Raw genomic sequence first — 288358 nt, forward strand, 5'->3', positions numbered from 1 at the left:
TAAATATGAACAAGCTGTTCATACAGAGATCCCAGCAAAAATATATAAGAGATATTTCTTTATTCATTTGAACTTGTATAAAGTATTTGCCAAAGCTTTGTAGAAGTGGGAAGTTAGAGGCAACTTAAGCTTGTAATTATTTATTATCCATACCCATCTTCAATTGTCTAACTAGTATCTTCTGTGTTCAACTAATGTTCAGTGGAGAATCAGTCAGTGTTTATAAATATAGGGTATTGAGTCCTTTTGCTCTGGTTCTTCCTGTTCTACCTTACTTTAGTTCAAACTGCTCTCTACAAAGTTTTTATTAGTTTGTTTTCTGTCACTTATGTTTTTATTTATGCTGTTCCCCATTCTGGGCATTTCCTATCTTGGTCTTCATCTTCTCCAGTTAAACTTCTCTCCTTTGTATCCATACATGAAATTACAAATACATACTACAAAGGAAGAGCAAAGGATTATGAAAGAAAAATAAACATGCTGATTGATTATGTGCCCAGTCTTACAGTAGGGAGTGGCATATAAATACAAACAGCAAAACACTCTTTTATGTGTTGCCTCTGTATTTTTTCTTCTGACCATGCTAGTACTGAAACTCCAAGAAGTCAGGGTCTTTCTCTATTTACTTTATATGGAATTCTCTTATGTGAGTAACTTCACACTATTTCTTCAGAAGTGATTCCACCCTCTGGCAACTGACTGTATGATGGTTACAAGAGAGAGCCAATTAATCAGTCTCCATTTCCTTTATATTAGGACATATTCATTCTCTCTGTGTCTCTGTCTCTCCCTCTTTCTTTTCTTCCCTCCAAACATAAACAGATATATAGAAAGAAGTCACTATACATCTATCTACTCTACCTACCTATAGCTTTTAGTTATGTTAAAATGACTTGAAATTTTTTAAACTATGAATCATAGGGTCTGATTTTGATGAATTATATAGTGATCAATTTCAAGTTATTTATTAGCTACCAAAAAGCAGATTGATGTAATTGTGGTTCAAATAATGTGATAATGAATGGCCTTCCCTTGCCCGGGCGGTTCTTTCCCTGCATCGAACTCGAAGGTAGCTCAAAGTGAGCTTGAGAAGCTCCAGACAGACCCTTGTTTGTCACTGACAGACCCTGGCAGCATCGCGAAATTAACCTGGAAGTCCTCTTTCCCCAGGGGCTGAATAAGCCCCAAAGACCCTCCCACTGCTCGCGCGGGCCCGTGGTGCACTCCCACCTGAACCTCTCTTGACCCGCTGTATCCCAGATCTGGAGCTTGATGCGTTTTCCTGGCTCGATCTCCACCAAGCGGGAGAAAAAATCTACCCCCACGGTGGGATCTGAAACCTGAGCAAAGCGGCCCTCGGTGAAGCGGCGGATCAGGCAGGACTTGCCCACCGTAGAATCGCCGATGACAATGAGCCGGAACTGGTACAGCCAGATGGCCTCCATGGCAGTGGCCTGGCAGGACTCGTCGGCTCGGGCCTGGGGAGGCGGAAGGGGGCGCCCCACCAAGGCCTTAGCGCAGATCAACCCGTTTCTAGATTGGCTGCGAGTGCATCACTGGCCTGGTAGCCTGAAAGCAAGGTAGGCCCAGGCACTGGGAAGCAAAGGGATGGATGCTGCGCTCTCAAAGGTGATGAAATGGCAGCAGCATCAGCACCACGCACTCTGACTCATCACTGAAAATCCAGTTACTGTAATTCTCTGCGTAGACGCGGCACTAATTCACCACACTGTCTGTTAGAGGAGCGCACACAAAAATGGACAGGAAACTAATGTGTACAGTTTTTAATTATACCAACCACTCTCCTATACTGCCATTACAATTGCAAATATAATTCATTTTTATTGAAGCTAGAAAAATACAAAAAGTAAACAAAAGTCTGCAATTGAATAATTGTCTACGGGTTTCCATGCTCAAATATTCAAATATGCATGCGCATTTTTTGCTATTTATTTTTTAACACAAAATTTAACTTTTAATCCTATAGATTTTTGTGCAAATAACAACGTGTCATATACGGCTCTCCATTTCCAACACATTTTTAAAAGAACACTCATACTGTTTTCCCTAATAGCTGTCCTAATTTGTTTGTAACCAGTGCTATTCAAGGGTTCCCTACATACACACAGACACTTGTAATCTTTAGTCTTGTTCCCCTCCCGCGATTAGAAGAACACAAACTCAGTCTCCCCATTACCACAAGATATGCAATAAAATTTCTTAGCAGTTGGAGAAATTGTAGGGAGTCAGAACATTCTGAGTGCAATGTATAAGCTTTGCTATGGGTAACCTGCCTTCATTACCATAGCATTTCTTGTGCCAGGTAATTGTCTCTTTTGTCTTTTTTATAATTGTCCTTCATACCCTGGTGAGGTGATATTCTATTGTGATGTGCACTTTCTTTATGATTAGTGATATTGAATATTTTTTTTCAAATTCTTTTCATGATCATTTGCATCTATTCTGAGAAATATGTTTAGATTTAATGCTTATTTTTTCTTTATTAACATTTTAAACGTTATACCCTTTCTTAGTTTCCCCTCCAGAAACCTCCTATCCCATCCTCCCTCCCCTGCTTCTATGAGGGTGTTCCTCACCCACCTAGCCACTCCCACCTCCCCACCCTGGCATTCCCTTACACTGAGGCATCAAGCCTTTATGGGACCAAGGGCCTCTTCTCTCACTAATGCTGGACAAGGCCATCCTCTGCTACAGATGGAGCTGGAGCTATGAGTCCCTCCATGTGGACTCTTTGGTGGGTGGTTTAGTTCTTGGGAGCTCTGGGGGGGGGTGTCTGGTGAGTATTTTGTCACCCCTTCTAAGAAGGACTGAAGCATCCACACATTGGTCTTCCTTCTTCTTGAGCTTCATTTGGTATATGAATTATATCTTGGATATTCTGAGCTTCTGGGCTAATAAACACTTATCAGTGAGTGCATACCATGTGTGTTCTTTTGTGATTGGGTTACCTCACTCACGATGATATTTTCTAGATCCATCTATTTGCCTAAGAATTTCATGAATTCATTGTTTTTAATAGCTGCATAGTACTCCATTGTGTAAATGTACCACATTTTCTGTATCCATTCCTCTGTTGAGGGACATCTGGGTTCTTTCCAGCTTCTGGCTATTATAAATAAGGTTGCTATTATGCCCTTATTACATGTTGAGCCATCTTCTGGATTTATGCTCAGGAGTCCTCAGGTAGTACTATGTCCAATTTTCTGAGGGACCACCAAACCAATTTCCAGAGTGGTTGTACCAGCTTGAAATCCCACCAGCAATGGAGGAGTGTTCCTCCTTCTCCACATCCTCTCCAGCACCTATTGTCCCCTGAGTTTTTGATCTTAGCCATGCTGACTAGTGTAAGGTGAAATCTCAGGGTTGTTTTGATTTGTGTTTCCCTGATGACTAAGGATGTTGAACATTTCTTTAGGTGCTTCTCAGCCATTTGATATTCCTCATTTGGGAATTTCTGTTTAGCTCTGTACCCCATTTTTAATATGGATTTTTGGTTCTCTGGAGTCTTAAGTTCTTGAGTTTTTTGTAAATTTTGTATATTAGCCCTCTGTCGGATATAGGGTTCAATATCTTTTCTCAGTCTGTTGGTTGCCATTTTGTCCTATTGACAGTGCCTTACAGAAGCTTTGTAATTTTATGTGGTACCATTTGTCACATTAGAGCTAAGCTATTAGTGTTCTGTTCAGGAAATTTTACCCTGTGCCAATGTGTTGGAGGTTCTTTCCCCCTTTTTCTTCTATTAGATTCAGCATATCTGGTTTTATGTGGAGGGTTAGGGTAACCCTTGATCCACTTGGACTTAAACTTTGTACATGGAGGTAAGAATGGATCAATTTGCATGCTTCTATATATTGACTGCCTGTTGAACCAGCACCATTCATTGAAAATGCTATGATTTTTTCACTGGATGGTCTTAGTTCCTATGTGAAAGATCAATTGACTATAGGTGTATGGGTTCACTTCTGGGTCTTCAATTCTATTCCATTGATCTACCTGCCTGTTTCTGTAGCAAGACCATACAGTTTTTATCACAATTACTTTGTAGTATAGCTTGAGGTCAGCAATGATGATTCCTCCAGAAATTCTTTTATTGTTGAGAATGGTGTTTGCTATCCTGGGATTTTGTTATTTCAGATAAATTTCAGAATCGCTCTTTCTATTTCTGTGATGAACTGAGTTGGAATTTTGATGCTGATTGCACTGAATGTATAGATTGCTTTTGGTAAGATGGGCATTTTGCTATGTTTATCCTGCCTGTTGGTACTCTGTCTGGACTCCATCCCCACAGTTACCTGGCAATAGCCAGGTATGCTCCTCCCCACAGCAACCTGGCAGCAGCCAGGTAGGCCTGTGCCACTATAAAGGGGGATTCTTGCCCCCTCCTCACTCTCTTATTCTCTTGTTATCTTACTCTCTTGCCTATGGCCCCCTTGCTCACCCTCTCTCCCTGTTCCCTTCCCCCTCTTTCCATGTGGTCATGACTGGCCTCTACTTCTCTACTCTCTTCTTCTCTCTGCCTTTCTCTGCCTCTATTGTCATCTTAACCCCCCCTCCCCATGCCCTGAATAAATTCCATTCAATGTATACTGTTGTGTGGCTGGTTTCTCAGCAGGAAGGGATGCCTCAGCATGGGCCCGCTGAGGTACCCCCTTCCCGCACACCTTACCACACCCCATAGAACATATTCTTAAGCCTATTTCTCTTTTTATGATCACAACATTGGTGCACTACTTGGATCTAGAAACTGCAGGTTTGCATCCCACCTCAGTTACCACAAGAGATCCAAGTTCACTAGCTCAGATCTGGTAAGCCCACCAATCCTCCACTGGTCAGAGGGACCATCTGTATGGTCCTAGGAATTTCTTGAGCTTAGAGCTACCCCTGTGCTGTCCTGACCCTCATTTTAGGACTGAGATTTTGCTCTCCTCTTTCTCATGGCTGATAATTCCAGCCAGGGCTTGGAAGTCTGCTCTCTAGCTCAGTAGCACCAGCTCTGATCCTTACAGTTTCTTTCTCATGGCTGAGCATTCCAGGCTAGGCCCGGATAACTGCTCTTTGGCTCAGTAACACCGGCTCTCAGCATCAGAAGTTATCTTCCACATGTCTTGCCCTTGGGTCAGTTTGTTATACCTTAGACTTTCCCACACGTGCACGACCACCACCTGTGCATTCACACTCTCTTGCATGCTAAGAGCTTAGCTGCCCACTCCCACACACACGTGAGAGAGCCCCTTCCTCCCTTCTGCTTTCCCTCTATCTCTGCCTCTCTGTCCTCTGGTACTTGGATACATTACTAGGATAGGAAGCACTCTGCTTTGGGCCCTTACTTTCCCCTGCCCACTGCAGACTCTAGACACTGAACATCAACTTCTGGGTGCTAGTAGGAATGCTGGATGGGTTCCTCTGCCTCAGCTGCCACTGGCCCATAGCATGGTTCTCCAACCCACTGGCCCCGGATGCCACGACTTGTGGGCTGCCAGCTGTGTGCACCAGCCAACCCCTCACTGCGTGCCTGCCAGTACAGTTCAATCTCAAGCCACAGCTGTTAGTTCTTATTCTGGTCTTATCCAAATACTTCATTGCCAATACAAAAATATACTTTTCTCTACCTATACAACCTTTCAAAGTTAAGATTCTCATTCCTATCCTATCCTGACTACTACAATTAAATTCTATTTGGTTATAACCATAGCACTCAATCCTGTCAGAGGTTTGTTAATTATTGAGTTTATGACAGACCTCCCAAAGGCCTCTAACAGTTTCTCCCACAAAGTCTCAGAAGACACAGCTACAAGATACTTCCTGGGTTGTGATATTATAATCACTGAAATACACAGTGGACAAAACCTGATACTCTTGAGTGAAATCACTTGGCTAAACAAAGGTAAGCCATTTCTCTTGTCACATGTATCCCTTCCACAGAGAAAAAGCCTTCTTCTGTGCTTGAAAGCCAGAATGACAGCCCAAGTAGCCATGGAGACCCTGGAGACCACTGAAAACTGTTAGCTAGTAGACTCTGTAATTTTTTAAAATAATATAACTGCTAAATTATTGTTTATTCCTCAGTATTCTGACTACATTGACAGCTAGAAGAAAACCTTCACAGATTTTTTTAAATTTTCTTTTTGTTTATTGAAGAGGGAAGTAAAGGGAAGTAAAAATACTTTGATAAAATCAAAGATTTACATGGAAAATATCTTAAATGAACATGGTAAAATTGACAATTTTCATAGAAAATTAAGGAGTAAAGTGGTAGACATGTAAAACATTGCTAAATTAATTGAAATATGGGATAGAAACATTTTATGATAGAATTAACAATTTACGTGGAAAATATTTCTGATAAAATTGTAGAAAAATGTAGAAAAACATGTTAGAATTGAAGATTATCATGGAACATTTTATATGGATATAATAATGGTAGGCATAAAAGTATTCCTAAGTTGATTAAAAGTAGAATTATAAACTTTTTCTGTTAAACGTGAAGATATACATGGAAAATATTTCTTTTTTGTTGTTGTTGTTGTTTTTTGGATTTGGTTTTTTCGAGACAGAATTTCTATGTATAGCCTTGACTGTCCTGGAACTCACTCTGTAGACCAATCTGGCCTCGAACTCAGAAATCTGCCTGCCTCTGCCTTCCAGACTGCTGAGATTACAGGCGTGCGACACCACTGCCCGGCTTGGAAAATATTTCCGATAAAATTGTAGAAATATATAGAAAAATATGTTGTAATTAAAGATTATCATGGAAATTATATAGATAAAATGATAGGCATAAAGATAATTCTAAGTTGATTGAAGGTGGAATTATAAACATTTTCAGATAACATTGAAGATTTACATAGAAAATATTTCTGGTAAAATTCATGAAATATATAGACAAACATGTAAAAATTGACTCTTTCATGGAAAATTTTACATATAAAATGGTAGATATAAAACTGTTTCTAAATTAATTGAAGGTGGAATTAGAAACATTTGTGATAAAATCAAAGATTTACATTGAAAACATTTCTAATAAAATAGAGGAAATATATGGAAAGATATTAAAATTGAAGATTATCAGGAAAAATAATGCAGATAAAATGGTAGACATAAAAACATTGCTAAATAAATTAAAAGGGGAATTACAAACATTTTCTGATAAAATTGAAGATTTACATAAGAAATATTTCGTTAGTCTATGTCTTTTTATTGGGGAGTTGAGTCCATTGTTCTTAAGAGATATTAAGGAATAGTGATTGTTGCTTCCTGTTATTTTTCATGTTTTTTTTATTTTATTCGATATATTTTTTATTTACATTTCAAATGATTTCCCCTTTTCTGGTCCCCCACTCCCCGAAAGTCACATAAGCCCCCTTCCCTCCCCCTGTTCTCCCACCCACCCCTTCCCACTTCCCTGTTATGGTTTTGCCTTATACTGCTACACTGAGTCTTTCCAGAACCAGGGGCCTCTCCTCCGTTCTTCTTGTACCTCATTTGATGTGTGGATTATGTTTTGGGTTTTCCAGTTTTCCAGGCTAATATCCACTTATTAGTGAGTGCATACCATGATTGATCTTTTGAGACTGGGTTACCTCACTTAGTATGATGTTCTCCAGCTCCATCCATTTGTCTAAGAATTTCATGAATTCATTGTTTCTAATGACTGACTAGTACTCCATTGTGTATATATACCACATTTTTTGCATCCACTCTTCTGTTGAGGGATACCTGGGTTCTTTCCAGCTTCTGGCTATTATAAATAAGGCTGCTATGAACATAGTGGAGCATATATCCTTATGACATGCTGGGGAATCCTCTGGGTATATGCCCAGGAGTGGTATAGCAGGATCTTTCGGAAGTGATATGCCCAGTTTTCTGAGGAACTGCCAGACTGATTTCCAGAGTGGTTGTATCAATTTGCAACCCCACCAGCAGTAATGGAGTGTTCCTCTTTCTCCATATCCTCAGCAACACCTGCTGTCTCCTGAGTTTTTAATCTTACCCATTCTGACTGATGTAAGGTGAAATCTCAGGGTTGTTTTGATTTGCATTTCCCTGATGACTAGTGAAGTTGAGCATTTTTTAAGATGTTTCTCCGCCATCCGAAGTTCTTCAGGTGAGAATTCTTTGTTTAACTCTGTACCCCATTTTTAATAGGGTTATTTGGTTTTCTGGGGTCTAACTTCTTGAGTACTTTGTATATATTGGATATTAGCCCTCTATCTGATGTAGGGTTGGTGAAGATCTTTTCCCAATTTGTTGGTTGCCGATTTGTCCTTTTGATGGTGTCCTTTGCCTTACAGAAACTTTGTAATTTTATGAGGTCCCATTTGTCAATTCTTGATCTTAGAGCATAAGCTATTGGTATTCTGTTCAGGAACTTTCCCCCTGTATCGATGTCCTCAAGGGTCTTTCCCAATTTCTTTTCTATTAGCTTCAGAGTGTCTGGCTTTATGTGGAGGTCCTTGATCCATTTGGATTTGAGCTTAGTACAAGGAGACTAGGATGGATCAATTCGCATTCTTCTGCATGCTGACCTCCAGTTGAACCAGCACCATTTGTTGAAAAGGCTATCTTTTTTCCATTGGATGTTTTCAGCTCCTTTGTCGAGGATCAAATGGCCATAGGTGTGTGGGTTCATTTCTGGATCTTCAATCCTGTTCCATTGATCCACCTGCCTGTCACTGTACCAATACCATGCAGTTTTTAACACTATTGCTCAGTAGTATTGCTTGAGGTCAGGGATACTGATTCCCCCAGAATTTCTTTTGTTGTTGAAAATAGTTTTAGCTATCCTGGGTTTTTTGTTATTCCAGATGAATTTGAGAATTGCTCTTTCTAACTCTATGAAGAATTGAGTTGGGATTTTGATGGGTATTGTGATGAATCTGTAGATTGCTTTTGGCAAAATGGCCATTTAAACTATATTAATCCTGACGATCCATGAGCATGGGAGGTTTTTCCAATTTTTGAGGTCTTCCTCTATTTCCTTCTTCAGAGTCTTGAAGTTCTTGTCATACAGATCTTTCACATGTTTGGTAAGAGTCACCCCAAGGGATTTTATCCTGTGTGTGGCTATTGTGAAGGGTGTCATTTCTCTAATTTCTTTCTCAGCCTGCTTATCCTTTGAGTATAGGAAGGCTACTGATTTGCTTGAGTTGATTTTATAACCTGCCACTTTGCTGAAGTTGTTTATCAGCTGTAGGAGTTCTCTAGTGGAGTTTTTTGGGTCACTTAGGTAGACTATCATATCATCTGCAAATAATGATACTTTGACTTCTTCCTTTCCAATTTGTATCCCTTTGACCTTCTTATGTTGTCTAATTGCCCAAGCTAGTACCTCAAGTACAATATTGAAAAGATAAGGAGAAAGTGGGCAGCCCTGTCTAGTCCCTGATTTTAGTGGGATTGCTTCAAGTTTCTCTCCATTTAGTTTGATGCTGGCCACCGGTTTGCTGTATATTGCTTTTACTATGTTTAGGTATGGGCCTTGAATTCCTGTTCTTTCCAAGACTTTAAGCATGAAAGGATGCTGAATTTTGTCAAATGCTTTTTCAGCATCCAATGAAATGACCATGGGTTTTTTTCTTTGAGTTTGTTTATGTAGTGGATTGCATTGGTGGATTTCCGTATATTGAACCAATCCTGCATCCCTGAAATAAAGCCTACTTGATCATGGTGGATGATCGTTTTGATGTGTTCTTGGATTCAGTTGGCAAGAATTTTATTGAGTATTTTTGCATCGATGTTCATTAGGGAAATTGGTCTGAAGTTCTCTTTCTTTGTTGGATCTTTGTGTGGTTTTGGTATCAGTGTAATTGTGACTTCATAGAAGGAATTGAGTAGTGTTCCTTCTGTTTCTATTTTGTGGAATAGTTTGAAGAGTATTGGTGTTAGGTCTTCTTTGAAGGTCTGATAGAATTCTGCACTGAAACCATCTGGTCCTGTGCTTTTTTTGGTTGGAAGGCTTTCTATAACCCCTTCTATTTCTTTAGGGGTTATGGGACTGTTTAGATTATCTATTTGGTCCTGATTTAATTTTGGTATTTGGTATCTGTCTAGGAAATTGTCCATTTCCTCCAGATTCTCCAGTTGTGTTGAGTATCTTTCCAAGGTTTTCAATCTGCAGAGATGTCTCACTTTGTGATTTCTTTATTGTTTCTACTTCCACTTTTAGATCCTGGATGGTTTTCTTCAGTTCCTTCACTTGATTGTTTGTGTTTTTCTGTAATTCTTTAAGGGATTTTTGTGTTTCTTCTTTAAGGACTTCTGCCTGTTGACCAATATTCTCCTGTATTTTTTTAAGGGATTTTTGTGTTCCCTCTTTAAGGGCTTTTACCTGTTGACCAACATTCTCCTGTATTTCTTTAAAGGAGGTATTTAAGTCTTTCTTGAAGCCCTCTATCAGCACCATGAGGTATGATTTTAAATCCAACTCTTGCTTTTCCGGTGTGTTGGGGTATCTGGGACTTGCTGTGGTGGGAGAACTGGGTTCTGATGTTGCCATATGGCCTTGGTTTCTGTTGGTCGGGTTCTTATGCTTGCCTTTTCCCATCTGGTACTAGTTGGTATTGTTGTCTCTGGCTGGAGTTTGTTCCTTCTGTGGTCCTGTAAGCCTGTGTCCTTACTACTCTTGAGCTCAAAAGTGAAAGAACTGCTGGGAGATATCTCTTTCTGATGCAAATGACAGCAGGCAGGAAGACTTCTGTCCCAGATGCTCCACTAATCTTATGTCCTATGTCCTCCTAGCTGGTCCTCTCCAGAGAGAAGGTGGAGATCTCACCTCTGTGCTCAAAAGTGAAAGCACTGCTGGGAGATCGCTCCCTCCTGGTGGGCTATGCACAGAAGGCTGTGGAGTCTCCAGACTCCCTGATGCAAATGGTGGCAGAAAGACTTCTGACCCAGCTGCTCTACTGATCACAGAAGGTCATGGAGTCTTCTGGCTCCCTGATGCAAATGGGGAAGACTTCTGACCAAGCTGCTCCCCTGATCTTAGGCCCTGTGTGTTCCTAGCTGGTCCCCTTCAGAGAGAAGGTGGAGATCTTACCTCTGAGCTCAAAAGCTTGTTTGGTTAGAGTCACACCAAGATACTTTATATTGTTTATGGCTATTATGAAGGGTGTCATTTCCCTAATTTCTTTCTCAACCTGTTTATCCTTTGAGTATAGGAAGGCTACTGATTTCCTTGAGTTAATTTTATAACCAGCCACCTTGCTGAAGTTGTTTATCAGCTGTAGGAGTTCTCTGGTAGAGTTTTTTGGGTCACTTAAGTATACTATCATATCATTTGCAAATAGTGATAGTTTGACTACTTCCTTTCCAATTTGTATCCCTTTGACCTTCTTGTGTTGTTTAATTGCTCTAGCTAGAACTTCAAGTACTATATTAAAAAGATAGGGAGAGAGAGGGCAGCCTTGTCTCATCCCTGATTTTAGTGGGATTGCTTCAAGTTTCTCTCCATTTAGTTTGATGTTGGCTATGGTTTTGCTGTATATTGCTTTTATTATGTTTAAGTATGGACCTTGAATTCCTGTTCTTTCCAAGACCTTTAACATGAAAGGATGCTGAATTTTATCAAATGCTTTTTCATCATCTAATGAAATGACTATGTGTTTTTCTTTTATTTGAGTTTGTTTATGTAGTGGATTACATTGATGGATTTCTGTAATGAAACAAGTGAAAAATCTATATGACAGGAACTTCAAGTCTTTGAAGAAAGAAATTGAAGAAGACCTGAGAAGATGGAAAAATCTTCCTTGTTCTTGGATTGGCAGGATTAATATAGTAAAAATGACCATCTTGACAAAAGCAATTTACAGATTCAGTGCAATCTCATCAAAATCCCAACTCAATTCTTCATAGACTTAGAAAGAGCAATTCTCAAATTCATCTGGAATAACAAAAAACCTAGGATAGCTAAAACTATTCTCAACAGTGAAAGAACTTCTGGGGGAATCAGTATCCCCGACCTCAAGCAGTGCTACAGAGCAATTGTGTTAAAAACTGCATGATATTGGTACAGTGACAGGCAAGTAGATCAATGGAATAGAACTGAAGACCCAGAAATGAACCCACACACCTACAATCACTTGATCTTTGATAAAGGAGCTACAACCATCCAGTGGAAAAAAGATAGCCTCTTCAACAAATGGTGCTGGTTCAACTGGTGGTCAGCATGCAAAAGAATGCAAATTGATCCATTTTTATCTCCTTGTACTAATTTCAAGTCCAAGTGGATCAAGGACCTCCACATAAGACCAGACACGCTGAAACTAATAGAAAAGGAACTGGGGAAGACCCTTGAGGACATGGGCACAGGGGAAAATTTCCTCAACAGAACACCAATAGCTTATGCTCTAAGATCAAGAATTGACAAATGGGACCTCATAAAACTACAAAGTTTCTGTAAGGCAAAGGACATTGTCAAAAGGACAAAATGGCAACCAACAAATTGGGAAAAGATCTTTACCAACACTACATCCGACACAGGGCTTATATCCAAGATATACAAAGAACTCAAGAAGGTAGACTTCAGAGAGCCAAATATTCCCCCTTAAAAAATGGGGTACAGAGCTAAACAAAGAATTTTCACCTGAGGAATATCGAATGGCCGAGAAGCACCTAAAGTAATGTTCAACATCCTTAGTCATCAGGGAAATGCAAATCAAAACAATTGTGAGATTTCACTTCACACCAGTCAGAATGGCTAAGATCAAAAAGTCAGGAGAAAACAGGTGCTGGCGAGGATGTGGAGAAAGAGGAACACTCCTCCACTGCTGGTAGGGTTGCAAGCTGGTACTACCACTCTGGAAGTCAGTCTGGCTGTTCCTCAGAAAACTGGAAATGATACTTCCAGGGGACCCTGCTATACCACTCCTGGGCATATACCCAGAGGATTCCCTAGCATGTAATAAGGATACATGCTCTACTATGTTCATAACAGCCCTATTTATAATAGCCAGAAGCTAGAAAGAACCCATATGTCCCTCAGCAGAGGAATGGATACAGAAAATGTGGTATATATACACAATGGAGTACTACTCAGCCATTAGAAACAATGAATTCATGAAATTCTTAGACAAAAGGATGGAAGTGGAGAGCATCATACTAAGTGAGGTAACCCAGTCTCAAAAGAACACTCATGGTATGCACTCACTGATAAATGGATATTAGCCTATAAGCTTTGAACACCCAAGATACAATGCACATATGAAATGATGCCCAAGAAGAAGGAAGGAGTGGCTCCCATTCCTGGGAAAGCTCAGTGCAGCAGTGTCAGGGAATACCAGGACAAGGAAGTGGGGAGGCGTGGATTGGGGAACAGGGGGAGGGAAGAGGGCTTATAGGACTTTTGGGTAGGGGGGGTCCAGGAAAGGAGAAATCACTTGAAATGTAAGTAAAGAATATATCAAATAAAAAAAAAGAAAAAGAAGTGAAAGCCTGTTGGGAGATCACTCCCTCCTGAAGGGCTATTCACAGAAGGCTGTGGAGTCTCCTGGCTCCCTGTTGCAAATGGTGGCAGGAAGCCCTTCACAGATTTTGTTTGTTTGTTTGTTTGTTTTTGAGGCAGTATTTTATTTTTTTAATTTTTATTTTTTATTAGGTGTATTCTTTATTTACATATCAAATGTTATCAACTTTCCTCCTTTCCCCTCTGAAAATCCCCTATCTATCCCCCTCCCCCTACTAATCAACCCACCCACTCCTGTTTCCCTGTCTTGGCATTCCATTACACTGGGGCATGAAGCCTTCACAGGACCAAGGGCCTCTCCTCCCATTCATGACTGACAAAGCCATCCTCTGCTACATATGTGGCTAGAGTCATGGGTCCCTCTATTTGTACTCTTTTTTTAAAAACATTTTTCAATATTATTTGTTTACATTCAAAATGATTTTCCCTTTCCCAGTTCCCCCCTCCCTATAAGTTCCCTAAGCTGTCTTCCCTCAGCCCATTCTCCTGTCACCCTCTCCTACTTCTCTGTCCTGGCATTCCCCTACAATGCTGGAACAAGCATTTTCAAGACCAGGCACCTCTCTTTCCTCTTTCTTGGGAATCATTTTATATGTGAATTGTGTCTTGGATATTCAGAATTTCTGAGTTAATATCTACTTATCAGTGATTGCATTCCAAGTGTGTTCTTTTGTGATTGGGTTACCTCACTTAGGATGATATTTTCCAGATCCAACCATTTGCCTAAGAATTTCATGAATTCATTGTTTTTAATTGCTGAGTAGTATTCCATTGTGTAAATATACCACATTTTCTGTTTCCATTCCTCCATTGAGGGACATCTGGGTTCTTTCCAGCTTCTGGCTATTATAAAGAAGGCTGCTATGAACATAGTGGAGCATGTGTCCTTATTGCATGCCAGGGAATTCTGTAGGTATATGCCCAGGAGTGGTATTGCAGGGTCCTCCGGAAGTGTCATGCCCAGTTTTCTGAGGAACCGCCAGACTGATTTCCAGAGTGGTTGTTCCAACTTGCATTCCCTCTGGGGAAGACCCTTGAGGACATGGGCACAGGGGAAAAGTTTCTGAACAGAATACCAATAGCTTATGCTCTAAGATCAAGAATTGACAAATGGGACCTCATAAAACTACCAAGTTTTTGTAAGGCAAAGGACATGGTCAAGTGGACAAAATGGCAGCCAACAAATTGGGAAAGTATCTTCACCAACCCTACATCCGATAGAGGGCTAATATCCAATGGTATACAAAGAACTCAAGAAATTAGACTCCAGAGAGCCAAATAACCCTATTAAAAATGGGATACAGAGTAAACAACAAATTTTCACCTGAAGAACTTCGAATGGCTGAGAAGCACCTTAAAAAATGTTCAACATCCTTAGTCATCAGGGAAATGCAAATCAAAACAACCCTGAGATTTCACCTCACACCAGTCAGAATGGCTAAGATTAAAAACTCAGGAAACAGTAGGTGCTGGCGAGGATGTGGAGAAAGAGGAACACTTCTTCACAGATTTTAATCTCTTCCTTCCTTCCTTATCATATAGTGGTTAACTCTAAAAGATTCCACTATATGATCCAACTTTTCAACTTTTTAATCTTGTTCCTCTGTTCCACAAAAGGTTAATCTTTTTTAAAAATTTTTTAATTGGATATATTTTTTATTTACATTTAAAATGTTATCGCCTTTCCCAGTTTTCCCCCTTCCCAGGTAGCCCCTTTCCCATCCTTCCTCCCCCTACTTCTACAAGGGTGTTTCTCTACCCACCCCCATCCCACCTGCCCACCCTCAATTCCCCTACAATGGGGCATGTATTTAGCCTTCATAGGACCAAGGACCTCTCCTTCCCTTGATGCCTGACAAGGCCATCTTCTGCTACATATGCAGCTAGAGCCATGTGTACTCTTTGGTTGATGGCTTAGTCCCTGGGAGCTCTGGAGGGTCTGGTTGGCTGGTATTATTGTTCTTCCTATGAGGTTACAAACCCCTTCAGCTCCTTTAGTCATTTCTCTAACTCCTCCATTGGGGACCCCCACCCTCAGTCCAATGCTTGACTGTGAGCTTCTGCTTCTGTATTTGTAAGGCTGTGACAGGGCTTCTCAGGGGACAGTCATATCAGGCTCCTTTCAGCAAGTATTTCTTGGCATGTTGGGGTTTGGTGACTGTATATGGGATGAATCCCCAGGTGGTACAGTCTCTGGATGGCCTTTTCTTCAGTCCCTTCTCCTGTAAGATTTTTCCCCCTTCTCAGAAGAACCGAATCACCCACACATTGGTCTTTATTCTCCTTGAGCTTCATGTGGTCTGTGGATTGTATCTTGAGTATACAGAGCTTCTGGGCTAATATCCACTTATCAGGGAGTGCATACCATGTATGTTCTTTTGTGATTGGGTTACCTCCCTCAGGATGGTATTTTCTAGTACCATCCATTTGTCTAAGAATTTCACAAATCCATTGTTTTATTAGCTGAATAGTACTCCATTGTGTAAATATACCACATTTTCTGTATCCATTCTTCTGTTGAAGAACATCTGGGGTCTTTCCAGCTCCTGGCTGTTATAAATAAGGCTGCTATGAACATAGTGAAGCATGTATCCTTATTACATGTTGGAGCATCTTCTGGGTATATGCCCAGGAGTGGTATAGCTGGGTCATCTGGTACTGCTACGTCCAGTTTTTTGAGGAGCTGCCACACTGATTTCCAGAGTGATTGTACCAGCTTGCAATCCCACCAGCAATGGAGGGATGTTCCTCTTTCTCCACATCCTTGCCAGCACCTGTTTTTTCCTGAGTTTTTGAATTTAGCCATTCTGACTGATGTGAGGAGGAATCTCAGGGTTGTTTTGATTTGCATTTCCCTAATAACTAAGGATGTTGAACATTTCTTTAGTTCCTCCCCACCCCCATCTCTATGAGGCTGTCCCCATTTCCCATACCTCACCCAACCAGACCTTTATACTCCCTTGGGCCTCCAGGTTTTGCATATTCTCTGACTAAACCCAAACCCTCCAGTCTTCTGCTGTATATGTGTTTGGAGCCTCATATCAGCTTCCTGGTTGGTGGTCCAGTGTTTAAGAGATCTTCCTACAGGGTCCCCCTCCTCCTCAGCTTCCAGTCTTTGCCTAATTCAACCACAGAAGTTAGCAGCTTCTGTACATTAGTTGCATTCAAATATCTTCATCTGATTCTCTCAGCTTCTTGTTGAGTCTTCTGGAGTGTGGTCATGCTAGGTCCAATTTTGTGAGCGCTCTATAGCCTCAGAAATAGTGTCAGGCCTTGGGATCTTAGCTTGAGCTGGATTCCACTTTGGGCCAGTCGCTGGATGATCTTTTCCTCAGGCTCTTCTCCATTTCCATCCTTGCAGTTCTTTCAGACTGTAACATTTATGGGTCATAGTTGTGACTGAGATGGCCCCCCCTCCCTCATTTGATGCCCTGTCTTCCTGCTGGAGGTAGGCTCTATAAGTTCCCTCTCCCTACTGTCAAACATTTCATCTAAGGTCCCTCCCTTTGAGTCCTGAGAGTCTCTCATCTCCCAGGTCTCTGATGCATTCTCGAGGGTCCCCCTATCCTCTCTCCTTCTAAGGTTGCTTGTTTCCATCCTTTCTGCTGGTTCTCAAGACTTCAGTCCTTTTCTCTCACCTTGTACCAGATCAGGATCCCCTCCACCCCATCCACTTTTCCTCCTAGGTCCCTTCCTCCCCATTTGTTATTGCTTCTTTCTCCCTCCCAAGTGGGACTGAAGTGTCCTCACTTGGGCCCCTCAGCTTTTTGACCTTTTGGAGTTCTGTGGACTGTATCTTGGGTATTCTGTACTTTTTTGGCTAATATTCACTTCTTAGTGAGTACATGCCATGTGAATTACCTCACCCAGGATTATATGTTCATCCATTTGCCTGAAAAATTCATGATGTTCTCATTCTTAATAGCTGAGTAGTATTCAATTGTGTAAATGAACCATATTTTCTGTATCTATTCTTCTGTCATGGGACATCTGGGTTGTTTCCAGCTTTGGGCTACCACGAATAAGATTTCTATGAACATAGTGGAACATGTGCCCCTGTAGTATGGTGGGTCATCATTTGGGAATATTCCCAAGAGTGGTATAGCTTTTCTGAGGAGCATCCAGATTGCTTTCTAGAGTTGTTGTACCAGTTTGCAATCCCACCAGCAATGGAGTTATGTTTCTCTTTCTCTACATCCTCTCCAACATGTGTTGTCACCTGAGGTTTTGTTCTTCGCCATCATGATTGGTGTAAGGCAGAATCTCAGAGTCATTTTGATTTGCATATCTCTGATCACTAAGGACTTTGAACATTTCTTTAGGTGTTTCTCAGCCATTCGAGATTCCTCTATTGTGAATTCTCTGTTTAGTTCTATACCCCATTTTTTGATTGGGTTGTTTGGTTTTTTGGTGGCTAGCTTCTTGAATTCTTTATATATTTTGGATATTAGACCTCTATCAGATGTGGGTTTAGTGAAGATTTTTTTCCCCAATCTGTATATTGCCAATTTGTCTTACTATATCTTTTGCCTTACAGAAGCTTTAGTGTTTCATGCGGTCCCATTTATCAATTTTCGATCTTAGAGCATGAGCCACTGCAGTTCTGTTTAGGACATTTCCCCCTGTGCCAAAGAGTTCAAGGTTCTTTCCCACTTTCTCCTCTATTAGATTCAGTATATCTGGTTCTTTATTGTTTCTATTTCCATTTTTAGATCCTGGATTTTTTTTATTTATTCCTTCACCTGATTTTTGTGTTTCCTCTTTAAGGGCTTCTACCTGTATACCCGTGTTCTTCTATATTTCTTTACAGGAGTTATTTATATCCTTCTTAAAGACCTCTAGCATATTCATGAGATGCAATTTTAAACCAGAGTCTTGCTTTTTTTGTGTTTGGGTATCCAGGACTTGCTGTGGTGGGAAAACTAGATTTTGATGATATCAAGTAGCCTTGGTTTCTGTTACTAATGTTCTTACACTTGCCTCTCGCGCTATCTGGTTATCTGTGGTGTTAGCTGGTCTTGCTGTCTCTGATTGTATCTCGTTCCTCCTGCAAGCCAGTGTGTCAGGACTCCTGAGAGACCAATTCTCTCTGGGAGGAATTTGAGTATGGAGAGATGTGGCACAGGGTCAGCTCCGGGATGCAGATGGAAACTGGAAGGATCCTTTCCCTGGCTGTTCCTTGGTTCCTGTGTTCTGATGGCTCTGGGTAGTTCCCTCTTCGGCCAGGAATTTGAGCAGAAGTAATGGTCTCACCTATGCTCTCAGGTGTGTCAGCATTCCTGGGAGACCACTTCTCTCCCAGCAGGATTTGGGTATGGATTGCTGTGGCACAGGGTCAGCTCTGGGTGAAGATGGAAACTGGAAGTATCCTGTCCCAGGCAGCTTCTCTGTTCCTGTGTCCTGAGGGCTCAGGGCAGGTCCCTTGGAGCAGAAGTGGTGGTCTTAAATGTGGTCACAGGTGTATCAGCACTCCTGGGAGACCAGTTCTTTCCAGTGGGATTTGGGTACAGAGACCTGTGGCATAGGGTCAGCTCCAGGCACAGATCATTTTGGCTTTTCTTTAGTGATTTTATTTCTCTGTTATGTTAAATTCTATTTTTATATCTTGAATCATTTTCATTATTTCATTCAACTGTTAGTTTTTGTTTTCATATTTTTCAATTAGACATTTATTCATATCTTCTTTAAGGTCCTTGAATATATTCCTTTTTTGTTAGCCAGTTAGATTTATGTATATTGTAATCCCAATTACAAGATGCCAATACAGTAAAAACCTTATCTCAATATTTCTAACCTTTTGACACAGAAACACATAGAAAAACATTAGAAGCCATGCTTCTTCTCTGACCTCCTGTGACCTCCAAATAGATTCCCAATTGCTATTTAGAAGTCCTTGTCTTGGATTTTAGTTAAATTGCTTTTCTTGGGGGGCCTATTACAGTAAGGGTGCTAGCTTCTAGAGTAGGCATATTGTATTTGTTGTTTGTGGTTTTGTTTGTATTGTGATCTAGGCATCTGGAGTTATGATGTTTGAAGTGTTTCTTGATATAGATATATGTTCTCATATTTTTTGGATGGGTTTTCTAATCTTGGTTGCTGTTGCCCACTCTGGGTCTTAGCCAAGTATGGCAGCAATAGAATCAGTGAGTCCCAGCTAAGTGTGGTGGCTGTGGGTTCCCTGGCAGAAATTTCTCCTACCAATTATCTTGGAGCCACAACGGAACAGAGATGGGCTAGAAGAAAAGGCTAAGAGAGGTGCTGGGGGAATTGCTAAGGAGACCCTGAGTATGTACCAAGAGGTCAAGTCTCTAGAGGGTAGAGGTGGGCTGTCTTAGTCAGGGCTTCTATTCCTGCACAAACATCATGACCAAGAAGCAAGTTGGGGAGGAAAGGGTTTATTCAGCTTACACTTCCACATTGCAGTTCATCACTAAAGGAAGTCAGGACTGGAACTCAAGCAGGTCAGGAAGCAGGAGCTGATGCAGAGGCCATGGAGGGATGTTTCTTACTGGCTTGCTCAGCCTGCTCTCTTATAGAACCCAAGAGCACCAGCCCAGAGGTGGTACCACCCACAAGGGCCCCTCCCCACTTGATCACTAATTGAGAAAAAGCCCCACAGCTGGATCTCATGGAGGTACTTCTCCAACTGAAGCTCCTTTCTTTGTGATAACTCCAGCCTGTGTCAAGTTGACACACAAAACTAGCCAGTACATGGGCTTAAATCAGAAGTTCCTGATTGCAAACTACAGTAGGACTAAGAGTAAGTCTGGAGAGACCAGAAAGTAAGGCTAAAAGGTTCTCAGGGAAGAACTAGTGGATCCTGTATTTTGGCTCTTATATTCCTTAACCCCCTCTTTTGCAATACTCAAACATAGGTACAGGAACTGTGATGTAGTTGTATCCATTGGGGCTGGAGTTCTTGTGATCAGTTGATTTCTGCACTGGGTACAGTTATATTTTTTTTGTGATGGTCTTCATTTGAGCTGAAGATTTTGGGACTAGGAACTGCAGATGAGAGAGAATTTGTGGCATTTGTCTTGGGATTGGATTCCCTTAATATTTTCAAGGTTCATCCATTTGCCTTCAATTTTCATTATTTCACTTTTCTTTGCAGCTGAATAGTATCCTGGTATGTGTATGTACCATATTTTCCCCCATTCTTTCATCTGTTAAAGGATATTTAAGTTATTTTCATTCCCTGTCTATTGTGAATAGTGCAGCAATGAACATTGCTAAGTAGTTATCAGTGGAGTAGCATGTCAAGTTCTTTGGCCATATGCTAAGGAATGGCTTTGTCCTATGGCAAATTTATTATTTTTTCCTTTATTTTATTGGACATTGTCTTTATTTACATTTCAAATGTTATCACCTTTCCTGGTCCCCCCCCAAAACTCCCTCTCCCTTCCTCATGCTTCTATGAGGGTGTCCCCCGACCCAACCATCCACTCCTGCCTCTCTGCCTGCCCTCGAATTCCCTACAGTGGGGTATCAAGCCTTCACAGGACCAAGGGACTCTTCTCCCATTGATGCCCAACAAGGCCATTCTCTAATACATATATGGCTGGAGCCATGGGTCCCTCCATGTGTACTCTTTGGCTGGTTGCTTAGTCCCTGGGAACTCTGGGGGATCTGGTTGGTTGATATTACTGTTCTTCCTATGGGGCTGTAAACCCCTTCAGCTCCTTCAGCCCTTTATCTAGCTCCTCCATTGGAGACCCTGTGCTTAGTCCATTGGTTGTCTGTGAGCATCTGTCTCTGTATTTGTCAGGCACTGGCAGAGCCTCTCAGGAGACAGCTATATCAGGCTCCTATCAGCAAGCATTTCTTGATACCTACAATAGTGTCTGAGTTTGGTGATTGTATATGGGATGGATCCCCAAGTGAGGCAGTCTCTGGATGGCCTTTCCTTCAGTCTTTGCTTCACACTTTGTCTCCATATTTCCTCCTGTGAGTATTTTGTTCCCCCTTCTAAGAAGGACCAAAGTATCCATACATCAGCCTAAATTGATCAAAATGTCTGGGAGACTTTTACTTTCATGGTCATGAAAATACATTCCTTAAAATTTTCATAGAAGTTGTATTATACAGACTGACCAAGTGGAATTTGTTTGAGATAATCCTGGGTAAACACATAGGAATGTGCTTCTATTATGTAACCTTATTGTTGTAAATCAGGTACTCTAACAACCTACCTTTTAGCAATTCATCACCAACAGCTAATATCATCACCTGCTGCCACCAGGTGTGGTGCGTTTCCACTGTTGATATGAATTGCACATTTTCCTATGTGACATGCCCACCCTTGTTGGCTCATATATTACCTCGGCACTTGTGAGGTTGAGTCAAATCCTATCACAAGCTTAAGACCAGACTGGGCTATATATAAATTCCAGGCCCACATTGGCTACAGATATGCTAAAAAACAAGCAATCATTAATTTTTAAAATTTGTTAGGTTAAAGATAATTGTTTTTATTTCAAAGTCAATTGTTCAGGTCATTCCCATTTTATACATCAGAAATCACAAAACCTCCACTAGTTGAATAATAATTATTTTCATTAGTGAAAAGACTGAAGTTCATAGAAGTCACATATCTAGCCCAATTTTACCCTATTCCTCTATTAAATGGTAAAATTATGATTTGATCCCATATATTTAGTCACAACTTGAAAACTAACACCTATACACCAAAATGCATAGTTCAATAATGGAGTCACCCAGTTAGCTATGTGCTAACAATAAATGCATTATGAGACATGTAAGTATAAAATATTAGGATTAGGCAATGAAAAGCCCCTTGATTGTTCCAGGCCAAGGTATGCTGTGAAAATCACACCACACAACAGATCTAATGCAAGAGGTTTATTGGGGGACAGGACAGAAGTGAATGTTCACCTCAGTGGGGACATGGGAAAGAGATAGAGGCAAAGAGATGGACAGGCAGACAGAGAAACCAGGAGACAGAGAAAATGAGAGAGGGGGGAAGGAGGGAAGGAGGGAGAGGTGAGATAGAGGTAGAGGGTGAGGAAAAGGGGGCACTGTGATATCAAAAGGGACACCTTGAGGGTGTATAATCAGTCATGAGTATCTCCTTTTTGTTTTGTTATTTTTTGCTTTTGAGACACGATCTCACTCTGTTCCCAACACAGGCCTGGAATTCATATATAGCCCAGGCTGCTCTTAAGTTTGTGATCCTACTGACATAGCCTCTTAAATGCTGAGATAACATGTATGAGCCAGTAAATCTAGCTCAGCTTTTCTGTTCTAGCTTATTAATTTGAGATCCTCTGATACTCTTCTAATGGATAAACTATTTTCATATTAGTTCTCTTGTAAGTAAATAACATCATTTGAGAATTGTGTTTTTATATAATTGCACTTGTATATAATTCACAGAGTTGGGATTAATTAGCAAAATAGTAACATAGTAAGTACTCATTAAGTACTCACTATTAAGTAGCTGCTGAATTGAGCCCTGTTAATATCATTTAAGAAGATAATAGGCAAGGAAAACTTCTAGGATCCACTTCAATTGGCCCTGGCAGCCCCAAACAGCCTAATGGAAAAAATAATTCTTTTTGTCTATGAGTAGTTGGGTAACCACTTCCTTGTAATAAATTCCCATCTTGATATATTCTGGATCTTACTACTTTATCATTAAGTTATAGAAACAGCTTGAGCTAATAAATTTCAAGGCATAACAGAAACTTTGTTGAGAAGCTTTGTGCCTTAAAATTATGTCTTAAACAACTTGCCTTTTGAAATCATATTAGGGAAAATGGAAATGTCAGATCTGTTTTGGGAAGCTACAACTCCATTAGCTTACAGGTGAAGTTTCTCAGATCAGAACACTGACAGTGACTTGACTTTATACAGTTACTGTGAGTGATTTCCAAGGACAGTATATTGTACCATTTATATGCCTAGGCTTGATGCTAACCAACACTTTACTCACTACCTCACTTTTCTTTTGCCTACTACATTATTTAAATTTTATCTAAACACCACTCTTTGTTCAAATCATTTAATAACTACATTTTTCTTTCTTGAAGTTTCCATTTTCTTGTTTCTCCTTCAAAGTTCAGCTTTTATTTTCATATTTGAGTGATACCTTGACATGTGATATGCAAGGCATTTCTAAATTTTAATATATATGGTACTTTAAAAATTCTATAGAAAGCTTTATGATCATCTCCCATCCATATTATAATTTAATGGATAGCTCAAAACCTTTTTGTCAAGTTTCTACATTTACTTATTTATATGAATGAAAGATCCAGCCTCATCTATTTTTATAAAATTAAGTTTTGTCAAATGAATACCTGCTCATTTAATAATACTAATGTAATATGGTCATAAAGGTCACATCTCTGTGATGGGGCCATATTTCTAGGTATTGAATACTTTTATATGACTAATTGTTCTTTATCTCTAATAATCTTTAGTTATTTATTTGAAACAGGGTCTCACTATGTAAGATCAGGCTGCCCTCACATTCACAGTTTGCCTGTCATCTCAAGAACTCAAGTTAGTGGAAAATGCTACCATGCCCAATCTGTTTATTGATTTTAAAACAAAACAAAACAGAACATTGTTTGGGAATTTCCCTCTTTGAAATGCTCACACTTTGATGCTAGCCTTTATTTCAGAAGCAGACTAATATATATATATATTAATATAAATTTAAAATTACTATAGCAAATTAGATGAGATTGTTTTTTAATTATATATTTTTATTTTCTATATTCTTTGTTTACATTCCAAATGATTTCCCCTTTCCCAGATTTCCCCTCCTCATATGTCCCATAAACCTTCTTCTCTCCACTCATTCTCCAATCACCTCTCTCCTTTTTTCTCTGTCCTGATACTCCCTCCAGTGCTAGATCAAGCATTTCCAGGATCAGTAACCTCTCCTTACTTCTTCATGGGAGTCATTTGCTATGCAATTTGTGCCTTGGGTATTCAGAGCTTCTGGGCTAATTAATATCCGCTTATCAGAGATTGCATTCCATGTGTATTCTTTTGTGATTGCATTACCTCACTTAGGATGATATTTTCCAGATCCAACCATTAGCCTAAAATTTTTGTGAATTCATTGTTTTTAATTGCTGAGTAGTATTCCATTGTGTAAATATACCACATTTTCTGTATCCATTCCTCCACTGAGGGACATCTGGGTTCTTTCTAGCTTCTGGCTATTATAAATAAGGCTGCTATGAACATAGTGGAGCATGTGTCTTTATTGCATGCCGGGGAATCCTTTGGCTATGTGCCCAGGAGAGGTATAGCAGGGTCCTCCGGAACTGTTATGTCCAGTTTTCTGAGGAACCACCAGACTGATTTCCAAAGTGGTTGTACCATCTTACAACCCCACCAGCAGTGGAGGAGTGTGTTCCTCTTTCTCCACATCCTCACCAACACTTGCTGTCTCCTGAATTTTTAACCTAAGCCACCCTAACTGTTGTGAGGTGAAATCTCAGGGTTGTTTTGATTTGCATTTCCCTAATGACTAATGATGTTGAACATTTCTTAAGGTGCTTCTCAGCCACCCGAATTTCATCAGGTGAAAATTCTTTGTGTAGATCTGTACCCCATTTTTAATAGGGTTATTTGGTTCCCTGGGGTCTAACTTCTTGAGTTCTTTGTATATATTGGATATTAGCCCTCTATCAGTTGTAGGGTTGGTGAAAATCTTTTCCCAATTTGTTGGTTGCCGATTTGTCCTTTTGACAGTGTCCTTTGCCTTACAGAAACTTTGTAATTTTATGCGGCCCATTTGTCAATTCTTGATCTTAGAGCATAAGCTATTGGTGTTCTGTTCAGGAACTTTTCCCCTGTGCCCATGTCCTCAAGGGGGATTGCAAGATGGTACAACCACTCTGGAAATCAGTCTGGCGGTTCCTCAGAAAACTGGGCATGACAATTCTGGAGGACCCTGCTATACCACCCCTGGGCATATACCCAGAGGATTCCCCGGCATGCAATAAGGACACATGCTCCACTATGTTCATAGCAGCCTTCTTTATAATAGCCAGAAGCTGGAAAGAACCCAGAAATTCCTCAGTGGAGGAATGGATACAGAAAATATGGTATATTTACACAATGGAATACTACTCAGCAATTAAAACCAATGAATTCATGAAATTCTTAGGCAAATGGTTGGAACTGGAAAAATCATCCTAAGTGAGGTAACTCATTCACAAAAGAACACACATGGAATGCAGTCACTGATAAGTGGATATTAGCCCAGAAGCTCTGAATACCTAAGACACAACTCACATATCAAATCATTCCCAAGAAGAAGGAAGGAGAGGGCCCTGGTCCTGGAAAGGCTTGATGCAGCATTGTAGGGGATTGCCAGGACATAGAATTGGGAGGGGGTTGATTGGAGAATGGGTGGAGGGAAGAGGGCTTATGGGACTTATGGGGAGGGAGGAACTGGGAAAGGGAAAATCATTTGGAATGTAAACAAAGAATATAGAAAATATTTTTAGAAAAAAAAGGAAAAAAACCAAGAAATGTTTTGAATCTTCTCATCTTCATTTTGGAGATGTAAACAAGAAGTTTTTCTTCTATTTTAGTAACACATATTATTATTATGTATAGCTATGCCAGAATGCACAAGAACATCAGAACTTATTTTTCATATTTAGTTTTAATTCAATGCCCATTGATCATGTTTTTCCCCACTATTTTTCTGTCCCAGAAATTGATAATTACTATCTTAGCTTATGTGACATCAATTTCTGTTTCTGAATTTAGTATTTGTCAATCTCTACTTCATCCACAGTGTAAGGCATATGTTTTAGGTCATGTGATGGTTTGTATATGCTTAGCCCAGGGAGTGACACTATTAGAAGGTGTGGCCCTGTTGGAGTAGGTGTGGCCTTGTTGGAGTAGACATGGCACTGTTGGTGTGGGCTTTAAGACCCTCAACCTCCCTGCCTGGAAACCAGTCTTCTAATAGTAGCCTTCAGATGAAGATGTAGAACTCTCATCTCTGCCTATACCATGCCTACCTAGATGCTGCCATGCTCCCACACTGATGATAATGAACTGAACCTCTGTACCTGTAAGCCAGCCCCAATTAAATGTTGTCCTTTATAAGACTTGACTTGGTCACGGTGGTGTCTATTCACAACAGTAAAACCCTAACTAAGGCAGAAGTTGGTACCAGAGACTGTGGTATTGCTGTGATATTTGTTTGGAAGAATGTATATTTGGGGACTTTGTTTTTGGAAAGCAGTAGAATACTTTAAGTGGGAATTAATGGGCCATCCTAGTAGAAATAAGGAAGACTGTTTCTGAAGGTGATTTGAACTGTGGAAACCTGGTTCTAAAGGTTTCAGAGGAGAAGAATTTTAGTATGTAGCTGAGAATTCTTTGGTGAAGAACATGGCTACTTTTTGCCATTGTCCAAAATATCTGCTTGAGGCTAAGGTAAAGAGACTCATTAACTGCATTGACAAAGGAAGTCTCAGAAACACCCATGATAAACATTGTTCTTTTGTTAAGTCTCATGAAGAGCATTTTAAACAAGCATAGCAAGCTAAGAAAAAATATAAAATATATGGTTTGAGTATTAAAGGGGCACCAGGAAGTGGAATGGAGCTGAATCATGTGTTCAAGGATATTAAATTGAATTAAGGGAGTAGTGACCTTGGGGCAAGATCCCACCCAGCTAAATTTAGATCCAGGCATGGTAGTACTGAAAGACTCCCAAATCCTGGGAAATCCTCACTCAAGTCAAGAGACAGTTCTTGATGCAAACACATGAGGTTTAATTCTCCAGTGCACTGGGCCACTCTCATATCCTCAGCAGGGACAGAGGAATTTGGCCCCATGCATCTGCAGCTGGGTTTTTTTTGTTTGTTTGTTTGTTTGTTTTGTTTTTTGTTTTTTGTTTTTTTAAAGAAACAGACCATAAAGAAAAAGGGGAGGGGATGCTTTGTTTGTGATCTATGTCATAAGGAATGGGGAGATCAAGCGGCAATTCATGGCTCAGTGGAAAGTTACAGGTTATCTTGGGCAAGCACAGTTACTTTGAGTGGGGATGGGGCACTGGTCCTTGAAGCAAGGGGAGTACTCATTCTTTGAAGCCAGGAGGGAGTGCTCGCCCTTGCAGCTGGAGGGAGTGTTCTTCTTTGCAGCTGGAGGGTGTGCTGGTCTTTGAAGCAGACTGGAGTGCTATCTTAAGGTTGACAGTTTTCTAAGTTGCACTATGTCTAAGCTAATTGCTAGTGGTCTCTCATTTCCCACTTCTTCTAGTGTGTGTGTGGGGGGGAGTTCTAATCTTAGAACTACAGAATTAAATTTCTGATTCTACATATTGTACGTTGTCTTTTTCTAACTTTTGATACTGCTGGCGCAACATAAGAATCTGTACGGCACTAATTCTTTGTTAACAAAAGCAATCAGCTTATTGATTATGCAAGGTCTTATGGTTAGTAGAAAGGGCAAAATCAGTAAGTGACCTGTCAGAGCCGACAGCAAAGTTGTCATTCATGGTGATTTGCTAAACCAACCCTCGTACCAGTTTTGAGTGGCATCTCTGTCCTGTTGATGTTTTTCTAGTCTCTCTCTGAGTTTGCTCATGGAGTCCCTAATGGCTCCAGAGTGATCGACATAAAAGCAACATTCTTCTTTTAGAGCAGTGCATAAACCCCTTCTTTAAGGAACAGTAAATCTAATCCTCTCCTGTTCTGCAGCACCACCTTAGACAGTGAAGTGAGGGACTCTTCCAGTTGACTGAGAGATTTTTCTAAAGCTCTTAGATCTTGGCTCATGGCCATTTGGAGGGTATTTAGCTCATGTTGAAAGTCTGCAGGTCCCTTAATAAGGGCAGTAGCTCCGGTCCCTACTCCTGCTGCCAATCCCAGTCCTAGCATAACTGCTAAAGTGAGGGAAACTGGTTCCCTTTTCTAGCGCTGATGCTTGTTCTCATAGGTTTCTATAACCACTTCTTCTGGATGGTAATAGATTCTGGGAACTAATCTAATCATAACACAGAAATCTCTGCTTTGATTAAAGATAGTAGTAGACACACAAGGAGTGAGGCCAGTGCTGCAGTCCCACCAATTATTATTATTAGGGAGCAGATATTGGTTAGATCTGGTGGTATTAACAAACAGAATATTATTGCAAAGATGTTTGTCGGTTGAGGGCACATGGCCTATACATAAACCTGCCCCTGATACCTCAGTCAGAGTTAGTTTATTTTGGGACCCCCAGGGACAGTGGCTAGGTTCTATGGTAATGTTGACGGGACCAATGACTGCAGTCCCTTCATAGTAAAGAGGACCTGCTGCCAGACAGAGCCAGCAGGATGTAGTTGCATTGGGGTTTGTAGCATTTAGAGCTTGGAATGCCCCCTGAATTAGGTATAGTAACCTGTCTCCAGTGGTGGGGGTTAGAGTGACTAAAGTTGAGATGGGCGTGTCAGTGGGAGCCTCAGTTATGACAGGGGGAGAGGGCTTTGGAATGATTCTTTTGTCTAGCGGCTTAGGGGGTCCCTGTTTTGCAAGCACCTTATCAGGCCCCATGGGAACTGTTGGAGGGCTTTCAATCTTTAGTCTAATCTGAAATGTGAACCCATTGTCCCATCCTGACATATAGAATCTAAGACCCCAGGTTTGTCCCTTGGGCCAAGAAGTAAACCATTTCCCTGGGTCTGTAAAGGTGATATTAAGAGAGTCATTTTTCTGGGAGACAGAGATTAAGTCCCATGAGGACTTGGGATGCCAGAAGGCATCTCCAGTAGTCTCGCATCCCCATTGCTTACAGTAGAATTGTCCCAGGCCTTTGCATCTGTGTGCTTCCGGTCTAGACCTGCTGTCTCTGGGGCATACATAAAAAGGGGTTTGTTGAAGTTTTCTCCTGAGGGGTAAGCTTTTACAGCCAGGATAAGTTGCCTCATATTGTTTTTGGGACATCAACCTTGATGGTGGTGGGACTAGTTAGACGTACCAGGTAAGGTCCTTTCCATCTGGGCTCGAGGTTGCCAGATCGATGACACTGGACCAGGACGGAGTCTCCCACTTGGAACTTATGTGGCACAGCTGTGGTTCCTGGTTCATATGCCCCCTTGAGCTATTCCCAGGTGTTCTTTCTGACCAGTTCAAGAGCCTTTAAAGGAGCTATCAAGGGTTGGGAGAAAGAGACATCAGGGTCAAGTATCCCTCCTGCTTCTGCCGAGGGTGGTGACCCCCCATGGAGGAACTCAAATGGTGTGAGTTTAAATTTTCCTGGGGTGTTTCATACTCAGAACAAGGCAAAGGGCAAGAGGGCTGTCCAGTCCTTTTCGTGTGTCTCTAAGGCTAATTTAGTTAAGGTCTCTTTTAAGGTTCTATTCATTCTTTCTATCTGTCCTGAACTCTGGGGTCTTTAAGTACAATGTAATTTCCAATCAATCCCTAGCTGGGTGGCCAGTCCCTGACTTACCTGGGCAATGAAGGCAGGGCCATTGTCTGATCCAATTACCTTAGGAATGCCGAATTTTGGGAAAATCTCTTCTAGTATCTTCTTTGCCACTACATTGGCTGTCTCCATTTTTGTGGGGAAAGCTTCTACCCAACCTGAGAAAGTATCTATGAAAACTAATAAGTATTTGTTACCATATTTTGCTGGTTTGACTCCTGTGAAGTCGACTTCCCAGTACGCTCCTGGCCTATCTCCTCATAGGCGCTTACCAGGGGTGCCTATGTGATGTCCAGCATTGGTTAAGGCACAGGCTTTACAATTTTGAACTACGTTTTGAGCAATATCTGAGAGGCCCATGACATGATAGTCAGAGTGGCGTACAATGCCCTTTAATTTCTTTGTTCCCAATTGGGTTAATTGGTGCAAATTAGTGACATATTGTCCCTCTTTTTGGGGTTGGATAGATTTTCCATCTTCTGCCTCCGCTACTCCATAAGGAGTGTAACTGTATATTATTTTTAATTTTTCCATCAGGCGGTGATCCTTGGGGGTGTACCTGAAACTGGTCTCTCTGATGTTGTAATAATCTTTGGAGTTTTTAATCCCCTGGTTGGCTACAAGAATCATGGCTCCTTGGGCTGCTTGTTTGGCTGCCATGTCAGCCATTTTATTTCCTTTGGCAATGGCATCTCGGCCCTTTTGATGGCTGGGCCAATGTATAATGGCCAGGTTTTTTGGCAAATGTATGACTTCTAGCAGACTCAAGATTTCTTCTTTGTTTTTAATGTCTTTTCCAGCAGACGTGAATAGCCCCCTCTGTTTATAGATTGCCCCATGTATGTGAGCGGTGGTGAAAGCATACCTGCTGTCCATGTAGATGTTGATAGTCTTCCTTCTGCCAGTCACAAAGTTTAGGTAAGTGCAATCAGTTCTGCTTTTTGAGCTGACGTTCCTTCAGGCAGACTACTAGCCCAGATGGTCCATTTCCCATCCACCACCATCGCCCCAGCTTTCCGCTTACTTTCAACTACGAAGCTGCTGCCATCCGTGTACCAATTAGGGCATCCTGGCCAAGGCTGGTCTTCCGTGTTCTGGTTTCTTCTGCCAAGATGTCTATACACTGGTGTATTGGCAGGGAATCGTCTGTCTCAGGCAGTAGGGTGGCGGGGTTAAGGACGGGGGGGGGGGGTGTGGAATAAGGAGGCAAAAGTCACCTGTTCTGTCAGCAGGAGGCTTTGGTAATGAGTCATGCGGGCGTTCATCATCCAGCGGTCTGATGATATGTTCTAAGGCGTGGGGGGCTATTATGATAGTCTGTTGTCCTAAAGTCAGTTTGTCAGCATCCTTGAGGAGTAGTACTACAGCGGTGATGGCTTTCAGGCAAGATGGCCATCCTCTGGCTACAGGGTCGAGTTATTTTGATAGGTAGGCTATGGGTCATTTCCATGGCCCTATGGCCTTGGTCAAGACCCCTCTTGCCACTCCTGCTCTTTCATATACATAGAGGGTAAAAGGTTTAGTTACGTCTAACTAGGGTCAAAGCTGGTGCACTGAGTAAAGCCCTTTTAATTTCTTCGAAAGCTTTCTGGTGTTCGGGGGTCCATGAGAAAACCCCCGTTTCTTTAGTGAGAGGGTAGAGTGGGGCTGCCAAGGTGGCAAATCCTGGTATCCAGAGTCTACAGAACCCTACAGTGCCCAGAAATTCTCTTACTTGCTTTGGGGTTGTAGGATTAGGGATTTGTGTCACAGTCTTTTTCCTAGTTTCTGTCAGCCATCACTTTCCCTCCTTAAGAGTGTAGCCTAAATAGGTTACTTCTGTTTGGCAAATCTGAGCTTTCTTTGCTGAAGCCCTGTACCCCAAGTCACCCAGCTCAGTCAATAATCTCTGAGTCCCAAGTCTGCATTCTTGCTCGGTGATTGCAGCTAAGAGTAAATCATCAACATACTGAATCAAGGAAATTTGAGGATTTTCTGACCTGAACAGAGCCAAATCCCAGTGGAGAGCTTTGTCAAAGAGAGTAGGGGAGTTCTTGAATCCCTGGGGCAGACATGTCCAAGTCAATTGTCCAGCCTGTCCCGAATCTGGGTCTCTCCATTCGAAAACAAAGATCACCTGACTGGTAGGATGTAGTCTCAGGCAAAAGTATGCATCCTTTAAGTCCAGAACCGTATACCAATGTCTGTCAGGATGGAGAGAACTGAGCAGGTTGTAGGGGTTAGGGACAGTGGGGTGGATATCCTGCACTCTTTTATTAACTTCTCTTAAATCTTGTACTGGCTGGTAATCATTAGTGCCAGGCTTTCTAACTGGCAGCAACGGAGTGTTCCAGGGAGACTGACAAGGAACCAGAATGCCTAGTCTTAGGAGTCTTTGGATGTGTGGTCTGATGCCCTCTTGGGCCTCTCTGCTCATGGGGTATTGTTGTACCCCAAAGGGGATTGCATCAGTCTTTAGACTTATGACGATGACAACAGAGGGGGCACTCATTTGGTCTCTCTCATGCCCCCTGTCTCTGCCCATGCTCTGGGAAACTTCTCTAGCTATGCTTTATCCAGGGTCTTGCCTGGCGAGGCTGGAGGCTCGTGCAATCTGTATTGTTCCTCTAGTTTTAAAGCTAAAATCATAGAAATGGGGGTCTGCCAATTGACTATGGCTCCCTTCGAGGAAAAACTTATCTGAGCTTTTAATTTTGATAATAAATCCCTCCCCAATAATGGCATGGGGCACTCAGGGATGACGAGGAAAGAGTGAGTTACTTGACCCTTTCCCAGATCAACTTTTCTGTCAGTGGTCCAAGAGTATGGTTTCTGGCCAGTGGCCCCAATTACTATGGTTCTTTTATTTTTTTTTTTAATTCTCCTAATGGTTTCTTTAAAACTGAAAATTCTGCTCCAGTGTAAACAAGGAAGTCTGGAGGGGTCTCTAAGGGTTACCCTAGGCTCGGGAAGGGGATCCGAGCTCCGTCCCCCCCTAGTCATTATCTTCTAGAGTGAGAACCTTGAGCGGTTTTGTGCCCGGTTTCTTCTTGGGGCAGTCCCTTGCCCAATGTCCCTTCTCTTTGCAATATGCACATTGGTTCTTGGCTAAAGGTTGTCGTAAAAGTCCTCCAGAGTTCAGAGTTCCGGGGTCTTCTTGGCCCTGCATTGCCCAGGTACCCTGTCTATCTGTTTCCTTGCTCTGTTCTATAAGCCCCCCATCACCTACTACTGTGGCCAAAATCCTTGTCAAATTCCTTTCCTGCCTTTTATCCCGTCTATCTTCTCTTTCTTCTTCTTCTTCTTCTTCTTCTTCTTCTTCTTCTTCTTCTTCTTCTTCTTCTTCTTCTTCTTCTTCTTCTTCTTCTTCTTCTTCTTCTTCTTCTTCTTCTTCTTCTTCTCCTTCTTCTTCTTCTTCTTCTTCTTCTTCTTCTTCTTCTTCTTCTCTCTCTCTCTCTCTCTCTCTCTCTCTCTCTCTCTCTCTCTCTCTCTCCCTCTCTCTCCTCTTCTCTTCCTCAGTCTCCCTCTTATGGTACACTTTCTCTGTTTCCTTAACTAGGCCTTGCAAGGATAGTGTTTGCAGACCCTCCAGGCACTGTAATCTCCTCCTAATATCAGAGGCAGATTGCCCAATAAAAGCCATAGCTATTGCTGCTTGTTCACCCTTGGAGGCAGGGTCAAAAGGTGTGTATTGCCTGTAAGCCTCTAAAAGTCATTCTAAAACACAGAAGGGGGTTCCTTTTCCCCCTGAAGAACTTCTCTTACCTTGACCAAATTGGTAGGGCGCCTGTCGGCCCCTCTGAGACCTGCCACTAGAGCCCAGCGATAGACCATCAGCCACCCCCTACCTTCTAAGGTATTGTAGTCCCAGTCAGGACGATTCAGAGGGAAGCCTGCATCTTTTCGTTCTGGAGTTGAGTTGGTTGACCATTGGTTCCTGGCACGTTCTTTCATGCTTCTAACAGGATTCTTTCCTTCTCCTTGGTGGTAAAAAGGACCTGTAAAAGCTGTTGGTAGTCATCCCAGGTGGGCTGGTGGGAGAACATGAGGTATTCTATCAGACCTGTAAGGCTAGAGGGATTTTCTGAGAAAGGGGCGTGTTGTGTCCTCCAATTATAGAAGTCAGCCGATGAGAATGGCCAGTATTGAAGGGGTTGCAATTGTTCAGCATTGGCCGGAGGGGGCGCCCCCGTAAGCACACAGCGGCAAGGCCATAGTTGAGTCAGGTCCTCCGGGGCTCTGAGCACCGTGGCTTTGGGTTCCAGCCGCTGGCCCTTCTGCTGCTCCTCCACGGGCACCCTGTTGAGGACTCTAGGGGGGTGTAAGGAAGGGATAGGGAGGTGGGGTACCAGGCCATTCTGGGGGCTCCTCAATCTCGGGATAAATCTTAGGTGGGGCCGAGGGTAGGGTTCTGCTTGCCAGTTCGGACCCTGCTGTTTTGCCTAGTGGCTCAGGCTCCGCTGTTTTTGTTTTCATTTTGTGCTCTGAGCCACGGAGCGCCAGGACTCGGGAGCCTGGCTTATTTTTCTGAGACCAAGGCTTTATCCAGGAAGGAGGATCCTGACCTAAATTCTCCCAAATAAAAATATAAGATACTTGGTCAGGGTGAGAGCCTGGTCCCTTCTGAAAGACAATGTCTTTGATGGCAGAAATCACAGTCAGGTCAAGTGAAGGCTATGGAGGGCAGCCGACATCATACGTCGGCCATTCTGAAGAACAAAACGTTCTCCATAATCCCTTCTTAACTTCTACAGACAGATTGCATGCCCTGTTTCTAATTTCTGTCCAGTGGTCGAGAGTTTTACTGAGAGGAGTACTAACAGTCTGCCCCATCGTCCAAGTCACACAAACCACAGACAGAACACTCAGACCACGAAAGCCAAGACTAGAGCCCTCCTCTTATGGGACTTCCAACACCAGGAAACAGAATCAGACAGTCAAGAGAACGTGAAATCTCTCCTCTCTAGGAGAGATTCGGGTTCCAAGTCTGCACTCAGATGGGGACTCTCCTCGGAGCTCCCCCAGACCTCCTGGGACATCTCCCAGGGTGACAGTCATTATCTCTTGACACATCTGTTGATAACCCTCCCCTCATCCTGGACAGGGAGTTCCTTGATCTCATGGGCGACTGTAAACCAGAAATACCAGATTCACCAGATTAAGAAACAGCTGACAGACAAGGACATAGACAAAGACAAAAGACAGAATCTCACCTCCAAGAGGGGTCTCCAAGAATTTGGGTGGTCGCAAATCCCTTGACTATCCCCCAAATGAAAGACTCCCAAATACTGGGAAATCCTCACTCAAGTCTCCGGATAGGACGACGCCCCAAAAAATTCTCGAGAGACCGTTCTTGATGCAAACACATGAGGTTTAATTCTCCAGTAAACTGGGCCGCTCTCATGTCCTGAGCAGGGACAGAGGAGTTCAGGCCTGAGCAGTTGCAGCTGCAGCTGGTTTTTTTTTTTTTTTTAATCTTTTTTTTTTATTTGATATATTTTTTATTTCAAATTGATTTCCCCTTTTCCGGGCCCCCACTCCCTGAAAGTCACATAAGACCCCTTCCCTCCCCTTGTTCTCCCATCCACCCCTTCACACTTCCCTGTTATGGTTTTGCCCTATACGGCTACACTGAGTTTTTCCAGAACCAGGGGCCACTCCTCCTTTCTTCTTGTACCTCATTTGATGTGTGGATTAGGTTTTGGGTATTCCAATTTTCTAGACTAATATCCATTTATTAGTGAGTACATACCATGATTGATCTTTTGAGACTGGGTTACCTCACTTAGTATGATGTTCTCCAACTCCATGAATTTGTCTAAGAATTTCATGAATTCATTGTTTCTAATGGCTGAATAGTACTCCATTGTGTATATATACCACATTTTTTGCATCCTTTCTTCCGTAGAGGGACACCTGGGTTCTTTCCAGCTTCTGGCTATTATAAATAGGGCTGCTATGAACTTAGTGGAGCATGTATCTTTATTACATGCTGGGGAATCCTCTGGGTATATGCCCAGGAGTGGTATAGCAGGATCCCCTGGAAGTGACATGCCTAGTTTTCGGAGGAACCGCCAGACTGATTTCCAGAGTGGTTGTACCAGTTTGCAACCCCACCAGCAGTGGAGGAGTGTTCCTCTTTCTCTGCATCCTTGCCAACATCTGCTGTCTCCTGAATTTTTAATCTTAGCCATTCTGACTGATGTAAGGTGAAATCTCAGGGTTGTTTTGATTTGCATTTCCCTAATGACTAATGAAGTCGACCATTTTTTAAGATGCTTCTCAACCATCCGAAGTTCTTCAGGTGAAAATTCTTTGTTTAGCTCTGTACCCCATTTTTTAATAGGGTTATTTGGTTTCTGGGGTCTAACTTCTTGAGTTCTTTGTATATATTGGATATTAGCCCTCTATCTGATGTAGGGTTGGTGAAGATCTTTTCCCAATTTGTTGGTTGCCGATTTGTCCTTTTGATGGTGTCCTTTGCCTTATAGAAACTTTGTAATTTTATGAGGTCCCATTTGTCAATTCTTGATCTTAGAGCATAAGCTATTGGTGCTCTGTACAGGAACTTTCCCCCTGTACCTATGTCCTCAAGGGTTTTCCCCAGTTTCTTTTCTATTCGCTTCAGAGTGTCTGGCTTTATGTGGAGGTCCTTGATCCATTTGGATTTGAGCTTAGTACAAGGAGACAAGGATGGATCAATTCGCATTCTTCTGCATGCTGACCTCCAGTTGAACCAGCACCATTTGTTGAAAAGGCTATCTTTTTTCCATTGGATGTTTTCAGCTCCTTTGTCGAGGACTTGCTTGAGTTGATTTTATAACCTGCCACTTTGCTGAAGCTGTTTATCAGCTGTAGGAGTTCTCTAGTGGAGTTTTTGAGTCATTTAGGTAGACTATCATATCATCTGCAAATAATGATAGTTTGACTTCTTCCTTTCCAATTTGTATCCCTTTGACCTCCTTATGTTGTCTAATTGCCCGAGCTAGTACCTCAAGTACAATATTGAAAAGATAAGGAGAAAGTGGGCAGCCCTGTCTAGTCCCTGATTTTAGTGGGATTGCTTCAAGTTTATCTCCATTTAGTTTGATGTTGGCTACCAGTTTGCTGTATATTGCTTTTACTATGTTTAGATATGGGCCTTGAATTCCTGTTCTTTCCAAGACTTTAAGCATGAAAGGATGCTTAATTTTGTCGAATGCTTTTTCAGCATCCAATGAAATGACCATGTGGTTTTTTTTTCTTTGAGTTTAAGTAGTGGATTGCATTGATGGATTTCCGTATATTGAACCAACCCTGCATAAAAATAACACCAAAAATGACAGGAAGTAATAATCACTATTCCTTAATATCTCTTAACATCAATGGTCTCAATTCCCCAATAAAAAGACATAGACTAACAGAGTGGATAAGGAAACAGGACCCTACATTTTGCTGCATACAGGAAACACACACCTCAGTGTCAAAGACAAAAACTACCTTAGAGTAAAAGGCTGGAAGACAATTTTAGGAGCCAATGGTCTCAGGAAACGAGCCGGAGTAGCCATTCTAATATCAGATAAAATTGACTTTCAACCTAAAGTCATCAAAAGAGACATGGAAGGACACTTCTTGCTGGTCAAAGGAAAAATCCACCAAGAAGAATGTTCAATTCTGAACATCTATGCACCGAATGCAAGAGCACCCTCATTCATAAAAGAAACTTTACTAAAGCTCAAAGCACACATTTCACCTAACACAATAATTGTGGGGGACTTCAACAGTCCACTCTCCTCAATAGACCGATCAGGAAAACAGAAACTAAGCAGGGACACAGTGAAACTAATTGAAGCTTTGGACCAATTGGATTTGACTGATATTTATAGAACATTTCACCCTAAAGCAAAAGAATATACCTTTTTCTTAGCACCTCATGGTACCTTCTCCAAAATCGACCATATAATTGGTCACAAGACAGACCTCAATAAATATAAGACGATCGAACTAATCCCATGCCTCCTATCAGATCACTATGGAGTAAGAGTGGTCTTCAATAGCAACAAAAACAACAGAAAGCCCACATACACATGGAGGCTGAATAATACTCTACTCAATGACACCTTGGTCAAAGAAGAAATAAAGAAATAAATCAGAGACTTTTTAGAATTTAATGAAAATGAAGGCACAACATACCCAAATCTTTGGGACACAATGAAAGCAATAGCCCTGAATGCCTCCAAAAAGAAATGGGAGAGAGCATACACTAGCAGCTTAATGGTACAAGTGAAAGCTCTGGAACAAAAAGAAGCTACTTCACCCAGGAGGAGAAGAGGACAGGAAATCATCAAACTCAGGGCTGAAATCAATCAAGTGGAAACAAAGAGAACCAAACAAAGAATCAACAAATCCAGGAGCTAGTTCTTTGAGAAAATCAACAAGATAAATAAACCCTTAGCCAGACTTACCAAAGGGCACAGAGAAAGTATCCAAATTAACAAAAGTAGAAATGAAAAGGGGGATATAACAACAAAAACTGAGGAAATTAAAAAAAACATCAGATCCTACTACAAAAGCCTATACCCAACACAACTGGAGAATCTGGAGGAAATGGACAATTTCCTAGACAGATACCAAATACCAAAATTAAATCAGGACCAAATAGATCATCTAAACAGTCCCATAACCCTAAAGAAATAGAAGGGGTCATAGAAAGTCTCCCAACCAAAAAAAGCACGGGACCAGATGGTTTCAGTGCAGAATTTTATCAGACCTTCAAAGAAGACCTAACACCAATACTCTTCAAACTATTCCACAAAATAGAAACAGAAGGAACACTACCCAACTCGTCATATGAAGCCACAATTACGCTGATACCAAAACCACACAAAGAGCCAACAAAGAAAGAGAACTTCAGACCAATTTCCCTTATGAACATCGATGCAAAAATACTCAATAAAATTCTTGCTAACCGAGTCCAAGAACATATAAAAAAAAACAAAAACAAAAACAAAAACAAAACAAAAAAACCCCCGATCATCCACCATGATCAAGTAGGCTTTATCCCTGGGTTTTTTTTTTTTTTTTTTTTTTTTAAAGAAACAGACCATAAAGAAAAAGGGGAAGGGATGCTTAGTTTGTGATCTATGTCATAAGGAATGGGGAGATCAAGCGGCAATTCATGGCTCAGTGGAAAGTTACAGGTTATCTTGGGCAAGCACAGTTACTTTGAGTGGGGATGGGGCACTGGTCCTTGAAGCAAGGGGAGTACTCATTCTTTGAAGCCAGGAGGGAGTGCTCGCCCTTGCAGCTGGAGGGAGTGTTCTTCTTTGCAGCTGGAGGGTGTGCTGGTCTTTGAAGCAGACTGGAGTGCTATCTTAAGGTTGACAGTTTTCTAAATTGCACTGTGTCTAGGCTAATTGCTAGTGGTCTCTCAGTATAAGCCTTTAATCCATGGAGATAAAGCCAAGCAGATCTCCGAGTTCAAGGCCAGCCTAGAACAGAGCAAGTTCTAGGTGATGAAAAACTTAAATCTAGGCATGATGGACCATACCATTTATCCCAGTGCCTAGAAGACAGGCATGCAGATCTCTGAGGTCAAAGTCAGTCTACAGAGTAGGACAGCCAAGCTTAGGCAGTGAAGGAGTTGAAAAACAGAAAGTGATAATGTAATAGAACAATGAGGCCATGTGCCAGCCCAAGCAAGCAGCAGAATTCAGCAGCTTTGGCCTTGTAGCTCTGGCTTTAGAGTCTAGAATAGAAGGGACTACTGGGACAATTGATGCTGGTTACCTGGAGCTAAGAAATTGGTGATTAAGAAGAGACCAGTATCACTGAGGTGAAATATTCTGAGAAGTGTTTTCTGACACCTGTGTTCCAGAGGCAGCCAAGGTTGTACCTTGTGCTGCTGTATGGTAATGTAAGAATCACCCAGGTGGAATTGGAGGCATAAAGGTGTAATGAACAACAGCTGAGGCTTGGCAATGTGAGAGATCATGGAAGCTCATTGGTGAAGGTACAGTCTCAGTTGCAGCAGATGGCCCAGGACTGAAGGGGTCATGCAGAGGAATTGAGGCTTGGCACCATGAAGAGAGCCTGCAAGAGGCTATTAGTGAAGCCTAGTTGCAGCAGCAACAGTAGAGTGAATCAATCTCAGTTTAGAGTGCTAAAGAGGGCAGAGCTTGAGAAGTGACTCCAGTCCTTTGGAAGAGCCCAGACATTGAAACAAGAAGCTGTAACATTGGTGTTGCCTTGGAAACCCCAAGATGTTCGAGATGTCAGAGCCGTGGGCTATCTGCTGAGGAAAGCTGCTAACAGGGAGTGGATCGAGCCCAGGAGAAAGAAGTTTGTTGCAGTCAACAAAGATGAAAAAGTCGTTGAAGATCTGAAGACTGCTTTGACATCAGCCATGGAGATGCAGAATTTGGAGTTTGCCCAACTGGTTTCCTGTCTTGCTTTGGGAATTACAGTTAAGTGATTAGATGACTCTCAGAAGAGACTTTTAACTTTGGACTTTTAACATTGTTGAGACTGCTATAAACTATGAGGACTTTGGAAGTTGGACTAAATGTATTTTGCATCATGCTATGTTTAAGTATGGTACCCATTGACTCATGTGTTTGAACAAGTTAATAGAGGCCAGGGAGTGGAATGTGATGGTTTATATATGCTCTGCCCAGGGATTGGCACTATTAGGAAGTATGGCCTTGTTGCTTGTCACTGTGGGTGTGGGCTTTAAGACCCTCATCCTAGTTGCCTGGAATCCAGTCTTCCAATATCAGCCTTCAGATGAAGATATAGGACTCTTAGCTCCTACACCTGGACGCTGCCATGCTACCACCTTGATGATAATGGACTGAATCTATGAACCTATAAGCCATCTCCAATTAGATGTTGTTGTCCTTCATATGATTTGCAGTGGTCATGGTGCCTATTCACAGCAGTAAAACTCCAACTAAGACAGGTTACATGTTAAGCATTCTAGGAATTCAATTAGAGAACAAAAACTCTTAATGCTTTCCATGTTTTAAGATTCAGTGTTTGTCATAGAAATAAATGAAATGAAATGAAAATACAAACATCTGTAAAATACAAAAAAGTTAGATTGTTTACAGCCAATGGAAATCTTCAGATTATTTTTCTATTACAAGGTTGATTAGAGGAAATAGTATTTTCTATGTTATTTCCAATAATCTTTCTAATAAGGAACAAAGTGAAATTAGATAACAAAGAACTTTTTCTTCTAAAAGTGTTGTCTCTACTGTTTTGCCACACTTGCATAGGCATTTTCAATTTCTTTGTCTTCAGGACAAGTGTGAACAAATTCTTCATGGGCATAGGCATTGTGGAAATAGCGCCAGAGGAAATAGTATTTTCTATGTTATTTCCAATAATCTTTCTAATAAGGAACAAAGTGAAATTAGATAACAAAGAACTTTTCTTCTAAAAGAGTTGTCTCTACTGTTTTGCCACACTTGCATAGGCATTTTATTGGATATATTCTTTATTACATTTCAAATGTTATCCCCTTTCCAGGTTTCCCCCAGAAACCCCCTATCCCATCCTCCCTCCCCCTGCTTCTATGAGGGCATTCCTCCACCCACCTTCCTGTCCTCAATTCCCCTACTCTGGGGCATCTATCAAGCCCTCATAGAACCAAGGACCTCTCCTCCCATTGATGACTGACAAGGCAATGGTCCACTACATATGCAGATGGAGCCATGTGTACTCTTTGGTTGATGGCTTAGTTCATGGGAGCTCTGGTTGGTTGATAATGTGGTTCTTTCTCTGAAGTTGCAAACTCCTTCAGTTCTTCCAGTCCTTTCTCTAACTCCTCCATTGAGGACCCTATGCTCAGTTCAATGGTTGGCTGTGAGAATCTGGCTCTGTACTTGCAAAGCTCTGGCAGGGCCTTTCAGGAGACAGTCATTTCAGGCTCCTTTCAGCATGTATTTCTTGGCATCCACAATAGTGATGGGGTTTACTGATTGTATATGGGATGAATCCCCAAGTGGGACAATCTCTGGATGATCTTTTCTTCAGTATCTGCTCTACATGTTATCTCCATATTTACTCCTGTGAGTATTTTGTTCCCCTTCTCAGAAGAACCAAAGCTTTCTTCTTGAGCTTCTTTGGTCTATAAATTGTATATTAGTTATTACAAGCTTCTGGGCTAATATCCACTTATCAGTGAGTGCATACCATGTGTGTTCTTTTGTGATTGGGTTACCTCACTCAGGATGATATTTTCTAGTTCCATTCATTTGCCTAATAATTTCATGAATTCATTGTTTTTAATAGCTGAGTAGTACTTCATTGTGTAAATGTACCATAATTTCTGTATCCATTTATCTGTTGAGGGACATCTGGGTTCTTTCCAGCTTCTGGCTATTATAAAAAGCCTTTCTAACTCTATGAAGAATTGATTTGGAATTTTGTTGGGATTTCATCAAATCTGTAGATTGCTTTCAGCAAGATGACTATTTTTCTATAATAATCCTGCCAATCCATGGGCATTAGAGATCTTTCCATCTTCTGAGATCTTCAATTTCTTTCTGTAGAGACTTGAAGTTACTGTAATACAGATCTTTCACTTGCTTTGTTGGAGTCAAACCGAGGCATGTAATATTATTTGTGACTATTGTGAAGGGTGTAGTTTCCCTAATTTCTTCCTCAGCCTGTTTATCCTGTGAGTAGAGGAAGGCTACTTGCTTGAATCAATTTTATATCCACCCATGTTGCTGAAGTTGTTTATCAGCTTTAGGAATTCTCTGGTGGAATTTTTGGGGTCATTTACTATCATATCATCTGCAAACAGTGATATTTTGACTTCTTCCTTTCCAATTTGTATCTCTTTGACCTCATTTTGTTTTCTAATTCCTCTGGCTAGGACTTAAAGTACTATGAGAGGACAGCCTTAGCTGGTCCCTGATTTTAGTGGTATTACTTCAAGTTTCTCTCCATTTAGTTTGATGCTGGCTAATGGTTTGCTGTGTATTGTTTTTACCATGTGGTTGCTGGGATTTGAACTCAAGCCCTTCAGAAGAGCAGTCAGTGCTCTTAACTACTGAGCCATCTCACCAGCCAGTTCTTTTTGTTTCTATTTGGTTGATTTAAGCCAAGTGTTTGATTATTTCCTGCCATCTACTCCTCTTGGCTGTATTTGCTTCTTTTTGTTCTAGAGCTTTCAGGTGTGCTGTCAAGCTGCTAGTGTTAATAAGCTCTCCAGTTTTTTTGTTTGTTTGTTTTTTTTTTTTTTTTGGAGGCACTTAGAGCTATGAGTTTACCTCTTAGCACTGCTTTCATTGTGTCCCATAAGTTTTGGTATGATGTGTCTTCATTTTCATTAAATTCTAAAAAGTCTTTCATTTCTTTATTTCTTCCTTGACCAAGTTATTATTGAGTAGAGCATTGTTCAACTTCTTATGTGTATGTGTTGTTCCCATTGTTTTTGTTGGAATTTAAGACCAGCCTTAGTCCGTGGTGATCTGATAGGGTGCATGGGATTATTTCAGTCTTCTTGTATCTGTTGAGATCTGATTTGTCACCAATTATATGGTCAACTTTGGAGAAGGTACCATGAGGTAGTGAGATGCTATATTCTTTTGCTTTAGGATGAAATGTTCTATAAATATCTGTTAGAGCCATTTGCTTCATAACTTCCGTGAGTTTCACTGTGTCTCTCTTTAGTTTCTGTTTTATGATCTGCCCATTGCTGAGAGTGGGGTGTTGAAATCTCCCACTGTTATTGTGTGGGGTGTGATGTTGCTTTGACCTTTTGTAAAGTTTCTTTTATAAGTGTGGGTGTCCTTGCATTTGCAGCATAGATGGTCAGAATTGAGAGTTCATCTTGGTAGATTGATTATACCTTTGACCTGTATGAAGTGTCCTTCCTTTTTTTTTTTTTTTTGATAACTTTTGGTTGAACGTCGATTTTATTCTATATTAGAATGACTAATTGTTTTCCAACCTTTTACTCTGAGGCAGTGTTTGTCTTTGTCACTGAGGTGCATTTCCTGTATGCAGCAAAAGGCTGGGTCCTGTTTACATATCCAGTCTGTTCCTCTATGTCTTTTAATTGAGCAATTGAGCTCATTGATGTTAAGAGATATTAAGAAAAAGTGATCGTTGCTTCCTGTTATTTTTGTTGTTAGAGGTGGAATTATGTTTGTGTGGCTATCTTTTGTGTTTGTTGAAAGATTATCTTCTTCCTTTTTCTAAGGTGTAGTTTCCATCCTTGTGTTTGTGTTTTCCATCCATTATCCTTTGTAAAGCTGGATTTGTGGAAAGACATTGTGTAAATTTGGTTTTGCCATGGAATGTCTTGTTTTCTCCATCTACTGTAATTGAGAATTTTGCTGGGAATAATAGCCTGGGCTGGCATTTATGTTCCCTTAGCGTCTGTATGACATCTACTCAGAATCTTCTAGCTTTCACAGTTTCTGGTGAGAAGTCTGGTATATTTCTGATAAGTCTGCCTTTGTATGTTACTTGACCTTTTCCCCTTATTGCTTTTATGTATTTATTTTATTAGATATTTTCCTTATTTACTTTTCAAATGTTATCCCCTTTACTGGCTTCTCCTCCCAAAACACCCTATCCCATTTCCCCTCCCTCTGCTCAACATCCCACCCACTCCAGCTTCCCTGTCCTGGCATTCCCTTATTCTGGGGACATCAAGCCTTCTTAGGACCAAGGGCTTCTCCTCCCTTTGATGTCCAATAAGGCCATTCTCGGCTACAGATGCAGCTGGAGGCATGGGTCCCTCCATGTGTACTCTTTGATTGGTGGTTTAGTCCCAGGGAGCTCTGGGGGTATTGGTTTGTTCATATTGTTGTTCCTTCTATGGGGCTGCAAACTTCTTCAACTCCTTGGGTCTTTTCTCAAGCTCCTCCATTGTGGACCCTGTGCTCAGTCCAATGGTTGGCTGAGAGCATCCACCTCTGTATTTGTCAGGTACTAGCAGAGCCTCTCAGGAGACAGCTATATCAGGCTCCTGTCAGCAAGCACTTGTTGGCATCCATAATACTGTCTCAGTTTGGTGACTGTATATGGGATGGATCCCCAGGTGAGGCAGTCTCTGTATGTTCTTTCCTCCAGTTTCTGCTCCACACTTTGTCTCTGTATCTCCTCCCATGGATATGTTGTTCCCCCTTCTAAGAAGGACCAAAGTATCCATACTCTGGTCTTCCTTCTTCTTGAGATTCATTTGGTCTGTGAATTCTATCTTGGATATTCTAAGCTCCTGGGTTAATATTCACTTATCAGTGAGTGCATACCATGTGTATTCTTTTGTGATTGGGTTACCTCACTCAGGATTATATTTTCTAGTTCCATCTGTTTGCTGAAGAATTTCATGAATTCATAGTTTTTAAGGAGTACTACTCAGACAGTACTCCTTGTGTAAACATACCACAGTTTCTGTATCCATTCCTCTGTTGAAGGACATCTGGGTTCTTTTAAGCTTCTGGATATTATAAATAAGAATGCTATGGATATCATGTAGCATGTGTACTTATTACATGTTGGAGAATCTTCTGACTATATGCCCTGGAGTGGTATAGCTAGGTCCCCAGGTAGTACTATGTCCAATATTCGGAGGAACTGCCAAAATGATTTCCAGAGTGGTTGTACCAGCTTGCAATCCCACCAGTAGTAGAAGAGTGTTCCTCTTTCTCTACATCCTTACCAGCAACTGATGCGACCTGAGATTTTAATCTTAGCCATTCTGATTGGTGTGAGGTGAAATCTCAGGGTTGTTTTGAGTTGCATTTCCCTGATGACTAAGGATGTTGAACATTTCATTAGGTCATTCTAGGCCATTTGATATCAGTTGAGAATTGTTTGTTTAGCTCTGTACCCCATTTTTAATAGGGTTATTTGATTCTCTGGAGTCTAACTTCTTGAGTTCTTGTATATATTGGATATTATTGAATATAGTGTTGATAAACATCTTTTCTCGATTTGTTGGTTGCTGTTTTGTCCTATTGAATGTGTCCGTTGCCTTATGGAAGCTTTGCAATTTCATGAGGTCCCATTTGTCAATTCTTGATCTTACAGCATCAGCTATTGGTGTTCTGTTCAAGAAATTTTCCTCTGTGCCAATGTGTTCAAGGCTCTTCCCCAATTTCTTTTCTATTAGTTTCAGTGTATCTGGTTTTATGTGGAGGTCCTTGTTCCACTTGGACTTGAGCTTTATAAGAGGAGATAAGAGTGGATCAATTTGCATTCTTCTACATGCTAACGGCCAGTTGAACCAACACCATTTGCTGAAAAGGCGATTTTTCCTCACTAGATGGTTTTAGCTCATTTGTGAAAGATCAAGTGACCATAGTTGTGTGGGTTCATTTCTGGGTCTTCAATTCTATTCCACTGATCTACTTGCCTGTCACTGTATCAATACCATGCAGTTTTTGACACTATCACTCTGTAGTACTGCTTGAGGTCAGGGATACTGATTCCCCCAGAAGTTCTTTTACTGTTGAGAATAGTTTTTGTTATCCTGAGGTTTTTTGTTATTTCAGATGAATTTGAGAATTGTTCATTCTATGAAGAATTGATTTTGAATTTTGATGAGGATTGCATTGAATCTGTATATTGCTTTTGGCAAGATGGTCATTTTTACTATATTAATCTTGCCAATCCATGAGCATGGAAGGTCTTTCCATCTTCTGAAGTCTTCTTCAATTTCTTTCTTCAGAGATTCTTTTTTTGTATAGTATTTTTTCTTCCAAAAAGCATGTTCTTTTATTGAAAAAGGAAGTAAAAACATTTTATGATAAAATTGAAGATTTACATTGAAAACATTTCTGATAAAATAGAAGAGATATATAGAAAAACATGTTAAAATTGACAATTTTCATGGAAAACTTAAGAGTAAAGTGGTAAACATAAAAACATTGCTAAATTATTTGAAAAATGAAGTAGAAACATTTTACGATAGAATTGAAGATTTACGTGGAAAATATTTCTGATAAAATTGTAGAAAAATGTAGAAAACCTGTTAAAATTGAGGATTATCATGGAAAATTTTATATAGATATAATAATGGTAGACATGAAAGTATAACTAAGTTGATTTAAAGTGGAATTATGAACATTTTCTGATAAAGTTGAAGATTTACATGAAAAATATTTCTGCTAGTCTATGTCTTTCTATTGGGGGAATTGAGTCCATTGATGTTAAGAGATATTAAGGTGGCCCCTGGTTCTGGAAAGACTCAGTGAAACAGTATTCAGCAAAACCAGAACGGGGAAGTGGGAAGGGGTGGATGGGAGGACAGGGGAAGAGAAGGGGGCTTACGAGACTTTCGGGGAGTGGGGGGGGGCTAGAAAAGGGGAAATCATTTGAAATGTAAATAAATTATATCAAATAAAAAAAAGAAAAAAAAGAGATATTAAGGAATAGTGATTTTTGTTTCCTGTTATTTTATGTTATTTTTATGTTTGTGTAGTTATCTTCCATGGTACCCCCCTCCATGTACTCTTTGGTTGGTGGTCTAGTCCTTGGGGGCTTTGGGGGATCTGGTTGGTTGACACTGTTTTCTTCCTGTGGAGTTGCAAAGACAGGTTTTCCCACCATTATTACTCCCACCATTATTTTTGTTTCCTGTTATTTTATGTTATTTTTATGTTTGTGTAGTTATCTTCTTTTGGATTTGTTCAAAGAAGATTACTTTCTTTTTCTAGGGTGTAGTTTTCCTCCTTGTCTTGATGTTTTCCATGCATTATCCTTTGTAGGGCTGAATTTGTGGAAAGATATTGTGTAAATTTGGTTTTGTCATTAAATATCCTGGTTTCTCCAATCATGTTAATTGAGAGTTTTGCTGGGTATAGTAGTCTGGGCTGGCATTTGTGTTCTCTTAGGGTCTTTATGAGATCTGTCCAGGATTTTCTAGCTTTCACAGTCTCTGGTGTAATTCTGATAGGTCTGCCTTTATATGTTACTTGATCTTTTTCCTTTACTGCTTTTAATATTCTTTCTTTGTATAGTGCATTTGGTGTTTTGATTATTATGTGATGTGAGGAATTTCTGTTCTGGTCTAGTCTATTTGAAGTTCTGTAGGCTTCTTGTATGTTCATAGGCATTTCTTTCTTTAGATTAGGGGATTTTTCTTCTATAATTTTGTTGAAGATATTTACTGGCCATTTAATTTTGAAATCTTCTCTCTTCTATACCTATTATCCTAAGGTTTGGTCTTCTCATTGTGTCCTGGATTTCCTGTATGTTTTGGGTTAGGAGCTTTTTGCCTTTTGCAGTTTCTTTGACTATTGTGTCAATGTTTTCTATGGTATCTTCTACACCTGAGATTCTCTCTTCTATCTCTTGTATTCTGTTGATGGTGCTTGCATCTATGACTCTGGATCTCTTTCCTAGGCTTTCTATTTCCAGGATTGTCTCCCTTTGTGATTCTTTATTGTTTCTAGTTCCATTTTAGATTTTGGATGGTTTTGTTCATTTCCTTCACCTGTTTGATTTTATTTTCCTGAAATTCTTTAATTGATTTTTGTGTTTCCTCTTTAAGGACTTCTACCTTTTTCCCTATGTTTTCCTGTATTTCTTTAATTGAGTTATTTATATCATTCTTAAAGTCCTCTGTCATGATCATGAGAAGTGATTTTAGATCAAAATCCTACTTTTCTGGTGTGATGTGTATTTAGGACTTGCTATGGTAGGAGAATGGGGTTCTGATGATGCCAAGTAACCTTTTTTCTTTCTGTTGCTTATCTTCTTATGCTTTCCTCCCACCATCTAATTATCTTTAGTGCTATCTGTCCTTGTTATATCTGACTGGAGCCTCTGCTTCCTGTTATACTGTTTGTGTCAGAGCTCCTCAGAGTCAAGCTGTTTCTGTGGTCCTGTGATTCTGGGATCTGGTGATCCTGAGATTGTGGGTGTGTCTTAGCTCCTGTGTGTCAAGCTACCTTGGGGCCCCTGAGATCCTTCTGTGGCCAAGCTCTTGGGATCCTGGCATCTTGTGTATACCAAGATTCTGATCCTGAGTGTGTTAGAGTGCCTAGTAGTAGAGCTTCCTCCGGGTATAACAGGACTGGCTGAAGAGTTCATGCCCAAGGTAAACCATCCCAGATTGGAAGGTACCAGTACCAAGGGTCAGGCGGGCTTCCTGTGTTCCTGGATCCCACTGGGTCTAGTTATGGCCAGGTAGTGTTGGGACAGATGTTATGTTCTCCTCATCTCTGATCCTATGATCACTAAATATGTTCTTAATAAGCTTCCAGGGTTTATATACTGCTTGAACTGATTCTTTTCCACTAATTCACTGATGAGACAGTGCCATCTCAAATAGTAAGTAGATTATATCTTAGACCTTTCTTAAGGAGATATATATATATATTAATAGTAGAGTCAAAGAAAGAAAGAAAGATCAGTATATATTATCCAACACAGAAGAGTCAGAATGTAAAAGAAGAGACTCTTTTTCTGACTCAGAAGAAAACAAACTTATTCAAGGATATTTATTGGAGATGCTAAGTCCTGGAATTTAATGAACCTCATAGGCATAGTTCTACAGCTAGTTCACAGCTGGCCCACAAATGCTGTACTTGAACTGTGCTGGTAATTAATATATTGAATCTTGGATTCTAAACAGAATAAAACGTAATACAAGGGAATTTCAGAGGACAGATCAGAAAATGAGGAGGGAAGTGGGTTGTTCCCAAAATGCACTATAAATTTTTGAAAATTCTCTTTTAGTTGAGTGACAATGGAAGAATGAGCAAGTAACTGAGAAAAGCAAATACTTAGAAAAAGCATTCTTACTCTTATTTGCTTCCTTTTGTGTATTCTTTATGTATGTAGAAAATTTGGCAAGGAGATTACAGCCCACATCGAAAGATGCCTTGTACTTGGGACTCAGGTGAGGATACTTTAAAAAGAAACACAGGAGACTATAATTCCCATACTGTATCACAGAGATCAGGGTGTCCTAACCTTTACTGTACAAAGAATAGAAATTATAGAAAATTATATTGAAAAATTGAAGGTATCAGAAATCTCTTGATAGAAACATAGTTTTCCTCAAACTGAGAATACTTTAATTTCTAAAATTCAGTTGAAATTGTGGCCTAGAATTTAAACCTTATATATCTGTAACAATGCTTTAGAGTTTTGTTTTTGTTCCTAGGTGATGCATGGAACAAAAGCAATACATTTTCAGTAAGTAGTAGGAAACAAGAAGGTAAAATATCTTGTTTGTAGACACAAGCACATAAAAAGCATGATCACTTCATTAGATGCAGAAAAGACCTATGACAAAAATCCAACATCCCTTTATTATTAAAGTCTTAGAGAAATTAGAGATAAAACGGCATAACATAATAAAGCGAGCCCACAACCATTATCATGTTAAATACAGAAAAACTCTGAGCATTTCCACTAAAATCAGTAGCAAGACAAGGATGCCCACTCTCTCCATGCCTGTTCAATTTAGTGCTTGAAATCTTAGCTAGATCAATAAGACAAAAGGGATACAAATAGGAAGGAGAGATGTCAAAATATCCTTAATCACAGATATGATTCTCTTCATAAAAGAAACTAAAGACTTCATCAGACATATAGCTGTTAAATTCATTCAGCAAAGTAGCTGAATACTGAATTAACACACAAAAATCAGTACCCTTCCTATATACAAACTACAAACACATTGAGAAAGTAATCAAGGGAACAATATCATTTAAAATAGTCTCAAAAAATAGAGTACCTTGGACTAAGTCTAAACAAATTAGATTGCTTCACCCCATTGGAGGTAAGAAAGATTGTATCTAGACTGCATGAAGGAGATCTTTGAGGGCATCTCTTGGTGCTACCATGTTCTTTGATTAAAGTCAATGGGAAACTATAACAACACAATCCAAGCAGAATGGCAAAGGGCACAGACCCAATAGGAATGAAAGCATGGGTCATTCCTTTAGGAAAAAAGGTTAGACATGCTGAGTTGCTTAATGATGATGCAGGAAATACAGAATGGATAGTAGAGAAAAGAATTTATAATTTACATGAGTGTTTCTGTTATATTTTGTTAAAATTTGTTTATATAGATTTTTGTTTTCTATTTCTTTATCATGTAATATAACATGGATTAAGAGAATATCATAATGATTTTCATATTTAAGTTTTGATATACCAAAAGACTTCCAGGGACATTACCACATATTCTAAAACTTATAATGTATTTGTGGTTGTATATGGAATAGTTGAGTGTATTTATTTATTACCTGGTTATTACTTTCATTTGAAAATTAAGCATAACATAAAGGGATATGATCGTGTGCCAAGTTGACAAGGGGTGGACTCGTGATGTCTATTCTTGGTGTCAATTTGACTACATTGAGAATTAAGTTAAACCCAAGCATCTGGGCACACCTGTGAGGGATTTTTCTTAAATCATTTGAAGTAGGAAAACCTGCCTTTTATCCATATCTGTGAGATGGGAAGATATACTTTTAATCTGGGGGATACAGATAAAGAAAGCTTTTACCTTTTTCCTGTTTGGCCTCACTCTCACTGGCAAGTCTGTTCCTTCACTGGTGTTAGAGCCTACTACTGGATTTTCTGCATACACTGAAAGCCAGCTGAGACATTTAAACTCATGGACTGAAAACTGCAGGATTCTTGGACTTTCCTATGGTAGATATTCATTGTTGGATTAGATGACTATAGCCTGTAAGCCATTCTAAAAAACCTCATATATATATATATATATATATATATATATATATATATTCTGTAGTTTTTTCTTCTAGAAAAACATGATTAATATACCCCTGAATAATCTATTGTTTGTGCCTCTGTTAGCTCTTTCCTCTTAGCTAAAAAATATGACCATGTCCTGTTAAACCTAAATCAACCTCTCCTCCAACATTGTCTCTTAAAGTACCATTAGGTCTTGATCCTTTCTATGCTGCAAATTTTTTCACAGGGGGACCCACTCTTCTCTTGCTCCACTCATTCTCCTTAGCTGATTGCATTCATTTGCACAGCACTAGCAATTGTGACATTTCTTTGTCATCTATTCCCAAGGTGCCTCCAACATCTCCAGTTTAATCCATATATACCAACCAAAAAACATTGTATTCTTTCACGAACTACCCAGCTTTCTTGCTCCTCTTCACTGCTGAATACTGCTATCACAATTTATGCATCCTGACCCTATCCCTTTGCTCTATCATCATCATCCTCAATCATCATCATCATCATCATCATCATCATCATCATCGTCGTTGTCGTTGTCATCATCATCATCATCATCATCATCATTATCATCATTGACTCAAACCTTCTGAAACTGTAAGCCCAATTATATGTGTTCCTAAGTCATGGCATTATACACGTTGCCTAGATCATTCCAGTTTGTCACAATGATAGAAAACTTATTAATATGGGGGTATTCATATAGAGAGAGAGGGAGGAGGAATAAATAACATAAAGGATGTTTGGAAAAGCCACAGGGGAAATCTATTACAATCTAAGATTACTTAAAAGCAGGTTATGCTACATGGTAGAGAAATGTTCCCCTAGGAACAATAGACTTTCTATACCAGGCAGATGATACCTATCTTCAACTTTTGGTCACAGAAGTCCAAAAGACTCTCCTAAGCAATATGGCTATTGCCATTCTTTTTGGTTGCTAGCCACACTCAGTCTTAATTAACTCTTATAAATTAGTTGTACAGCATTAGTACTCTTTCCTGACTCCCACCCTATGCGTTCTTTATTTCAAGTCTACAGAAAATTTATTTTCCTGTTTTAAAGTATGCTATGAATTTAAAAATCATTTGAATCTTATCCATATGTTTGAAGTTGAAGGAGGAGGTTTATGTATGTGTCTTATTGTCAGATCATATTCTCAAAGCATTTTCAAATTAGCAAGAATCCTCAATCTGGAACTGCTGAAATGGCTCAATGGATAAAGGCACTTGTTATTGAATCTGAAGATCTGAGTGTTGTGGGAAATATTAAAAAATCAAACTTGCCAACTCTCCGTGGGGTTGGATTGTGCTCTCGTGCTCCTGCCACTTCCCCAACTCTCTGGAACTAGCCCCTGCAGCATCTGGCTCACTTGTCTTGTGAGCCATTAGTTCCCTCTCTGTTGCAATCCCCTGTAACCAGTGTTCCCACACTCCAGTAACCAAGTAGAACCTCCAACCTCACAGTTGCATAACACAATGCTCCGTAACCCAGTAGAATCAAGACTCTTAAAACTTAATTAACCAATCAGATTTATGTATCAATAGTATCACAATTTACAAGATGCCAATACAATAATTTCGGAACCAATTGATAATGATAAAATCTTTATCCCAATATTTCTAACCTTGTGAAATTATAGCTACTTGTGGCCAGAAAATGTCATGCAGGTACACATCAGCAGCCATCCTCCTTTCCCTTCCTGCCCTGAGATGTTCTCTGTCTCTGCAACTCTTAGTGCCACCTCCCTTTTCCCTGTTCAGTCACAGGCCTCCAACTGCCCTAATGCGATTGGACAGGGAAAATCCTGCAACATCTGAGTTTGATTTTTAGGCCACCCATGATAGGAGGAAATATATGACACCCACAAGTTTTTCTCTAGTCTCCACACATGTGCTATGGCATACAAAAGTGTGCGTGTAAATGTGAGTGCACGAGCATGTGAGTGCACACACACCAATTAATCAATATATGTAATTTTCAAGATTAGAAACATCAATCTGAAATAAATAGACAAAAATTATATTAAGCATAATAATATCCAATAAAAGCCGGGCATGGTAGCACACACCTGTAATCCCAGCACTTGGAAGGCAGAGGCAGGCAGATTTCTTAGTTTGAAGCCAGCCTTGTCTACAGAGTGAGTTCCAGGACAGCCAGGACTACACAGATAAACTCTATCTTGAAAAACAAAAACAAACAAATAAAAATCCAATAAAATGTTGTACCTTGGAGGAGCGAGTGTCTGCTCTAGAAACTCCTCTATTTTAATGAAGTCTGTTTTCAACTCTTTGTTATAATACCAAGAATGGAGGATTAATACCTGGGGCTAAGTTCTTCAGTTCTTCAGGTTTTCTATGATAATTGAAAACAAGAGTTAGATCACCAGATAAAGTACATACTATCAAATATTAACATTATATTACTGACTAACAATATCAAGCCCCAGAATTCAATATATTCTGATTTATCTTACCTGGTTATATCAATAGTAGTCACATTAAATTTAACTCCTTTAAGCCAGAGTATCATAAAAAGGCGTTGGCAAAAGGGACAGTTTCCCATACTTTCTCCATCACTTCTAGCCTAGTAAGATAAAGAAAGTCCTTAGTGTACTCATTTTATTGTTAACACAAGAATATATTAATTGCTTACTGGGAAATTGGAAGTACTTAATCTCTGGGAATCTGAGAGAGACATAAATTAAATAATATAAAAATGACAAGTGTGGTAAGTTTTTAATAATAAATCTTAATGATAAATTTCCTATATTATATTTGTATAACAAATTCCCTATTCTGTATTTAAATAACAAACTGGAACATACAACCTGTCTCAGTTATGAGAGTTGAATAAAAAAAAAAAAGAATACTTTTTTTAATAGATTCTTTCAACTTTGCTTCTTGGAAAGATTTTCCATATTACAAGTGACCATTTCCTTTCTTTTTTGTGTAACTTGTTTCATAACATCTTACCAATTTTCTATTATTTCTATAGATCAATAAGGAAAATATTGTATACATTTATGAAATTGTTAAATAACTAAATAAAATAATGTTATTTAAAATTTAAATTTACATAAAATTCATTATTTATTTCTATCTAGCCTGTTTTTCTGATCTGCATATATATGCATATACTTATATATTTGCATATTATATATATTCAAGATTATAAAACTTTATATTCTTATTTTAACCATTAATATATTCTATAATGCTTTCTTTTAGGAACTTTATTGTTTCATTTTTGCATATACTTTATCTGTTTGGAATTTTTGTTGTAAGGTGTATTGGGACTTCTGCTATAGTATTTTTTGTATTATTTAAAAATTTTTCAAACAATATATTTTGATCATATTTTTTCTTCTTCTCTAAGACCTCTACCTCCCTATAGCTACTCAACTTCATGCTCTTTGTTTCAAAAGGTTATCCAAAATTTCTTCAATCCAAATATAACAAAAACTGAGAAGACAACCATTACCAAACCATATAAAATAGGCATACATAAAAAATAAGGTTGTGTGTGTGTGTGTGTGTGTGTGTGTGTGTGTGAACTACTTATGAGTATGAGACCTGTCCTGGAGTGTAGCTGATATACTCAGTGTTATTCCACTGAAGAAAAATAATTTTTCCTTTCTTATAAGGTATCAGCTATAAACAGCTTCTTGGTTAAGGATGGAACTTGTATCTACTTCCTGTTCTCTGTGTTAGCTTTTTTGTCTGGTTTGAACTTGTGAAGATTTTGTGTGTACTGTCATAGTGTATGTGAGCAAATGTTAATTTCTTTCTTTCTTTCTTTCTTTCTTTCTTTCTTTCTTTCTTTCTTTCTTTCTTTCTTTCTTTCTTTCTCTTTTTTTCTTTCTTTTTTTCTTTCTTTCTTCTTCCCAACTGCAGTTTGAACTTTTATGAGCTACTTAACTTAGGATATTCTAAATGAAACACATGTACTTAACATTAAAAGCTAACTTCCACAGAAAAAAGAAAACATGTTTTATCTTCATAGCTCTGGATTACTTCTCTCATAATGATTGTTTTTTGTTTCATCCAGATTTACCTGCAAATTTATTGGTTATTAATGGTTGAATAATATTTCATTGTGTAAATATATCATCAGTTAATGGGCATCTATGCTCTTTCTAAATCCTGAGTATTATGAAGAGAGCAGCAATAGAAAGTAGTAAGAAGTAAAATCCTTTGGGTACATTTCCAAGAATGGTTATAGCTAGATCTTGCAGTAGATCTATTCAAGTTTTTGAGAATCTTCCAAACTGACTACTAGTTTACACTCCCACAAGCAATTAATAAGTGTTTACTCATTCCCAAATCCTCACAAACATCTGTTGTCACCTGTTTTTATTAATGTTGGCCATTCTGACTGAGACAAGATGAAATAACAAGTTTTAATTAGCATTTCCCTGATGGCTGAGGATGTTGAACACTTAAAATTATTTCTCATTTCCCCTCCAACCCACCCCATCCCATCCCCTTTCTTCTTGCTAACTAACCCACCCACTCCTGCTTCACTGACCTGGCATTCCCCTAAACTGAGGCATCGAGCTTTCACAGAACTAAGGGCCTCTCCTCTAATTAGTGTCTGACAAGGCCATCTTCTGCTACATATGCAGCTGAAGCCAAGGGTCTCTCCATGTGTACTCTTTGGTTGGAGGATTAGTCCCTTGGAGCTCTGGGGGGAAGGTACTGGTTGGTTCATATTGTTGTTATTCCTATGGGGTTGCAAACCCCTTCAGCTCCTTGTGTCCTTTTTCAAGCTCCCTCATTGGGGACCCTGTGCTCAGTCCAATGGTTGGCAGAGCACCCACCACTGTATTTGTCAGGCAGAGCCTCTCAGGAGACAGCTATATCAGGCTTCTGACAGCAAGCACTTGTGGGCATCCACAATAGTGTCTTGGATTTGTAACTGTATATGGATGGATCCCCAGGTGGGACAGCCTCTGGATGTTCTTTTTTTCAGTCTCTGCTCCATACTTTGTTTCTGTATTTCCTCCCGTGGGCAATTTGTTCCCCTTTCAAAGAAGGACCAAAGTATCCGTTCTTTGGTCTTCCTTCATGAGCTTCATGTGGTCTATGAATTAATTATATCTTGGGTATTCCTAGCTTCTGGGCTATATATCTACTTATCAGTGAGTACATACCATGTGTGTTCTTTTGTGATTGTGTTACCTCACTCAGGATGAAATTTTCTAGTTAGATCCATTTGCCTAAGAATTTCATGAATTCATTGTTTTTAATAGCTGAGTATTATTCCATTGTGTAAATGTACTACATTTTCTGTATCCATTCCCACTTCTGGCTATTATAAATAAGGCTGCTATGAACATAGTGGAGCATGTGTCCTTATTACATGTTGGAGCATCTTCTGGGTATATGCTCAGGAGTGGTATAGCTGGGTCCTCAGGTTGTACTATGTCCAATTTTCTGAGGAACCACCAAACTAATTTCCTGAGTGACTGCCCCAGCTTGCAATCCCACCAACAGTGGAGGAGTGTTCCTCTTTCTCCACATCCCCACCAGCATCTGCTGTCACCTGAGTTTTTGATCTTAGCCATTCTGACTGGTGTGAGGTGAAATCTCAGGGTTGTTTTGATTTACATTTCCCTGATGAGTAAGGAAGTTGAACATTTCTTAAGGTGCTTCTCAGCCATTCGGTATTCCTCAGATGAGAATTCTTTATTCAGCTCTGTACCCCAGGATAACAAAATCTATTCTCGACAATACAAGAACTTCTGGCAGAATCACCATCCGTGACCTCAAGCTGTACTACAGAGTAATCATGGTAAAAACGGCATGGTATTGGTACAAGGACAGGCAAGTAGATCAATGGAATAGAATTGAAGACCCAGAAATTAACCCACACACCAATGGTCACTTAATCTTTCACAAAGGAGCTAAAACCATCTAGTGGGAAAAAAACGACAGCATTTTCAGCAAATGTTGCTGGTTCAAGTGGAGGTTAGCATGTAGAAGAATGAAAATTGATCCATTCTTACCTCCTCGTATAAAGCTCAAGTACAAGTGAATCAAGGACCTCCACATAAAACCAGATACACTGAAACTAAAAGAAAGTGTGGAAAAGCCTTGAACACATTGGCACAGGGAAAAAATTTCTGAACAGAATACCAATAGCTTATGCTCTAAGACCAAGAATTGACATATGGGACCTCATGAAATTGCAAAGCTTCTGTAAGGCAAAGGGTACTGTCAATAGGACTAAATTGCAACCAACAAATTGTGGAAAAGATCTTTACTAATCCTACATCTGATAGAGGACTAATATCCAATATTTACAAAGAACTCAAGAAGTCATCTCCTTTTTAACATCTTGAAAATATTCATAATTGTTATTTTGATGTTTTTGTCTTATGCTTTAGATTAATTGCTTTTTGTCCTATTTACAGTAAGGTAGCTGGTTTCTGAAGGGGACATATCATCTTGGTTGTTCATGTTTGTATTTTTATGATAAAATATAGGTATCTGGAGTTATAATTGTTTTGGTGTGGCTATCTATTCTTGCCTTCATTAGGTAGCTTTTAAATTCTTTGGCTGCTCTTACCCCAATAACAGTTTTTGGATCAGAATCATGATGTTTGGTTTTTAGTCTTGGGGCTACTTGGGTTTTAGGACTATAATTGAGATTGGTCCCAGATCTAAATTTTGGTTGGTTGGTATTCTGGGGTCAGACCCCAGCTGTCATTTATCAGTGCATTTGGTGGGTTGTGTGATAGGCTAGATGACAGGGTATGAATCTGGAGTTCTCTCTCTCTCTCTTTTTTTTTTGAGACAGGGTTTCTCTGTGTAGCCCTGGCTGTTCTGGAACTCATTCTGTAGACCAGGCTGGCCTCGAACTCAGAAATCCGCCTGCCTCTGCCTCCCAAGTGCTGGGATTAAAGGCATGTGCCATCACCGCCCGGCCTGGAGTTCTCTTAAGTAAGACTTGGAGTATAGTACTCTGGGTCTAGCCACAGATGATAGAATCCAAAAAGAATAGAGATGAGTAGGCAGAAGGGCTGAGGCATGCAGCTGTGACCAGAGTAGGATGCCTCTGGAGAGAACAGAATCGGCAAGGGAAAGGAGTGCAAGTAGCCTACCTGCGTACCAGTTGAATGTCCTGTTTGCAGAGTCCCTAATATAGGACAGTAAGGGGGTTGTTGGGGGCAGAGGTCACAAAGCAAAAGAGGTGGGCTAGGAGGAATGACTGAGGGGGCTGGTAAGGAAAGCTAGGGGACTCTGTATTCATACCATGAGGCTAAGTCCCAAGGGTATGTAATTGAACCTGCTGTAGCATTTTTTTTTTGTTAATTTTATTATATTTTGGTTTGGTGTCCAAGATAGTGTAACTCTGATTAATTTTTAACATAAACTAAGTGAATCTGTGGACCTTATGTTTTCCATTCATTCACTTAGCATATATCCACTGAACAAATTATATTTAAAATGTGGTAGTCTTTCTTTTATAATCTATCTAATTCAGCAGAAGTAGTTATCATGAATTATATATTAAAAGAAAAATATTGGAATGTCAAGTGGTACAACTGCTTAATAAAAATGGTATGTACTCACTAATAAGTGGATATTAGCCTAGAAAATTGGAATACCCAAAACATAATCCACATATCAAATGATGTCCAAGAATGGAGGAGTGGCCCCTGGTTATGGAAAGACTCAGTGTAGCAGTATAGGGCAATATCAGAACAGGGAAGTGGGAAGGGTTGGGTGGGGGAACAGGGGGAGGGAAGAGGGCTTATGGGATTTTCGGGGAGTGGGAAGCCAGAAAAGGGGAAATAATTTGAAATGTAAATAAAAAATATATCAAATTAAAAAAAAAGAGACAGTAACTGAAAAAAAGTTTTTTCCTTTGTTTGTTTGAGACAGGGTCTCATTGTGTATCTCAGGCTTGACAGTGTGCATCTCTAATCACAACACTGGGGGGAGCAGAGGCTGGCAGATTCTGAGAGCTCACTGGCCAAAACAGAAATTTCCCAGTTCAGTTAGAGACACTACCTCAGAAATTAAGGTTAAGAACAATTGAGAAAAATACCCAACATAAACCCCTGGCCTATGCATACATGAACACATGCATACATACACCTAAACCTATACCTATACCTACACACACACACACACACACACACACACACACACAGAGAGAGAGAGAGAGAGAGAGAGAGAGAGAGAGAGAGAGAGAGAGAGAGACTCACAAATAAAGATGGTAGAATAGTGAACTAGGGTTTTTAAAGTGGATGGTTAGTTTATTACTATGAGATTCAGAATGGCTATTTTCCTGGACAGAGTAGGTCGAATAATATAAAAATAGCAATGAGGAATAAGGATATTTAAGACACATCTACCCCAATCTAGGCTCATTGGTAAGAGGAATTAGGGTGCCATAACCTATATAGTGTCTTCATGGGAAATTTAGATGTAAAAATACTTTAATTCCAGTTTCACCAAAATGAATTCAAACCCCATTTTTGTGCATGCATAGTATATGTGCACATATTTGTAGGTGTGCATGGATGCATGTGCTGATGCTGGCCATACCTAGATTATGCTGTGAGTTCTGGCAATCTGAATTCAGGTCTTTGTGCTTGTGTAGTTAGCACTCTTATCCTATAAGCCCTTCCCTTAATACTTTTCTTTACTCCACCACAGACTTACTCATTCTTTAGAGCTCCTAATTCTGTGAGTGGTTCTGTAACTATCTCAGCAGAGATGAGAATATTCTAAAGATACACTTCTCTCTGCCTTTGACTATTAGACTATTGAAACAGTAGATTCCAAGAAATTGAACCCCCACACATCAAATCTTATCAGAGAGAAAGCCTAGAACCCCTGTGTCAACAAGAAGGGACTTCTGGCCTCCAGAACTGTTGATTAAGCTACCTAGTCTGTGTTGCCATCAATTTCTTCACCTAATTTAGAAAAATGGGAAGCCTTATTCTGTTTCACCCAAACATTGATTCCCATGTTATTTTTTGTCAATTTTATCTGACGTATATCTTATAAATAAGTTTCATTCTCTCCTTTGCCATTTACTCATTCACTCACTGATCCATTCAATGTTTATTTGAAACTTGGTATCTACCAGAGAATTTGGTACTAGCTACTGAAGTCTAATCTATCAGCATCTTTTATCTCTTGGAGACTCATTTTTCTCTCTGGCCTCAAGTAACTTAGCTCCTAGTCTATAGCTTGAAGAAGAATATGAATGGTACTTGCCTTAAAGCTGCTGTACCTGATAATATTTGTAGCAATATCAAGGTCCCAGAAAACCTGAGTATAACATCAGATTTTGAAAATTGTTCCTTTCCTAACAGTGTATGCAATGACGGAAATATTTGTTGTTGCCTTTTCAGAGTCAATAGGAATGGGAGAAAGCAACCAATCTTGTATTTCCTCTGTAACAGACTAATAATCCATTCAAAACTGGTTTTAGTGAATAGAAATTTAATGTTGAGAGACAGGAAGAAAAATGATTTCTGATATAAATGCAGCAGGAAGGGTGGATCACCTTTGGCAAAAGGAGAATCAAAACACAGATGGGTGGAGCAAATGCAGTCAAGTTTTTTTTAAATTCGATATATTTTTATTTACATTTCAAATGATTTCCCCTTTTCTAGCCCCCCACTCCCCGAAAGTCCCATAAGCCCCCTTCTCTCCCCCTGTCCTCCCACCCACCCCTTCCCACTTCCCCGTTCTGGTTTTGCCGAATACTGCTTCACTGAGTCTTTCCAGAACAAGGGGCCACTCCTCCTTTCTGCTTGTACCTCGTTTGATGTGTGGATTATGTTTTGGGTATTACAGTTTTCTAGGTTAATATCCACTTATTATTAGTGAATGCATACCATGATTCATCTTTTGAGTCTGGGTTACCTCACTTAGTATGATGTTCTCTAGCTCCATCCATTTGCCTAAGAATTTCATGAATTCATTGTTTCTAATGGCTGAATAGTACTCCATTGTGTAGATATACCACATTTTTTGCATCCACTCGTCTGTTGAGGGATACCTGGGTTCTTTCCAGCATCTGGCAATTATAAATAGGGCTGCTATGAACATAGTAGAGCATGTATCCTTACTACATGCTGGGGAATCCTCTGGGTATATGCCCAGGAGTAGTATAGCAGGATCTTCTGGAAGTGAGGTGCCCAGTTTTCTGAGGAACCGCCAGACTGATTTCCAGAGTGGTTGTACCAATTTGCAACCCCACCAGCAGTGAAGGAGTGTTCCTCTTTCTCCACACCCTCTCCAACCCTGCTGTCTCCTGAATTTTTAATCTTAGCCATTCTGACTGGTGTAAGGTGAAATCTCAGGTTGTTTTGATTTGCATTTCCCTAATGACTCATGAAGTTGAGCATTTTTAAAGATGCTTCTCCGCCATCCGAAGTTCTTCAGGTGAGAATTCTTTGTTTAACTCTGTACTCCATTTTTTAATAGGGTTGTTTGGTTTTCTGCAGTCTAACTTCTTGAGTTCTTTATATATATTGGATATTAGCCCTCTATCTGATGTAGGATTGGTGAAGATCTTTTCCCAATTTGTTGGTTGCCGATTTGTCCTTTTGATGGTGTCCTTTGCCTTACAGAAACTTTGTAATTTTATGAGGTCCCATTTGTCAATTCTTGATCTTAGAGCATAAGCTATTGGTGTTCTGTTCAGAAACTTTCTCCCTGTACCGATGTCCTCAAGGGTCTTCCCCAGTTTCTTTTCTATTAGCTGCAGAGTGTCTGGCTTTATGTGGAGGTCCTTGATCCATTTGGATTTGAGCTTAGTACAAGGAGACAAGGATGGATCAATTCGCATTCTTCTGCATGCTGACCTCCAGTTGAACCAGCACCATTTGTTGAAAAGGCTATCTTTTTTCCATTGGATGTTTTCAGCCCCTTTGTCAAGGATCAAGTGGCCATAGGTGTGTGGGTTCATTTCTGGATCTTCAATCCTGTTCCATTGATCCACCTGCCGGTCACTGTACCAATACCATGCAGTTTTTAACACTATTGTTCTGTAGTATTGCTTGAGGTCAGGGATACTGATTCCCCCGGACTTTCTTTTGTTGCTGAGAATAGTTTTAGCTATCCTGGGTTTTTTGTTATTCCAGATGAATTTGAGAATTGCTCTTTCTAACTCTGTGAAGAATTGAGTTGGGATTTTGATGGGTATTGCATTGAATCTGTATATTGCTTTTTGCAAAATGGCCATTTTAACTATAGTGATCCTGCCGATCCATGAGCATGGGAGGTTTTCCCATTTTTTGAGGTCTTCTTCCATTTCCTTCTTCAGAGTCTTGAAGTTCTTGTCATACAGATCTTTCACATGTTTGGTAAGAGTCACCCCAAGATACTTTATACTGTTTGTGGCTATTGTGAAGGGGGTCATTTCCCTAATTTCTTTTTCAGCCTGCTTATCCTTTGAGTATAGGAAGGCCACTGATTTGCTTGAGTTGATTTTATAACCTGCCACTTTGCTGAAGTTGATCATGGTGGATGATCGTTTTGATGTGTTCTTGCATTGGGTTGGCAAGAATTTTATTGAGTATTTTTGCATCAATGTTCATAAGGGAAAGTGGTCTGAAGTTCTCTTTCTTTGTTGGATCTTTGTGTGGTTTTGGTATCAGCGTAATTGTGGCTTTGTAGAAGGAATTGGGTAGTGTTCCTTCTGTTTCTATTTTGTGGAATAGTTTGAAGAGTATTGGTGTTAACTCTTCTTTGAAGGTCTGATAGAATTCTGCACTGAAACCATCTGGTCCTGTGCTTTTTTTGGTTGGAAGACTTTCTATGACTCCTTCTATTTCTTTAGGCATTATGGGACTGTTTAGATGATCTATTTGGTCCTGATTTAATTTTGGTATTTGGTATCTGTCAAGGAAATTGTCCATTTCCTCCAGATTCTCCAGTTGTGTTGAGTACAGGCTCTTGTAGTAGGATCTGATGGTTTTTTGGATTTCCTCAGTTTCCATTGTCATATCTCCCTTTTCATTTCTAAGTTTGTTAATTTGGATACTTTCTCTGTGCCCTTTGGTCAGTCTGGCTAAGGGTTTATCTATCTTGTTGATTTTCTCAAAGAACCAGCTCCTGGTTTTGTTGATTCTTTGTATGGTTCTCCAGAGAGCCAAATAACCCTATTAAAACTGGGGTACAGAGCTAAACAAAGAATTTTCACCTGAGGAATATCAAATGGCTGAGAAGCATCTAAAGAAATGTTCAAGAATTCTTAACAATAAAAGTATGGCTGGAGGAATCACCATCCTGATCTCAAGCTTTACTACAGAGCAATAGTGATAAAAACTGCATGTTATTGGTTCAGAGACAGACATGTTGATCAATGGAGTAGAATTGAAGACCCAGAAATAGGTTACCTGATCTTTGACAAAGAAACCAAAAACTATACAATGGGAAAAGGAAAGCATCTTTAATAAATTATGCTGGCCTAGCTGTCTGTCTGTATGTAGAAAAATGAAAATTGACCCATATTGTCACCTTGCACAATCTCAAGTCCAAGTGGATCAAGGATATCAATATAAAATTGGATACACTGAATCTAATTGCAGAGAAAGTGGGAAAGAGCCTTGAACTCTTTGGCACATAAGGACATTTCCTTAATAGAACTTCAATGGTATTGTATGCACAGGACTTAGAGTTCCAGACAGTTGTGAGGCACTGTGTGGGTGCTAGAAGTCAAACCTGGGTACTTTGCAAGAAAATCAGGTGCTCTTAACTGTGGAGCCAGCCATCTTTTTATCCAGCAGAAGTCCACTTTTTTTTTTTTTTTTGGAATCCCTCAGTCTTAGACATACTTAGATCCACAGGCCCCGTGCTATTTATAACTTAATCTGTAGTGTTTTGTAGATTCTATGTGGGGCTGTGACTCAGTCTTTCTGAGAGTATGGATGGCCCACCTACTTGTGCTTGTCATTGGTCTCAGGGTCATCTTTTGTTTTAGTCAATGTTGTATTGCTGTAAAGAGACACCATGACCATGGCAACTTTCATAAAGGAAAACATTCAATTGGTGGCTTACTTACAGTTTCAGAAGGTAGTCCATTCTGCAGAGGATGGTACAGAATGTGGAAGCATATATGGCAGGCATGGTGTTGGAAGAGTGTCTGAGAGCTACATACTGATCCACAGGCAGGCAGAGACCCAGTGCCTGGCATAGACCTTTTAGATTTCAATGCCCACCTTCAATGACACATCTCCTCCAACAGATATCCAAGAGACATACCTAGTCCAGTAAGACCACATCTCCTAATCAGTCTACCAATTGATGACCAGGAATATAAATATGTGGGCCTGTTGTCCTATTATTGAAACATCTCTTTTTTTACACTCTTTCTCTGTACCACATTCACACTCACCAGTATACTTCTTTCATTCTTGCTTTGTCACTGTTACAAAAAGTGGTAATCATGGTTCTTTCTTCAGGCCTCATAGAGAATCTCAGCTTTGGACTCCTTTCTCATAGTTCTTTTTCCTTCTCTACATATAGGTTTCTTCTGCATCTCTTCACCTATTCATGTTGTGCCCATCAGAGTCTGTTTCTCTCCAGCTTGCTGGGGTTTTTCTTTCAGTTTTTTTTTTTTTGAGAACTCTCAACTAGTTGGGTGTCATAGTTCTCTTCTCCCTCACAATATGCAGACTATGCATCTGATCATAATATGTATGTACTCTTTATTTTGTTAATCTTTAATGTCAATTTGTTAGGCCCATTTCATCTTGATTGATTAAGTGACTCACAGAATAGTCTTTCAGCTGCCAGAATTTTAGAAGCAGAATCAAGGAAGAAGGGTGGATATGCACAATATGAACAATGCATGCATCCATTTACCACCCATTTTCACTATGGCAGTCCAACCCTGGGCTTGATGCAGGAACTTCTATTCCAGACCATTTATTATTTATCATGGAATGACCCTGTAGAGTTATCCAGAGAAGGAAGGCATGGAACACCAATACACTAAGATTGTTTAGCAAAATGATTTCAGATGAATACACTTCTTTTCAAGTATCCTTAATTATTTTGTATCCAATCAATTCATGTGTACTCTCACAATTACCTTTGCATCCTTGAAGGATTCTTACAGATAGCCTTAAATCAAGCTTCTATTTTTCTTTCCTTTTTAAAAATCTTGTCTTTTTGTTAGCTTGTCTTTTACTTCATTCACTGAGGAATCCTAGTTTGTACTCTACTCAGATCTGCTAAGTCAGTTGTGATTCATTCAACTGCTATTTAGCATGTAAATTTTAGTTCTGTTTCCTCTCCTGTTCTTTCAAATTTCTAATATTTTCTTTCAAATTCTGTCCTTTCCATGTATTTAAATAGAACTTTTAGGAGGTTAATTGGGAAAGTTTTCTGGAGGATATGAAGTCATATGTGAGTGTATATGTCTCCCTTTTTATTACTTAATTATAATCATGCACATGTGCCTGTCTGTCTCATTTACCCAATAAGCTTCTGCTTCCAAGACACTCTCCCTAATACTCTCTCAAATTTACTTGTCTCACTAGCCTCTCTTACTCTTCTGTTCGTTTAACTTTAGACCTTTAGGTCACAAGAAAGGAAGTTTGGACTCTTATCATTCAAGCTAAGGCATTTTTACTGCTTTAGCAGTATAATTTATTCTGGTGCAAAAACTGTTATAAAGATAAGCCCAGATCAAAGAAGTATGCAGTCATACTTTGCATGACCAATGCAAGAAATGAGGCAAGAGTAAAATCTACAAGGAAATATACAGATTTCTCACTCAAGAAGGTACAGTGAGTTCATGACAAGGAAAGCCCACAGTTCCAAACTCATGGTAATTGTGAATAAGACATAAAGGTTCAATTGAAAAAGGGATAATGATGACAAAAACAGATTAGCAAGAAGAACAGGTAATTATATCCATGCTAAAGCATCAGGCTTATTGCTCTAAAAGGAAAGTGTGGTAGATAGCATTTAATCTCCTGGAAGGCAGAGCATTCCAAAAATAGTTTTTGTAAAATGCTGGTCATAGGCTACACTCATTGCTTGACATGAGTCACTAACCCTTATCCATAGATCTTAAAAAGGAAACACTGACAAGTCAGAAAGCCACGGTCTTTGGCTCTGACTAGGTATAGGCTTATGCAGTGAGGATACAGATACATCCTGGCCTCATAACTTGGAGATGATTTTACCCAGTAGGGGCCTCTGAGTAGACCTCCCAAATGCCAAAGGCAATTTCTGTAAAATGAATTTGAATCTAACAGCTGGTTGGTATTTGGAAGTCTAGTTAGGAGTAGAAAATACTGGTTGATTGATTTCCTTCTACCAAGCTTCTACCTTAGAAGCAAAGACCCACAAACTGAAAGTGGATCTGATGATTATTGTTATACCATGAATAGTTAGAAAGTATAAGTGTGTAAAGTGGAGGAAGTTAATATTTATTATATGAGATGGCATACTAAATAGAAGAATTGGCTTTGGTGTCAGGTTTCTAAAACTCTGCTCTGTGCCCTGGGATGAGGTGCTCAATCTGTTTTTACCTCTATGTTTTCAATTGTAGAACAGGTCTGGGTATGTTGTTCCCACTAATAGCACTTTTGACAATGTTGTTGCTTGAATATGAAATGTCCTCGATAGGTTTGTGTGTTTGAACACTTGGTTCCCAGTTGGTTGCACTATTTGAGAAAGCTATGGGACCTTTAGGAAGTAGAGCCTTGCTGTAGAAAGTATGTCACTGGCAGAGGATTTGAGGATTTACAAACAACCTCTATTTCCTGTTTTCTTTCTGTTTCCTGAGTGCAGATGCAAATTGATTATCCAACTTCCTGTTCCTGCAGCTGACCATTCTCTGCACGCCAACATGGCTTCCCCACCATGACGGACTGTATACATCTAAAACTATCAGCTACTATAATCCATTTCTCCCTTAAGCTGATTTTATCAGGGTATTTTATCATAGCAACAAAAACAGAACTAATACAAACAATGTCCAGTGCATGAAATAATAACTATAGAATTGTCAGAAAACCATATGAATTATTTTCCTTAATGTTCCCATATACTAAAACTGAGCAAACTGAAGCTCAGTATAGTTGTGGGACTATACTACTCATGTCATTTAGTAGAAAAAATAGAGAGTAAAGGTTTCAGCACAGGGCTGTTTTTGTATGATTCAAAAACAAATTGGAGTGTATCAGAATTTCCTCAAGGGCTTGGTGGTGTCCATTCTTAGACAGGGAGGAGAACTGGGAGGAGTAGATGGAGGAGAGGGTACGGATCAGAATGTGTTGTCTGAGAGAAGAATAAATAAAAAGAAAAAAAGGTAAGGAGTAGCAAAATTGCCTACATTCTCAAATGACACAATGATGTAGATAGCTCTGGGATCCATCATAGCACACAAGAGTTCATTATCAATTTTTTTCTATCAGAGTACATAGGTTGCAATCTACAGATATTCGCACACAAAAGGGTAAGGTTAAAAAAAAAGTAAATACACACACACACACATTAATAAGTTAAGATAAATGGCCAATTATCTCAAATTGTGAGGGATTTTCAGTTTTCAAGATTATTGTTTTATAAAATATTGCTAAAAGTTATTAATTTAAGTATTTACAAAAAAGCTTATCAGTTAACCAGTTTTTATTTTTTATTAGTTTTCATAAACATTTTGAAAACTCCATAAATGAATATTGTCTTAGTGTTTTACTGCTGTAAGTAGACACCATGACCAAGGCAACTCTTATAAGGACAACACTTAATTGGACCTGGCTTATAGATTCAGAGGTTCAGTCCATTATCATCAAGATGAGAACATGGCAACACCTAGGCAGGCATAGTACAGGAGGAGCTGAGAGTTCTACATCTTCATCTGAAGGCTGCTAGCAGAATACTGACGTCCAGCAGCTTAGGACTAGAGTATCAAGGCCCAGGCCCACAGTGACACACCTATTCCAACAAAGGTACACCTCCTAATAGTGCCACTCCCTGGGCCAAACATATATAAAGCATCAACACATATGTTTTAGTCAAATCCACCTCCCATTCTGTCTCTTCCAATTCCACTTGCCCAACACTTTCCACTAATCTAGTTTCCTCCTTGCTACCTGTGGATCCAAGATGTAGAACTCTTAGCTCCTCCTACACCATGTCTGCCTGGATGCTGCCATGCTTCTTGCCACGATGATAATGAAATGAACCTCTGAAACTGTGAGCCAGCTCTAATTAAATGTTTTCCTTTATAAGAGTTGCCTTGGTCATGTTGTCTTCTCACAACAATGAAACAATGAGACAACATTTCTCAAAGGAACATATAAAGTTTAGTGAGGATATACACTGAAAAGAAGGCATATTTCACTATTGATGGGAATGTAAATTAGTATATTTATTATGGGAAGCAGAACACATATTCCAAGAATGTTAAAAAAAATAAAACTACTGTACTATGCATATGCCTTCTCTTGGTACATTAAATAACCAAGTAAGATTAAACCTGTGTATCACAGATTATCTGTATGCCCATGTTTGTTCATATATTATCCATAGTAGCTAAAATATGGAATCAATCTTGACTTGTGGCACAATGGAATACTATTCAGTCATCAAAAAGAAAAACAATATCCCATCAACCACTGAAACTGGAAGGTGCTAGAAGGTATTATAGTATATATTCAAAATAGAAGCAAACATATATTCTTGGTCAAATGAATTATAAAAGGTGAAAACTTTTACAAATGTTACTATATCACTATTTTGTCATTTCTAGAATGCACTGCATTCTGATTTAGCTGAAGAAAAATTATGTAATACTATTGATTTCCTTTTAATATGGAGGTTATATTTCTTAAGTACAGTTATTACAATTATATAAAAAAGATTAGGAAAAGATTAGACTCATGTTATAACTTGGGAAGAAAGCTACCCTACTAGATGGCTGATATTAGACAACTCAGAAGCCCTTTTTCTTTAACAGGCTTCTCCTAGAAAAGTAAGGAAAAGCTTTTGTTTTATAGAATGGGAAATAGACATTATGAAGCAAATTTTAACACAATATTGTTCTGTTGATATAAAATTCTGGTAGTAGGGTGCCAAGTATATTCATAATCCTAGTGCTTTTAATTTTATGCATGAAGACCCAGGAGACGAGCAGTATTCAATACGTCATCTCTAGTTAAATAACAGCCACAGAGTTGACGGTAGCCAGTGAATGATTCCCTTCCATGAAGTACTCGCCAGTTGTCTATAAATAATACCTGTATATATATGAAAAAAAAAGAGTAAACAGTCAGAACAAGAGCAAATCTTAGGGAATCTAAATCAGAAGAGATCACTGAAAGTGTTACATCTGATAAAATATTTCTTTTGAAGATAACTAGAGTAAAAAGAAAAATAAGATATATCTAACCTTATAGTAGCCTAAATATCAATTAAAAAGTAAATAGTTTTTATAAACTCTGTATACCCAAGGAACTTAACATTCTTTAAGCAACTATCTTTTTTTTTCAAAGTAAATCAGGAAATTGGTTTCTTTTTCTGTAATCCTCAGTTTATACTTCCTTTTTATCATTTTAAAAATTATTTTTATACACTCCATATTTCATTCCCCACCCCATGATCCCCTGTCTACCCTCCAACTGTTCCACCTCCCTTACCTCCTCCCCTCCTCCTGTCTCCATGTGAATATCCCCCCACCCCACCTGACCTCTAAACTCCCTGGGGCCTCCAGTCTCTTGAGGGTTAGGTGCGTCATCTCTGAATGAACACAGACCTGGCAGTCCTCTAGTGTCTGTGTGCTAGGGGCCTCATATCAGCTGGTGAATGCTGCCTATTTGGTGGTCCAATGTTTGAGAGATCCCGGGGTCCCAATTAAATGAGACTGCTGGTCCTCCTACAGGGTCGCCCTCAGCTTCATTCAGCCTTCTCTAACTCAACAGCAGGGGTCAGCTGCTTCTGTCCATTGGTTGGGTGCAAATATCTGCATCTGACTCTTTCAGCTGTGTGTTGGGTCTTCTGAGTGCTGTCATGCTAGGTCCCTTTCTGTGAGTGCTCCATAGCCTCAGTAATGGTGTCAGGCCTTGAGACCTCCCCTTGTGCTGGATCCCACTTTGAGCCTGTTGCTGGACCTTAAATAGTTGAAGCTATTCTGTAGTTAGAGGAAATATCAAGATTTAAAAATGGAATCATTAAGCTGGAAGGATCCAACTTAAATCCTTTCATCATTACAATAAGTGTGTCTGATGTCTGGAGATAAAGTGGTGCCTGCTTCCAATCATCAGTGAATGACTGGCAGGACCAGGAACAATAAGAAAAATATTTTCCCTTTGTAACATGGTGACACAGATTAAATAAGTTTCAATCTTCACCAGTTTTGTATGGCAAGCTTACTTGATGTATCTTTATAGAGTTTGGGACCTACCTTTCCAGGCTTCAATTTGACCCAAAGCTCATTCTCAGGCCTTCTCAATTCAGTTGTTAGGGTTCGGTGTGCTCTATACCAACGATGAACAACATCATAAGGCACAGTGTTGATGACAGACCTGTCATAGTTGTTGTACCTTTTATGGAACCATGAGAAATAAAGATCTCAGACACACGATGAAGACATTGGCTGCTTATTGAACAGTTTTAGATAATGATTTCCCTGTGTTTACTGTTTGTTTGAAACTTGAAATGATAATGAATCAAATTACTCTTAGGAATACAGCACCAGAGAAAAGAAATTCCACTATCTGCTGGTCACATTTTGTTTTTCTTTGGAGTCTTTCTGGGACAGGGAGTCAAAGCTAAGTTCCAGATGATTTTTCCCATCTCAGGAAATGGTTGGTTTTTATTTGTTTGTTTGTTTTTTAAGATATAGTATGTTTATCTAAAGTGTGTTTCCTGGAATAAGTACTTATTGATCAAAGTGCAATGAAAACATCAGGGGAGGGTTTGAACATTTTATATTAAACTAAGGAGGACAATATAAGTTGTATAAACAAAGCTATCTTTAAAATATACAGAATGAGATGATTCCACAAATATTTTCCTTTGTGGGAAAATACTAGATATAGCCTAGTAGACAGTTTTACTCAGAGGTCTTCATTCAGTCTGTTATTCATTCAATACTAGCACCTACATGAGCACCTACTATTGCAAGGAATATATTAGGAAATGAATATGCAATGTGACATGGTCTGAGCTTTTTTGGAAGTTTATATACTATTGAGGATGCAAAGATATAAATGCAACAAATACATGAATAAGATAATTTCAGCGAGTTACAAATGCTGTGTGAAAATACAGTGACATGTGTTTAAGGGTAATTAAAATATTGTTTTTGAATGCTGAAGGATTTGAGAATTGACACTGCAGCTGGTGCCTGTCTGAATAGAAATCAAGTATATGACAAACTGAAGGAAGTGAAGTCTAGCTAGAGAGAGTAGCAAATATAAAGTATTGATATAGAAAGCATTTTGTTATGTTTACAGACCACCAAGCAGGACATGTGGCTTGTGTTGAGTAATCAAGGAGAATTATGATTCAAGAAATGAAATAGAGGAAGTAGCTAGGGGCAAGATTATATATATATTCATGGAGGGCATGGTAAAGTCTTGGACTTGATCTGCTTACTATGGGGTCCACTGAAAATTATTTACTAATATAATGTTTTTCTGTCCAAGTATAATATTCATACCTCTAATCATAGCACTAAAAAGAAAGAAGCAGGTGGAATTCTTTCAGTTTGAGGCCCGCCAAGGCTACATAGTTGTACCTTGTCTAAAAGAAAACATAATGTATTTCTATTTTGGATAAGGGACATTAACTTTTTGCTAAAGTATAACATATTTAGGAAAGCATAAATAAATCTTGATAAATTTTCATTTTGGGGTGACATTCATGTTACTATTAATGAGATATACCAATTATTGTTAGAACACTGTAACATTTTCTTGAGCCCCTTTCCAGTCACATTGCTTCTCCTACCCAAGGGTAATTGATCATCCTGATTTCTGTCACTAAAAATTGTTCATAAAAAGTTTTATATAAATGGAATCATTTGGCATCTCCTTTTTGTGTCTGTCATCTTTCATTTAATATTGCACTTATGAAATTCATCATTTAGTAGTAGTTACTCATTACTGATGCTGTATAAAACCTAATTGCATGATCATTCCATAATTTGTTCATTGTACTGTTACTGAACATTTGAGTAGTTTTCACTTAGGAACTATTTTATAAGTAGTGCTTCCATGAACATTCTATTATATATCTTGGTAAATATATGTATTCATTTTGCTTGGTATAAACTTAAGGATAGAATTTCTGGATTGTAAAGTATGTATATTGTCAGATTATAGTAGATATTGCCAATGGTCTTCCTTTCAAAGAGAAACAATTTTTGTCTTCAAGATATCAGATGATATTTGTTGAGTTTGGTATATAGCATAATCAGAACACAATGTTCTTGTTTTCTCATATGTGAAACAAATACCAGCATAGTAGGCCTCACAGGACTACTATCAGAGAATCAAATGAAAGAGTATAATGAATGGTGCTTTCTCTGAAGCTTTTAGGAGCCATGTTCATATAAGGATAGTGAGAAAGCAGTCTTCAATAGGATGTTGATATTCAATGTCATTTCTAGAGACTTCTGGTTCTATATATTTGGTAGCTATATAAATACTATTTCATTGGCTTATTTTACCATTTGAGAAGGAAAACTGTTATTAGCCTCCTTTTACACATAAGGCAATTGAAACTTTGAACAGTAAATTTGTCACAGCTTACTATTTTAGGTAATTGGATATCTCTAATATTTTACTTGTTGTTGACAGCATCATGAAGAAAGAATTATCCAATTCCTGTGAACACTTGTTCATAAGGCCAGCCTTACAAAGTATCTATGACAGTAGCTAAAATTAATACAACTGACAGCACCAAGTACTGGCAAGAACTTGGAGCAGATGCAACTTTCATCCATTCTTTATGAAGGTATAAAACTGATATAACTAGCCGGGCGGTGGTGGCGCACGTCTGTAATCCCAGGACTCTGGGAGGCAGAGGCAGGAGGATTTCTGAGTTCAAGGCCAGCCTGGTCTAGAGAGTGAGTTCCAGGACAGCCAGGGCTATACAGAGAAACCCTGTCTCGAAAAAACCAAATCCAAAGAACAAAAAAAAAAAAAAAAAACCTGATATAACTAGTTTGGTAAAACATGTTATTTACTGAAACTAAACATTTCTAGATTCTGTAATATATCAATTATATTCTGTAATAATTAACACTAGTTAACAACTTGACAGATCCAGAATCACCTAAGAGACAAAAACCTCTGGTCAAGTCTCTGAGGGCATTTCCAGAGAGGTGTAACTGAATAAGGAGGCCCCTCTCTGAATGTGGGTGCCACTATCCCATGGGCCAGAGTCCTAGACTGAATAAAAAAGGAGAAAATGATCTGAACACCAGCATTCATATCTCTGATTCCTGACTGTCTTTTGTAATCTGCTACCAAGTATATAACTCTTCAACTATGAGCCAGAGTAAATCCTTTCTTCCCTGAATTGCTTTTGTTAGGAATTTTGTCACAGCAATGAGAAAAGTAATTAATACACATTCCTAGGTATTTGATAGAAATGAAAATATATATATTCACAAAAGTACTTTTATGTGAATTTTTATGGCAATTTCAATCATTATGAAACCAAACTAGAAACAACTTGTAGGCTTTTTTGAAAGACAGACAGACAGACAGACAGACAAACACAGTATAGTACCTTTGGGGGGTACATATGCAGTGTTTGACTGGAAGATAGAAAAGTACTTCCTCTATTGAAGATAATGATATTTACATATTGATATAGATTCATGCCACAGATATACATTCATTTCTCAAACATCTGTAAGTTTGGATTTTATTGCTGCGAAGAGACAGCATGACAGAGGCAATTCTTATAAAGGACAACATTTAATTGGGGCTGGCTTACAGTTTCAGAGGTTTAGTTCATTATCAAAGCAGGAAGCATGGGAACATGCAGGCAGGCATGGTAGTGGTAAACACATCAAGAATTCTACATCTTGATCCAAAGGCACCCAGGAGAAGACTGACTTTAAGGTACCTAGGAAAAGGGTCTCAAAATCCACTCCTGAAGTGACACATTTCCTACAAGGCCACACCTATTCCAACAAGGCCACACCTATTCCAACAAGGCCATACCTCCTAATAGTGCCACACCCTAGGTCAAACATCCTCAAGTCAAATATTTAACATTTTAAAACATCACTGATCTTTGTGCTCAGGCTGACAGGACAGGTGACCCCAGGTACCGAGATATCCCAGGTATAAGACCTCTGGGGACTAAGACCACCCAGCTGTGGACTGCCGCTTGCGCCCAGGTCCTGGGCTGAGCAGTGGATGTCTGTGAGCCAGCCAGGCTTGGGTCTTGGGCCCTGCAGGAAGTCGGCAGACACCATCTCTGCGCACAGGCAGACAGGACAGGCAACCCCAGATACCGAAATATCCCGAGTTTAAGACCTCTGTGGACTTACACCACTGAGTGAGCAGTGGGCCACCACCTGCGCCTGGTTGTCTGTGAGCCAGCCAGGTGTAATTCCTGTGTCCTGGTGGAAGTTGGCAGCTGCCACCTTTGTGCTCAGGCTGACTGGATAGGTGACCCCAGGTACTGAGATAACCCAGGTATAAGACCTCTGGGGACTAAGACCACCGAGCTGCGGGCTGCCACCTGCGCCCAGGTCCTGGACTGAGTAGTGATCGTCTGTGAGCCAGCCAGGCATGGGTCCTGTGCCCTGTGGGATCCCCGCCACAATCTTCACACCCTGACAGAGCAGAGAGGCAGCAACAGGTTCAGTCCACAGAGTCAACCAAAATTTAACATTGCTTGGGGCAGAACACAACAGGGCTCCAACAGCATCCAAGAGGAGGGCAGCAAAACAGCAATCTGTGCTAGGGAAACCCAGTCATCCAGCTGTGCAGAAATAGCCTTAATAAGAGGCTCAAGCACCAGCCAGTGACAACAAGACATACTAACACCAGAGATAACCAGATGGCAAAAGGCAAACATAGGAATCTTACCAACAGAAATCAAGGCAAAATGGCACCATCTGAACTCAACTCTCCAACATCATCAAGTCTGGGATACCCCAACACACCGGAAAAACAAGATTTGGATGTAAAATCACTGGTCATGATGCTGTTAGAGGAACACATGAAGAGTATAAATAAATCTCTTAAAGAAATTCAGGAGAAAGCAGAGCAAAACTTAGAAGCCCTTACAAGGAAAACACAAAAATCATTGAAAGAAATGCAGGAGAATATGGGTCAAAAGATAGAAGCCAATAAGAGGAAATGCAAAAGTCACTTAAAGAAATACAGGAGAACTTTGGTCAACAGGCAGAAGCCATGAAAGAGGAAATGCAAAAATCTCTTAAAGAATTACAGGAAAACACAAACAAGCAAGTGAAGGAAATGAGCAAAACCATCCAGGATCTAAAAACAGAAGTAGAAACAACTAGGAATTCGCAAAGGGAGAGAACTTTGGAGATAGAAAACCTTGGGAAGAAATCAGGGGCCATAGATGCAAATATCAACAACAGAATACAAGAGATGGAAGAAAGAATCTCAGATGCTGAAGATACCATAGAAACCATGGACTCAACAGTCAAAGAAAATGCAAAATGTAAAAAGCATGTAAGCCAAAACATCCAGGAAATCCAGGACACAATGAGAAGGCCAAACCTAAGGATTATAGGCATAGATGAGAGTGAAGATTTACAACTTAAAGGGCCAGCAAATATCTTCAAGAAAATTATGGAAGAAAACTTCCCTAACCTAGAGAGAGATGCCTATGAATATACAAGAAGCCTACAGAACTCCAAACAGACTGGACCAGAAAAGAAATACTTCCCGTCAAATAATAATCAAAACCCCAAATGTACTAAACAAAGAAAGAATATTAAAGGCAGTAAGAGAAAAAGGCCAAGTAACATATAAAGGAAGATCTGTCAGAATTCCACCAGACTTCTCACCAGAGTCCACGAAAGCTAGAAGATTCTGGGCAGATCACATGCAGACTCTAAGAGAACACAAATGCCAGCCAAAACTACTATACCCAGCAAAACTCTCAATCACAATAGATGGAGAAACCAAGATATTCCATGACAAAACCAAATTTGTGCAATATCTTTCCACAAACCCAGCCCTACAAAGGATAATAGGGGGAAAACACCAATACAGGGAGGGAAACCCCACCCTGGAAATAGCAAGATAGTAACTTTCTTTCATCAAACCCCAAAGAACATAACCAATCAAATATAAAAAATAACATCAAAAATGACAGGAAGTGATATTCACTATTCCTTAATATCTCTTAACATCAATGGACTCAATTCCCCAATAAAAAAGACATAGACTAACAGACTGGATACGTAAACAGGACCCTACATTTTGGTGCATACAGGAAACACACCTCAGTGTCAAAGACAAACACTATCTTAGAGTAAAAGGCCGGAAGACAATTTTACAAGCCAATGGTCTCAGGAAACGAGCCAGAGTAGCCATTCTAATATCAGATAAAATTGACTTTCAACCTAAAGTCATCAAAAGAGACTCTGAGGGACACTTCTTGCAGGTCAAAGGAAAAATACAGCAAGAAGAACTCTCAGTCCTGAACATCTATGCTCCAAATGCAAGGGCACCCTCATTCGTAAAAGAAACTACAAAAGCTCAAAGCAGACATTGCACCTAACACAATAATTGTGGGTGACCTCAACACTCCACTCTTTTCAATGGATCGATCAGGAAAACAGAAACTAATTGAAGCTTTTAGATTTAACATATATATGTGTATATATATATATATAAAACATTTCATCCTAAAGCAAAAAAATATACCTTTTTCTCAGCACCTCATGGTACGTTCTCCAAAATCGATCATATAATTGGTCACAAGACAGACCTCAACAAATATAAGAAGATTGAAATAATCCCATGCCTCCTATCAAATCACTATGGAGTAAAAGTGGTCTTCAATAGCAACAAAAACAACAGAAAGCCCACATACACATGGAGACTGAACAATACTCTACTCAATGACACCTTGGTCAAGGAAGAAATAAAGAAAGAAATCAAAGACTTTTAGAATCTGATGAAAACGAAGACACAACATACCCAAATCTATGGGACACAATGAACGCAGTGCTAAGAGGAAAACTCATAGCCCCGAGTGCCTCCAAAATGAAAATGGAGAGTGCATACACTAACAGCTTAAGGACACCTGAAAGCCCTGGAACAAAAAGAAGCTAATTCACCCAGGAGGAGTAGAAGACAGGAAATCATCAAACTCAGGGCTGAAATCAATCAAGTGGAAACAAAGAGAACCGTACAAAGAACAACAAAACCAGGAGCTGGTTCTTTGAGAAAATCAACAAGATAGATAAACCGTTAGCCAGCCTAACCAAAGGGCACAGAGACAGTATCCAGATTAACAAAATTAGAAATGAAAAGGGAGATATAACAACAGAAACTGAGGAAATTCAAAAAACATCAGGTCCTACTACCAAAGCCTATACTCAACACAACTGGAGAATCTGGAGGAAATGGACAGTTTCCTAGACAGATACCAAACACCAAAATTAAATCAGGATCAAATAGATCATCTAAATAGTCCCATAATGCCTAAAGAAATAAAGGAGGTCATAGAAAGTCTCCCAAGCAAAAAAAAGCACAGGACTAGATGGTTTTAGTGCAGAATTCTATCAGACCTTCAAAGAAGACTTAACACTAATACTCTTCAAACTATTCCACAAAATAGAAACAGAAAGAACACTACCCAACTCCTTCTACAAAGCTACAATTACGCTGATACCAAAACCACACAAAGATCCAACAAAGATCCAATTTCCCTTATGAATATTGATGCAAAAATACTAAATAAAATTCTTGCCACCTGAATCCAAGAACACATCAAAACAATCATCCACCATGATCAAGTAGGCTTCATCCCAGGGATGCAGGGATGGTTCAATATACGGAAATCCATAAATGCTATCCACTACATAAACAAACTCAAAGAAAAAAAAAACCACATGATCATTTCATTAGATGCTGAAAAAGCATTTGACAAAATTCAACATCCTTTCATGCTAAAAGTCTTGGAAAGAACAGGAATTCAAGGCCCATACCTAAACACAGTTAAAGAAATATACAGCAAACCGGTAGTCAACATCAAACTAAATGGAGAGAAACTTGAAGCAATGCCACTAAAATCAGGGAGAAGGCAAGGTTGCCCTCTCTCTCCATATCTTTTCAATATAGTTCTTGAAGTTCTAGCTAGAGCAATTAGACAAAATAAGGAGGTCAAGGGGATACAAATTGGAAAGGAAGAAGTCAAACCATCCAAACTACTTTCAGATGATATGATAGTCTACTTAAGTGACCCAAAAACTCCACCACAGAACTCCTATAGCTGATAAACAACTTCAGCAAAGTGGCTGGTTATAAAATCAACTCAAGCAAATCAGTTGCCTTCCTATACTTCTTGATCCAATGCTGAGAGAACCACCCTTGAAAAGTGTTCCTGTGACCTTCACACCCGTGCAGTGGCTATATTTTTCCATACACATAAATACACACACACATAATAAATACAAATTTAAAATATTTCTCTAATTACAGCATACAAAATGGATAAAAAGTGGGTAAAGGGCGAAATCAATGGTACTATGTAGAAGTGATAGTCGTCTCACACAGAAAGTGGCATTGCTGATAGGAAGTACTGGCTACTTTGAGAAAAATTAATAGGTAAACTTGGTTAAATTGGTTGTTGAGTGTGAAGGACATGAACAAGTCGAAAATAGCTTTTGGTCTTTCATTTGGGCAATGCAGTGGATATACCATTTAGTAAAACAATAGCAAATATATAGTGAGGTGAGCTTAAAGTGAGTGGAGCCCATGAGCTAGATTTTGAATATGATACACTGTATATTCTATAAAACAGCTAAATGATGATTTGAGGAGATAGCTGGGTATACTAGTCAAGAACTTAATATATAATAAATATATCACATTGGAGAATAGTTATTTGGTACTCACCTGATCAAATACAGCTCTTTATTCCATGGGTAGATATTTAAGATGGGCCCAATCCCAATCATGTGATTGTGACATTGTCCAACATTTTCAATATATTCATGCTTCAATGGTACTTTGCAGAGGAGTTCAAATTCCTCAGGTGATTTTTGCAGTACTTGTTGTGCTGCATAGAATCCATCCACTAACAGTGTTCTACCACCTGTTCCTTCATGCTTAAGACAATGAAATACTTGAATGCTAAAGAAAGCAAAGCAAATTCTTCTGTTAATGGATAAAAGAGAAAATATTGAAATTCTAGTATATTATATCAGAAATGATTAAAATGATTAAACCTACTTTGGTAATTTTAATGAAGAAAACCCATTTCCTAGTTGTCTTTCCTTCATAGAAAACTGTACATTTTTACTCTTAAGTATGTTACTGCACATTTATTTCAAAGATGTGTAATACGTATTAAAGGATATATATGCCAGGGAAGACATGGGAGTATAGACATAACAAGATGTGGTCTCTGTTTTGAAGATACTCACAATCTAGTAAGGAGAGATGAGGCTAGTATCAATAACATTTGAATGAAATATAAGATTGTACACAAGTAAGGCACAAATTGCATAACAAATGACTCCCATGAAGAAGTATGGAGAGGGTCCTGATCCTGGAAAGGAATGATCTAGCATGGGAAGGGAATATAAGGACAGAGAAAAAGGAGGGAGGTGATTGGAGAAGGGATGGAGAGAAGAAGGTTTATGGGACATATGGGGAGGGGAGATCTGGGAAAGAGGAAATCATTTGGAATGTAAACAAAGAATATAGAAAATAAAAATATTTTTTAAAAAAAGATTGTACACAAGTTGTGATGAGGTCCATAAAAAGAAAATTAAAGAAATATTTGAGTGAGAAAGGGAACAGCTTTGCTTAGTCTTAAATAATGAACAAGAATTGAAATGGAACAAGTTCAAAGCATGAAGAATGGACCCTAGAAAGAAAAACCATAACTAAGTATAGAGATATAAACCAACAGGACATATTCAAGGAAAAGAAGTTTCTGTTGTCATAGCATAGAAAACCATAGAATGTTCTTAATTTGTTAAAAAAAATTATGGTTATATTAGCATTTTTAAAGTATGTCTGGTAAGATGGCTCATCAGGTAAAGGCACTTGCCTCTCTCTGATGACCTGAGTTTGAACCCTAGAAACCATGTACTGGAAGGAGAAAAGTGATCCCACAGGTTATCTTTTCACCTACCCTTGTGTGCATTGGCACACAAACCCAAACACTCCCACACACACATTACACAAATAAATAAAATGAAAATATTTTTGTTATTGTTTTGAGATGTAGATCAATTGATAGAATATGTGCCTACCAGGCACAAATTCCAGGGCTCAATCCCCAGCATCAGCATGATCTAGGTGTGGTGATATATGCCTTTAATCCTAGAACTTGAGAGGACACTTTGTCAGCTCTCGTCACATAATAATTAAAGCACCAAATGCACAAAACAAAGAAAGAAGATTAAAAGCAATAAGGGAAAAAGGTCAAGTAACATATAAAGGCAGACCTATCAGAATTATACCAGACTTCTCACCAGAGACTATGAAAGCTAGAAGATCCTGGGCAGATGTCATACAGACCCTAAGAGAACACAAATGCCAGCCCAGACTACTGTACCCAGCAAACTCTCAATTACCATAGATGGAGAAACCAAGGTATTCCATGACAAAACCAAATTTACACAATATCTTTCCACAAATCCAGCCCTACAAAGGATAATAGATGGAAAACACCAACACAAGGAGGGAAACTACACCCTAGAAAAAGCAAGAAAGTAATCTTCCAACAAACCCACACAAACATAATTTCACCTCTAACAAAAAAATAACAGGAAGTAACAATTGCTTTTCCTCAATATCTCTATATAAAAATTAATATTGTCAACATATCCTAATCAACTGAAATTCAAAAATATGCAGAATTAGAAATTTGTTGGCTCTCACCCAGTAGTCTTTAATTTGGTAATTGGATAAATATGTCCAATATTGTACAAACCATATACACATTCTGCTTGATTGTATGTGACAGTGTCTTGCTGTGTACCACATAATGGTCTTGAAATCATGCTTCTTCTATCACAGCCTCTCTACTAGTAGGATTGTTTATTTGATGATTTTACACTAAACTGTGGTTTTCAGAACGGCTCACATATTTCAAAATTATTTATAGAGTCATAGAAATGTAGAAAATTTGGGAGGTGGCTTGCAAGAGAACTTGCAAGAGTGAGACTAAATGTTTTGCTTCAATTTTGAAGAAGATGACCTTATAAGTTACTCTTTTTCTTGTTTCTCTGGTGTGTTGGCATAACCAGGACTTGCTGATGTTGGAGAGTTTGGTTCAGATGCTGCCATATTGCCTAGATTTCTGTTAGTAGCGTTCCTGCATTTGCCCTTTGCCATCTTGTTCTCTGGCGTTAGTTGGTCTTGTCTCTGGCTGGTGTTTGGGCCTCCTGAGGGGCTCTGGGGCTATTTCTGCAACACTGGATGGCTGGATTTCCCCTGTAGCAGATTGCTGATGTGCTGTCCTCCTCTTGGGTGCCCTTGCAGCCCTAGTGTGCTTTGCCCCAGATTGCGTCTGTGAACCAGATGGTGCCCGTTTGCTCCTTCAGGGAGTGCTGAAGGGTGTATGCTGCGGGGACCTTTTCCAGGTGCTGATCACTCTGCTGGGCAACCGATCTCCCAACCGGGTTGGTGCACATAAGGCTAGCCTAGCTGCTCAGGCCCTGAGTCTAGGCAAAAGCCTGGGAGGCCAAGGTCAGAGCAAAGTTCCCCTCGGGCTCTGAGTGTTAATTGGGTCTGTCAGGTGGCCAGGATTGCGGGCGCGGGCGCTCCCTGAAAGTGCCAGGAAAGTCTGCTGGGATAACAACCTCCTGGCCGGGTTGACACACAGATGGCCCACCGGGCAGCCCAGTTCTTGGGTCAGTCCAGGGCCTGTTGGGGGCCTAGACACCCTCCCACCCCCCCACCCCCCCCACCCCCCCCACCCTCCCACCCCTCCACCCCCCAACCCCCTGCTATGTTAGCCTCGGGCTATGCCTGTTAACCGGCTTTGCCTGCTAGCACTCTCTGGTGTCCTGTAGGCAAAATGGTGGCCTGGGCAAAAAAAACTCCTGGCTGGGTTGGCACCCTGATGGCCCCCTGAACAGCACAGGGCCTGGGTGCAGGCCAACGCCCGTCGGGCTTAGACCCTCGCGATGTTGGCCTCGGGTTATGTTTGCGTACCTCAGTCTGTCTGATCTCTCAGTCTGTCTGATCTCTCTGGAGTCCGAGAACCAAGATGAGGCGAGTCTCTCGTGACTTGCAGGAGGCAGAGTTCTGAAGTGGCTTCAGTGCAGTGAAAGGCAGTGTAAATCCGCAGCTGCTTGCAGCCCGGCTGGCCAGCGAAGGTTAGTGGTCGTGGGCGCAGGGCATAACTGGACCCTGTGTCACCTTTGTTCCACTGCTGATGGCCCTTCAGCTGGACCAGCCACTGCTGTGCTGCCGCCTCTGCCACCCGCTGCCCCTGATATTCATTATTGCTATTTTTTTTCAATAAAATTTTGTGTTGAATATATTCTTCATTTACATTTCAAAACCTTTCCTGGTTTTCCCCTTCCCTGAAAACCCCCAACCCCTCCTCCCACCCCATGGCTCCTAGTATATATCCCTCTACCCGACCCACTCCTACCTACCCCCTCCCTTAATTTCCCCACTCTGGAGCATCTATTGAGCCTTCATAGGACCAAGAACCTCTTCTCCCACTGATGCCCAACAAGGCATTCCTCTGCCACATTTTTGTCTGGAACCATGTATATCCCTTGGTTGATGGTTTAGTCCCTGGGAATCCTGGAGTGTCTGGGTGACTGACATCCTTGTTCTTTCCAATAGGCTACAAACCCCTTCAGCTCCTCCAGACCACCCTCCAACTACTCCATTGGGGACCCCACATTCAGTCCAATTGTTGGTTGCTAGCATCTGCCTCTGTATGAGTAAGGCTCTGGCAGGGCCCTTCCGGAGACAGCCATAACAGGCTCCTTTTGGTATGCACTTCTTGTCATCCATAAAAGTGTCAGGGTTGATGACTGTTTATAGGATGAATCCCCAGGTAGGGCAGTCTCTGGGTGGCCTTTACATCAGCCCTTGCTCCATACTTTGTCTCCATAATTGCTCCTGTGAGTATTGTGTTCCCTTTCTCAGAGGAACCAAAGCACCTCCACTTCAGTCTTTTGTTTTTCTTGTGCTTCCTGTGGTCTGTGAATTGTAACTTGTTTATTTTGAGCTTTTAAGCTAACATCCACTTCTCAGTTAATACATATCATGTGTGTTCTTTTGTGATTGGGTTACCTCACTCAGGATGACACTTTCTAGTTCCATCTATTTGCCTAAAATTGTCATGAACTCATTCTTTTTAATAGCTGAATAGTACTCCATTGTATATATATACCACATTTTCTGTATCCATTCCTCTGTTGAGGGACATCTAGGTTCTTTCCAGCTTCTGGCTATTATAAATAGGGCTGCTATGAACATAGTGGAACAAGTGTGTTTGTTATATGTTGGAGCATCTTTTGGGTATATGCCAGGGAGTGGTATAGCTGGGTCCACAGGTAGTACTATGTCTAATTTTCTAAGGAACCACCAGACTGATTTCCAGAGTGGTTATACCAGTCTCTAATCCCACCAGCAGTGGAGGAATATTCCTCTTTCTCCACATCCTCTTCAGCATCTGCTGTCCCCTGAGTTTTTGATCTTAGCCATTCTGACTGGTGAGAGGTGGAATCTCCGGGTTGTTTTGATTTGCATTTCCCTGATAACTAAGGATGCTGAACGTTTCTTTAGGTGGTTCAGAGTCATTCGGCTTTCCTCAGTTGAGAATTCCCTGTTTAGCTCTGTACCCCATTTTTTAAAAGGGTTATTTGACTTTCTGTAGTCTTAACTTCTTTTTTTTTAATTTCATATATTCTTTATTTACATTTCAAATGATATCCCCTTTCCTGGATCCCCCCTCCCCAAAAGTCCCATAAGCCCTCTTCCCTCCCCCTGTTCCTCAATCACCCCCTTCCCATTTCGCTGTCCTGGCATTCCCCTACACTGCTGCACTGAGCCTTTCCAGGACCAGGGGCCTCTCCTTCCTCCTTCTTGGGAATAATTTGATATGTGAATTGTGTCTTGGGTATTCTGAGCTTCTGGGCTAATACCTGCTTATCCGTGAGTGCATACCATGTGTGTTCTTTTGTGATTGGGTCGCCTCCCTCGGGATGACATTCACCAGTTCCACCCACTTGCCTAAGAATTTCATGAATTCATTGTTTTTAATAGCTGAGTAGTATTCCATAGTGCAAACATACCACCTTTTCTGTATCCATTCCTTCATTGAGGGGCATCTGGGTTCTTTCCAGCTTCTGGCTATTATAAATAGGGCTGCTAAAACTATTCTCAACAGTAAAAGAACTTCTGGGGGAATCAGTATCCCCGACCTCAAGCACTACTACAGAGCAATAGTGTTAAAAACTGCATGGTATTGGTACAGTGACAGGCAAGTAGATCAATGGAATAGAATTAAAGACTCAGAAATGAACCCACACAATTATGGTCACTTGATTTTTGCCAAAGGAGCTACAACCATCCAGTGGAAAAAAGATGGCCTTTTCAACAAATGGTGCTGGATCAACTAGAGGTCAGCATATAGAAGAATGCAAATCAATCCATTCTTATCTACTTGCACTCAAGCAAGTCAGTAAGAAACATCCCTCCATGGCCTCTGCATCAGCTCCTGCTTCCTGACCTGCTTGAGTTCCAGTCCTGACTTCCTTTAGTGATGAACTGCAATGTGGAAGTGTAATCTCAATAAACCCTTTCCTCCCCAACTTGCTTCTTGGTCATGATGTTTGTGCAGGAATAGAAACCCTGATTAAGACAGTCAGCCAGAAGATACCAAGTAAGCAGGAAAATCAAAACTAAATATTCATGATCCTATACATGCTATAGAAGGAAGTGCAGCTTCAGATCTACAGTTATGCCTTATACTATCCCCAAAGGTTAAACATTACTAGTTAACCACTGGTGTTTATAGTCCTTTGCCTTCAGGCACAGTGGGAATAATCTTTAGAAGTGGATTAACTTCTATTAACTTCTCAAGATGCAAATTAATACAGGAGACAGAGTTTCTCAGCTGTTGTTTCTATAGCTGTCTCTTATTACAGATAGTTGTGAGCCACCATGTGGTTGCTGGGACTTGAACTCAGGACCTCTGGAAGAGCAGTCAGTGCTCTTAACCACTGAGCCATCTCTCCAGCCCAGCCATCTCTCCAGCCCTCAGCTGTTGTTTCTTTACATCACAGGCAAGGCCAGTCCAATAGAAAGAACAGTGACTTTTGATTAATGATCAGAGACCCAAATTAATGATTCAAATAAATGGTGTTGAAAATGTTTAAGGAAACACAAAGAATTCTGCCATGCTGGGGTTACAGGTTGATCCAGAAAAAAAAATACAAAGAGGTGATTCACTTAAGTTATTTGGGTTTTAAAATCAGTCAACAAAATAATTAGGCCACAAAAAGTACAGATCCATAGGGATCAATTGCAAACTCCTAACAATTTTCAAAAATTAATGGGCAACATTAATGGGCTGAGTTTTATAACTAGTTTAAGTATTTATGAGTCAAGTAATTTGTTTCAAACATCATAAGGAGATTCAAATTTCAACAGTCTAAGATATCTAACAGCTGAAGAAGAAAAAGAGTTAATACTGGTAAAACAAAGACTATAAGATGCATATGTGGATTGAATTGATCCTAAACTTGATTGTATTTTGGTCATTTTACCTGCAATTCATTCTTCTTCTGGGCTCATTATGCAAAGGGTAGATAATATTATGGAATGGATTTTTTTTAGCTCATAAAGTAAAAAAATGAGGACTATTGAAAAATATTTCTGATTTAATTATAAAAGGTAGAATATGACTACATCAGTTGTCAGAAAGAGATCTGGCCAAAATTGTAGTACTTCTTACTAATACTGAAGTTATGTTAATATGGGTGATCAAGGAAGATTCGAAAAGAGCTTGTAGTAACTACTTGGGAGACATTAATGACAGACATTCAAAATACAAACATATAAAATTTATTAAAGGAATTAATTAGATTCTTCCACATATTGTAAAGAAAATATCAATTTGGTATCATATAGGTTTGCCAGGTCCATTAGCTCAAGGAAATGAGAAAAATTGACCAATTACTAATAGGAAATGTGTTAAAAGGCTCAAATTTTTCATGAAAAATTTCAAATGAAAAATTCATATTAATGAGAAAGGATTAAATTATTTTCTTTTTTTCCCTGTCTTCTCCCACACCTGGTCCTGCGCCCCCCTTTTCTTCTCCCCCTCGTCTCTCACTCCCAAGTCCTTCCCTCTACCTCCTGTGATTATTTTTGTTCCCAGTTCTAAGTGGGACTGAAGTACCTTGGTCTTGCTTCTTCTTGAGCTTCACATGACCTGTGAGTTGCATTTTTCCTAATATCCACTTATCAGTGAGTACATACCACGTGTGTTCTTTTGTGATTGGGTTACCTCACTCAGGATGATATTTTCTAGTTCCATCCATATTGCCTAAGATTTCCATGAACTCATTGTTTTTAATAGCTGAGTAGTATTGCATTGTGTAAATGTACCACATTTTCTATACCCATTCCTCTGTTGAGGAACATATGGGTTGTTTCCAGTTTCTGACTATTATAAATAAGGCTGATATAAACGTAGTGGAGCATGTGACTTTATTACATGTTGGAGCATTTACTGGGTATATACCCAGGAGTAGTATACCTGGGTCTGCAGACAGTACTATGTTCAATTTTCTGAGGAACAACAAAACTGATTTCTAGAGTGGTTGGTTGTACTAGCTTGCAATCCCACCAACAGTGGAAGAATGTTCAACTTTCTCCACATCCTCACCAACACCTGCTGTCATCTGAATTTTTTATCTTAGCCATTCTGATTGGTGTGAGGTAGAATCACATGGTTGTTTTGATTTGCATTTTCCTGATGACTAAAGATGATGAACATTTCTTTAGGTGCTTCTATTCCTCAGGTGAAAATTCTTTATTTAGTTCTGTACCCCATTTTTTTGATAGGGTTATTTGGTTCACTGGAGTCTAATTTCTTGAGTTCTTTGTATGTATTAGATATTAGCCCTCTGTTGGATGTAGGGTTGGTGAAGATCTTTTCCCAATTTGTTTGTTGCCATTTTGTCCTTTTGACAGTGTCCTTTGCCTTACAGAAACTTTGGAATTTTATGAGGTCCCATTTGTCAATTCTTAATCTTAGAGCATAAGCTATTGGTGTTCAGTTCAGGAACTTTCTCCCTGTGCGCATGTGCTTAAGGATCTTCCCCAGTTCCTTTTCTATTAGTTTCAGTGAATCTGGTTTTATGAGGAGGTCCTTGATCCACTTGGACTTGAGCTTAATACAAGGAGATAAGAATGGATCAATTTGCATTCTTCTGCATGCTAGGCGCAAGTTGAACCAGCACCATTTGTTGAAAAAGGCTATCTTTTTCCACTGGATAGTTTTTAGCTCCTTTGTCAAAGATCAAGTGACCATAGGTGTGTGGGTTCATTTCTGGGTCTTCAATTCTATTCCATTGATCTACTTGCCTGTCACTGTACCAATACCATGCAGTTTTTAACATTATTGCTCTATAGCTTGAGGTATGGGATACTGATTCCCCAAGATGTCCATTCACTGTTGAGAATAGTTTTAGCTATCATGGGTTTTTTGTTATTCCAGATGAACTTGAGAATTGCTCCTTCTAATTATAAAGAAATGAGTTGGGATTTTGATGTGGATTGCATTGAATCTGTAGATTGATTTTGGCAAGACGGCCATTTTTACTATATTAATCCTGCCAATCCATGAGCATGGGAGATCTTTCTATCTCCTGAGGTCTTCTTCAATTTCTTTCTTCAGAGACTTGACGTTCTTGTCAAACAAATCTTTCATTTGCTTTGTTCTAGTCACACCAAGATACTTTATATTGTTTGTGACTATTGTGAAGGGCGACCTTTCCTTAATTTCTTTCTCAGCCTATTTATCCTTGGAGAATAGGAAGGCTACTGATGTTCTTGAGTTAATTTTATATCTGGCCACTGTGCTGAAGTTGTTTATCAGATGTAGGAGTTCTCTGGTGGAGTTATTTCTTTTGGAGGGGGGTCACTTAAGTGTACTATCATATTATCTGCAAATAGTGATAATTTGATTTCTTCCTTTCCAATTTTTATCCCTTTGACCTCCTTTTGTTGTCTAATTGCTCTAGCTAGAACTTCAAGTACTATATTGAATAACTATGGAGAGATAGGGCAGCCTTGTCTAGTCCCTGATTTTAGTGGGATTACTTCAAGTTTCTCTCCATTTAGTTCGATGTTGTCCACTGGTTTGCTGTATATTGCTTTTACTATGTTTAGGTATGGGCCTTGAATTCCTGCTCTTTCCAAGACTTTTAACATGAAAGGATGCTGAATTTTGTCAAATGCCTTTTTAGCATCTAATGAAATGACCATCTATTTTTTTCTTTGAGTTTGTTTATTTAGTGGATTACATTGATGGATTTCTGCATATTGAACCATCCCTGCATCCCTGGGATAAAGCCTACTCCATCTTGGTGAATGCTCATTTTGATGTGTTCTTGGATTCGGTTGGCAAGAATTTTACTGAGTATTTTTGCATTGGTATTCATAAGGGAAATTGGTCTGAAGTTCTCTTTCCTTGTTGAACCTTTGTGTGGTTTTGGTATCAGAGTAATTGTGGCTTCATAGAATGAATTGGGTAGTGTTCCTTCTGTTTCTATTTTTTGGAATACTTTGAAGAGTACTGGTGTTAGGTCTTCTTGAAGGTCTGATAGAATTCTGCACTAAAATCATCTGGTCCTGTGCTTTTTTTTTTTGGCTGGGAGACTTTCAATAATTGTCTCTGTTTCTTTAGGGGTTATGGGATTGTTTTGATGGTTTATCCTACCCTGATTCAACTTCAGTATTTGGTATCTGTCTAGCCAATTGTCCATTTCATCCAGATTTTCCAGTTGTGTTGAGTATAGGCTTTTGTAGTAGGATCTGATGATTTTTTAATTTCCTCAGTTTCTGTTATATCTCCCTTTTCATTTCTGATTTTGTTAATTTGAATACTGTCTCTGTGCCCTCTGGTTAGTCTGGCTAAAGGTTTTTCTATCTTGTTGATTTTCTCGAAGAACCAGATCCTAGTTTTGTTGATTCTTTGTACAGTTCTTTTTGTTTCTACTTGGTTGATTTCAGCCCTGAGTTTGATGATTTCCTGTCTTCAACTCTTCTTGGGTGTATTAGCTTCATTCCGTTCTAGAGCTTCCAGATGTGCTGTTAAGCTGCTGGTGTATGCTCTCTCCAGCTTCTTTTGGAAGGCACTCAGAGCTGTGAGTTTTCCTCTTAGCACTGTTTTCATTGTGTCCCATAAATTTGGGTATGTTGTACCTGCATTTTCATTAAATTATAAAATGAGTTTGATTTCTTTCCTTATTTTTTCCTTGACCAAGGTATCATTGAGTAGAGCATTGTTGAGCTTCCATGTGTATGTGGGCTTTCTGTTGCTACTGAAGACCACTCTTACTCTATAGTGATCTGATAGGAGACACGGGATTAGTTTGATCTTCTTATATCTGTTGAGGTCTGTTTTGTGACCAATTATATGGTCAGTTTTGGAGAAGGTACCATAAAGAGCTGAGAAGAAGGCATATTCTTTTGATTTAGGATGTAATGTTCTATAGATATCTATTAAATCCATTTGGTCTAAAACTTCTGTTAGTTTTTTTGTGTCTCTGTTTAGTTTGTGTTTCCCTGGTCTGTCCATTGGGGAAAGTGGGGTGTTGAAGTCACTCACAATTATTTTGTGAGATGTAGTGTATGCTTTAAGCTTCAGTAAAGTTTCTTTTATGAATGAGGGCGCCCTTGTATTTGGAGCATAGATGTTCAGAATTGAGAGTTCTACTTTGTAGATTTTTTTTTGATGAGTATAAAGTGTATTTCCATGTCTTTTTTGATGCCTTTTAGTTGAATGCTATTAGAATGGTTGCTCCTTTTGATGGTGTCCTTTGCTTTACAGAAACTTTGTAATTTTATGAGGTCCCATTTGTCAATTCTTGATCTTAGAGCATACGCTATTGGTGTTCTGTTCAGGAACATTCCCCCTGCACTGATGTCCTCAAGGGTCTTCCCCAGTTTCTTTTCTATTAGCTTCAGAGTGTCTGGCTTTATGTGGAGGTTCTTGATCCATTTGGAGTTGAGCTTAATACAAGGAGACAAGGATGAATCAATTCGCATTCTTCTGCATGCTGACCTCCAGTTGAACCAGCACCATTTGTTGAAAAGGCTATCTTTTTTCCATTGGATGTTTTCAGCTCCTTTGTCGAGGATCAATCAGCAACCAACAAATTAGGAAAAGATCTTCACCAACCCTACATCAGATAGAGGGCTAATATCCAATATATATAAAGAACTCAAGAAGTTAGAACCCAGAAAACCAAACAACCCTATTAAAAAATGGGGTACAGAGTTAAACAAAGAATTCTCACCTGAAGAACTTCAGATGGTGGAGAAACATCTTAAAAAATGCTCAACTTCATTAGTCATCAGGGAAATGCAAATCAAAACAACCCTGAGATTTCACCTTACACCAGTCAGAATGGCTAAGATTAAAAACTCAGGAGACAGCAGGTGTTGGCAAGGATGTGGAGAAAGCAGAACACTCCTCCACTGCTGGTGGGATTGCAAATTGGTACAACCACTCTGGAAATCAGTCTGGTGGTTCCTCAGAAAACTGGGCACGTCACTTCCAGAGGATCCTGCTATACCACTCCTGGGCATATACCCACAGGATTCCCCACCATGTAATAAGGATATATGCTCCACTATTTTCATAGCAGCCCTATTTATAATAGCCAGAAGCTGGAAAGAACCCAGGTATCCCTCAACAGAAGAATGGATGCAAAAAATGTGGTATATATACACAATGGAGTACTATTCAGCCATTAGAAACAATGAATTCATGAAATTCTTAAACAAATGGATAGAGCTGGAGAACATCATACTAAGTGAGGTAACCCAGTCCCAAAAGATCAATCATGGTATGCACTCACTAATAAGTGGATATTAGCCTGGAAAACTGGAATACCCAAAACCTAATCTACACATCAAATGAGGTACAAGAAGAACAGAGGAGTGGCCCCTGGTTCTGGAAAGACTCAGTGTAGCAGTATAAGGCAAAACCAGAACAGGGAAGTGGGAAGGGGTGGGTGGGAGAACAGGGGGAGGGAAGGGAGCTTATGTGACTTTCGGGGAGTGAAGGGCGGAAAAGGGGAAATCATTTAAAATGTAAATAAAAAAATATATCAAATAAAATAAATAATAATAAAAAAGTTTAAAAAAAAAAAAGAAAGAAAGAAAGAAAAAAGAATGGTTACTCCATCTTGTTTCTTGGGGCCAGTTGCTTGGAAAATTGTTTTCCAGCCTTTTACTCTGAGGTAGTGTTTTTCTTTGACACTGAGGTGCGTTTTCTGTATCCAGCAAAATGTTGCATCCTGTTTACATATCCATTCTGTTAGTCTATGTCTTTTTATTGGGGAAATGAGTCCATTGATGATAAGAGATATTAATAAATAGTGATTGTTGCTTCCTGTTATTTTTCATGCAATTTTTAAGTGTGTGTGGCTATCTTCTTTTGGGTTTGTTGAAAGAAGACTAATTTCTTACTTTTTCTAGTGTGTAGTTTCCCTCATTTTGTTGGTGTTTTCCATTCATTATCCTTTGAAGGGCTGGATTTGTGGAAAGACACTGTGTAAATTTGTTTTTGTTATGGAATACCTTAGTTTCTTCATCTATGGTAATTGAGAGATTTGCTGGGTATAGCAGTCTGGGTTGGCATTTGTGTTCCCTTAGGGTCTGTATGACATTTGCCCAGGCTTTTCTGGCTTTCATAATCTCTGGTGAGAAGTCTGGTGTAATTCTGATTGGCCTACCTTTATATGTTACTTGACCTTTTCCCCTTACTACTTTTAATATTCTTTCTTTGTTTAGTGCATTTGGCATTTTAATTATTATGTGACAGGAGGGATGTCTTTTCTGGTCCAGTCTATCTGGAGTTCTGTAGGCTTCTTGTATGTTCATTGGCATCTCTTTCTTTAGGTTAGGGAAGTTTTCTTCTATAATTTTGTTGAAAATATTTATTTACTAGCCCTTTAAGCTGGAAATCTTTGCTCTCTTCTATACCTATTATTCTTAGGTTTGGTCTTCTCATTTTGTAATTGATTTCCTGGATATTTGGGCCAGGAGCTTTTTGCATTTTGCATTTTCTTTGATTGTTGTGTCAGTGCTTTCTATGGTATCGTCTGCATCTGAGATTCTCTTTTCTATTTCTTGCATTCTGTTGTTGATGCTTGCATCCCTGAGTCCTGACTGCTTTCCTAGGTTTTCTATGTCTAGAGTTGTTTCTCTTTGTGATTTCTTTATTGTTTCTACCTCTGTTTTTAGATTATGGATGGTTTTGTTCAATTTCTTCGCCTTTTTTCTCCTTTCCTGTAATTATTTAAGGGCTTTTACCTGTTTGCCTCTGGTCTCCTGTATTTCTTTAAAGGAGTTATTTATGTCCTTCTTGCAGTCCTCTATCAGCATCGTGAGCTATGGTTTTAAATCCAAATCTTGCTTTTCTGGTGTGTTGGGGTATTCAGGACTTGCTGTTGTGGGAGAATTGGGTTCAGATGGTGCCATGTTGCCTTGATTTCTGTTAGTAATGTTCCTGTGTTTGCCTTTTGCCATCTGTTTATGTCTGGTGTTAGTTGTTCCTGCTGTCTTTGGCTGGTGCTTGACCCTCCTGTGTGCCTGCAAGCCTATTTTAGCACCCCTGAGTGATTGGCTCTCCCCTGGAACACAGTGCTGTGGTGCTGCCCAGCTCCTGGGTGCAGGTGGGGCCCTGGCAGAAAAAGTTTCAAGTGATCTTACACTCAGGTGTTCCCTGCCTTCCTGGCTGTAATAGCCCACTCAGTCGCAGGAATGAAGATGTTGCTCTCACCTATAACCATGGGACTCCCTGCAGAGCATATGTCCCATGGTGGGATAGGTACACAGATGGCTGTGGAGCTGCCCACCTTCTGGGTGCAGTTGGGGCCCTGGCGGACTTTGTCCCAAGTGATCTTACACTAGTCAGTTCCTTGCATTCCTGGCTGCACCTTTCTGCTCAGTCACAGGAGCAAAGAACCACTTTTACTATGTTAATTCTGCCAATCCATGCGCATGGGAGACCTCCCCATTTTCTGAGATCTTCTTCCATTTCTTTCTTGAGAGACTTGAAGTTATTGTTATACAGGTCTTTCACTTGTTTGGTTAGAGTTACCCCAAGATATTTTATATTATTTGTGGCTATTATGAAGGGAGTTATTTCCCTAATTTCTTTCTCAGCCCTTTTATCATTTGTATAAAGGAAGGCTACTGATTTATTTGAGTTAATATTACATCTGGCCACGTAGGTGAAATTGTTTATCAGCTGGAAAAGTTCTCTAGTAGAATTTCTGGGGTCACGTATGTATACTATTATATCATCTGTAAATAGTGGTACATTTCTTTCTTCTTTGCCAATTTGTATCCGCATGATCTCTTTTTGTTGTCTTATTTTTCTAGATAGCACTTAGAGTACTATACTGAATAGATATGGGGAGAGTGGGCATCCTTTTCTTGTCCCCGATTTCAGTCCACACTTTGGTCTTCCTTCTTCTTGAGCTTCATTTGGTCTGTGAATTGTATCTTGGGTATTCCATGATTTTGGGCTATCAGTGAATGCATACCATGTGTGTTCTTTTGTGATTGGGTTACCTCACTCAGGATGATATTTTCCAGCTCCATCCATTTGCCTAAGAATTTCATGAATTCACTGTTTTTAATATCTGAGTAATATTCCACTGTGTAAATGTACCACTGTATCCATTTCTCTGGGGACATCTGGGTTCTTACCAGTTTCTGGCTATTATAAATAAAGCTGCTGTGAACATAGTGGAGCATGTGTCCTTATTACATGTTGGAGCATTTTCTGGATATAAGTCTAGGAGTGGTACAGGTGGGTCTTTGGGTACTAATATGTCCAGTTTTCTGAGGAACAACCAAACTGATTTCCTCAGTGGTTGTACTAGCTTGCAAGTCCACAAGCAATGGAGTAATGTTCATCTTTTCCCACATTCTCGCCCCCATCTGCTGTCCCCTGAGTTCTTGAGTTTAGCCATTCTGACTGGTATAAGGTGGAATCTCAGGATTGTTTTGATTTGCATTTCTCTGATGATTAAGGATGTTGAACATTTATCTAGGTGTTTCTGAGCCATCTGGTATTCCTCAGTTGAGAATTCTTTTTATCTCTGAACCCCATTTTTTAATAGGTTTATTTGGTTCTCTGGAGTCTAAGTTCTTGGGTTCTTTGTATATATTGGATATAATCTGTCTATCAGAATGTAGGATTGGTAAAGATCTTTTCCCCATCTCTTGGTTGCCATTGTGTCTTATTGACAGTGTCCTTTACCTTACAGAAGCTTTGCAATTTTATGAGGTCCCATTTGTCAATTCTTGATCTTAGAGCATAAGCCATTGGTGTTCTGTTCAGAAAAATTTCCCCTGTGCCCATGTGCTCTAGGCTTGTCCTCACTTTGTCTTCTATTAGATTCAGTGTATCTGGTTTGATGTGGAGGTCCTTGATCCACTTGTATTTGATTTTTGTACAGTGAGATAAGAATGGATCAGTTTACATCCTTCTACATGTTGACTGCCAGTTGACCCAGCACCATTTGTGAAAATGCTGTATTTTTTCCCACTGGATGGTTTTAGCCCCTTTGTCAAAGATGAAGTGACCATAGGTATGAGGGTTTGTTTCTGGATCTTCAATTCTATTCCATTGATCTACCTGCCTGTCATTGTACCAATACCATGCAGTTTTTAATCATTATTTCTCTGTAGTATAATTTCAGGTCAGTGATGGTGATTCCTCCAGAGGTTCTTTTATTGTTGAAAATAGTTTTTGCTATCCTGGGGTTTTTTTTATTCCAGATAAATTTGGAAATTTCTCTTTCTAACTCTGTGAAGAACTGAGTTGGGATTTTGATGGGGATTGCATTGAATTTGAAGATTGCTTTAGGTAAGATGGCCATTTTTACTATATTAACCCTGCCAATCTGTGAGCATGGGAGATCTTTCCATCTTCTGAGATCTTCTTCAATTTCTTTCTTCAGAGATTTGAAGTTCTTGTCATACAGATCTTTCATTTGCTTGGTTAGAATCACAACAAGATATTTTATATTAATTGCAACTATTGTGAAGGGTGTCATTTCCCTAATTTCTTTCTCAACCTCTTTATCCTTTGAATAGAGGAAGGCTACTGATTTGTTTGAGTTAATTTTTTATCCAGCCACTTTGATGAATTGTTTATTAGCTTTTGGAGTTCTCTGGTAGAATTTTTGGTGTCACTTGAGTATAGTATCATATCATCTGCAAATTGTGATACTTTGACTTTTTCCTTTCTAGTTTGTATTCCTTAGACCTCCTTTTGTTGTCTAATTTCTCTGGCTAGGACTTCGAGTACTATATTGATCACCTAGAAAGTGAGTGGACAGCCTTGTCTAGTCCCTGATTTCAGTGGAATTGCTTCAAATTTTTCTCCATTTACTTTGATGTTTGCTACTAGCTTGCTGTATATTGCTTTTACTATGTTTATGTATGGGTCTTGAATTCCTGATCTTTCCAAGATACAGAAATCCATCCATGTAATCCACTATATAAACAAACTCAAAGAAAAAAACCACTTGATCATTTCATTAGATGCTGAGAAAGCATTTGACAAAATCCAAATCCCTTCATGATAAAAGTCATGGCCTTGGTTTCTTGTTGCTTATCTTCTTGTGCTTGCCTCTCACCATGTGGTTATCTCTGGTGCTATTTTGGTCTTGCTGTCATTGTCTGGAGTTTGTCCCTCCTGTGAGCCTGTGTTTGCCAGCACTGCTGGGAGACAAGCTCTCTCTGGGTAAGATTGGGTTGCGGAGACCTGTGGCACAGTGTCACCTCCAGGAGTCGGGGAGATGGAAACTGAAAGGATCATGCCCTCAGCTGTTCAGCAATTCCTGGGTCCTGTGCGCCCAGGGTAGTTCTCACTTGGTCCAGGTATTGGGGCAGTAGTGGTGGTTAGGTATGACACTGGCACTTAGGTATGACAGCACTCCTGGGGGATAAGCCATCTCTGGGTGGGCTGGGATTGGGGTTTAAATTTTTTTCTATCATTTGGTAACAAGCCACAAAAAAATTAAAATGCCCTATATGTTCTCTATACAAACACAGTCTGTTACCTGCTGGTAGTAACCCTAGGGGTACCAAAAATGACATCTGGCAAATGGCTGTTTTTCATTTTGCAAAATTTGTAAAACAAAGTTATATACACCATACCCTTGGCATATCCTCAGGGTTTCAATTGCCAACTGCTATAAGTTCTAAAAAGGCTGATTGTGTAATTATACATATACTGAATATAATGGAAATTATTGGGATAACTGCACAAATTAAGACTGATAATGCTCCCACATATGTATTCAATGCAATGAAGCAATTCTTTGCAGATTACCATATAAAACATATCAGTGCCTTGCTATATGGGCAAGCAGTTATGGAAAGAGCCAATTATACCTTAAAAGAGATGCTTATTAAACAAAATGCTAAGAGTAAAAACCCCAGAGACAGACTAAATAATGCTTTGTTAACTCTAAATTTTCTTAATGTTGGTGAAAATGGTACAACAGCAGCTGAGAGACACTAAGCTATCAAACAAACAAACAAACCAACCCCTGAGGAACCAGGCCAACCAATATACTGTAAGTATATGTTGACATTAGAATGGGAACCTGTAATAGTTTTAAGATGGAGGTGTGGTTATGCTTCTGAATCTACAGGAAATGAGAAAATATGGTTACCAATGAAATGTATGAGGATTAGATCTGATTAGGGAAAACCTCTTGTCAGCTGAGACATGAATGTCTTCATAGAGCAAATAGCCCAGATGATTCACTCTTACAGATTGCCTCAGTTACTGATTACTCCAAAATATGCATGCAAATCAACTTCAAAAGTGCTAGCCCAAGTGATCATTCACACAGAGACTAAACAGACAACACATAGACTGGACAACAAATGCTATAGCTAGCATTTTTTAAGACTAACCATTTTTTTTCCTTTGGAATTCCCAAACAGGAATTCTTTGCTCCAATTCAACAGGGAGCAATTATAAAAAGGACTGTTGTTCCAGTCCCTTGAGCTGGGATGGATGGTTTTCATCTTTTGATGTGTTATAGTTGTTATCATCTAGGATGTTAGGTTGTTACTGGTTATGATCATGGAGTAAACAAAATAAAGTTTAAATCAGGGGTTTCTCCCCTCTTTTTCTTTTTCTCTTATCTTTATCTATGTAATGATAGAGGAAAGAGGGAAAAGAAAATAATATTACAATAAATACATTTAAAAATTGTAATAAAATATATATTACATAAGCAGCTTATTTAAAATATGATGGAAAGTTCTAGTTTTATGGTTCTCATAATTATTTCTATTGTATATAGATTATTAGTGTTAGAAAAAAGATTATTTTTTAAAAAGAATGGTATATGAAGTAGAAATTTCTGGTTTCTTGGGAAACTCAGTTATGTCATGTGCTGTTTTTCTGGAAGCTGTCTTGTGAGAGGATGTTTGCTGAAGCAGACACATGAGAGGACATGTAATATTTTTCTGGAGCAGATGCTTGAAAAGGCATGATATTTGGAATGGAACCCCATAAACAGTGAGAGGCTGCTCTTGCATTGAAACACTCTGCCGGTCTTTACTGGTCTTCACTTCCTAGAGAAATGTCCCAAAGAACTTCTCTTTATATTTTGGCTGACTCTGGCTGCTTTCACTGACTCCTGTTTACTCAGCAGAGCCTTGTGGTTTCTGCTGGATCAAGCCACTTTTACTGATTTGTGTTTGAAAGTGCCCCAAAGAACTACTTCTAAACAGGTGTACAAACCCATTTCCCTATTAACCTTATTTCTCCCCAACCTTTATTCAGTGGGTTAGAAGGGAGGTTGAAGCATTCAAGAACCCCAAATAAAGTATGTTTAGAAAAAAAATCTAAGCCTACAGGAAAATGAGAAGAAGGGAATGGGAGGAGAGGAGGGAGGAGAATATGTGATCAGGATGTAAAGTAAATAAAAATAATAATAAAGTTAGCTTACTTCAGCCAAAAGAAAGATTGGTCTGTACGTAAGCCTGTGGGGGTATTTTCTTGATTAGTGATTGATGTGGGAGTGTCCATACCACTTTGGGTAGTGCTATTCCAAGGTAGGAAGATCCTGGGGTGTATAAGAAAAAAATACTGAGAAAGCAAGAAGGAGCAAGCCAGTAAGTAGCACTCATCCATGAGCACTCATCATGAAATTTATCAGTTCCTGACTCTAGGTTCTTGCATTGAGTTCCTACCCTGATTTCCCTTGATAGTGAACTATAAATTGTAAGATTAAATAAATCCTTTCATCTTCAAGTTATTTTTGGTTATGGTGTTTTGTCAGAACAATAGAAACTCTAAAACAGAAGACCAACTTTTTTGAGGTATTTCTTGGTCACTTTTATTTTTTCTTTTGTGAATTCTGTTCAGATTCATAGCCTCATGCACTTTTAAAACTTGGGTTCTTTGTTTTCTTGACTTTTCTTTGAATTCTTTATATATTCTGGATATTAATCATGTCAGATGTAAATTTGGTAAAAATGATCTCTTGTTCTGATGTTTCCTTTTCACTTGATTGACTGTTTCTTCAGCTGTGCAGAAGCATTTTAGAGGTCACACTTGTCAGTAGTTGACCTAAATTCCTGGGCAAATGGAGTCTTATTCAGTAAGTCCTTCCTGCACCTATATCATGTAGGGCCCTGCCTATGATTTTGTCTAGCAGTTTCAGTGTTTCAATTTTCACATTGAGGTTTTTGATGTATTTGGAATTTGGTTTTTTTGGCTAGATGACAGAATATGGGTCTAGGGGGCTAGTAAGGTGAAAGTGATTTTAATGGGGTAAAATGGAAGGAAGATTTAATTGTGGAGTGGGCATCAAAGAGGAGAGGGTAAAATAACAACAATTATATCTGAATCATCAGTTGGTTATCCAATACCAAAAGATCTGCCCTGAAAATATACATACAAGAAACATTGTACAGAGGTCCTATTTAATAATTATATGAATATACGTATATGAATGCAACTCCTACTAATGAGAAAAGAACCCATGAATTTGAAAGAAGGACTATAAGGGCTGGAAATAGAAGGGAGAAATGATGTAAAAAAAAATAAAAGAAAAACAACTTTAAAAGGCCATAAGAAATCATACTGTTACTTATTCACCTAGAATAATATATATCATACCACATATATATATATATATATATACATACATACATACATACATACATACATACATACATAAAATATATAGTTTAAATGAGGTTATCCTATTTGAGATAACAATATTCTTTCCAGGACACATTGACTAACAAAATCTCTAATACCAGGCATGAGAAACCCCCTTTGGAGTTGGTAGTCAGGGGAGTCCAAGAGACTCCCAACACAATATCGACTATTACTTTTAGCCTTAGTTGCCTCCCAAAGGTTGAGGTTGGTTCTTATTGCTGAAGACAACATGTACTTCAGACATGAGAAGGTGTCATACAAGTTTTCAAGGGAGGGAATCAATCAATAATTCTATCATGCTGTCACATTCATGAAATGTATGGATGACTACTATGGCACAACAACATTATGGGTGCAATAGTGGCATTCATATCTTAGATGTAACCAACAGCTTTCTAATTATATTTAAGGCTTGCTCAACAGGAGGGAAATCATGCCTGGCACTAGAAATCTATCATCCCTTCACCAACATAATCCTTAATTGCATTCTAAATAATTACTCATAGGGAAGTGTAGTTCTCACCTTACCACAACAAACAAAACAAAACAAACAAAACAAAACCAAAACAAAATGAAATAAAAGTACTATTCTCTTGTGTTTCTGTTCTTTCCTCCCACAGTTCCTCCTTCCATTTCTCCTCCTTCTTGCCTCCAAGAGAGTGCTTCCCCCTGGCATCCCACTTCCCCGAGGCTCAAGTCTCTCAAGGATTAGCCGCATCTTCTCCCACTGAGGACAAGGCGGTCCTCAATGCTATATATGTGCTGGGGAGCTTGGAGAAGCAAACTACTCTTAAGCAGAAGGCAACATGCCCAGGAGTAGATGGTTAACAGAAAATGAAATCAATGGCATCTTTGGAGGTTTATTGTCTCATAATGTCACATCAAGGCTTTTGCTTTTTTAAAATTTTATTTTACTTAATTTTTACATATTGTTTCTTCTTTTTACCCTAAAGGTCTTTTGAGTACATATTATTGCTTCTAGTTTAGTGTGTTTACAGGATTCCTGAGTGTGTGAACCAGTAAGTTTCTGCATATATATCCATTTCTTGTGTCTTTTCTTTGGCTCTTTTCCTTCTGTTTATTTTGTCCTATTCTGATGTGTTAGTTTTTGTTTTGTCTTATCTTATTTTGTATTATTATCCCTTAGAAACCTATTTGTTTCCTAATGGCAGACAAGAGGGGGTGGGTCTGAATAGGAAGGATGATGGGGAGAAACTGGGAGGTATAGAGGAAGGGAAACCATAATAAGGATATATTATGTCAAAAAATATATTTTCTACAAAAGGAAAACAAAATGCTAATTTACTTATATTACTCCTGTGAATGTACCCAAAGAAACTAAGTCAGTGTACCACAAAGACAGTTATAGCTCTGTGTTTATTGCCACACAATCCACAGCAGCTGACTTATAAAATATTCCTAACAACCTACCAATGGAGTGGAAAGAAAATCTGTCTGTCTATCTGTCTGTCTGTCTGTCTCTCTCACACACATACACAGATACACATAATGCACTCTCACACATTTATACACGAATATGTTTTTAGCTTTTAAGAAGAATGAAAATATGTCACTTGATAATGACTGGAACTAGAGATCAAAGTGTCATGAAATCCTTAGGCAAATGGTTGGAACTGGAAAATATCATCCTAAGTGAGGTGACCCAATCACAAAAGAACACACAATGCAATCACTGATAAGTGGATATTAGCCCAGAAGCTCTGAATACCCAAGACAGAATCCACATATCAAATCATTCCCAAGAAGGAGGAAGGAGAGGGCCCTGGAAAGGCTTGATGCAGCAATGTAGGGGATTACCAGGACAGAGAGGTAGGAAGGGGTTGATTGGGGAATGGGTGAAGGGAAGAGGGCTTATGGGACTTATGGGGAGGGGGAAATCGGGAAAGGGGAAATCATTTGGAATGTAAACAAATATAGAAAATAAAAAAAAACATGCTCAACATCAAAAAGCTAATAATACATGTTCAGACTGGGTTGCAGATCAAGCTCTAGGTAACTCTTCACTACTAACTCTATGCTACAAATCTACTCAGTCTTTATAATTGACTAGAAAAGGTAAAAAGTAAACATAGTTGTTTATCTCTAGTCATCAAATGTGAACACATGTGCATGACATAGTACATGTGTGGATGCCAGAGGAAAACCTGTGGGGATCAGGTCTCACATTCCGCCATATGGATGGCCCAGGAACTGAACTCAGGTCATCAGGTTTGATGACAAGTATCTTAACCAGCTGAGTCATCTCATTGGCCCAAAATATTCTTAACGTACAAACTCTTCAAATAAACCTAATAAATTACTGTTACCAATATAAGAGTAATCAGCTAGGTACCATCATCTTCTACTATATTTTTAACACCACATGTACATATACAATCATTTTACTAATATCATTGTTTCAGGGTCATAATCTATATGTAGAAATAAGATCAACAACCACAAAGTAGCAAATATAGAGGCCTCTAATAAGTATCAAATAGTAATGAATTTAAATATATAATATGAGTTACTGATTTACTATGAAAAAAATATTATTTGGAAATTTCTCCTCTCCAATTTCTTGTAAGTAAGATTCAGAGTCTTCTTAATATCATTCTGATAACAGCAGTGTTTATAGGACAGACACCTTTGCTATAACACAGTAATTAAATGAAAGAAAATATAAATTTGTAAAAGATAAATGCTTACTGTATAGCCCAGGCTTTCTCTGAACACAGTGAAATCCACCTACCTCTACCTCCCTAAGTACTAAAATCAAAGACCTATGCCACCATGCCTGGCCCTGCCAAAATGTACTTTCTAAAGCTCACAGTTAACTTTTTTGTGACTTGTAATTACTTTGAGAAAATATAGTAACCATGTGTAATGGCTTATAAAACTTAGGCATGAAGATTTAGGATTTTTCAAAGCTAGGCTACACAGTGAGTTCTAGTTCTAGGAAAAAGCAGCTAGGGCTACAGTAAAAGCCAGTGTCTGTCTCTTCACACATACACCATATGTATAGGTGTTATATTTTAGATACAAATTTTATTCCTAAAAGTTTAATGCAGAATGAACTAGAATATTTCATAATGACTATATTTCCAGGGGAAGACAAAGACACATTCATGTAAGTTAAAAGTATGTAGGTATAATCTTCACTGAAACAGAATAGATAATGATTAAGACACTATTCAAGACTATCAGCTAGAAGGATACTACACATTTAAAGTCTAATATGCTCACCCACAGGGCTCTTGAAAGTAGGTAGTGTCAGTATGGCAATCTAGAGCTAGCTTAGTATATGCAGTGTCACCTCTGGAAAAATCTGAAGTGAAATACCACATCCTTCCATAGATGGTTTCTCTGCCAAATAAAATCAAGAAGAAACTATTACATATTTGTAAATTTATTTCATTCATCATAGTTTCATATATGTATGTATGTATATACATATATAGTAGTTATTGTTGTTATATATTGCTATCTATAAGGTAAAATTGAGAGTTAAAATACAAGTCTTGAAAATTCTCTCAACAATTGACATTCTAGGAACATGAACTGAAAACATACATTCTGAAATTTCAGGGATCACTCCATATTTATTATATACTACTTTAATATTCTCCTCATTTAAGGCCATTCACTGTATTTACTTTTATTTTATAGAAAAGATAGTGTGGCTGCTTGTAGTAAAGGACAATTTTAATTAATTTATATATGACAACTCCTGTCTTTCATTAATATTCAGATTTTAAACAATAGCACTTTTCTAACATATTAGATAATATAATAACCAAGAGTGACAGAGAGTTTCCATTTTGTCCATGTTATAAAGATTTTTGTCTTCATTTAATCTTTTGAACATAGAGGAATAAAGAAAAGAGAAAATGAGGAATGAAGAATAGTAACAAAAATAATACTATATTTGGGGGCAGGAAATCTATGGCATTTAAATCTCTATACTACTCTATATACTCTATATCAGAGTAATCCTGGGAAAGTAAGGATCAGAACACCAATAGCTTATGCTCTAAGATCAAGAATTGACAGGATAGCCCAGACTGCTATATACAACAAATCTCTCGATTACCATAGATGGAGAAACCAAGATATTCTATGACAAAATCAAATATACACACTTTCTTTCCACAAGTCCAGCCATTCAAAGGATAATGAAAGAAAAACACCAACAAAAGGGGGGAAATTACACACTAGAAAAAGCAAGAAAGTAATCTTTCAACAAACCCAAAAGAAGATAACCACACAAACATAAAAACTACATCAAAAATAGCAGGAAGCCACAATCACTATTCCTTAATATCTCTTAACATCAAAGGACTCAATTCCCCAATAAAAAGACATAGACTAACAGACTGGATACATAAACAGGACCCAGCATTTTGCTGCATACAGGAACCACATCTCAGTGTCAAAGACAAACATTACCTCATAGTAAAAGGCTGGAAAACAGTTTTCTACGCAAATGGTCCCAGGAAACAAGCTGGAGTAGCCACTCAAATATCCAATAAAATAGACATTCAACCAAAAGGCATCAAAAAAGACACAGAAGGAAACTTTATACTCATCAAAGGAAAAATCTACCAAGAAGAACTCTCAATTCTGAACATCTATGCTTCAACTACAAGGGCACCCTCATTCGTAAAAGAAACTTTACTAAAGCTTAAAGCATACATTGCACCTCACAAAATAATTGTGGGTGACTTCAACACTTCACTCTCCTCAATGGACAGATCAGGGAAACACAAATTAATCAGAGACACAGTGAAATTAACAGAAGTTTTGGACCAAATGGATTTAATAGATATCTGCAGAACACTTCACAAAATAATTGTAGGTGACTTCAACATCTCCTCAATGGACAGATCAGGGAAACACAAATTAAACAGAGACACAGTGAAATTAACAAACGTTTTGGACCAAATGGATTTAATAGATATCTACAGAACATTTCATCCCAAATCAAAAGAATATACCTTGTTCTCAGCACCTCATGGTACCGTCTCCAAAACTGACCATATAACTGGTCACAAAACAGACCTCAACAGATATAAGAAGATCAAACTAATCCCATGCTTCCTATCAGATCACTATGAAGTAAGGGTGGTCTTCAATAGCAACAAAAACAACAGAAAGCCCACATACACATGGAAGCTCAACAGTGCTCTACTGAATGATACCTTGGTCAAGGAAGAAATAAGGAGGTCTCCAGCCAGACGAGACAGGTGACCTCAGGTACTGAGCTATCCTGAGGATAAGACCTCTGGGGAGGCAGACAACCAAGCTGCAGGCTACTGCCTGCACCTAGGACCTGTGAGAGCAGCTGTTCCTCCTTGAGCCAGCCAGGTGCAGGTACTCTGCTCTGCAGAGAAGGCAGAGTTGCAATCTTTGTCCCCAGCCAGACTAGACAGGCAACCCCAGGTACTGAGCTATCCCAAGTATAAGACCTCTTGGGGATGCACACAAGCAAGCTGCGGGCTGCAGCCTGCACCTAGGAACTGGGAGAACAGTGGTTCCTCTGGGGGCCAGCCAGGCGTGGGGCCAGGGCCCTGCAGGATCCCAGCTGCCATCTTCGCTCTCTGACAGAGCAGACGGGCAGTATGAGGTTCAGTCCACAGAGAAAACCCAAGCATAACATTGCTTTGGGAAGGACACACCAGGGCTCCAACGGCACCCAAGAGGAGGGCAGCATATCAGCAATCTGTGCCAGGGGAAACCCAGCCATCCAGTGTTGTGGAAATAGCCTTATCGGCTCAAAGGAGGTTGAAGCGCCAGCCAGTGACTAGACCAACTAACACCAGTGAGAAATAGATGGCAAAAGGCAAACATAGGAATGTTACTAACAGAAATCAAGGCAATATGGCAGCATCTGAACCCAATTCTCCATTAACAGCAAGTCCTGGATACCCCAACACATCAGAAAAACAAGATTTAGATTTAAAAGCACTGGTCATGATGCTAGTACAGGAACACATGAAGGACATACTTAAAGAAATTCAGGAGAAAATGGATCAAAAATTAGAAGCCCTTACAAGGGAAACACAAAAATCATTGAAAGAACTTCAGGAGAATACAAAAGCCAATAAGGAGGAAATGCAAAAATCACTTAAGGAAATACAGGAGAACCTTGATCAACAGGCAGAAGTCATGAAAGAGGAAACACAAAAATCGCTTAAAGAATTAGAGGAAAACACAAACAAGCAAATGACAGAGCTGAGCAAAAATTTCCAGGATCTAAAAACAGAAGTAGAAACAACCAAGAAAGCACAAAGGGAGACAACTTTGGAGATAGAAAACCCTGGGAAGAAATCAGGGACCATAGACGCAAATATCAACCACAGAATACAAGAGATAGAAGAAAGAATCTCAGATGCCGAAGATACCATAGAAACCATGGACTCAACAGTTAAAGAAAATGCAAAATGCAAAAAGCTTGTATTCCAGAACATCCAGGAAATCCAGGATACAATGAGAAAGCCAAATCTAAGGATTACAGGTATTGATGAGAGTGAAGATTTACAACTTAAAGGGCCAGCAAATATCTTCAACAAAATTATGGAAGAAAACTTCCCTAACCTAAAGAGAGAGATGCCCATGAATATACAAGAAGCCTATAGAACTCCAAAACAGACTGGACCAGAACAGAAATACCTCCCATCACATAATAATCAAAACCCCAAATGTACTAAACAAAGAAAGAATACTTAGGGCAGTAAGAAAAAAAGGGCAAGTAACATATAAAGGAAGACCTATCAGAATTACACCAGATTTCTCACCAGAAACCATGAAAGCTAGAAGATCCTGGGCGGAGCTCATGCAGACTCTAAGAGAACACAAATGCCAGCCGAGACTACTATACCCAGAGAAACTCTCAATTACTATAGATGGAGAAACCAAGATATTCCATGACAAAACCAAATTTACACAATACCTTTCTACAAACCCAGCCCTACAAAGGATAATAGGGGGAAAACACCATTACAACGAGGGAAACTATACCCTGGAAAGAGCAGGATATTAAGCTTTTTTCATCAAACCCAAAGAGGATAACCACACACGTATAAAATTAAAATCAAAAATGTTAGGAAGCAATAACCACTACTCCTTAATATCTCTTAACATCAATGGACTCAATTCCCCAATAAAAAGACATAGACTAATAGACTGGTTACATAAACAGGACCCTACATTTTGCTGCATACAGGAAACACACCTCAATGTCAAAGACAAAAACTACCTTAGAGTAAAAGGCTGGAAGACAATTCTACAAGCAAATGGTCCCAGGAAACAAGCCGGAGTCGCTATTCTAATTTCAGATAAAATTGACTTTCAACCTAATGTCATGAAAAGAGACATGGAAGGTCACTACTTGCTGGTCAAAGGAAAAATCCAACAAGAAGAACTCTCAATCCTGAACATCTATGCCCCAAATACAAGGGCGCCCTCATTCATAAAAGAAACTTTACTAAAGCTCAAAGTACACATTGCACCTAACACAATAATTGTGGGTGACTTCAACACTCCACTTTCACCAATGGACCGATCAGGAAAACAGAAACTAAACAGGGAGACAATGAAACTAATTGAAGCTTTGAACCAATTGGAGTTAACAGATATATATAGAACTTTTTATCCCAAAGCAAAAGAATATACCTTTTTCTCAGCACCTCATGGCACCTTCTCCAAAATAGATCATATAGCTGGTCACAAGACAGACCTCAACAAATATAAGAAGATTGAAATAATCCCATGCCTCCTATCAGATCACTATGATGGAAAAGTGGTCTTTAGTAACAGTAAAAACAACAGAAAGCCCACATACACATGGAAACTGAACAATACTCTACTCAATGATAACTTGGTCAAGGAAGGAAGGAAGGAAGGAAGGAAGGAAGGAAGGAAGAAAGAAAGAAAGAAAGAAAGAAAGAAAGAAAGAAAGAAAGAAAGAAAGAAAGAAAGAAAGAAAGAAAGAAAGAAAGAAAGAAGAAATTAGAATTTAATGAAAATGAAGGCACAACATACACAAATCTATGGGACACAATGAAAGCAGTGCTAAGAGGAAACCTCATAGCTTTGAGTGCCTCCAAAAAGAAATTCGAGAGAGCTTACACTAGAAGATTAACAGAACAACTGAAAACCCTGGAAGAAGAAGCTAATTCACCCAGGAGGAGGAGAAGACAGGAAATCATCAAACTCAGGGCTGAAATAAATCAAGAAGAAACCAAGAGAACCATACAAAGAATCAACAAGACCAAAAGCTGGTTCTTTGAAAAAATCAACAAGATAGATAAACCCTTAGCCAGACTAACCAAAGGGCACAGAGAAAGTATCCAAATTAACAAAATTAGAAATGAAAACGGAGATATTACAACAGAAACTGAGGAAATTCAAAAAATCATCAGATCCTACTACAAAAACCTGTACTCAACACAACTGGAGAATCTGGAAGAAATGGACATTTTTTTAGACAGATACCAATTACCAAAATTAAACCAGGATCAAATAGACCATCTAAACAGACTCATAAACCCTAAAGAAATAGAAGGGGTCATAGATAGGCTTCCAACCAAAAAAAGCACAGGACCAGATGGTTTCAGTGCAGAATTCTATCAGACCTTCAAAGAAGACTTAACACCAATACTCTTCAAACTTTTCCACCAAATAGAAACAGAAGGAACACTACCCAACTCCTTCTATGAAGCCACTATTACGCTGATACCAAAACCACACAAAGATCCAACTAAGAAAGAGAATTTCAGGCCAATATCCCTTATGAATATCGATGCAAAAATACTAAATAAAATTCTTGCCCACCGAACCCAAGAACACATCAAAACGATCATCCACCATGATCAAGTAGGCTTCATCCCAGGGATGCAGGGATGGTTCAATATAAGGAAATCCATAAATGCTATCCACTACATAAACAAACTCAAAGAAAAAAAACAACAACATGATCATTTCATTAGATGCTGAAAAAGCATTTGACAAAATTCAGCATCCTTTCATGCTAAAAGTCTTGGAAAGGACAGGAATTCAAGGCCCATATCTAAACATAGTAAAAGCAATATACAGCAAACTGGTAGCCAACATCAAACTAAATGGAGAGAAACTTGAAGCAATCCCACTAAAATCAGGGACTAGACAAGGCTGCCCCCTCTCTCCATATCTTTTCAATATAGTTCTTGAAGTTCTAGCTAGAGCAATTAGACAACAGAAGGAAGTCAAAAGGATACAAATTGGACAGGAAGAAGTCAAACTATCACTATTTGCAGATGATATGATCATATACTTAAGTGACCCTAAAAACTCTACTAGAGAACTCCTACGGCTGATAAACAACTTCAGCAAAGTGGCTGGCTACAAAATCAACTCAAGCAAATCAGTAGCCTTTATATATTCAAAGGATAAGCAGACCGAGAAAGAAATTAGGGAAATGACCCCCTTCACAATAGCTATAAACAGCATAAAGTATCTTGGGGTGACTCTAACCAAACAAGTGAAAGACCTATATGACAAGAACTTCAGATCTCTGAAGAAGGAAATCGAAGAAGATCTCAGAAAATGGAAAAACCTTCCATGCTCGTGGATTGGCAGGATTAATATAGTTAAAATGGCCATCTTGCCAAAGGCAATCTACAGATTCAATGCCATTCCCATAAAAATCCCAACCCAGTTCTTCATAGAGCTAGAAAGAGCAATTCTCAAATTCATCTGGAATAACAAAAAACCCAGGATAGCTAAAACCATTCTCAACAGTAAAAGCACTTCTGGGGGATTCAATATCCCAGACTTTAAACTCTACTACAGAGCAATAGTGTTAAAAACTGCATGGTATTGGTACAATATAAGGCAAGCGGATCAATGGAATAGGATTGAAGACCCAGAAATGAACCAACACACCTATGGTCACCTGGTCTTCGACAAAGGAGCTGAAAGCATTGAGTGGAAAAAAGATAGTCTTTTCAACAAATGGTGCTGGTTCAATTGGAGGTCAGCATGCAGAAGAATGCAAATCGATCCATTCTTATCTCCTTGTACCAAGCTCAACTCCAAATGGATCAAGGACCTCCACATAAAACCTGACACACTGAAACTAACAGAAAAGAAACTGGGGAAGACCCTGGAGGACATGGGCACAGGGGAAAAGTTCCTGAATAGAACACCAAAAGCTTATGCTCTAAGATCAAGAATTGACAAATGGGACCTCATAAAACTACAAAGTTTCTGTAAGGCAAAGGACACCGTCAAAAGGACAAAACGTCAACCAACAAACTGGGAAAGGAACCCTAAATCCGACAGAGGGCTAATTTCTAATATATACAAAGAACTCAAGAAAGTAGAACCCAGAGAACCAAATAACCCCATTAAAGAGTGGGGTATGGAGCTAAACAAAGAATTTTCACATGAAGAACTTCAGAGAGCTGAGAAACACCTTAAGAAATGTTCAACATCATTAATCATTAGGGAAATGCAAGTCAAAACAACCCTGAGATTTCACCTCACACCAGTCAGAATGGCTAAGGTCAAAAACTCAGGAGACAGGTATTGGCGAGGATGTGGAGAAAGAGGAACACTCCTCCACTGCTGGTGGGATTGCAAGATGGTGCAACCACTTTGGAAATCAGTCTGGCGGTTCCTCAGAAAACTGGGCATGCCACTTCCTGAGATCCCTGTTATACCACTCCTGGGCATATATCCAGAGGATTCTTCAGCATGCAATAAGGACACATGCTCCATTATGTTCATAGCAGCCCTATTTGTAGTAGCCAGAAGCTGGAAAGAACCTAGATGTCCTTCACAGGAGGAATGGATACAAAAAATGTGGTATATTTACACAATGGAGTACTATTAAGCCATTAGAAATAATGAATTCATGAAATTCTTAGACAAATGGATGGAGCTGGAGAACATCATACTAAGTGAGTTAACCCAGTCTCAAAAGATCAATCATGCTATGCACTCACTGATAAGTGAATATTAGCCTAGAAACTTTGAATACCCAGGACATAATCCACAAATTAAATGATGTCCAAAAAGAATGGAGGAGTGGCCCCTGGTTCTGGAAAGACTCAGTGCAAGAGCATAGCGGAATTCCAGAACAGGGAAGTGGGAAGGGGTGGATGGAAGAATAGGGGGACGGAAGAGGGCTTATGGGACTTGCGGGGAGTGGGGACCCAGAAAAGGGGAAATCATTTGCAATGTAAATAAAAAAATTGGAGATTTTGATGAAATATACTAATAAAATTGAAGAAATATATAGAAAAAAAAAAAAGAAACGCTCAACATCATTAGCCATTAGGGAAATGCAAATCAAAACAACCCTGAGATTTCACCTCACACCAGTCAGAATGACTAAGGTTAAAAACTCAGGAGACAGCAGGTGTTGGTGAGGATGTGGAGAAAGAGGAACACTCCTCCACTGCTGGTGGGATTGCAAGATGGTACAACCACTCTGGAAATCAGTCTGGCGGTTCCTCAAAAAGCTGAATGTGACACTACTGGAGGACCCTGCTATACCATTCCTGGGCATATACCCAGAGGATTACCCGGCATGCAATAAGGACACATGCTCCACTATGTTCATAGCAGCCTTATTTATAATAGCCAGAAGCTGGAAAGAACCCAGATGTCCCTCAATGGAGGAATGGATACAGAAAATGTGGTATATTTACACAATGGAATACTACTTAGCAATTAAAACAATGAATTCATGAAATTTGTAGGCAAACGGTGGGAACTGGAAAATATCATCCTAAGTGAGGTAACCCAATCACAAAGGGATATACATGGAATGCAATCACTGATAAGTGGATATTAATTAGCCCAGAAGCTATGAATACCTAAGATACAAGTAGCACATCAAATGACTCCCATGAAGAAGTAAGGAGAGGGCCCTGATCCTGGAAAGGCCTGATCCAGCATTGTAGGGGAGTAACAGGACAAAGAAAAAGGAGGGAGGTGATTGGAGAATGGGTGTAGAGAAGGCTTATGGGACATATGGGGTGGGGGGAACTGGGAAAGGGGAAAGCGTTTGGAATGTAAACAAATAATTTAGAAAATAAAAATAAAACAAAAAAAAAAAGGAAGAATAAGGAAAGAAATCAAACACTTTTTAGAATTTAATGAAAAGGAAGGCACAACATACCCAAATTCATGGGACACAATGAAAGCAGTGCTAAGAGGAAAACTCATAACTCTGAGTGCCTCCCAAAAGAAGCTGGAGAGAGCATACACTAACAGCTTAACAGCACATCTGGAAGCTCTAGAACGGAATGAAGCTAATACACCCAAGAGGAGTTGAAGACAGGAAATCATGAAACTCAGGGCTGAAATAAACCAAGTAGAAACAAAAAGAACTATACAAAGAATCAACAAAACTAAGATCTGGTTCTTTGAGAAAGTCAACAAGATAGAAAAACCTTTAGTCAGACTAACCAGAGGGCACAGAGACAGTATCCAAATTAACAAAATCTGTACAGAGCCATATTGGGGCAGTCTTGCACTTGGTCAGAGTTTGACTTTGGTCAAGGTTAACTTCTCCCAGTTAGCCAGGATCCTGCTCCACCTAGGGTGGAGTGCACGTAGTAAAGGTTAAGTTCATTGTTCTTCCTGGTATAGGGATTCCTGAATTAAACAGGTGACCCACCCAGCTGCCGGAGCAGTCAAGACGAAGACCTCCAAGAGAAGCTAGACAACTTCCACCGGAACTCAGCCTGGAGTCTGGGGGGAAGGGTTTGCCCGAACTGTTATAAGGTCTGGCGCCATTAAAGTTTACGGCTTTGATCAGTGAACATTGACTTAGCCGTACTTTCTTTTCGCCGCTCTTCCCTATGACCCCAAAATTCTCTCAACAGGTAACCCAGTTTACATGTAGCTGCTGGCGGCTACATAGTGGCGCCTGAACGTGGGAAGACCTGGCACGAGAGAATTTCTTGAGGTAGCCCTATCCAGCGAAGCTTCGTGGAAAAGGTGAAAATTAATGGTGTCCGCACGGTAAGCAACATAGAGGGCAAAACTAGCGCTAGTGAATTCGTGTCTATGGTTGTGAGTGCAGGAATGGATACAGTTTTTCAAGCATACTGCGTGGACCCAGCGCAGGACTGCTTGGGTTGATAAGATAGGGAAATATGGGGAAGGAATTTGGTAGGCATTTGCCCAAAGCTCGTAAGAGCTGATTTCGGCGAAAAGAAAGGGGTTTTTAAAAATAGGCATATGTCCACAGCTTCTAAGAGCTGTTTAAAGAGGAAAATGGATGCAATTGCTTAACAAGCACGCTTAACTTTCTGTGTATCTTTCCGTGTTTGTCCCGGTGCACCGACCGACTGTCTGTCTATGTGTATGTTTATGTCCTCTCTGTGTCTTTGTGTGAATGACTGTTTCATGTTAAAAAGAAAAAATTGGTAAAGATTACATCTGCTGGTAACCTTTTGAGCTAGCCACAGTTTGTGTGGGGATTGATTCAAAGCCACGCTGCAGCAGCGTAGCTCACTCACCCAAGAGGCAAGCATGGCTGGGGAAAAAGCCGCTCTTAAAGCCCAGAAACCTCGAGATTTGGGAAGACTTTGGTTTGGCTTGTGAAATTCATGTAGTCGCTTTATACTTGTTTCTAATTGGTTTTAATGATATAAGGCTTTACATTTCTTGACTAAAGAGTTATAAATTAATTGGTTATTATGTAAAAGGTATAGTGTTATTAAGAAAAGGTTAGTTTAAAACTGGTGATTCAGTGTTAGAGCTATCTTAACTAACTACACGTGGCCTAACGCCACTCATGCCTTGTTCTTGTTTATAATTGGATTTAAAGGTATATTTTGCATGTCTTGACTATAGAGTATTGGCTTAAGTCACTGCACATGATTTAAAAGGTATAATGTTATTAACAAAAGTTAGGTTAAGGCTGGTAGTTTAGGGTAGTCGCCATTTTGAACACGTGGCATGATGGTTAAGGCTGGTAGTTTAGGGTAGTCGCCATTTTGAACACCACGTGGCATGACGCAATCCAGGAAATACAGGCCTTTGGGACGCTCCTAAATTGGCATGGTGTTTCATGTGAATCTTGGCCTGGAGATTAGACTTAATGAAGATTAAGATTTAAAATATTGTCTCTTTAATAAGTTACACTGTTATACACTTGAACATAAGAACTGGCATACAAACCTTGTGCTGTAAATATGTGTTTGCCATTAATTTTAAAGAAAATAGATTGGTTAAAATTGAGATTTGCTTCCAAAATTACAATTGTGCTCTAATATTGCAAGAAAACATTGAGTTACAATAAAAATCAGTGTGTCATTGGCTACAGTTTTCAGTTTGCAGGCTCGTAATTAACATTTTGTAATTAAGATAATTTTGAGAGTGATGCAGCTATGGGTTTTAGAGGCCCATTGCCTCTTTTCCACAAGTTTATAGGCTACAATGGTAGGAGCAAAATTTAACCCTCCAAGATTAAAAAGGATATCTCTGTAGAAATGTATTTGATATCAAGTAGGTTCCTTTGACCATGAAATTACAGGCTTCTTTTGTTTAATCCTCAAAATGTCCTTGCAGGACAGATAGTTTGGGTCTGGTCTTAGATAAAAGGCTCAGATTAGAAGATATTTACATTTGAGGAATCTCATACAATGTCCTTGCCAAGGACTCAAGGTGGATCCTAGGGCAGATAAAAAAATTTACATTTGAGTTAATGCAAAGCTTAGAGCTGCCTCAGGGGAAGCTAGTGAGGAAGTTTTGAGAAATTGTTTCTGCCTTACAGGCCCCACCTAGGGAGTGTTTGGCTTTAAAAAAAAAAAAAAAAAAAAAAAAAAAAAAAAAAAAAAGGTTTTTGACTTATCCAGGTGTGGGTTAAAATGCAGTTCAAATCTATGAAAGGTCAAGGAGGCTATAAAAGCATTAACATTTGGCCTGTCTACTCCCTACAAAATTATTGTAAATTTAAAGGGTTGCCTTTTTGCTTTACATTCTGATAATTATAAAAGCATTTGCTTCTAATTTTAAAGAGACAACAAAACAATTTCATTAGAAAGTTTTGCCTCAAGGAATGGCTAACAGCCTTATGTCTTGTGAGAAAAAGTGTTTGTCTCTCTTTCAATACAGAAGTTAAGATCTTAAAAATTTCAGTGTATAATGTTCATAGAATGTTTGTTACAGGCCCTTGCTCCTATAGACTTTTAGAATTTTTAGGTAAATGGCTTTCAAAAGTTGTTAGGATATATTAATTGGCTTTATCTTATTTACCTCATTTTAAGCTTGCCACAAAAGGTCTTAAACCTCTGTTTTCAAGGTAGGAAACATTTGTTCCTTGCTTCAAGCAACAATCAAATTTATTATTAATGGTTGGTCTATTACATGACAAGCATTTTTAGGCAAAATTAATAATTGTTATCCAAAAGATAATTTGTACTATCAGATCACATGTTTATTCCTTTAAGTTTCTCCCTGCTTCAACACAGATACCTGAATTGGGTGCTATAGCAGCTATTTTTAAGATGTTAAAGGTCAAGCTTTTAATAATAGTAGATATACATAGCTCATGGTTTATAATTGCTTAAAATTGGTCCATTTTTAATACTGCTAATTCTTAATTTCTACAGTTTGTACAAATGTGATTCAAATTTCTAAGAACAAAGGATATATTCTCTAAATGACTGTCCTTTAGGTATTTGAAATAATTTTATATTTTGTGCACATCAAATTATAAAGATTTGTTCTTGATGTCCTCAATTTCTACCTCTACCACGTAATGGTGTTAATCCTAGAGGACTTAGTTATTACAGATAAATGATATTCATATTTCTAATTTAAAAGATAAAAAAAATATGTACATGTGACTAATGATTCATTTTTAGGCTGTCTAGTTGCAACTGCTCTAACAGAAAAAGCAACTATATTTTATATAATTACATAGTTATTGCCTATGTTATGGTTTATACTTTGTGTTCCAACTTAAATTAATAAAACAATATCTTCTTGGAAGAAAGAAGAGAGGGGAAATTGTGTCCCTGTGCATATAATTTAAATTATGCTTGCATGTTTTTAAAAAAAATTTTAAAAATTGGATGCCAAGAAACTCCTTGCTAAATGTATATGACATCTTGTAATTAGACATATTGATGTCTAGGTGAAATGAAGGAATTCACTTACTAACATATGCCATGATCCTGATTTAATATTGGGGGAGAAGGCATGTCCTCTGTTTTTTCCACAGAATGCTGCAGAAGATATGCTGACTGTGCTTGCTGAATGCCCAGACCATGGTAACATAAGAGCTATATTGGATATATGTTCTTGACTTACCTCAATTGTTAAATGTCCCAGGTTAGATAAATTGCCTAGCTTCAAGCTTTTAGACTTTGTGGGACAGAAAATAGAGACTGTTAAGCTAGCTTAGGAAAAATTAATCTAAAGAAGAGTTAAAATGACTCTTCTCCTTATTGTGTTCAGCTGACTTAACCATAGACTAGTCTAGAAATAATCCCAATATTGAAGATTCCAATTTTGAAGATGGCTAACAATCTTCAGCCAGCTGTGTTAATTTAACATATAGTCTCCACTTTTCCTGAGAAGTAACAGCTTAATTCTTGATTCACAAGGCTACCTCTCCCACCTCAGAGGCCAAGCCTTGGGTCCTTAAAGTTGTTAATTTACAACTGAATTGGATACTTCTGGGACAAGTTAATCCTATTCCACCTTTAACTCTTGACCTTGTCTGTTAAGCAGACTGGCTGTCTCCACCCAGGTTCACCTGGATGGAGAGATTACATGTCTGTTAAAGACACTTGCAGACCCCCCTGGCTTCAAAACTTACACAAGTGGATCTCCAAAGAGGGAGCCACATAGAACTCAGATCTATGTGTGTTTGTTTATGAACAAACATGGGTACCAGCGAGACGTGCGAGGCAAAGCACTGCATGGGGAGGTGAATTTCTGCTTCTGAGTCCCCAGGAAGTACACCTAATTGCATAGGGGTTAACGTCGAGAGGCTGTCCTTAAAATAATAAGGGAGCCTATTACCCCTCCTCTGAAAAAGACGTTATACAATATTTAAGAGGAATTACGGTCAATGCTTCCCCTCCTGGTTAAGGCCCGCCTTCTTATGAAGGATATTTATCCACTTGTTTTCTACCTCCTCGTGTTCAAATTAATAAAAAAAAGGGAGGACATGTACAGAGCCATATTGGGGCAGTCTTGCACTTGGTCAGAGTTTGACTTTGGTCAAGGTTAACTTCTCCCAGTTAGCCAGGATCCTGCTCCACCTAGGGTGGAGTGCACGTAGTAAAGGTTAAGTTCATTGTTCTTCCTGGTATAGGGATTCCTGAATTAAACAGGTGACCCACCCAGCTGCCGGAGCAGTCAAGACGAAGACCTCCAAGAGAAGCTAGACAACTTCCACCGGAACTCAGCCTGGAGTCTGGGGGGAAGGGTTTGCCCGAACTGTTATAAGGTCTGGCGCCATTAAAGTTTACGGCTTTGATCAGTGAACATTGACTTAGCCGTACGGTCTTTTCGCCGCTCTTCCCTATGACCCCAAAATTCTCTCAACAGGTAACCCAGTTTACATGTAGCTGCTGGCGGCTACAAAAATCAGAAATGAAAAGGGAGATATAACAACAGAACATGAGGAAATTATAGAAAAATCAGATCCTACTATAAAAGCCTATACTCAGCACAACTGGAAAATCTGGATGAAATGGGCAATTTTCTAGGCAGATATCAAATATCAAAGTTAAATCAGGGTCAGATAAACCATCAAAACAATCCCATAACCCCTAAAGGAACAGAAGCAATCATTGAAAGTCCCCCATCCAAAAAAAGAAAAAGAAAAAAAAAAGAAAAAAAAATCACAGGACCAGATTGTTTAAGTGCAGAAATCTATTAGAACTTCAAAGAAGACATAACACCAATACTCTCCAAAGTGTTCCACAAAATAGAAACAGAAAGAACACTATCCAACTCATTCCATGAAGCCACAATTTTGCTGATACCACACAAAGATCTCCAGCAAGGAAAGAGTACTTCAGACTGATTTTCCTTATGAATACTGATGCAAAAGTACTCAGTAAAATTCTTGCCAACTGAATCCAAGAACACATCAAAACGATTATTCATCATGATCAAGTGGCTTCATCCCAGGGATGCAGGGATGGTTCAAAATACAGAAACTCATCAATGCAATCCACTAAATAAACAAACTCAAAGAAAAAAACAACATGGTCATTTTATTAGATGCTGAAAAAGCATTTGACATATTTCAGCATCCTTTCATGTTAAAAGTCTTGAAAAGAGCAGGAATTCAAGGTCCTTACCTAAACATAATAAAAGCAATATACAGCAAACCAGTAGCCAACAGCAAACTAAATGGAGAGAAACTTGAAGCAATCCCACTAAAATCAGGAACTAGACAAGGCTGCCCTCTCTCTCCATTTATTTTCAATATAGTACCTGAAGTTATAGTTAGAACAATTAGAAAACAAAAGTTCAAAGGATACAAATTGGAAGGGAAGAAGTCAAATTATCACTATTTGCAGATAATATGATAGTATACTTAAGTGACCCCCCCCCAAAAAAAAAACTCCACCAGAGAACCCCTACAGCCGATAAACAACTTCAGCAAAGTGGCTGGATATAAAATTAACTCAAGCAAATCAGTAGCCTTCCTATTCTCCAAGGATAAACAGGTTGAGAAAGAAATTAAGGAAAGGACACCCTTCACAATAGTCACAAACAATATAAAGTATCTCGGTGTGACTCTGACCAAAACAAGTGAAAGATCTGTATGACTTCAAGTCTTTGAAGAAAGAAATTGAAGAAGACCTCAGAAGATGGAAAAATCTTCCATGCTCTTGGATTGGTAGGAATAATATAATAAAAATAAAGGAATGTGGTACAGAGAGGTAGGGGGGGTAGAGGAACAGAGAGATTATTGTGGGGCTATAACAATAGTGGAGACTGATCCTGGGCCTATTACATTTTGGACAAGTACTCCATGAACTAGCTCTCTATACGTCTTTTAATTGGTGCTCATATTCTAGAAAGTAGTTAGTGTGTATTTGAGAAAGGTAGTAATTTACCTGATTAAGCTGATCCTTTCTGCCAATTTTTCTGTATGGTCTTTAGTGGGAGGGACATTTTCTACAAATGCAATTCCATACAGTAGAAAGTTCTGCAGAAACTTCTTCAATCCTTCATTTGTTTCTAAAAAACACTGGAAATCAACAGATGGAACTTGGGCTTGCTGGTAGAGTTTAGCATTCCATAATATTCTAGGTTGGATAACCTTTTGTTTCTGCCCTTCATAGCTGTTTTTCACCAGCCAATCCAGATCATATCTAGTCACATGACCATCTGGCCCTTTTAAGAAAAAAAAGGGGATAGAAGAAAATTTAGCAATACTGCCAAATACTTAATACTTAAAAATATTCATTCTCTTCTCAACATTAGTTTACCATTTTTAATTGTTTGATATTTTTATAGATGCATATGTTTTGGTCAAATCCACCTCCTATTCTGTCTCTTCCAATTCCACTTGCCCAGCACTTTCACTCTTCTTGTGCTCTGTTTAAAACCCACTGAGTCTACTTACTATTACCTGTAAGTGTATGGGCACTGTATCATTTACTGGGGGCAAGGGTAGCCCCTCAGAGACCATATTCCTAAAGAAAACTGTCTCTCCCTCCATCAGAAGCTAAAAATTGCTAACAGCTCCTCTAGTATGGGTAGAACTTCATGAGTCCCTCCCTCATCTATCATGGGACTTTTGGCTGGCTTGATCATGCACAAACAGTGACAACACCATGAGTTCTATGAGCAATGGCCTTGTAGTGTCCACAGAGTCCAAAGGGCTACTGGGTTTGTTTTGTTTTAGGAAGCTTCTACAGGAGGAGGTTTCCATATATTTTTTCCAAATATATTTAGTGTTGGTTATCCAGCCAAATATTCCCTCTTCGAACCTACTGAGTCACAATGAAGACATGAGAGTAGGAAGACGACTTGTTGGCAAGAAGGGGTTTGGCTGAGGTGGGAATGAGATAAGCAAGGATAACAGGTGGGAGGTAAATATGATCAAAACACATTATATACATTTATGAAATTATCAAAGAATAAAATATTTAAAAGAATCATCATTTGGTTGATTTTGGCCCTGAGTTTGACTATTTCCTACCTTCTACTCCTCTTGGGTGAGTTTGCTTCTTTTTGTTCTAGAACTCTCAGGTTTGCTGTTAAGTTGTTAGTGTAAGATCTCTCCAATTTCTTTACCCGGGCACTAAGTGCTATGATCTTTCCTCTCAGCACTTCTTTCATTATGTTCCATAAGTTTGGGTAGGATGTGTAAGTATTTTCATTAAATTCCAGGAAGTCTTGAATTTCTTTATTTATTTTTTCCCTGACCAAGTTATCACTGAGTTCAGTTTCCATGTGTATATGGGCTTTTTGTAGGTTTTTGCTGTTCTTGAAGACCAGCCTTAGGCCATGGTGATCTGATAGGATGCATTATTTCAATCTTCTTGTATCAGTCAAGGGTTTTTTTTGTGACTAATTATATGGTCGATTTTGGAGAAGGTTCCATGAGTGTGCCTATGCCCCCCACCACTAAAGGCATAAAGAAAACAAAGCATTAAATTCTATCTCTCAAAGTTTTGCAATCAATGTATATAATACTTTAAGAGGGGGAATATGAAAAGATCAACAGAAATGGAGGAATAGTTTATATATGTAAATACTATCTAGCTGCTAAAATACAAGTTTGTCCAGTAATATCAAGCATTCTGTAGGCACATCATCTAGCATGCGTTAGTTCCCTGAACAGTAGAACCCAGTAACCCTTTGAACTCTCAGTGGTGTGTGTGTGTGTGTGTGTGTGTGTGTGTGAGAGAGAGAGAGAGAGAGAGAGAGAGAGAGAGAAAGAGAATTACACAGAAACTCGAAGTCTTTATAGTCTGTCTATAATTATCTCTCTCATAAATACCAAACTGATGGTGACTTTATTTCAAGAGTTGTCATGACTCATAATTTAATTTCTTTTTATTTATTAGATATTTTCTCTATTTACATTTCAAATGTTATCCCCTTTCCTGGTTTCCCCTCTGAAAACATGCAATCCCATCCCCCCTTCCCTGTGCTCGCCAACCCACCCACTCCTGCTTCTCGCCAACCCACCCACTCCTGCTTCCCTGTCCTGGTATTCCCCTATACTGGGACATCGAGCCTCCTCAGGACAAAGGCCCTCTCCTCCCTTTGATGTCCAACAAGGCCATCCTCTGCTACATATGAAGCTGGAGCCATGGGTACTCTTTGGTGGGTGGTTTAGTCCCATGGAGCTCTGGGGTTACTGGTTGGTTAATAATGTTGTTCCTCCTATGGGGTTGCAGATGCCTTTAGCTCCTTGGGTCCTTTCTCTAGCTCCTCCATTGGGGACCCTGTGCTCAGTCCAATCGTTGGGAGAGCACCCACCCTGTATTTGTCAGTCACTGGCAGAGCTTCTCAGGAGACATCTATATCAGGCTCCTATCAGCAAGCGCTTGTTGGCACCCACAATAGTGTCTGGGTTTGGTGACAGTATATGGGATGGATCCCCAGGTGATGTAGTCTGAGAATGGCCTTTTCTTCAGTCTCTGCCTACACTTTGTCTCTATATCTCCTCCCATGGGTTTTTTGTTCCCCTGCCTAAGAAGGGCCAAAGTAATCACACTTGGGTCCTCCTTCTTATTGAGCTTCATGTGGTCCGTGAATTGTATCTTCGATATTCCAAGCTTCTGGGCTAATATCCACTTATCAGTGAATGCATACCACGTGTGTTCTTTTGTGATTCGGTTACCTCACTCTGGATGATATTTTCTAGTTCTATCCATTTTCCTGGATCTACATGACAAGAACTTCAAGTCTCTGAAGAAAGAATGTTGAAGTCTTTGAAAAGACTTCAACAAATGGAAAGATCTCCCATGCTCGTGTATTGGCAGGATTAATATAGTAAAAATGGCCATCTTGCTAAAAACAATCTACAGATTCAGTGCAATCCCCATCAAAATTCCAAGCACCTAAAGAAATGTTCAGCATCCTTAGTCATCAGGGAAATGCAAGTCAAAACAACCCTGCGATTCTACCTTACACCAGTCAGAATGATACGATCAAAAAGTCAGGGGACAGCAGATGCTGGTGAGGATGTGGAGAAAGAGGAACACTCCTCCACTGCTGGTGGGAGTGCAAGCTGATAAAACCACTCTGGAAATCAGTTTGTCTTTTCCTCAGAAAATTGGATATAGTACTATCTGAGGACCCAGCTATACCACTCCTGGTCATATACCCAGAAGATGCTCCAACATGTAATAAGAACACATGCTCCACTATGTTCACAGCAGCCTTATTTATAATAGCCAGAAGATGGAAAGAGCCCAGATGTCCCTCTACAGAGGAATGGATACAGAAAATGTGGTACATTTACACAATGTACTATTTAGCTATTAAAAATGACTTTATGAAATTTGCAGGCAAACGGATGAAACTAGAAAATATCCTGAGTAAGGTAACCCAGTCATAAAAAAACACACATGGTATATACTCATTGATAAGTGGATATTAGTCAAAAAGAAGCTCTGAGTATCCAAGATACAACTCACAGACCATATGAAACCCAAGAAGAAGGAAGACCACACCAAAGTGTTGGGGCCACAGTTCTACTTAGAAGGGGAGTGGCAATCATGGGAAGTAGAGGGAGAGAGGGATCTGGGGGAGGAGAGAGGACAGGTAGGGAAAAAGGAAGGTTGGTTTAGATATAAGAGGAGATGGGAGAGAAGTACAGAGGGTCAGGAATTTGAAAGGAGGTGTGTAGTAGTGGGGGAGGGGGGAACAGTGGGTAGTAACTAGAAAGTCCCAGATATCAGGGACCCAAGAGTTTCCCAGGACCCAACAGAGAGAACATTAGCTGAATACCCAACAAAGGCAATATAGAACCTGTAAAGACCATATCCAGTGGATAGGCATGGCCCCGGTTTGAGGGATGGAGCCACCTACCCACCTCAAAAATAATAATCCAGAATTCCTTCTGTCAAAAGGAAATGCAGGGACAAAGAGTGGAGCAGAGTTTGAAGGAAAGGCCATCTAGAGCCTGTCCTACCTAGGGATCCATCCCATCTGCAGACACCAAACACTGACATTATTGCTAATGCAAGAAGAGCTTGCTGACAGAAACCTGGTATAGCTTTCTGCTGAGAGGCCCTGCTGGAGCCTGACCAATAACAGAGGTGGATGCTCTCAAACATTGGACTGAGCATGGAGACCCTAGTGGAGGAGTTAGAGAAAGGACTGAAGGAGCTGAAGAGGTTTACAACCAACCCCACAAGAGGAACAACAATATCAACCAACCAGACACCCCAAGTTCCCAGAGACTAAACTACCAACCACAGAGTACAGATGTGGGGACCCATGGCTCCAGCTAGATATGTTGTAGCAGAGGATTACCTTATCTGGCATCAATTGGAGGCAAGCACCTTGGTCCTGTGGAGGCTAGATGACTCAGAGTAGGGGAGTGCTAGGGTACTGAGGTAGGAGCTGGTGGGAAGGTGGGGGAACACTCTCATTGAGGCAGGGGATAGAGGGAGGGGATAAGAGGTTTGTGAAGGGGAAGCTGGGAAGAGAGATAACATTTGAAATATAAATAAATAAAATAACCAATAAATATATGGAAAAAGGAAATAATTTAAACACACAAAAAATAAAAATGTCTTAATATTTTAATTATGTAAGTCTTTCACTTCCTCAGATTTAGTTCAAGATCCCTTCCCTTCCCTTCCCTTCCCCAGGCTATTATGAATAGGTTTGTTTCCCTGTTTTCTTTCTCAGCCTTTGCAATTTGTACAGAAGAGGACTCCTGGTATTTTCTTTTTTCTTTCTTTTTTACTTTTTTTGTTAATCTTGCACTATGCTACTTAGCTGAATGTGTTTTATTAGCTGCATGAGTTTTCTGTTAGAGCCTTTAGGATCTTTTATGCATAGAATCATACCACCCGCAAATAAAGATATTTGAATTCTTTTACTAGTTGTATCTACTTTATCTCTTCTTGTTTTGTTGCTCTAAGACTTCAAGCACTATTGAATTGGAGTCAAGAGAATGGACATCCTTGTCTTGTTTCTGGTTTTAGTGGAAATACTCAGTTTTTCTTTGTTTAATATGATGCTGGCTTTTAACTTGTATATTGCCTTTATTAATTTGAGACGAGTCTTTTGCATCCTGATTTTATAAATGTTATTTTCTGCATCTAATAAGATGCATGTTGTTTCTGTCCTTGAGTCTATTTCTATGACAGAGTACATTTACTGACTTATGTTTGCTGAATCATACCTGCATCTCTGGGATGAAACCTACTTGATCATGATGAATGATATTTTCTCATGACGTTAAATTCATTTTACAAGTATTTTATTGAGAAATTTCATGACTGTGTTCATCAAAGACATTGGCCTATATGTTTTTTATTTTTATCTGGTTTTGTTATTATTAGTGGTTTCATAAAAATAATTTGAAAATGTCCCCCCCCTATTTCTATTTTATGGGATTATTTGAAGAGTATTGGTTTTCTCTGAAGATCTGGTATCCATCTGATTCTGAGCTACGTTTTAATAGCTGGGAGATTTTTAATGATGATTTATATTTATTTGTTTTTATAGGTCTGTTTAAATTATTTACTTCATGTACATAGTTTGGAAGTCATATGCATCTAGAAATTCATCTATTTCTTTTAGATTTTCCACATTTGTAGTATCTAAGATTTTTTAGTATATCTTTATTATTCTCTGAAGTTTCTGTCTCTATCATCTCCCCTTTAACTGTCTCTACTTCTATCAAGGCTTTTTATTCTAGCTAATTTGGTTAAAACATTGTCAGACTTGTTAATATTTTCAGAGAACCAATTCTTTGTTTTATTGACTTTATTTTTTCCTGCTTCTATTTCATCTATGATTTCGTTTGTTGCTTCTTATCTACTATTTTGGGGTATAGGGCTTTTGTTTTTGTTGTTTTGTTTTGTTTATCCAAGGCTTTCAAGTACATAGTTCAGTTATTAATTTGCGATCTTATAGAGAAAAACCTATAGAGTTTTGTTTGATATAGGCACTTAGTGCTATAAACTTTCTTCTTAGAATTGCCTTCATTCTGTCCCATAAATTCTGTTATGTTGTGTTTTCATTTTAATTTAATTCTAGGGATTTTAAAATTCCCTGCTTGATTTCTTCCTTTATCCAATATCATTCAGTGGAGCTGTGTTGTTTGGTCTCCAGGATTTTGTGTACTTTCTGTAATTTCTATTGCTCTTGATATCTATCTTTATTCCACTGTGGTTCAGTTTTCTTATATTTGTTGAGACTTGCTTTGTATCCTAGTAAATAGTCAGTTTTGGAGTGAGGTCCATGGGATGCTGAAAAGAAGATAAACTCTTTGGTATTTGGTTGGAATGTTCTACAAATGTCTGTTAGTTCCTTTTGATTTTATGTTTATTTTATGATGTAATTTAATTGCAGAGTTTGTCTCTTTAGTTTTTTTATTTAAACAGGTGACCTTTCTATTTCTGAGAGTGAGGTATTTAAGTCATCCATTATCACTGTGTTGGAGTTAATCTTTTGTTGCAGATCTAATAGTATGTTTTTTATAAAATTAGATGTACTTGTGTTTGATTCATGTATTTAGTATCTTCTTGGTGGATAGTTTCTTCAATGACTATAAAGTGACCCTCCATATCTCTTATAACTAGTTCTAATTTGAAGTCTATTTTGACAGATATTAGAATAGCTTCTTCTTATTCTGTTTGCTTGGACAACATTTTCCCATCCCTTAACACTACAGTGGTATTTACTGTTGTAAGGTAAGGTGTGCTTTGGAGGTCATAAAAAGACGCAACCTGCTTTCTAATCCAATCTGTTCATCTGTGTTTCTCACTGTTTATCTGTGGGTCCATTAAAATTAAGAGATATTATTGAAAGTTGTGTGTTAATTTGTGTCATTTTGATGTTTTGTGGTGTTTTTTTCAACTTCTTTGAATTAACTCTTCTGGAATTGTTTTTTACCTGTGACCTCTTGAGTATGTTTATCCTTCTATTCAGATCAAAATACTCCTTCAAGTATCCTCTGTAGTGCTGGCTTAGTGGTCAAAAATTTCTTTAAACTATTTTTATCATGGAAAGTTTTTACTTCTCCTTTAGTTTTAATAGTTTTGCTGACTATAGTAGTCTGTTTTGACAGTTGTGGTTTCAGAACTTGGACTACATATTTTTTTCAAGTTTTTTGTCTTTATTAAGTTTCTATCTAATAAATAAACAGATGTTATTCTGATAGGCCTGCCTTTTTAAGTGACTTGACTTTTCTCTAGAAACTTTCAATATCCTTTCTTTATTGTGTGTTCTTAATATTTTAACTATAAAAATGCAATGAAGAGTTTCTTTTCTGTTCTGATCTCTTTGGTATTCTGTAGGACTCTTGTACCTGAATGAGCATGTAATTTTCTAGGTTTAGAAAATTTTCATCTATTCTCTGTGCTTTTGCTATGTATTCTGCTGTGCCCCACAATTCAAAAGTTAGGGTTTTTTTTGTTTCGTTTTTTTTTTTTTTTTTTTAATACTGCAGAGCCTTCCCATTTTCGTGTGTGTGCGTGTGAGTGTGTGTGTATGTGTGTATATAGTATATGTGTTTTGCCTGCATGTATGCAAGTGCACTGTGTGTGTGGCTGGTGCTCACAGAAGCTAAAATATAGTTCTGAACCCCCAGAACTGGAGTTATAGATGGTTGGAAGCTAGCATATAGATGCTTAGCAATAAATTACATCCTCTGCAAGGGCAACAACTGCTCTTACCTACTGATCCATCCATCTCTCCAGGCCCTGTTCATTCACATACACACATTCACATACACACACACACACACACACACACACACACACACACACACACAATTTCTTTTAATTTGTATTATATTTTAATATAGTATATATTATATATATTATAATAATATGAGATAATTACATCATTTCCTCCCCTCACTTTCCTTCCTGTAAACCCCCAAAATTTATGGCCTTTTTCATTGTTTTTATATGTATATTTCTCTACATAAATATAACAAGCTTAGTCTGTATAATATTATGTGTGTGTGTATATATATGTATGTGTATATATATATATATATATATATATGTATGTATGTATATATTTTGGATAAACAGCTGGTGTATTCTTCTGTGGTGAGGACTACCTCTCCCATTTTAGCTTTTCTTAATTTCCTTAGCACTTTGGGTAGGGTTGAAACCTCCTGGGCTTTTATTCACATATATTAACATTTCAATATTAACAACAATTAACAATTGTTAACAACAATTAACAATAATAATTAACATATTAACATGTCTTAATTTAACAACAAACAAAGCTCATGTTTAAGCAGTCATGTTTTTGAGACTTTAGTGGTACAGCTTCTGGCATCACTAAGAGACAGAATCTCACAACAAACTCTCTGTTATGCTAGCTTTCACTTGTTTATTTTTTAAAAACTTCTCATTGACTTTTACTGAGTGATCTAATTTCTGTACATTCTCTTCCTGCCCTGGTTCTTTTTTTACATAATCCATTCTGTTGGTAAGGTTTTCCACTGAGGTTTTTGACTTTTTAAAACTTTATTTCAGCTTGGTTTTTGTTCACCCAGCCTTTTTGTGAAATTATGTTTTTGTATCTTACGTTGACTTCTGCATTTCATTCATGTCTTTGTTTCTGTTCTTTTGGCGTGTATTCATGTCTTTGAGTTGTTTGAACATAGTTTTAATTATTCTTTTAAGTTCTTGTCTGGAAGTTTTTCTAGGTCGCTTACATTTAGGTGCCATTATATCATTGGCTGTTTATGGAGGAGACATGCTGTCTTGGGTTTTTCTTCTGTTTTTGTAATTTTTTTCTTTTCTCTGACTTGTACATTTTGGGTAGTTTGTTGGTTGAGTTTTTTCCTTTCTTCCTTTATGTCTTTCTTTTCAAACTTCTCTTTCTTCCTTTAGTATAGAAATTTATAATGTTGAGAAGGTTAGAGATGCCTCTAGGCATATTTTTTTCTACAGCCTACTTCAATAAGGGTTCAATCTCCTCTCTACCTTACCACCTGCCAGAGGTAGTGAATAAAGAAAAGTTATTAAGATTTGGGGAAAGTAGACCTATTTAAAAATAGTTCTTTAGGGTGATTCCAATCTTTATTGCTCTCAGTTCAGTTCACTACCAAACACCAAACAGGAATCTGCATGTACAGACTAGTCCACTCTGCAGACACCACACATGAATCAGCAAGGGCAGTTCAATCCACCAGAAACTGTGAGGCTCATCAACTGGCCTAAGTCCTTGGAAGCGGCAAGAAGCAGCAGGAACCTCAAGAGAAGTTTTAGGCGAGTTTCTTTCTAGGAAGTCACCAGAAGTGAAGCTCAGCAATGCAATGTAAGGAGAACCAATATATGTGTCTCATTAGTGAAGACTAGCGAGATGAATAAAATGAACCAATGCTCCAGCTTCCACTGTCTGTCATATTTATATTCTTTCTAAAAATCACGTCTTTTTACATGTCTGATATAGCAAAACATCCTTTCACTTGTGTGCCCCAGCAAAACATAATTGGTGATAACTGACTTTCCAAAGAAACCATAAGTTTCCACTTCAGATGCCCATTTCCCTCTGTGGGGCTTGTAAAAGATGTTCTGGGGTAGTGTAGGCAGGCCCAAGTAGGCTAAGCCAGATCCCCTTCTTTCTGAACGAGGCTGTGTTGGCTGTACTCATAGAGCAAAATTACTAGGAGGTGGGTATGGTGAGAAGTCCATGGTCCTTGCCTGAAGTGTCTGGATGGTAGGTAAGCCTAAGCAAGGGAAATAAAGTCTCCTACTACTTTCTACTGAGAATGTTAATTCTTATACCTGCAACTAAAGCACTTAGGACATCAAGGCAGAATAATCACTAGTTTAAAGCCAATCTGATACATAGTGAATTTAAAGACAGGCAGGACTATATTACAAGACACATCTCAAAAACAAAATAAAAAACAAGGCAAAACAAAACAAAGAGTGGTGAAAACAGACAACCTTACAAAGTTTTTAGCTTAGAGATTATCCTATTTCAAATTAAGTATTATGCTACCTGTAACAAAACAAAACAAAATTAAAAGGTGATTGAAAATGTTTCTAAATCAAGGGGGAAAACTAACTGAAATGTCCCTATTTTGGAAAGAGAAAAACTGTTTTTTCATAAGAATCATTGAATAATACCTCAAAAAAATCCAAGTTTCCTGTATACTTACAAGTGAAAAAGAGTGTAGTTTCATCCAGACGAATTGTCTTTGGCTTAATGCATAAATCCACACTGGCAGTGTCCAGGCTCCGCTGGTGAGTCTTAGAATTATAGCATGATGCTGAGCGGCAGTGGTCTCGAAGCCAGACATAATCAAAGCGCATCACTGTGCTAGCATATTGCAGTTCTAGGGAAAAAATCAGGTTTAACAGAAATACTTATTTAGGAAAACTAAACACAAAAAGTCAAAAATATTCTTTCTAAAATACTTTTTTTATTTTTATTATGTTCAATACAATATATATTTTATACCAATCATGAAAATGGACATGTTATTAAATGAACATAAAAAGATAAAGCCTTTTGTTTCTTTGGTTGGTTGTTTTATTTTTAGTAGAACTTAAAATCTTGGCTCTTATTGTGGTACAAACCCAAAATAAGAACAATTTTTAGACATTGGAGTTCATTGTAATAATAAAAGACTTTTACTAACCAAGTAAGAATAACGAAGGCCAGCCCTTTGTCATTTGTCAAAAATACTATAAAATTTCTATGATAGAAAATGTTAAGATTTTGGTAAATAAAACACATAGGAGTATGAAAAGCTCAGATTGTAAAACGTGTTTTTGTACTATTTTTTCTTTTAGCAATTCTTTGGTTATGTTGAAGTTATGAAAAAATTAGAATAGAAAGAAAGTAAATGATGTTCCTACATATCAGTTTACTTATTTAAATGAAGTAAAAATGAAGTAAAATTTATAAAAGCAACAGAAACTATAATATGTCTGGAAATAAAATGTAGAAAAGTAATATGAAGAAATCTATAAAACTGTTCTACAAGACTTGAAGGAAGCCAGCATGTTAAAATACCAGGCTTACAGACTGGGGATTTCAAAGCTGGAAAGAGATTAAATTCTAGAAAGTCATACACAAATTTCATATAATACCAATCTATATCTTAGAGATTTTCACATATTAGACAAGGTAATTCTAAAATCCATATTGAAAAAACAATAAAGTAAATTTTTTGAAAGAGAAGGTGTGAAATACCAGCTATAAAAGCACTGTACCCTCCCTCCCCCACCAAGCCTTTGAGCAGGGAATTTCAGACTCTGGTGCTAGCTATGACTTCTCACCTAGGGTGGAGCTCTCAGACCAAAGTGAAGTCCATTGTTCTTCCAGATCTACAACTTCCTGAATTAAGCAGGCAACCTGCCAAGCAAAGGATGCCAATGCCTGCTGAGCAGCCAAACTGGTTCTCCTGAACAGAGTCTGGAACTTTGGGGGAAGAGTTTTACCCCCAAATTTAAATTCTGAGACAGCCATTAAAATGTGGAGCCTTGATTAGCAATCCATTGTCTTGGTCTTGATTCTTTTTTTTTTCTTTTTCTTTTCAACTTTTTTTTATTAGATATATTCTTTATTTACATTTCAAATGATTTTCCCTTTCCTGATTCCTCCTTCCCCAAAAGTCCCATAAGCCCTCTTCCCTCCCCCTGTCCCCAATCAACCCTCTCCCACTTCCCTGTTCTGGTAATCCCCTACACTGCTGCACTGAGCCTTTCCAGAACCAGGGGCCACTCCTTCCTTCTTCTTGGGCATCATTTGATATGTGAATTGTGTCTTGGGTATTCCAAGCTTCTGGGCTAATATCCACTTATCAGTGAGTGCATACCATGTGTGTTCTTTTGTGATTGGGTTACCTCACTTAGGGATGATATTTTCCAGTTCCACCTACTTGCCTAAGAATTTTATGAATTCATTGTTTTTAATAGCTGAGAGGTACTCCATTGTGTAAATATACCACATTTTCTGTATCCATTCCTCCATTGAGGGACATCTGGATTCTTTCCAGCCTTTGGATATTATAAATAGGGCTGCTATGAACATAGTGGAGCATGTGTCCTAATAACATGCTGGGGAATCCTCTGGGTATAATATGCCCAGGAGTGGTATAACAGGATACTCCGGTAGTATCAGTCTGAGGAACCGCCAGACTGATATCCAGAGTGGTTGTTCCAGCTTGCAATCCCACCAGCAGTGGAGGAGTGTTCCTCTTTCTTCACATCCTCACCAGCATTTGCTGTCTCCTGAGTTTTGATCTTAGCCATTCTGACTGGTGTGAAGTGAAATCTCAGGGATGTTTTGATTTGCATTTCCCTGATGACTAAAGATGTTGAACATTTCTTTAGGTGCTCCTCAGCCATTCGATATTCCTCAGGTGAAAATTCTTTGTTTAGCTCTGTACCCCATTTTTTAATAGGGTTGTTTGGCTCTCTGGAGTCTAACTTCTTGAGTTCTTTGTATATATTGGATATTAGCCTTCTGTTGGATGTAGGGTTGATAAAGATCTTTTCCCAATTTGTTGGTTGTAGTTTTGTCCTATAGACAGTGTCCTTTGCCTTACAGAAACTTTGTAATTTTATAAGGTCCCATTTGTCAATTCTTGATCTTAGAGCATAAGATCTGTTCAGGAATTTTCCCTCTGTGCCCATGTGCTCAAGGGTCTTCCCCTGTTTCTATTCCATTAGTTTCAGTGTGTCTGGTTTTATGTGGAGGTCCTTGATATACTTGGACTTGAGCTTAGCACACGGGGATAAGAATGGATTGATTTACATTCTTCTGCATGCTGATCTCCAGTGGAACCAGCACCATTTGTTGAAAAGGCTATCTTTTTTTTTTCCCACTGGATGGTTTTAGCTCCTTTGTCAAAGATCAAGTGACCATAGGTGTGTAGGTTCATTTCTGGATCTTCAAATCTATTTCATTGATCTTCCTGCCTGTCACTGTACCGATACTATGATTTTATTATTATTATTTTCTATATTCTTTGTTTACATTCCAAATGATTTCCCCTTTCCCAGTTCCCCCCTCCTTATAAGACCCATAAGCCCTCTTCCCTCTGCCCATCCCCCTTCCATTTCTCTGTCCTGGTAATCCCCTACAATGCTGCATCAAGCCTTTCTAGGACCAGGGCCCTCTTCTTCCTTCTTCTTGGGAATCATTTGATATGTTAATCGTGTCTTGGGTATTCAGAGCTTCTGGGCTAATATCTACTTATCAGTGACTGCATTCCATGTGTGTTCTTTTGTGATTGGGTTACCTCACTTAGGATGGCATTTTCCAGTTCCAACCATTTGCCTAAGAATTTCATGAACACAATTGTTCTGTAGCAGTGCTTGAGTTCCGGGATACTGATTCCCCAGAAGTTGAGAATAGTTTTAGCTATCCTGGGTTTTTTCTTTTTCCAGATGAATTTGAGAATTGCTCTTTCTAACTCTATGATGAATTGAGTTGGGAGTTTGATGGGGATTGCATTGAATCTGTAGATTGCTTTTGGCAAGATGGCCATTTTTACTATATTAATCCTGCCAATCCATTAGCATGGAAGATTTTTCCATCTTCCGAGTTCTTTGATTTTTTTCTTCAGAGACTTGAAGTTCTTGTCTTACAGATCTTTCTGAAGATGGTAGTCTCACCTCTAACTGCGGGACTCCCTGCAGAGCAGATGTCCCCTGGCAGGGTAGGTACACAGATGGCTGTGGAGCTGCCTAGCTCCTGGATGCAGGTGGTGCCTTGGCAGGCCATGTCCTGAGCAATCTTACACTCTATTGTTCCCTGGGTACCTGTCTGCACCTGTCTGGCTCAGTCAGAGCAAAGATCCTTGGTCTTGATTCTTTCTGCTGTACTTCCCATCCATCCCCAGCACCCTTTCCAGGTAACCCGTTAGATGTAACTGTGGGCAGTTGCAAAGCACATTATAAAATTATAATTTTAAATGTATTAGTAGAATAGATCAAGAAAACAGGATAATATTTCCAACTAGACCCATAAGTACAAGGGAATATGGTATATGAAAAAGGTGTCAGTATCCTGCACCTCTACACCTCCCCACTCTCTCCTTCCCACCCTCTCTGCATCTCTAGCTAAGCTGACTCACCCTCCCCAGTCTCTCATGAATATTGAGCAGTCCCTGTTCAATTTCCTGAGCTCCATTGTGGAAGCTGGGGCATCACCAGTGGTTCACAGAGCCAAAATATCCGAGGCTGTGCAGACAAATGGAACTTAATCATTAAGCAAAACATGGGAACTCTGTAAGAGTTACAAGGAACCCTCCAGTAGGCAATAACAGATGGCTTGGAGATTGTGGTTTCACTTAAAAGTCTACACAGTGAATTAATGTGCCCAATATGTTTGCATATGTTGAAGAACACCATGACTACAAAGGATTGTTTATATCAGTTTTGTGCAGATTGTATTATCACAGCCCTTAGAAGTGGCGCTAGTGAGACTGAGGTAGTCTTTAGGCCCCATCTAACTCTTATGGAAAATGACAACAGTGAACAGACAAGATACATAAAGACTTCGGGAAATGTTACTGTTGATCACTTATCCAAGTATCTGGCTGTGAGGTTAACTTTAGAAGAGCTTTGAAGCAAATGAGAATCAAATCAGATGAACCTGGATACTGCCAGTGAGAAACAGTACACCATTTAAATAGTCACAGCCATTGGCCAGTTCACTGTTTTAAATGGTTCATTTTCTTTGGAATTGGTCAGTGAGAAATACTGGAAAGTAAACAAACCCATGCAACTTTATATGCACCCAACAAGGAGCACAAATGAGCTTTGAAAAATCAATTCTGAGACTGAACTTTGTAAAGATGTACCATCATTACTTTTATAGACAGATCTGGGATATGTTCAGTTTTCTTTCTGAGCCAGACTTGTTTACACTATTAATTAATGTCTCCTTAATTTAAAGATAATACACCTACAGTAGAGGACTACTGGGTCTGTGTTCATTCAGAGATGATATACCTAAACCTCAAGAGACTGGAGGCCCAGGAAGTTTAGAGGTTGGGGTGAGGATATCCACTTGGGAGACAGGGGAGTGGGGAGGAGGTACAGAATGTGGAACTGTCAGAGGGTGGATGGGGGGCAATAAAATATGGAATATAAAAAATAAATTAATTAATTTTTCCAAAAAATTAAAGACAATACTGTTTGGAAAGGACTCTAGTAATTCAGTACTCCACAACTCCCTTAATAGTATATCTAAGTTATATCCTTATAGAAAATATGGTTCCTTTGGGGAGGATACTTTGACCTAGGAGTTTTTATAGTTTTGTATTATTTATTTTTTTTCCGTCCAGTTTTTGATCTTTTTGAGACAGGGTCTCATTATAAAGTCCTGGCTAGCCTGGAACTTCCTGAGTAGAACAGTTTGGCCTCGACTTTGGAGTAATACTCCTGCCCAAGTACTGGGATTCTGCCTGGCTTAAGATTCAGTTGGCCATCAACCGTCTTTCCCCCTTTCAAAAGGTTTTTAGCTTAAAGAATATTAGACAATATGGATTCTGACTCTTTTCCCTTGGAGTCTTGTATATTTATAGTTTTCTATAAAAACTGTTGTATCTTCATGAAGACCAAGGCTCAAATTTACTGTGCTTAAAACAATTCTCATAGGATTATTATTTTCATGGTATTTTCTTACATAATATCTCATTTAAAGGAGGTTCTTGAGCGCACCATCTCCAAGCCAAGCAGGAAGACATATCCACCGAGCAGCCAGCGTGGAGGAAGCAACCTCCACAGGTGAGACAGGCCCTACAGATCGGAGGATCCTGTCCAGAGGCCTCTGGCAGGAGCCTTCCAGTCTCTAAAATCAGAAGTAGAAACAACTAAGAAAACTCAAAGGGAGACAACTTTGGAGATAGAAGGATATTTCTCTAACCTAAAGAAGGAGATGGCCATAAACATACCAGAAGCCTACAGAACTCCAAATAGACTAGACCAGAACAGGAAGTCCTCTTGTCACATAATAATCAAAACACTAAATACTCAGAACAACAACAACAAAGAATATTAAAAGCTGTAAGGGAAAAAGTCCAAGTAACATATGAAGGCAGACCTATCAGAATTACAAAACACTTCTAAACAGAGACACTAAAAGCCAAAAGAGCTTGGACATAGGTAATAAAGACCATAAGGGAACACAAATGCCATTCCAGGCTACTATACCCTGAAACACTCTCAATCATCATAGATGGAGAAACCAAAATATTCTATGACAAAACCAAATTGAGGTTTCTAGAAGGAAAACTCCAAGGAGGGTTCCTACACCAAAGAAAAAACAAGAAATTTAATCATCTCGCAACAAAACCAAGAGAATCACATGAACATAATACCACCTACAATAACAAATATAACAGGAACTAATAATAATCTGCTTTAATCTTTCTCAGTATCAATGGACATGATTCTCCAATAAAAAGACATAAGTTAATAGATTGGATATGCAAGCAGAGTCCAGCATTTGCTGCATACAAGAAACGCATCTCAGTGACAAAGGGAGTCAATACCTCAGATTAAAAGGCTGGAAAAAAGTCTTACAAGCAAATAGTCTCAAGAGAAACACAGGAGTTGCCATTCTACTATCCAATAAAATAGACTTTCAACTAAAAGTTATTAAGGGATGGACACTTCATATTCATCAAAGGAAAAGTCTACCAATATGAAATCTCAATTCTGAACACCAATGCTCTGAACGCACGTGTACCCACATTCATAAAAGAAACTTTACTAAAGTTCAAAGCACACAATGCACCTCTCACATTAATATTGTAAGACTTCAAAACCCCACTCTGATCAATGGACAAATCATGGTAACACAAACTAAACAGAGACGTAGTGATGCTAACAGAACTTATCAAAGTTATAAACAAAATGGATTTAATAGATATCTATAGAACATTTTATCCTAAAACAAAAGAATATACTTTCTTCTTAGCACCTCATGGCACCTTCTCAAAAATTGATCATATAATTGGTTATAAAACAGGCCTCAACAGACATAAGAAGATGGAAATAATCCCTTGTATCCTATCAGATCACCACAGAATAAGGCTGATCTTCAACAACAACAAAAATAACAGAAAGCCCAAATATATGTGGGAGCTGAACAACTCTCTATGTGATGACAACTTGGTCAAGGAAGAAATAAAGAAATTAAAGACTTTTTAGATTTTAATGAAAATGAAGCCACAACATACCCAGATTTATGGGGCACAATGAGAGCAGTGCTAAGAGGAAAATTCATAGCTCTGAGTGAACCCCCCCCAAAAAAAGAAACTGGAGAGAGCAAACACTAGCAGCTTGACAGTATATCTGAAGGATCTAGAAAAAAAGAAGCAAATACACCCAAGAGTAGTAGATTGCAGGAAATAAACTCAAAGATGAAATCAACCAAGTAGAAAAAAAAAAACTAATCAAAGAATCAACCAAACCAGCAGTTTGTTCTTTGAGAAAACCAACAAAATAGATAAACCCTTAGCCAAACCAACCAGAAGGTACAGAGACAGTATCCAAATTAACAAAATCAGAAATGAAAAGGGAGATATAACCACAGAAACCGAGGAAATTAAAAAACTCATCAGATCCTGATACAAAAACCTATACTCAAGACAACTAGAAAATATGGGTGAAATGGACAATTTTTTTTTTGCTTTTTTTTAATTGATATATTTTTATTTACATTTCAAATGATTTCCCCTTTTCTGGGTCCCCACTCCCCGCAAGTCCCATAAGCCCTCTTCCATCCCCCTGTTCTTCCATCCACCCCTTCCCACTTCCCTGTTCTAGAATTCCCCTATACTCTTGAACTGAGTCTTTCTAGAACCAGGAGCCACTCCTCCATTCTTTTTGGACATCATTTAATTTGTGGATTATGTCCTGGGTATTCAAACTTTCTAGGCTAATATCCATTTATCAGTGATTGATCTTTTGAGACTGGGTTACCTCACTTAGTATGATGTTCTCCAGCTCCATCCATTTGTCTAAGAATTTCATGAATTCATGGTTTCTAATGGCTGAATAGTACTCCATTGTGTAAATACACCACATTTTTTGTAGCCATTCCTCCATTGAAGGACACCTAGGTTCTTTCCAGCTTCTGGCTACTACAAATAGGGCTGCTATGAACATAGTGAAGCATGTGTCCTTATTGCATGCTGAAGAATCCTCTGGATATATGCCCAGGAGTGGTAAACAGGGTCCTCAGGAAGTGACATGCCCAGTTTTCTGAGGAACCACCAGACTGATTTCCAAAGTGGTTGCACCATCTTGCAATCCCACCAGCAGTGGAGGAGTGTTCCTCTTTCTCCACATCCTCGCCAACACCTGCTGTCTCCTGAGTTTTTGACCTTAGCCATTCTGACTGGAGTGAGGTGAAATCTCAGGGTTGTTTTGATTTGCATTTCCCTAATGATTAATGATGTTGAACATTTCTTAAGGTGTTTCTCAGCTCTCCGAAGTTCTTCACATGAAAATTCTTTGTTTAGCTCCGTACCCCACTTTTTAATGGGTTATTTGGTTCTCTGGGTTCTACTTTCTTGAGTTCTTTGTATATATTAGACATTAGCCCTCTGTCGGATTTAGGGTTGATGAAGATCCTTTCCCAGTCTGTTGGTTGACGTTTTGTCCTTTTGAAGGTGTCCTTTGCCTTACAGAAACTTTGTAGCTTTATGAGGTCCCATTTGTCAATTCTTGATCTTAGAGCATAAGCTATTGGTGTTCTATTCAGGAACTTTTCCCCTGTGCCCATGTCCTCCAGAGTCTTCCCCAGTTTCTTTTCGATTAGCTTCAGTGTGTCAGGTTTTATGTGGAGGTCCTTGATCCATTTGGAGTTGAGCTTGGTACAAGGAGATAAGAATGGATCGATGTGCATTCTTCTGCATGCTGACCTCCAATTGAACCAGCATCATTTGTTGAAAAGACTATCTTTTTTCCACTGGATGCTTTCAGCTCCTTTGTCGAAGACCAAGTGACCATAGGTGTGTTGGTTCATTTCTGGGTCTTCAATCCTATTCCATTGATCTGCTTGCCTGATATTGTACCAATACCATGCAGTTTTTTATCACTATTGCTCTGTAGTAGAGTTTAAAGTCTGGGATACTGAATTCCCCTGAAGTTCTTTTACTGTTGAGAATAGTTTTAGCTATCCTAGGTTTTTTGTTATTCCAGATGAATTTGAGAATTGCTCTTTCTAGCTCTATGAAGAACTGGGTTGGGATTTTTATGGGGATAGCATTGAATCTGTAGATTGCCTTTGGCAAGATGGCCATTTTAACTATATTAATCCTGCCAATCCATGAGCATGGAAGATTTTTCCATTTTCTGAGATCTTCTTTGATTTCCTTCTTCAGAGATCTGAAGTTCTTGTCATATAGGTCTTTCACTTGTTTGGTTAGAGTCACCCCAAGATACTTTATGCTGTTTGTAGCTATTGTGAAGGGGATCATTTCCCTAGTTTCTTTCTCAGTCTCCTTATCCTTTGAATATATAAAGGCTACTGATTTGCTTGAGTTGATTTTGTAGCCAGCCACTTTGCTGAAGTTGTTTATCAGCTGTAGGAGTTCTCTAGTAGAGTTTTAAGGGTCACTTAAATATACGATCATATCATCTCCAAATAGTGATAGTTTGACTTCTTCCTTTCCAATTTGTATCCCTTTGACTTCCTTCTGTTGTCTAATTGCTCTAGCTAGGACTTCAAGAACTATATTGAAAAGATATGGAGAGAGGGGGCAGCCTTGTCTAGTCCCTGATTTTAGTGGGATTGCTTCAAGTTTCTTTCCATTTAGTTTGATGTTGGCTACCAGTTTGCTGTATATTGCTTTTACTATGTTTAGATATGGGCCTTGAATTCCTGTCCTTTCCAAGACTTTTAGCATGAAAGGATGCTGAATTTTGTCAAATGCTTTTTCAGCATCTAATGAAATGATCATGTTGTTTTTTTTTCTTTGAGTTTGTTTATGTAGTGGATAGCATTTATGGATTTCCTTATATTGAACCATCCCTGCATCCCTGGGATGAAGCCTACTTGATCATGGTGGATGATCATTTTTATGTGTTCTTGGAACAATTTTCTAGACAGATACCAGGTACCAAAGTTAAATCAGGATCAGATAAACAATTTAAATAGTACCATAACCTCCAAAAAATAGAAGCAATTATTAATAATCTCCCAACCAAAAAAAAGCTCAAGTTGGAAAAAAAAAAGACAAGTTTGAGTGGAGAGTTCTATCAGACCTTCAAAGAAGACCTAATACCAATACTCTTCAAACTATTCAACAAATTAGAAAGGGAAGGAATGTGGGCCTGTGGGGTGGAGGCACGACCAGGTTTGAGAGTTCTGGCAGAGAGAAAAGGGGGAGAGCAGGCAGGGAAGTCATTTCCATCATAACTGGTTCTACCTCAGTCTTCACCATGCTACTGTCTTGGCTACCCGTGTCGCCCCTGTGCTGAATCAGGTGTGGTGAGCCTATGAAAAGCTTCCTAGCCAGGGAGGATTGGAGCTGCTGCCGGTGTATTGGGAGAATATATCTCTCCCCAAGTGTTACAGCTCTTAGGACAGAAGCTCTCAGATGACAGAGTAGTTCTCGCACCTTTTAATTCCCTAGACAGGATTTATATACAGTTTTGGGTGTGATTCAGGGTTTGACAGTAGATACTTCTCATTGGCTTGGACTGACAGCTTGGGGAAACCTTATTTACATGTGGGAAGGCTTGGTGCTGCTCCTATGTGATTGATAGACACACACCTCTCCTGAGGGGGTGGGGTGGGGGGTGGCTGTGGGGGCTGTAACTGTGACAGGGGCCAAGGGGCCCAGGGTACATGAGCGAACTCCTTCCATCCCACATAGGTGGAAGCCCCGCCTACTTGGTCACCAGGGTTCAAAGTCTGTACTCAATCTGGGACCAATCTACCTGTGCACAGCTCACCTCCCAAAAAAGGAACACTACCCAATTTATTCTATGAAGCCACAATTGTTCTGATACCTAAACCACACAAAGACCCAACAAAGAAAAAGACCTATAGATGAATTTCCCTTATGAATATCAATGCAAAAATAGTCAATAAAATTCTAGCAAATCAAATCTAAGAGCAAATCAAAATGATCATCTATCATGATCAAGTAGGTTTATCCCAGGGATGCAGGGATGGTTTAATATACAGAAATGGAAAAACGTAATCCACTATATAAACAAACTAAAAACAAAACCAAACATGATTATTTCATTAGATGCTGAGAAAGCATTTGACAAAATCCAACACCTCTTCATGATAAAAGACTTGGAAAGATCAGGAATTCAAGGCTCATACCTAAACATAGTAAAAGCAAACTACAGCAAACCAGTGGCCAACATTAAACTAAATGGAGAGAATCTTGAAGCAGTCCCACTGAAATCAGGGACTAGACAAGGCTGCCCACTCTCTCCCTACCAATTCAATACGGTACTCAAAGTCCTAGCTAGAGTAATTAGAGAGAAGGTCAAACAAAAGAAGGTCAAAGGGATACAAATTGGAAAGGAAGAAGATAAACTATCACTATTTGCAGATGATATGATAGTATATTGAAGTGACCCCAAAAATTCCACCAGAGAACTCCTGAAGCTGAGAAACAACTTCAACAAAGTAGCTAAATATAAAATTAACTCAAACAAATAAGTACCCTTCCTAGACTCAAAGGACAAAGAGGCTGAGATATAAAGGAAACACCATCATTCAAAATAGTCACAAATACTATAAAATACCTTGGTATGACTCTAACTAAGAAAGTGAAAGATCTGTATGACAAGAACTTCAAATCTCTGAAAAAAGAAATCAAAGATCTGAGAAGATGGAAAGATCGCCCATGCTCATGGATTGGTAGGATAAATATAGTAAAAATGCCCATCTCGCTGAAAGAAATATACAGATCCAATGCAATCCTCATCAAATTCCCAAAGCAATTCTTCCTAGATTTAGAAAGAGCAATTTGCAAATTCATTTGGAATAACAAAAAACCCAGGTCTCAAAAACTATTTTCAATAATAAAAGAACTTCTGGCAGAATCACCATCCCTGACCTCAAGCTATACTACAGAGCAATTGTGATTAAAAAAAGGCATCTTATTGCTTCAGTGACAGGCAGTAGATGAGTGGAATAGAATTGAAGATTCAGAAATGAACCCACACACCTATGGTCACTTGATCTTTGACAAAGGAGTTAAAACCACACAGTGGAAAAAAAGATAGCCTTTTCAACAAATGGTGCTGGTTCAACTGGAGGTTAGCATGTAGAAGAATGCAAATCAATCCATTCCTATCTCCTTGTACAAAGCTCAAGCCCAAGTGGATCAAGGATCTACACATAAAACCATATACACTGAAACTAATAATAAAGAAAGTAGGGGAAGAGCCTCGAGCACATGGGCACAGGGGAAATTTTCCTGAACAGAACACCAATGGCTTATGCTCTAAGATCAAGAATTGATAAATGGGACCTCATAAAATTGCAAAGCTTTTGAAACGACATTGTCAGTAGGACAAAACAGCAACCAACAAATTGGGAAAATATCTTTATCAATTCTACATCCAATGGAGGGCTAATATTTAATACATACAAAGAACTCAATAAGTTAGACTCCAGAGAATGAAATAATCCTATTAAAAATGGGGTACAGATATTCAGCCACTAGAAACAATGAATTCATGAAATTCTTAGGCAAATGGATGGAGCTGGAGAACATCATACTAAGTGAGGTAACCCAGACTCAAAAGATGAATCATGGTATGCACTCACTAATAAGTGGATATTAACCTAGAAAGCTGGAATACCAAAAACATAATCCACATACCAAATGAAGTACAAGAAGAATGGAGGAGTGGCCCCTTGTTCTGGAAAGACTCAGTGAAGCGGTATTGGGCAAAACCAGAACAGGGAAGTGGGAAGGGTTGGGTGGGAAAACAGGGGGAGGGAAAGGGGCTGATGGGACTTTCGGGGAGTGGGGGGTCTAGAAAAGGGGAAATCATTTGAAATGTAAATAAAAAATATATCGAATAAAAAAGAATTAAAAAAAAATGGGGTATAGAGCTAAACAAAGAATTTTCACCCGGGGAATATCAAATGGCTAAGAAGCACCTAAAGAAATGTTCATCATCCAGTCATCAGGGAAATGCAACTCAAAACAACCCTGAGATTTCACCTCACAACAGTCAGAATGGCCAAGATCAAAAACTCAGGAGACAGCAGATGCTGGTGGGGATATGGAGAAAGAGGAACACTCCTCCACTGCTGGTGTGATTGCAAGCTGGTATAACCACTCTGAAAATCAGTCTGGAAGTTCCTCAGAAAATTGGACATAGTAGTACTTAAGGACCCAGCTATATCACTCCTGAGCATATACCCAGAAGATGCTTCAACATGTAATAAGGACACAATAGCAGCCTTATTTATAATAGCCAGAAGCTGCAAAGAACCTAGATGTCCCTCAACAGAGGAATGGATACAGAAAATGTGGTACATTTACACAATGGAATGCTACTCAGCTATTAAAAACCATGAATTCATGAAATTCTTAGGCAAGTGGGTAGAACTGGAAAATATCATCCTGAGTAAAGTAACCCAATCACAAAAGAACACACATGGTATGTACTCCCTGATAAGTGAATATTAGCCCAGAAACTCAGAATCCTGAAGATACAATTCACAGACCACATGAAGCTCAAGAAGAAGGTAGACCAAAGTGTGGATACTTCGGTCCTTCTTAGAAGGCAGATCAAAATACCCATGGAAGGAGATACAGAGACAAAGTGTGGAGCAGAGACTGAAGGAAAGGCCATCCAGAGATTGCACCACCTGGGGATCCAGGTAAATATACATTTGGTAAATATACATTTACCAAACCCAGACACTATTGTAAATAGCAATAAGTCCTTGCAGAACTGATTCTGATTTGGCTGCCTACTGAGATGCTCTGCCAATGCCTGACAAATACAAAGGGGGATGCTCTCAGCCAAACATTGGACTGAGCACAGGGTCCATAATAGGAGCTAGAGAGGGTTTGCAGCCCCATAGGAGGAACAACAATATGAACCAACCAGTACCCCTAGAGCTCCCAGTGACTAAACCACCAACAAAAGAGTACACATGGAGGGACTCATGGCTATAGCTGCATATGTAGCAGAGTATGGCCTTGTCAGACATCAATGAGAGGAGAGGCCCTTGGTCCTGTGAAGGCTCAATACCCCACTGTAGGGGAATGCCAGGACAGGGAAGCAGGTGTGGGTGGGTTGGTAAGCAGGGGAAGGGAGTTTGGCTAAAGTTTTATCAGTTTTCTTTTTTTTTCCAAGGAAATCATTTTTTGGTCAATCCATTTTTCTTGTCCCCCATTTCGAATTTTTCTGGCCTATTTTTTAAAATATTTTTATGTTTTATGTATGTGAATACATTGTCACTCTCTTCAAATACAAATTCTTAGGCAAGTGGGTAGAACTGGAAAATATCATCCTGAGTAAGGTAACCCAATCACAAAAGAACACACATGGTATGCACTCCCTGATAAGTGAATATTAGCCCAGAAACTCAGAATCCTGAAGATACAATTCACAGACCACATGAAGCTCAAGAAGAAGGTAGACCAAAGTGTGGGTTTTAAGTGGGGAAACAAGGAATGGTGATAACATTTGGAATGAAAATAAAATATCTAATAAAAAAGACTTTTTAATAATAGTTGGAATGTTCTATAAGCTATTCTAAGTATTCTCAGTCTCAGAACTATGATACGTATACTGAGTTAGGTTGCTTCTGATTGGTTGTTTTTACTATATCTTGCAAGTTCACTTAATATTTTAATTATATCAGTATTTGTGGTGGAATCCTCATGGTTTTCTAGATGCAAAATTATACCTTCATTTCCCTGTCTTACCTAATTACCCCGGCTAGGATTTTTATTATTATACTCAACTGAATTAGCAAATGTGACCTTTCTGTCTTGTTTGTGATCTTACAAGAAAGATTTCAACTTAAGACCTCCAAATAGCCAAAGTAATCTTGTCCAGAAAGAAAAAAAGTAGAGGTGTCATATTACCTAATTTCAAAATCTATTAAAAGGCTACAGTAATCAACATGACATATAACTGCTATAAAAATATATACATTGACCAGTAGAACAGAGAGCCACCATTCTAAAGTATACATAAAACTCCATCAAGATAGATCATATTCTGAACCATAAAACAAAGCTCAAAAAATTGTTAAAGGAATCGAAAAACAGAATATGTCTTCTCAGTACAGTAAAATTTGCTAGAAATAAATAACAGAAAAAATATAAGTCCCATGTATATAAATTAAGCTATAATCAATTAAATATTATATGATTTAAGTTACAAGTAAAATAAAATATTTTGAACTAAATAAAAATGAGTATACATAGAAAGAGCAATTATCAAATTCATCTGGAACAACAAAAAACCCAGGATAGCTAAAACTATTCTCAGCAACAAAAGAAAGTCTTGGGGAATCAGTATCCCTGACCTCAAGCAATACTACAGAGCAATAGTGTTAAAAACTGCATGGTATTGGTACAGTGACAGGCAGGAGGATCAATGGAACAGGATTGAAGATCCAGAAATGAACCCACACACCTATGGCCACTTGATCCTCGACAAAGAGGCTGAAAACATCCAATGGAAAAAAGCCTTTTCAACAAATGGTGCTGGTTCAACTGGAGGTCAGCATGCAGAAGAATGCGAATTGATCCATCCTTGTCTCCTTGTACTAAGCTCAAATCCAAATGGATCAAGGACCTCCACATAAAGCCAGACACTCTGAAGCTAATAGAAAAGAAACTGGGGAAGACCCTTGAGGACATCGGTACAGGGAGAAAGTTTCTGAACAGAACACCAATAGCGTATGCTCTAAGATCAAGAATTGACAAATGGGACCTCAAAAATTACAAAGTTTCTGTAAGGCAAAGGACACCATCAAGAAGACAAATCGGCAATCAACAAATTGGGAAAAGATCTTCACCAATCCTACATCAGATAGAGGGCTAATATCCAATATATATAAAGAACTCAAGAAGTTAGACTCCAGAAAACCAAACAACCCTATTAAAAAATGGGGTACAGAGTTAAACAAAGAATTCTCACCTGAAGAACTTCGGATGGCGGAGAAGCATCTTAAAAAATGCTCAACTTCATTAGTCATTAGGGAAATGCAAATCAAAACAACCCTGAGATTTCATCTTACACCAGTCAGAATGGCTAAGATTAAAAATTCAGGAGACAGCAGGTGTTGGAGAGGGTGTGGAGAAAGAGGAACACTCCTCCACTGCTGGTGGGGTTGCAAATTGGTACAACCACTCTGGAAATCAGTCTGGCGGTTCCCCCGAAAACTGGGCACCTCACTTCCAGAAGATCCTGCTATACCACTCCTGGGCATATACCTAGAGGACTCCCCAGCATGTAATAAGGATACATGCTCTACTATGTTCATAGCAGCCCTATTTATAATTGCCAGATGCTAGAAAGAACCCAGGTATCCCTCAACAGAAGAGTGGATGCAAAAAATGTGGTATATCTACACAATGGAGTACTATTCAGCCCATGAAATTCTTAGGCAAATGGATGGAGCTAGAGAACATCATACTAAGTGAGGTAACCCAGACTCAAAAGGTGAATCATGGTATGCACTCACTAATAAGTGGATATTAACCTAGAAAACTGGAATACCCAAAACATAATCCACACATCAAATGAGGTACAAGAAGAAAGGAGGAGTGGCCCCTGGTTCTGGAAAGACTCAGTGAAGCAGTATTCGACAAAACCAGAACGGGGAAGTGGGAAGGGGTGGGTGGGAGGACAGGGGAAGAGAAGGGGGCTTACGGGACTTTCAGGGAGTGGGGGGCTAGAAAAGGGGAAATCATTTGAAATGTAAATAAATTATATCAAATAAAAAAAATTAAAAAAAAAAAGAAAAAAGAAGAAGAAGAAAGGAGGAGTGGCCCCTTATTCTGGAAAGACTCAGTGAAGCAGTATTCCACAAAACCAGAACGGGGAAGTGGGAAGGGGTAGGTGGGAGGACAGGGGAAGAGAAAGGGGCTTATGGGACTTTCGGGGAGTGGAAAAGGTGAAATCATTTGAAATGTAAATAAAAATTATATCGAATAAAAAAAAAGAAAAAAAAAGAAAAAAATGAGTATACAATTGACAAAAATAGGAAGCATTAAGCTAATGGTTAAAAAGAAATATATTGCAATAGATGCACACATTAGAAATTTATGTCTAAAATCAATAGCCTATGGTATAACATTAAGAAATAAAACAATTAAGAGCAAATTCAACTTAAAGAATGAATAGTTACAAATAGGCCAAAATAGGGGCTGGAGAAATGGCTCTGCGGTTAAGAGCACTCATTGCTCTTCCAGATGTCCTAAGTTCATTTCATAGCAACAACATGGTGGCCACAACCATCTGTAATGGACCCCAATACCATCTTCTGGTGTATTTGAAGAGAGTGACAGTGTATTCACATACATAAAACATAAAAATATTTTTAAAAATAGGCCAAAAAATTGGAAATGGGTGACAAGAAAAATGGATTGACCAAAAAATGATTTCCTTGAAAAAAAAGAAAACTGATAAAACTTTAGCCATGTTCAAGATAAAAGGGAAAGAAACAAATTACTATTATCAAGAAAATTAACTGTGTTATCTTCCCTGATTGCTGTGTCTTCTGGAGGAAGCCACGTTGCCCTGAACAGCCTGCTATTCCATGGGGACCTCCATTCTCCAACCACCTCTTCTCCCACCTTCATCAGACCTATTAAGACTGCACCATACAGGTAAGCTTCTCCTATGCTGCCCATCTTCCCTGCTTGGTGAATCCTATGGGCACCCTAAGCTGCTCTGAGCAGCCTACTAGCCCAGGTGGACCTCCATTTTCCTACCACCTCTCAGCCCACCATCATTAAACCTGTGGCTCCTGAACCATACAGATCTGCAAATTCAGAATCATATAGCCCAAGGATACCCAGCAGAGGCCTGCCACACAAGAACCATCAAGGTTAACCCCCTTCCAATACCTACTACAACAAGAACATCCAGAGACCAAAACCATTGAGATGGCTGAAGGACCTCAAAAGAACACTATCAACAAAAGGCAGGGCAATATGATACCTTCCTGAATACGGCTTCCATATCCCACTACAATAAATCCTGGATATCCTAACACAACTGAAATAGAAGAAATGACCTTAAATCCAATATTATAAAGATAATAGAGAGCTTTAACAAGGAAATGAATAAATTCCATAAAGGCATACAGGAAAATAAAATTAATCAGGTGAAGGAAATAAATAAAACTGTGCAAGGTCTAAAAGTGGAAGTAGGAGCAATAAAGAAAACACAAACTGAGGAAATCCTGGAGATGGCAGAGAACAGGAACAACAGATGTAAGCCTCACCAACAGAATAAAGGAGATGAGAGAATCTCAGGCATAGAAGACATGATGGCAGAAATTGATACCCAGAAATAAACCCACATATGTATGGACACTTGAATGTTGATTAAGAAGCCAAAACAGGTCCCATTTGTCAATTCTTGATCTTAGAGCATAAGCTATTGGTGTTCTGTTCAGGAACTTTTCCCCTGTGCCCATGTCCTCAAGGGTCTTCCCCTGTTTCTTTTCTATTAGTTTCAGTGTGTCTGGCTTTATGTGGAGGTCTTTGATCCACTTGGACTTGAGCTTAGTACAAGGAGATAAGAATGGATCAATTCGCATTCTTCTGCACGCTGACCTCCAGTTGAACCAGCACCATTTGTTGCAAAGGCTATCTTTTTTCCACTGGATGTTTTTAGCACCTTTGTCAAAGATCAAGTGACCATAGGTGTATGGGTTCATTTCTGGGTCTTCATTTTTATTCCATTGATCTACTTGCCTGTCACTGAAGGAAGGAGAGGGTCCTGGTCCTGGAAAGGCTTGATCCAGCATTGTAGGGGAGTACCAGGACAGAGAAATGGGATGGGGTGATTAGGGAATGGGCAGAGGGAAGAGGGCTTAAGGGACTTATGGGGAGGGGGGAACCGGGAAAGGGGAAGGCATTTGGAATGTAAACAAAGAATATAGAAAATAAATAAATAAATAAATAAATAAATAAATAAATAAATAAACAAACCAAGCGAAAACAGCTTTTTCACCAGGAGACATGAAAATAGGCAGACACGATTATGGGCCTAGTTATGGATGAGCCTGTTAAGAGTGTTCCTAGTAACCCTGCTATATACCTCTCCTGGGCATATACCCAAAGGATTCCCCGGCATGCAATAAAGACACATGCTCCATTATGTTCATAGCAGCCTTATTTATAATAGCCAGAAGCTGGAAAGAACCCAGATGCCCCTCAAAGGAGGAATGGATACAGAAAATGTGGTATATTTACACAATGGAATACTACTCAGCAATTAGAAACAATGAATTCACAAAATTTTTAGGTAAATGGTTTGATCTGGAAAATATCATCCTAAGTGAGGTAACACAATCACAAAAGAATACACATGGAATGCAATCTCTGATAAGTGGATATTAATTAGCCCAGAAGCCCTGAATACCCAAGGCACAAATTGCATAACAAATGACTCCCATGAAGAAGTATGGAGAGGGTCCTGATCCTGGAAAGGATTGATCTAGCATTGGCAGGGAATATAAGGACAGAGAAAAAGGAGGGAGGTGATTGGAGAAGGGATGGAGAGAAGAAGGTTTATGGGACATATGGGGAGGGGGGATCTGGGAAAGGGGAAATCATTTGGAATGTAAACAAAGAATATAGAAAATAAAAATATTTAAAAAAAAAAGAGTGTTCCTAGTAAAGGCCTAAGTTTTCAAATATTAAAAGTGTAAGGTTCTGAAAGTCACTGAATGAAGACCCCAGACTCAGATAGTATGCAAAGACAAAGAGCATTTATTCTGTAGAAATGACCCGCATGGGTACGTGGGCATTCATTCTCCAAAATGGCAATCCCAGGCAAAGGCTCTCAGGCCTTCTTTTAGGGAATTCAGGGAACTCTCTAGAAGGATTAGGTAATCTAAAATTTCATTGGTGAGTGTTGGGGGGGGACGGGTCAGAGGTGGTCAGTGGTCTGCATTCCTATGTCATGAAGGTTTAACCATAGGAAGAGATAAGGCTGCCCAACATAGCTGGCCCATTCTGAAATAAGATAGTTCCCATTTTTGCTGTTATCTCCCGGGGTGTTCTTGGGGAGGGGATTTTGTGACCTTGTTTCCAGACTTTATGGTCTCTTCCTGAAACTGGTGCCTTATGGCATAGTTCAGGTTCTGGGACTTATGGTCTGCTACTGGAGCCGGTGCCTTATGCCCTTCTTTTTGAAATCAGGCCTGGTTCTTAAATGTAAACAGATGGGTTTTATATCATCTTTTCAAAATGGTCTCTGGGTGCTTATTTGGAGGACTAGATGGTTAAAAAATAACTGCCACCACATCATTTCCAGCATTAATTAACATATACAGAATATCAATAATTTTTATGATGTCTTGCATGAGAATGACAGGAAGCATATGCAAAAGAACGTGGCCAATAATGTAAGGTGGCCTTCATTTATGACAATCCACTCTTAAACTACCCAATCCTGTTTAGAAGAGCATTAGTGGCTTCTGAGGGTGACACTGTACCCCTTCGATGTTCCACAAGTTCTCAGTACTGCTAACTGGGTACTAACCTTCCAGCACACAAAGCCTCAAGCAACAAAGAAGATCCAGTCCATAGCACAGGGTAGGACTTGAATAGCTAAGAAGGCTACCAACATTGACATGATAAGATTAAAAATGAATGAAACTCTGAGTTAGAGCCGGGCCAGGTGGCTCTTCAGGAGACTGAGGTTGGGAGCCTACAAACTTGAAGCAGTCCTGAACTACCTAGCAAGACTCTGTCTCAGAAATAACTTCTAATTTAGAAAGCCAGAATATTGAGCTACACAAAGAAAAAGGAAATGCCCTTTCTTCTCTTACCATTATGGTTGGGATGAGTGTCCCCAAAGTCCCATGTATAAAGTCCTAGCCCCTGCAGTGGTAGAACCAAGAGGTACTATGGAGCTGTAGGAGCTGGCATCTCCTGGGAGGATTTTAGGTCATTGGGAATGTACCCTTGAAGGGATTTGTATGTTCTTCCTGCTGCATCTCTCTACTAACTTTCTTCTCTCCTCTTTTTTTCTGGCTTAAGACATAGCACCTTGGTCTGGCATGTGTTGGCCTCAGAGTGCACTACTTTCACCCAAACTAAACCAGAGGTGCTGCCTGATCTTATAATTGAACTTCAAGGCTAATAGAAGTAAAAACAAATATCACAAACTCAGACCTGTGCATGCTGGTCTCTACCAGTTGAGCTACACAATCAACATAATATCCGAGGACCCAGCTAATTCCTGGGCATATGCCCAGGAAGATGTTCCACTATGTTCATAGCAGCCTTATTTATAATAGCCAGAAGTGGGAAAGAACCCAGATGTGCCTCAACAGAGGAATGGATACAGAAGCTATGGTATATATACACAATGGGTTACCACTCAGCTATTAAAAACAATGAATTCATGAAATTCTTAGGCAAATGGTTGGAACTGGAAAAATCATCCTGAATGAGTTAACCCAGTCACAAAAGAACACACATGGTATGTACTCACTGATAAGTGGATATTAGCCCAGAAGCTTGGAATACCCAAAACACAATTCACAGACTATATGAAGCTCAAGAAGAAGGTAGACCAAAGTGTGGATACTTTGGTCCTTCTTAGAAGGCAGATCAAAATACCCATGGGAGGAAATACAAAGTGTGGAGTAGAGACTGAAGGAAAGGCCATCCACAGACTGTCCCACCTAGGAATCCACCCCCATATACAGTTACCAAACCCAGACACTATTGTGGATGCCAACAAGTACTTGCTGACAGGAGCCTGATATAGCTGTCTCCTGAGAGGCTCTGCCAGAGCCTGACAAATACAGAGGTGGGTGCTCTCAGCCAACCATTGGACTGAGCACAGGGTCCCCAATGGTAAAGTTAGAAAAAGGACCCAAGGAGCTGAAGGGGTTTGTAACCCCATAGGAAGAACAACAATATCAACCAACCAGTACACCCACAGCTCCCAGGGACTAAACCACTAACCAGAGAGTACACATGGTGGGACCCATGGCTCAAACCACAGATGATGGCCTTGTTTGGCATCATTGGGGGAAGAGGCCCCTGGACCTGTGAAGGCTCATTGCCCTAGTGTAGAGGAGTGCCAGGACAGGGACATGGGAGTGGATGGGTTGGTGAGCAAGGGGAGGGGGATGGGATAATAGGGGGGTTGGGGAGGAGAAATGAGGTAAGGGGATAACATTTGAAATGTAAATAAAGAAAATATCTAATGAAAACTAAAAATTTTAAAAAGCCAAAACTATACAATGAAGAAAAAGAAAGCATCTTCTACAAATGATGCTGGTCTAACTGGATGTCTACATGTACAAGAATGAAAACAGATCCATATTTATCAATCTTCATAAATCTCAGGTCCAACTGGATCAAGGACTTCAATATAAAACTGGATATAATATATTTCATAGAAGAGAAAGTTAAATACCCTTGAATACATTGGTACAATTTCCTAAACAGAACACCAATGGCTCAGGCTCTACAATCAATAATTGGGACCCCATAAAACTGAAAAGCTTCTATAAGGCAAAGAACACTGTCAATAGGACAAAACAACAGCCTACAGATTGGGAAAGGATCTTCACAAACCCTACATCTGACAGAGGACTAATATTAATAAGAACTCAAAAAATTAGACACCAACAACCCAATGAACCCAATTGAAAAATGGGTTACAGAGCTAAACAGAATTCTCAACAGAGAAGTCTCGAATGGCCGAGAAGCACTTAAAGAAATGTTCAAAGTCCTTCGTCCTCAGGGAAATGCAAATCAAAACAATTCTGACATTCCATCTTACACCCATCAGAATGGCTAAGATCAAAAACTAAAGAGATGGTACATGCTGGCGAGGATATGGAGCAAGGGGAATACTCCTTCATTGCTCCTGCGAGTGCAAACTTATACAACCAATTTAGAAGTCAATTTGGTGGTTTTCTCAGAAAACTTGAAATAATTCTACCTCAAGACCCTGCTATACCACTCATGGGCATATACCCAAAAGATGTTCCACCATACCACAAGGACACTTCCTCAACTATGTTAACAGCAGCCTTATTGATAATAGCCAGAAACTGGAAACAACCTAGATGTCCCTCAACTGAAGAATGGATAAAGAAAATGTGGTTCATTTACACAATAGAATACTATTCAGCTATAAAAAAAAATCATGAATTTTGCTGGTAAATGGATGGAGCATGAGAATATCATCCTAAGTAAGATAGCCCATTCCCAAAAGGACATGCATGGTATGTACTGACTTATGAGTGGATATTAGCTATAAAATAGGATACCCATACTATATCCCACAGGTCTAAAGAAGCTAAACAAAGAAAGTAGGCCCAAGAGAGGATGCCTGAATCTCACTTAGAAAGGGGAATAAAACAGTCATAAGAGGCAGATGGGGGAAGGGAACTGGGCGAGGAGAGAGAGAATGGGGGTGGGGAAGTGAGGGACATCTCCTGGGCAAGAGAGAACTGAGATATGGGAGGAACCCAAGAATCAATGGGGTATCCTCAGCATGGGTATCCCAGCAACAACACTGGGGATATGGACCCTGAAGAGGTCACCACCTGCAGCAGGCAGAAACCCCAGTGGAGCAAAATGGACAGCAACCCACCCACAAAATTTTTGACCCCAAATATATCCTGTCTACAAGAAATGCAGGCACAGGGATGGAACAGAGACTGGGCGAATGGCCAACCAATAATCAGCTCAACTTGAGACCCATCCCATGAGCAAGCACCAATCCCTGACACTATGAATGATACTCTCTTATGTTTGCAGACAGGAGTCTAGCATGGCTGTCTTATGAGAGGCTCCACCCAGAAGCTGACTCAAACAGATGTAGATACCCATAGCCAAACAGTAGATGGGGCTTGGGGACTTCTATGGAAGAATAGGAGAAAGGATTGCAGGACCAAGAGGAGATAGGAACTCTATAGGAAGACCAACAGAGTCAAATAATTTGGTCCCTTGGGGTTCTCAGAGTCTGAACTACCAACTAAAGAACATGCATGGGCTCTCTGCACATAGGTACCAGATGTGCAGCTTGGTCTTCATGTGGGTCCTGAACAACTGGAGTAGGGGCTGTCCCAAAAAGCTCTTGCCTGTATGTGGGACATGTTCTTGCTGGGCTGCCTTGTCTGGCCTCAGTGGGAAAGTAAGTGCCTAGCCCTGCAGAGTCTTGAAGTGCCAAGGTGAAGGGATACTTAGGGGGTCCCCACCTGCTCAAAGGAGAAGGGGAAGGGGGAAGAGGGAAAGGATCATGAGAGGGGTGACTGGAGGGGTCATCAAGTGGGATGTAAAATGAATAAGCAAAAAATTAATTTAAATTTTTTTAAAAAAATTAACTGTAAAAAAATCAAGAAAATGTTTCCTTTTATATTACCTCTCAAAAGAAAATAAAATACTTAGAAATAAGAGAAGAAGGTTTATGGGACATATGGGGGAGGGGGGATCCGGGAAAGGGGAAATCATTTGGAATGTAAACAAAGAATATAGAAAATAAAAATATTAAAAAAAGAAATAAATAAATTTAACCAACAATGTAGCATCTGTGTATTTAAAACTATAAAGCATTGATGAAAGAAACTTGATAAAACAGAATAAATATATCATTAGAGAATCTACAGTCATTGCACATATAATTAAGCTTAAAAAGTTATGATTGCTATCTCTATATGGAGAAGCTGACTTCAAAACAGTGTAGATGGTTATGTGAAGATGGAAGCTAGCATAGAAGTGACACAAGGACACAAAGAAAGAAATAAGCCAAGAAATGCTGGCAACTAAGAGAGTATTAAGATGAGTCACCAAAGTAAAGTATACAATTATAAGGACATGCTACATTTCGCAAAACATGCTTTTCCCTAGAGGCATAAGAATAACAAAGGCTGTAGGAAACTCATTCCTAACCAGTATACTTGGAGGGGCAAGAAAGCAAATTCCAAGAATAAACTGCATGTTTTTGAAGAAACTGAGGTTATCTTGTATTCTTGGAGTTATCTCACAAGCACTCAAAATCAACACTTTGAAATTCCTCCAGGAGCCTTAGGAATCAATACAAGGGGTAAAGCTATGTCTACCCTTTACTTGTAACACTTCATAAGATTGCAATAGGCCTGGTCTATACTCTTTAAACACTTTTCTGTGGATACTGAGGCTTTCTTTTCTTTTCTTTTTCCTTTCCTCCTCCTCCTCCTCCTCCTCCTCCTCCTCCTCCTCCTCCTCCTCCTCCTCCTCCTCCTTCTTCTTTCTTCCTCCTCCTCCTCCTCCTCCTCCTCCTCCTCCTCCTCCTCCTCCTCCTCCTTCTTCTTCTTTCTTCCTCCTCCTCCTCCTCCTCCTCCTTCCCCTCCTTCTCCTCCTCCTTCTGCTTTTTTTTTTTGGATGATTCAGGGTAAGGAGTTTAAATGGAGCACTGTAGTTGGAATTTTAATGTTTCCTGGTACTTTGTCATTCTTGTGAGTTCTACAATAGTCTTGGAAATAAGTCTCCAGATACCATGCCAACTCTACTGAAAAATGATCAGACTATACAAAATTTTTTGTTGTACAGCAAAATGAACATATTTAATGCCACTGAGTTATATATTTAAATGGTTGATAGGGTATATTTTATGTCATCTATTTTTACCGTAATCAAAAAACAATATTTCCTCACACATCTCTTACCCAAATGATCTTCATGTTGGTGCCAAGTACAATTCACAGACTTGGAAGCTGTATGGCACCAACTGATGGATAATGAAAATAAACTTTTAAAGTTGGATAGATGAAGACCTTGAGCTATGTCTCTTCTCTTCATCAAATTCTGGAGCCTGATTTGTTGATACAACAACTTATGGTACCACATCCTAGAAGACAAGAGAGAGCAGAGTAACAATATAATACATGAGGCCATGGGAATAATTCTACAGCTATAAATATAGTTACAAGTATTGAAAAACAACAGGTTTGCAGGACAGTGGTGTCACATGCCTTTAATCCCAGCACCCGGGAGGCAGAAGCAGGTGAACTTCTGAGTTCGAGGCCAGGCTGGTTTACAGAGTAAGTTCCAGGACAGACAGGACTACACAGAGAAACCCTGTCTTGAAAAAAAAATTTTTTTGAGAGAGCATACACTAGCACCTTGACAGCACATTTGACAGCTCTAGAACAAAAAGAAGCAAATACACCCAAGATGAGTAGGGAGCAGAAAATAATCAAACTCCATGCTGAAACCAACCAAGTAGAAACAAAGAGAACTATACAAAGAATCAACAAGACTAAGAGCTAGTTCTTTGAGAAAATCAACAAGATAGATAAACCCTTAGCCAAACTAACTAGAGGGCCCAGACACAGTATACAAATTAACAAAATCAGGAATGAAAAGGGAAACAACAACTTAAATTGAGGAAATCCAAAACATAATCAGATCCTACTACAAAAGTCAATATTCAACAAAACTAGAAAATCTAGATGAAATGGATAATTTTCTAGACAGATAACAGGTACCAAAGTTAAATCAGGATCAGATAAACCATCTAAACAGTCCCATAACCACTAAGGAAATATAAGTAGTGATTAGAAGTCTCCCAACCAAAAGACACTCAGAAACAGATGGTTTTAGTGCAGAATTCTATCAAACCTTCAAAGAAGACCTAATACGAATACTTCCCAAACGACTCCACATAATAGAAACACAAGGACCACTACCCAATTCTTTCTATGCAGACACAGTTACCCAACAAAGAAAGAAAACTTCAGACCAATTTCCCTTATGAATATCATTGCAAAAATACTCAAAAAATTCTTGCAAACCAAATCCAAGAGCACATTAAAATGATCATGCATCATGATGAAGTAGGGTTCACCTGATAAACAACTTCAGCAAGGTGGCTGGATATAAATTAGCTCAAACAAATCAGTAGCCTTCCTATACTCAAAGGATAAATGGACTGAGAAAGAAATTAGGGGTACAACACCCTTCACAATAGCCACAAACAATATAAAATATCTTGTTGTAACTCTAAACAAACAAGTAAAAGATCTGTATGACAAGAACTTCAAATCTCTGAAAAAAGAAATCGAAGAAGACCTTAGAAGATGGAAAGATCTCCCATGCTCGTGATTGGCAGGATCAATATAGTTAAAATGGCCATCTTGCCAAAAGCAATCTACAGATTCAATGCAATCCCCATCAAAATCCCAACTCAATTCTTCATAGAGTTAGAAAGAGCAATTCTCAAATTCATCTGGAATAACAAAAGAACCAGGATAGTGAAAACTATTCTCAACAATAAAAGAACTTCTGTGGGAATTTACCATCCCTGACCTCAAGCTGTATTATAGAGCAATAGTAATAGAAACATGTATGGTATTGGCACAGAGACAGGCAGGTAGATCAATGGAATAGAACTGAAGACCCAGAAGTGAATCTAAATATCTATGGTTATTTGATATTTGACAAAGAAGCTAAAACCATCCACTGGAAAAAAAGATAGCCTTTTCAACAAAAGATGCTGGGTCAACTAGAGGTCAGCATGCAGAAGAATGTAAATAAATCCATTCTCATCTCCTTGTACAAAGCTGTCCAAGTGGATCAAGGACCTCCACATAAAACTAGATACATTGAATCTATTAGAAAAGAAACTGGGGAAGAGCACAGGGGAAATTTTCCTGAACAGAACACCAATGACTTATGTTCTAAGATCAACAATGGACAAATGCGACCTCATAAAATTGAAAAGATTCTGTAAGGCAAAGGACACTGTCAATAAAACAAAACGGCAACCCACAGATTGGAAAAATATCTTTACCAACCCTACATCTGATAGAGTGCTAATATCCAAAATATAAAAAGAACCGAAGAAGCTAGACTCCACAGAACCAAATAACCGTATGTTAAAAATGGAGTACAGAGCTAAATAGAATTCTCAACTGAGGAGGAGTCTTGAATGGCTAAGAAGCACTTAAAGAAATACTTAGTCATTGGGAAAATGTGAATCAAAATGACCCTGAGATTCTACCTTACACAAATCAGAATGGCTAATATAAAAAATGCAGATGCTGGCAAGAATGTGAAGAAAGAGGAACACTCCTCCATTGCTAGTGGAACTGCAGGCTAGTAAAATCACTTTGGAAATCAATATGGTATTTCCTGACAAAATTGGAAATACTTCTACCTAAAGACCCAGTTATACCACTACTGCACATATACGCAAAAGATGCTCCAATTTTTAAAAAAATTATATTAGATATTTGCTTTATTTACTTTGAAAAGGTATCCCCTTTCCTTGTTTCCCCTCCCCAAACTCCCTATCACATCCCCCCTCCCCCTGCTCACTAACCCACCCACTCCTACTTCCCTGTCCCGGCATTCCCCTACACTGGGGCAATGAGCCTTCACAGGTCCAAGAGCCTCTCCTCTCATTGATGCCCAACAAAGCCATCATCTGCTACATATGTGGCTGGAGTCATGGGTCCCACTATGTGTACTCTTTGGTTGGTGGTTTAGTCCCTGGGAGCTCTGGGGGGTCTGGTTGGTTGATATTGTTATTCTTCCTATTGGGTTACAAACCTCTTTGGCTCCTTGGGTCCTTTCTCTAACTCCACCATTGGGGACCCCACGCTCAGTCCAATGGTTGGCTGAGAGCACCCACCTCTGTATTTGTCAGGCTCTGGTTGAGCCTCTCAGGAGACAGCTATATCAGGCTCTTGTCAGCAAGTACTTGTTGGCATCTACAATAGTGTCTGGGTTTGGTAACTGTATATGGGGTAGATTCCTAGGTGGAGCAGTCTCTAGATGGTCTTTCCTTCAGTCTCTGCTCCACACTTTGTCTCTGTATTTCCTCCCATGGGTATTTTGATCTGCCTTCTAAGAAGGGCCAAAGTATCCACACTTTGGTCTACCTTCTTCTTGAGCTTCATATAGTCTGTGAATTGTGTTTTGGGTATTCTAAGCTTCTGGGCTAATATCCACTTATCGGTGAATACATACCATGTGTGTTCTTTTGTGATTGGGTTACCTCACTCAGGATGAAATTTTCTAGTTCCATCCATTTGCCTAAGAATTTCATGAATTCATTGTTTTTGATAGCTGAGGGGTAACTCATTGTGTAAATATACCACATTTTCTGTATCCATTTCTCTGTTGAGGGACATCTGGGTTTTTTCCAGCTTCTAGTTATTATAAATAAAGCTGCCTGGTAGACTCAGGACCATCACCCACTAAAACACCCCTGCCCTCTGAATGCCACACCCCTTCCACTTCTTCAGCCCCTTCTGCCAGATTCTTCTGGCTGAGGCCGACTTCCAGCTAGTCTGTTCCCTTGAAGACACAATATCCTGACACATTCCAGAGGGCCCACTGCATTTAGAGAAGTTGGTGAGAACCCCCTCACCCCCCTCTGAAGTCCCAGAGCTGCTATTGGCAGCCCAGTGGACTCAGAACCCATCACCCACCAAAATCCCAGCCCTCTGAATACCACTTCCTTTCCACCTCTTCCACCCCTCCCGCCCCTTTCTCTTGATCCTTCCTGCTGCAGGGGAGACTCCTAGCTAGTCTGCTCCCCTGAATACACAATACCCTCACCCATCCCAGAGGACTCACCACACTTAAAGCAATTGAGGGCCTGCTGCATTCAGAGCAGTTGAGGACCAGCTGCACCCAGAACAGTTGATGACCTGCTGCACTCCAAACAGTTGAGGACCCTCAGCACCCAGAGCAGTTAAGGATCCACTGCACTCAGAGTAGTTGAGGATCAGCTATAGAGAAGTTGGAAAATAGCTTGACTGCTCTACTGAAGATCCAACACTCTGAAGGCCTCCCGGAAGATCTACTGCAGCCAAGGCAGCTTCACTGCCCCTGTGAAGCTAGTTGGGAGGCTCCACAAGTGGTCCACTACAGCCAAGGCTGCAGGCCTACCCAGAGACCTGAAGTAACCCAGAGACAAAAGAGGCAGTCTCCAGATAGTCACCCAGACCAACAAATACAAGGGATATCCAGATGGTGAAAGGCAAGCAAAAGACCGTAAGCGACAGAAACCAAAATACAGGGGCAACACCATAACCCAGTTCTCACACAACAGCAAAAACCTGAAAATCAGGAACCTGTCCTAGCATCCTATCTAATGAAGATAATATGCTCCTTTAAGGAGAATATCAATAACTCACTAAAAGAAATATAGGAAAACACAGGGAAACAAGTGAGGGAATTGAATAAAGTGATCCAAGACCTAAAAGTGTAAGTAGAAACAATAAAGAAGGCACAAATGGAGGCAAACTTGGAAATAGAAAAACTAGGCATGAGTTCAGAAACTACAGATGTAAGTATCACCAACAGAATACAAGAGATAGAAGAAAGAATCTCAGGTGTAGAAGATACCATAGAAGAGAATTTAAAACATAAAAATCTCCTTACCCAAAACATCCAGGAAATTCAGGACACAATGAAAAGATCAAATCTAAGAATAATCAGTATAGAGAAGAACCAAGCTACCTAGCTCAAAGGGACCAAAAAGGTCTTCAACAAAATCATAGAAGAAAACTTCCCCAACGTAAAGAATGAGATGGACATAAAGGTACAAGAAGCCTGTAGAACACCAAATAAATGGGACCAGAAAAGAAAATCCTCTTGTCATATAATAATCAAAACACTAAATGCACAGAACAAAGAAAGAATATTAAAAGCTGCAAGGGAAAGGGGTCAAGTAACATACAATGGTAGACAATATCAAAATTACACCAGACTTCTCAGCGGAGACTATGAAAGCCAGAAGACCCTGGTCAGAAGTCATACAGACCCTAAGAGGACACAAATGCCAGCCCAGGCTAGTATACCCAGCAGAACTCTCAAGCACCATAGATGGAGAAACCAAAATATTGCAGGACAAAATAAAATTCAAAAAGTATCTATCTACCAATTCAGCCCTACAGAGGATCATGGAAGGAAAACTCCAACACAAGGAAGGTACCTATACAAAGGAAAGGATAAGATATTAAGGATCTTACAACAAAGCCAAAAGGAGAGGACCACAAGCACAAAAGGCCACCTATAAAAACAAACATATCAGGAACCAACAGTCACCGCTAATATCTCTGAATATTTATGGACTCAACTCACCTGTAAAAAGAAATAAGCAAACAGACTGGATATGCAAACAAGATCCAGCATATTTCTATATACAAGAATCACACCTCAATAGCAAAGACAGACACTATCTCAGAGTAAAGGGATGGAAAAAGGTCTTCCAAGCAAATGGTCCCAGGAAACAAGCAGGAGTTGCCATCTTTTTTTATTTATTTTTTATTGAAAAAGGAAAAACAATTTATGATAAAATTTAAGATTTACATGGAAAATATTTCTGACAAAATTGAAAAAATATAAAGAAAAACACGTTAAAATTGACAATTTTCACAGAAAATTAAAGAAAATGGTAGACATAAAAACATTGCTAAATTAATTGAAAAAGGAGTTGTCATCTTAATAGCCAAGAAAACAGACTTTCAACCAAAAGATATCAATCATGATGAAGGTCACTTCATATTTATCAAGATGATCTCTCAATTCTGAACATCTATGCCCCAAATGGAAGAGCACCCACATTTATAAAAGAAACTTTACTAAAGCTCAAAACACACACTGAATATCACAAAATAATAGTGGGATACTTCAACACCCCACTCTCACCATTGGACAGGTCATTGAAACAGAAACTAAACAGAGACACAGAAAAACTAAGAGAGATTATTAACCAAATGGATTTCACAGATACTTACAGAACATTTCACCCTAAAACAAAAGAATACACCTTCTCAGCACCTCATGGTACCTTCTACAAAATTTACAACCCTTGACCATTACAAGAAGATTAAAATAATCCTATGCATCCTATCAGATCACCATGGGCTAAGGCTGGTCTTCAAGAACAGCAAAAACTACAGATAGCCCACATAGATATGGAAATTGAACAACTCTTTACTCAATGATAACTTGGTCAGGGAAGAAATAAAGGAAGAAATTAAAGACTTCCTCAAATTTAATGAAAGTATTGACACATCCAACCCAAACTTAAGGGACACAATGAACATAGTGCTAAGAGGAAAGTTCATAGCACTTAGTGCCCAGTTAAATAAACTGGAGAGATCTTACACTAACAACTTCACAGAAAACCTGAAAGTTCTAGAACAAAAAGAAGCAAACTCACCCAAGAGGAGTAGAAGGCAGGAAATAGTCAAAATCAGGGCCGAAATCAACCAAATCAAAACAAAAAAAAACATTACAAAGAATCAATGAAACTAGAAGCTGGTTCTTTGAGAGAATCAACAAGCTAGATAAACCCCAAGCCAAAGTAATTAAGGGTCCAAGAGGCAGTATCCAAATTAAAAAAAAAAAAATCAGAAACAAAAAGGGAAACATAACAAAAACGGAGGAAATTAAAAAAAAAATCATCAGATCCCACTATAAAAGCCTATACTCAACAACACTGGAAAGTCTAGATGAAATGGATGGTTTTCTAGATAGATACCACATACCAATGTTAAATCAAGAACAGGTAAACTATCTAAACAGGTCCATGTCACACAAGGAAAAGGAAATAGAAGCAGTCATTAAAAGCCTCCCAAACAAACAAACAAACAAACAAAAAAAGCCCAGGGCCAGATGGGTTTAGTGCAGAATTCTACCAGACCTTCAAAGAAGACCAGATACCCACATGGTAGGAAAAAATCAACTCTTACACACTGTCTTCTAAAAACTGACACACACAGACACAGACACAGACACAGACACAGACACAGACACAGACACAGACACAGACACAGACACAGACAGACAGACAGACAGACAGACATACACACACACAGAGAGAGAGTGAGAGAGGCAGACAGACACAGAGAGAGACACATAGATAGACGGACACAGACACAGAAACAGAGGGAGAAATAATGTGAAATTAAAATTCAAAAAGAAAGACACACAGGACACACAATACATTGGTTAAGAAGATATTTGAATTAGGTCACCTAATTTAGAAATTTACCAAACTCCAGAACCCACATGGTAGGAAAGAATCAACTCTTACACACTGTCTTCTAAACACTGACACTCACACACAGACACAGACACAGACACAGACACAGACACAGGCACAGGCACAGGCACAGGCACAGGCACAGGCACAGGCACAGGCAAAGGCACAGACACAGACAGACAGACAGACAGACACACACACACACACACACACACACACAGAGTGAGAGAGAGAGGCAGAGAGACATAGAGACACATAGAGAGATGGACACAGACACAGAGACAGGGAGTTCCTCAAACTATCCATAAAATAGAAAGAGAAGGAACAATACATAACACGTTCTATGAAGCCACAATTATTTTGATACCTAAACCACACAAGGACCCAACCAAAAAAAGAGAACTTCACACTAATCGAGCTTATGAATAGTGAAGAAAAAAATACTCAATGAATTCTTGCAAACCAAATCCAAGAACACATCAAAACCATGATTCACCACAATCAAGTAGGCTTCATCCCAGGGATGCAAGGTTGTTTCAATATACAAAAAGCAAGTAATGTAATCACCATATAAACAAACTCAAAGAAAAAAATTACATGATCATCTCCTTAAATGCAGAAAATGCATTTGACAAAATACAACACTTCATGTTTAAACTATTGGAGAGGTCAGGAATATGAAAGCAACTTCTTTGCAAACCAATAGCCAATATCAAGGCGACATACTTGCAGCACAGGGAGAGAATCCCCGCGGCCATATTCACTGCTGGCCGGGGCAGAAGAGCTTCACTAGGTACTGTATCACCCCGAGCTTTAGATCTCTGGGGGTGCAAACCGCCAGGGGTCTACCTGCACTCAGGAACTGAGCACATAGGTGGTTCATCTGCCAGTCCGCTGGGCCTGGGGCCTGTGTCCTGCCTGGAGACCAGCAGAGGGAGAGAATCCCTGCGGCCATATTCGCTGCCTGCTGGAGCAGAAGAGCTTCACTAGGTACTGTATCACCCCGAGCTTTAGATCTCTGGGGGTGCAAATGGCCAGAGGTCTACCTGCCCAGGACCTAAGCACACAGGTGGTTCATCTCCCAGCTGGTAGGTCATGGGGCCTGTATCCTTCCTGGAGAACAGCAGAGGGAGCAACTCCTGTGGCCATCTTTATGGCCTGCCAAGTCAGAAAAACATCACTAGGTACTGTATTATCCTGAGCTTAAGATCTCTTGGGGTACAAATCTCCAGGGGTCTGCCTGCACTCAGGATCTGAGAACATAGGTGGTTTATCTGCAAGCCAGTCGGTCATGGAGCCTGTATCCTACATGAGAATCAACAGAGAGAATGACCCCCCACTCACCATCTTTGCTCCATAACAGAGCAGTCTGAGAACACCTGGTTCACCTTGACAACCCAAGTATAACATTTCTTGAGGCAAGTCTGAGCAGAGCTCCAAAGGCACAAAAGAGGAAGGCATCATATCAGTAATCTGTGCCAGAGGAAACCCAGTCATCCAGTGTCGCGGAAATAGCCCTAAAGGTCCACAATAGGTTGTGGCACCAGCCAGTGGCAATAAGACCATCTAACACCAGTGAGAACTAGATGGCTAAAGACAAGCATAGGAATGTTGCTAACAGAAACCAAGGCATTATGGCAGCATCTGAACCCAATTCTCCAACAATAGCAAGTCCTGGATACCCCAACACACCAGAAAAATAAGAGTTGGATTTAAAAGCACTGGTAAGGATGCTGTTAGAGGAACACATGAAGGACATAAATAAATCTCTTTAAAAAATTCAGGAGAAAAATGATCAAAAGCTAGAAGCCCTTACAAGGGAAACACAATAATCACTTAAAGAAATTCAGGAAAATATGGGTCAGAAGTTTGTAGCCAATAAGGAGGAAATGCAAAAAATCATTTTAAAAAATACAGGAGGAGTTCTGGAAATCGGCTGGGAGCAGCAGCAGCAGCAGCAGCAGCAGCGGCGGCGGCGGCTGGTCCAGAGGAAGGGCCATCAGCAGTAGAACCAAGCGGACAGGGTCCAGGCAGACCAGGCGCCCACGACCACTGGCCATCGCTGGCCAGCCAGGCTGTAAGCAGCAGCAGATTTACGGTGCCTTTCACCACACAGAAGCCACATCAGAACTCTGCCTCCCGCCAGTCAGTTACGAGGGCACAATATTGGTTCTCGGTCGCCAGAGAAATCAGACTGAGGTACGCAAATATAACCCGAGACCAACATCGCGGGGGTCTAAGCCCGACGGGCGTTGGCCTGCACCCAGGCCCTGGGCTGATCGGGGGGGGGGGGGGGGGCACCGGGGTGCAAACCCGGCCAGGAGGTTTTTATCCTCCTGGGCCAGCGCGCGCACCACCGCCATTTTGCCTAAGGGAAGCCAGGGAGACCTAGCAGGCAAAACCAAACTGGCTAACAGGCATAGCCCGAGGCGGACATAGCAGGGGTCTCAGACGGTCAGGCCCTGGACTGCCCCCAGGCCCTGGGCTGCTCGGTGGGCCATCTGTGTGCCGACCTGGCCAGGAGGTTGTTTATCCTGGCCGTTTGCGCACCACCGCCATTTTGCCTACGGGAAGCCAGAGAGACCTAGCAGGCAAAACCAAACCGGCTAACAGGCATAGCCCGAGGCGGACATAGCAGGGGTCTCAGACGGTCAGGCCCTGGACTGCCCCCAGGCCCTGGGCTGCTCGTTGGGCCATCTGTGTGCTGACCCAGCCAGGAGGTTGTTAGCCCAGCAGACTCTCCCAGCACTCTCAGGGAACTCGCGCAGGCCACCATCCTAGCCACCTGACACACCCAATTAACACCCACAGCTGAGGGGAACTTTGCTCCGACATTGGCCTGCCAGGCTTTTGCCTAGACTCAGGGCCTGAGCAGCTAGGCTAGCCTTGTGTGCACCAACCCGGTTGGGAGTTCTGCTGCCCAGCAGAGAGATCAGCACGCAGAAAAGGTCCCTGCAGCATACAGCCTCAGCACTCCCTGAAGGAGCAAACGGGCACCTCCTGGCTCACAGACACAATCTGGGGCAAAGAACACTAGGGCTGCAAGGGCACCCAAGAGGAGGAAAGCACATCAGCAATCAGCAACAGGGGAAACCCTGCCCTCCAGTGTTGCAGAAATAGCCCTAGAGCCTCTCAGGAGGCTGAAACACCAGCCGGAGTCAAGACCAATTAGCTCCAGAGAACAAGATGGCAAAGGGCAAACGCAGGAACGCTACTAACAGAAATCTAGGCAATATGGCAGCATCTGAACCAAACTCTCCAACATCAGCAAGTCCTGGTTATGCCAACACACCAGAGAAACAAGATTTGGATTTAAAATCACTGTTCATGATGCTGCTAGAAGAACACAAAAAGGACGTGAATGAATCTCTTAAAGCAATACAGGGGAACATGAGTAAGCTAGAAACCCGTTTAATGGAAACACAAAAAACACTTAAAGAAATGCAGGAGAATAATGCCCAAGAGATAAAAGTCAATAAAGAAGAAAGGCAAAAAAAACTTAAAGAAATGCAGGAGAACTTGAGTCAACATGCAGAAGTCATGAAAGAGGAAACACAAATATCTCTTAAAGAAATACAGGAAAACACAGACAAACAAATGATGGAACTGAGCAAAACCATCCTGGACCTAAAAACAGAAGTAGAAACAACTAAGAAATCACAAAGGGAGACAACTTTGGAGATAGAAAACCTTGAGAAGAAATCAGGGGCCATAGATGCAAATATAAACAACAGAATACAAGAGATGGAAGAAAGAATCTCAGATGCCGAAGATACCATAGAAACCATTGACTCAACTGTCAAAGAAAATGCAAAATGCAAAAAGCTTGTATCCCAGAACATCCAGGAAATCCAGGATACAATGAGAAGACCAAACCAAAGGATTATAGGTATAGATGAGAGTGAAGATTTACAACAGAAGGGGCCAGCAAATATCTTCAACAAAATTATGGAAGAAAACTTTCCTAACTTAAAGAGAGAGATGCCTATGAATATACAAGTAGCCTACAGAACTCCAAACAGACTGGACCTGAGCAGAAATACCTCTCGTCACATAATAATCAAAACCCCAAATGCACTAAACAAAGAAAGAATATTGAAGGCAGTAAGAGAGAAAGGCCAAGTAACATATAAAGGAAGACCTATCAGAATCACACCAGACTTCCAGACCATGAAAGCTAGAAGATCCTGGGCAGATCTCATGCAGACTCTAAGAGAACACAAATGTCAGCCAAGACTACTATACCCAGCAAAACTCTCATTGACCATAGATGGAGAAACCAAGATATTCCATGACAAAACCAAATTTGCACAATATCTTTCCACAAACCCAGCTCTGCAAAGAATAATAGGAGGAAAACTCCAATACAAGGAGGGAAACTACACCCTGGAAAAAGCAAGATAGTTACCTTCCTTCATCAAACCCAAAAGAAGATAACCACTCAAATATAAAAAGAACATCAAAAATGACAGGAAGTAATAATCACTATTCCCTAATATCTCTTAACATCAATGGTCTCAATTCCCCAATAAAAAGACATAGACTAACAGACTGGATAAGGAAACAGGACCCTACAATTTGCTGTATACAGGAGACACACTTCAGTGTCAAAGATAAAAACTACCTTAGAGTAAAAGGCTGGAAGACAATCTTACAAGCCAATGGTCACAGGAAACGAGCAGGAGTAGCCATTCTAATATCAGATAAAATTGACTTTCAACCTAAAGTCATCAAAAGAGACACAGAAGGACATTTCTTGCTGGTCAAAGGAAAAATCCACCAAGAAGAACTTTCAATTCTGAACATCTATGCACCAAATGCAAGGGCACCCTCATTCGTAAAAGAAACTTTACTAAAGCTCAAAGCACACATTGCACCTAACACAATAATTGTGGGGGACTTCAACACTCCACTTTCCTCAATGGACCGATCGGGAAAACAGAAACTAAACAGGGACACAGTAAAACTAATTGAAGCTTTGGACCAATTGGATTTGACTGATATTTATAGAACATTTCACCCTAAAGCAAAAGAATATACCTTTTTCTCAGCACCTCATGGTACCTTCTCCAAAATCGACCATATAATTGGTCACAAGACAGACCTCAACAAATATAAGAAGATCGAACTAATCCCATGCCTCCTATCTGATCACTATGGAGTAAAAGTGATCTTCAATAGCAACAAAAACAACAGAAAACCCACATACACGTGGAAACTGAACAATATTCTACTCAATGATACCTTGGTCAAGGAAGAAATAAAGAAAGAAATTAAAGACTTTTTAGAACACAATGAAAATGAAAACACAACATACCCAAACCTATGGGACACAATGAAAGCAGTGCTAAGAGGAAAACTCATAGCCCTGAGTGCCTCCCATGCTCATGGATTGGTAGAATCAATATAGTTAAAATGACCATTTTGCCAAAAGCAATATACAGATTCAATGCAATACCCATCAAAATCCCAACTCAATTCTTCACTGAGTTAGAAAGAGCAATTATCAAATTCATCTGGAACAACAAAAAACCCAGGATAGCTAAAACTATTCTCAGCAACAAAAGAAAATCTGGGGGAATCAGTATCCCTGACCTCAAGCAATACTACAGAGCAATAGTGTTAAAAACTGCATGGTATTGGTACAGTGACAGGCAGGAGGATCAATGGAACAGGATTGAAGATCCAGAAATGAACCCACACACCTATGGCCACTTGATCCTCGACAAAGAGGCTAAAAACATCCAATGGAAAAAAGATAGCCTTTTCAACAAATGGTGCTGGTTCAACTGGAGGTCAGCATGCAGAAGAATGCGAATTGATCCATTCTTGTCTCCTTGTACTAAGCTCAAATCCAAATGGATCAAGGACCTCCACATAAAGCCAGACACTCTGAAGCTAATAGAAAAGAAACTGGGGAAGACCCTTGAGGACATCGGTACAGGGAGAAAGTTTCTGAACAGAACACCAATAGCGTATGCTCTAAGAGCAAGAATTGACAAATGGGACCTCATAAAATTACAAAGTTTCTGTAAGGCAAAGGACACCATCAAGAGGACAAATCGGCAACCAATACATTGGGAAAAGATCTTCACCAATACTACATCAGATAGAGGGCTAATATCCAATATATATAAAGAACTCAAGAAGTTAGACTCCAGAAAACCAAACAACCCTATTAAAAAATGGGGTACAGAGTTAAACAAAGAATTCTCACCTGAAGAACTTCAGATGGCGGAGAAGCATCTTAAAAAATGCTCAACTTCATTAGTCATTAGGGAAATGCAAATCAAAACAACCCTGAGATTTCATCTTACACCAGTCAGAATGGCTAAGATTAAAAATTCAGGAGACAGCAGGTGTTGGAGAGGGTGTGGAGAAAGAGGAACACTCCTCCACTGCTGGTGGGGTTGCAAATTGGTACAACCACTCTGGAAAGCAATCTGGCGGTTCCTCCGAAAACTGGGCACCTCACTTCCAGAAGATCCTGCTATACCACTCCTGGGCATATACCCAGAGAATTCCCCACCATGTAATAAGGATACATGCTCTACTATGTTCATAGCAGCCCTATTTATAATTGCCAGATGCTGGAAAGAACCCAGGTATCCCTCAACAGAAGAGTGGATGCAAAAAATGTGGTATATCTACACAATGGAGTACTATTCAGCCATTAGAAACAATGAATTCATGAAATTCTTAGGCAAATGGATGGAGCTAGAGAACATCATACTAAGTGAGGTAACCCAGACTCAAAAGGTGAATCATGGTATGCACTCACTAATAAGTGGATATTAACCTAGAAAACTGGAATACCCAAAACATAATCCACACATCAAATGAGATACAAGAAGAAAGGAGGAGTGGCCCCTGGTTCTGGAAAGACTCAGTGAAGCAGTATTCGAGAAAACCAGAACGGGGAAGTGGGAAGGGGTGGGTGGGAGGACAGGGGAAGAGAAGGGGGCTTACGGGACTTTCGGGGAGTGGGGGGCTAGAAAAGGGGAAATCATTTGAAATGTAAATAAATTATATCGAATAAAAAAAATTAAAAAAAAATACAGGAGAACTTTGAACAGGCAGAAGTCATGAAAGAGGAAACACAAAAATCTCTCAAAGAATTAGAGGAAAACACAAACAAGCAAATGACGGAACTGAGCAAAAACTTCCAGGATCTGAAAACAGAAGTAGAAACAACTAAGAAAGCACAAAGGGAGGCAACTTTGGAGATAGAAAACCTTGGGAAGAAATCAGGGACCATAGATGCAAATATCAACAACAGAATACAAGAGATAGAAGAAAGAATCTCAGATGCCGAAGATACCATAGAAACCATGGATTCAACAGTCAAAGAAAATGAAAATGCAAAAAGCTTGTAACCCAGAACATCCAGGAAATCCAGGACACAATGAGAAAGCCAAATCTAAGGATTATAAGAATTGATGAGAGTGAAGATTTACAACTGAAAGGGCCAGCAAATATCTTCAACAAAATTATGGAAGAAAACTTCCCTAACCTAAAGAGAGAAATGCCCATGAATATACAAGAAACCAACAGAACTCCAAACAGACTGGAGCAGAACAGAACTACCTCCTGTCACATAATAATCAAAACCCCAAATGTACTAAACAAAGAGAGAATACTTAGGGCAGTAAGAAAAAAAGGGCAAGTAACATATAAAGGAAGACCTATCAGAATTACACCAGACTTCTCACCAGAGACCATGAAAGCCAGAAGATCCAGGGTGGAGCTCAGGGAGATTCTAAAAGAACACAAATGCCAGCCAAGACTACTATACGCAGCAAAACTCTCAATCACTATAGATGGAGAAACCAAGATATTCCATGACAATACCAAATTTATACAATATCTTTCCACAAACCCAGCCCTACAAAGGATAATAGAGGGAAAACACCATTACAACAAGGGAAACTATACCCTGGAAAGAGCAGGATATTAAGCTTCTTTCATTAAACCCAAAAGAAGATAACCACACAAGTATAAAATTAACATCAAAAATGATGGGAAGCAATAACCACTACTCCCTAATATCTCTTAATATCAATGGACTCAATTCCCCAATAAAAAGACACAGACTAACAGACTGGTTACATAAACAGGACCCTACATTTTGCTGCATACAGGAAACACACCTCAGTGTCAAAGACAAAAACTACCTTAGCGTAAAAAAGTTAGAAGACAATTCTACAAGCAAATGGTCTCAGGAAACAAGCTGGGGTAGCCATTCTAATATCAGATAAAATTGACTTTCAACCTAATGTCATCAAAAGAGACATGGAAGGTCACTTCTTGCTGGTCAAAGGAAAAGTCCAAAAACAAGAACTCTCAATCCTGAACATCTATACTCCAAATACAAGGGCGCCCTCATTCATAAAAGAAACTTTACTAAAGCTCAAAGCATACATTGCACCTAACACAATAATTGTGGGTGACTTCAACACTCCACTCTCATCAATGGACCAATCAGGAAAACAGGAACTAAACAGGGAGACAGTGAAACTAATTGAAGCTTTGGACCAATTGGATTTAACAGATATATATATAGAACTTTTCATCCCAAAGCAAAAGCATATACCTTTTTCTCAGCACCTCACGGTACCTTCTCCAAAATCGATCATATAGTTGGTCACAAGACAGACCTCAACAATATATAAGAAGACTGAAATAATCCCATGCCTCCTATCAGATCACTATGGAGTAAAAGTGGTATTTAATAGCAATAAAAACAACAGAAAGCCCACATATACATGGAAACTGAACAATACTCTACTCAATGATACCATGGTAAAGGAAGAAAGAAAGAAAGAAATCAAAGATTTTTGCGAATTTAACGAAATTGAAGGCACAACATAGACAAATCTATGGGACACAATGAAAGCAGTGCTGAGAGGAAAATTCATAGCTTTGAGTGCCTCCAAAAAGAAAATCGAGAGAGCATACACTAGAAGATTAACTAAACAACTGAAAGCCCTGGAACAAAAAGAAGCTAATTCACCCAGGAGGAGGAGAAGACAGGAAATCATCAAACTCTGAGCTGAAATCAATCAAGTAGAAACCAAGAGAACCATACAAAAAAATCAACAAAACCAGGAGCTGGTTCTTTGAAAAAATCAACAAGATAGATAAACCCTTAGCCAGACTAACCAAAGGGCACAGAGAAAGTATCCAAATTAACAAAATTAGAAATGAAAGGGAGATATTACAACAGAAACTGAGGAAATCCAAAAAAATCATCAGATCCTACTACAAAAGCCTGTACTCAACACAACTGGAGAATCTGGAGGAAATGGACAATTTCTTAGACAGATACCAATTACCAAAATTAAACCAGGATCAAATAGATCATCTAAACAGACCCATAACCCCTAAAGAAATAGAAGGGGTCATAGAAAGCCTTCCGACCAAAAAAAGCACAGGACCAGATGGTTTCAGTACAGAATTCTATCAGACCTTCACAAAAGACTTAACCCCAATACTCTTCAAACTATTCCACCAAATAGAAACAGAAGAAACACTGCCCAACTCCTTCTAAAATGCCACAATTACGCTGATACCAAAACCACACAAAGATCCAACTAATAAAGAGAATTTCAGGCCAGTTTCCCTTATGAATATCCATGCAAAAATACTCAATCAAATTCTTGCCTACCAAATTCAAGATCACATCAAAACAATCATCCAACATGATGAAGTAGGCTTCATCCCAGGGATGCAGGGATGGTTCAATATAAGGAAATCCATCAATGCAATCCACTACATAAACAAACTCAAAGAAAAAAACCACACGATCATTTCATTAGATGCTGAAAAGGCATTTGACAAAATTCAGCATCCTTTCATGCTAAAAGTCTTGGAAAGGACAGGAATTCAAGGCCCATACCTAAACATAGTAAAAGCAATATACAGCAAACCGGTAGCCAGCATCAAACTAAATGGAGAGAAACTTGAAGCAATACCACTAAAATCAGGGACTAGACAAGGCTGCCCCCTCTCTCCATATTTTTTCAATACAGTTCTTAAAGTTCTAGCTAGAGCAATTAGACAACATAAGGAAGTCAAAGGGATACAAATTGGAAAGGAAGAAGTCAAACTATCACTATTTGCAGATGATATGATAGTATACTTAAGTGACCCAAAACACTCTACTAGAGAACTCCTACAGCTAATAAACAACTTCAGCAAAGTGGCTTGCTACAAAATCAACTCAAGCAAATCAGTAGCCTTTATATACTCAAAGGATAAGCAGACCAAGAAAGAAATTAGGGAAATGACCCCCTTCACAATAGCCACAAACAGCATAAAGTATCTTGGGGTGACTCTAACCAAACAAGTGAAAGACCTATATAACAAGAACTTCAGATCTCTGAAGAAGGAAATGGAAGAAGATCTCAGAAAATGGAAAAATCTTCCATGCTCATGGATTGGCAGGATTAATATAGTTAAGATGGCCATATTGCCAAAGGCAATCTACAGATTCAATGCAATCCCATCAAAATACCAACCCAAAACTGGAATAACAAAAAACCGAGCATAGCTAAAACTAATCTCAACAGTAAAAGAACTTCAGGGGGATTCAGTATCCTAGACCTCAATCTTTACTACAGAGCAATAGTGATAAAAACTGCATGGTATTGGTACAATGTCAGGCAAGCGGATCAATGGAATAGGATTAAAGACCCAGAAATGAACCCACACACCTATGGTCACTTGATCTTCAACAAAGGAGCTGAAAGCATCCAGTGGAAAAATGATAGTCTTTTCAACAAATGGTGCTGGTTCAACTGGAGGTCAGCATGCAGAAGAATGCGAATTGATCCATTCTTAATCTCCTTGTACTAAGCTCAACTCCAAATGGATCAAGGACCTCCACATAAAACCTGACACACTGAAACTAATAGAAAAGAAACTGGGGGAGACCCTTGAGGATATGGGCACAGGGGAAAAGTTCCTGAATAGAACACCAATAGCTTATGCTCTAAGATCAAGAATTGACAAATGGGACCTCATAAAACTACAACGTTTCTGTAAGGCAAAGGACACTGTCAAAAGGACAAAACATCAACCAACAGATTGGGAAAGGATCTTCACCAAACCTAAATCTGACAGAGGGCTAATATCTAATATATACAGAGAACTCAAGAAGTTAGAACCTAGAGAACCAAATAACCCCATTAAAAAGTGGAGTACCGAGCTAAACAAAGATTTTTCACATGAAGAACTTCGGAGGGCTGAGAAGCACCTTAAGAAATGTTCAACATCATTAATCATTAGGGAAATGCAAATCAAAACAACCTGAGATTTTACCTCACACCAGTCAGAATGGCTAAGGTCAAAAACTCAGGAGACAGCAGGTGCTGGTGAGGATGTGGAGAAAGAGGAACACTCCTCCACTCCTGGTAGGATTGTAAGATGGTGCAACCACTTTGGAAATCAGTCTGGCAGTTCCTCAGAAAACTGGGCATCTCACTTCCTGAGGACCCTGCTATACCACTACTGAGCATATACCCAGAGGATTCCCCAGCATGTAATAAGGACACATACTCCACTATGTTCATAGCAGCCCTATTTGTAGTAGCCAGAAGCTGGAAACAACCCAGGTGTCCCTCAATGGAGGAATGGATACAAAAAATGTGGTATATTTACACAATAGAGTACTATTCAGCCATTAGAAACAATGAATTCATGAAATTCATAGACAAATGGATGGAGCTGGAGAACATCATACTAAGTGAGGTAACCCAGTCTCAAAAGATCAATCATGGTATGCACTCACTGATAAGTGGATATTAACCTAGAAATTTGGAATACCCAAGAAATAATCCACATATTAAATGATGTACAAAAAGAACAGAGGAGTGGCCCCTGGTTCTGGAAAGACTCAATGCAACAGTATAGGGGAATACCAGAACAGGGAAGTGGGAAGGAGTAGATGGAGGAACAGGGGGAGAGAAGAGGGCTTATGGGACTTGCGGGGAGTGGGGACCCAGAAAATGGGAAATCATTTGATATGTAAATAAAGAATACATTGAATAAAAACAAACAAACAAAAAAAGGAGACATACTTGAGGCAATCCCACTGATATTGGGGACAAGACAAGGATGCCAACTCTCCCCATATCTAGTCAATATAGTACTCAAAGTGCTAGCTAGAACAATAAAAAAACAAAAAGAAATCAACAGGATATAAATTGGCAAAGAAGAAATAAAGGTATCACTATTTGCAGATGATATGATTCGACCAGGGAACTTCTCCAGCTGATAAACAACTTTAGCAAAGTCGTCAGATATAAAATAAACTTATAAATCATTAGCCTTACAAATGACAAACAAGATAAGAAAGAAATTAGGGAAACAACTCCCTTCACAATAGCCACAAATAATATAAAATATCTTGGGGTAACTCTAACCAAACAAGTAAAAGATCTGTATGACAATAACTTCAAGTCTCTCAAGAAAGAAATTAAAGAAGACCTCAGAAAATGGAGAGATCTTCCATGTTCATGGATTGGCAGAATTAACATAGTAAAAATGTCCATCCTACCAAAGGCAAAATATAGATTCAATGCAATCCCCATTAAAATCCCAACACAATTCTTCAAAGACATGGAAAGATCAATTCTCAAATTGATCTGGAAAGGCAAAAAAAACCCAGAATAGCAAAAACAATTTCTAAGAATAAAAGAAATTCAGGGGAATCACCATCCCTTTACTACAGAGCAATAGTGACAAATACTGCATGGTATTGTTATAGAGACAGGCAGGTTGATCAATGGAATAGAGGACCCAGAAATAAAACCACACACTTATGGACACTTGATTTTAGACAAAGAAGTCAAAAATAAACAATGGAAAAATGAAAGCATCTTCAATAAATTGTGCTGGTCAAACTGGCTGTCTATATGTAGAAAAATGAAAATATACCCATATTTGTCACCTTGCACAAAGCTCAAGTCCAAGTGGATCAAGGACATCAACATAAAACCAGACACACTTCATCTAATAGAAGAGAAAGTGGGAAAGAGCCTTGAACTCAATGGCACTGGGAGAAATTTCCTAAAGAAAACTCCAATGGCTCATGCTCTATGATCAAGAATTGATAAATGGGATATCATGAAACTGGAAAGCTTCTGTAAGGCAAAGCGCATAGTCAATATTACAAATCAGCAACCTACAGAATGGGAAAAACTTCACTAACCCCACATCCCATAGAGAGCTAATATCCAAAATTTATAAAGAACTGAAGAAACTAATCACCAAAAAACCAAAAACCCAATCAAAAAATGGGGTATAGAACTAAACCAATATTTCACAACTGATGAATATCAATGGCTGAGAAGCACCTAAAAATGTGTTCAAAGTCCTAGTGATCAGAGAAATGCAAATCAAAATGACCCTGAGATTACATCTTATACCAATCAGAATGGCTAAGATCAAAACCTCAGGTAACAACACATGTTAGAGAGGATGTGCAAAAAGAGGAATACTCCTCTATTGCTGGTGGGATTGCAAAGTGGTACAACCACTATGTAAATCAATCTGGATGTTCCTCAGAAAATTGGAATTAGATCTTCCTGAAGAACCAGCTATACTACTCTTGGGAATATACCCAAAAGATGCGCAACCATGCCACAGGGGCTATGTTCATAGCAGCTGTATTTGTGATAGCCAGAAGCTGGAAAGAACCCAGATGTCCCACAACAGAAGAATGGATACAGAAAATGTGGTTGATTTACACAATAGAATACTATTCAATTATTAAGAACCAGGGCATCCTGAGCTTTGCAAGCAAATGGGTGAAACTAGAAAATATCAGTCTGAGTGAGGTAACTCAGACCCAAAGTTCAGAACACCCGAGATACAGTCCACAGAACTCAAAAAGGTCAACAAGCTGAAGTGTCCAAGTGAGGGCACCTCAGTCTCACTTGGGAGGAAGAAGAAACAATCACAAGTGACAAGAAAGGGAAGAATCTGGGAGGGAAAGTAGTTTGGGCTGGGGGTTGGGGAGAGAGAGTGGAACCTGATCTGACATTGGGGGAGGGAAAAGGACAGAAGCCCTGAGGGCCAGCAGAAAGAATAGAAACAGGCAACCTTGGGAGGTAGGAGGTTGGGGGGACCCTCCAGAATGCACCAGAGACCTGGGAGGTGAGAGACTCACAGGACTCAAAGGAGGACCTTAGATGAAATGCCTGACAGTAGGGAGAGGGAACTTACATAGCTCACCTCCAGCAGGAAGACAGGGCATCAAATGAGGGAGGGGGGCCATCCCACAGTCACAACTATGACCCATAATTGTGCCTCTCTCAAAGAATTACAGGGATGGAAATGGAGAAGAACCCAAGGAATAGAAGGTCCAAAGACAGACCCAAAGTGGGATTCAGCTCAAGGGGAGGTCCCAAGGCCTGACACTATTACTGAGGGTTGCACCCAATCAATGGACAGAAGCAGCTGACCCCTGCTGTTGAGTTAGAGAAGGCTGAATGAAGCTGAGGGCGACCCTGTAGGAGGACCAGCAGTCTCATTTAATTGGGACCCCGGGATCTCTCAAACATTGGACCACCAACAAGGCAGCATACCCCAGCTGATATGAGGCCCCTAGCACACAGACACTAGAGGACTGCCAGGTCTGTGTTCATTCAGAGATGACGCACCTAACCCTCAAGAGACTGGAGGCCCCAGGGAGTTTAGAGGTCAGGTGGGGTGGAGGGTGGTGGGGACATCCACTTGGAGACAGGGGGAAGGGAGGAGGTATGAGAGGTGGAACAGTCTGAGGGAAGACAGGGGATCGCAGGGTGAGGAATAAAATATGGACTATAAAAATAAAAATATTTGTTAAATAAAAACATAAGGACAAGTAAAACAAACAAACAAACAAAAAGGATAGAAAAGACTGGCACCACAATTAGGTTCCTGATTCCTTTTTGTGGTCCTGTTCAATCAGACTTGGGGTGTGTGTTCAATAAACTATTCTTGCATGAAAAACAAAACAAAACAAAAAACAAAACAAACAAAAAATAAATAAGGCTGCTATGAACATAGTGGAGCATATGTACAAATTACATGTTAGAGCACCTTCTGGGTATATGCCCAGGAGTGGTACACCTGGGTCCTTAGGTACTACTGTGTTGACTTTTCTAAGAACCTGCCAAACTGATTTCTAGAGTAGTGTTAACAGCTTGAATTCCAACCTTCAGTGGAGGAGTGTTCCTCCTTCTCCACATCCTCTCCAGCACCTGCTGTCTCCTGAGTTTTTGATCTTAGCCATTCTGACCGGTGTAAGGTGAAATCTCAGGATTGTTTTGATTTGCATTTCCCTGATGACTAAGGATGTTGAACATTTCTTTAGGTGCTTCTCAACCACCTGATATTCCTCAGTTGAGAATTCATTGTTTAGCTCTGTACACCACTTTTAATAGGGTTATTTGTTTCTCTGGAGTCTAACTTATTTAGTTCTTTGTATACATTAGATATTAGTCCTCTACTAAACATAGGATTGGTAAAGATCTTTTCCCAATCTGTTGGTTGCCGTTTTGTCCTATTGACAGTGTCCTTTGCCTTACAGAAACTTTGTAGTTTTATGAGGGCCCATTTGTCAATTGTTGATCTTAGAACATAAGTTATTGGTGTTCTGTTCAGGAACTTTCCCCCTGTGCCCATGTCCTCAAGGGTCTTCCCAGGCTTCTTTTCTATTAGTTTCAGTGTGTCTGGTTTTATGTGGAGGTCCTTGATCCACTTGGACTTGAGCTTTGTACAAGGAGATAAGAATGGATCAATTTGTATTCTTATACATGCTGACCTCCAGTTGAACTAGCACCATTTGTTGAAAATGGTGCCTTTTTTCCACTGGACGGTTTTAGCTCCTTTGTCAAATATCAAGTGGCTGTAGGTGTGTGGGTTCATTTCTGGGTCTTCAGTTCTATTCCATTGATCTACCTGCCTGTCATTATACCAAAACTATGCAGTTTTTATCATTATTGCTCTATAGTATTGCTTGAGGTCAGGAATGGTGATTGCACCAGAGGTTCTTTTATTGTTGAAAATGATTATTCCAGATAAATGTGGAAATTGCTCTAACTCTATGAAGAATTGAGTTGGATTTGAATGGCGATTGCATTGAATCTATAGATTGCTTTAGGTAAGACGGCCATTTTTACTATACTAACCCTGCCAATCCATGAGTATGGGAGATCTTTCCACTTTCTGAGCTCTTCTTCAATTTCTTTCTTCAGAGACTTGAAGTTCTTGTCATACAGATCTATCACTTGCTAGAGTCACACCAAGGTAATTTTCGTATTTGGGACTATTGGGAAAGGTGTCATTTCCCTAATTTCTTTCTCAGGCTGTTTATCCTTTGAGTAGAGGAAGGCTACTGATTTATTTGAGTTAATTTTACATCCAGCCATTTTGCTGAAGTTGTTTATCAGCTGTAATTCTCTGGTGGAATTTTTGGGGTCACTTAAGTATACTATTATATCATCTGCAAATAGTGATAATTTGACTTCTTCCTTTCCAATTTGTATACCTTTGACATCCTTTAGTTGCCTAATTGCTCTGGCTAGGACTTCCAGAACTATAAGTAACAGGTAGGGAGAGAATGGACAGTCTTGTCTAGTCCCTGATTTCAGTGGGACTGCTTCAAGTTTCTCTCCATTTAGTTTGATGTTATACAGGTTTGATGTATATTGATTGCTTTTACTATGCTTAGGTATGGGTTTTGAATTTCTGATCTTTCTAAGACTTTTATCATGAAGCAGTGTTGGATTTTTGTCAAATGCTTTCTGAGCATCTAATGAACTTATCATATGTTTTTTTCTTTGAGTTTGTTTATATAGTGGATTACATTGATGGATTTCCATACATTGAAACATCCTGCATCCCTGTTTTGAAGCCTGCTTGGTAGTGGTGGATGATTGTTTTGATGTGTTCTTGGATTCAGTTGGCAAGAATTGTATTGAGTATTTTTTCATCGATATTCATAAAGGAAATTTATCCAAAGTTATCTTTCATTGTTGGGTATTTGTGTAGTTTAGGTATCAGGGTAATTTGGCTTTATAGAATGAATTGGGTAGTGTTCCTTCTATTTTGTGGAATAGTTTGAAGAATTTCTGATAGAATTTTGCACTGAAACCATCTGGTACTGGGATTTTATTAGTTGGGAGGTTTTTAATGACTGCTTCTATTTCTTTAAAGGTTATGTATGGAACTGTTTAGATGGTTCAGCTGATCCTGATTTAAATTTGGTACCCAGTATCTGTCTAGAAAATTGCCCATTTCATCCAGATTTTCCAGTTTTGTTGAGTAAAGGATTTTGTAGTAGGATCTAATTTTTTTTTTTAATTTCTTTGGGTTTTGTTGTTATGTCTCCTTGTTCATTTCTGATTTTACTGATTTGGATACTGTCTCTGTGCCCTCTGGTTAGTCTGCCTAAGGATTTATCTATTTTGTTGATTTACTCAAAGAAACAGGTCCTCGTTTTATTGAGTCTTTGTACAGTTTTCTTTGTTTCTACTTTGTTGATTTCAGTTCTGAGTTTGATTATTTCTTGCTGTCTACTCCTCTTGGGTGTATTTGCTTCTTTTTGTTCTAGAGCCTTCAGATGTGCTGTCAAGTTGGTAGTGTATGCTCTTTCGAGTTTCCTTTTGGAGGCACCCAGAGCTATGAATTTTCCTCTTAGCATTGCTTTCATTGTGTCCCATAAGTTTGGGTATGTGGTGCCTTCATTTTCATTAAATTCTAAAAAGTCTTTTATTTATTTCCTTATTTCTTCCTTGACCAAGGTATCATTGAGTAGAAATTTGTTCAGATTCCATGTGTATGTCGGCTTTCTGGTTCTATTTGTTGTTGTTATTATTGAAGACCACCCTTAGTCCATGGTGATCTGATAGGGGGCATGGTATTATTTCATTCTTCTAATATATGTTGAGGTGAATTATGTGACCAAGTATATTGTTAGTTTTGGGGAAGGTACCGTGAGGTGCTGAGAAGAAGGTATATTCTTTTATTTTAGAATAAAATGTTCCATAGATATCTGTTAAATCCATTTGGTTCATAACTTCTGTTAGTTTTAGTTTTCTGTTTCTCTGTTTAGTTTGTGTTTCCATGATGTGTCCATTGATGACAGTAGTGTGTTGAAGTCTTTCTCTATTACTGTGTGAGGTACAATGTGTGCTTTGAGCTTAAATAAATTTTCTTTTATGAATGTCCCCCGCCACAAAATAATAGGGGGAGACGTCAACACCCCACTCTCAAAAATGGACAAATCATGGAATCACAAACTAAACAGAGATCCAGTGAAACTATCTGAAGTTATGGACCAAATGGATCTAACAGATATTTATAGAACATTCCACCCTAAAGCAAAGGAATATACCTTCTCAGCACCTCATGGTACCTTCTCAAAAAATGACCATATAATTGGTCACAAAATGGGCCTCAACAGATACAGAAATATTGAAATTATTCCACGTATCTTATCAGATCACCATGGCCTAAGGCTGGTCTTAAACTCAAACAAAAGCAATGGAAAACACACATACACATGGACCTTGAACAATGCTCTTCTCAGCGATAGCTTGGTCAAGGAAGAAATAAAGAAAGAAATGAAAGACTTTTTAGAATTTAATGAAAATGAAGACACATCATACCAAAATTTATAAGACACAATGAAAGCAGTGCTAGGAGGAAAACTCATACCTCTGAGTGCCTCCAAAAAGAGAATAGAGAGAGCTTACACTAACAGCTTGACAGTGGACTTGAAAGCTCTAGAACAAAAGGAAGCAAATACCCCCAAGAGGAGTAGATGGCAGGAAATAATCAAACTTAGGGCCAAAATCAACCAAAGAGAAACAAAAAGAACCATACAAAGAATCAGAACAAGGAGCTGGTTCTTTGAAAAAATCAACAAGATAGATAAACCCAGAAAAATACAAATCGACCCATTCTTATCTCCTTGTACAAAGCTCAATTCCAAGTGGATCAATGATCTATACATAAAACCAGACACGGGCGGCGGCGGCGGCGGCGGCGGCGGCAGCGGCAGCAGTGGCTGCTCCAGCTGAAGGGCCATCAGCAGTGGAACCAAGGCGTCACAGGGACCAGTTAGGCCCTGCGCCCATGACCACTGACCTTCAGTGACCAGCCGGGCAGCAAGCAACTGCAGTTGTGCGGCGCCTTTCCTGCACGGAGGCCACTTCAGAACTCGGCCTCCCACCAGTCAGGAGAGGAGCATCCATCTTGGTTCCGTACTCCAGGAATCGGACAGACTGAGGTACACAAACATAATCCGAGGCCAACACCGCGGTGGTCTGAGCCCGACGGGCGTTGGCCTGCACCCAGGCCCTGGGCGGGTCGGGGGGCCATCGGGGTGCCAACCCAACCAGGAGGTTTTTTGCCCAGGCCTGCGAGCGCGCCGCCGCCATTTTGCCTGCAGGACGACAGAGAGCTCAGGCGGGCAGACCTGTAACAGGCATAGCCTAAGGCTAACAAAGCGGGGGTCCAGGCCCCAAAAGGCACAGGACTGACCCCAAGAACTGGGCGGCTTGGTGGGCCATCTGTGAGTCAACCCGCCCAGGTGATTGTTAGCAAAGCAGACTCTCCCTGCGCTTTCAGGGAGCGCGGGCGCGCACGCCCGCCATCCTAGTCACCTGGCAAACCCAATTAACAGTCATAGTCCTAGGGGAACTTTGCTCGGACCTTGGCCTCCCAGGCTTTTGCCTGGACTCAGGGACTGGGCGGCCAGGCTAACCTTGTGTGCGACAGCCCGGTTGGCAGATCAGCTGCCCAGCGGAGTGAGCAGAACACAGGGAAGGTCACAGTAGCATACACCGTCAGCACTCCCTGGGAGTGCACACGGGCTCCATCTGCTCCACAGACACAATCTGGGGCAAGGCCTCAGGCAGAAGCCCTTAGCTCTACTCTCTCCGCTTCCGGATCCAGATCAGTCTGGGCGGCAGCATTACATCTCCAAGTCCTGCAAGTGGCTAGCTGGGCTTCCGGGCGGCCAGCTGGGAGAAGTCAGTGTGCTCCAGTGAATCCAGCGGGCCCCAGCGGGAGCCTTCGGGTGCCTGCTTTGGGATCGGAACAGCCTGGGCAGCAGCACACTGTCTACAAGCAGTGCAGGAGGTAAGCTGTGCACCAGAGGCCAACTGGGAAGGGGCAGCTTGCACTGGTGAGTCCAGCACTGACAAGATAAACTAACACCAGTGAGATCTAGATGGCAAAAGGCAAACGCAGGAACGTCACTAACAGAAATCAAGGCAATATGGCAACATCTGAACCCAATTCTCCTCTACCAACATGTCCTGGATACCCCATCACACCAGTAAAAGAAGATTTGGATTTAAAATCACTGGTCATGATGCTGGTACAGGAACACATGAAGATCATACATAAAGAAATTCAGGAGAAAATGGATCAAAAGTTAGAAGCCCTTGCAAGGGAAACACAAAAATCATTGAAAGAAATCCAGGAGAATACAAAAGCCAACAAGGGGGAAATGCAAAAAACACTTAAAGAAATACAGGAGAACTTTGCTCAACAGGCTGAGGTCATGAAAGACGAAACACAAAAATCTCTTAAAGAAATACAGGAGAACTTTGGTCAACAGGCTGAGCTCATGAAAGAGGAAACACAAAAATCTCTTAAAGAATTACAGGAAAACACAAACATGCAAGTGAAGGAGCTAAGCAAAACCATCCAGGATCTAAAATCAGAAGTAGAAACAACTAAGAAAACTCAAAGGGAGACAACTTTGGAGATAGAAAGCCTTGGGAAGAAATCAGGGGACAGAGATACAAATATCAACAACAGAATACAAGAGATAGAAGAAAGAATCTCAGATGCTGAAGATTCCATAGAAACCATGGACTCAACAGTTAAAGAAAATGCAAAATGCAAAAAGCTTGTAACCCAAAATATCCAGGAAATCCAGGACACAATGAGAAGACCAAACCTAAGGATTATAGGCATAGATGAGAGTGAAGATTTACAACTTAAAGGGCCAGCAAATATCTTCAATAAAATTATGGAAGAAAACTTCCCTAACCTAAAGAGAGAGATGCCCATGAATATACAAGAAGCCTACAGAACTCCAAACAGACTGGACCAGAACAGAAATACTTCCCGTCACATAATAATCAAAACACCAAATGTTCTAAACAAAGAAAGAATACTAAAGGCAGTAAGAGAAAAAGGCCAAGTAACATATAAAGGAAGACCTATCAGAATCACAGCAGACTTTTCACCTGAGACTATGAAGGCTAGAAGGTCATGGGCAGATCTCATGCAGACTCTAAGAGAACACAAATGCCAACCAAAACTACTATATCCAGCAAAACTCTCAATCACCATAGATGGAGAAACTAAGATATTTCATGACAAAACCAAGTTTACCCAATATCTATCCACAAACCCGGCCCTAAAAAGGATAATAGGAGGACAACACCAATACAAGGAGGGAAACTTCACCCTGGAAAAAGCAAGATAGTAACCTTTCATCAAATCCAAAAGAAGTTAAGCATTCAAATTTAAAAAATAACGTCAAAAATGATAGGAAGTAACAATCACTATTCCTTAATATCTCTTAACATCAATGGACTTAATGCCCCAATAAAAAGACACAGACTAACTGAATGGATACGTAAACAGGACCCTACATTTTGCTGCTTACAGGAAACACACCTCAGGGTCAAAGACAAACACTACCTTAGAGTAAAAGGCTGGAAGACAATTTTACAAGCAAATGGTTTCAGGAAACAAGCTGGAGTAGCCATTTTAATATCAGATAAAATTGACTTTCAACCCAAAGTCATTAAAAGAGACCCTGAGGGACACTTCTTGCTGGTCAAAGGAAAAATACAAAAAGAAGAACTGTCAATCCTGAACATCTATGCCCCAAATGCAAGGGCACCCTCTTTCGTAAAAGAAACTTTATTAAAACTAAAAGCACACATTGCACCTAACACAATAATTGTGGGTGACTTCAACACTGCACTTTCCTCAATGGACCGATCAGGAAAACAGAAACTAAACAGGGACACAATGAAACTAATTGAAGCTTTGGACCAATTAGATTTAACTGATATATATAGAACATTCTATCCTAAAACAAAAGAATATACCTTTTTCTCAGCACCTCATGGTACCTTCTCCAAAATCGACCATATAATTGGTCACAAGACAGACCTCAACAAATATAAGAAGATCGAACTAATCCCATGCCTCCTATCTGATCACTATGGAGTAAAAGTGGTCTTCAATAGCAACAGAAACAACAGAAAGCCCACATACACGTGGAAACTGAACAATACTCTACTCAATGATACCTTGGTCAAGGAAGAAATAAAGAAAGAAATTAAAGACTTTTTAGAACACAATGAAAATGAAAACACAACATACCCAAATCTATGGGACACAATGAAAGCAGTGCTAAGAGGAAAACTCATAGCCCTGAGTGCCTCCAAAAAGAAAATGGAGAGAGCATACATTACCAGCTTAATGACACACCTGAAAGCCCTGGAACAAAAAGAAGCTATTTCGCCCAGGAGGAGTAGAAGGCAGGAAATCATCAAACTCAGGGCCGAAATCAATCAAGTAGAAACAAAGAGAACCATACAAAAAATCAACAATACCAGGAGCTGGTTCTTTGAGAAAATCAACAAGATAGATAAACCCTTAGCCAGAATGACCAAAGGGCACAGAGAAAGTATCCAAATTAACAAACTTAGAAATGAAAAGGGAGATATAACAACGGAAACTGAGGAAATCCAAAAAATCATCAGATCCTACTACAAGAGCCTATACTCAACACAACTGGAGAATCTGGAGGAAATGGACAATTTCCTTGACAGATACCAAATACCAAAATTAAATCAGGACCAACTAGACCATCTAAACAGTCCCATAATGCCTAAAGAAATAGAAGGAGTCATAGAAAGTCTTCCAACCAAAAAAAGCACAGGACCAGATGGCTTCAGTGCAGAATTCTACCAGACCTTCAAAGAAGAGTTAACACCAATACTCTTCAAACTATTCCACAAAATAGAAACAGAAGGAACACTACCCAATTCCTTCTACGAAGCCACAATTACGCTGATACCAAAGCCACACAAAGATCCAACAAAGAAAGAGAACTTCAGACCAATTTCCCTTATGAACATCGATGCAAAAATACTCAATAAAATTCTTGCCAACCGAATCCAAGAACACATCAAAACGATCATCCACCATGATCAAGTAGGCTTTATCCCGGGAATGCAGGGTTGGTTCAATATACGGAAATCCATCAATACAATCCACTACATAAACAAACTCAAAGAACAAAACCACATGGTCATTTCATTGGATGCTGAAAAAGCATTTGACAAAATTCAGCATCCCTTCATGCTTAAAGTCTTGGAGAGAACAGGAATTCAAGGCCCATACCTAAACATAGTAAAAGCAATATACAGCAAACCGGTAGCCAGCATCAAACTAAATGGAGAGAAACTTGAAGCAATCCCACTGAAATCAGGGACCAGACAAGGCTGCCCCCTTTCTCCTTATCTTTTCAATATTGTACTTGAGGTACTAGCTCGGGCAATTCGACAACATAAGGAGGTCAAAGGGATACAAATTGGAAAGGAAGAAGTCAAACTATCATTATTTGCAGACGACATGATTGTCTACCTAAGTGACCCAAAGAACTCCACTAGAGAGCTCCTACAGCTGATAAACAACTTCAGCAAAGTGGCAGGTTATAAAGTCAACTCAAGCAAATCAGTGGCCTTCCTATACTCAAAGGATAAGCAGGCTGAGAAAGAAATTAGGGAAATGACCCCCTTCACAATAGCCACAAACAGTATAAAGTATCTTGGGGTGACTCTTACCAAACATGTGAAAGATCTGTATGACAAGAACTTCAAGACTCTGAAGAAGGAAATGGAAGAAGACCTCAAAAAATGGGAAAACCTCCCATGCTCATGGATCGGCAGAATCAATATAGTTAAAATGGCCATTTTGCCTAAAGCACTATACAGATTCAATGCAATACCCATCCAAATCCCAACTCAATTCTTCACAGAGTTAGAAAGAGCAATTATCAAATTCATCTGGAACAACAAAAAACCCAGGATAGCTAAAACTATTCTCAGCAACAAAAGGAAATCTGGGGGAATCAGTATCCCTGACCTCAAGCAATACTACAGAGCAATAGTGTTAAAAACTGCATGGTATTGGTACAGTGACAGGCAGGAGGATCAATGGAACAGGATTGAAGATCCAGAAATGAACCCACACACCTATGGCCACTTGATCCTCGACAAAGAGGCTGAAAACATCCAATGGAAAAAAGATAGCCTTTTCAACAAATGGTGCTGGTTCAACTGGAGGTCAGCATGCAGAAGAATGCGAATTGATCCATCCTTGTCTCCTTGTACTAAGCTCAAATCCAAATGGATCAAGGACCTCCACATAAAGCCAGACACTCTGAAGCTAATAGAAAAAAAACTGGGGAAGACCCTTGAGGACATCGGTACAGGGAGAAAGTTTCTGAACAGAACACCAATAGCGTATGCTCTAAGAGCAAGAATTGACAAATGGGACCTCATAAAATTACAAAGTTTCTGTAAGGCAAAGGACACCATCAAGAGGACAAATCGGCAACCAACAAATTGGGAAAAGATCTTCACCAATCCTACATCAGATAGAGGGCTAATATCCAATATATATAAAGAACTCAAGAAGTTAGACTCCAGAAAACCAAACAACCCTATTAAAAAATGGGGTACAGAGTTAAACAAAGAATTCTCACCTGAAGAACTTCGGATGGCGGAGAAGCATCTTAAAAAATGCTCAACTTCATTAGTCATTAGGGAAATGCAAATCAAAACAACCCTAAGATTTCATCTTACACCAGTCAGAATGGCTAAGATTAAAAATTCAGGAGACAGCAGGTGTTGGAGAGGGTGTGGAGAAAGAGGAACACTCCTCCACTGCTGGTGGGGTTGCAAATTGGTACAACCACTCTGGAAATCAGTCTGGCGGTTCCTCCGAAAACTGGGCACCTTACTTCCAGAAGATCCTGCTATACCACTCCTGGGCATATACCCAGAAGACTCCCCACCATGTAATAAGGATACATGTTCTACTATGTTCATAGCAGCCCTATTTGTAATTGCCAGATGCTGGAAAGAACCCAGGTATCCCTCAACAGAAGAGTGGATGCAAAAAATGTGGTATATCTACACAATGGAGTACTATTCAGCCATTAGAAACAATGAATTCATGAAATTCTTAGGCAAATGGATGGAGCTAGAGAATATCATACTAAGTGAGGTAACCCAGACTCAAAAGGTGAATCATGGTATGCACTCACTAATAAGTGGATATTAACCTTGAAAACTGGAATACCCAAAACATAATCCACACATCAAATGAGGTACAAGAAGAAAGGAGGAGTGGCCCCTGGTTCTGGAAAGACTCAGTGAAACAGTATTCAGCAAAACCAGAACGGGGAAGTGGGAAGGGGTGGGTGGGAGGACAGGGGAAGAGAAGGGGGCTTGCGGGACTTTCGGGGAGTGGGGGGGCTAGAAAAGGGGAAATCATCTGAAATGTAAATAAATTATATCGAATAATAAAAAAAAAACAAAAAAAAAAAAAAAAAAAAAAAAAAAAAAAAAAAAAAAAAAAAAAAAAAAAAAAAAAACCAGACACACTGAAGCTTACAGAGGAGAAAGTGGGGACGAACCTTGAACATGTGGGCACAGGGGGAAAGTTCCTGAACAGAACGCCAATGGCTTATGCTCTAAGAACAAGAATAGACAAATGAGATCTCATAAAACTGCAAAGTCTCTGTAAGGCAAAGGACACAGTCAATAGGACAAAACAGCAAGCAACAAATTGGGAGAAGATCTTTACTAACCCTACATCTGATAGAGGGCTAATATCCAATGTATACAAAGAACTCAAGAAGTTAGTCTCCAGAGAGTCAAATAACCCTATTTAAAAAATGGGATACAGAGCTAAAGAGAGAATTCTCAACTGAGGAAACTCAAATGGCTCTAAAGCACCTAAAGAAATGTTCAGCATCCTTAGTCATCAGGGAAATGCAAATCAAAACAACACTGAGATTCTACCTTACACCAGTCAGAATAGCTAAGATGAAAAACTCAGGAGACAGCAGATGCTGAAGAGGATGTGGGGAAAAAGGAACACTTCTCCATTTTTGGTGGGATTGCAAGCTGGTAAAAGCACTCTGGAAATCAGTTTGATGATTCCTCAGAAAATTAGACCTGAGGAGCCAGCTATACTACTCCTGGGAATATACACAGAAGATGCTCCTACATGTAATAAGGACACATGCCCCACTAAGTTCATAGTTGCCTTATTTATAATAGCCAGAAGATGGAAAGAACCCAGATGTCCCTCAACAGAGGAATGGATATAGAAAATGTGGTATAAATATACAATTCAACTATTAAAAACAATGAATTCATGAAATTCTTAGGCAAATGGATGGACCTAGAAAGTGTCATCCTGAGCAAGGTAACCCAACCATAAAAGAATATACATGGCATGCACTCACTAATAAGCAGATGTTAGCCCAAAAACTCAAAATAAACAAGATACAATTCACGAAGCACAGGAAGCTCAAGAAGAGGGAGGACTTAAGTGAGGGTACTTTGGTTCCTCTAAGAAAGGGAACAAAATACTCACAGGATCAATAAGGGAGACAAGTGTAGAGCAAAGTCTGAAGTAAAGGCCACCCAGAGACTGCCCTACCTGGGGATTCATCCTATAAACAGTCAACAAACCCCAACACTTTTATGGATGACAAGAAGTACATACCAAAAGGAGCATGCCATGGTTGTCTCTGGAGGGGCCCTGCCAGAGCCTTACAAATACAGAGGCAGATGCTAGCAACCAACTATTGGACTGGGTATGGGGTCCCCAATAGAGGAGCTGGAGGATGGTCCAGAGGAGTTGAAGGGGTTTACAACCCCATGGGAAAAACAATGATTCCGGCCACTCAGATGCCCCAAGACTCCCAGGAACTGAACCATCAACCAAGGGGCACACATGGTTCCAGCCAAAAATGTGGCAGAGGAAGGTCTTATTGGGCATCAGTGGGAGAAATGATCCTTGGTCAGGTAAAGGCTCAATAGAGGCCCCAACAAAGGGAAACCAAGGGGGGAGGAGGTGGGAGTGTGATGAGTGGAGGGGCATATATGTGGAGGCAGGAAGAAGGAGGAGGGGAAGGGGTTGGGGTGTCTTAGAGGACGGGGGATATCAGAAAAGATTTTACCATTGGCAATGCAAATGAAGATGATATTTAATAAAAAAGAAAAAAAAGAATGATTTATGGTCAGCATAAAAAATGAGTATGTAGAAGTGGATTTAGATATTGACTATGGGTTCTACAGCATCTCAACAATCCATCCACAATATCATAAGATAAATAATTTGAGATACAAACATGAGTGGATCTTGATTGCAAAACAAGTGTGATGTTTACCATGGTGTTTTATGCTAAATAATATTTTACATGTAAAAAAATTAAAATGAAGGCAAAATTTTGTAGTGAAAACAAAAAGAATGTGGGTGCCCTTGCATTTGGAACATAGATGTTCAAAATTGAGAGTTCATCTTGGTAGATTTTTCCTTTGATGAGTATGAAGTGTCCTTCCTTATCTGTTTTGATTATTTTAGGTTTAAAGTGGATTTTATTCAATATTAGAATGGCTACACCAGCTTATTTCTTGGGACCATTTGCTTGGAAAATTGTTTTCCAGCCTTTTACTCTGAGGTAGTGTCTGTCTTTGTGCCCAAGGTGAGTTTCCCATATGCAGCAAAATGTTGGGTCCTGTTTATGTATCCAGTCTCTTAATCTATGTCTTTTTATTGAAGAATTGAGTCCATGGTCTTAAGAGATATTAAGAAGTGATTGTTGCTTCCTGATGTTTTTGTTATTAGAGGTGGAGTTATGTTTGTGTGGCTCTCTTCTTTTTGGTTTGTTAAAAGAAGATTATTTTCTTGCTTTTTCTAGAGTGTAGTTTCCCTCCTTTTGTTTGTGTTTTCCAATCATTTATCCTTTGCAGAGCTGGATTTGTGGAAAAATATTGCATAAATTTGGTTTTGTCATGGAATATCTTGTTTTCTCCATCTGTGGTAATTGAGAGTTTTGCTTGGTATGTAGCCTCGGATGGCATTTGTGTACCCATAGGAAGTTGGATGACAACTTCCCATGCTCTTCTGGCTTTCATAGTCTCTGACAAGAAGTCTTGTGTAATTATGATACGTGCCTTTATGTTACTTGACCTTTTTCCCTTACAGCTTTTAATGTTCTTTCTTGGTTTAGTGCATTTTGTGTTTTGATTAATATGTGACAGGAGGAATTCATTTTCTGATCCAGTCTATTTAGAGTTTCATGAGCTTTTTGTATTTTGCATTTTTTTTACTGTTGTGTCAATGTTTTCTATGGTATCTTCTGCACCTGAAATTCTCTCTTCTATCTCTTGTATTCTTCTGTTGATGCTCTCATTTATGACTCCTGACTTCTTTCCTAGGTTTCCTATGTCCAGAGTTGTTTCCCTTTGTGATTTCTTTACTGTTTCTACTTCCATTTTAGATCCTGGATGGTTTTTATCCAATTCCTTCACTTGTTTGGTTGTGTTTTCCTGTATTTCTTTAAGGGAGTTATGTTATTTATGTTTTTCTTGAAGTCCTCTATCAGTATCATGAGCTGTGATTTTCAATCCAAATCTTGCTTATCTGGTGTGTTGGGGTATCCAGGACTTCTTGTTGTGGGAAAACTGGGTTCAGATGATGCCATGTTGCCTTGGTTTCTGTCGGTAATGTTCTTGCCTTTCATCTTCTGGTTATCTCTGGTGTTGGTTGTTCCTTCTGTCACTGGCTAGAGCTTGTCCCTCCTGTGGGCCTGCATGCCTGTCTCAGCACCCCTGGGAGACCAGCTCTCCCCTGGCACAGATGGCTGTAGCTTAGCCTAGCTACTGGGTGCAGATGGAGCCCAGAAGTATCCTGTCCCAGCTGCACTTCCACTCCTGTGCTACCTGGGCTCTTGACCATACCCACCTTGCACAGTCACCAGAGAGTAAATGGCAATCTCACCTCTCAACCTGGGAGTCAAAGCACTCCTTGTAGACCAGTTCTCCTCTGGGAGGATCAGTGCATAGATGGCTGTGGTGCTCCAATATTTAACAAGATCACATCCTCAACTGTTTATAGCAGCTTTATTCATAATAGCCAGGAATTGGAAAGAACCCAGAAGTCCCTCAACAGAAGAATGGATATAGAAAATGTTATAGGTTTACACAATGGAGTAATACTCAGCTATTAAAAACAATAACTTCATGAAATTCTTAGACAAATGGATGGAACTAGAAATTATCATGGTGAGCGAGGTAACCCAATCACAAAAGAACACACATGGTATGTACTCACTGATAAGTGGATATTAGCCCAAAACTAGCAATGTTCATCACACAACCCACAGACCAGATGGAACTTAAGAGGAGGGAAGGCCAGGCTGTGGATGTTTGATGCCTGCATTGAGGAGGAAACAAGATGATCCTGGGAGGTGGAGGGAGGGAGGACCTGCGAGGGAGAGAGAAGGGGGAGAGAGTAAGGGGAGTAGTATCAGGTACTGGACAGGATGGGAGGGAGGTACAGAGGGTCAAGAGATCTAAGAAAAATGTTTAGCAATGGGGGATGAGGAACTGAGGACAGTCATCAGAGGGTCCCAGATACCAGTGAGGCTCCCAGGAACCAGTGGGGAGGACTTTAGCTGAAATGAGCAGTAAAGGGGAAATAGAACCTGTAGAGTCCACCTCCAGTAGATAGACTTTGCTCCTGGTTGAGGGATGGGGCCATCTACCTATCTCAAAGCTTTTAACCCAGAAATGTTCCTGTCCTATGGAAGAACAGGGACAAAAATGGAGCAGAGGCTGAAGGAAGGGCGATCTGGGAACTGCCACATTTGGGGATCCATCATGTCTGTAGATTTCAAACACTGACACTGTTGCTATTGCCAAGAGGCATTTGCTGACAGGAACCTTGTGTGGCTGTTCCTTGGAAGGTTTGGCCATTAACTTACCAATGCAGTTGTGAAGGCTTGCAGCCAGCCATCATACTGAGCTCATTATCCCTGGTAGGGGAGCTTACAGAAGGACTGGAGTAGAAGAGGGGGGTTGAAACCCCATAAGAAGAACAACATTGGCTGACCGGACCACCCAGTACTCCCAGAGAATAGACCACCAACCAAGGAGTGTGCAGGGATGGATCTATGGCTCCTGATACATCTCATATCAATTGGAGAAGTTCTTGATCCTGTGGAGGTTTGATGACACCTAGTGTAGGGGGATACTGGAGCAGTATAACAGGAGAGGTTGGGTGGGTTGGAGAGCACCCTTATAGAGACAAAGGATAGGGAGGAGAAGGTGGATATGGGATGGGTGGTTTGTGGAAGGGTAACTGGGAAGTGAGATATCATTTGAGATATAAACAAATAGAATGATTAATTTAAAAAATTGATAAATAGGACTTCATGAAACTGGAAAGCTTCTGGAAGGCAAAGAACATATTCAAGAGCACAAATAAACAATCTATAAATTGGGGAAAAAATCTACACTAACCCCACATCTCATACAGAGCTAATATCCAAAAAAATATAAAGAACTCAAGAAGCTAACGTCCAAAACACCAAACAACCCAATCAAAAAAATGAGATATAGAGATAAACAGAGAATTCATAACACAGGAATCTCAAATGGCCAAGAAACACTTAAATGTTCAAAATCCTTAGTGATCAGGGAAATGCAAATCAAAATGACCCTGAGATTACACATTACACCAATCAGAATGGCTAAGATCAAAACCTCAGGTGTCAACATATGTTGGAGAGGATGTGGAGAAAGAGGAACACTCGTCCATTGCTGGTGGGATTGAAAACTGGTACAACCACTGTGGAAATCAATCTGGAGGTTCCTCAGAAAATTAGAAATCACCAGAAGACCCAGCTGTAACCACTCTTGAGTATATCCCCAAAAGATGCCCCACCATAGCTCAGGGGCACGTACTCCACTATGTTCATAGTAGCTTTATCTGTGATAGCCAGAAGCTAGAAACAACCCAGATGACCCAAATGGGACAATGGATACAGAAAATGTGGTTCATTTACACAATGGAATACTATTCAGCTATTAAGAACGAGGACATCATGAGTTTTGCAAACACATGGATGGAACTAGAAAATGTCATCTTGAGTGAGGTAACTCAGACTCAAAAAGGACATGCATGGTATATACTCACTGATAAGTGGATATTAGCCAAAAATGTATAGAATGTCCAGGATATAATCTATAAAACTTGAGAAGGCTAACAAGCTGCAGGGTCCAAGTGAGGATGCTTTAATCCCACTTGGGAGGGAGAAGAAAGCAATCATGGGAGGCAGAGGGAGGGAGGGATCTGGGTGAGAGAGGGGAGTGAGAGGAGAAAATGGGAAGATGATCAGGTATTGGGCAGGCAGGACTGAAGCCCCAAGGGCCAGCAGAATGAATGAAAATATGCAACCTCAGGAGGTAGAAGGTGAGGGTGCCCTCTAGAATATTCCAGAGACCTGAGAGGTGAAAGACTCAGGACTCAAAGGCAAGGACCTTAAATGAAATGCCCATCAGGGAGGAGAGGGAACTTGTAGAGTCTACCTCCAGTAGAAAGACTAAGTGGAGGAATGGGGTTGCCATCCTATAGTCAAAAACTCTAACCCAGAATTAGTTCTGTCTGAAAGAACTGCAGAGACAAAAATTGACAAGAAACTGAGGGAAAGGAGGTCCAGTGACTAGTCCAGCTTGGGATCCATCTCAAGGGGAGGCTCCAAGTTCTGAAACTATTACTGATACAGTATCAGTATCCTGTCTGTGGTGTGCTTACAGACAGGAGACTAGCTAGCATGGCTGTTCTCTGAGAGGCCCAACAAGCAGTTGACTGAGACAGATGTAGATACTTAAACCCAACCAATGGAATGAAGTCTGAGACTCCTGTGGTTGAATTAGGGAAAGGCTGGAAGAAGTTGAGGAAGAGGATGACCCCATGGGAAGACCAGCAGTCTCAACTAACCCAGACCCCTGAGATCTCTCAGACACTGAGCCACCAACCAGGCAGCATACCTAGCTAGTCCGAGGCCCTTAACACATATAGAGCAGAGGACTGCCTGGTCTGTCCTCAGTGTGAGAAGACATACCTAACCCTGGAAAGACTTGAGGACTCAGGAAGTGGAAAAGTCTGGTGGGGTGAGGAGGGGTGAGATGGGGTGGAGGGTGAGGATACTATGTAGCAGAGACAGTCAGGTTTTAGCCTTGACACAAGTCAGTAGGAAGGTTCCAGACTAATAGGAACTCTTGGATGTGCCTGTCTCATCAAAGAGATCGTCTATGGATGCTTCCATAAACAAGCCAAGCTCAGCCTCCATCACTGTCTGTTGAATCCTTTTCATACTCCTACTAAACGCTTGTCCTCCATGGGTCTTGTCTCAGCACATCTTGTCTCAACATGTTAATCAGCCCAACAAGAAACTACAACACAGCTGGGCGGTAGTGGCGCACACCTTTAATCCCAGCACTTGGGAGGCAGAGGCAGGTGGATTTCTGAGTTTGAGGCCAGCCTGGTCTACAGAGTGAGTTCCAGGACAGCCAGGGCTACACAGAGAAACCCTGTCTCAAAAAAACCAAAAAAAAAAAAAAAAAAAAAAAAAAAGAAAGAAAAGAAAAGAAAGAAACTATAACACATAACCTGAAGCTTTTTGGTGTGTTCCTCTCAATGGAGTCTGAACAATGAAGCTCAACTACACAATGTTAAGTAGTTCCATACATGTGTGTCACTAATGAAGAATCCTTCATCATGTGTCCTTTCACATGTTTGTTTTACCAGAACATCTTTTATCCTGTGTGTGCGCTTCAGTGAAAGATTCCTTTATGCGTCAGTCTTAGCCTTTCAATCTATGTCCATTTTAGGAAAACACTCATTCACAAGTTTGCCTCAACAAAACACCATCCAAATACAACTGACATTCCAAAGAACGCTTAATTTCCACTTCATGAGGAAGAATACTTCACACTCATTGTACTGGCTAGTTTTGTGTGTCAACTTGACACAGGCTGGAGTTATCACAGAGAAAGGAGCTTCAGCTGGGGAAGTGCCTCCATGAGATCCAGCTGTGGGGCATTTTCTCAATTAGTGATCAAGTGGTGAGGGCCCCTTGTGGGTGGTTCCACCTTTGGGCTGGTGCTCTTGGGTTCTATAGGAGAGCAGGCTGAGCAAGCCAGGGGAAACAAGCCAGTAAGAAACATCACTCCATGGCCTGTGCATCAGCTCCTGCTTCCTGACCTGCTTGAGTTCCAGTCCTGACTTCCTTTAGTGATGAACTGCAATGTGGAAGTGTAAGCTCAATAAACCCTTTCCTCCCCAAGTTGCTTCTTGGTCATGATGTTTATGCAGTAATAGAAACCCTGACTAAGACACTCATTAAATTAAAAAATACACCAAGATGATGTCCCAGTTCTGAATATCTATGCTCCAAATGCAAGTGCACCCACATTCATAAAAGAAACATTACTAAAGCTTAATTCACACATTGAAACACACACATTAAATAGTAGAAGACTCCAACATCCCACTCTCACCAATAGACAGGTCATCCAGACAGAAATTAAACAGAGAAATAATAAAATGAACAGATGACATGATACAAATGGCCCTAACAGATATCTACAGAATATTTCACCCAAGCACAAAAGAATATACCTTTTTCTCAGCGCTTCATTGAATCCTCTCCAATACTGACCATATACTTGGCACAAAGCAAATCAAAGCCCCTGTATGTTATCAGAAAACCATGGATTAAGGTTGTGCTTCAGGACTGTTGAGATAGCTCAGTGGTTAAGAGTACTGACTGCTCTTCAGGAGGTCCTGAGTTCAAATCCCAGCAACCACATGGTGGCTCACAACCATCTTGTAATGATTTTTGATGCCCTTTTCTTCTTCTGGTGCCATCTAAAGACAACTACAGTTTACTTACACACAGCTACAGTGTACTTACATATAATAATAAGTAAATCTTTGGGCTGGAGTGAGCAGAGGTCCTAAGTTCAATTCCCAGCAACCACATGATAGCTCACTAACCACAGTATACTCATATACATAAAATAAATAAATCTTTTAAAAAAGGTTGTATTTCAACAACAGAAAGCCTACAAACACATGGAAACTAGAAAACTCTTTACTGAATGACCACTGGGTCAAGGAAGAAATAAAGAAATTAACTACTACCTAGAATTCAAGGAAAATGAAGGCACACTATACCCAAAATTATGGGACACAATAAAAGCAATGATAAGAGAAAAGTTCATCTCATTAAGTGTCTTTATAATGAAATTAGAGAGGTCTCATACTAACAACTTAATAGCAAATCTGAAAACTCTAGGATAAAAAGAAGCAATCACATGCAAGAGGAGTAGAAGACAGGAAATAAACTCAGGTCTGAAATCAATAAATATAAACAGAGAACAATACAAAGAATCAACAAAACCAAAAGCTGGTTCTTAGAGAAAATCAAGATAGACAAACTCTTAGCCAAACTATCTAAAAGGCAGAGAGTCATTATCCAAATTTTTAAAAAAATCAGAAATAAAAAGGGGACATAACAATGAACGGACAAAATTCAAACAATCAAATCTTACTTCAAAAACCTATACTCAACAAAATTGGAAAATCTAAAGGAAACAGACAATTTTCTCAATAGATACCACTCATCAAAGTTAAATCAAGATCAGATAATTTAAACCTATGACTCCTAAGGAAATAGAAGCACTCATTAAGTATCCCAACAAAGAAAGCCCACCATGAACAGATGGTTTTATTGCAGAATTTTACCAGACTTTCAAAGAAGATCTGATAACAATAGTCCTCAATTTATTTCACAAAATAAGTACAGAAGAAACACTGCCTAATTCATTTTATGAGGCCAGTCACCCTGATACCCAAACCACAAAGACTTGACAAAGGAAGAAAATTTTTCTCATGAACACTGATGAAAAAAATAATAAAATATTCCTCAACCTAATTGTTCAACCTAATTGAAGAACACATCAAAAAAATCATCCACTATGACCATGTGGTCTTCATCCCAGAGATGCAGGGATGGTTCAACATATGAAAATCTGCCAAATATAACCCATCATGTAAAAAAAAAAAAAAAAAAAAAACTGAAAGGAAAAAGGCATAGGACTTTCTCATTAGATACTGAAAAAGCCTGACATAATCCAACAACCCTTTATGATAAAAGTCTTGGAAAGATTAGGGATACAAGGTACATACCTAAACATAATAAAGGGAATATACAGCAGACCAACATCGAACTAAATGGAGAGAATCTTAAAGCAATCCCACTGTCCTAGTTAGGGTTTTATTGTTGTGAAGGGACACCATGACCAAGGCAACTCTTCTAAAAGAAAACATTTAATTTGGGCTGGCTTACAGTTCCAGGAGTTCAGTCCATTATCATCATGGCAGGAAGCATGACATTGTACAGGCTGATATGGTGCTGCAGGAGCCAAATGTTCTACATCTTGATCTGAAGGCAGTGAGAAGACTGGCTTCCACAAGCAGTCATTCAGAAGGTCTCTTCTGCACTGACCAGAGCCGGAGCATAGGACCTCAAAGCCCACTCCCACAATGACACACTTCCTCCAACAAGGCTATATCTCCAAATAGTGCCACTTTCCATGGGCCAAGCACATTTAAACCAACATAACCACTAAGATCATTGACAAGACAAGGCTGTTCAGTCTTTCCATGTCTATTCAATATAGTACTTGAAGTTTTAGCTATGGTAATAAACCAACTAAAGGAAATAAAGAAGATACAAATTGGAAAAGAAGAAGTCCAGGTATGGCTATTTGCAGATGATATGACAATATATATAAGTGACCCAAAATTCTACCAAGGATAATTGATAAACACCTTCAGTGAGGTGGCTGAATACAAAATTAACTCAAAAAAAAAACCCCAAAACCAATACCCCTCCTATATACAAACAGTAAATGGACTGAAATAAAAAAAAAATCATGGAAAAATATTCCCTTCACAGTAGCCACAAATAATATAAAATATTTTGGTGTAACTCTAACCAAGCAAGTGAAGTAGGTTGAGCTAGGCTTGCTTATAGACCTAGCTGTATAACACTTGTGGGTCTTGAATCTTTGCTGATCTTTGCTTCCCTGAGAGAGGCACAGATGAGAACTTCTGGCATTCCTCGTGATCCCTCTTGCTCACTTGTGCTGAGGCTGAGGCCTGGTTGTCTCTGCTAGGTCATGATACCACTGTTGCTAACCCAACTCTAACGAACTAGACTACTAATATATCAGTATAGTGTTTAAAAATTGATCAAGTTGCTCCTATTAACCTACTAATTAAACTGCCAATTTCCAGAAAACACAGATGGGAGTTACTCCAAAGAACCTTTCTAAACAGGTCCCATATCCATTCTTTCCGACTACCTCTGGTGGGTGGTGGGCCAAATAAGAGGGTAAAATGTTTAAGAAATATCATTAAACAGAGATTTTAAAAAAATTAAAGTTACACCCATAAAAATTGCAATATAATTCTTTACAGATCTTGAAAGAGTAATATTCAACTTCAGATGGAGAATTGAAAGACACAGGATAGCCAAAACAATCCTGAACAATAAAAGAACTTCCAGAGGTATCACCATCCTTGACATCAAACTGTACTACAGAGTAAATGTAATAAAAACATTATGGTATTGGCATAAAAACAGACAGGTGGATCAATGGAATCAAACTGAAGATCCATAAATAAATCCATATACCTATGAACACCTAATTTTTTATAACAAAGTCAGAAATATAAAATGGAAAAAAAAAGAAAGTATCTTCAACAAATGGTGCTGGACTAACTAGATGTCTTCATGTAGAAAAATGCAAATCCATATTTATCACCCTGCACAAAACTCAAGACCAAATGGATTAAAGACTTCTATATAAAACCAGATATACTGAACCTGATAGAAGAGAATGTAGGAAACAACCTTGAATGAATTGGCACAAGAGACAAATTCTTAAACAGAACACTAACCTGTTGGGGTGATCTTTTTATATTGTGAGAAGGTGTATTCTGTATTTCCAATTGTTAACTCTGTACTGTCAGATAGCTAAATGCTGATAGGATCTTGGTACTGTTTTTCCTGTGGCCTATCACTGGCCTCATATTTTGTAAATATTCCTCTTTCCTTACTAGCCTAGACATAATCTAGAATTATATCTGAATGGCTATAATTAAAATCTGACAGCCAATGGCTGGACAGGAAGTAGACAGTGGAACTTCTGAGAGATAAAGAAAGAGATAGAGAGACAGATACACAGAGACAGAGAGATGCTGGGAGAAGAATGAAAGATGGGAAATTTGCCAGTGAACACAGAGGTGAATGGACAGACCAAAGCAGAGCAGACAGGTAGATGTAGCCACATGGTGGATGTAGTGCCAGGATTAGTTGGGTTAAACTAGCTAGGAAACTATTGGGGATTGGTTCTAATGCTTTGATTTAATTGGGAATATACATATCCAAACACTGAAGGTCTTTGTCCTCAGTTGGTTTTTGATCGATCAATAAAGACACCAGCAGCCAATAGCTGAGCAAAGGGAGATGGGGTGGGACCCTTAGATTTGTGCAAGCTAGAATGTGGGAGAGAGGAATAGACAGAAAATCACCATGATATGGTGAGAGATGGATCAGATTTAGAGCTGCAGGAAAGAGCCAACAAGCCATGTAAGAATTTGGGTCCTGATTGGGTCTGTGGTAGCAGGTGGAGGATTAGAACTGCCCAGGCTTGAGCTAGTCACAGCATATTAAAATTAACTGATGTGGTGTGTGTGTACGTGTGCATGTGTCTTACATTCCTAAATCCAAAGAGTTCCTGGGCAGGTGGCTAGAAGTGTATAACCATCCATCATGATGTTCTTGTTTTTAATAGCTGAATAGTATTCCATTGCATAAATGAACCACACTTTCTTTATCCATTCGTTGGTTGAAGGACATCTGGTTCTTTCCAGCTTCTGGCTATTACAAATAAGGCTACTATGAACATAGTGGAACATGTGTCATTGTGGTATGGTGGAACATCTTTTTGGTATAAACCTGGGAGTAGTATTTCCAGTTTTCTGAGAACCCCCCAAATTGATTTCCAGAGTAGCTGTACAAAGTTTACATTCTCACCAACATCCTTATCCATGTCCTCACTGGCATGTGCTATCTCTTGAGTTTTTTATCATAGCCATTCTGGTGGGTATAAGATGGAATCCACCTTATGTTTTGAGTTGCATTTCCCTGATGACTAAGATGTTGAGCATTTCAGTGTTTATCAGACATTGGAGATTGGAGATAGAGATTGGAGATAGAGATAGAATTCTGTCTAGCCCCAGTTTTTAATTGGATTATTTGGGATGCTGTTGTCTAACTTCTTGAGTTTTTTGTAAATTTTAAATATTACCCCTTTGCCAGATGTAGGGCTGGTGAAGATCCTCTCCCAATTTGTAGGCTACCCTTTTGTCCTAAATGACAGTGCCCTTTGCCTTATAGAAGCTTCATATAACCCAAAAAGCTAATTAAACAAGAAGGAAGGCACAAGTGAGGATGCTTGAATTTCACTTAGGATGGGGAATAAAATAGAGATGCTAGATCTAAAAAGATTTAAAGAAGCAATAATGGCTTATGACATACATTACCCTTATATAAAAGAGATACTTAATAACTAGGCCACACAAAATTATATAATTCCAAAAGATTGGAAAGCTTTGATGTCAGCTATCTTAAAACTTGGCCCTCAACTAAAATGGCTAACATGATAGAGAGATGAGGCTTCAGTTATGGAGAAATGTAATCAGACTAGAGGCATTAATATTGTCAAGGACAAATTGCTAGGTGAAAGTCAATATGCTGAATTAAGAGTACAGATTCTGTTTAATGATGACACCTTAGAGCAATGTGGTACAGTAGCTTTAAATTCTTGGGACAAGGTTGAACAACAGGGGAAATTATTTGAATCATTTACAAAGATAACCCAGAGTGCAGAAGAATCTTTCACTGACTTTATACAAAGATTAATTTCAGTTCTAAACAGAGGAATATCAGATCCGGATGCTAGAGAAACTTTAATTTTGAGAATGCTAATTGCTGAATGCAAAAAGGCTATCAGACCTTTTAAGGGCCATATCGACACCTATTTACAAATTGATTAAAACTACTGCAGATATTACATCTAATGCTTACAATTCAGTTATGATTGGAAGCTCCCTGGTGGTCTAATGGTTAGGATTTGGCACTCTCAGCTGTGATTGGACAGACAATTGCAAAAGATATGAGAACTCAGAATTCCTGATTCTTTGGCTATGGAAGACCAAATCATTTCCTAAAGGACTGTAGACAAACAGTTCTTAAGAATAAAATTTTCTCTAATGATAATCCAGAGAGGATGCTTCCTGAGATATGTAAAAGATGTGAAAGGAGTAGACAGGGTTTATAAATGTAAACCATCCAGAAATATTCAAGGTAATTCCTTATTGTGGGAAAACTGCCCTGACAAAAACAACATAAGGCATTCATTCCTGATGTCCAAGAAGAAACTGTTCAAAATAACTAAAATCAAAAAAAAAAAAAAACTGATAGGATAAAAGCACTGCTCAAATTTTAACTAAACCATTTAACAGAGATAGAGCAGTTCCAATAGCAAGAACAAGAGATTCTGAAGGTACAAGAAAACAGGTATTTGGGCAAACTGCTATACATGATAAGAGATCAAAGTTGAAATTACAATGAGATGGAATTGAGATTGAGTGTATACTGGAGCAGATGTAACAATAATTTTACAAGATTCCTGGAATCCAGTTTGGCTTTTCCAAAAGGTATCTACACAGATCCTAGGGATTAGGACACTGTCTCAGGTAAAAACAAACTCTAAAATGGATTAAATGTATAGGAAGAGAGGGCCAGATAGGAAGGTGAAGACAATATGTGCCAGATATAGCCATGAATCTATGGGGAAGAGATCTCTTGCAGCAATGGAAAGCAGAGATTAGCATCCCTCCAACTTCAGAGACAAGCCATAAAATAGGAGATGTTCCTGATAAAGGTACTGAAAAATGTTATCACAAAGTTACAAGCTGCCCAGGCTATTCATAAGCAGTACACAAGTTGGCTCTCCAAATTTATAAGATGGGTTACTACTGATAGAGTACTAACTGCTCTACCACTAAAATAGTTAACTGACAAGCGTTTTGTGTAGAGCAGTAGGCCTTAAATAAAGGATAGTTATAGGCACTAGAACATCTGGTCCAAGAACATATGGATCTTCAACATATAGAAGAGTCTACCACCCCTTGGAATTCTATATTTGTCATAAAAAAGAAATTTAGAAAATGGAGGATGCAGATAGATCTGAGAGCAATCAAAGTAATTCAACCTATGGGTTCCTTATAACCTGGAATCTGTTTAACTTCTTTGTTACCTAATACATGGCCTATTATAGTGATTGATTTAAAAGACTGCTTTTTCTCAATGTTCCTTGAGAAACAAAAGATTTGCTTTCACCTTGTACACAATGAAAAACAAACCATAATGGATGGACTTGCCACAAGGAATGTTAAACAGTCCTATCTTGTGTCAATATTTTGTATAAGAGTTATTAGAAATAATTCATAAACAGTTTCTTCAGTCTATAATTTATTATTATATGGATGACATCTTGTTGGCTGATTCAAACCGAAATACCTTAGGAAAAAAATTTTGCTGAGGCAAAAAGAAATTTGCTGAGGGCCTAAGATCAGTGGAGCAGCTAGGAGAGAAGTCTTCCTGCCGCCATTTGCACCAGGGAGCCTGGAGACTCCACAGCCTTCTGTATATAGCCTGCCAGGAAAGAGTGATCTCTCAGCAGCTCTTTCACTTATGAGCACAGAAGTGAAATCTCCACCATCTCTCTGGATGTGACCAGCTAGGAGCACACAGGGCATAAGATCAGTGGAGCAGCTGGGACTGAAGTCTTCCTGCCATCATTTGCTCCAGGGAGCCAGGGAAAATTCATAGCCTTCTGTGCATAACCCAACAGGAAAGAGAGATCTCCCAGCAGTGCTTTCACTTTTGAGCTCAGAGGAGTAAGGACACAGACTTACAGGCCCACAGGAGGAATAAACTCCAGCCAGAGACAATAGTACCAACTAGCACCAGATGGCAAAAGGCAAGCACAAGAACCCTACCAACAGAAACCAAGGCCACATGGTGACATCAGAACCCAGTTCTCCCACCACAGCAAGGCCTGGATACCCCACCACACCGGAAAAGCAAGAGTTGGATTTAAAATCATATCTCATGATTCTGATACAAGGCTTCAAGAAAGACTTAAATAACTCCCTTAAAGAAATACAGGAGAACACTGGTCAACAGCTAAAAGCCCTTAAAGAGGGAACATAAAAATCCCTTAAAGAATTACAGGAAAACACAAACAATCAAGTGAAGGAACTGAACAAAACGATCTAGGATCTAAAAGTGGAAGGAGAACTAATAAAGAAATCACAAAGCGAGAAATCTCTGGAGATAGAAAACCTTGAAAAGAATTCAGGAGTCATAGATGCAAGCATCAACAACAGAATACAAGAGATAGAAGAAAGAACCTCAGGTGTTGAAGATATCATAGAAAACATTGACTCAACAATCAAAGAAAATGTAAAATGTTCTAGTAACCCAGAACATCCAGGAACTCCAGGACATAAAGACAAGACCAAACCTAAGGATTATAGGTATAGACGAGAGCAAGGATTTACATCTTAAAGGTCCAGTAAATGTCTTCAACAAAATTGTAGAAGAAAACTTCCCTAACCTAGAGAAAGAGATGCCCATGAATATACAAGAAGCCTTCAGAACTCCAAACAAACTGGACAAGAACAAAAACTCCTCCAGTAACATAATAATCAAAAAACCAAATTCATTAAACAAAGAAAGAATATTAAGAGCAGTGAGGGAAAAAGGGCAAGTAATGTATAAAGGCAGACCTATCAGAATCACACCAGACTTCTAACCAGAGATGATGAAAGCTAGAAGATCCTGAGCAGATCTCATACAGACCCTAAGAGAAGACAAATGCCAGCCCAGGCTACTATACCCAGTAAAACTCTCAATCATCATAATTGGAGAAACCAAGATATTCCATGATAAAACCAAATTCACACAATATCTGTCTACAAATCCAGCCCTACAAAAGATAATAGATGGAAAATGCCAACACAAGGAGGGAAACTACACCCTAGAAATAGCAAGAAAGTAGTCTTCTTCCAATAAACCGAAAGGAAGTTACCCACACAAACATAAAAAAACATGAAAAATAACAGGAAGCAACAATCACTATCCCTTAATATCTCTTAACAACAATGGACTCAACTCCCCAATAAAAAGACATAGATTAACGAAATACTTGTCATGTAAATCTTCAATTTTATCAAAAAATGTTTGTAATTCCCCTTTTACTTAATTTAGTAATCTTTTATGTCTACCATTTTATCTGCATTATTTTTCATGATAATCTTCAATTTTAATGTCTTTCTATATACTTTCTCTATTTTATCAGAAATATTTTCAATGTAAATCTTTGATTTTATCACAAATGTTTCTAATTCCACCTTCAATTAATTTAGAAAGAGTTTTTATATCTACCATTTTATATGTAAATTTTTCCATGAAATAGTCAATTTTAACTTGTCTATATATTTTTGAATTATACCAGAAGTATTTTCCATGTAAAACTTCAATGTTATCTAAAAATGTTTATAATTCCACCTTCAATCAAATTATCTTTATGCCTATCACTTTATCTATATAATTCCAAGATAATCTTTAATTTTGACATGTTTTTCTATATATTTCTTCAATTTTATCAGAAATATTTTCCAGGTAAATCTTCAAGTTTATCAGAAAATGTTTATAATTCCACTTTCAATCGATTTAGGAATATTTTTATACCTACCATTATTTTTTTTCATTTTCCGAAATTTAATGTTCATTTAAATTGCAACATCTTTTTTTTTCGATATATTTTTTACTTACATTTCAAATGATTTCCCCTTTTGTGGCCCCCCACTCCCCGAAAGTCCCATAAGCCCCCTTCCCTTCCCCTGTTCTCCCACCCACCCCTTCCCACTTCTCCGTTCTGGTTTTGCCCTATACTGCTTCACTGAGTCTTTCCAGAACAAGGGGCCACTCCTCCGTTCTTCTTGTACCTGATTTCATGTGTGGATTATGCTTTGAGTATTCCAGTTTTCTAGGTTAATAACGACTTATTAGTGAGTGCATACCATGATTGATCTTTTGAGACTGGGTTACCTCACTTAGTATGATGTTCTCCAGCTCCACCCATTTGCCTAAGAATTTCATGAATTCATTGTTTCTAATGGCTGAATAGTACTCCATTGTGTAGATATACCACATTTTTTTGCATCCATTCTTCTGTTGAGGGATACCTGGGTTCTTTCCAGCTTCTGGCTATTATAAATAGGGCTGCTATGAACATAGTGGAGCATATATCCATATTACCTGCCGGGGAATCCTCTGGGTATATGCCCAGGAGTGGTATAGCAGGATCTTTTGGAAGTGACATGCCCAGATTTCTGAGGAACCACCAGACTGATTTCTAGAGTGGTTGTAACAATTTGCAACCCCACCAGCAGTGGAGGAGTGTTCCTCTTTCTCCACATCCTAGCCAACACATGCTGTGTCCTGAATTTTTTTTTAATTTATTGATATATTTATTTACATTTCAAATGATTTCCCCTTTTCTAGACCCCCACTCCCCGAAAGTCCCATCAGTCCCCTTCCCTCCCCCCTGTTCTCCCACCCAACCCTTCCCACTTCCCTGTTCTGATTTTGCTCTATACTGCTTCACTGAATCTTTTCAGAACAAGGGGCCCCTCCTCCGTTCTTCTTGTACCTCATTTAATGTGTGGATTATGTTTTGGGTATTCCAGTTTTCTAGGTTAATATCCACTTATTAGTGAGTGCATACCATGATTGATCTTTTGAGTCTGGGTTATCTCACTTAGTATGATGTTCTCCAGCTCCATCCATTTGCCTAAGAATTTCATGAATTCATTGTTTCTAATGGCTGAATAGTACTCCATTGTGTAGATATACCACATTTTTTGCATCCACTCTTCTGTTGAGGGATACCTGGGTTCTTTCCAGCATCTGGCAATTATAAATAGGGCTGCTATGAACATAGTGGAACATGCATCCTTATTACATGCTGGGGAATCTTTTGGGTATATGCCCAGGAGTGGTATAGCAGGATCTTCTGGAAGTGAGGTGCCCAGTTTTTGGAGGAACCGCCAGACTGATTTCCAGAGTGGTTGTACCAATTTGCAACCCCACCAGCAGTGGAGGAGTGTTCCTCTTTCTCCACACCCTCTCCAACACCTGCTGTCTCCTGAATTTTGAATCTTAGCCATTCTGACTGGTGTAAGGTGAAATCTCAGGGTTGTTTTGATTTGCATTTCCCTAATGACTAATGAAGTTGAGCATTTTTAAGGTGTTTCTCTGCCATCCGAAGTTCTTCAGGTGAGAGTTCTTTGTTTAACTCTGTACCCCATTTTTTAATAGGGTTGTTTGGTTTTCTGGAATCTAACTTCTTGAGCTCTTTATATATATTGGATATTGGCCCTCTATCTGATGTAGGATTGGTGAAGATCTTTTCCCAATTTGTTGGTTTCCGATTTGACCTTTTGATGGTGTCTTTTGCCATACAGAAACTTTGTAGTTTTATGAGGTCCCATTTGTCAATTCTTGATCTTAGAGCATATGCTATTGGTGTTCTGTTCAGAAACTTTCTCCCTGTACCGGTGTCCTCAAGGGTCTTCCCCAGTTTCTTTTCTTTTAGTTTCAGAGTGTCTGGCTTTATGTGGAGGTCCTTGATCCATTTGGATTTGAGCTTAGTACAAGAAGACAAGGATGGATCAATTCGCATTCTTCTGCATGCTGTCCTCCAGTTGAACCAGCACCATTTGTTGAAAAGGCTATCTTTTTTCCATTGGATGTTTTCAGCCCCTTTGTCAAGGATCAAGTGGCCATAGGTGTGTGGGTTCATTTCTCGATCTTCAATCCTGTTCCACTGATCTGCCTGCCGGTCACTGTACCAATACCATGCAGTTTTTAACACTATTGCTCTGTAGTATTGCTTGAGGTCAGGGATACTGATTCCCCCAGACTTTCTTTTGTTGCTGAGAATAGTTTTAGCTATCCTGGGTTTTTTGTTGTTCCAGATGAATTTGAGAATTGCTCTTTTTAACTCTGTGAAGAATTGAGTTGGGATTTTGATGGGTATTGCATTGAATCTGTATATTGCTTTTGGCAAAATGGCCATTTTAACTATATTGATCCTGCCGATCCATGAGCATGGGATGTTTTCCCATTTTTTGAGGTCTTCTTCCATTTCCTTCTTCAGAGTCTTGAAGTTCTTGTCATACAGATCTTTCACATGTTTGGTAAGAGTCACCCCATGGTACTTTATACTGTTTGTGGCTATTGTGAAGGGGGTCATTTCCCTAATTTCTTTCTCTGAATTTTTAATCTAGCCATTCTGACTGGTATAAGGTGAAATCTCAGGGTTGTTTTGATTTGCATTTCCCTAATGACTAATGAAGTTGAGCATTTTTTAAGATGCTTCTCCACCATCCGTATACCTACCATTATTATATCTATATAAAAATTTCCATGATAACCTTCAATTTTAACATGTTTTTCTACATTTTTCTACAATTTTATCAGAAATATTTTCCACATAAATCTTCAATTCTATCATAAAGTGTTTCTATCCCATATTTCATTTAATTCAGCAATGTTTTACATGTCTACCACTTTACTCTTTAATTTTCCATGAAAATTGACAATTTTAACATGTTTATCTGAAATATTTTCCATGTAAATCTTTAATTTTATCATAAAGTGTTGTTACTTCCCTTTTCAACTAAAAAAAGAATTTTGTCTTGTTGTAGATTACAAATTACTCCCTAAAATGCACAGAAGAGATTCTATTAATTACCTAGGATATAAGATAGGCTTATAAAAAAGATGAATTATAAACTCTTACCGTTTTCAAAAATTCCTGGGAGATATTGGCTACAGCCCACAATTTTATTAATTATATGAAAACTAAGTAATTTATTTCAAACTGTAAAAGTGATTCTGGCTTAAATAGTCCAAGAAAATGGTCAGCTAAAACTGAAAGAGAATTGGCTCTGACAGAAAAAAAGACACACAGGGATTACTTGGATCCAAAACTTGATTGGATTTTAGTTATTTTGCATTCTACTTATTCTTTCACTAGAATTCTTATGCCAAAAGAAGATAATATCTTAGAATGAATATTTTTAGCACATAAGTAGAGCAAAAACTTTAAAAACTTATATAGAAATGTTTTCTGACTTGAATGTGAAAGGGAAAATAATACTTTGTCAATTAGTAGAAACAGAGCCAGCAGACTGTAGTGCCTTTTCAATTGTTGAAATTATCTCATTGAGTAATCAATGAGGATTGGCAAAGAGCTTGCATTAATTTTGGGGGGAGTAATTGACAACAGATACCCTAAGAGCAAGCAACTTCAGTTTATAAAAAGAACCAGTTGGATTCTTCCTCATATAGTGAGAGGCACACCAATTTCTAAAGCTCCTAACTTCTATACAGATGGCAATAGATCTTGAATAGCAGGTTATAAGTCGGAAAATATAAAGTAGCTCAGAGCCTGTATGCTTCAGTCCAAAATTCAGAACTAAAAACTATTCTCATGGTTCTATTCGATTTTCCAGAACCTCTAAATATGGTTACTGACTCTTAATATGCAGAAAGTTGTTTTGCATATAGAAACTGCTAAGCTTATTCCAGAATATTCAGAATTAGCTTTGTTATTTACACGTCTACAATAGGTACTTTGAAAGAGAGATCATCCGTTATATATAACCCATACTCAATTTCATACAGTTTTGTCAGGAATATTGATTAGCAAACAAGGAGCTTGATCAATTGTTAATAGAAAATGTATTAGAAGCTTAAATTTTTCATAAAAGGCATCATATAAATGGTAAAGGTTTAAATAAAAGACTTTTTATAACCTGGTAACAAGCCAATGAAATTATTGAAATTTGTCCCACTTGTTCTTTGGATAATAAAGCTCCACTTCCTGCTAGAAGTAACCCTAAAGGTAACCAATGAAATGAAATTTGGCAGATTGATGTGTTTTATTTTTCAGTTTGAAAAATTAATGTACTTCATACAATGATATCTATTCAAGATTCCAATGGGCTTCTGCCTTGAGTTCTAAAAGGCTGATTCTATACACATTTATTAGAAATAATGGCTATCTTAAGGACACCCTTACAGATTACAACTGATAATGCTCCAGCATATGTATCCAGTAAAATGTAACAATTCTTTAAATATTATAACATACAATAGGTCACAGGTATACCTTAGAATCCTACAGGTCAAGCAATTGTGGAAAGATCTGATCATACTTTAAAGTAAGACCCATAAAATAAAAGGGGGGATATAAGGTCTCCCAGCAATAGATTAAATAATGCTTTATTGACTTTAAATTTTTTAAATGTCAAAGAGACAGGAAGGCATTATTGCTGAAAATCACTGAATTTTAGAAAGTACTGATGGATTAAATCATTCTACATACTTTAAGGATGTATTAATCTCAGAATGGAAGTCAGGAAATGTGTTGCTTTTGGGGAGAAAATATGCTCGTGTTTCAACAGGAAGAGAAAAGCTGTGGCTCATTTCAAAGTTAATTAAGATTTTATTTGTCCAAGGGAGACCTCCTGAAAATCTTGGCTGTTGATATGGAAGAAAAGACCCAGGAAAACAACCAAACAGGTGACACAAATGCTGATTCACTTATGCGGGAACAGTTTAGAGTCCAGTTGAGACATGAATGTCTCTGTAGAAACCTATGAATCTTTTTGGCTACCTGATCCTCACAACTTATTATAACATTCATTCTTTTTAAATGGCATGGATAAAGAATTATATTACAGTTTGGTTATTCAGTCAAAATGGACTTACAAAATTGACAGATACGTTTCACCTGCTCAAGCATAGAGAATCGTTAGTTAAATTGTGCATGCTGCACATTCCATACATGTGTTAATGCAGAAATGTACCTATGATGTTACCTTTAAAAGTTTGTGTATTTGAGTCGGGTGGCGGTGGCGGTGGTGGCAGTGCAGCAGTGGCTGGTCCAGCTGAAGGTCCATCAGCAGTGGAACCAAGGCGACACAGGGTCCAGTTAGGCCCTGCGCCCACGACCACTGACCTTCGCTAACCAGCCAGGCTGCAAGCAGCTGCGGATTTGCGGTGCCTTTCACTGCACGGAAGCCACTTCAGAACTCGGGCCTCCCCCCAGTCAGGAGAGGCTCACCTCCATCTTGGTTTCGGACTCCAGAGAGATCGGACAGACTGAGGTACACAAACATAACCCGAGGCCAACACCACGGGGGTCTGAGCCCGACGGGCGTTGGCCTGCACCCAGGCCCTGGGCTGTTCGGGGGGCCATCGGGGTGCCTACCCAGCCTGGGTTTTTTTTTGCCCGGACCAGCGCGCACGCTGCCATTTTGCCTACAGGACGCCAGAGAGCTCTAGCAGGCAGAGCCTGCTAACAGGCACAGCCTGAGGCTAACAAAACGGGGGTCTAGGCCCCAACAGGCCCTGGACTGACCCCAAGAATTGGGCGGCTTGGTGGGCCATCTGTGTGTCAACCCGCCCAGGAGGTTGTTAACCCAGCAGCACGCCCGCCATCCTGGTCACCTGGCGGACCCAGTTGATAGTCATAGCCCGAGGGGAACTTTGCTGGGACCTTGGCCTCCCAGGCTTTCGCCTGGACCCAAGGCTGGGGCGGCCAGGCTAACCTTGTGTGCGCCAGCCCGGTTGGGGGATTGGCTGCACAGCAGAGTGATCAGCGGAGGTCCCGGCAGCATACACCATCAGCACTCCCTGAAGGTGCAAACAGGCTCCATCTGGTTCACAGACGCAATCTGGGGCAAAGCACACTAGGGCTTCAAGGGCACCCAAGAGGAAGACAGCACATCAGCAATCAGCTACAGGGGAAACCCAGCCATATAGTGTTGCAGTAATAGCCCCAGAGCCCCTCAGGAGGCTCAAACATCAGCCAGGTACAAGACCAACTATCTCCAGAGAACAAGATGGCAAAGGGCAAACACAGGAAAGCTACTAACAGAAATCTAGGCAATATGGCAGCATCTGAACCAAACTCTCCAACATCAGCAAGTCCTGGTTATACCAACACACCAGAGAAACAAGATTTGGATTTAAAATCACTGATCATGATGCTGCTAGAAGAACACAAAAAGGACATAAATGAATCTCTTAAAGAAATACAGGGGAGGGGCTGGAGAGATGGCTCAGCGGGTAAGAGCACTGAGTGCTCTTCCAAAGGTCATGAGTTCGAATCCCAGCATCCACATGGTGGCTCACAACCATCCATAAAGAGATCTGACACCTACAGTGTACTTACATATAATAAATAAATAAATATTAAAAAAAAGAAAGGCTAACAAATAACATCTACAATTTAAAAAAAAAAAAAAGAAATACAGGGGAACATGAATAAGCTAGAAACCCATATAATGGAAACAGAAAAATCACTTAAAGAAATGCAGGAGAATAAAGCTAAAGAGATAGAAGCCAATAAAGAAGAAAGGCAAAAAAAACTTAAAGAAATGCAGGAGAACTTGAGTCAAGAGGCAGAAGTCATGAAAGAGGTAACACAAAAATCTCTTAAAGAATTACAGGAAAACACAAACAAACAAATGATGGAACTGAGCAAAACCATCCTGGATCTAAAAACAGAAGTAGAAACAACTAAGAAATCACAAAGGGAGACAACTTTGGAGATAGAAAACCTTGAGAAGAAATCAGGGGCCATAGATGCAAATATAAACAACAGAACACAAGAGATGGAAGAGAGAATTTCAGATGCCGAAGATACCATAAAAACCATTGACTCAACAGTCAAAGAAAATGCAAAATGCAAAAAGCTTGTATCCCAGAACATCCAGGAAATCCAGGATACAATGAGAAGACCAAACCTAAGGATTATAGGTATAGATGAGAGTGAAGATTTACAACTGAAAGGGCCAGCAAATATATTTAACAAAATTATGGAAGAAAACTTTCCCAACTTAAAGAGAGAGATGCCTATGAATATACAAGAAGCCTACAGAACTCCAAACAGACTGGATCTGAGCAGAAATACCGCTTGCCACATAATAATTAAAACCCCAAATACACTAAACAAAGAAAGAATATTAAAGGCAGTAAGAGAAAAAGGGCAAGTAACATATAAAGGAAGACCTATCAGAATCACACCAGACTTCTCACCAGAGACCATGAAGGCTAGAAGATCCCGAGCAGATCTCATGCAGACTCTAAGAGAACACAAATGTCAGCCAAGACTACTATATCCAGCAAAACTCTCAATCACAATAGATGGAGAAACCAAGACATTCCATGACAAAACCAAATTTACACAATATCTTTCCACAAACCCAGCTCTACAAAGAATAATAGGAGGAAAACTCCAATACAAGGAGGGAAACTACACCCTGGAAAAAGTAAGATAGTTACCTTCCTTCATCAAACCCAAAAGAAGATAATCACTCAAATATAAAAATAACATCAAAAATGACAGGAAGTAATAATCTCTATTCCTTAATATCTCTTAACATCAATGGACTCAATTCCCCAATAAAAAGACTAACAGACTGGATAAGGAAACAGGACCCTACATTTTGCTGCACACAGGAAACACACCTAAATGTCAAAGACAAAAACTACCTTAGAGTAAAAGGCTGGAAGACAACTTTACAAGCCAATGGTCTCGGGAAACGAGCTGGAGTAGCCATTCTAATACCAGATAAAATTGACTTTCAACCTAAAGTCATCAAAAGAGACACTAAGGGACACTTCTTGCTGGTCAAAGGAAAAATCCACCAAGAAGAACTTTCAATTCTGAACATCTATGGCCCAAATGCAAGGGCACCCTCATTCGTAAAAGAAACTTTACTAAAGCTCAAAGCACACATTTCACCTAACACAATAATTTTGGGGGACTTCAACACTCCACTCTCCTCAATGGACCAATCAGGAAAACAGAAACTAAACAGGGACACAGTAAAACTAATTGAAGCTTTGGACCAATTGGATTTGACTGATATCTATAGAACATTTCACCCTAAAGCAAAAGAATATACCTTTTTCTCAGCACCTCATGGTACCTTCTCCAAAATCGACCATATAATTGGTCACAAGACAGACCTCAACAAATACAAGAAGATCGAACTACTCCCATGCCTCCTTCAGATCACTATGGTGTAAGAGTGGTTTTCAATAGCAACAAAAACAACAGAAAGCCCACATACAGGTCCTGGACTCGTTGATTCTTTGTATGGTTCTCTTTGTTTCCACTTGATTAATTTCAGCCCTGAGTTTGATGATTTCCTGTCTTCTACTCCTCCTGGGTGAAATAGCTTCTTTTTGTTCCAGGACTTTCAGGTGTGTCATTAAGCTGCTGGTATATGCTCTCTCCATTTTCTTTTTGGAGGCACTCAGGGCTATGGAGGCTGAACAATACTCTACTCAATGACACCTTGGCCAAAGAAGAAATAAAAAAAGAAATCAGAAACTTTGTAGAATTTAATGAAAATGAAGACACAACGTACCCAAATCTATGGGACACAATGAAAGCAGTGCTAAGAGGAAAACTCATACCCTGAGTGCCTCCAAAAAGAAAATGGAGAGAGCATACATTACCAGCTCTAAGATCAAGAATTGACAAATGGGACCTCATAAAACTACAAAGTTTCTGTATGGCAAAAGACAACATCAAAAGGTCAAATCGGCAACCAACAAATTGGGAAAAGATCTTCACCAATCCTACATCAGATAGAGGGCCAATATCCAATATATATAAAGAACTCAAGAAGTTAGACTCCAGAAAACCAAACAACCCTATTAAAAAATGGGGTACAGAGTTAAACAAAGAACTCTCACCTGAAGAACTTCGGATGGCAGAGAAACACCTTAAAAAATGCTCAACTTCATTAGTCATTAGGGAAATGCAAATCAAAACAACCCTGAGATTTCACCTTACACCAGTCAGAATGGCTAAGATTAAAAATTCAGGAGACAGCAGGTGTTGGCGAGGATGTGGAGAAAGAGGAACACTCCTCCACTGCTGGTGGGGTTGCAAATTGGTACAACCACTCTGGAAATCAGTCTGGCGGTTCCTCCAAAAACTGGGCACCTCACTTCCAGAAGATCCTGCTATACCACTCCTGGGCATATACCCAAAAGATTCCCCAGCATGTAATAAGGATACATGTTCCACTATGTTCATAGTAGCCCTATTTATAATTGCCAGATGCTGGAAAGAACCCAGGTATCCCTCAACTGATGAGTGGATGCAAAAAATGTGGTATATATACACAATGGAGTACTATTCAGCCATTAAAAACATCGAATTCATGAAATTCTTAGGCAAATGGATGAGCTGGAGAATATCATACTAAGCGAGGTAACCCAGACTCAAAAGTTGAATCATGGTATGCACTCACTAAGTGGATATTAACCTAGAAAACTGGAATACCCAAAACATAATCCACACATCAAATGAGGTACAAGAAGAAAGGAGGAGTGGCCCCTTGTTCTGAAAAGACTCAGTGAAGCAGTATAGAGCAAAATCAGAACAGGGAAGTGGGAAGGAGTGGGTGGGAAAACAGGGGGAGGGAAGGGGACTGATGGGACTTTCGGGGAGTGGGGGTCCAGAAAAGGGGAAATCATTTGTAATGTAAATAAATATATCAATAAATTAAAGAAAAAAAGTCAACACAGCAAATAGGAAGAAACAGCAGAGCTGGAGATGGAGAGAGATGGAAGGACCACTCATTGTTCACTGCAGAGAGAGCTCCATGGGAGGTCAGCTCTGGTCACACCTGATGAGGTTGGTTTTGGTCCGTCTGAGGCCCATCACCAACAAGTTATAGCTCTTCACGGTAAACCCTGAAATGGCCTTCCTTTGAAAGAGCAGATACCCTGAAGAAAAAAAAAAAAAAGTTTGCGTATTTTCAGAGCAAAAGGACCATACACCAATCAAGACCAAGCAAGTAGCCTGGGTGATCCAGCCTCACAGACTGCCTCAGTTTCTGTTTCCTCAAAAACTGCATTCAGAACAACTTCAAAGTAGCTAGCCTCAGATGGTCCAACCTCACAGACTGCTTTAGCCAGGACTTCATTTAAGCCCTGTACTTTCCTACCACACAGAGACTATACAGCAAGTGAAACAGACAGCTCTCCCAGGACTCGGTCAATTTCTCAACTTTCTTAGGGACCCCAAAAAATGTCTTCTCCTTCAGACAGCAGGACACAATTTAAAGAATATGATGCCTACAAGAGGTGGGGTGGATAATTATTGGTCATTTGGTGTATTATGGATGTTCGTTGTCATTTAGATGGGGGTTGGCTGCAAGTTATTAATGGTCTTGGTCAGGGAGGAAACAAAGTAAAAGAGGTTAGATTCAGAATCTCTTTCTCCTTCTCCTCTCTATCCTTTCTCTCTCCTATCCAGTGTTAGGAGAGAAAGGGGGAAAGGACAAAAGGGGGGGATATAGGAGTAATAGGAAAAAGCAACAGGGATTATGGTATCCACTTTTAGATAAGAAGGAAATTGTGCAACTTTGCTGAGACAAAGTGGTCCAATCCTTCAAGATTCTTGCTTCACAGAAAGGTCTATTAAGTCTTCTGGGCCTGATTGCCAAAGAAAATGGCTCAATAACACAGAGGATGTATTAACCTCATCCTCATGGATAGCCTTGGGTGACTATCCATGTAGCTAGCAGTCTCTATCATTTCTTTAGATTTGGAAGCAACTTGTTCTGCACTTCCTGTTTGCTCAGGTAAAATTTATCATTCTAAGGTCTCTAATGAGGTTGATGACTAGATAGTTATAGTCTTGCAGTTTTTCTTATTTTTCAGAATAATAAAAAAGAAAACTCACAAAAAAGGCGTAACCTTCATGAAAGTTGAAAGACATAAAAGTTTAAGTTGTGAAGCATATAAGTAAATGTTTTAGGAGCTTGAATAGTGATAGAAACTCAAGTTAGAATAAAATAGATAATAAGTTAAAAGGTAGCTAGAAAACAAGTGAAAGCTTATGGCCTAGGTATTTATTAATAAATAATTAGACTCAGGGTCATTATTGCTTGGAATTGAGTGGTCAGGAAGAAAAACTCAATTTTTTAGAATTATAAAAGATCGTCTTGAGTAAGGTAACCTAGACACAGGAGGGCAAACATAGAGTGTACTCACACGTGGATAGTAGCCCCAAATAAAGAATAACCATGCTATAATCCACAGACCCAAAGAAGCTAAGTAACAAGAAGGGCTCAATGTGGGGGGATTTATGAATCTCACTGAGAAGGGGAAAAAGAATAGACATCATGGGTAGATAGGGAGAGGGGATTGGATGGGGATCAGGGTGGGGACTGGAGCAAATGAGATCAGATAGGATTAGGATGGAGGGAGAGAACTGGGAGAAACAAATGGAATTGGTGTGTGGGGTGAGTGTGTGAGTGTGTGGGTGTGGGTATGTGGGTGTGCAAACTCTGGGATGAACTAGAAACTTAGAGGGATGGAAACTCCCAGGAATCTATGAGGGTGCCCCAAGCTAAGACTCTTAGCAATACAGGATAAGGAGTCTGAACTAGCCATCTCCTGTAACCAGACGAGATTTCCAATAGAGGGATTGGGACACTAACCCAGCCACAAAACCTTAGACCCACAATTTGTTATGCCTACAAGATGTGCTGTGGTAAAGGTAGTGCAGAAATTGTGGAAATGGTCAACCAATGGTTGGTACAGGGGTAGAAAGTTAGTATGTAGCATTCCTACATGATTCCTGCCTCTGCCCCTACTTGAATCTCTGCCTTGACTACCGTTAATGATAGACCATGATTGTGACTGGGAGGTATAAGCCAAATAAATCCTTTCTTCCAAGCTTATTTTTGTCATGGTGTTTTATCACAGCAACAGAAAACACTAGGACATGAATCTAATGAAAAAAGAGAAGATGCAAATTAACAAAATTAAAGATGAAGAATGGCACATTGCGATAGACTCCAGTGAAATCCAAAGTATCATGAGTAGTTTAAGAACTTGCATTAAAAACTAGAAAATCTAGAAGAAACTGATATATTACTAAATACATATGAACTACCAAAATATTAAACAGACCCTTAATGAGAAATGAGACTATTGTTGAGACAATGACAAACCCAGGACCAAATAAATTTACTGCTAAATTCTATCAAACCTTTGAAGAGCTAACACCAATATTTCTCAATTTTTCTATAAATATAGAGGAAAGGAATGCTACCACATTCATTCCATAAACCCAGTATTAATGATATAAAAATTAAATAAAGATACAACAAAAAAGTGTAAATCAATTTTCTTGATGACTATAGTTACAAAATTTTTCAATAAACTACAAACTGAATTAAAAAATACATTATGAAGATCACAAACCATGTTCATCCACAGATGTACATACCACTGAGTTAACAAAAACAGCATGTCATTGATAGGAAAAACAGAGAGGCAGTATAATGGAAACAAATAGAAGGACCAGAAGTAAATCCACACAGTTACACCTAATGTTGCTTGTGGAAATATGGATGGAAATGAAGATAATCATGTTGGACAAAATATGCCAGACTGAAAAAGACAAAATAGTGCATGTTTTTGCTTACATTTATACATACACAAATATACACACGATACACACAGAGATACTGACACCCAGGGACATATATACACAAGACAAAAAGGAGAACTAAGAAGTGGGACAGAAAGAGACCAAAAAGCAATAGGGAGGAAGAACATGATAGGGTATTTTGAAGAAAACCAAAGTCTGTTTTCCTTCAGATGCTAACTCTAGATTTAAATAAAAGGGGCTAGCAGTGATGTTCAAGTGTTGTGGGGGTGAATAAGAGCAAGATACAATGATTGTATGTATGAAAATCTAATACTGAAACGTTATTTTTATGCTTACTAAAAAAGTTAAACCTCTAAAGTCAACACACAATCTATATAGCTTCATACTACAATCACTGCTTCAGTACTTTAAATTGAGATATTGACTCATACTATGTTCTCCTAAAATGATGACCAGATAAGGCAAATGAGGTATATATATTGGAGTATTTTCAGTCAAACAGAAGCATAAAATTCTGCCTTGGAGTAAAATGGGTAAAACTAGACACATGTTCTCCCTCTTACATGGAGGCTAACAATACTTGATCTCAGTATTGGTTGGTGATTAAGGTATGGAAGAGTATACATGTGGAGGAAGATGGATAAGGAAGGTTAGATTTCATCATTTCAAACTGCATGCATATGGTGTGGAAATACCACAGTGAATCCTATTAATATGCAAATTTAATGTTAATAAAATATAATAAAAATTAGAGAAGTTATACTAACTCCATCTACTCTTCTCTCCTCAAGTGTTATTATGTCTTGTTATATTTAAATGCTTGTTTTCACACAATGTATTTTGACCATATTCTTTCTGCTCCCCTAGTTACTCCTATATCTTCCCAACCTTCCTACTATACAACTTCATGTTCTCTCTCTCTTTTAATTACTCCTATACATACCTCATATGATACTGACATTTTATACAATTATTAAGCATTCACATCTACATAGACGTTTAACTTCTGTATTGTATATCATTCCATTATGTATCTAAGCTTTCATTTTATTTTTCTTCCTAAAGATCTCTAATATTTTCTTCAGTTCATGATTTTAAGATCCACAGGCTAAGTACCATCTACAAACATCTATTTGCCCCCACTTTTAAAGCCTTTACACAAAGGTCACCAGGTATACACATTTAGATTGGCAGTTACTTTTGTATGCTAAGAAATGTTGCTCTATTATCTTCACATTTACTCTGTTAAAAATTCAAAAAGTCATTTTAATTGCCATGCTTTCTAAAATATATAATTTCTAATTGCCTTTTTATAAAGTTTGTTTTTGAGAATTTTATATACTCATATAATACACTTGATGATTCTCTCTATCCTTTCTAATCTCTCTTCTCTCCCAATCAATCCTACTAGTCTTCTTCCTAAATACATGTTTGCTCTGGAGTCTTGAGGTAGGCAATATGAGGTCTTGGGAAGCCTAGGGAAGATAAAGGAAAGGGTCCTACTTAGCATAAAGATTGATGGATGGTTTGGGGATTTCAACCATTTTTATTATTTTTTATTTTTCAGTAATTTTATTAAAACATACCCATATGAAGTTTTCTTTATATTTTCTCTGCTTTGTGCTAAAGAACTTTTTGAATTTATGACTTCATATTTCTGTTAGGTAGAATTCCAATACAACTTCCAGTGACTTGTTGCTCTATACTTTGCCTTGAAATGTGAGAGAGACTGTAAATATAAGGTCATACTTGCATAATTAGGTCATGCATATGGTATAGTTGACTTGAAAGAGAGATGATGAACTTCTAGGTTGTTTCTGGTTTCTAGGTATTATATATAAAACCACAATATACAGAGCTAGACAAGTGTCCTTGTAGAAAGAAGTGTCTTTGGGGCATATGCCCAAGAATGAATCTTGAGGTAGATTGATTCCAGTTTTTCTGAGGAACCACCATATAGCTTTCCATAGTAGCTGTACATGTTTTCACTCTCACCAGATCTTATTTTCCCTAGATCTTAGCCATTCTAACTGGTATAAAATGGAATTTCAAAGTCATTTTGATTTGCATTTCCATGATAGCTAAATGTGATGGTATGAAAATGCTTGGCCCAGGACATGGCACTATTAGGAATTGTGGCCTTGTTGAGCTAGGTGTGGCCTTGTTGGAGGAAGTGTGTCATTGTGGGCATGGGCTTTAAGATCCTCATCCTACCTGCCTGGAAGCCAGTCTTTTGTCTTTGAAACAAGATGTAGAACTCTTAACTCCTCCTGCACCATGCCTGCCTAGATGCTGCCATGCTCCTACATGGATGATAATGGACTGACCCTCTGAACCTGTAAGCCAGTCCCAATTAAATGTTGTCCTTATAAGAGTTGCCTTGGTCATGGTGTCTGTTCACAGCAGTGGAAACAACTAAGACAGAAGTTGGTACCAGGGACTGGGGTATTGCTATGATAGGCCTAACCAGGTTTTTGATTGGAAGAATGTGGATTTGGGGACTTTGGATTTGGAAAGCAGTGGAATCCTTTAAGTGGGGCTTAATGGGATAACCAAGTAAGAATACAGACTTTGTTGCTAAGTATTTTTTGAACTGTGCAGAACTGGCCCAAGAGGTTTCAGTAGAGAAGAATTTCAGTATGTGTCATAGAGATTGTTTTTGTGGTATTTTTGGTGACGAATGTGGCTGCTTTTTACCATTGTACAAAGAATCTTCCTGAGGCTAAGACAAAAAGATTTAGATTAATTGCTTTGAAAAAGGAAGTCTCAAATCAGCCTGGTATAAATTCTGTTTTATGGTTAGTAAAGTTTACTCTTAGGAACAACATTTTAATGAAAAAAGGAATTGGATATCTGAAAACCACTTTGAAATCAGACATGGAGATAACAGAGTTTGAAGTTTGCCCAGCTGGCTTCCTGTCTTGCTTTGGGGATTACCTGAACTACAGTCATAAACTAGATGGTTTCTCTGCCTTCAGTCCACCCACATTCCACTCTATTTTCTATATACTGTACCTACCTTGCTCTCTCCTTCATTCTTTCCACTTATCCTCCAGGTTTCAGATTAAACATCAATTTACTGACAAACTTTCCCTAATACTCTCATTAACTAGTTAAGTTACTTGAGAAAGTATTCTTTACTAGGTTGATTATACAATATAAACATGTATTTAAATATCACATAGTACTCCCACTAAATTATATACAATTTTGAATGTTCATGTATAATTTAAAGTAAATTTAATTCTAAATAAATCTGTAAAAATAAGTCAATTTCATACTTCTTAGGTATATACAGAGTATCGAGCATCATTTCCATCTAACACTTGATATATATATATATATATATATATATATATATATATATATATATGACAACAAAAACTCCTGCTTTATTAACCATCTATAAAGTTTATGCCCGAAAACCATCTAATTGTGTTACAAAAATAAAATCTGAAGCAAATTCCTAATTTTTTTCAATTTAAAATTTTGACATTCATCCAGGTATACAATATTCTATTGCCATATTTACCCCATATTACTTTTTCTTATGCTTTACCCACTCCTACTAAACTCTTTCATTTCAACTAGTTATCCTACTTTCAGGACATTTTTGGGGGTACATAACTTATTCAGATATCCATGGCTGTTGTGTTTTCATGATTGCAATGACCATGGCATATCCAGAAGATAATGTTCCATAATACTTCTTCCCATCCTTAGATTCGTATTGCCTTACATCCTTAGACAATCTTTTTGCTCCTCTTACATGATGTTTCCTGGGGCTTGTATTAGATAAAGATGTAGGTGAAGGTTCCTTAATTGTGTCTTGATTGGGTAAATAAAGATGGCAGAACCCAATCACTGGGCAAAGATACAGAGGCAGGTTTTCTGAGTATCCAGAGGAAGAGGAGATAGAGAAAGGGCTTTTGGGGCCAGGCTTTGGAGGGAGAAGCATGGACACCATGTAGGCCTGGGAGCAATTAGAACCTGTAGCGGCCTCCGCCACCAGATGAATTCTAATATAGAATAGCTGATGAGTTTAGGATAATAGATTCCAAGCCCAGTGGTTGTGTCATCTGGCTGATTTTAAAATATTAAGATTGTCTGGTGTTTTCTATCCGTGACAATTCGGGTGGGTAAGCGAGAGGGTGCAGTAGGCAACGACAACCACAGGGGTAGATTGTCCATGTGGAGCAATCACTGCTCTGGCATGTGGGAAAAGTGTTAGCTAACGGTGGGGGCTGAATAGACAGCAGGCAGATGGCTGTTGATCCCATGCTAGTTGGAACAAGCATGACTAATAAAAATACATGAAATATAACGATGTCTTGTTTATGGCTGAATATCCACTAATTAATTACTTTCAGCATGTTGATTCGTTATGAGTCTCTGCATTAACTGTGGCCCACTGACAAAAAAAGGTGCTCTGACCAAAAAAGCTGCTCTGACACAGGCTGAGAGCAGCATGTGTCTATGGATATAAATATAAGTACTGAGATGGCAGTTTCAGAACATGTCCAATTATAAGTTCCCCCTAGGGCTTGTGACTTCCCCAGCAATGGGTTTGTGACTAGGTTTATAGTACCAGTCATGTATTCTCTTCTGTAGAAAAGACCTCAATTCCACTCAGAAAGCAGTTGGTTGCCCCTATCATCACTATATTACATCAATATTGCACCAGTGGACATTTCTTATCTGGCAGGTCAGTATTGAAGAATACAGTGTCCAGTGTGGTAGAATGCAATGTCCATATCTGGGTAAAACTGTTAACTATTTCTCTCAGCTTGGTCAAGGTAGAACTCACTGAGAATGATGGCAAATGGGGGGAAATGAGGATCAAAAGAGAAGTTATTCATTAAGATATCTGAGGTAAAGCAAGTTTTAGATGACAACCAGTGCAAAGGCTCTAAGCTCTGATATTTACTGGGACCCAAGAATAGTAAAGCCACTATGGCTGAAGTTCAATAAGAATAGGAGAGAAGTCAGAAATGGGGGCTATATTAGATTTTAAAATACAGTTGTTATTGTGATAGAAATAAAAGGTTACTGTAAGGTTTTTTTCCTTTTCAAAAAATAAGTAACCAGTTAATCTGGTTGCTGTGTTAATAAACAAGGGAAGGAGCCAAGGAAAGGAAAGAGACCTAATGGTAGGCTAATGTACTATTGTAGTTGCTGTAGTAATACAGAAATAATAGTAACTTAGACTAGAGTGGTAGTAGCAGATATGGTGGAAACAGATTTTGTACATTTTTGAAGGTACAGACAATACAATTTGCTGATTTATTAGATATGCTATGGGAAAATAGGGGCAAGAGAAATAATGATGATCCAAGTTGTTTGGACTGAGACTGAGAGATGGAGTTGTTATTAACTAAGATGAGGAAGAATATATTTTTGAGTAAAATATCAGGAGTTGCTAGGAATGTTAAACTTGAGATACCTCTTTGATTTTTTAAGTAGAAATATAAAAGAGGAAGATGGGTATATGAGTTTTGAGATCAAGAAAGAAAAACGAGCTGGAGACACTAATTTGGGAGTTGTCCATTGTCATTAAAAGTCACCAGACTGGATGAAACTACCAAGGTAATTAGTGGATACAGGGAAAAGAAGAAGACCAATAATACACTGAATTAAGTATTACTTTTAATTTTTTATATGAAAAACTTATAATCATACATTTGTTGGTTATTTGAGTATTTGCTTCCTTTTAAAAAAATTCCAGGCAAAGCAAGAAAGGTATCATTTTCTTCAACACTACCAGCATCTGGTAATAGCTACCAAATAATGTATTAAGTTATGTGAACTAAAGAAATATTCATTTACATCAATTTTTCATAATTCCCATAATTCTTATAATTCCATAATTCCCACTTGAGGTAAACAAGTAAGTCAAGTATAGAAGACTTGGATTGGGGCGAGAAGTAGAGAGTGATGATCCAGAAACACCAAGCCAGTCTGAAAATAACCATCTAGAGAATAGCTAAATATGGGATACACAGATTATATATATCTCCAGTTGTAATGTTGATATCTGTATTAGTTTAAGTCATCTAAAATATCAAATGTCAAGCTAAATACGGTGATACATACCTTTAATCCCAGCACTTGGAGGTTAGACAGGCAGAGAACTCTGTGAGTTTGAGGTGAGCCTAGTTTAAATAGCAAGTTCTGGGACATCCAGGGATATATAGACACTGACTGAAAGTAAAACAAAACCAAAAGATGTCAAGACTTAAATATATATATGGAAAACATTATTGGGGTAAACTCATGTGAAAGAAAATGGAGAGAAAGACTTTTTTTAAAAAATGGGACAGCTATCATATCATGCCATAAAACTAATTTCTGAAGAAGGGGAATAGAAGCAAGGTCTTAGACTGCAATGTAGTTGTTCAATTTGAGCAAAATTGTTGGAGAGTCCTCAAGCCAAAAATGGCCATTATAAGAATACAGGTATGTGTGGAGTTGTCTTCATTAGTATTCTTGTCTTGCTCATTCAGTACTTGGGAGCAGTCCCTTGAAACTGTGGCCTTGGCAGGAAAATAATAATGGATTATAGAACACAGCAGCTGGGCACTTGACTTGTTATACTATCAAATGTTAGACATTTTAGAGTGACTTTTTGGTGGACACCTCAATAACTAAATTCAACACTGTTTACCATAACATTATGGATCAAAAACATATCTTCAAGTTATATTCAGTCTAATAAGGGCAGCTATCAACCTCTATTCTTGACACTAATAAATGCTTCACCTTGCTCCACTATGTTCATAGCAGCCTTATTTATAATAGCCAGAAGTCAGAAAGAACTCAGATGTCCCTTAACAGAGGAATGGATACAGAAACTGTGGTATATTTACACAATGGAATACTACTCAGCTATTAAAAACGAATGAATTCATGAAATTCTTAGGCAAATGGAAGGAACTAGAAAATATCATCCTGAGTGAGGTAACCCAATCACAAAAGAACATACATGGTATGTACTCACTGATAAGTAGATATTAGCCCAGACTTTGAATACCCAAGATACAATTCACAGACAACATGAAGCTCAAGAAGAAGGAAAAATAAAGTGTGGATACTCTGGTCCTTCTTAGAAGGGGGAACTATTTACCCATTGTAGGAGATACAAAGTATGGAGCAGAGTCTGAGGGAAAGACCATCCAGAGACTGTCCCACCTAGGGATCCATCCTATATACAGTTACAAAACCCAGACACTATTGTGGATGCCAATAAGTGCTTGCTGACAGGAGCCTGGGATAGTGTCTCCTGGGAGGCTCTGCTAGTGCATGACAAATACAGAGGGGGACACTCCTAGCCAACCATTTGACCAGTACAGGGTCCCCAATGGAGGAGCTAGAGAAGGGACCCAAGGAGCTGAAGGGGTTTGCAGCCCCAAAGAAGGAACAATAATATGAACCAACCAGTACCCCCAGACCTCTCAGGGACTAAACCACCAACAAAAGAGTACACATGGAGGGACCCATGGCTCTAGGTGCATATGCAACAGAGGATAGCTTTGTTGGACATCAAAGGGAGGAGAGTCCCTTGGTCCTGAGAAGGCTAGATGCCTCATTGTAGGGGAATGCCAGGACAGGGAAGCAGGAGTGGGCGGATTGGTGAGCAGGAGGAGGGGGGATGGGTTAGGGGGTTTTCAGGGTGGTGGGAACTAGTAAAGGGGACAACATTTGAAATGTAAATAAAGAATATAGCTAATAAAACAAATTAAAAAATAAAAAACACATAAGCAGCAAGGTTTAGGGTACAAAGTTAGAACACAAAAGCATTATCTGCTTTGGATTTTAAAATATACTGCCATGCCCCCACCCTGCACTTGTTTCTCATTCCTGGACCTAGCTGTGGTCACACACACTGAGTACCAGCTTTTTGAGGTACCCAGATTCCTGCCCAAACTTTCCTCAAACTCCCAATCATAGATCAGATAGTAAAGTTTGTTCATAAGCCCAAGCAGACCAAAATGGAAGTAACATTTGCATGCTTTCTTGGTTACCAGTGAATTGGAATAACTCCACTCAAAAAAAATCCACCACCAAGTATCTAAAAAACTAATCTACCAACTTTGGAATTACCTAAGCTTGGATAAAAGCAAAAACAAATTAAACTTCCACTCAGCAGAGTCATCCCAGAATCACATCAGACATACAATCAATAAAAGAAATCTACATGCCCAGATCAACAGGCACACATGGGACACACACACACACACACACACACACACACATCCAGTAAAAGGATAGGATACTATGCTCCCCTCGACATCTACCAATTTTATAGAAATATCCCTCAATGAGAATTGCCTATATAACTTGTTGTCAACGTATGGATCATGACCCCTTTGGGGTTGCATATCAAATATCCTGCATATCATGCATATCAAATATTACATTATGATCTACAATAGTAGCAAAATTATAGTTATTAAGTAGCAATGAACTAAATTTATGGCTGTCTGTCACCACAACATGACACACTGTATTAATAGATTGCATCATTAGGGAGGTTGAGAATCACTGAACACCAGCAAATGATGAAGACAATTAGAATTTTTAAACTGAATTCAAAGAGACAGAAATACTGAAGAAAATTAAAACTGAAATAAAGATGAAGTGGAAAAACATCAATAGGGGCTGGAGAGATGGCTCAGCAGTTAAGAGTACTAACTGCTCTTCTGAAGGTCCTGAGTTCAAATCCCAGCAACCACATGGTGGCTCACAACCATCCGCAACAAGATCTGACTCCCTCTTCTGGAGTGTCTGAAGATAGATAGCTACAGTGCACTTACATTTAATAAATAAATCTAAAAAAATTCAATAACCAAATTAGGAAATTCAGAGGAATGCTTTGCAAGAATGGATCAAGTACAAGATAGAATAACAAGATTTGAAGTTTAAAGTAGAAGAATTAAATCATACAAGCAAATACAAAAACTAAAATGCATGAAAGGAAAAATTTTAAATCCTGAAATTCACATGAAGCAATAAAGGCCCTCATAGCCAAAGCAATTCTGTATAAAAGGACTAATGCTGGAAAGACTACCTACCATGCCAGATTTCAAGTTACACACAGAGCTATAGTAATTTTAAAAAGCATTTTAGTGGCACAAAACAGACATAGATCTATGGAACAAAACAGAAGACTCATTGGGCAGTGGTGGTGCACATCTTTAACTTCTCAGCACTTGGGAGGCAGATGCAGGTGGATCTTTGTGAGTTTGAGGCAAGCCTGGTCTACAGAGTGAATTCCAGAATGGCCAGGGCTACACAGTGTAACCCTGTCCTGAAAAAACAAAAACAAGGACTCAAAGAAAAGTACATGTATTTGGAGCCATCTGATATGACAAAGATGCCAAAAATGCACACTGGGGGAAAGACACTATCTTCAATAAATAATACTAAAAAACTGGATGTTCACATGTAAAAGAACAAAATTAAAACCACATCTATCACCCAGTACAACATCAGTTCCAAATGGATGAGACCTCAATGTAAAACGTGAAACAGAACAAGAATCACAAAAATTGTAAAACAATATTGGTAAACATAGATGCAAAAATCTCCAATAACACAGTGATAATGTTAGATAACACATTAAGACTATCATGTGTTATGATCAAATTATTTTACTCCAAGGATGTACAGATGCCTCAACATTCAAAAATCAAATTACCTACATAACACACCTTCCTACCTACACAAATGAACTCACATGCACAACCACATACCTGTTCAATAACCTACACACACAAAACCTTAAAATAAAAATCTAAAATTTGTATGTATGTATGTGTGTGTGTACACACACACTCACACATATGAAATAAAGATGAAAGATTTACACAATGAAACCTTTAAGGTGGCTAAGAAAAGAAACCAAAGAAGATTTTAGACAATGGAAAAGTATTTCTATGCTCATAGATTGGGTAGAATTAGTAATTTAAAAATGACAATATTACAAAAAGCTATCTATCTACAGATCAAATGAGTGATGGTTTGCATATGCTTGGCCCAGGGTCTGACAGGATTATAAGGTATGGCCCTGTTGGAGTAGATGTGTCACTTTGGGTGTGGGTTATAAGTCTCTCATTCTAGCTGCCTGGAAATCAGTATTCTACTAGCAGATTTCAGATGAAGAAGCGGAACTCTCAGCTCTGCCAACACCATGTCTGCCTAGATGCTGCCCTACTCCCACCTTGATGATAATGGACTGAACTTCTGAACCTGTAAGCCAGCCCCAATTAAACGCTGTCCTTACAAGACTTACCTTGGTCAAGGTATCTGTTCACAGCAATAAAACACTAAGACAAAAGTTGGTAACAAGGACTGGGGTATGGCTGTGATAGGCCTGACCATGCATTTGTTTGCAAGAATGTGGATTTGGGGACTTTGGATTTGGAAAGCAGTGGAATGCTTTAAATGGGGTATAATGAGCCATCCTAGTAGGAATGTGGAAGACTTTGCTACTAAGAGTGATTTGAATTGTGCAGACCTGGCCCAAGAGGTTTCAGTGCAGAATTTTAATATGTGACCTAGAGACTGTTTTTGTGGTATTTTGGTGAAGAATGTGCCTACTTTTTGCCCTTGTCTGAAGAGTCTGCCTGAGGCTAAGTGAAGAGATTAACTGAATTGACAAAAGAAGTTTCAGAAATAGACCCATCATAGACTTTGTTTTCTGGTTAAGTCTGATGAAGAGCATTTTGAATAAGCATAGCAAGCTGAAAAAGCAAAAATATAAAACATATGGTTGGGGCAAAATCACACCCAGCTAAATTTAGGTCCCAGCAGGGCAGAAGAAGCCTTTAATCCCCGGAGATAAAGCCAAACTGATCTCTGAGTGCAAGGCCACCCAGGGAAAGAGGAAGTTCAGTGAAGAATACTTAAATCCAGGCTAGGAGGAACACACCTTTAATCCCAGTGTTTAGGAGGCAAGCATGCAGATCTCTGCTTTCAAAGTAAGTCTACCAAGCAAGATCCAGGACAGCCAAGCTCAGACAGTGAAGGAGATGGAAAACAGAAAGTTGTTGGTGATAATATAATAGAACAAGGGGGGCCATGTTCTAGCCCCAGCAAGCAGCAGAACATGGCAGCTTCAGCCATGTGGATCTGGCTTTAGAGTGAAAAATAGAAGGAACTACTGGGACACTTGATGCTGATTAGCTGGAGCTAAAAATTTAGGGGTGATTAAGAAGAGAACAGCATCGTTGAGGTAAAATCTTCTGGGAAGTGTTTTCTGAAAGCACAAAGATGCTGTGTTCCAGAGATAGCCAAGGTTGTACCTCCTACTACAGCTGCACTTGGTAATATATAAGAGTCACTCAGGCGGTACTGGTTTTGAAGGCATGAAGGCATTATGAAGAGTAGCTGAGGCTTGGCACTGTGAGAGGCCATGGAAGGCCATTGGTGAAGGTACAGCCTCAGTTTTAGTTGATGGCCCAGGACTGAAGGTGTCATGTTCAATTTAGTAATATTTAGCCACAAAATAAAAATCCTGGAATTTTCAGGAAAATGATCAGAATTAAAGATCATCATATTTAATGAAATAATATTAAAAAAACAATGTATCATACATTTCTCTCATATGTGATATCTAGTGGGAAAAAGATGAAAGACTAAAGATGTAGTTTAATGTTAGTGTAGCATGTACAAGGTTCTAGATTTAAACTCTAGTATCAGAAAAGAAAATGATTTAAACGTAGACAGAGGACTATTAGGAAAGTAGAAAGGGATCAGGGGGAGGGGCACCAGGAAGTGAAATGGAGCTGAATCCTGTGTTCAAGGATATTAAACTGAATTAAGGGACTTGGTTATATCTAATTGAGTTGGTGGCCAGAAGGACCTTATGTGTATACGCCAAAATCCAGGCTGTTGCCAAGACTGCAGGTTATTTTCTACAAATGACAGAAAAACTCATGACTGAATACAACACCTACACAACTCAGTGAACATATAGATGTCAAGATGGTGCCAACATAAAACCTTCATCCTTACATTCTAATGTCTTTGGTAGAGGAAGGTACTCTGCATGCTATCAAAAGAAAAATGTATTACCATTTCAGCCACAAACCCTTTGATCTATACTGGTGTCCTACCTGGAAGATATACTAGAGCAATGGTGGCACAAAGCTTGTAGGAGTGACCAACCAATATCTGATTTATCTTCAGGAATACTCTGTGAGATAGAACCCATACTTGAGTGACTAGATAGCTCAGGGACCTAGGGTAAAATGAAATACTACTGGTCTAAACAACAATATAGTTACTCCTAATGATATTCTGCTATACTCAGAGATCAGTGCCTTGCTCAGCCATCATTGTTCCCATCTCTTGCAGCAGATGGGAACAAATGCAGAGACCCACAGCCAGATAACATACAGAAAATGAGAGACCTCAGAACATTCAGCACATCAAATACCTGCCCTCAAGGCTCAAGGAGCCCTGGGGAAGAGAAAGTAGAATGGGAATAAGAGCCAAAAGGATAGAGGACACTAAGAAAAAAAAAGGCCTTCTAAACACAGCATGACTTGTTTCATGCAATCTTATTGCCAATTCCTGGAGTTACACTGGGGTCCTTTTCAGAAAGTCCTTACTTATACATATATCCTGATATGTTTTCCCTTTGTTTTCTCTAGCAATTTTAGAGTTTTGGGGCTTTATATTAAGGTCTTTGGTTCACTTTGGTTTTCATACTGGGGGAGAGGTTGGATATCAGCTTTATTCTTCTACATGTGTATATACAGTTTTGCCAGCACTTTTTGTTGAAGATGCTGTCTTTTCTCCAGTATAGTTGCTTTTGATCCCTTTGGCAAATTTTAGATGTTTCTTTTGTGGAACCTCTGTTCTACTCCATTGATCTGCATGTCTGTTTGTATACTATTTCACACAACAAGAAAAATTATAATTGTTTTTGAAAAGGAAAAATTATTGAGGAGAGTGAAAATAATTTGAAATTCTCATACACTGATGGTAGGTTATATAATTCTGATGAATATAAAATGACACAGTCATTTTATAAAAGTTTGGCAAAATATTAAACACAAAGTTACATAAATAATAATATAATAAAAATCTGACCAAGCAGTAGATAATCCATTATTTGATACTCAAGGAACTAAATTATAGAAAAGAGTTTTGATATGATGTAAGAATACATGAATATAATGTAGTTTGATTGCATTTTTCTGGCTTGAAATTTAGAGAATAGGAGAGAAATGGATTGATTTTTAAAATAGTCATGATATGGAAGTGACAAGACTCTATACTGGTTAGAAACACATGAATGAGAAGGGTAAGGATGCTTCATAACTGAGCATGTTTAAAGTCCAATTCCTGTCTCCCTCCTGTGTTGCTTATCTATACTCCAAAGGACACTAAGTGGGTTGGCCTACTGGCACAGAGTAGGCATTCACTACTAAACAAGGTATGAGAAATACAGGAAAAGAGATTAATACAATGAAAATGTGGCTAACAAGGCAGTCACCACTGGGTCCTGGTAAATGACCAAGCCTAAAGTCACTTTCAAGGCCATTCAAGAGAAGTTCAGCACAATCCCCTGAGACTATTTGAGAAGCCATCAATTAATTCCTTTTCTTACTCAGAACATCTCCTTCAAAATCAGTCACTCCTTTCCTAGAGCCCACAGGTGTGGCACAGGCTGGGTTTTCCCAAGATTATCACATTGCAGTTAGTCTTTACATGAGACAATACAAAGTTTCAGTTCACCTCAGATAAGCATAAGGAGTGCCTGGTATTGTATAAAAGGTCACAGTGGGACTCAACTGGTGGATCTCTGGTCACCAGATAAAAAATCCTAAGAGCAAAGAGGATTATTGATTCATAAATTTAGTCCTCAACCCCCAGATCTGAAAGGAGGAAAACAGCTGCCAGAAACAGCATAGATATCGAATGAATATTTTGCTACCATTCTCAGAGTTGACAAGCAGGGCCAGAGTAGTATTGTGAGACTCCTGAGATGGACACTAAGACAAGCAAGTCATGTATCTGCCACAGTCTATATTTCCAAGAAATAACTAGGAGAAATAAATACGTGGTAGAAGTTCCCAGACTCTACCACTACAGTGAACATTCTGTTCATCACACTGCTTATGAAATAATGTATGACTTCTTTTAATATTGTGGTAAATCATGTTTTCTTTTCATGGTTGTTTTATAATAAAGACTTGGTCCATAGTCTTTATATTTCTCCTGCACCTCTGTAGTCACTTACCTAATATAAAATTAACTACTTTTAATCTTTAACTGTACTGTATCCTCACAAACTATAAAATCAAAGCAACAATAAAATAAGACCACTATATGAAAATGGATTATTACAATGTTCCTAAGTAGGAGAGCTCAGTGGTTTTGTTCAGTAATTAAACAGTAAACTCTCCAACAATTTTGTTTTTCTGAAACTTGCTGGTGGTGTATTATGTTCATTCAATACATAAATAACATTTTGGACAACAATTTTTGTTTAAAATCCTTTACTAATACAGTATTCTCAAGAACATTATCCAGAGTTAACATTCAACTCATGCACGAAGAATGCCATTTCCAATAGTTTTAAAAGGTTCTTCTGAATTGTTTTCAGAACGTTTCTAGCCTAACTTCCCTCCTACAACTACACTGACAGCCTTGCTTTGAGAGGAGCAAACATAGGGTACAATCTGACTGAAGAACATTAGTGAAAATGATATAGAAAGAAGGTAGCTTGCTCCAGCTTTTTCACAGTGTTAGGCCCTATTGGCCCTATCCTGATCTCCAGGAAGACTGTATGGCAAAACTAGCACAAATCATGAGGAAGGCCTTGGGGCAAGAGTGTCCTCAGCCAGTGTAAGGTGAGTACCAACAACCTGGGATGAGGAATGGAGCTGCCACTGCCCCAGTCCTGTGCCAGGCCCCAAAGCACAAGACTAGGTGCTGTGCCGTGCCGTGGGTCCTGGCCACCTAAGAAAACCCTTCCCAGACCGGAGGGGCTGTACCTACCTGCGCTGGAAGTCGCGACTCAGAAGTTTGCAGAGGCACAAGCAAGCAAAGAGGGGCTGTAGTGCAGCCTTGTCAGTCCTTTTGCGTTTTACTACCCAGCCCCCAAGGAAATCTGACTCCCGCTCCCCTCCCCCAGCCTGCTCTTGCCCAGCAGAGAACCTTAAAGCCCCGCCCCACTCTTTCCGGCCTTGCCGGAATTCTTTCAGGGCGGGTTGCCTGCCTTTTTCTGTGTTCCTCTATAATCTCTTGTCTATGCTTTTATTAATGGTAGCTTATTGAGGTTTCATAACAACTAAAATTCTTCCATTATACTTCCACATGTCACATATCCTTCACTACTGGATTTCCATAGATTCGGATGAGCATTTTGAATCAAAGCCCCAACTACAGTGCTAATGTGGTAAGCTTTAAAAGGGGGAAAAAAACACAAGAAATGAACACTTTGTGAGAATGAAATTTAATAATAATGCATACTAGAAAAAACAAGAGACAGCATGAAATAATCTGTCATAAAGGTACAAAAGAAAAAAACTTTTTTGGATTCAACATTAACAAAGGAAGAAAAAGCTTTCATTATGATGGAGGCTTTTTAATATTCCTCTATCGCTTTATCCTGGAATTCTCCCTATCTACAGTTGTTCGTTTGGAAAAATTATAGACTTTTTTTTAAACTCAGTTTTTATATTCCTCTGTGATTCCTCAGTCATTTCTATATAAATTTTATTCTTTTTTCATTGATTCCATATGCCCTATATATTACTTATTCTGGATTCTAATTTCTCTTTCTGCTTATTTCTTCTGTACAGTGAACAAGCAGCCTTTTGAAAGCAGAAAGTTTTTATTTTTCAAATCTGATTACCAAGCATAGGATGCATTCTTTAATGAATATTTGTTAATAATTGCCTAAGACCACTGAATATACACACTAAAGATTATATCCAAAATGTGAATTAATGCTAAGAAGAATAACTAAATAAGATGAAAAATTTAGATTTAATCTAGCTGGTATTCATCCGTGCAACAAATATGGAGTCTACTATATGTCAAACATTGCAGTGATTTCTGGGTATAAACTGATGATCAAAACGAGGACATAGTTCATACCCTTATAGTTTTATGCTTAAAGAATAAAAATCAATGGTGACCAGATAAATAGGAAAAAGAACATTGCAGAGAGAAGGAAAGCATGATCTAGTGTCTAGTAATATGAAGGAACATGACAATAGTGAAGAAGATCAGTAAAGGTAAGATGAAATTGATAAATATAAAGTCCTCAAGAAAAGTCAAGAAGTTTATACAGTTTATTTAATTCAGAGAACTTCAATATATAGCAAAGAACATTTACTTGCCAAATATTGACCTGTTTTATAATAAACATCTAAAACAGATTATATTATTTGCGCTTTAGGGGTAAGGCAACTAAGGCACAGATAAGTTAAACAATCTTAACAAGATCATAAGAAAGTTAAGTTTCCAAGCTGAGATTAAATCTAAGTATATAATATACAATGGAAATTACAAGAAAAACACTGTAAAAACCTAAAAAGAGTTCTTTCAACAAAATATGTTCATTGGCTCTAGATACTTGACATCCATTTATTAATAAACCACACTAAGAGCTTCAAGAAAATAGTACACTGAATTCAAATATTGCTATTGTAAACCTATGCCTTAACAGTGGTGATAGCAAGTGACTTTAGTGTGTGATGCTGCCCAGCCAGAGTAAAGAAAGGAAGAAAAGTAGATGCCTTGAATGCTATTTTGTGGGGCACACCTACAATTTTGGTCAAAAGGCTTTGTTTCTCTGAACTTCAATTTCTTATTTCATACATGGGTGTAATAATAGCATCTACCTCACAAGATTATAGTGAATAATAGAGGCCATGCATGTAAAGACATGCTTGCCATGCAGTGTCAGTATTAACTATTAAGGATACAGCATTTTAGTGGCTGAAAGAGAGGAGATATGAACAACCAAGAAAGAGAGTCCAGGTACAATAATAAATTAATGATAGAAGAAACGTTTGTTTTCTCTTCTTTGTACTATTTATCCCTCAGTTTTACTCAGTACTTCCTGTTAGAAATTAAACATTGAAGATAGGTATGGTGATGCATGCCATTAATCTCAGCACTTGGAAGGTAGAGGCAGGAGAAATTTTGTGAGTTTGAGGCCAACCTGATCTATATACCAAGTTGTAGAACAGCCAGGGCTACATAGAGGGACCCTCTCTCAAAAAGGAAAGAAAGAAAAGAAAAGAAGAAAATTTTTAAAAAGAAAGTAAGCATTGAGATAATTTCCTTTGTTGGCTTCCTTGATGTGTGTGTGTGTATGTGTGTGTGAGTGTGTGTGTGTGTGTATGTGATATAGTGTATGACACAGACTGTATTTTAATGAGTGATTAGATGGATGGATTAAAACCTAGGAACAGCTAGGCATGATGTCACATACCTGTAATCTCAGCACTAAGAAGGCCCAGTCACAAGCATCATGAGTTTGAAACTAGTTACTTCTATATAATTAAAACCTACCTAAAAAAAGACAAATTCAGACAAACAAACAACTTAGGAACAATGTGCTAGGATATTAAATAGAAAACTCTCATAGTTATATTTTTCTTCTGTTCCTAGAATATACTAAGCTTGTTTGTGTTCAACTTTCAAAATATGATACCCATATTCATTTATCCTCTCCTTTACTGCTTATAGTCTAAGCTAGGGGTGGGAGTTATTTTTCTGGACAGAATCATGTAGTAAATATTTTCAGCGCTTTTTAGATATATACAATATGTCTGCAACTAAATTCTACTTTTATAAATCAGATATAGCTATAGATCACAGAAAATATATAAGTGAATGTGTGTGGAGGTGTTCTAGTAAAAGTTTACTACAAAAACAGGAGGCAAGATTTAGTCTATGGATTATAATTTACCAAATCCTGATCTAGGTCAAAGTACCACCATCTCTTGGACCAATGTACTGAATGATTTATGGGAATCATTGTTTGTGACTACTAGTATAAAAACTTAGTTTTATTAGCATTGTATTGAAGTTTAAGCTATATATTCTGATTTGAATTTGTATTAGTCAAAAAGGTCTTTAAAATTATTAAAATAAAAGGATTAGATAAATTTAGAACAGTTTATTTGATTAAAGAGCAATTTGTGAATCCGCAGCCTGAATATCAGGAAAGGTTCTACCACATGGGCTATCAGTAATTTAAATAAATGAATGAATGAATGAATGAATGAATAAATAAATAAATAAATAAATAAATAAATAAAAAACATGAAAGTAAGGTATAAAATTAGCATGTTTGATAACAGCCTGAGGTTCATGATATTTAGGCATTTTCTGAGCAGTTTGCAGCCTGTAGTTGACTGAACCTCAGCTGGTATGACAAGAGTGAAATTACTACAGTTGTCTCCCTTTATCTCTAAAAGATGCATTCCAAGACCCCCAGTGGATGGCAGATACCATGTATAGTTCCCATGTATTTTCAAAACTATGCATAATAATCACAGTTGTCATCACTGTAACCACAACCTGAGGGGAACAGTTTAAAAAGAAAATATTTATTTTTTATTTAATCTTGTATTAATTAATTAATTAATTAATTGTCCAGATTTTATCCCCTCCTGTAGACCCTCCAACTGTTCTGCATCCCATACCTCTTCCCCAACACCCTGTCTCCTCAAGGATGTCCCCACCACCCACCACCCACCACCCACCCAACCAGAACTCTAAACTCCTTGGGGTCTCCAGTCTCTTGAGGGTTAGGTGCATCTTCTCTGACTAAATCCACACCTGGCAGTCCTCTGCTGTATACGTGTATGCTGGTGTATTCTGCCTGGTTGATGGTCCAGTGTTTGAGAGATCTCAGGGGTCCAGGTTAATTGAGACTGCTGGTCCTTCTAAAGGGTCACTCTCCTCATCAGCTTCTTCCATCTTTTCCCTAATTCAACCAGGTGTCAGCAGCTTCTGTCCATTGGTTGGGTGCAAATATCTGCATCTGACTCATTCAGCTGATTGTTGGGTTGTTTTTTTTGTTTTTTTGTTTTTTTTTTTTTGTATTGTTTTGTTTTTTGGAGGACAGTCATGATAGGTCCCTTTTTGTGAACACTCCATAACCTCAGTAGTAGTGTCAGGCCTTGGGGACCAAAGGCAATCTACAGATTCAGTGCAATCCCCCATCAAAATCCTAACACAATTCTTCAAAGACATGGAAAGAGCAATTCTCAAATTCATCTGGAAAGGAAAAAAAAAACAGAATAGTGAAAACAATTCATTTTTATTTTATTTATTTATTTTTATGTTTTTTATTGGATATTTTCTTCATTTACATTTCAAATGTTATCCCCTTTCTCGGTCCCCCCTTCCCAGAAACCCCCTATCCCATCCTCCCTCCCCCTGCTTCTATGAGAGTATTCATTCACCCACCCCACTCCCACCTTCCCACCCTCGATTCCCCTACACTGGGGCATCTATCAAATGTTCATAGGACCAAGTACCTCTCCTCCCACTGATGCCTGACAAAGCCATCCTCTGCTACATATGCAGCTGGAGCTATGTGTACCCCTTGGTTAATAGCTTAGTTCCTGGGAACTCTGGGGGGTCTTAATGACAAGAAATTCAAATCTCTGAAGAAAGAAATCAAAGACGACCTCCGAAGATGGAAAGATTGCCCATGCTTGTGAATTGGAAGGATTAATGTAGTAAAAATAGCCATCTTGCCAAAAGCAATCTACAGATTCAATGCAATCTCCATCAAAATTCCAACTCAATTTTTCATAGAGTTAGAAAGAGCAATTCTCAAATTCATTTGGAATATCAAAAAAAACCCAGGATAGTGAAAGCTATTATCAACAATAAAAGAACTTCTGGTGGAATCAGTATCCCTGAGCTCAAGCTATACTACAGAGCAATTGTGTTAAAAACTGCATGATATTGGTACAGTGACATGCAGGTAGATCAGTGGAATAGAATTGAAGACCTAGAAATGAACCCACACACCTATGGTCACTTGATCTTTGACAAAGAACTAAAAACCATCTAGTAAAAAAAAGACAGCATTTTCAACAAATGGTGCTGGTTCAACTGGCAGTCAACATGTAGAAGAATGAAAATTGGTCCATAGAAGAGAAAGTGGGGAAAAGTCTCAAACACAGGGACACGGGGGGAAAGTTCTTGAACCAGACACCCAGAGTGAAAACAATTCTTAACAATAAAAGAACAGCTGGGGAATCACCATCCCTGACCTCAAGCTTTACTACAGAGAAATAGTAATAAAAAAAAACTGAATGTTATTGCTTCAGAGACGGACATGATGATCAATGGAATAGAACTGAAGACCCAGAGATAAAACCATACACTTATGGACACTTGATCTTTAACAAAGAAACCAAAAATATACAATGGAAAAAAGAAAACATCTTCAATAAATGGTGCTGGTCTAACTGGCTGTCTGTATGTAGAAAAATGAAAATAGACCCATAGTTTTCACCTTGCACAAAGCTCAAGTCCAAGTGGATCAAGGAACTCAACATAAAGCCAGATACACTGAATCTAATAAAAGAGAAAGTGGGAAAGAGCCTTGAACTCATTGGCACTGGGGGAAAGTTCCTAAACATAACTCCAATGGCTCACCCTCTAAGATCAAGAATTGATAAATGGGACCTCATGAAACTGGAAATCTTCTGTAAGGCAAAGGACATAGTCAATAAGACAAATTGGCAACCTACAGATTGGGGAAAAAATCTACACTAACCCCACATCAGATAGAGGGCTAATATCTAAAATATATAAAGAATTCAAGAAGCTAACCACCAAAAAACCCAAACAACCCAATCAAAAAATGGGTTATAGAACTAAACCGATAATTCACAACAGAGGAAAAGATTTATTTTGACCCACAGGTTCAAAGATTTCAGTACATCTTTAGCTGGATCCAATGTTTTGTGCCTGAAACAAAGCAGAGTATAATGAAAACAGGAGCATACAGCAGGAGCTATGCACTTTGTAATGGCCAAGAAGGAGAGAGAGAGACCAAACTGGAGTCAAGATCTACCCTTTAAACCAACAACCTCAGTGACCAACTTCCTCCAACTAGGCACCATTTTACAGGATTACTTGACTTCCCAATTAAACACTGTCCTCAAATTTTGAATCCTTACAACCATTAATTAGGTCAGAAATTTCATGATATAATTGTCTATGATAATAATCTCACAGACAATTCCAGAGTTGTGCTTTACTATCTTCTAAGCACCTCTCAGTCCAATCAAACAGAAAATTAATATTAATCAAATATATCAGTAAAATAGAACAATTAAAATAATTGTAAGAATTAAAATTACTTAATACTTATAAATTGCTCATTCCTAGAATTTTAAGTGCAATATTTTTGTACAGCAGTGACTGAAACTAGAAAGACTGGATTAAGGAGGACTTTTGTATTAATAAATAGGTTGCTGTATGGTCACATATCAAGTTAGAGTTTGGTCATATATAGACAACTTTAGGCAAAGTTTAATTAAATTTAATACACATAACAGCTTCTGGGTCAACTTCTCAGTTTGGAAAATTGATCAAAACCCTAGACATCAATAATTCTGTCAACATCATAATGGCTTGTTTGGTCTCAATATAGAATCCAAAAGTCACAATGTCCAATTAATTGGATGATTTTTACATGTTCTTTATATTTTTTGTTATTCTATGATGAGATCACTTAATGTAAAAAGGATAATTGTGGCATGATTGTTTAAATCATGGATTTAATCAAAGTGGAATCCATTGCAAGGGAAGGTCCAGTCCTGACACTATTACTGAGGCTATATATGGAGTGATCACAAAAAGGGACCTAGCATGACAGTACTCTGTAAGACCCAACAAGCAACTGAAAGAGTTGGATGCAGATATTTGTACCCAACCAATGGACAGAAGCAGCTGACTCTTGCTGCTGAATTAGGGAAAGGCGGAAAGAAACTGAGGGCGACCCTGTAGGAGGACCAGCAGTCTCAATTAATTTGGACCCCGGGGATCTCTCAAACACTGGACCACCAAACAAGCAGCATACACCAGCTGATATGAGGCCCCCAACACACAGACACTAGAGGACTGCCGGGTCTGTGTTCATTCAGAGATGATGCACCTAACCCTCAAGAGACTGGAGGCCCCAGGGAGTTTAGAGGTCAGGTGGGGTGGTGGGTGGGGACATCCATGTGAATACAGGGGGTTTGGGGGAGGAGGTAGGGGATGTGGAACAGTCAGAGGATGGACAGGGGTTGGGGTGGTGAATAAAACATGGATTGTATAAAAATAATTAATAAAAAAATTCTCAGAAAAAAAACTTATGAAAAGAGACCCTGTACCAGGCAGGCTACAGTGACAGCTCACAGAAGGGTATACTAAGAAACTAAAACATGCTCTTTAAGGAGACTTTTCTTGACATAAGCTCATCTAATGTAAAATAATTCAAAGTTCAGATAATAAAAATAAAAATAGTTCATCAGTATTTGAATGTAATTGTTTATGATTTTTCTCAGGTCATAGAAGCAATTAAGGATCATAGTTCACTATGATATGAGCTGGCATAACGAAGTAACCATTTCTGTTGTGAACAATGCTGTGGCAACAAGTCATAGTTATCTGAAGACTCATAAAAAGGAACACAAAATTGGAATTTTTCCAACAAAAAAATTGTTGGAAATAGGCAAACTTGTTATTCACCACTTAAGATACCAGTCAACTAACTCCTAATTTCAAACATATATATTATGTTGCCTTCACCATATGGAATTTCTACTCTGTTTATTTGTTGGCTGTGCCAGACAAACATTAGAATTGAAAATTCATTTAAAGATTAGTTTAGTTCTGTTTAATAGCATACATAGGCCCCTAATATGGTCAAGGGAAGATCTAAAGCCTTGTGATGTTTTATTCAATATATATGTCTACTGTTCATAGAATAGCTTCACCTGTCCAATGTCCTTGGAAATCTAATTGATTTGGCTATAAAATACAAAATATTCCAAGACTGAGCCACCAGAAAACTTTCTTGAACCCTACTTGGAATAACTTTTGGAAAACTCTTTTTTTTATTTGACCATTTTGTGTTGTAACAATTTCTAAACTGCCTGTCTGGTTTAGAATGAAGTTCTGCCAAATAATTTTTGGATTTAAGTAATTTGTGATGATGCGCTAATTCAAGTTCAAGTTTTATTAGTGAGTCAGTTTCTTATTGGAATTCTGGGAATTATACCTCTAACCAAGATATGTTATAAAAGATAATATTTATATCTATAATATATAAAATCTATAATATCTATATAACAATATCTATAAAGTTAATATCTATATCTCTTAAACCAAGATATGTTCTAAAAGTTAATAAAAAACCTGCAGTTTTCTGTCCTTTCATGAATCTTCTTGAAGATTAAACACATTAGGATTATAGTTAGTCAAAAACTAATACTAAGGTAAACAATCAAGCACTATATACAATAAAATAAAATTGTCATAAAGTTCTTATGAGAATTCATACCATGATGCAATTAATAGACATATTTGATTATTCCTGTTACACGCAACATTTTAATTACTAAACTATGGTTGATAGTCTTACACCATAATCATGACATTCCTGAGGATGTCATACCATTTCTGAAGCACATATTAGTACCATATCAATTCTAATATATCTCAAAGATGGTTTAAGATACTTCTATATAATATACAATTAATTCATTTAATATCTCTTTTTCTATAAAGAGAAATACCTTTTTTGAGATGTTGCAAAGCTTATTTGAAGAATTTCAAAGTTTTTTAAGGATACTAAAATAATTTAGTTATAATTTTATTTTGGAAATTTCATTAGAAATGTCAAAGTTTCCACAGACACACACCAGGCCCTCTAAATGAAAATAATTTTTTAAAAAGAGAAAGTAGTTTCAGAAGAGACTGGATGAATTACTAATCTAAAAACTGAGGTAATCTGGGTGGTGGTGGCACATGCCTTTAATCCCAGCACCTGGGAGGGAGAGGCAGGTGGATTTCTGAGTTTGAGGCCGGCCTGGTCTACAGAGTGAGTTCCAGAACAGCCAGGGCTACACAGAGAAACCCTGTCTTGAACCCCCCCCCCCAAAAAAAGAAGAACAAGGTAATTGAAATCTATGAAAAATAAAGCAACTAGAGCTACTCTCCAAAAAAAAAAAAAAAAAAAAAAAACCCAAAGGTTTTAAAATAATTGTGAAATAGAATCACAGGTTGTGAAAATAGAATCACAAGTCACTGTGAATAATAGTTTGTTAAAATTTTATCGGTACATCTGCACTGTACAAACTGAATGCCTTTACAATATATTTGTTCAGATTTATCATATACTTTGAATTCACTTCTTATTTTTCTTTCCTGTTTCCCTTCACTTCTCTCTCTCTCTCTCTCTCTCTCTCTCTCTCTCTCTCTCTCTCTCTCTTTCTCTCTTTGTTGTTGTTCAAGACAGGGTTTCTCTGTATAACCTTGGCTGTCTTGGAACTCACTCTGTAAATTAGGCTGGCCTCAAACTCAGAAATCCCCCTGCCTCTGTCTCCCAAATGCTGGGATTAAAGGCATGTGCCACCACTGCCCAGCTTCCCTTCTCATGTTACTCCCCTTCCTCTTCCCAAATTGTCCTTTCCATATTTTCTTTTTTATTTTAAGTACTAAGAATAATATAGTTTAAATATAAATTTTAAATTGGAATAGAATTACATCATTTCCCCTTTCCCTCTCCTCCTTCCAGCTTTTCCCAAATACCTGCCTCCAATGCCTCCTATGAACTCCACTCTCAATTTGATAACCTTTTTCTTTGATTACTATTGTTACATACATATATATGAACAAATATATGCATAAATATGTAAATACAGCCTGCTGAGTATATTTTTGTTGTTTCTGTATATATGGTTTCAGGATTGAACACTCTGCATTAGAAAAGCAATAAGTGGGCCAAATGGAGTGATATTCAGAAAGTCCTTTCCTATACCTATATCACATAGGGTACTGCCTATATTTTCTTCTAGCAGTTTCAGTGTTTCAGGTTTCACATTGGGGTACTTGATCTACTTGGATCTAATTTTGGACAGGGTAATAGATATGAATCTAGTTTTACTCTTTTGTATGTGTCCATCCAGTTTTCCCAGCATCATTTGTTGGAGATGCTGTCATTTCTCCAGCTTACATTTGTGTTTGTTTGTTTGTTTGTTTTGTCTCTTTGTCAAGTATAGGTTGGTTATAGTTATGAAGACTGATATTTGGTCATTCTATTTTATTCCATTGGTCTATATGTCTGTTGTTTTGCCAGATCCATGTTATTTTTATTACTATAACTGTATAGCATATTTTGAAGTCTGGACTAGCAGTCCCTCCGGTATTCCTCTTTTTGTTCAAGATGGTTTTAGCTATCTGGGGTCTTTTCTGGTTCCATATGGTTCCATATGAAAGTTAGAATATTTAAATTAGTTCTGTAGGAATGTTGCAGGTATTTTTATTGGGCTGCGTTGTAGGTTTTATGGGAATTTTGTAAGTATGTTCATTGAATATGGAAGTTGGTTTTGGTAGGTGGTCATTTTCACAATATTAATTCTACTGATCCAAGAACATAGGTGCCTTTTCATTTTAATAGGGTCTTTTTCAATCCTTTTCTCTAGCAAGTTGAAGTTTTCATTGTAGAGATCTTTTACCTCCTTGATTAGGTTTATAACAAGATGTTTTATTGGTTTTGAGGACATTATAAATGGAAATTCCATAATCTCTTTCTAAGTGTATTTGTTGTTGGAATATTTTTATAAGTTGGTTTTATAATCTGTCACTTTGCTAAAAATACTAATCATTTCTAAAAGTTTTCTGATGGAACTTTGGTTATCTCTTTTGTATGATGTCATATCATCTACAACTAGGGATGTTTTAACTTCTTCCTTCCCTATTTGTATCCCTTTAATTGTCTTCTTTTTATTACTCCAAAGAATGCTTTAGAACTATATTGAAAAGAAGTTGGTGTAGTGGTCAGCCCTGTTTCATTCCTAATTTTAAACTGTTTAAAACAATTGTCTAACAGCTTGATAGATTTTATTTTCCCCTTTTATTAAACATAGATTTTTCTTTTATACGATATAATCTAAATAGAGTTTTCTTCTCCCTCCACTCCACTCCTCCCAGTTCCATCCACCACCTTTCCCATCCAGATCCACACTCTTTCATTATAAAAGAACAGGCTTCTAGGATATAACAAGAAAATATAACAAAATAAAATATAATAAGATAAAATGAAAACCATCAGATTGAGGTTGGAAAAGACAGATCAATAGAAAATTAAGAGCCTCAAAGAGAAGGCACAATAATCAGGCACCCAATAATTTACACACTTGGGATTCCCATAAAAATACTAAACTGAAAGCAATAATATATGCACAGAGGATCTGGTGCAGACCCTTATAGGCCCTGTGATTGGTACTTCAGTCTCTGTGAATTCATATGAGCTTTGCTCAGTTGTTTTACTGGTCCTTGTTCTTGTGGTATACTCTGCCCTGTCTCCCCTACTCTTTCTACCTTTTCTTCCATGGGGATCCATGAGCTCTGGGGGGAGGGATTTGATAGAGACATCCTTTTTAGAACTGTGTGTTCCAAGGTGTCTCTCTGTGTGTTTCCCTCTGTATGTGCTCTGCTTCTGTCTCTCTCTGTCTCTGTCTGTCTGTCTGTCTCTCTCTGTCTCTGTGCCTCTCTCTCTCTCTCTCTCTCTCTCTCTCTCTCTCTCTCTCTCTCTCTCTCTCTCTCTCCCCCCCCCCTCTGCATAATGTCTGACTGTGCCTCATGTGCTGCAAGGGGAATATTACTGATAGCTGAATAAGACAAAAGAAGCCAAGCTTTGAAATTTTTAATGAAATTTCCAAAATAAAAGTCTAACTTAAGTATTTTTAAATGGATATTTTCTTTATTTACATTTCAAATATTATACCCTTTCGTGCTCCCCCACCCAGAAACCCAATATCCCATCCTACCTCCCCATGTTTCAATGAGGGTGCTCCCTCACCTACCAACCCACCCACTCCTGCCTCTCACCCATACACTGTGGCATCAAGCCTTCAAATGACCAAGGACCTCCCCTCCCAATGATGCCTGACAAGGCCATCCTCTGCTACAAATGCTGCTGGAGCTACGGGTCCCTCCATGTGTATTCTTTGGTTGGTGTTTTAGTCCCTGGGAGCTCTGGGGGGTCTGGTTGGTTGATATTGTTGTTCTTCCTATGGGGTTGCAAACCCCTTTCAGCTCCTTCAGATCTGTCTCTGACTCTTCCAGTGGGAACCCCGTGCTCAGTCCATTGGTTGGCTGCAAGCATCCACCTCTGACTTTGTCAGACTCTGACAGAGCCTCTCAGGAGACAGCTATATCAGGCTCCTGTCAGCAAGCACAATAGTATCTTAGAATGCACAATAGTATCTGTTTGGATGACTGTCAGCGCCTAACCTCGGCCCGCAAGGAAAGATGCGACACAACCAGGTTCTTCTCTGCAGCACTTTATTCAGGACCTTGCTTTTCTTCTCCAATACGCCCCCCCCCCCCCAGCTTGTCTTTTGCCGCCCTTATATAGCCCAGCAGCCCTCGCGTGTCGCATTGTGATAGGAGAACTAAGGTGCACCTCATTAGCATGCCAATGCTGAGTCATAGCGAAGCCGTACTGCACATGTGTCAAAGTTGTTTACCAGGACTAAATATTTCCTGCCAGCGCCGTCTTGCAATGGCGCTGGATAAAGTGGCTTCCCACAGATGACTGTATATGGGATGGATCTCCAGGTGAGACAGTCTCTGGACAGCCTATCCTTTAGTCTCTGCTCCAAACGTTGTCTCCATATTTCTTCCTGTGAGTATTTTGTTACCCCTTCTAAGAAGGACCAAAGGACCCACACTTTGGTCTTCCTTCTTATTGAACTTCACGTAGTCTGTGAATTGTATCTTGGGTATTCCTAGTTTCTGGGCTAATACCCACTTATCAGTAAGTGCATACCATCTATGTTTCATTGTGATTGATTTACCTCACCCAGGAAAATAATTTCTAGTTCCATAAATTTGCATAAGAATTGTCCATTTCGCTAGAGAACATCATACTAAGTGAGGTAACCCAGACTCAAAAGGTGAATCATGGTATGCACTCACTAATAAGTGGATATTAACCTAGAAAACTGGAATACCCAAAACATAATCCACACATCAAATGAGGTACAAGAAGAAAGGAGGAGTGGCCCCTGGTTCTGGAAAGACTCAGTGAAGCAGTATTCGGCAAAACCAGAACGGGGAAGCGGGAAGGGGTGGGTGGGAGGACAGGGGAAGAGAATGGGGCTTACGGGACTTTCGGGGAGTGGGGGTGCTAGAAAAGGGAAAATCATTTGAAATGTAAATAAATTATATCGAATAAAAAAAAAGAATTGTCCATTTCATCCAGATTTTCCAGTTCAGTTGAGTATATGCTTTTGTAATAGTATCTGATGATTTTTTTAATTTCCTTGATTTCTGTTGCTATGTCTCCCTGTTCTTTTTTTATTTTGTTGATTTGGATACTTTCTCTGTGCCCTCTGGTTAGTCTGCCTAAGGGATTATCTATCTTGTAGATTTACTCAAAGAATCAGGTCCTGGTTTTATTGAGTGTTTATGCAGTTTTCCTTGTTTCTATTTGGTTGATTTCAGCCCTGAGTTTGATTATTTCTTGCCATCTATTCCTCTTGGGTGAATCTGCTTTTTTTGTTCTAGAGATTTCATATGTGCTGTTAAACTGCTAATGTCTGCTCTCTCCAATTTCTTTATGGAGGCACTCAGTGCTTTGAGTTTTCCTCTTAGGACTGCTTTCATTTTGTCGCATAAGTTTGGGTATGTTGTGCCTTCATTTTCATTAAATTCTATGAAATGACCAAATTATCATTGAATTGAGAGTTGTTCAGCATCCATACGTCTGTGGGCTTTCTGTTGTTTTTGTTGTTATTGAAGACCAGCCCTAGTCTGTGGTGATCTGATAGGATGCATCGGATTATTTCAATCTTCTTGTACGTTTTTGAGGCTTGTTTTGTGACAAGTTATATGGTGAGTTTTGGAGAAGGTACCATGAGGTGCTGAGAAGATGTAATATTCTTTTTTAGGATGAAATGTTCTATAGATATTTGTTAAATCCATTTGGTCCATAACTTCAGTTAGTTTCACTGTGTCTCTGTTTAGTTTCTGTTTCTATGATCTGTCCACTGATGAGAGTGGGGTGTTGAAGTCTCGCACTAGGATTGTGTGAGGTGCAATGTGTGCTTTGAGCTTTAGTAAAGTTTATTTTATGAATGTGGGTGCCCTTGCATTTGGAACAGATTTGTGCAGAATTGAGAGTTTATTGTGGTAGATGCTTTTCCTTTGATGAGTATGAAGTGTCCTTCCTTATTTTTTGATAAATTTTGGTTGAAAGTTGATTTTATTCAATATTAGAATGTCTACTCCAGCTTGTTTTTTTGGGAACATTTGCTTGGAAAACTGTTTTCCAGCCTTTTACTGTGAGGTAGTGTCTGTCTTTGTCATTGAGGTGCATTTTCTTTTTTCTTTTCATTTTAATATTTTTATTTTCTATATTCCTTGTTTACATTCCAAATGATTTTCCCTTTCCCAGATCCCCCTTCCCCATATGTCCCATAAACCTTCCTCTCTCCACCCATTCTCCAATCACCTCCCTCCTTTTTCTCTGTCCTTATATGACCCTCCAATGCTAGATCAATGCTTTGCAGGATCAGGACCCTTTCCATACATCTTCATGGGAGTCATTTGTTTGGTTTTTTTTTTTCTTTTTTTTTCTTTTTTTTTATTCGATATATTTTTTATTTACATTTCGAATGATTTCTCCTTTTCTCGACCCTCACTCCCCGAAAGTCCCATCAGCTCCCTTCCCTCCCCTTGTTTTCCCACCCAACCCTTCCCACTTCCCTGTTCTGGTTTTGCCCTATGCTGCTACACTGAGTCTTTCCAGAACAAGGGGCCACTCCTCTGTTCTTTTTGTACCTCATTTGATGTGTGGATTATGTTTTGGGAATTCCAGTTTTCTAGGTTAATATCCACTTATTAGTGAGTGCATACCATGATTCATCTTTTGAGTCTGGGTTAGCTCACTTAGTATGGTGTTCTCCAGCTCCATCCATTTGCCTAAGAATTTCATGAATTCATTGTTTCTAATGGCTGAATAGTACTCCATTGTGTAGATATACCACATTTTTTGCATCCATTCTTCTGCTGAGGGATACCTGGGTTCTTTCCAGCATCTGGCAATTATAAATAGGGCTGCTATGAACATAGTGGAACATGTATCCTTATTACATGGTGGGGAATCCTCTGGGTATATGCCCAGGAGTGGTATAGCAGGATCTTCTGGAAGTGAGGTGCCCAACAAATTGGGAAAAGATCTTCACAAATCCTACATCAGATAGAGGGCTAATATCCAATATATATAAAGAACTCAAGAAGTTAGACTCCAGAAAACCAAACAACCCTATTAAAAATGGGGTACAGAGTTAAACAAAGAATTCTCACCTGAAGAACTTCGGATGGCTGAGAAGCATCTTAAAAAATGCTCAACTTCATTAGTCATCAGGGAAATGTAAATCAAAACAACCCTGAGATTTCACCTTACACCAGTCAGAATGGCTAAGATTAAAAATTCAGGAGACAGCAGGTGTTGGCGAGGATGTGGAGAAAGAGGAACACTCCTCCACTGCTGGTGGGGTTGCAAATTGGTACAACCACTCTGGAAATCAGTCTGGCGGTTCCTCCGAAAACTGGGCACCTCACTTCCAGAAGATCCTGCTATACCACTCCTGGGCATATACCCAGAGGATTCCCCACCATGTAATAAGGATACATGTTCTACTATGTTCATAGCAGCCCTATTTATAATTGCCAGAAGCTGGAAAGTACCCAGGTATCCCTCAACAGAAGAGTGGATGCAAAAAATGTGGTATATATACACAATGGAGTACTATTCAGCCATTAGAAACAATGAATTCATGAAATTCTTAGGCAAATGGATGGAGCTAGAGAACATCATACTAAGTGAGGTAACCCAGACTCAAAAGTTGAATCATGGTATGCACTCACTAATAAGTGGATATTAACCTAGAAACCTGGAATACCCAAAACATAATCCACACATCAAATGAGGTACAAGAAGAAAGGAGGAGTGGCCCCTTGTTCTGGAAAGACTCAGTGAAGCAGTATAGGGCAAAACCAGAACGGGGAAGTGGGAAGGGGTGGGTGGGAGGACGGGGGAGAGACGGGGGCTTATGGGACTTTCTGGGAGTGGGCGGCTAGAAAAGGGGAAATCATTTGAAATGTAAATAAAAAATGTATCAAATAAAAAAAAAAAAAGAACCAGCACCATTTGTTGAAAAGGCTATCTTTTTTTCCACTAGATGTTTTCAGCTCCTTTGTCAAAGATCAAATGACCATAGGTGTGTGGACTCATTTTTGGGTCTTCAATTCTATTCCATTGGTCCACTTGCCTCTCACTGTGCCATGACACTTCCGGAGGACCCTGCTATACCTCTCCTGGGCATATACCCAGAGAATTCCCCAGCATGCAATAAGGACACATGCTCCTCTATGTTCATAGCAACCTTATTTATAATATCCAGAAGCTGGAAAGAACCCAGATATCCCTCAATGAAGAAATGGATACAGAAAATGTGGTATATATACACAATGGAGTATTATTCAGCAATTAAAAACAATTCATGAATTTTTTAGGCAAATGGATGGAACTGGGAAATATCCTAAGTGAGGTAACACAATCACAAAAGAATACACATGGAATGCAATCATTGATAAGTGGATATTAATTAGCCCTGAAGCTCTGAATACTGAAGATGCAATTAACATATCAAATGATTCCCATGAAGAAGGAAGAAGAGGGCCCTAATCCTGGAAAGGCTTGATCCAGCATTGTAAGGGAGTACCAGGACAGAGAAAAGGGAGGGGGAAAGATAGGAGAATGGATGGAGAGAAGAGGACTTATGGGACATATGGGGATGGGGGAACTGGGAAAGGGGAAAGCTTTTGGTTTGTAAACAAAGAATATAGAAAAAAAATATATATATATAAGTTTAGCAGAACTTATTTGAGGACAGAATTTCGTTTCTTTTCTTTTTATTTTCTATATTCTTTGTTTACATTCCAAATGATTTTCCCTTTCCCGGTTCCCCCCTCCCCATAAGTCCTATAAGCCCTCTTCGCTCTGCCCATACTCCAATCAACCCCTTCCCACTTCCCTGTCCTGGTATTCCCCAACACTGCTGCACTGAGCTTTTGTAGGACCTGGGGCCACTCCTTCCTTCTTCTTGGGCATCATTTGATATGTGAATTGTGTCTTGGGTATTCCAGGCTTCTAGGCTAATATCTGTTTACCAGTGAGTGCATACTGAGTGTTCTTTTGAGACAGGGTTACCTCAATTAAAATGATCTTCTCCAGTTCCATCCATTTGTCTAAGAATTTCATGAATTCATTGTTTCTAATGACTGAATAGTACTCCATTGTGCATATATACCACGTTTTCTGTATCCATTCCTCCGTTGAGGGACATCTGGGTTCTTTCCAGCTTCCGGCTATTATAAATAGGGCTGCTATGAACATAGTGAAGCATGTATCCTTATTACATGCTGGGAAATCCTCTGGGTATATGCCCAGGAGTGGTATAGTGGGATCCTCTGGAAGTATTCTCAGTTTTCTGAGGAACCGCCAGACTGATTTACAGAGTAGTAGTACCAGCTTGCAAACCCCACCAGCAGTGCAGGAATATTCTTCTTTCTCCACATCCTCACCAGCATCTGTTTTCTCCTGACTTTTTGATCTTAGCCAATCTGGCTGGTGTGAGGTGAAATCTCAGGGTTGTTTTATTTGCATTTCCCTGATGACTAAAGATGTTGAACATTTCTTTAGGTGCTTCTCAGCCATTTGTTATTCCTCAAGTGAAAATTCTTGGTTTAGCTCTGTACCCCACTTTTTAAGGGGAATATTTGGCTCTCTGGTGTCTACCTTCTTGAGTACTTTGTATATCTTGGATAAAAGCCCTCTGTTGCCGTTTTGTCCTTTTGACAATGTCCTTTGCCTACAGAAACTTTGTAGTTTTATGAGGGCCCATTTGTCAGTTGTTGATCTTAGAGCATAAGCTATTGGTGTTCTGTTGAGGAAATTTTCCCCTGTGCCCATGTCCTCAAGGGTCTTCCCTAGTTTCTTTTCTATTAGTTTCAGTGTGTCTGGTTTTATGTGGCAGTTCTTGATCTACTTGGACTTGAGCTTAGTACAAGGAGATAAGAATGGATCAATTTGCATTCTTCTGCATGCTGACCTCCAGTTGAACCAGCACCATTTGTTGAAGAGGCTATCTTTTTTCCACTGGATGGTTTTAGCTCCTTTGTCAAAGATCAAGTGACCATAGGTGTGTGGGTTCATTTTCGGGTCTTCAATTCTATTCCATTGATCTACTTGCCTGTCACTGTACCAATATCATGCAGTTTTAAACACAATTGCTCTGTATGTAGTACTGCTTGAGGTCGAGGATACTGATTCCCCCAGAAGTTCTATTACTGTTGAGAACAGTTTTAGCTATCCTGGGTTTTTTGTTATTCCAGATGAATTTGAGAATTGCTCTTTCTAAGTCTATGAAGAATTGAGTTAGGATTTTGGTGGGGATTGCATTGAATCTGTAGATTGCTTTTGGTAAGATGGCCATTTTTACTATATTAATCCTGCCAATCCAAGAGCATGGAAGATTTTTCCATCTTCTGAGGTCTTCTTCGATTTCTTTCTTCAAAGATTTGAAGTTCCTGTCATACAGATCTTTCACTTGTTTGGTTAGAGTCACACCAAGATACTTTATATTGTTTGTGGCTATTGTGAAGGGTGTCATTTCCCTAATTCCTTTCTGTTTATCCCTTGAGTATAGGAAGGCTACTGATTTGCTTGAGTTAATTTTATATCTGGCCACTTTGCTGAACTTGTTTATCAGCTGTAGGAGTTCTCTGGTGGAGTTTTTTTTGGGGGGGGGTCACTTAAGTATACTATCATATCATCTGCAAATATTGGTAGTCTGACTTCATCCTTTCCAATTTGTATCCCTTTCACCTCCTTTTGTTGTCTAATTGCTCTGGCTAGAACTTCAAGTACAATATTGAATAAATATGGAGAGAGAGGGCAGCCTTATCTAGTGCCTGATTTTAGTGGGATTGCTTCAAGTTTCTCTCCATTTAGTTTGATGTTGGCTACCAGTTTGCTGTCTATTGCTTTTACTATGTTTAGGTATGGGCATTGAATTCCTGTTCTTTCCAAGACTTTTAGCATGTATGGATGCTGAACTTTATCAAATGCCTTTTCAGCATCTAATGAAATGGCCATGTGGTTTTTTTTTTCTTTGAGTTTGTTTATGTAGTGGATTACATTGATGGATTTCTATATATTGAACCATCCCTGCATCCCTGGGATGAAGCCTACTTGATCATGGTGCATGATCATTTTGATGTGTTCTTGGATTTGGTTGGCAAGAATTTTATTGAGTACTTTTGCATCGATATTCATAAGGGAAATTGGTCTAAGGCTCCCTTTTTGTTGGACCTTTGTGTGGCTTTGGTATCAGCAAAAATTGTGGCTTCATAGAATGAGTTGGGTAATGTTACTTCTGTTTCTATTTTGTGGAATAGTTTGAAGAGTATTGGCATTAGGTCTCCTTTGAATGTCTGATAGAATTCTGCACTAAAGCCATCTGGTCCTGTGTTTTTTTTTTTTTTTTTTTTTTTTTTTTTGGTTGGAGACTGTCAATGACCACTTCTATACTTCTATTTCTTTACAGGTTATGGGACCATTTAGATGGTCTATCTGATCCTGATTAAATTTTGGTAACTGGTATTTGTCTAGGAAATTGTCCATTTCATCCAGATTTTCCAGTTTTCTTGAGTATAGACTTTTGTAGTAGGATATGATAATTTTTTTTGATTTCCTCAGTTTCTGTTGTTATATCGCCCTTTTCATTTCTGATTTTTGTTAATTTGGGTACTGTCTCTGTGCCCTCCGGTTAGTCTGGCTAAAGGTTTACCTATCTTGTTGATTTTCTCAAAGAATCAGCTCCTGCTTTTGTTGATTCTTTGTATAGTTCTTTTTGTTTCAACTTGGTTGATTTCAGCCCTGAGTTTCATGATTTCCTGCCTTCTAGTCCTCTTGGGTGTATTAGCTACTTTTTGTTCTAAAGCTTTCAGGTGTTCTGTTAAACTGCTAGTGTATGCTCTCTCGAGCTTCATTCTGTATGCACTCAGAGCTCTGAGTTTTCCTTTTAGCACTGCTTTCATTGTGTCCCATAAATTTGGGTATGTTGTGCCTTCATTTTCATTAAATTCTAAAAAGTCTTTGATTTCTTTCCTTATTTATTCCTTGACCAAGTTATCATTGAGTAGAGAATTATTCAGCTTCCACGTATATGTGGGCTTTTTGTTGTTTTTGTTGCTATTGAAGACCACCCTTACTCCATAGTGATCTGATAGAAGGCATGGAATTAGTTCGATTGTCTTATATCTGTTGAGGTCTGTTTTGTGACCAATTACATGGTCAATTTTGGAGAAGGTACCATGAGGTGCTGAGAAGAAGGTATATTCTTTTGATTTAGGATGAAATGTTCTATAGATATCTAATAAATCCATTTGGTCCAAAACTTCTGTTAGTTTCACTGTGACTCCATTTAGTTTGTGATTCACTGATCTGTCCATTGAAGAGAGTGGGGTGTTTAAGTCCCCCACAATTATTGTGAGGGGTATGATGTGTGCTTTAAGCTTTACTAAGGTTTCCTGTACAAATGCAGGTGCCCTTGTATTTGGGGCATAGATGATCAAAATTGAGAGTTTTTCCTGGTAGATTTTTCCTTTGATGAGTATAAAGTAGCCTTCTGTATCCTTTTTTGATGACTTTTGGTTGAAAGTCTATTTTATCTGATATTAGAATGGCTACTCCAGCTTGTTTCCTGGGACCATTTGCTTGGAGAACTGTTTTCCAGCCTTTTACTCTTAGGTAGTGTTTGTCTTTGACACTGAGATGTGTTTCCTGTATGCAGCAAAATGTTGGATCTTCTTTCCGAATTCAGTCTGCTAGTCTATGTTTTTTATTGGGGAATTGAGTCCATTGATGTTAAGAGATATTAAGGATTAGTGATTGTTGTGTCCTGCTGGGTTTGATGTAATTTTTATGTTTATGTGGTTATCTTCTTTTGGGTTTGTTGAAAGAAGATTACTTTCTTGCTTTATCTTGTGTGTAGTTTCTCTCCCTCTGTAGATGTTTTCTATTCATTATCCTTTGAAGGGCTGGATTTGTTGAAAGATACTGTGTAAATTTGTTTTTGTCATGAAAAACCTTGGTTTCTCCATTTATGTTAATTGAGAGATTTGCTAGATATAGCAGTTTGGGTTGGCATTTGTGTTCCCTTAGGGTCTGCATGACGTCTGCCCAGGCTCTTCTGGCTTTCATAGTTTCTGGTGAGAAGTATGGTGTGATTCTGATAGGTCTACCTTTATATGTTACTTGCCTTTTCCCCTTACTGCTTTTAATATTCTTTATTTGTTTAGTGCATTTGGTGTTTTAATTATTATATTACTGGATGAATTTCTGTTCTGGTAAAATCTATTTGGAGTTCTGTAGGAGTCTTGTATGTTCATGGGCATCTCTTTCTTTAGGTTAGGGAAGTTTTCTTCTATAATTTTGTTAAAGACATTTACTGGCCCTTTAATTTGGAAATCTTTACTCTATTCTATGCCCATGATCCTTAGGTTTGGCCTTCTCATTTTGTTCTGGATTTCCTGGATATTTTGGGTCAAGAGCTTTTTGCATTTTTCATTTTCTTTGACTATTGTATCAATGCTTCCTATAGTATCTTCTGCACCTGAGATTCTCTCTTCTGTCTCTTGTATTCTGTTGTTGATGCTTGGATGCATGACTCCTGACTTCTTTCCTAGGTTTTCTATGTCCCGAGTTGTCTCTTTTTGTGATTGTGTTATTGTTTCTACCTCCTTCTTTAGATCCTGGATGGCTTTGTGTAATTCCTTCACCTGTTTTGTTGTGTTTTCCCTTAGTTCTTCAATTGTTTCTCCCTGTTTACTTGTGTTCTCCTGTATTTCTTTAAGGAAGTTATTTATGTCCTTCTTGAAGCCCTCCATGATGCCCTCCATCAGCATCATGACCTGTGATTTTAAATCCAAATCTTGGTTTCCTGGTGTGTTGGGGTATCTAGGACTTGCTGTTGTGGGAGAACTGGGTTCAGATGGTGCCATATTGCCGTAATTTCTGGTAGCAATGTTCCTATGTTTGCCTTTTGCCATCTGGTTATCTCTGATGTTAGTTGGGCCTGCTGTTACTGGCTGGAGCTTGCCCCTCCTGTGTGCCTACAGGCCTATCTCAGCAACCCTGTGTGAGCTGCTCTCCCCTGGCACACATTGTTGTGGTGCTGCTGAGTCCCTGGGTGCAGGTGGAGTCCTGGTGCAGTGTGTCACAATTGATCCTCTACTCTGGTGAAACCTGCCTACCAATCCGTTGCACAGTCTCAGAAGCAAAGATGGTGGCCGAGACCCACTCTCTTGTAGTTGTATTTGGGTATGTACCTCTGAGGCCTGGATCAGCTCTGGATGCAGACTGTGCTGACTGTCTCTTCCTCATTGACTGCTGGGTGTAGAGCTGGCTTCCTGAACTGCTTGGACATGGCAGCACTGTGGCCGAGAGTGTTCAGGATCTGGAGGCGGAAACTGGAAGGCTCTTGCCAGAGGCCTCCAGACTGTATCCTCCGATCCGCAGAGCCAGTCTCACCTGTTCAGGCTGCCTCTTCCTCCCTGGCTCCTGGGTGTATAGCTGGCTTCCTGCACTGCTTGGAAATGGCATGCTGTGAGGAGGACAGAATTTCTGAATTGGACAGGACAGGTTTAGAAAACTCTGCCCAGAAATATCAGCATGTAATAATTATAGACAGCACATGGTATTGGTGTACAAAAGTATCTTGATTGGTTTTAGCTTGATGATTGTGCTATTTGGGCATAGGATGGGCTGTTTTCAGTCTATGATTGACTGAAGGTAAGATTTTGTGAAAGAGTGAAGTTCAGTTATTTATTACAATAATATACTTTTTAAATTTAGCATTTTATTTCCTCTTTGAGAAATTCATATACTGTACAATATATTTTGATCATATTCACCCCACCTTCTTCTACTTTTCCAAGAACCTCCCCATGTCTCCCTCACAACTTATCCTCTTTTTATTTTTATTTTTATTTTTTTATATAACCTAATTACCACTGCCCATATGCTTCTGGGTGTAGGGATGTGAAGTGCAAAGAGAACCTTTAGAGCATCTCTTGGTGATTCCATGTCCTATGATTAAAGTCAATGGGAAAGTATAACAATCCAATATAGGTGGTATGACAAAGAAAGCAGACCTTTCATTAATGAAGTTATGAGATAAAGATCCTAGACCTATTGAAGTGCTTGCTGAGGGTTGAAGAAATATAGAATGGGTTAATATAGGAAGGTAGATGTAAATACTAAAGACACATGACTAGTTGCAGAAACATAGATTATAACTGAATTAAGGTTTTCTGTCACATCGTTAAGAACGTGTTTGTGCTGATATTTGTGTTTTCTTTCCTCAATTTGTTTATCATGTAATGTAACATCAATTGTGATAATGTCAGTGGCTATCTTATTTAAGTTATGAGATAACTTAAATAACTTAAGATATTTAAGATAAGATAAGAACTACAAGAGATATTGTGACCTATTCTAAACTATATAATGCATTTGCAGTTCTATCATGTTAGGCATAAGTATGACCTGGTTAAATATGTACTATATGTGTGTGTGTATATACATACATATATATATATATATATATATATATATATATATATAGTGTGTGTGTGTGTGTGTGTGTGTGTGTGGTTGTACATGGGGTAGCTACCTCATGTTATGCATAATTATTACTTGGTTATTGTTTTCATTTGAAAATCAAGCTTGAAAATACTGTGGGGTATCCCCCAGAAATGACTGCTTGAACATGGGTTTAAACCAATTTAAAGATTTTGTTAGCAGGCCAGTGACTACATTGGGATCCCAAGCTCCAGTATTGCACTGATCCTTTCTCAGGATGAGCTTTTAAGCACAAAAAAACATGTTCTGGATTAACATACTTAATTTAACAAGAACAGTTAGCCAGAGGAGGAAGTATAGAAGACAGAAGTCGAGGTTAGCACATGTAGAGACTTTCCCAGAATTATAGACGTTAATGAATTAGGCCTTTGTTTTCATTCTGGTGGGTAGTACTATATACATGCTGAGTTTTATGGCCTGAATGGTACTTTCATCATGGAGTCAGTTGTGCTAAGGTCTGGGAGCCTACTAAGGTCTGAGAACCACTGGTTTTAATGAATAAGTCAATCTAACTTATCATGCTCTAAAGAGGTGTATTTAGTTCTAAGGACCATTAATTTTACTGAACTGACACATAATTGACCATATAGTTTAAAATACAGAGCCCTACAATTAATCCAAACAGAATGAGAATTAAAGCACCAGTTAGTGCTGATAACAGAGTAGTTAGCCAGACACTGGTACCACTTATCTGATATATGACTTTGTCTCTTTTTCTTTGGAAGTTTTCCCAAACCATGAGAAGATTATTTTTAAATTTACTCCAGATCAATTAGTATAGAAACAACAGTTTTTTTCAAAATCTATGCAATGTTCCCTTTATTTCATTAAAATAAGTCTAAAGTTTTTATCTCCCATGATAAAGGCTGATATGTCAATAGGTATTGAGCCGGCTATGCCTGCTCTGATCAGGAGTAGGATGAAGACAGGAACGTCTTTCCAAAGTTTTCTATCTTCAGAGACGTCCCACTTTCCAATTTCTTTATTATTTCTATTTCCATTTTTAGATCTTGGATAATTTTGTTCAGTTCCTTCACTTGTTTGTTAGTTTTTTTCCTGAAATTCTTTAAGGAATTTTTTTGTTTCCTTTTTAAGGGTTTCTACCTGTTGACCCATGATCTCCTGCATTTCTTTAAGGGATTTTTGTGTTTTCTCTTTATGGGCTTCTACCTGTTGATCCATATTCTCCTGTATTTCTTTAAGGAATTTTTGTGTTTCCTCTTTAAGGGCTTCTACCTGTTGACCCATGTTCTCCTGTGTTTCTTTTAGGGATTTTTGTGATTCCTCTTTAAGGGCTTCTGCATGTTGACCCATGTTCTTCCATAATTCCCTATGGCATTTTTGTATTGCCTCTTTAAGGGCTTCTACCTGTTGATCCATATTCTCCTGTATTTCTTTAAGGAATTTTTGTGTTTCCTCTTTAAGGGCTTCTACCTGTTGACCCATGTTCTCCTGTGTTTCTTTTAGGGATTTTTGTGATTCCTCTTTAAGGGCTTCTGTATGTTGATCCATGTTCTCCCATAATTCCCTATGGCATTTTTGTATTGCCTCTTTAAGGGCTTCTACCTGTTGACCCATGTTCTCCCGTATTTCTTTAAGGAATTTTTGTGTTTCCTCTTTAAGTGCTTCTACCTTTTGATCCATATTCTCTTGTATTTCTTTAAGGGATTTTGGTTTTCCTTTTTTAAGGGCTTCTACCTGCTGACCCATGTTCTCCTGCATTTCTTTAAAGGAGTTATTTATGTCCTTCTTGAGGTCTTCCATCAGCATCATGAGATGTAATTTTAAATGTACCTCTTGCTTTTCTGATGTGATGGAGTATCCAGGATTTGCTGTTGTGGGAGAACTGGGTTCTGATGGTGCCATGTTGCCTTGGTTCTGTTGGTAATGGTCTTGTGTTTGTCTTTGGCCATCTAGTTATCTTTGGTGTTAGCTGCTCTTACTGTCTCTAACTTCTCTGTCCTATAGGCCTGTGTTTCTATACTCCTGGGATTCCCTTTCTCTCAAATGCCCTGCGAACAGCTGGTTCTCCAGGAAGTATCAGGTGATGGGATCTTCTCTGTGGTAGACTTGGCAAGGGTCGAATGCCCTGCAGGCTACTAGTTCTCAATGTTCTGCTGCTTCTGGATCTTGGATACCCTGATGATGCTGGTTTTTGAATGACCTGCTCCTGCCAGTTTGAATGCCCTGCTTTTGCCAGTTCTCTAGAAAATATTAAGAAGTAGGATCTTCCCTGTGGCAGAAGTGGTACGGGTCTACCACATTCCATGGAATGGGGTGTTGGCGGGGGAGGAGGGAGGGGTAGAAGGGAAGGAAGAGGAGTGGTGATCTGGAGGTTGCTGGGTAGTGAGTCCCAGAGCGGCTCTGGGCCTCTGGAAGTGAGGGGGTGGCCCTTGCTCCTGCCAGTTCTCTAGAAAGTATCAGGAAGTAGGATCCTCCCCATGGCAGAAGTGGCAAGGGTCTATGGAACCATTTATTACCTTTTTAATACATGGTACCCGTCTGATGGCTTCTTTGTCTTTATTTCTTGAATGCCTAGAACATTTATTTTGGTCCAGAGTTGAGGACATTCAGCCTGGTAAGTCCCAAGCAAGTGAAGAATGTCACATGTCAAGAAATAAGGAAAAAAAAATATGTGTGTGTGTGTGTGTGTGTGTGTGTGTGTGTGCTTGCGTGCATGTGCGCGCACACCTTGGTCTTTCTCTTCTCATAAAACCAGAAGTATTCAATCATGGGGATTCCCCTCTGTAAGCTTTATCTGATCCTGATCACTTCCCAAATGCTCCATTTTCAAATACCATTGTCTTAATACTGCATAATGAGGATTAAGTTGAATAATAAGGATTAAGTGTTGATACACTCAAGCCATACTATATCATTATTCTCGTGCCTTCCATGGTTTATAGTCTGGTCACTATATAAAATCTAACTATTTAATTCCCAATAGTTCAAAATTAATTCCAACATTAACTCAAAAGTTCAGAACTAAAGATCTTAAGGAAAACCCCTTCCAGCTATGAGCCTGTAAAATCAAGTTATTTTCTCCGAGTATATGGTGATAGGACAGGAACGGGATATATATTCCAATTGGCAACAGGGGAAAATAGACAAATACAAAGGAAGACTAAAGCCAAGCAAGAGCATACTAAGTCTTAATGCTCTCGCTCTTTTGCTCTTTTAATTTTAATTTTTATTTATTTATTTATTTTTATTAGATATTTTCTTTATTTACTTTTCAAATGTTATCCCCTTTCCTCATTCCTCCCAAAAGTCCCCTACCCCATCCCCACTCTTCCTGCTCACCAACCCACCAACTCCCACTTCCCTGTCCTGGCATTCCCCTATACTGGGGCATCTAGCCTTCACAGGACCAAGGGTCTCTCCTCTCACTGATGTCTAGCAAGGCCATCCCCTACTACATACACATCTGGAGCCTTGGGTCCCTCCATGTGTACTCTTTGGTTGGTGGTTTAGTCCCTGGGAGCTCTGGGGTACTGGTTGGTTCATATCATTGTTCTTCCTACAGGGCTGCAAACCCCTTCAGCTCCTTGGGTCCTTTCTCTAGCTTCTCCATTGGAGACACTGTGCTTAGTTCAATGGATGGTTGTAAGCATCCACTTCTGTATTTGTTAGGCACTGGTAGAGCCTCTCAAAAGACAGCTATATCAGGCTCCTGTCAGCAAGTACCTGTTGGCATCCACAATGGTGTCAGGGTTTGGTGACTGTATATGGGATGGATCCTCAGTCCCTGGGTGGGCTTTTCTTCAGTCTCTGCTCCACACTTTGGAGATACAGTTCTGTATCTCCTCCCATGGGTATTTTGATGCCCCATCTAAGTAAGAAGGACGGAAGTATCCACACTTTGGTCTTCCTTCTTGAGCTTCATGTGGTCTTTGAGTTGTATCGTGGGTATTCTGAGCTTCTGGGCTAATATTCACTTATCAGTGAGTGCATACCATGTGTGTTCTTTTGTAATTTGGTTACCTCACTCAGGATGACACTTTCTGGTTCCATCCAATTGCCTAAGAATTTCATGAATTCATTGATTTTAATAGCTGAGTAGTATTCCATTGTATAAATGTAGCACAACATTATGAGTTACCCAGTACTCCCAGAGCTCCCAGGGACAAGAACATCAACCAGATAGTACGCATGGTGTTACCCATGGCTCCAGATGCATAGGCAGCAGAGGATGGCCTTGTTGGACATCAAAGGGAGGAGAGGCCCTTGGTCCTGGAAAGGCTCAATGCAGCAGTGTAGGGGAATACAAGGACAGGGAAATGGGACAGGGAACAAGGCAGTTGATTAGGGAACATGGGGAAGGGAGATGGCTTATGGGACTTTGGGGGGGGGGGGAGCCAGGAAAGGAGAAATCATTTGAAATGTAAATAAAGAATATATCTAATAAAAACATTATGGGGTGTGGTAGTCATCAAGAATTTGGCAGCTATAATGAATTAAATAGCCCCTTGATAATCTCTGAAGAAGTTGATGTCTGCCTTCAAGTGTCTACCTGATTACCAGAGACTAAAGTGCTGCAGAGACAGGGCCTTAGGTAATTACAGCCTGAAATTAGTTATATCTGTGTGAATAGCTGTGATTGTAAGCAGATTTTCTGAGAGTAACCAGTAACAGATACAACTGATAAATAATACCAATGCTCATGTCGGATGTATTTTATTTGCATAGTTATTTTTTTATTCGATATATTTTTATTTACATTTCAAATGATTTCCCCTTTTCTGGCCCCCCACTCCCCGAAAGTCACATATTGCATAGTTATTTAACAGAAGAAATAAATACTTAGAGGAGATACCAGCCCTGAGCTAAAATCCCATCCCCTAGGTTGTGCTCTTGCATCTGATGACACTGATCCTCTTATTTTATCTCAATCACAGTTTAATGTTTTGTACTGCATACTAAGATTCTTATAAAAATAAGAATAAATGAAAAGGTGAAGAGAAACCTGGTCAATTTTGTATATGTTAGTGCTAGTAAATTTTCTTTTCATATTATCCATGCCAAATTTTAGAAAATGTAATAATGGAAGCTAGAATGCAAACAGTAGCCTCTGTAGTAAAATAATTTTTTATTATGTACCATGAGTAAGCCTTATTGATTTATATGCAATTTTTTTATAGTTTGTACTGCTTTAAGCTGCTATTTTGTTTTTGTTTTTGTTTTGTTTTTGTGCATTAGACTGTCTCTATTCTTTCCATGATTGTCACAATAAAATAGGCAAGGGAGAAAATGTATGGATGCTTCCTGGCTCATTTTGTGTATTTGTTTCAGTGGCAGGACCAATCTTTTAGGAAACCACTGTTGTCAATGTCATGAATTTACAGTAAACCTGTGGAATTTACATATATAAAACATAGATGTCATGCTGGTGAACTCAACTTACAGTAGAACATTTACAGTGAGGCTGTTAGTTTCAGGTAATTTAAATCTCAATGGGAACCAAAAAAATGGATTTTGAACTAATATATTTTTTGAAGTCCTCAAAGATAGGAGATTGTAATTTTGGGGGGGGGTAAAGAAAAAAATCTGTCATTTTTAAGATAAAGAGGTTTAAATTTAATGAAGTGATTAAAAGTAATTTCAAGATTTATTTCCCTTCTATAAATATTATTTTTGCTGGTATAATGGAAATTTGTTGAAAACTTAGGCCCATTTTCAGTATAATGCCAAGTCTTTAAAGGTAGGAAGCTTTTTGTATTCAGAGGAATGTAAAATGTCATGTTTTTGTGGCTATATACCCATCCTAATGTAATTTATCCATCAGTCCTGTTTTTGATTATGATGTTAGTGTCTGTATTCAAAGGATATATCATACTGGCTTTTGTATCAGGTAAACTTTTTTCTTGATAGATTGTTGTTTCTAATTTTAGAGCTGAAAGGAAATGCACGACTGTTTTAAATTACAGGTAGGAACAGTAATCTTATAGATGTTTTTCAGACTGCCTCTCAGGTGTTGCTCTTTTGGCACTTGTTCCACATTTGTTTTCTAATGTTTATGGTATCCATTGTTAAGATCATCAGTCACATGCTCGTTGTCTGTGCTGTTGTTTCACCTCCTGTAAGCTTCATACACTTGTACTATGGAATTCTAATGATTTATTTACTACTGTATCTCATTAAAGGTTAGGATTTTTTGTATTCTTAAAAAAAGTAATTTAGGCTTGTTTTGAGGCTTAACTTATGATCTATCCTGGAAAATGTTCCTTGTATTGATGAAAAATAAGGCACATTTAGCAGCTATTTGATGGGACATTCTGTGGATGTCTATAGGTCTTGATAATCTATATTACTGAAAATGGAATGGTAAAGTCACATGGTATTATTGTATTGAGTCTAACTCTCCTTCTTAGGTTTATTAACTTAAAGTTTTTATTTTGCATATCATTTTTATGTTTTAAAATAAAAGCCCATTTTATATATGGGTATTGTTACAGTTTGAATGTAAAATGTCCACCACAGGCTAATCTGTTTAAATACTTGGTTCACAGCTGGTGGCATCATTTGGAGAAGTTGTTTAAGCTGTGACATAGCTACTAGGCTACTAGGGATGGGTTCTGAAAGTCTTTATGGAGAAAATGTAGGTTACAAAAACTAAAATAAACACATACCTTTTTCATGTAAATGATTTATCATACATCAAAAACATCAAGAAATTTCAGAGAAAACCTGGCATAGTGACACTCATTTACAATACTAGCACTTAGGAGAATAGAGGGTAGGTTTACTATGAGGCCAGCATGGGATACATAGTGAATACTAGATTGGCCAGAGCTACATAAAGGAGGGAGGTGATTGGAGAATGGGTGGAGAGAAGAAGGTTTATGGGACATATGGGGAGGGGGGATCTGGGAAAGGGGAAATTATTTGGAATGTAAACAAAAAATATAGAAAATAAAAATATTAAAAAAAATTTTTAAAAGCCTTCAGGGAACCATAACATAAGAAACATAATAAGATACTATCAGCCAACTACATAGCATCTCATATGTCTGAACACTTGGGCAGAATATTCAAAATAACTGTTTTAAGGAAATTCATAGAGCTATAAGAAAACACAGAAAAAGTTTTTTTCTTTTAGAAAATATTCCCAAAGATTGAAATAATTTTGAACATATATACTTAAAATAAATAATATATTAAGTAAAGTATAAAGAGATTATCAAGAGAACCAAAAGAATATTTAATAATACAAATACAAAATAATGTCCCCAAATGATATGAGCGCAGATTTCTCAGCAGAATCCTCATAAGTAGCATGAGATGTTTACAGTAATGAAGGAGTAATCATGCTAACCAATACTATATCCCCAAAGCTGTTATGTAGAAATGATATTTCTAGATAAATAAAATCTGAAGAATATATCTTCACTAGGGATGTCTTACAGGAAATGTTCAGCCAGGCATAGATATTGATTCATGCTTATAATTCACCCTTTGGGAAACTGAAGCAGGAGAAGTGCCATACATTTGAGGCCAACCAGATTTGCATGCTGATTTCTAGGCCAGTTGAAGTTACAGAGTGAGACTCTGTCTCAAAAAGGGCAAGGAGATAACAAGGGGAAAAGGTAGGTTGGCTAAAGATAGTTTTTTAAAAAAACTAAAGAAATTTGAAAAGTTATAATAAAACCATTGGCTTAGATTTACATGCATGTTTTACAAGCAAAATTTGAACCTCTAATATTGTTAACATGTCATGTAAATAATTTGTATCTTTAGTATAAGCCTGTTTTAAGATAAAATTAACTTATAGATATGTCTGTGATTTCAGCATTAAATGTTGTCATAGCTGGTTGTGGTGGTACCACACAGAGGCAGGAAGATTACAAATTAGAGGCTATCAGAATTATGCTTTTGCATATGGTGTCTGAACAGCATTTTTGCTATCAGTTTGCTTTTCCTTTGCTGTCATTGTTCTATCACTAGAGGGTGCTTCAAGCCTAGGCTTATTTCAAATCTATAATTAGTGTGAGGAAAATGAATTGGAACAGTATGTGAAAAAAGTAAGGAAGAAGTTAGACTCCAGAAAACCAAACTACCCTATTAAAAAATGGGGTACAGAGTTAAACAGGGAATTCTCACCTGAAGAACTTCGGATGGCCGAGAAGCATCTTAAAAAATGCTCAACTTCATTAGTCATTAGGGAAATGCAAATCAAAACAACCCTGAGATTTCACCTTACACCAGTCAGAATGGCTAAGATTAACAATTCAGGAGACAGCAGGTGTTGGAGAGGGTGTGGAGAAAGAGGAACACTCCTCCACTGCTGGTGGGGTTGCAAATTGGTACAACCACTCTGGAAATCAGTCTGGCGGTTCCTCCGAAAACTGGGCACCTCACTTCCAGAAGATCCTGCTATACCACTCCTGGGCATATACCCAGAGGATTCCCCACCATGTAATAAGGATACATGCTCTACTATGTTCATAGCAGCCCTATTTATAATTGCCAGATGCTGGAAAGAACCCAGGTATCCCTCAACAGAAGAGTGGATGCAAAAAATGTGGTATACCTACACAATGGAGTACTATTCAGCCATTAGAAACAATGAATTCATGAAATTCTTAGGCAAATGGATGGAGCTAGAAAACATCATCCTAAGTGAGGTAACCCAGACTCAAAAGGTGACTCATGGTATGCACTCACTAATAAGTGGATATTAACCTAGAAAACTGGAATACCCCAAACATAATCCATACATCAAATGAGGTACAAGAAGAAAGGAGGAGTGGCCCCTTGTTCTAGAAAGACTCAGTGAAGAAGTATAGGGCAAAACCAGAACGGGGAAGTGGGAAGGGGTGGGTGGGAGGACAGGGGGAGAAAAGGGGGCTTATGGGACTTTTGGGGAGTGGGGGGCTAGAAAAGGGGAAATCATTTGAAATGTAAATAAAAAATATATCGAATAAAAAAAAAGAAAATGACAAAAAAAAAAGTAATCTATCCCATCATAGATAGTGTCTGGGTTTTGTTGTTGTTGCTTTGTTTTGTTTTTTGGTTATTTTTAAATGTAAGTCACCTGCCTATGATCAGGCAAAACAGGATTATGCCCCCCCTCCCAGCTCTATGCTTTACCATGGAATGAACAGTCCCAGGTACTTATGGAGCAATTGATGTATACCTTCCCTTTCTTCATCAGTTTAATAATCACTCCCTTCATGTTATGTTTTTGGAAGTTGGAGGAGAAATAGAGTAGGTAAGATATTCTTGTGGCCACCAATACTACAAGGCTAACTTTCTTACAGAGAAAGCATGTCAAAACTATGCCCATGCTACTGAGGGTCTTTTAGCTCTAGATTACCATATTATGCCACAAGTAATGTTGTCCTGCAAAAAATCCATTGTCTTGTTAGGTATGGTGACTCACAACTATAATCTTATCACTTAAGGAGGCTGAAACAGAAGGATTGCCACAGATTTGAAATCAGCCTAGGCTACATTATGAATTTTAAGCTAGTCTATGGCTACATGAATGCGGGGGGTTTGTGTGTGTGTGTGTGTGTGTGTGTGTGAGAGAGAGAGAGAGAGAGAGAGAGAGAGAGAGAGAGAGAGAGAGAGAGAACACGTTGTATGACTTAATTAAGATTAGAATACAAGAACCTGTGGTTGCCATTTCTGCTCTGCATCATGACCGTTAAGTTTGGAACAAGACTTATAGAACCCGTCTCTTTTTGTGCCTAGGCTAATACCCAGGTCTCAACAGCCATAGAGACCTGAACAATCTCAGTTTTTTCCTATTAATGTGCTAGTCTCTCTCAGTGACTTGGAAGGTGTTGAAATTCTACCTCCAAATATTGGGTTGGATACAGAAGTTTTTTTGTATATGACTGCCTTGGCTTCACCAAAGCTGACCTGCACTAAGTTGCAAGAAAAAATAGAGGCTCGGTTATCAAGAGCTATAGGCTATGGGGATATGCTTAACAGTGGGTGCCAAACACTAGATACTGGGACAAAATTAAGTATGTACTTAATTTCTTTTTGTCTCTTTCCAGACTGCATTCTTTGGAGTTGGAAGTGGGGTAATATGGGAAAGCCTTTCCTTCAGTCTTTCTGCAATGTTTTATTTTTCTTAATATTCTAAAATCCAGCAATACGGTATTTCATTTGGCTTAATTAATTTTTGTAAATGTGCGTGAACAAATATCTGTTTAAATTAATGTCTCTGAGAGGAGATACTTTATGGAGGGTCTTAGTATCATCTTGGTCCCCTGACCCTCTTTGACATTTATCTAATCTGCATAATTTTAGCAACATTTCTTCTTTATCTAAAACTTCATTTTACTATAATAAAGTTATTCATGATGTCTTATAACAATTGTAATATCCATAATATCTATGGTTTTATATATATATATATATACTTTAATACTTTATTGGTTTTGTTACTGTCATTTCTCTATGCCATTATTTCCAGGATTTTATCCATTTTATTACCCCCTTTCAAGTAAAACTTTATTCCTTTTTATTAAAAATAGATTCTTATCTCATACAATACTGATTGTATTACAGTTTATCCTCTCTACTTCTCCTAGTTCCTCCCCACCTCCCCTCTCATCTGTATCCACTCCTTTTCTGTCTCTTATTAGAAAAGAATAGGTTTCTAAGAGTTAACAACAAAACATAACAAAATAAAATATAATAAGATTAAACAAAACCCACCATATCCAAGTCAGACAAGACAAACCAACAAAAGGAGAAGAGCCCCAAGAAAAAGAATAAGAATCAGAGACCCACTCATTCACATACTCATTAGTCCCATAAAAATAAGTGAATGCTATAATATATACACTGATAACCTGGTGCAAATCCATGAAGGCCTTGTGATTGCTGTTGCAGTTTCAGAGTTCACATGAGCTTTGATCAGTTGATTTAGAGAGCCTTCTTCTCCTGGTATCCTTCATTCCCCCCTGACTCTTAAAACTCTTTCTTCATCCTCTTCTGCTGTGTTCCCTGAGTTCTGAAGGGAGGAATTTAATGGAGATATCCCATTTAGATCTGTGTCTCTCAGTTTCTGTGTAATTCATGACTGTGGTCTCTGTATTTTGTTCCCATCTGCTGCAGATGGAAGCTTCTCTGATGATGGCTGAATAAGGCACTGATCTATGAATATAGCAGAATATCATTAGAAGTTATTTTATTGCTATTATTTTTAGACCTACTGGTGTTTGGTTTTACTCTTAGGTCTCTGGGATGTCTAGTCTCTGGTTCTTGGTTACTCATGCAGTGTCTATTATGGGTTCCATCTTGTTATATGGGCCTTAAGTCAAATACAACATTACTTGGTTACTCCAGCAAGATTTATATCTCTTTTATTTCCTCAGATGAAGTAATGAGATGAAAGTCGTACACAAGCTGTGTGATTATATGCTTGGGCTTAGCCCAGAGTATTTCCTTCTCTTTTCTTACTATCCCTAAGCTTAGGCCTGGAAGCGTCTAACCTCTGTACAATCTTCCAGGTGACTGATTCAATCTGGATTCTCAGCTTCTGACTGAATTACTCTGCTTAGTCTCATAATAACTTTAGTAATATGTTCTAATCTTCTGGCTTCTTCACATTCTCTGGGTCATCCTGACCTTAACCTGTGTCTAGCTTGTTCTCTCTGCAACCTGCCTCTGTAAAACTGTCCCAGTAAAACTGCCATACACATGCACACCACACCACACACCACATACCACACTTACACCATTTTTCTCTCTCATTGCTCTTAAGTAGAGTCTCTTCCTCTCTGTTCTCAAGTGAGTTAGGTAGATCCTGTCTCTGACTTATTCTGACAAATCTTTTCTGATTCATCACTTTGTCTGACCCTTAATTAAACATCACTTTCAAACATGGCTGCCTCATTCTACAAACTAACCTTACCTTCAGTGTTAGGATCAATAGTGTGGACTAAGGGTGTGTCTGTATTCCATCCAGATCAGACTAATTCACAGTGTGTCTGCATTCTATCCAGATAATATAGACTAGAAAGTCTTTGGATGTGATCCTTTAACAGAGAAGCCATGTTGCTGGATTAAACTTCCTCCACCTTATGCCACCATTGCCCTAGCATATTTTATAGATGGGACAAATGGTAGATCACAGGTTTTGTAGCTGGATTCATGTTTGTGGTTCTCTTTTGGTAGCCTGCAGAATAACTTTATGTACCAAAGACACTAGAACATAGGGGTAAAAGCTCTATGTAGGCACCAACTGGACCTCTCCATGTTTAATGAGTTGTGTACATCTTTTCATCAGCTATGGGGCCTTGCTGGCAGTTTATGGAGAGTAACCTGTTGTCTTAGCAACAGTTTGGTTTTTTTGGGCATTTACATGGGACCGCTTTTTGCCAATAACTCAATTGGATGTAACCCATTCCATTTACTGGAAGTGTTTTTGGTATCAAGGGATGTCCAGTTAAGACTATATCTTGATACTTCATTATTTGGAGGACTGCACTAGAATCACCTCCATATATTTGACAACATTTCCACTGCACTAGTTTTTTATGCCACCCTTCAAATGGCCCTCAATTCTAGTTGTTTCTCCCCACATATCCTCCATAAATTCCATATCCCCTCCTCTTCCTTACATGGTCCTCCTGTTCTCATCCCCCTGACCCTAGTCCACCCATAAAATATATTCTATGTCCCCCCCTCCAGGGAGATCCACGTGGTCCCCAGCATCTTCCTCTATATTTAGCCTCACTGAATCTATGGATTGTAGGTTGGTTATCATTTACTTAATAGCTAATATCCATATATAAGCAAACACATACCGTATTTATCATTATAAGACTGGGTTAACTCAGAATGAATTTTTTCTAGTTCAATCCATTTCATCTATTTCTTTTATAATTTTCAATTTTGTAGTATGTCCTCATAATTCTCTGGATTTCCATGGTATCTGTTATTATGTCTTCCTTTCCATTTCTAATTTTGTTAATTTTGATGTTCTCCCACTGCCTTGTGGTTAATTTGGATAAGGGTTTTTTTGATCTCTTTGATTTTCTCAAAGAACCAACTTTTTGTTTCATTCATTTTTTGTATTGTTCTCTTTCCTTCTATTTCAACTTCAAGTTATTGTGTCTTGCTGTCTACTCCTTTTGGGTGTGATTTCTTCTTTTTGTGCCAGAGCTTTAGGTGTGCTGTGAAGTTGCTACTGGGAGATCTCTCCAGTTATTTTTCTTTTAGAAGAAGTATTAATTTGCTTCTTAGAACCACTTTTATTATGTCCCATAAGTTTGGATGTATTGTGCCTTCATTTTCATTGAATTCTAGAGTCTTAATCTTCTTTTTTATTCTTTTTAAATTATTTTTATTCCATATATTTTTATTTACATTTCAAATGATTTCCCCTTTTCTGGCCCCCCACTCCCTGAAAGTCCCATAAGCCCTCTTCCCTCCCCCCTTTTCTCCCATCCAGCCCTTCACAGTTCCCTGTTCTGGTTTTGCCCTATATTGCTACACTGAGTCATTCCAGAACCAGGGGCCACTCCTCCGTTATTCTTGTACATTCTTTGATGTGTGGATTATGTTTTGGGTATTCCAATTTTCTAGGCTAATATCCACTTATCAGTGAGTGCATACCATGATTGATCTTTTGAGACTGGGTTACCTCCCTTAGTATGATGTTCTCCAGCTCCATCCATTTGTCTAAGAATTTCATGAATTCATTGTTGCTAATGGGTGAATAGTACTCCATTGTGTATATATACCACATTTTTTTGCATCCACTCTTCTGCTGAGGGATACCTGGGTTCTTTCCAGCTTCTGGCAATTATAAATAGGGCTGCTATGAACATAGTGGAGCACGTATCCTTATTACATGCTGGGGAATCCTCTGGATATATGCCCAGGAATGGTATAGCAGGATCTTTCAGAAGCTACATACCCAGTTTTCTGAGGAACCACCAGACTGATTTCCAGAGTGGTTGTACCAATTTGCAACCCCACCAGCAGTGGAGGAGTGTTCCTCTTTCTCCACATCCTCGCCAACACCTGCTGTCTCCTGAGTTTTTAATCTTAGCCATTCTGACTGGTGTAAGGTGAAATCTCAGGGTTGTTTTGATTTGCATTTCCCTAATGACTAATGAAGTCCAGCATTTTTTAAGATGCTTCTCGGCCATCTGAAGTTATTCAGGTGAAAATTCTTTGTTTAGCTCTGTACCCCATTTTTAATATGGATATTTGGTTTTCTTGGGTCTAACTTCTTGAGTTCGTTGTATATATTTGATATTAGCCCTCTATCTGATGTAGGGTTGGTGAAGATCTTTTCCCAATTTGTTGGTTGCCGATTTGTCCTTTTGATGGTGTCCTTTGCCTTACAGAAACTTTGTAATTTTATGAGGTCCCATTTGTCAATTCTTGATCTTAGAGCATAAGCTATTGGTGGTCTGTTCAGGAACTTTCCCCCTGTGCCGATGTCCTCAAGAGTCTTTCCCAGTTTCTTTTTTATTAGCTTCAGAGTGTCTGGCTTTATGTGGAGGTCCTTGATCCATTTGGAGTTGAGCTTAGTACAAGGAGATAAGGATGGATCAATTCGCATTCTTCTGCATGCTGACCTCCAGTTGAAACAGCACCATTTGTTGTTTTACCTATTCTTGGTTTTTTGTTATTCCAGATGAATTTGAGAATTGCTCTTTCTAACTCTATGAAGAACTGAGTTGGGATTTTGATGGGTATTGCATTGAATCTGTAGATTGCTTTTGGCAAAATGGCCATTTTAACCATATTCATCCTGCTGATCCATGAGCATGGGAAATCTTTCCATTTTCTGAGGTCTTCTTCCATTTCCTTCTTCATAGTCTTGAAGTTCTTGTCATAAAGATCTTTCACATGTTTGGCTAGAGTTACACCAAGGTACTTTATACTGTTTGTGGCTATTGTGAAGGGTGTCATTTCCCTAATTTCTTTCTCAGCCTGCTTATCCTTTGAGTATAGGAAGGCTACTGATTTGCTTGAGTTGATAAGTCTTTCAACCAAAAAAAAAAAAAACAACAACAAAAAAAAAAACCAAAAAAAAAACAAAAAAAACAAAACAAAACAAACAAACAAACAAAAAAAAACAGGACCAGATGGTTTCAGTGCAGAATTCTATCAGACCTTCAAAAAAGACCTAACACCAATACTCTTCAAACTATTCCACAAAATAGAAACAGAAGGAACACTACCCAACTCCTTCTACAACACCACAATTACGCTGATACCAAAACCACACAAAGATCTAACAAAGAAAGAGAACTTCAGACCAATTTCCCTTATGAACATCGATGCAAAAATACTCAATAAAATTCTCGCCAGCTGATCCAAGAACACATAAAAACGATCATCCACCATGATCAAGTAGGCTTAATCCCAGGGATGCAGGGATGGTTCTATATACGGAAATCCATCTGGGCAATCAACTACATAAACAAACTCAAAGAAAAAAACCACATGGTCATTTCATTAGCTGCTGAAAAAGCATTTGACAAAATTCAGCATCCTTTCATGCTTAAATTCTTGGAAAGAACAGGAATTCAAGGCCCATACCTAAACATAGCAAAAGCAATATACAGCAAGCCGGTAGCCAACATCAAACTAAGTGGAGAGAAACTTGAAGCAATCCCACTAAAATCAGGGACTAGACAAGGCTGCCCCCTCTCTCCTTATCTTTTCAATATTGTACTTGAGGTACTAGCTTGGGCAATTAAACAACATCAGGAGGTCAAAGGGATACACGTTGGAAAGGAAGAAGTCAAACTATCATTATTTGCAGATGATATGATAGTCTACCTAAGTGACCCAAAAAACTCCACTAGAGAGCTCCTACAGCTGAGTCTTACTTTTCTTATTTTTGCCCTAACCCAGTGGTCATTGAGTAGAGTTGTTCAATTTCTATGAGTTTGTAGGCTTTTGTTGTTCCTGTTGTTAAAGTACAGCTTTAATCTGTGGTGGTCTGATAGGATAGAGGGATTTATTTCAATTGTCTTGTATCTATTGAATTTCTTTGTGACGGAGTATGTGGTCAGTTTTGGAGAGAGTTCCATGGAGCGCTAAGAAGAAGGTATATTCTTTTGTGTTTGGATGAAATGTTCTGTAAATATTTGTTAGGTCTACTTGATTAATAATGTCTCTTAGGTCCAGCATTTTGCTGTTTAATTTTGTCTGGATGATCTGTCTGTTGGTGAAAGTGGTTGTCTTAGTCACAGTTTCTAATCCTGCACAAAACATCATGACCAAGATGCAAGTTGGGGAAAAAGGTTTTATTCAGCTTACACTTTCCACATTGCTATTGATCACAAAAGAAAGTCAGGACTGGAATTCAGGCAGGTCAGGAAGCAGGAGCTATTGCAGAGGCCATGGAGGGATGTTTCTTACTGGCTTGCTTCCCCTGGTTTGTTCACCTTGCTTTCTTATAGAACCCAGGACTACCAGCCCAGAGATGGCACCACCCACAATGGGTCCACCCTCCTTGATCACTAATTGAGAAAATCCAGCTGGATCTCATGGAGGCATTTCCTCAACTGAACCTCCTTTCTCTGTGATAACTCCAGCTTGTGTCAAGTTGACACACAAAACCAGCCAATACAGTGGTGTATTCAAGACTCCCACTATCAGTGTGTAAGTATGTGGTTTAGGCTGCAGTAGAATTTTTTTTATAAACTTGGGTGCTTTCATGTTTGGGGAATAGATGTTAAGAATTGCAAGGACCTTTTGGTAGATTTTTTTCTTTTAATAAGTATGTAGTGTCATTCCCTGTATAGTCTGATTAGTTTTGGTTTGAAGTCTGTTTTGTTAGATATTAAAATAGCTACACCAGATCCACACCCCAAACTGGCCCAGAGAGAGCAGGTCTCACCTAAGATCATAGGTAAGACCACCACTGCTGCCCAAATACTGGGCCCAAGTGGGACCTGCCTGGAGCCCAGAGGACACAGGAACCATGGAGGAGCTGGAGACATGATCCTTTCATCTGTGCCTGGGAGATGGTGATGTACCACAACTATCCACACCCTAATCCCACCTGCAGAGAGCAGGTCTCCAAGGAGTGCTTATACACCAAAGATCACAGGTTTCCCTGGAGTGCTGATAAACCAAGATCACAGAAGGAGCTGGTCTCACAGAAGTGCTGACATACCTAAGATCACAGCTAACAGCACCCCAAACCTGCCCAGAAATAGATTATCTCCCAGAAATATTGACACATCTAAGACCACAGGCTCACAGGCTCAAAGGAGGGACAGCAAAACCAGCTAACAACAGAGATAACCAAGATGGTGAGAGGCAAGTATAAGAACATAAGCAACACCATTTGTTGAAAGGGCTATCTTTTTCCCACTGAATGGTTTCCATTGTGTAGCACTCCATTGTGTAAATATACCACATTTTCTGTATCCACTCCTCCCTTGAGGGACATCTGGGTTCTTTCCAGCTTCTGGCTATTATAAATAGGGCTGCTATGAACATAGTGGAGCATGTATCCTTATTACATGCTGGAGCTCCTATGTCGAAGATCAAGTGACCATAGGTGTCTGGGTTCATTTCTGGGTCTTCAATCCTATTCCATTGACCTACCTGCCTGTCATTGTACCAATACCATGCAGTTTTTAACACTATTGCTCTGTAATAGGAGGTAAGCATGCAGAAGAATGTGAATTGATCCATTCTTTTTTTCTTGTTTTTTTTTTATTTGATATATTCTTTATTTACATTTCAAGTGATTTTCCCTTTCCTGGATCCCCCCTCCCCAAAAGTCCCATAAGCCCTCTCCCCTCCCCTTGTTCCTCAATCCAACCCTTCCCACTTCCCTGTCCTGGTATTCCCATACACTGCTGCACTGAGCTTTTCCAGGACCAGGGGCCACTCCTTTCTTCTTCTTGGGCACCGTTTGCATTGTGTCTTGGGTATTCCAAGCTTCTAGGCTAATATCCATTTATCAGTGAGTGCATACCATGAGTGCTTTTTGAGACTGGGTTACCTCACTTTGGATGATGTTCTCCAGTTCCATCCATTTGTCTAAGAATTTCATGAATTCATTGTTTCTAATGGCTGAGTAGTACTCCATTGTGTAAATATACCACATTTTCTGTATCCATTCCTCCGTTGAGGGACATCTGGGTTCTTTCTAGCTTCTGGCTATTATAACTAGGGCTGCTATGAACATAGTAGAGCATGTATCCTTATTACATTCTGGGGAATCCTCTGGGTATATGCCCAGGAGTGGTATAGCGGGGTTCTCTGGAAGTATCATTCCCAGTTTTCTGAGGAACTGCCAGACTGACTTCCAGAGTGGTAGTTACAGCTTGAAACCCCATCAGCAGTGGAGGAGTGTTCCTCTTTCCCCACATCCTCACCAGCACTTGTTTTCACCTGACTTTTTGATCTTAGCCATTCTGACTGGTGTGAGGTGAAATCTCACAATTGTTTTGATTTGCATTTTCTTGATGACAAGGGATGTTGAACATTTCTCTAGGTGCTTCTCAGCCATTCGATATTCCTCAGGTGAAAATTCTTTGTTTAGCTCTGTACCCCCATTTTTAAGGGGGGGGGGGTATTTGGCTCTCTGGAGGCTACCTTCTTGACTTCTTTGTATATCTTGGATTAAAGCCCTCTGTCGGATGTAGTGTTGGTAAGGATCTTTTCCCAATTTGTTGGTTGCCGTTTTGTCCTTTTGACAATGTCCTTTGCATTATAGAAACTTTGCAGTTTTATGAGGTCCCATTTGTCAATTCTTGATCTTAGAGCATAAGCTATTGGTGTTCTGTTGAGGAAATTTTTCCCTGTGCCCATGTCCTCAAGGCTCTTCCCCAGTTTCTTTTCTATTAGTTTCAGTGTGTCTGTCTTATATTGAGGTTCTTGATCCACTTGTAGTTGAGCTTAATACAAGGAGATAAGAATGGATCAATATTCATTCTTTTACATGCTGACCTCCGGTTGAACCAGCACCATTTGTTGAAAAGGCTATCTTTTTTCCACTGGATGGTTTTAGTTCCTTTATCAAAGATCAAGTGACCATAATTCTGTGGGTTCATTTCTGGATCTTCAATTCTATTCCATTGATCTACTTGCCTATCACTATACAAATGCCATGCAGTTTTTAACACAATTGCTCTGTAGTGCTGCTTGAGGTCAGGGATACTGATCACCCCAGAAGTTCTTTTACTGTTGAGAACAGTTTTAGCTATCCTGGGTTTTTTTGTTATTCCAGATGATTTGAGAATTGCTCTTTCTAACTCTATGAAGAATTGAGTTGGGATTTTCATGGGGATTGCATTGAATCTGTAGATTGCTTTTGGAAAGATGGCCATTTTTACTATATTAATCCTGCCAATCCAAGAGCAAGGAAGATTTTTCCATCTTCTGAGGTCTTCTTCAATTTCTTTCTTCAAGGACTTGAAGTTCCTGACATACAGATCTTTTGCTTGTTTGGTTAGAGTCACACCAAGATACTTTATATTGCTTGTGGCTATTGTGAAGAATGTCATTTCAATAATTTCTTTCTCAGCCTGTTTATCCTTTGAGTATAGGAAGGCTACAGATTTGCTTGAGTTAGTTTTATATCCAGCAACCTTGCTGAAGTTGTTATCAGCTGTAGGGGAGTTTTTTGGGTCACTTAAGTATACTATCATATCATCTGCAAATCGTGATAGTTTGACTACTTCCTTTCCAATTTGTATCCCTTTGACTTCCTTATATTTGCATCCAAACCAATAGCTTATGCTCTAAGATCAAGAATTAACAAATGGGACCTCATAAAATTACAAAGTTTCTGTAAGGCAAAGGACACCATCAAAAGGACAAATCGGCAACCAACAAATTGGGAAATTTTTTTCACCAACCCTACATCTGATAGAGGGCTAATATTCAATATATACAAAGAACTCAAGAAGTTAGACCCCGGGGAACCAAATAACCCTATTAAAAATGGGGTACAGAGCTAAACAAAGAATTTTCACCTGAAGAAATTCAGATGGCCGAGAGGCACCTCAAGAAGTGCTCAACATCATTAGTAGTCATTAGGGAAATGCAAATCAAAACAACCCTGAGATTTCACCTCACACCAGTCAGAATGGCTAAGGTTAAAAACTCAGGAGACAGCAAGTGTTGGCAAGGATGTGGAGAAAGAGGAACACTCCTCCACTGCTGGTGGGGTTGTAAGATGGTACAACCACTTTGGAAATCAGTCTGGCGGTTCCTCAGAAAAGTGGACATGACACTTCCAGAGGACCCTGCTATACCTCTCCTGGGCATATACCCAAAGGATTCCCCGGCATGCATTAAAGACACATGCTCCATTATGTTCATAGCAGCCTTATTTATAATAGCCAGAAGCTGGAAAGAACCCAGATGCCCCTCAATGAAGGAATGGATACAGAAAATGTGATATATTTACACAATGGAATACTACTCAGCAATTAAAAACAATGAATTCACGAAATTTTTAGGCAAATGGTTGGATCTGGAAAATATCATCCTAAGTGAGGCAACCCAATCACAAAAGAATACATATGGATTGCAATCTCTGATAAGTGGATATTAGCCCAGAAGCTCTGAATACCCAAGGCACAATTAGCATAACAAATGACTCCCATGAAGAAGTAAGGAGAGGATCCTGATCCTGGAAAGGATTGATCTAGGGTTGGAGGGGAGTTATCAGGAGAGAGAAAAAGGAGAGAGGTGATTGGAGAATGGGTGGAGAGAGGAAGGTTTATGGGACATATGGGGAGGGGGGAACTGGGAAAGAGGAAATCATTTGGAATGTAAACTATAGAAAATAAAAATATATAATTAAAAAAGCATACATATTAAAATTCAGAACTTTTAATGGAAATATAATATCATAGCTATGTGTACTGACAATCTTAGAAAGTGGATGCCTGAAATATGATGATGATGAGTTTGAGAGCAGTCAGTGTTAAATACTGAGCTCAAGACCAAGAGCTAAATACTGAGAATTTGTTTTCTTTTCCTTTAAATGATTTTGTGTACCTCAGTTCTAGAATAGAAGGCTCTAGATTTAATGCCTAATAATGCTATATAGAACTATGCATTTATAATTTATATTCAACATAAAGTGGATCAAACATAAAAAAAAAAAAGAAATACAGGAGAACATGGGTCAGCAGGTAGAAGCCCTTAAAGAGGAAACCCAAAATCCCTTCAAGAAATACAGAAGATTATGGGTCAACAGGCAGAAGCCCTTAAAAAGGAAACACAAAAATCTCTTAAAGAAATACAGATTTAGGGTTGGTAAGATCCTTTCCTAATCTGTTGGTTGCCGTTTTGTCCTTTTGACAGTGCGCTTTGCCTTACAGAAACTTTGTAATTTTATGAGGTCCCATTTGTCAATTCAGAGGGCTAATATCCAATATATACAAAGAACTCAAGAAGTTAGACCCCAGAGAGTCAAATAACCCTATTAAAAAAGGGGGTACATAGCTAAACAAAGAAATTTCGCCTGAAGAAATTTGGATGGCCGAGAAGCACCTTAAGAAATGTTCAACATCATTAATCATTAGGGATTAGAGCTCGGTTCTTCAGCCCCAGCTAACCAAAAACCACAGAATCTTCACAATCAAAACTTGGCCACTGTAAGAGTCTTCAATCTTCCCTCTGAAATTTCACAAGCCGGGCCTCCATCTTTTGCACTGTTCTTAACATTGTCTTCCAAGCTCCTACAGAACATTCCACCGAGCTCTTAATATTCTAATGGCTTTTCTAGCTCAAAGTTCCAAAGTCCTTCCACAGTCCTCCCCAAAACATGGTCAGATTGTCACAGGAATATCCCACTACGCTGGTACCAATTTGTCTTAGTCAGGGTTTCTATTCTTGCACAAACATCATGACCAAGAAGCAACTTGGGGAGGAAAGGGTTTATTGAGCTTACACTTCTGCATTGCTGTTCATCACTAAAGGAAGTCAGGACTGGAACTCAAGCAGATCAGGAAGCAGGGGCTGATGCAGAGGCCATGGAGTGATGTTTCTTACTGGCTTGCTTCCCCTGGCTTGCTCAGCCTGCTCTCTTATAGAACCCAAGAGCACCAACCCAAAGGTGGAACCACCCACAAGGGGCCCTCACCACTTGATCACTAATTGAGAAAATGGCCCACAGCTGGATCTCATGGAGGCACTTTCCCAACTGAAGCTCCTTTCTCTGTGATAACTCCAGCCTGTGTCAAGTTGACACACAAAACTAGCCAGTACAGAGTACTATTCAGCAATTAAAAACAATGAATTCATGATTTTTTTAGGCAAATGGATGGAACTGGAAAATATCATCCTGAGCGAGGAAATGCAATCACAAAAGAATACACATGGAATGCAATCATTGATAAGTGGGTATTAATTAGCCCTGGAGCTCTGAACACTGAAGATACAATTAGCATATCAAATGATTCCCATGAAGAAGGAAGAAGAGGGCCCTAATCCTGGAAAGGCTTGATCCAGCATGGTAGGGGAGTACCAGGACAGAGAAAAGGGAGGGGGAAAATAGGAGAATGGATGGAGAGAAGAGGACTTATGGGACATATGGGGGGGGGGGGACTGGAAAAGGAGAAAGCTTTTAGAATGTAAACAAAGAATATAGAAAATAAATAAAAAATAAAAAAATAAAAATAAAAAAGAGTAAAATAAAAAAAAATGGTCCTCCACAGACACAGAAATATTAAAATTATTCCATGTACCTTATCAGATCACCACGGCCTAAGGCTGCTCTTAAGCTCAAACAAAAACAATGGAAAGCACATATACACATGGACTTTGAACAATGCTGTTCTCAATGATAGCTTGGTCAAGGAAGAAATGAAGAAAAAAAAATAAAGACTTTTTAGAATTTAATGAAAAATGAAGAGACATCATACAAAAATTTAAAGGACACAATGAAAGCAATGCTAAGAGGAAAACTCATAGCTCTGAGTGCCTCCAAAAACAAAATGGAGAGAGCTTACACTAACAGCTTGACAGTGCACTTAAAAGCTCTAGAGCAAAAAGAAGCAAATACACCCAAGAGGAGTAGACGACAGGAAATAATCAAACTCAGGGCCAAAATCAACCAAACAGAAACAAAAAGAACTATATAAAGAATCAAAACAAGTAGCTGGTTCTTTGAGAAAATCGACAAGATAGATAAACCTGTAGCCAGACTAGCCAGAGAGCACAGAGGCACTACCCAAATTAATAAAATCAGAAATGAAAAGGGAGACATAACAACAGAGACTGTGGAAATTCAAAAAAAATCATCAGATCCTACTACAAGATTTTATACTCAATAAAGTTGGAAAATCTGGATGAAATGGACACCTTTCTAGATACATACCAGGTGTCAACATTAAAACAGGATCAGATAAACCATCTAAATAGTCCCATAAGTCCTGAGGAAATAGAAGCAGTCATTAATAGTCTCCCATTAAAAAAAAAAAAAAAAAAAAAAAAAAAAAAAAAAAAAAAACCAGGACCAGATGGGTTTAGAGGGGAATTCTATCAGATCTTCAAAGAAGAGCTAATACCAATACTCTTCAAACTATTCCAGGAAAGGGAAACTCAAGGAATACTACCCAACTCATTCTATGAAGCCATAATAACACTTATACCTAAACCAAACAAAGACCAAACAAGGAAGGAGAACTTCAGACCAATCTCCCTCATGAACAACTATGCAAAAATACTAAACAAAATTCTGGCCAACCAAATCCAAGAATGCATCAAAACTATAATTCACCACAATCAGGTAGGCTTCATCCCATGGACTCAGGAATGGTTCAATATACAAAAATCTATCAATATAATCCACTACATAAACAAACTCAAGGAAAAAATTCACATGGTCATTTCATTGGATGCTGAAAAGGCTCTTGACAAAATCCAGCATCCCTTCATGATAAAAGTCTTGGAGAAATCAAGAATCCAAGGTCCATACCTAAACATAGTGAAAGCAGTATACTGCAAACTGGTAGCCAACATCAAGTTAAATGGAGAGAAATTTGAAGCAATCCCACCAAAATCGTGGACCAGACAAGGCTGCCCACTCTCCCTATCTATTCAATATAGTACTTGAAGTCCTAGCCAGAGCAATCAGACAACAAAAGGAGGTCAAAGGGATACAAGCTGGAAAAGAAGAAGTCAAAATATCACTACTTGCAAATGATATGATAGTATACTTAAGCGACCAGAAGACTTCCACCAGAGAACTCCTAAAGCTGATAAACAACCTCAGCAAAGTGGCTAGATATAAAATTAACTCAAGCAAATCAGTAGCCTTACTCTACTTAAAGGATAAACAAGATGAAAAAGAAATTAGTGAAATGACACCCTTCACAATAGCCCCAAATAATATTTAATACCTTGGTGTGACTATAACAAAGCAAGTGAAAGATCTGTATGACAAGAACGTCAAGCCTCTGAAGAAAGAAATGGAAGAAGGTCTCAGAAGATGGAAAGATCTCCCATGCTCATGGATTGGCAGGATCAATATAGTAAAAATGGCCATCTTGCTGAAAGCAATCTACAGATTCAATGCAATCCTCATCAAAATCCCAAATCAATCCTTCATAGAGTTAGAAAGAGCAATTCTCAAATTCATCTGGAATAACAAAAAAACCCAGGATAGCAAAAACTATTCTTCACAACAAAAGATATTCCAGGGAGAATCACCATCCCTGACCTCAAGTTCTACTACAGAGCAATAGTGATAAAAACTGGTATTGGTATGCATACAGGCAGGAAGATCAATGGAATAGAATTGAATACCCAGAAAAGAACCCACACATGTACGGTCACTTGATACTTGACAAAGGAGCTAAAAACATTCAGTGGAAAAAAGACAGCGTTTTTAACAAATGGTGCTGGATCAACTGGAGGTCAGCATGCAGAAAAATGCAAATCAACCCATTCTTAATCTTCTTGTACAAAGCTCAAGTCCAAGTGGATGAAGGACCTACACATAAAACAGACACACTGAAGCTTATAGAGAAGAAAGTAGGGGAAAATCTTGAACACATGGGCACAGAGGAAAAGTTCCTGACAGAACACCAATGGCTTATGCTCTAAGAACAAGAATCGACAGATGGGACCTCATAAAACTGCAAAGCTTCTGTAAGGCAAAGGACATGGTCAATAGGACAAAACAGCAACCAAGAAATTGGGAAAAGATCTTTACTAATTCTATATCTGATAGAGGGCTAATATCCAATGTATACAAAGAACTCAAGAAGTTATACTCCAGAGAGCCAAATAACCCTATTAAAAATGGGGTACAGGCACCAGGGAGCTGGGAGACTCTACAGCCTTCTGTGATCAGTGGAGCACCTAGGACAGAAGTTTTCCTGCCAACATTTGCACCAGGGAGCCAGGCGTCTCCTAGCCTTCTGTGCACAGCCTACCAGGAGAGAGTGATCTCACAGCAGCACCTTCACTTCAGAGCACAGTGGTGAGGTCTTCACCTTCTCTCTGGAGGGCACCAGGTAGGAGCACACAGGGCATAAGATCAGTGGAGCACCTGAGAATGAAGTCTTCCTGCCCTCACTGGCCCCAGGGAGCCAGGAAACTCCACAGCCTTCTGTGCATAGCCCACCAGGAGAGAAAGATCTCCCAGCAGTGCTTTCACTTTTGAGCTCAGAGGAGTAAGGACACAGGCTTACATGCCCACAGGAGGAATAAACACCAGCCAGAGACAATACCAACTAGCACCCGATGGCGAAAGGCAAGCACAAGAAATCTTCCAACAGAAACCAAGGCCACATGGCAACATCAGAACCCAGTTCTCCCACCACAGCAAGTCCCGGATACCTCAACACACCGGAAAAGCAAGAGTTGGATTTAAAATCATATCTCATGCTGCTGATAGAGGGCTTCAAGTAAGACTTAAATAACTCCCTTAAAGAAAGACAGGAGAACATCAGTCAACAGGTAAAAGCCCTGAATTAGGAAACACAAAAAATCCCTTAAAGAAATACAGGAGATCATGGATCAAAGGCAGAAGCCCTTAAAGAAGAAACACAAAAATCCCTTAGAGAATTACAGGAACATAAACAGTCAAGTGAAGGAACTGAACAAAACTATCCAGGATCGAAAAGTAGAAGTAGAAACAATAAAGAAATCATAAAGTGAGACATCTCTGGAGATAGAAAAACTTAGAAAGAATTCAGGAGTCATAGATGAGACAACAAGAGAATACAAGAGATAGAAGAAAAAACCTTAGGTGCTGAAGATATCATAGAACACATTGACTCAACAGTCAAAGAAAATGTAAAATGCATAAAGCTGGTAACCCAAAACATCCAGGAATTCCAGGACACAATGTCAAGACCAAACCTAAGGATTATAGGTATAGACAAGAGTGAGGATTTACATCTTAAAGGCCCAGTAAATATCTTCAACAAAATTGTAGAAGAAAACTTTTCTAACCTAGAGAAAGAGATGCCTGTGAACATACAAAAAGCCTTCAGAACTCCAAACAGACTGGAACAGAACAGAAACTCCTCCTGGCACACAATAATCAAAACGCCAAATTCACTAAACAAAGAAAGAATATTCAAAGCAATAAGGGGAAAAGGGCAAGTAACTTATAAAGGCAGACCTATCAGAATCACACCAGACTTCTCACCAGAGACAATGAAAGCTAGAAGATCCTGGGCAAACCTCATACAGACCCTAAGAGAACACAAATGCCAGCCCAGGCTACTATACACAGAAAAACTCTCAATCATCATAATTGGAGAAACCAAGATATTCCATGATAAAATCAAATTTACACAATATCTGTCGACAAATCCAGCCCTACAAAGGATAACAGATAGAAAATGCCAACACAAGAAGGGAAACTACACCCTAGAAAAAGCAAGAAAGTAGTCTTCTTCCAACAAACCCAAAAGAAGATACCCACACAAACATAAAAATAACATCAAAAATACGAGGAAGTAACAATCACGATTCCTTAATATCTCTTAACAACAATGGACTCAACTCCCCAATAAAAAGACATAGATTAATGAAATATTTCTCATGTAAATCTTCAATTTTATCAGAAAATGTTTGTAATTCCCCTTTTAATTAATTTTGTAATGTTTTATGTCTACCATTTTATCTGGATTATTTTTCATGATAATCTTCAATTTTAATATGTCTTTCTATATACTTCCTCTATTTTATCAGAAATGTTTTCAATGTAAATCTTTGATTTTATCACAAATATTTCTAATTCCACCTCCAATTAATTTAGAAAGAGTTTTTATATCTACCATTTTATATGTAAATTTTTCCATGAAATAGTCAATTTTAATGTGTTTGTCTATATATTTCTTGACTTATACCAGAAATATTTTCCATTTAAATCTTCGATGTTATCTGAAAATGTTTATAATTCCACCTTCAATCAACTTAGAATTATCTTTATGCCTATCATTTTATCTATATAATTTCTAAGATAATCTTTAATTTTAACATGTTTTTCTATATATTTCTTCAATTTTATCAGAAATATTTTCCATGTAAATCTTCAAGTTTATCAGAAAATGTTTATAATTCCATTTTCAATCAACTTATTATGTCTATATAAAATTTTCCATGATACTCTTCAATTCTAACATGTTTTCTATATTTTTCTACAATTTTATCAGAAATATTTTCCACGTAAATCTTCAATTCTACCATAAAATGTTTCTATCCCATATTTCAATTAATTTAGCAATGTTTTACATGTCTACCACTTTACTCTTTAATTTTCCATGAAAATTGACAATTTTAACGTGTTTATCTGAAATATTTTCCATGTAGATCTTTAATTTTATCATAAAGTGTTTTTACTTCCCTTTTCAATAAATAAAAAAAAAAATGGGTACAGAGCTAAACAAGGAATTCTCAACTGAGGAAACTCGAATGATTCTAAAGCACCTAAAGAAATGTTCAGCATCCTTAGTTATCAGGGAAATGCAAGTCAAAACAACCCTGAAATTTCACCTCACACCTATCAGAATGGCTAAGATGAAAACTCAGGGGACAACAGATGTTGGAGAGGATGTGGAGAAAGAGGAACACTTCTCCATTGCTGGTGGTTTTGCAAGCTGGTAAAACCACTCTGGAAATCAGTTTGGCCATTCCTCAGAAAATTAGACATAGTACTACCTTAGGACCCAGCTATACCACTCCTGTTCATATATCCAGAAGATGCTCCTACATGTAATAAGGACACATGCTCCACTATGTTCATAGCTGCCTTATTTATAATAGCCAGAAGCTGGAAAGATCCCAGATGTCCCTCAACAGAGGAATGATTACAGAAAATGTAGTATATATACTCAATGGAGTACTATTCAGCTATTAAATACAATGCATTCATTAAATTCTTAGGCAAATGGATGGAACGAGAAAGTGTCATCCTGAGCAAGGTAACCCAATCACAAAAGAACACACATGGCATGCACTCACTGATAAGGGGGGATCAAGGAAAGGGGAAATCATTTGAAATGTAAATAAAGAATATATCGAATTTTTTTTTAAAAAAAAGGTTTGTTTTTCTTATAACAGACTGGACATTTTGTGGGGGAGGGGCGTGGACTCATAGTGCTTTGAGCTTTTTTTTCTCACCTTGCATGTCTTTTCCTTATATATTATAGTTTCTGATTTTATTTTATTTTATTTTATTTTTTTGTTTTGTTTTGTTTTTTGAAACAGGGTTTCTCTGTGTAGCCCTGGCTGTCCTGGATCTCACTCTGTAGACCAGGCTGGCCTCAAACTCAGAAATCCGCCTGCCTCTGCCTCCGAAGTGCTGGGATTAAAGGTGTGCACCACTACTGCCCAGACTGATTTTATTTTCTATGTGATTTTTGTGTGTGTCTCTTGAGCATTGTTTACTCTTTTTTTCTGTTTGTTTTAACCTATTCTGTTTGTTTGTTTTTAGTTGTTTGGGTTTTTGGTTTTTTTTTCCTGTTGGTTTTCTAATGAGAGAGAAAAAAGGTGTGTGGATTTGGGTGGGAAGCGGGGAGATCTTGGAGGAGTTGAGGGAGGAGAAACTGTGACCAGAATATATAGTAAAATAAAAAAAATTAGAAAAAGAAAAAATAAAATAAACCTTTCACTTAGTCATTGATTTAAACCACTGCTGGATTCAAAATTTAAATAGACTATTAGGAGGTGGTACAAGTATGGAAAGTGGGACCTAGCTAGAAAAGTAGGTATCAGGGAATATATTTTTCAAGGATTGATATAGCTTTTCTTTTTCTCCTTCTTGTTTCTTCTGGGTGTCACTAGGTAGACAGGGTTCCTCTGTCTTTCTGTCAAGGTTATTCTCCTTTGCAATAAGAACTCAAAAAAAAAAAAAAAAAACAAAAAAAAAAAACAAAAAAAAAAAAAACGAGTCAGCTGTCCCTGTAGTAGAGCCTCTGAAACTATGAACAAAATGAATATTACATTTTTTTAAAAATTGTCTTTCTCAGATACTAGTCAAGTGTTGAAACATTTGACTAACTCAGGGTTAAGGTTAGGGGTTAGGGGATGTTAGGTTTTAAACCTGGGACAAATGGCTGAGGTGCCTATTTATCATATCAAAGTGGACGTGGCAGCAAGTTTTCCCAGCAATCCCTCAGTTACAGGGACCTGTTGCAGGGACTCCTGGTTGACATTCCTGCTCCTCCAGTCCAGGGCCTTTTACTGCCCTTTCCCCAGCTGCCCTTGCCTATATAATCCAGCCATTTTGATTACCTGCTCTCCTTTTACCTTTGGGCCTCCTGGCTTCTGCACCTGGTTCCCCTATTTCCCCTCTCCCTTCCCCTCTCAATCTCCCACAAGGCTTTGCTCAGGATCAAACACATTCTGAACTCTCTCAGAGTTCCCTGTATCTCCTTATGCTCTCCCACATGTCTATAATAAGCTTTCTCCTTCACACCATACCTAGGAACAGTCATCTTTCCTTTTCTTTCTTTTTATTTTTTTTCATTCAGAGGGTGTATAGTAATTGAGTATTTTATACATTACTGGTAGAAATGCTAAATGGTAAAACCATTTTGGAAAATAGTGTCACGATTTCTTTTAAAAAAACAGCCATTATATTTCTGAATATTTATTCCAGATAAATGATTTATATTCAAGCAAAAACATGTACATGAATTAAATTGTAGTGGAAAATTTCAAATATCATTCAAAAGGTAAGTGTCTGAACCAGCCTTGTTATATCTCTACCACGGAATAGAACTCAGCAATAAAAATGGATTACTAATAAAAATACAAATTTGCTACCATTCAAGTTACTATCCTTAATGAAAGGCCAATTCCAAAGTGTTCCATTCCATATAGTTCAACTTCTGTAGTATTCTTACAATGACAAAACTTTGAAAACTAATGCTAGTAATTTCTAGGGGACAAGAATGACAGTATGTGACAAACTGTGAATAATAATATAAGAAAGAAGTTTCTTCATGCTTATGGAAGAATTCTGTGTTCTTATTGTGGTGATGATCATATGAAGCCATATATTTGATAAAAAAAAAACACTAATACAGATTTTAAATCGTCAAGACTGAATAAAATCTAGTTAAGGATAACAGTTTAAATATTTTTCTAAAGACATTAATATATTTCCATTGGAATCTAGTTGAAGGGCTCACAAGATTTTATGGACTATTTAACAATTTCCTAATTTTAAAAAGGTTTTGTTAAAAAATTAAGACATTGTAGATAGATCTAAAATCTGTTTTTGTCACCATTCCTGATTTAATTTACTTTATCTATATATTGAAACCCCAGAAACTACTATCATAAGTTTCTTGTTCATTTGTTTATAATTATTTTATGTTTTATGAACACATATATGTAGTCAGAAAATACACGAAAATATTTTGTTCTCTACTTTATATCAATGTTATTTTAAAGTAACTTGTTTCTTCATTCAATGTTATATTTTCAAGATATATTCATGCCAATATTATTTATTGTGATTTCTGAGTAACATTCCATTAGATATAAAACTTCATTTATTTCTCTAATATAAGACATTT

The 288358-nt window shown here is 39.0% G+C and overlaps 2 protein-coding genes and 1 pseudogene across 6 annotated transcripts in view; all 3 read right to left on the reverse strand.

Moving 5' to 3' along the window:
- Rab39b (RAB39B, member RAS oncogene family) overlaps nt 1-1672 on the reverse strand; it is a 5205-nt gene extending 3533 nt beyond the window's left edge. Inside the window, exon 1 of the mRNA XM_052171513.1 lies at nt 1231-1672. Within this exon, the coding sequence (XP_052027473.1) occupies nt 1231-1445 (215 nt within the window). The 5' untranslated portion in view covers nt 1446-1672. The remainder of the gene's footprint in view (nt 1-1230) is intronic.
- A 27720-nt stretch (nt 1673-29392) lies between these two features.
- Nucleotides 29393-35279, reverse strand: LOC127674743 (uncharacterized; annotated as a pseudogene).
- A 33616-nt stretch (nt 35280-68895) lies between these two features.
- Tmlhe (trimethyllysine hydroxylase, epsilon) lies at nt 68896-233549 on the reverse strand. 5 transcript variants are annotated; one of them, XM_052171125.1, is made up of 9 exons: nt 233417-233549; nt 224498-224605; nt 155164-155345; nt 129482-129658; nt 119259-119538; nt 103414-103533; nt 79623-79859; nt 70952-71090; nt 68896-69788 (listed from the first exon to the last, which is right to left on the reverse strand). In XM_052171125.1, the coding sequence occupies exons 3-9, from the start codon at nt 155342-155344 to the stop codon at nt 69657-69659; spliced, it is 1266 nt and encodes a 421-aa protein (XP_052027085.1). In that variant the 5' UTR covers nt 155345; nt 224498-224605; nt 233417-233549; the 3' UTR covers nt 68896-69656. The 5 variants fall into 5 exon arrangements, with proteins under 5 accessions (XP_052027085.1, XP_052027086.1, XP_052027087.1 ...); XM_052171126.1 differs by lacking the exon at nt 224498-224605; XM_052171127.1 differs by lacking the exon at nt 103414-103533.
- Nucleotides 233550-288358: the final 54809 nt, after the last annotated feature.

Source organism: Apodemus sylvaticus, chromosome X (genome assembly GCF_947179515.1).
Source record: "Apodemus sylvaticus chromosome X, mApoSyl1.1, whole genome shotgun sequence".
Taxonomy (NCBI): domain Eukaryota; kingdom Metazoa; phylum Chordata; class Mammalia; order Rodentia; family Muridae; genus Apodemus; species Apodemus sylvaticus.

Coding starts and splice junctions, on each gene's coding strand:
- Tmlhe (XM_052171126.1), bottom strand. CDS start 155,344: ATGTGGTACCATAAGTTGTTGTATCAACAAATCAGGCTCCAGAATTTG. Junction 119,539..129,481: donor AACTACACTCTTTTTCACTT/GTAAGTATACAG, acceptor TTTTCTTAAAAG/GGCCAGATGGTCATGTGACT. Junction 79,860..103,413: donor TACTTTCAAGAGCCCTGTGG/GTGAGCATATTA, acceptor TGCTTTCTTTAG/CATTCAAGTATTTCATTGTC.